At 46.8% G+C, this 287,762-nt stretch overlaps 5 protein-coding genes across 9 annotated transcripts in view; 3 read left to right on the top strand and 2 right to left on the bottom strand.

Annotated features, from left to right (window-relative positions):
* The window catches only part of ADAD2 (adenosine deaminase domain containing 2), a 13,666-nt gene extending 12,558 nt beyond the window's left edge, over positions 1-1,108 (top strand). The window contains 4 exon segments of the mRNA XM_023557990.2: positions 1-226; positions 321-564; positions 767-887; positions 1,004-1,108. The exon segment at positions 1-226 is cut by the window's left edge and continues 4 nt beyond it. Coding sequence (XP_023413758.2) covers positions 1-226; positions 321-564; positions 767-887; positions 1,004-1,108 — 696 coding nt within the window.
* An 8,636-nt stretch (positions 1,109-9,744) lies between these two features.
* KCNG4 (potassium voltage-gated channel modifier subfamily G member 4) lies at positions 9,745-41,796 on the bottom strand. Its single transcript, XM_003418151.4, has 3 exons — positions 41,269-41,796; positions 38,106-38,872; positions 9,745-15,407 (listed from the first exon to the last, which is right to left on the bottom strand). The coding sequence occupies exons 2-3, from the start codon at positions 38,832-38,834 to the stop codon at positions 14,640-14,642; spliced, it is 1,497 nt and encodes a 498-aa protein (XP_003418199.1). The 5' UTR covers positions 38,835-38,872; positions 41,269-41,796; the 3' UTR covers positions 9,745-14,639.
* Positions 41,797-93,799: 52,003 nt separating this feature from the next.
* WFDC1 (WAP four-disulfide core domain 1) lies at positions 93,800-122,764 on the top strand. Of its 3 annotated transcripts, XR_010318837.1 has the most exons (8): positions 93,803-94,103; positions 106,018-106,213; positions 109,336-109,419; positions 110,616-110,756; positions 114,920-114,961; positions 116,237-116,310; positions 120,258-120,383; positions 122,371-122,764. XR_010318837.1 is itself a non-coding variant. In XM_003418081.4 (7 exons), the coding sequence occupies exons 1-7, from the start codon at positions 93,828-93,830 to the stop codon at positions 122,404-122,406; spliced, it is 849 nt and encodes a 282-aa protein (XP_003418129.2). In that variant the 5' UTR covers positions 93,819-93,827; the 3' UTR covers positions 122,407-122,764. The 3 variants fall into 3 exon arrangements, 2 of the variants coding, with proteins under 2 accessions (XP_010596127.1, XP_003418129.2); XM_003418081.4 differs by lacking the exon at positions 120,258-120,383 and having other exon boundaries at positions 93,819-94,103; XM_010597825.3 differs by lacking the exons at positions 114,920-114,961; positions 116,237-116,310; positions 120,258-120,383 and having other exon boundaries at positions 93,800-94,103.
* An 8,898-nt stretch (positions 122,765-131,662) lies between these two features.
* On the top strand, positions 131,663-227,571 carry ATP2C2 (ATPase secretory pathway Ca2+ transporting 2). The gene is made up of 30 exons (XM_064273494.1): positions 131,663-131,863; positions 133,061-133,131; positions 149,436-149,604; positions 149,643-149,831; positions 174,694-174,864; positions 176,580-176,696; positions 180,535-180,624; positions 183,203-183,238; positions 183,329-183,390; positions 190,631-190,739; positions 200,642-200,791; positions 200,879-200,947; positions 201,893-201,968; positions 205,512-205,578; positions 208,189-208,313; positions 208,467-208,564; positions 209,656-209,757; positions 211,458-211,547; positions 214,492-214,593; positions 216,071-216,227; positions 217,919-218,089; positions 218,867-218,964; positions 219,084-219,134; positions 221,753-221,919; positions 223,425-223,493; positions 223,598-223,714; positions 224,785-224,932; positions 226,594-226,692; positions 226,818-226,959; positions 227,453-227,571. Exons 1-30 carry the CDS (start codon positions 131,663-131,665, stop codon positions 227,569-227,571), a joined length of 3,432 nt encoding a protein of 1,143 aa, XP_064129564.1.
* A 153-nt stretch (positions 227,572-227,724) lies between these two features.
* Positions 227,725-259,262, bottom strand: MEAK7 (MTOR associated protein, eak-7 homolog). Of its 3 annotated transcripts, XR_010318836.1 has the most exons (9): positions 259,207-259,262; positions 247,120-247,297; positions 243,390-243,620; positions 242,940-243,084; positions 241,749-242,177; positions 237,933-238,051; positions 235,832-236,008; positions 231,958-235,307; positions 227,725-227,797 (listed from the first exon to the last, which is right to left on the bottom strand). XR_010318836.1 is itself a non-coding variant. In XM_003418149.4 (8 exons), the coding sequence occupies exons 2-8, from the start codon at positions 247,270-247,272 to the stop codon at positions 235,194-235,196; spliced, it is 1,368 nt and encodes a 455-aa protein (XP_003418197.1). In that variant the 5' UTR covers positions 247,273-247,297; positions 259,207-259,262; the 3' UTR covers positions 227,819-235,193. The 3 variants fall into 3 exon arrangements, 2 of the variants coding, with proteins under 2 accessions (XP_003418197.1, XP_010596125.1); XM_003418149.4 differs by lacking the exon at positions 227,725-227,797 and having other exon boundaries at positions 227,819-235,307; XM_010597823.3 differs by lacking the exons at positions 227,725-227,797; positions 259,207-259,262 and adding an exon at positions 259,079-259,191 and having other exon boundaries at positions 227,819-235,307.
* Positions 259,263-287,762: the final 28,500 nt, after the last annotated feature.

The following is a 287,762-nucleotide window of genomic DNA, read 5'->3' as shown; positions in this document are numbered from 1 at the left end:
CCCTCATCCTCAGAAGGCAGTTTCCTGCACAGCCCCCCCTTCCGCCTACAGGCCCACATCCGCGGGGAGCTGAAGCCCGTGTGCTATGTGGCTCCTGCACTCCGTGACACCCACGTGGGCTGCCTCTCAGCCAGTGACAAGCTGGCCCGCTGGGCTGTGCTGGGGCTGGGGGGTGCCCTGCTGGCCCACTTCCTGCCACCACTGTATGCCACCAGCCTCGTTCTGGGTGAGGGGCTCTGGGGGGCATGGGGGCAGAATGTGGGGCCTGAGTGGTATGTGGCAGAGATGACTAAACCTCCCCCATACATTCTGCCTTACAGCGGACCCCTGTCATGACCCCCCCACTCTGAGCAGGGTCATCCATGCCCGACCCCGCCTGGATGGGGCTGAGGGGCCGTGCCTGCCACCTCCCTACGTCCGTGCCACCCTGCACCTATTTGCAGGACCCCCGGTGGTCCCCTCAAACCCCACCCCCAGCACCTGCCACGGACTGAGCATCAACTGGAGCCTGGGGGACCCTGGCATCGAAGTTGTGGATGTGGCCACCGGGCGGGTGAAGGCAGAGTGAGAAAGGGCCAGGGGGTAGGGATGAAGGGAGGCCCACTGGTAAGAGAACATGCTAGTCATGGGCTTGGGTCAACCCCAGCAGCCACCTGCAGGCTCCATGTATGCAACCAGAGCTTCTGTCCCTACCTGTAAGGTGGTCTTGTGGAGGGAGCCAGGTGGACACATGGTACAGGCCTGATGCTGGCCTTCCTCCTCCCAGAGGGACCCTTGGGCCTCCCTCCCGCCTCTGCAAGGCTGCCTTCCTCCAGGCCTTCCGCCAGACCGCCCATGCCCTGGACAAGCCCCACCTCTTGGCCTTGCAGACCTATGAGGCGGCCAAGGTCAGTCACCCCCCCATCCCACTGTCTCTGTGGCATATTGTGCCCGCCACACCCCCACTCCCACCTCCACCCTCATCCCCACTAAGCACCCTTCTCCCTCTTGTCTCCTGCTCTAGGCTGGGCCCTACCAGGAGGCGCGCCAGCAGCTCTCTGTCCTTCTGGACCAGCAGGGCCTAGGGGCTTGGCCCTCGAAGGCACTGGTGGGCAAATTCAGAAACTGAAACCAGAACTTCAGGCCTGTATCCAGGCCCAGCTAGACCCCAGCGTCTGGAGGAGTGTCCTGCCACAGAGCGGGGCGCAGGGGGTGAAGCACTGCTGGTGTGCAGGGTGAGGTTGGGGTGGAGGGAGGGGCCCAGCGAGGCTGAGGGAGGGTAGTAGCATATTTGGCCTTGAATAAAGAATATGTTTCTGGTGCATCTATGTGGAGTTGTACTTTTTGGGGGTTGGTTTGAATCCACCAGCCACTCTGCAGGAGATAGACATGGCAATCTACTTCCATAATGATTTACCGCCTCGGAAACCTATGGGGGAGTTCTACTCTTTTCTATAGGGTCGCAATGAGTCAGAATCAACTCAGTGGCAGTGGGTATGGTATGGCGTGGTATCCCTGAGCTCTATTATTTGAGGAGAGAGCCGTTCATAGACTCCTTTGGTGAATACCGGTGATGGTGGGCTCTCAGCTGGCTTTTCTATATTGTGTGCCGCCTTCAAGTTGGTCCCTGACTCGTGGCAACCCCATGCACAATGAAACGACAGTGCCCAGTTGTGTGCTGTCCCCATGATTGGTCGCAGATTGGCCTGTTGTGATCCACAGGGTCTTCACTGGCTGATTTTCAGAAATCGAGCAGCAGCCCTTTCTTCCTAGTCCTGTCTTAGTCTGGAAGCTCCGCTGAAACGTGTTTAGCATCATAGCACCACACAAGCCCCCAATGGCAGATGACAGGGTAGTGGCTGCACGTGAGGTGCGTTAGTCAGCTCCCTCGTGGGAGGCGAGAATTCTACCACAGAACTGCCAATGGCCTTTTCTCTTTAACAACAACAACAAAAACCACTGCTGTCAAGTCGATCCCACTGGTAGCCACCCTATAGGACAGAGTAGGACTACTCCAAAGGGTTTCCCAGGAATGGCTGGTGGATTTGACCTGCCGGCCTTTTGGTTAGCAGCTGAGATCTTAACTACTGTGCCACAGTAGTCTATGGTCTTACCTAACGTGTGGCACCTATCCCATTCACAGAGGTGGAGTTGGATTTGGGAGGGGAGGGGACTCCTCTGTGTGCTGTTGGCCGTGTGGTATGAGGGTAGCATCTCCGTGGGGGGCCAGGGCTTGGGCAGGAATAAGAGTGGCAGGGAACCAGTGCCATGTCAGCTGGTTGGAGGTGTTGACTGGGCTCAGGGAGGGTATGCAGGGCATGGCATCAGCTGTCCACCAGCTGGGAGGGGACGCGGCCCAGCGTGGGAGCCCCTGGACACTGGCTGTCGTCCTTCCCTTTCTCCAGGGCGCAGTGAGCCCCAGGGAGATGGGCCCTCTGTGGGCCTCAGCCGGCAGGGAAGCCAGAGCTCCTGGCATGCCCAGGGGCACCCACACACACGTACTCCTGCAAACCTGCGACCACATCTGCCTGACAACTCTGCTGGTGAGCCACGGTGTAGGCAGTCAGGAGGCCCGTGGGACCTGGGCCCATGGGGTGAGGACCACGATGCCTTCCTGCCCCACTCCTGTGGGCTGAGACCCCTGTATGCCCAGCAGTTCCAAGAATTTGGAACTTCAGGCTGCCCTCCCAGAGAGCCTCTGAAAGGGCCAGGCCAGTCCTGGCGATGAAGCCCCTGGGGTCGTATCCCCTCTCTACAAGTCTCTACCACTGGGTGAGTGTGTGTGACCAAGGTAAGCCATTTAACCTCAGGGCACTTTGGTCAACTCGTTCAGAGAAATTACTGGAAGGCCATTCCATTCTCGTCCAGCTGGCCCGGCTGCGGCCTAGCCGATTTCTGTGTTCATCCTCTTGGCCTTGGGGGGGGGGGGGGGTGGGGCAGAGGCGGGAGAGGAAAAGGCAGTAGCTGTTACGTACGTTGTCATGTGGAAACCTGCCACCATCTAGCCCCATTTTACAGATGAGGGAACCAGCAAGGCAAAGAGCACAGGGCAAGCCCGGCAGGATGGAGCCGGCATCTGAGGCAGGCAGCCGCCTTCAGAACCCCGCAGTCACCATGCTGGAGGAATCACGTGACCTTGGACAAACTCTTCCCCTTTCTGTGCAGCAGTTTTGCTCATCTGAAAAATGAGGATTAGACCACCTCATTCCTAACACGACTACCTGGCTTGGGCCATCTCTGCTCAGCTCTGCTCCTTCCTGGTCGCCAATGGAGATGAGGAAAGTGTGGTCTTGCCACTAAGGAAAAAGAAAGCTGTAGGCTGGAGTGGTTGAGGTGGTGACCCTGGAGCTGAGGGCTTGAGGTTGAATAATGGCTGGTGGGAGGGCTGGAGAGGAGTAGGGCAGGAGTGGCTGCTTGAGCAAAAGGCAAGTGTTCAGGAAAGGGAGGAGAACCACGGGAAGGGACGTTTGAACAGGAGGGAGGGCCTCAAAAGCCAGGTAAGCACTGATTATTTGTTTAACTAGGAAAACAGCTATGTTACTTACCTTTAGATATTCCTTTCTCCTTTTGGGGTGCAGGGGAGGTTGAGGTGTTTTTTGTTTTTAATTGTGATGAAAATGTACATAACAAAACATGCCTTCTCAACAATCTCTACATGTACAATCCAGTGACATTGATCACATTCTTCAAGTTGTGCAACCATTCTCACTAACCTTTTCCAAATCATTCCACTGCTATTAACATAAACTCCGTGCCTCCAGGGCAAAAAGTCCCCCTTTCTCCCTCCTTCCCATCTCTGGTAACCACTAATAATGTTCAGTTCCTATATATTTGCTTATTTCACGTGAGATCATATAGTATTTGTCCTTTTGTGATTGGCTTATTTCACTCAGCGTGATGTTCCCTGCGTTAATCTATGTAATGGCATGCGTCAGGACTTCATTTCCTTTAAGGCTGAGTAGTATTCCGTCGTGCGTACAGACCACATCGTGATTACCCGTTCATCTGTTGATGGACAGGTTGGTTGTTTATCCTCTTTTGGCTACTGTGAAAAGTGCTGCAACGAACATAGGTATTGCTTTTTTAGAAACAAAACTTTTCAGGTCAACTTTGAAATGATTATTCCTCCTGGGTTTTGTTTTGTTTTCTTTTTTGAAGGGATAGAGAGGATTTTTAAAACTCCCAAGCCTATTAACTTGCCCGTTTATTACATACTGTTCTCCCCAGGAGATAATTTAAATTGGTTTACTTTTCGTCCTGCAGTGGTGACTACAACCAGATCCAGAAATATACTAGATAGACCTTTCAAACTGCAGTTCTGTGCAATGAGCCTTTTGATATTCATTAATCACATAATCACTGGGTAAACAAGTTATTCAAAATGGCATTAACTCTGCTGTGCTCTGCCAAATAAGTAATATTTGTCCCCACGTTGCATAAATCTGCCTGTCCAATCTTTTCCTCCCCAGACAGCCATTTCATTATACAATATTCACTCAGCTCCTTTGATTCAGCTCTTTATTATCGCAGGGTGATGATGAAGGCTACTTCTGAAATGGAGAGTCTGTTAATGTCTTCTTGGCCTGGCCCCTCTGTGGGAAGTTTTTGCCAACAAGTGCATATTTAAATTGGGAGGTGACGTCATCCAGCTTGGCATGACTCAAGCTCTACTTCCTCCCTAGCGCCTGCCTCCATTGCCCCCATCCTCCCTCCATGCACCCCCAAGGTCTGAGGCTCTCTCTTGGACCCTGAGCACCCTCTGGAGTCCCTGGGCGGTGTAAACATTTAAAATGCTCAGCTGCTAAACAAAAGGTTGAAGGTTCAAGTCCACCCAGAGGTACCTCAGAAAAAAGACCTGTCGATCTACTTCAGAAAAATCAGCCATTGAAAACCCTCTGGAGCACAGTTCTACTCTGACACACGTGGGGTTGCTGTGAGTCAGAATCAACTCACTGGAAACTGCTTTGTTTTTTCGTGGTGTTAGGCACCATCTGCAGTGTATATGCAGAGTGCGTGGAGCAGAAGTGTGAACCTGGGAGTCCAAGAGGCTACTCTGTCTTTCCGAGCCTCAGTTTCCCCATTTGGCAAGTAAGGGTCAGTCATGGATGCTTAGCCTGTGGGTTCTGGTGAGATTAAATAGGAAAGTATGCTGAGCACAGCTCCTGGCAGACAGTGGCTGTCACCTGGCCACACCCAGCTGCAGGGGTGGCTGGGAAATGGAGACTGCAGCTCTGATTTGGGTAGCTCCCATTACTAAAAGGAGCCCTGGTGGCGCAGTGGTTAAGAGGTTGGCTGCTAACCAAGAGATTGGCGGTTCAAGTCCACCAGCCACTCCTCAGAAACTCTGTGAGGCAGTTCTCCTCTGTCCTATAGGGTCGCTATGAGTCAGAGCTGACTCGATGGCAACAGGTTTGGTTTTTTTGGTTTTCATTACCAAAAGGATCAAAGTGAGGATGACATCCGTGGGGGTTAGCGGCCTTTCCCGCAGGATGCTGGGAAGTACAGACAGACTCTACTCCATTCTATCCCCTGAGCCAAGAAGCAGCTGACGGGGGAGCACAAGTAGCCATGACATGGGCGCACCTCCAGGACCATATTCAGAAGCTCTGCCTTCCTGAGCCCCACACTAGTCCCCTGACTTCATCCCCTTACTCTACTCCAGCCACATGGCCTCCACACTGTCCTCTGAAAGCACTAACCACATTCCTGCCTCAATTTTCGCGCTTGCTCTTCCTTCTACCCAATAACATCTCCTCCAGATAGCCGCTCCTTTGCTCCTTTGTCTTTGCTCCAATCTCAGCCACTCAGTGAGGCCTTCCCGGGTCATCCTTTCTAAAGCTGCAAGCCTCCACCCTGCGCTCTCACTCCGGCCCTGCTTCATTTTTCTCCCTTATTCCCTGGTCTGTTCTGGTCATAGCTGAACCCCTAGTGCCTGGATCAGTGTCTGGCTCAACATAGTTGCCTGATAATGACCTGATGACGAATGAAGAATGGGCGTGGAAACCACTGGAATGTCCTGATGTCACTGCCAGGGGCCCTGCAGCCAAGTGGGTGTCAGCCTTGATACCAGCCACCTTCTGCACCTCACCTATGCCAGCGTCCTCCTCTTCCTTCACTCTGGTTTCATCTTGCCAGCTTTTCCTAATGCTGCCCCAGGGTGAGCCTGGAGTTGATTCATTTATTTTCCCAAAATCCCAGTGTCTTTGACTCAGACTCAGATGTAAATAAATGGGAGCGTTTATGTATGAGTCAGGGAAAGGCAGGGAGTCCAGACACCCTTGGCGAAACTGTATGTGCCAGGCCATGATTCTCAGTGGTTTGGCAGACATTATGTACTCATCCTTCATTCTGTGATCTGACGTGAGCAGCAGTAAGTTGGGAAGGGATTTTCCTTGGGGGTGTAGACTGCATATACATGGATGTTCTGGCAAAGCTTGCGCTGTCTTGAGCCTGCATCATCTTATCATCCTCTGACCTCTGGTTCTTGGGACATGAGCCAGCAGCCTACTGTCTGACCTGCAAATTTTGGGTTTGTCAGCCCCTGCAACCACGTGAGTCAACGAGAAGCCTCCAACCTGCTTCCTGACACACAGATTTGGCATGTTCAGCCTCTCTGGGTAGCCTCCACAGTGGTGTGAGGCATTTCCTTGAAATAAATCTCTATATATTTACATATACATGTCACTGGTTTTGCTTCTCTGGAGAATCCAGTGGTAGAGTCAATGCCAACTCATAGCGACCCCATAGGGCAAAGTAGAACTGCCCCATAGCATTTCCAAGGCTGTAACGTTTATGAACGCAGACTGCCACATCTTTCTCCAGCAGAGTGGCTAGTGGGTTTGAACTGTTGACCTTTCGGTTAGCAGCCAAATGCTTAACCACTGCACCATCAGACCAGCCCAGGCAGCTGGAAACCCAAGCCCCAGTCCTGCTCTGGCTCCATAACCCTCCAGGGCCAGCCACCAGGCTTTGGCTGGGACCCTTGGTCCCAGGACACCTTTGGAAGCTTCTACAGTAAATGGATGCATTGTCCGTGATGTGCATGCTTGTGCTAGTTAGGGTAGACTAACTGCTGTTACAAACAAGCCCACGGCTTAAGTGGCTTAACACGGGGAAGCTGTTTCCTTGCTCCCATAACTCATCAATGCAGTGCTCAGCACGTGGGAGTCCAGGGACCCCAGATGCTTCCACTTGTGGCTCCGCCCTCCCTGTGGATATGATGACTACTAGTACTCAACTCTGGTGTTGCAGTGTGAAAGCAGTCATAAACAAACTAAGCCAAACCCATTGCTGTGGAGTTGATTCCTACTCATAGCTACCCAAGAGGACAGAGTAGAATTGCCCTATAGGGTTTCCAAGCTGTAATCTTTACAGAAGCAGACTGCCACATCTTTCTGCCATGGAGCAGCTGGTGGGTTTGAACTGCCAACCTTTCAATTAACAGCCAAGCACTTAACTACTACGCCAGCAAGACTCCTAAAGCAGCCATAGACAATACTAAATGAATGGGCCTGACTGTTCCAATCAAACTTTATTTACAAAAACAGAATGTGGGCAGGATGTGGTTTGCTGACCCCTGCCTTAAGACTTTGCAGTATTCTTGGAATCTTCCATCGACTTGCAGGCTGGGAGGAGGAAGAGTGTAGAGGATCATGCCGGTTTGTCCGGGCCAGACCTGGCAGTGGCGTCCATCCCTTCCACCACATTCCACAGACCAGAACTCCATCCATGGCACCACCTGCCCACAAAGAAGCTGAGAATGTAGGCCAGCCTGCGGCCCCAGAGAAACAGGAACAGATGTTGGAAAACCCATTGCATTTTCTGCCACCAGGATCCACCAGGGAGGGAGAAGAACAGCCTCTTGGAGCACAGCTGTACATTTTGGTAACCAGAGTACAGGCATTGGAGTCAGCATGTCTGAGTTTGGGCCCTGACTCTGCCCTTAATATCCATGGGAACTTTCTGTGCCTTTATTTCCCCTTTGTAAAATGGAGACTAACAGTGTCTCCCTCACAGAGTTCTTTGTGGGCGAAATGAAATAATATGTGTAAAGTCTTGGTCCCGGCCTCACAGGATCTCATAGAAAGAATTGGATCTTAAAATCATTTTTGTAGCGAGAGGCAGAACCCAAACAGCCGCTCTGGGAATACACGTGTTTGAATACATCTGGAAGGCAGTGAGAAGTACAGGCTAAGAGCGTGGAGTCTGGGTGACCTCAGGATAGTCACTTGCCCTCCCAGTGCCTCCGTTTCTTCATGTGTAATATGGCGATAGCAGAAGGTTCCTGTGAGGCGATGCTTGTCCAGGACCTGACACACAGCCAGCACCCAAAAGAGCTGTGAATATCACCAGCACCTGGTTCTCTTTTGAACAGTGCCCTGATTTTCCTCTGGGAAGCCTCGCCCCTGCCCCCCCGCCCCCCCATTCTCAGCATGTGGTGCCATTGAGCCTGTCTTCTTCTCTACAGTGAGCTCTGACTCTGGTAAACCAATCAGTGTAGCCACAGGAATTGGTTCAGGGATGTGCACATAACCCATCAGAGCCAGTGAGACTCAAGGAAAGCACATGCTTGGGATTCAGGGAAAGAGAGGCTCTCTCTGCTCCAGTGTGCTCAATGGAGTCAGGGTGTGAGACTTGGAGCTCATGCAATCATCTTGAGGCCATGAGGAGAGGCTGAGGGTGAAGCTGACACACTCAGGCTGAGGAAGATGCAGCAGAGACTCTGAATTTATTTGTTTGACATTGATGCCATTTATTGAACCCCTGGATTAAACCACACATGAACTCTGGATTTTCAGTTACAAGAGCCAATAATTTTCCTTTTGTTTGTTTATTTGTTTAGTGAATAGGGTTCCTTGTACTTAGATCCAAAGCATTCCTAACAGATATTTATGGGTGTGTTCCTAGAAAGGATGTTGGAGCAGAGTCTGGTATGAAAATGAAATTTGCTTTTCATACAACAAACCCTTGGTGTGTTCCCCCAAATACATTGTTTCCCAGAGTGTCCCACGGGGCTTGAACTCCTGTTGCCCACTGTGGTAAGGGTCTGATAACACATCCTTCCCTTTCTCACTTCTCAACTACCCTTCCAGGGTTTGCTGAGATCATCTATGAAATAAACTCCTTGTACTCAAGTCCTTGCCTCAGAGCCTTGACTTGATCTGGGAGGACCAAGGTATACTTCCTCCAAAACCAAAAACCAAACCAGTTGCCGTCAAGTTCATTCCAAACCACAGCGACCCCATGTGTGTCAGAGTAGAACTGTGCTCCAAAGGGTTTTCAAGGCTGTGACCTTTTGGATGTGGATCACCAGGCCTTTTACCCAAGGCATCTCTGAGTGGGTTTGAACCATCCACCTTTTGGTTGGTAGCTGACTGCTTAGCCATTTATGCCAACTCCCCATGATCGCCCTGCTTCCTTCCTCCCTGAGACTTACCACATGCTAGGCTGGTCTTTTGTATTTCTTCCCTAACTTGTTTGTTGTCTGCCTTTGCCCTCCCCAGGGTCCATAAGGCCCTGCCTACTACCGTGTCCACAGAGCTAGAACAATCTCTGGCACATGGTAGGTGCTTAAGAAATACTGCCCAGGAATCCAACCATTGTCTCACCCAACTTCTGACTTGGGTCTTGGGAGTGACCCAGGGTGGGTGACCCCTAACCCTGCCACCCCCTCACAGGGGGAATCCTCCCACTCTCCCACATCCCCAAGGCCAACCCCAGTAGGTCCTGTGCCCAGACCTCACTCAATACAGAGAAGCCACAACATCACTTCTTAACTTTGTTTAATGCTTCTTTCAGAGTTGCACGGGGTTGGGGGAGCCCTAACAGTTAAAGCAGAAAGGCGCAAGGTAAAAGTTCTGAGCTTCTTCAAGCGGATCTTATTTCAAGCTGGTCATTGGCTGGAGGACAGTAGAAGCCTTTGAAAGCAGCGAGATTGACTAATTTTGGCTCAGGGCACCCAAATCCACTCCAGAGGCACATCACATGGAGCCCAGTGTGCCCCAGCTTTGTTCGCCTCACGGCAAAGGTGTGCCATGAAAGTCACAGTTGCAGCTGAACAACTCACCCAGCGATTCTCCACACATCTTGTGGAAGTAGCCTGCCATAGAGTCTCAGGAGGGCTGCCTTCTGATGGATAGCTGTGGGTGACTGAGGAGGCCACAGGGCCTGCAGGGACAGCCAGCTTTCCTTTATTCTGATTTATTTTTAACCAACATTGTATTCTTGGAGAGGCCCTTGGTTAGAGCCCCCTCAGGCCTGGAAAATGCCGAATGCGGTCTTCAACACTGGATAGAGGCAGGCATAAATTGTTGGAATGAGCTCAACATCCCAGAATCACAGACTGGCCAATTGGGGAAGGACTTCAACAACCATCTAGTCCATGGGATAAATAAGAAAAAGAAGACCCAGTAAAATCAATTGCCATGTCCAATGCTACACAACAAAGAAAGGGTGAGAGTTGGTGCCTCACACCCCCAGATAAGCCTTGTTACTCTGCTCAGGATAGGATGGTAGAGTGATTTTATAATCTTGTTTTAAATATTTCCCTTGAAGGCTTGGACGCTTTTAGATGATCATAAGAGTAGCCAGCATGATCTACTACAGACAGTGTTCTACAGGGAATCAGGGTACTTGGACCTGACTAAATGAACTGGCTGAGTGGCCTTGGGCAAGTGGCTTCCCCTCTCTGAGCATTGGTCTCTCCATCTTAAAATGGTGGAGTTAGTTTATTTCAGAGTTTTTAATCCCTTTTTTAGGGAAGTCATGAATTCCTTTGAGAATCTGATGAAACGCTGGGTGCGTTGCACTTTGAAATGCACAAAATCATGGAAGTTCACAGATCCCTCATGGAAATGCCTGGTGAAGAACCCTTGGGCTGATTACTTTGTGATGGCCCTTCCAGGTATCACATTCTAAAGTAAAGGCATAACCAACAAAATAGAATCAATGGGCCCCCAGTACCTCCAGGGTCAAGCCCTACTAGATACCTTCCACTGCACCCTTCCGCAGCTCACTTCTTCGGCTCAACAAAGTTACCTCTGGGAACCATGTCTGTGATTGTTATGGATTGAATTGTGTACCCCCAAAATATGTGTTGTAAATCCTAACCTCTATGCCTGTGGGTATAATCTCATTTGGAAATGGGTTGTCTTTGTTATATTAATGAGACAGGAATTAGTGTGGGGCGTGTTTTAAGTCAATCTCTTTTGAGATATAAAAGAGATGAAACAAGTAAATGAAAGAAGCAGAGATGGGGGAAGATAGATGCTAAGCCACATGAAGATCGCCCAGGAACAGAAGCTCAAAAGAGACAAGGACCTTTCTCTAGAGCGGACAAAGACAGAAGATTTCCCCTAGAGCCAGCACCCTGAATTCAGACTTCTAGCCTCCCAAACTGTAAGAAAATAAATATCTGTTTGTTAAAGTCACCCATGTGTGGCATTTCTGGTATAGTGGCACTAGATAACTAAGACAGTGATACAACATGAAAATGGCTTGAAGCGAAGGGCCATTTACTCTTTGCCTTTAGCTGGAAAATTTCTACCTTTGGCTACAGTCATACCATTTGGCCTTAGAAAAAATGAGCTTTTTGGGGGATTACAACATCTCTTTTCAGCCAATGGGAATAAAGAAAGGAACTATCAACTTGTTTGTCACCCCCATTCCATCCATTCAGCATGGAGGAAAGGCTGCTCAGTCTAGACTCAAACTATTTAGATCAATCTCCTGGAACATTATCAGGGGGAAAAACAGAGCATTTAATTAAGCCCCACATGCAAGTAGTCAATTCCAATTTTCCACTTCTAATTTATCAGAGAATTCCAACTGGGCAGGAATTAAGACACTATAGAATCCCATAATGTTGGTGATGGTTTCACCCAATTTTGACTTTAAATGTGCCTTTTATCCCTGGCACTTTTTTTTTTTTTTTTTCAGATGCCTAGTATGTGAAACAGGAAAATGGAGATGCCTGGGTGGAAGCCAGTTATAGTGACTGGCAGAACTGTAATTGGCAATAACTGCACCAGGCATGCAGCTCAAAAAAAAAAGTCTTCAATCAGCAATGAGAGGCCCAAATGTGGGATCTAATGTGGGTCCCAGGTCTTCCAGTGGCTGCTGAGGACTCTTCTGGTTCCAGGGATGAGCTTGCCACCTCAGTTCAAGGGGCTGTGGAAGGGCATTCACTGGCTGTCTGGGAGGGTGTCTAGAAATTCACACATTCTTTTTGCCATCATTTGCAAATGTCATACCCTGGATGCAGAGGACTGCCTGCTCAATGGTCCTCTCCATCCATACAGGGTGCTTTGTAGAGCCCCAGGTCTACTCCCAACCCCTCTGTTGAAAGATGATGAACTGAGGCCCAGAAATGGAAAGGGGCTTGCTCAAAGTCACACTGGGAGTATAAGTCTGGATCTCAGCAAGCACCTATTTTATACCCCCAAGTATAGTGTTAAAAGAATTAATAGAAGCTTTGACCTTTTTAAACTTTGCCTAAGAGTAGCTATAACAAATTAATCTAGAACAAAACACTCATGGATGTTGTCCAGGATGCTTGGTGGCACAGTGTCTCAACCAAATGCTCATGAGACTCTGCCAGTCCCTTCTTGGAGCAGAGAGGCATGTGCAGGTAGAAATCTCACAGGATGCAGGCACATTCCCTTTGTGACTGGACACCATACCACTATGCAAACAGCTCAGTCTGTGAAATGTTAGTTTGAAGAGTACTGGGGGCACCCTGTTGATTCTTAGGATCAACTGATGGGGAAGTATGCCCACGTCAGCTGACAGGGCACTTTGAGGGAGCCAGAGAAAATGGGGCTCCCTATGAAGCCAAGGTTAGCTTAAAGCTAGATGCTGGTGTAGGGTGTGGGGTGCTGCCCAGGACAGGGCCTTCGGCTGCCCTGATGCCTGCACACAGTGTGGTAGGTCTTCACTAAATACTAATAGAACGAATGAACAGCAAGTAACTTCTCACTAGTATTAAAATGCTGAATGCCCTCACACATAGATTACATCAGGTTTGTAGGTGATCCAACTACTTCATGTCACCCATTTGCATCCCAGTGTGGGTGGCTATGAGTTGGAATCGACTCAACGGCATTGGGTGGGTGCTTCCTTGAGTTGACTTACAGCCAACAGCAAAAACTGGCCTTTTCACCCATGGGACATGCCATCAAGACATCTCCCATACGTGTTCTGGTGGGAGGCAAAAAGATGACAGGCCAGCTTCTACAGTTATTAACATGGGAGAGATAAGCCCTCATATCTTGTCTGAACTACTCAACCATTCCCCATTCCAAACCAGTTGTCCCCCTACTCCACCCAAACTCCATCATCAACCTCACCCACAGGCCTGTTCATATCACTCCTTCCCTCAAACATCTCAGTATCTCCCCCCACCCCCCACCATCTACCAAAAGGGCCAAATTCTCTAGCCAAGCCTTCAAGGGCCAACTCATTCTCATCCCAATCCACGTTTCCAGCTTCATCTCCCAAAATATCCTCCACTCTCAGCTCTCCTTATCCCTCTATGAAGCCATTTGTATCCATTCAGAATCCTAACCTCTCTTCTCTCTAGTGTCAGTATGCACTGCTTTTATCTCTAGTGATGGGGTCCTATGTCTTCCTCCTCCACTACATGCAAAGGGAAGAATCTGCTCATACATGAATGAATAAATTAAAAAGAAATTGAGGATGTGACCCCAGGCATCAAGAAGCCTTGTCCAGGCAGCTGGCAAGGGGCTAACCTCAAGCCTGCCCTTGCTTCTGCACCGAAGCTGCACAGTGTCTGTGGGTGCTGCATCAAGAAGGCTTAGCTGAGGATTTAAAGCCAAGGTCCCCAGCAATGCTGGAGAAGCTAGCGGCAGGAGAAGCTCTCCAAAAGGACAACTGGGAGCTCTGTCAAGGCCAAGCATTAGATATCTGGAGGATGTCCCACAAAGAGTCCAGTTGGTTGAGGAGGACCTTCTGTGCTGGAAAGAGGCATTCCTGCCCAGGACTCCAGGTGTGTCAGGAGGGAGGCAGGCTTGCAGTCACCCGCAGCCTGCATGGAATCTAATGCAAAGAGGCCAGTACTGCTTTCTTGGCTAAGAGTTTCCAAAGCTGGGGGAAGGTAGCTGCATTAGGGAAATGCCTTTGGTGGTGGCAAGCAGAGAGAGAAAGTATTGATTCCTACTAGAACCCATGAAAAGGCTGAGACCCCACAAATTTGGGCGGGAAGATCTGATCAGAAGGATTTTCAGGAAGGAGGGACTTAGAGGAAGAATGGAATTCTGTAGACTTGATATTCAAATGTCAATGATGACAATTTCTATGCTCATCCAGAGCTCAGTTTGGTATGTTAAAGACTCAGCTGGGAAGGAAATGAGAACGAAAGGAGGCCAATCTAACCATCGAAACTGGACCTGCTGTGTAAATAAACAGGAAGAGAGATAAAGGCAAGAGAGATGGGTAAAGTCAGCCTGGTCACCATGAGGGTCAAGAATCACAAAGCCTGAACATCTTTGGTCTGAGTCCCTCCTAGCTTTGGGAGTATTCCCCAGAGCTCTAGAAACGACCAGATGATCTATGCCTTGATATTGTTGAGCTGGTTTCAGCAAAGAGCCATGGGTTGAAGGTACAGGAGCCAAGCTCCTCATGTCCCCACGAAGGGGTCTGAGTTAAATGTAGTTGATGGGCAAGGCAGGTCCTTCCAGGATCAGGTCATCCACGTCATTTAGGAGCTCCCGTTCGCTAGCGGTGTTGTTCTGGAGGCGGCGGAGGCGGACCTGGACCTGCTCCTGCTCCTTCTTGAGCTCCAGGTAGGAATGGGAGAAGGTGTGGAAGATGGACGTGGCTGGGAAAGCCATGATGAGGATCCCACTGAGGATGCTGCTGAGAGCCACCATCTGGCCCGGCACACTTCGGGGGACCATGTCTCCATAGCCCACCGTCGTCATGGAGATGATGGCCCACCAATAGGAGGCCGGGATGCTGGTGAACTCCAGGACCCGCCCGGACTCATTCTCAGCCACGTAGACCAGAGGGGAGAAGAGCATGACCGCCACGCAGAGGAACAGGAGAAGCAGGCCGAACTCGCGAGTGCAGCGGCGCACAGTGAGCCCCAGCGTCTGCAGCCCCAGGGAGTGGCGGGCCAAGCGCATAACATACAGGATGCGCAGCGCCCGCAGGATGCGCAGCACCAGCCCCACCTTTTCCAGATAGGAGTTCCTGATGGGCCTCTCGCCGCCCTCCGGGAGCTCATCGGACACCGCCAGAGACACATAGTATGGGGAGATGGCCAGGATGTCAATGATGTTCAGGGGCCCTTGGAAGAACTGGCACTTGTTCCGGGCCTGGACAAACCGCAGGCAGAACTCCAGGGAAAACCAGGCCACGCAGATGGTCTCCACGATGAAAATATAGTAGCACTTTTGAGAGCATTCACCCTGGGGGGAGAAGAGGCAACAAGAGGCAGGGTAGACGGTGGACTTGCAACAGCACAGGAAATTGGGGAAAATAACTCCAAGCCAAAAAGCCAGCCAGCACCTATTAATTGAGTTCCGTGATGTAGATCCTTAGTTGTTCACCAAACCTCCTTTTACATAGTTCCCAAGTTGTGGCTGGGCACACAGGTGATCATCTAGAGACCACTCTTTCCAGCCTCCCTTGCATCTAGGTGGGGCCAAATGACTAAATTCTCCCCTGCGGGATGTGGACAAAAGTGATACTTGCCCCTTCCAGATCCTGGACTTAAAATACAGGTATGAGCTTCTTCACACACTCTTTCTTCCTTACTGTTAGCTGAGATCTCTCAGAAGACCCTGCATCCCAGTGTAGACCAGGCAAATCAGGCCAACCCCACAGGGGTGGATGGAGCATCAGGGTGGAGAAAATCGGGGTCTTAGAATGAGAGCTGCTCACTCACCTAGATCCCTCATCTTACTATTACACCAGAGAGAACTAAACTTCTCTTTTGTTTAAAGCCATTCTCTCTTGGGAACTCTTTGTTATAGCAGCTAACCCTCACCTTAACTAATGTAAGCACCTCTATTACACAAGACCAGTTTGTCATGCTATGGTGGCTTGTGTGTTGCCAAGATGCTGGAAGCTATGCTAGCGGTATCTCAAATACCAGCAGGGCCACCCATGGGGGACGGGTTTCAGTGGAGTTTGCAGACTAAGACAGACTAGGAAGAAACATCTGGTGATCTACTTCTGGAAATCAGCCAATGAAAACTTTATGGATCACAACAGAACATTGTCTGACACAGTGCTGGGAGATGCAAACACACCAATGATCATGACTATGGTTCAGGACCAGGCAACATTTTGTTCTGTTATACTTAAGGTCACCACGAGTTGGAGTCAACTCGATGGTGACTAACAACAACAACAACGTAACACGAGAGAGAAACAAATTTCTATTTTGTTTAAACCCGTTCTGTCTTGGGGCCTCTTTGATGTAGCAGCTAACTTCCCCTTTAACGCAAGTGACTCTTTTGTACCACGCGCTGCCTTACTGCTGTCACTTAAGCCACGTGATGATGCCATGAGTAGGCAGCATGACCTCATTTTATGGTTGAAGAAATGGTTCAGAGCCACAAAATGACATACCTGAGCTCACATATGTAGCAGGTTGTAGATTCCACAACGGGCGCTGGTGGTGCAGTGGTTAAGCACTAGGCTGCTCACGGAAAGGTTGGCGGTTCGAACCCACTATCGTCTCCACAGGAGAGAGATGTGGCAGTCTGCTCTCATGACGATTACAGCCTTGGAAACCCTGTGGAGCGGTTCTATTCTGTCCTGTAGGGCCGCTAACCCAGTCCCGATACTCTATTTTGTAACTTAATCTAATTTGTCACTTCTTTGTCTGCCATCCACATTCATTTATCCAACAAATATTTATTGAGGGTCCACTTTGCCAGCCACTGTGCTCGGCTCCAGGGGTACAATAGTTAGAGAGGCAGATGTAGTTCTGGGGGTGCTTTGAGCCTGCTGAGGGAGAAGGCTTGTTCGAACTATTCATGTACTGAGTGTTACCCTCACTGGGAACAGCTTGGTGGGAGCTGTTCTGTATTCATTGTTGTGTTGTTCATCCCCCTGGCCTTGGCTCCTAAAAGACTAGTTCCAGTAGCCCCTGTGCTATGCAGAGTGTGGTCCCTGGATGAACAGCGTCAGCATCCTCTGGGAAAAAACCAAAACCAAATCCATTGCCTTCCAGTCAATTCTGACTCATAGAGATCCCATAGGACAGAGTAGAATTGCCCCATAGGGCTTCTAAGGCTGTAATCTTTACAGAAGCAGACCACCAACATCTTTTTCCCACGGAAAGACTGGTGAGTTCAAATCTCTGATCTTTCATTTAGCAGCTGAGCTTTTAACCACTGCGCCACCAGGGGTCCTTCGTCCCTTGGGAGCTTTTTAGAAATACAGAGTCTCAGGCCAGCTCCACTCCATCCCTACCTGATGAGAATCTGCATTTCCAACAAGATTCCCAGGCAATTTATGGGCACATTAACATTTGAGAAGCACTGGTCTGGGGGTTGGGGGTGGAAGACAGTGGTTCTCAGCCTTGGCTGCACATTATAATCACATGGGGAGCTTTGAAAAATCCTGAGGTCCAGCCTGTGCCCCAAGAGACTAATTGATTTACAGTTAAAGCCTGAGCAGTCCCATTTTTCAAACACTCCGTAGATGATTCTAATGTGGGGCCAGGGTTGAGAACCTGGCTATAAATATTATATATATATTCGATGAATGAATGAAAGAATGGCCAAAGCCACTTGCCTGAGTGAAAAGCAAGATGTTGACAACTGTAGATTTCTTTGGATTAAAATGCTCTGAAGTGGAAAAAGAAATTATTTCTAGTGCCTGGGCCCACACGAATACGAAATTGAAATTTTCTTTATGTCTGGCTGCAGGAGAAAGTGAAGCAGGCAAGTCTACTTCAATCTTTATTCGCTTGTCCAAGGTTGGGCAACTTTCTCCCTTTATGTCTGTCTGGTCAGCCAAAGGGGTGGGAGGCAGTTGGTGTGGTGTTGAGGACGCAGAGCCCAGAGCCTGAGGCCTGGGTCCAACTTCCAACCCTTTCACTCACTTGGGCAAATCATTTGGACCCTCTGAACTTTCAATTTTCTACCCTCTGAAGGGGATTCCCTGGGGAGGTGTAAGCAGTTAATGAGCTTAGCTGCTAACTTAAAGGTTGAAGGTTCAAATCCACCCAAAGGAGCCTCAGAAGAAAGGCTTGGGAATCTACTTCCGAAAACTCAGCCATCGGAAATCCTGCGAAGCGTAGTCCATTCTGACACATGCGGGGTGGCCAGGAGTCAGGGTCTACCGGTTACTGCCTAAAGTGTTGTGGCAATAAATGTAAATCATGTGTATAAATCTGTCAGCAGGATGTCCAAAGGATATTGTACCTAGCAGGTACATGGCCCATTGTAGCTATTTTTTTTGTGTGTGTGTGTGCTTTAAGTCAAAATTTACAAATCAAGTCAGTCTCTCATACAAAAATTTATATACACCTTGATATATACTCCTAATTGCTCTCCCCCTAATGAGCCAACCCGCTCCTTCCCTCCACTCTCTCTTTTTGTGTCCATTCCGCCAGTTTCTGACCCCCTCTACTCTCTCATCTCCCCTCTAGACAGGAGATGCCAACATAGTCTCAAGTGTCTACTTGATCCAAGAAGCCCACTCTTCACCAGCGTCTTTTTATATCCCATAGTCCAGTCCAATCCCTGTCTGAAGAGTTGGCTTTGGGAATGGTTCCTGTCTTGGGCTAACAGAAGGTCTGGGGACCATGACCTCTGGGGTCCTTCTAGTCTCAGTCAGACCATTAAGTTTGGTGTTTTACGAGAATTTGGGGTCTGCATCCCACTGATCTCCTGCTCCCTCAGGGGTTCTCTGTTGTGTTCCCTGTAAGAGCAGTCATCGGTTGTAGCCGGGCACCATCTAGCTCTTCTGGTCTCAGGCTGATGTAGTCTCTGGTTTATGTGGCCCTCTCTGTCTCTCCGGCTCATAATTACCCCGTCTTTGGTGTTCTTCATTCTCCTTTGCTCCAGGTGGGCTGAGGCCAATTGATGCATCTTAGATGGCTGCTTGCTAGAGTTTAAGACCCCAGACACCACTCTCCAAAGTGGGATGCAGAATGTTTTCTTAACAGATTTTATTATGCCAATTGACTTAGATGTCCCCTGAAACCATGGTCCCCAAATCCTGCCTCTGCATTGTAGCTACTTTTTATCAGACGATACATTGGCCATGGTCACAGACAATGGCAATGCCCTCCTCCTGCCCGGGATTTCACAGGAAGCCAAAGAAATTCTCCAACATGTTGAGAGATCTTAGCTATGACCTCCTGGGATTTGCATTAGGATCCTGGAGGGCACTGGAGTTTTGGATCCTGATTCCCCCAGTCTTCTTGAGATAGGGAAGAAATTGGACTGGCTGAATTAAATAAGGGCTACATTTTAAGTCCCTGTGTGCTTGGCCAGCTATAATTATATAGCCTCTGACTCAATATTCTTGGAATTTAAACCTAAGTGCAGACCACCATGTAACTTTTACTGCTGGCCCTCGCGGACTACTCAAGACTAACAAACTAGGAGCTTAGGCAAGATAAGGGGCCATATTTCCTACCCTACAAGCTTAACCAGCTATAAATTACTGATAACCCTCCTGAGTTGTTTTTCAAGTCCCCCACCAGGTACAGAGCATGCGCTGTAAAAATGGTTGTATCTATGAATGACCTTCGAGTCCTTGCTAGGACTCGAACCAGGATCCAGAGACATCACGCATGAACAACATCCCAGAATAAGTCCTGTTCGACACCCCAGCAGCCCTCACAACAGACTCCATCTTAGTTCCGACAACCTCTGCGAGGAAATCCATCTTGAATTCCAACTGCACACTCATTTGATTTTTATAATCCCTCCCCTTCTCCTGGAAATCTCCACACATCTAATGAATGAAGAAAACCTTTTATAAACCCTAGGAAATCCTTTGTTCAGGAGACACTGGAGGCTAGCTTAGGTGGAAACCCTTCTCCATCTCTCCCTTGAGAGCCTTTTTACTTTCTTTCTGTCCCTAATAAACCTTTGTTCGTGTGGAATCCCTGAGTCTCTCCTGGTCATTCTTGGTCAGAAGTTAAGAACCTAGGCAGGGCTTAGTCCCGAGCTGGAAAGCCCTGCCCTGTATAACATTACCACTGATTTGCCATGTGACCTCACAGCCAGCCGTCACTAGCTTTCTCTCTGCTTCAGTTTCCAGTGAAGAGACTGGAACAGAACCGTATTTCTCAAAGCTGATTCAGAATCCTGTGTCAGATTCCTCCAGGGTGCTTGTCATAAATGCAGATCCTTGGATCAAAAAATCTCGAATCCCTGGGGAGGGGCCCAAAAATCTGCATTTTGGGGAGCTCCCCAGTTGGTTATGAGGCACCTGGAAGTTTTTTGGACTCTGGTCTAGATTTTCCCTACAAGGCTTCTTCCTCCTTTGACATGCCGGACTGTTTTTCCTTGGCTTAAGGGACTCTTTCAGTCCAGTAATAACTTTGCCAAACCAGTAACCCAACAGCTCAGGAAGGTGACTCCTGAGGCTGAGAAGGTTCGGAAGGCTTCCCTCTCTGCCTCTGACACTTGCGTTTAGATATTCAAAGCATGCACCATGCACCTCCTCCCCTTCTGGGCCCTGGCCTGCCAGCCACGTCACGGCACTGCAGCAAGTGTCTGCCAAGTCACTCCACCTGCATTGCTGCTCTGCTCTGCATCGTTAAGCCAGCTTCTCGTCACTGGGCGCACAGCGAGAGCCACAGGGCAACCTGTATCGGGTGGTGCGGATTTATGGGGCTCGAGCTAGGGAAATAATTCCCAGCCCAGCCAATGTTTGAAGAGATAAAGGCAAAAAGTTCTCTCTCTCTAAGGAAGTTTCTCGTTGTGTGACCCTAATACTCTCCAACATGTTTTCTCCTTTTTCAGAATGGGCAACTGAGAGCTTGACATAACTAATGCCCTAGATGAACCTATAAGTTTTTCTCTTTCCTCTGCTTGCCTCCTCCTTTGCATACCTTTGTTAATGACTTTGTTTTGACCTAATGTTAATGACTTTGTTTTAATTTGATGCAAATAACTTTGTTTTTGTTCTGTCTGATCACCTGTGACTTACAACCTCCCCACCCCCACAGGAAAATCAGAGCCCAGGTACCTGATATGTATATCTTTAGCTTGATAAAGAGATGTCCAGCATGTATCTCCTTAGTTTGATAAAGAGTCTTTTGTCACTATCTTGTAATGCATAACTCCTCCAGCCATGCCATCTGCAGACTACAAAGACATTTCTAATCATGTAAAATCCTGTATAAGCTCTAATGTAAAATTGCTCTTTGGGACTCCATAGAGGCAGCCTGTGTTATTGCCGGGCCCCCGGTAATGCATACATCTCTTTAATAAACTTTCCCACTCTTTCTAACTTGGAGTATGTTTCATTGGCTCAGCTGCTCCAGGGCACAGACCCTAATGGTGTAACAGTGGTATTTTGCAGGTAGGATGAACAACTTGTCCTAGTTTGCCCAGAGCTTTCTGGGCTTGAGCATCAGAAGTTGCACTTCCTGCGAACACCCTCGGTTCTGGGCAAACCAGTATGGTTGATCGCTGTATTTGCAGGCCTTGTCAGCAGCACGAATTAGCTGTGCTCTGAATCTTCATGCAAAGAAGACCTTAAGTCAACCCTGGAAGTGTGAAAGACTTGGGTGAGATGCTACAACACTGAGGAACCTCACAGCTTCACAGCTGAAATGTTGAGCAAAAGACGCCAGACACAGGAGAAAGCCCATTGGGTTTCCATTTCCAAAAGCTAGCAGAACTCATATAAGGTGTACAATGTATCAGTGCAGCGATTGCCTCTGGGGGCGGGGGTGTGGTGGGGTAGAGGTTGGCTGTGAAGGGACATGAAGGAACTTTCCCGGGTGATGGAAATATTCTATGTTCAATATTAAATATGGCACATTTTTTTTTAATTAAATGGAGGTGTGGCTTACACGGTACTTCCATTTGTTAAATTGTACACCTAAGAGCTGCAAGTTTCAGTATATGTAAGTTTTGCCTATAAAACTGTAAAATAAAGCTAATGGTAATAACAATAAGCGATTGGGGTTGGGAGTGGGCAGAGAGAGTGGAAACAAGAATGGCAGGTTGTGGGCAATTGTTAGACAACTGTTAGGACAGGCTACTTGGGAGTACATTATATTACACAGTTTACTTCGTATATGCTCTGAAATTTTCCACTACGAAAAGTTAAAAGTTAAAAATGATAAAAACCAGGGTCAGAAGTCAAAGCCACAATGCGTTACCACTTTACACCCACCAGGATGGCCACGAATTGCTATGAATGGCTATGGACTGTCACGGTGGCTACAACAATGGGCTCAAACATAGCATCGATTGCGAAGATGGCACAGGATCGGGCGATGTTTCGTTCTGTTGTACATAGAGTCGCTATCATTTGGAACTGATTTGAGGGCACCTAACAACAACATCAGACGGCTATAATCACAAAGACAGACAATAACAAGTGATGGCAAGGATATACAGAAACCGGATCCCCATACGCTGCTGGTAGGAATGTAAAATTGTGCAGTCACTTTGGAAAAGAGTCTGGCGGTTCCTCACATAATTAAACAAAGATTTACCATAAACCCGTTGCCGTGGAGTCGATTCCGACTCAGACCCACCCTATAGGACAGAGTAGAACTGTCCCTTAAGGTTTCCAAGGAGCAGCTGGTAGATTCAAACTGCCGACATTTTGGTTAGCAGCTTTAGCCCTTAACCACAGCCCCACCAGGGCTCCGTACGACCTAGTAATTCCACTCCAGTTATATACTCAAGAGAAATGAAAATGTAAGTCCACATGAAAACCTGTACCTGAGTGTTCACAGCAGCACCACTCACAATAGCCCACAAGTGGAAACAACCCAAAAATGTCCATCAACAGATGAACAGGTAAACAAAATGTGGAATGCCCATAAAATGAACTCTAATTCTGCCATAAAAAGGAAGTGCTGATACATGTTGATATATGCTACGACATGATGAACTTGAAAACATTATCTGAGCGAAAGAAGTTAGTCACAAAAGGCCCGTACTGGGTGACTCTGTCATGGATTGAATTGTGTCGCCCTCAAAAATCCGTCAACTTGGCTAGGTCATGATTCCCAGTATTGTGTGATTGTTGACCATTTTGTCATCTGATGTGATTTCCCTATGTGTTGTAAATCCTATCACTATGATGTAATGAGATGGATTAGTGGCAGTTATGTTGATGAGATCTACAAGATTAGACAGTGTCTTAAGCCAATCTCTTTTGAGATATAAAAGACAGAGGCAAGCAGAGAGACACAGGGATCTCATACCACCAGGAAAGCAGTGCCGGGAGCAGAGCGTGTCCTTTGGACCTTAGGTTCCTGCACAGAGAAGCTCTGAGGCCAGGGGAAGATTGATAACACGGATTTTCCTCCAGAGCCGACAGAAAAAGCCTTCCACTGGAGCTGATGCCCTGAATTTGGACTTCCAGCCTACTAGACTGTGAGAGAATAAAATTCTCTTTGTTAAAGCCATCCACTTGTATTTCTATTATAGCAGCACTAGATGACTAAGACAGATTCCATTTATATGAAATGTCCAGAACTGGCAAATCCACAGAGACAGAAAGTAGACCAGTGGTTGCCAGGGGCTTGGGGGAGGGATATGGGGAGCGTCTGCTTATGGGTACAGGGTTTCTTTTGGGGGGTGATGAAAATGTTCTGGAATTAGGTTGCACAACTGTGTGAATAATTTAAAAACCACTGCATTGTACACTCTAGAAGGGTGAGTATATGTGAATTATATCTCAGTTAAAAAAAACTCGGGTCCAAGTCTAAGCTTGCTGAGCCAGCCCCAGGTGAGGCAGTGGTGTGGATCCCATGAATCTTACTCGAGTCATTCCCCAAAGTGCCCTTCCCCGCCGCCCTAGCCACTCTAAATAGTACCGGACCAGCCACTGTGGCTGGTGGGCTGTTTAGACCAGCTGCCTAGCAGTTCTACAAGTTCCATCTGGCAGGGGCCGGTCTTGACCTTGAAGCCTTCCTCACCTCCACTCCTGCCAGCTCTCCCTCTGGAATATGGCCAGACTGGCCACTTCTCACCCCCCGCTGTGGTGGCCCCTAGCCCAGTGCTGGTCCCACAGTTTCCTTTTGCAGCTGTGGCAGACCTCCCTCCTCCCGCTGCCTGAGTTTTCCACCCTATGGTCTGGCCTCAGGCTTTGGCTGTTTCCTCCGAGACTCCCTCGGGGCCTGGCTCAGCCAGGAACTGCTGAGTCACCCTCCTTTCGGAGTCTCTCAGCCTCTCCGCCGTCTCTCTTCTGCTTCTCGTTCCTTCCCACATCCTCCCCATCCCCCGTGTTCCCCCAAGACTCAGCCCTTCCTCCCAGGTCCCCCCTCTGCCACCTCCTACCCGCTGCCCCACTTCGCATCCCTGGGACACAAGCAGACCCATGATCAACTCCATCTGTGTGACCTTGGGCCAGCTGACAACCTCTCTGAAGGTGTTTCCCTTCTGTAACGTGGGGAGGGTAGTTCTTACCATGCACGGTACCTGTGGGCACTAAATGAGGCCCTCCCAGAAGACACTTAACATGCTGCAATCCTGTGTGCAAACTCCCCCTTCTCAGATGACACAACCTTGCTTGGTGAAAGCTAAAAGAACTTGAAGTACTTACTGATGAAGATCAAAGACTACAGCCTTCAGTATGGATTACATCTCAATGTAAAGAAAACAAAAATCTTCACAGCTGAACCAATAAGTAACATCACGATAAATGGAGAAAATATTGACATTGCCAAGGATTTCATTTTATTTGGATCCCCAATCAATGCTCATGGAAGCAGCAGTCAAGAAATCAAATGACGTATTGCATTGGACAAATCTGCTGCAAAAGACTACTTTAAAGTGTTAAAAAGCAAAGACGTCACTTTGAGGGCTAAGGTTTGCCTGTCCTAAACCCTGGTATTTTCAATCACCTCATACGTGAGGTGGATTGACACTGTGGCTGGAACAATGGGCTCACACATAACAATGGTCATGAGGATGGCACAGAACCAGGCAATGTTTCATTCTGTTGTATATAGGGTCGCTATGGGTTCAGCATGCAAAAGCTGGACAATGAATAAGGTAGACAGAAGAATTGATGCCTTTGGATTACAGTGTTGGTGAAGAATATTGAATATATCATGGACTGCCAGAACAAACAAATCTTTTGAAGAAGTACAGACAGATGCTAGGATTGCGAGACTGTATCTTGCGTACTTTGAACATGTTATCCGGAGGGACCAACCCTCAGGGGAGAACATTATGCTTGGAAAAGTAGAAAAAAAAACCCTTGGAAAAGTAGAGGGCCAGGGAAAAAGAGGAAGACCCTCAAAGAGACGGATTGACACAGAGTGGCTGCAACAATGGGCTCAAACATAGCAACCATTGTAAGGATGGTGCAGGACTGGGCAATGTTTCGTCCTGTTGTATGTAGGGTCCCTATGAGTTGGAACCAACTCAACGACACCTAACAACAACCCAGTGGTAGGAACAATGAAGGTGCTCCCCAAATCTAAATTGCTCTCCTGTCTCTTCCCTCTGATCCCCGGAACTAAAGGCTGACCAGCACTGAGCTTCTCGCCACCCTCGCCCTGGCAGTTTGGATGTCTGAGTTCGCATATCCTACAGGTTTGAGTCAACTCTTGTTAGAAAAATCAAAACCATACCAGTTAATTCTGATTCACGGCAACCCCAGGCATGCAGAGTGGAACTGCTTCATAGGATTTTCAAGGCCATGACCTTTCAGAAGCAGATCACCAGGCCTTTCTTTCCGGGCACTGCTGGCTGGGCTTGAACTGGCAACCTTTTAATTAGTAATTAAAGTCATTGAAGGACAGACCTTGAAGGCCCCCAGCTCCTAGCAGGGGTCAGCTGGCAAAGGGCCCCCCCTACAGTTAGTTGTTGTTTTTAGTTGCCAATGAGTTGGCTCTGACTCATGGCGAGCTTATATATAACAGAATAAAACCTTGTTTGGTCCTGTGCCATCTTTAGGTGGTAGGATTTGAACTGGGTGTTAAAGAGGACCAGGAAATGGACCTGTGGTGACTGGGGAGTGTGGCCACACACAGGGAAGAGCACGAACCCCCAAGAGTCAGGAGAGGTGGGCCAGTCCCGGAAATAGGGATACTTCTCGCCGGGACACAGGGAGGCTCAGCTGGGGGAAAACAAAACCAGAAGGTGAAGAAGAATTCATTAGAGCAATTGCCAAATGTCACTGAACACAAAGAAGCAATGAAGACTGGGACAATTCTTTACGGAGCTGATTCATGATCCAAGAAAGGTACTGAGAAGGAGGAGGCAGCAGGGAGGAGGGGAAGCAGCAACACCAGGCTTGTTATTAAAGGGTGGTGGGAGGGGGAATCAAAGCCCCAAAGCCGGGCTGCATCTGCTTGAGGAGGACATTGCTCTGATGAGAGGCCCCACTGGTTACAACAGTGGGTATTTTAAGCGTCTTTGTGCTTCCTTCTCCAACCTCCACACAAGTGAGATGCTCAAACTATAGGATGTGACGGACGTCTGCTCTGTCCCACCCCCAGGCCCCACCCCCATTCTGCAGACATCTCCCACCTCTGGGCATTCACAACAGGCATTTCACACCTGTAATTCTGTATGCAAACTCTCCTTTTGCAAAGTCCCCTACACTTTGAGGAAGGAGTCAATCTTAAGTGGGAGGAGAAATAAGCAAAGGCTGATAAGGGCTAGCAAAAAAGGCGGGGTCTGTGCCTGTATTTGCCACCAGTGAATCACCAGCATATAGTAGGGCCTCTGAAAAGATTTTCTGAATGGATAGTGAATGAACAATGATGAGAGACACTGGGACCGGGCAGAGAAGACCTCTGAGCCGCAGGGCTTTAGGTGGAAGTAGGGGGAGGTTGACACACAGAGCAGATGAAAGGAGTGTGGAGGTGGGTCCCAAAGGATGGGGGGAAATACCCAGTCCTCACGCTGAGCCAGCACCTGGTAAATAGGCTCTCATTCCATCTTAATCACCACCCTCAGAGGTGGGTGTTGTTGTTGGTGCTGGTGGTGGTTGGTGGTTGCCATCCAGTCAGCTCTAACTCATGGTGCTTCCACGTGTGTCAGAATAAATTTTGCTTCACAGAGTTTTCAATTGCTGATTTTTTCAGAAGTAGTTTGCCAGGGTTTTCTTCCGGGGCACCTCTGGGTGCACTCAAATCTCCAACCTTTCAGTTAGCAGATGAATGCGTTAACCATTGTACCACCCAGGGACTCCAGGTATTAGTCCTACTATCCCCAAAAAACCCATTGCTGTCGAGTCGATTCTGACTCATAGCGACCCTATAGGACAGAGTAGAGCTGCTCCATAGTGTTTCCAAGGAGCGCCTGGTGGATTTGAACTGCTGACCTTTTGGTTAGCAGCCATAGCCCTTAACCACCAGGGTTTCCTATTTCTATTATACTTGTGAGGAAATAGAGGTGCAGGGACGTGAGAGACTCTTCAAGGGCCCAAGAGCTGAGCCAGGTCTAGGATTCAGACCCAGGACAATTAAATTAGAAATTCTGGTTTCTTTGCATGAGAAGAAACCATCTGCAGCTGGAGTATCTCAGTAGCAATAAAGAGGAAGAGAGAGGTCAAGAAAGGAGCTGTGAGGGTTCGAGTGCAGCTGCCAGTGAGGCTTGGCTGCCCAGCAGGGAGGGAGAGGTGCTTCTGACCCCAGCATTGCTTGGCCAGTGGCCTTGGGCACATGGAAAGGGCTCTGGGAGAGGACCAGCAACATGGATCTGGCAGAGGGAAAAAATAACCAAACCTGTCAAAGGGCAGCAACGAGGCCAGGTCTCGAGGCTGCAAATGTCCAGAGCAGGAAGAATGTGAGAGCCAGGGAGTCCAGCCCCCCATTTTACAGCAGCTAGACCATAGCCCGGTGAGGGCATATAACCTGTCAGAGTCTCCCAGTGCACTGGGGAGACAGCCAGAACAGACCCCAGATCCGAGTCCTACCAATTGAGGGGGTGCATGAGTGGCAGCCCAGGGAGTGGGGTCTTTGGGGCAACACCAGCCCACAGAAAGAGAGCAGGCTTCTTGCCTTTGTCTCTTCATCTATAAAGATGGAACTATGATGCTCAGAATACAAGTTCCACAGAGGTAAGGAATCTGCCCTTTTTTACCATGTCTTGTCTCCAGCAAGGAGCCTGGGTGGCACAAACTGCTTTGCATTGGCTGCTAACCTAAAGGTTGGTGGTTCGAATCTAACCATCAGCTCTGTGGAAGAAAGGCATGGCAAACTGCTCCCATAAAGATCATAGCCAAGAAAACCCTATGGAGCAGTTCTACTCTGCAACACATGGGGCAGCCATGAGTTGGAATTGACTCAAGGGCAACGGGTTTGAGTTTTTTGGTTTTTCTTATCTCCAGCATCTAGAAGAATGTATGCAGCTGGCGCTCAATAAGCGTTGTTGGATGAATGAAAGGACAGGTGTTTAATACTGATGGCTGACATTTAGTGGGCAATTCTGTGTGTCAGTGTTGTTCCAACTACTTTCAATTACTCTTTTAATCCTCACCATAATCCCTTGGGAAACCCTGGTGGCGTAGTGGTTAAGTACTACAGCCGCTAACTAAAAGGTCAGCAGTTCAAATCTACCAGGCGCTCCTTGGGAACCATATGGGGCAATTCTACTCTGTCCTATAGGGTTGCTATGAGTTGGAATCAACTCAACAGCAATGGGTTTTTTGGATAATCCCTTGCTGAGAGTGCTAGTAGCATCCTCATTTTGCACATGAAGAAACTGAGGCTCAGAGAGGTGAAGTGACGTGCCCAAGATCACCAAGAAGAAAGAAGCCCAAGACTCAAGGCCAGAGCATCTTAACCATTATCCTAGGCAGAGAAGTACTTTACAAAGTCTGCTGCCTTTAGAAACGCTAAATGTTGGTGAGGTCTACACTAGAGGCGGGGTGTACAGCCTTGAAAGACAGTGCGGTGTGGTTGTACAGGGTCGCGTTTTAGAGTTAAGCAGAGGTGGGCTTGAATCCTGGCTCTGCCCCTGTGAACATAAGAAAATGATTAAACCTCCCTAAGCCTTTTTCTTCATCTGTAAAATGGGGGTAGCAATAGTATTCACTTCCCAGTGTTGCTATGAGGATTAAATAAATCTATCACCTCAAGTGGGAGCCTCAAGAGGGACACTCAATAAACATTGGTTTCCCCAAAGGAAATCCAAACCTTCAAGTTCTATGTTTTAGGAGTGCTCAGGCGCTTGGCTTGGTCCTCTGTCTACAGTGCCTTCTTCCTTTTCCCTTTTAGTTTGCAATCTCAGGCAGATATCTTCTTCCCTAACTGCCAAGTTTACTCCATGGGATGTTGCTGTGAGAAGTTAGAAAAGATAAAAGGGAAACTATTTTCTCAGCATGTGATATAACTCTTCAACCCAGCATTACGCCTCTTCCGCTTTACAGAGGTTTCCTGTGAGTCAGACCCCTGGGGTGTTTCTCCCCCAGAACGAACCAGCTGAGATGGCACCATTGATTGATCCGTGTGGAGGTGATCAGCACCCTCAGGACCAGATGTGCCCCACACCCCTCTGTCCCGAAGGCGCTGGGCAGCACCAGCAGCTGGTCCTAAGGACAGGACTGCCTTCAGATGATGTCCCCAGAGGGCAAATATGAAATCCAAGTCACTCGTGCTAGAGGAGAGAACATTTTTCTACGCAAATGCGAGGACAGGGTCTTGAAAGCAGAAGGCCTGCCCTCCACGCAGCCCGCTGCGCCTTCAACCAGCCGGCTCTGAATTATCTCAGCAGGAAGACAAACTCACTGTGGGCTGCACACAGCAGCCTCTCTGGGCAGCACAGAAAAATGGTTTCATTAGGGAGAAAGCATAAAGCTGTTAAGGTTGGAAATGGGCGTAAATCCCTCTCAATCCACGAATAGACGTGGCTGTCTGATTCCTCAGCTCAAACTTCAGTTGCCCAGTTCTGCAGGCCTCTTTCTCACCTCTAACTGGATATCCTGAGTCACATTAAACCAGGCCTGCATTCATAGTCTTTATAATATTCAAAGCATTAGGCTTTGCAAAGCCCTTGTCCTTCTGCACAGCCTAAACCCTGGCTCTTCCACGGCTGCTCTCTCTCTCTGGAAATCCTGCAGAGGGACAGGCTTGGGGAGATCCAGGGGTTCTTTGCCACCTGGGACCAGGCGCCTGTAAGGAATAGGGTGAAGAGGCTGCTTGGTTTGGTCCTAATGTTTTAACTGCAGTCCACATGTAAATAGTTCTGCGGGCAAGCAGTCTCCTGACTCACATGATTTTGTGCTAAAGAATGGAAAACGCCTACGATCGGATCAACAGTCTTTCCACGCAGAAAAAAGCTGTTTGCAAGTCCAAACGTTTTGGTTGGTTTGTTTTAGGACAAAACATTTACAGGTTGGATGAAACACATTTTATTTAACAAATATTTATTGACAGCCCACTGTGTGTGAGGCCCTGGGCTGGCTCTTCATTCCAGTCCTTTCTATCTGGCAAACTTTTTGACTCTACCATGTTGCCTTTGGATATATCTTTAAGAGAAGGAAACTGCTGTCGACTGACAACTGTTAGGAGCCATATACAGCACGCATGGTCTTACATATGTATTTTGTTCATGGGCTCTCTGCATCTTCTATAATGTAAGCTCCATAAGTCAGGGCAATGAGGAGCCATGGAGGAGTATAGAGCAGGAAGGGAGCAACATTTTAAATTAGGAAACAACCCAGTTCTCGGTTTGAAGCTCTTCAATAACCTTTCTAACAAAATGTTAGGTTCTTATCTCACTTCTCAGATGATCTGGTCCCCTAGGGAGTCTTGGGGGTCTCCCACAGCTCCCTGGAGAGTTTGGGAGTGGGCAAACAAAATTGTTTGCATGAGCCTCCTGGGGTGGGGTCACTTACAAGTCACCTCGTCTCTGAGTTTCCCATCGCATGAGACTGGCTGAGAGGCTTGTAGTGAAGTAGCAAGCAGGAAAACTCAGGGCTGGGACTCTGCCATATGGGAGTCTTTACTATGTGACCTCGAGGAAGCCAAACATCCTGTGCCTCAGTGTCTTCGTTGAAGATGGAGCTGGGACACCTTGAGAATGTCCAGCTCAAGAAGGCAGGAATTTTGCCAGGTATAGTGCTTGGCACAAAATAGCTGCTCAAGACAGGCATGCTGGACACACTGAATTCTAGTACCCTCATTTTTTTTTTTTCATAGCAATGTCGTCCATTTTATGAAGGAGGAAGCCAAGGCTCAGAGAGGTGGGAGAGGCAAGGCTGGGCCTGCCAAGCCCACTAGGACCTAGCATTGCTCTGTCAATATCCAGAGTCCAATGACCAGAGACAGGACCACGGTAGAGAGGACCACGGTATGACTTTCGTGGTACCTAGGCATTTTGCCTTCATGAGCCTCTTCCTCCATAAAAAAATATATATATATATATATATATATTTTAGTTTTTTGTGACTGTCTTGGTATAGGGATAAATACAACTCAAACTGGGTTATAACAATTTTTTTCCAATTAAAACATTTTCGGCTGCTAACCGAAAGGTTGGCAGTTTAAACCTACTCAGCGGCTTTGCAGGAGAAGGCCTGGCAATCTGCTTCCATAAAGATTACAGCCAAGAAAACCCTATGGAGCAGTTCTACTCTGTCACATGGGGTCTCTATGAGTCAAAATTGACTCAATGGCACCTAACATCAACAAAAACAAAAGTCTCGTGGGCCCTAGGCACTTTTGATTCCGTGGACCCCTTCCTCCAAGATAAATTATTAAAAAATATCTTTTACGACTGCCTTGGTATAAAACCCAAAACCAAACCCCTTGCCATCGAGTTGATTCTGACTCCTAGTTGCCCTATGGGACAGAGTAGGACTGCCCCACAGGGTTTCCAAGGCTGTAAATTTTTATAGAGGCAGACTGCCACATCTTTCTCCCATGGAGAGGCTGGTGGGTTCGAACCTCTGACCTTTGCATTAGCAGCTGAGTGCTTAACCACTGTACCACCAGGGCTCCTAATAATCCAATGTCTTGTGAGCACTTTTGCTTCCATGAACACCTTCCTCCAAAAAAATTATTGAAAATTATCTTTTATGACTGCTTTCAGCTGCTAACTGAAAGGTCAGCAGTTCAAACCCACCAACTGGTCCGTGGGAGAAAGATGTGGCAGTTTCCTTCTTAAGGATTTCAGCCTTGGAATCCCTATGGGGCAGTGCTACCCTGTCCTATAGGGTTGCTATGAGTAGAAATCTAATCGATGGCAATGGGTTTTGATTTTGGTATAAAATGAACATAATCCAAAACTGGGTTATACTCATTTCTTCTTTCTGATTTTAAAAGAAATTAAAACATTTTCATGGGCCCCAGGCACTTTTGCTTTCATGTACCCCTTCCTCCAAAAAAATTATTAACTATTATGTTTCACAACTGCCTTGGTATAAAGATAAATATAATCCAAGTTGGGTTATAATCATTTTTTTTTCTTCTGATTGAAAAAAAATTAAAACTGTCTTTGTAGGCCTCTAAAAGTCTCCTAGCAGAGTGATACAAGGGGATATAGAATGATACAAGTTAGGTTTTTACTTAGAAAAATAGGGGTAAATAATAAGGTAACCACAAAAAGGAATATCAACTCCATAACTCAAGAAAAAAGTCAAGAAAAATGTAACGACTCAACTAACATAAAGTTAAACATTATGAAAATGAGGATCTCACAATCTACTAAGAAAAACGTCTCAGCACAAAAAAGTATGTGGAAAAATGAAATGGCCAACAACACACATGAAAAGGCATCAAAATGACAACACTAAACACTTATTTATCTATAATTACGCTGAATGTAAATGGACTAAATGCACCAATAAAGAGACAGAGAGTCACGGACTGGATAAAGAAACACGATCCATCTATATGCTGCCTACAAGAGACACACCTTAGACTTAGAGACACAAACAAACTAAAACTCAAAGGATGGAAAAAAAATATATCAAGCAAACAATAAGCAAAAAAGAAGAGGAGTAGCCATATTAATTTCTGACAAAATAGACTTTAGACTTAAATCCACCACAAAGGATAAAGAAGGACACTATATAATGATAAAAGGGACAATTGATCAGGAAGACATAACCATATTAAATATTTATGCACCCAATGACAGGGCTGCAAGATACATAAAGCAAATTTTAACAGAATTGAAAAGTGAGATAGACACCTCCACATTTATAGTAGGAGACTTCAACACACCACTTTCGGAGAAGGACGGGACATCCAGTGAGAAGCTCAATAGAGACACGGAAGACCTACTTACAACAATCAACCAACTTGACCTCATTGACTTATACAGAACTCTCCACCCAACTGCTGCAAAATATACTTTTTTTTCTAGCGCACATGGAACATTCTCTAGAATAGACCACATATTAGGTCATAAAACAAACCTTTGCAGAATCCAAAACATCGAAATATTACAAAGCATCTTTTCAGACCACAAGGCAATGAAACTAGAAATCAATAACAGAAAAACTAGGGAAAAGAAATCAAATACTTGGAAAATGAACAATACCCTCCTGAAAAAAGACTGGGTTATAGAAGACATCAAGGAGGGAATAAGGAAATTCTTAGAAAGCAACGAGAATGAAAATACTTCCTATCAAAACCTCTGGGACACAGCAAAAGCAGTGTTCAGAGGCCAATTTATATCGATAAATGCACACATACAAAAAGAAGAAAGAGCCAAAATCAGAGAACTGTCCCTACAACCTGAACAAATAGAAAGTGAGCAACAAAAGAATCCATCAGGCACCAGAAGAAAACAAATAATAAAAATTAGAGCTGAACTAAATGAATTAGAGAACAGAAAAACAATTGAAAGAATTAACAAAGCCAAAAGCTGGTTCTTTGAAAAAATTAACAAAATTGATAAACCATTGGCTAGACTGACTAAAGAAAAACAGGAAAGGAAACAAATAACCCGAATAAGAAACGAGAAGGACCACATCACAACAGAATCAAATGAAATTAAAAGAATCATTTCAGATTATTATGAAAAATTGTACTCTAACAAATTTGAAAACCTAGAAGAAATGGATAAATTCCTGGAAAAACACTACCTACCTAAACTAACACATTCAGAAGTAGAACAACTAAATAGACCCATAACAAAAAAAGAGATTGAAACGGTAATCAAAAAACTTCCAACAAAAAAAAGTCCTGGCCCAGACGGCTTCACTGCAGAGTTGTACCAAACCTTCAGAGAAGACTTAACACCACTACTACTGAAGGTATTTCAAAGCATAGGAGAAGACGGAATACTACCCAACTCATTCTATGAAGCTACCATCTCCCTGATACCAAAACCAGGTAAAGACATTACAAAAAAAGAAAATTATAGACCTATATCCCTCATGAACACAGATGCAAAAATCCTCAACAAAATTCTAGCCAATAGAATCCGACAACACATCAAAAAAATAATTCACCCTGATCAAGTGGGATTTATACCAGGTATGCAAGGTTGGTTTAATATCAGAAAAACCATTAATGTAATCCATCACATAAATAAAACAAAATATAAAAACCACATGATCTTATCAATAGATGCAGAAAAGCCATTTGACAAAGTTCAACACCCATTTATGATAAAAACTCTTACCAAAATAGGAATTGAAGGAAAATTCCTCAACATAATAAAGGGCATCTATGCAAAGCCAACAGCCAATATCACTCTAAATGGAGAGAACCTGAAACCATTTCCCTTGAGAACGGGAACCAGACAAGGATGCCCTTTATCACTGCTCTTATTCAACATCGTACTTCAAGTCCTAGCCAGGGCAATTAGGCTAGACAAAGAAATAAAGCGTATCCGGATTGGCAAGGAGGAAGTAAAGCTATCACTATTTGCAGATGACATGATCGTATACACAGAAAACCCTAAGGAATCCTCCAGAAAACTACTGAAACTAATAGAAGAGTTTGGCAGAGTCTCAGGTTATAAAATAAACATCCAAAAATCACTTGGATTCCTCTACATCAACAAAAAGAACACCGAAGAGGAAATAACCAAATCAATACCATTCACAGTAGCCCCCAAGAAGATAAAATACTTAGGAATAAATCTTACCAAGGATGTAAAACACCTATACAAAGAAAACTACAAAGCTCTACCACAAGAAATTCAAAAGGACATACTTAAGTGGAAAAACATACCTTGCTCATGGATAGGAAGACTTAACATAGTAAAAATGTCTATTCTACCAAAAGCCATCTATACATATAACGCACTTCCGATCCAAATTCCAATGTCATATTTTAAGGGGATAGAGAAACAAATCACCAATTTCATATGGAAGGGAAAGAACCCCCGGATAAGTAAAGCATTACTGAAAAAGAAGAAGAAAGTGGGAGGCCTCACTACCTGATTTCAGAATCTATTATACAGCTACAGTAGTCAAAACAGCCTGGTACTGGTACAACAACAGGCACATAGACCAATGGAACAGAATTGAGAACCCAGATATAAATCCATCCATATATGAGCAGCTGATATTTAACAAAGGCCCAGTGTCAGTTAATTGGGGAAAAGATAGTCTTTTTAACAAATGGTGCTGGCATAACTGGATATCCATTTGCAAAAGAATGAAACAGGACCCATACCTCACACCGTGCACAAAAACTAACTCCAAGTGGATCAAAGACCTAAACATAAAGACTAAAACGATAAAGATCATGGAAGAAAAAATAGGGACAACCCTAGGAGCCCTAATACAGGGCATAAACAGAATACAAAACATTACCAAAAATGATGAAGAGAAACCAGATAACTGGGAGCTCCTAAAAATCAAACACCTATGCTCATCTAAAGACTTCACCAAAAGAGTAAAAAGACCACCTACAGACTGGGAAAGAATATTCAGCTATGACATCTCAGACCAGTGCCTGATCTCTAATATCTACATGATTCTGTCAAAACTCAACCACAAAAAGACAAACAACCCAATCAAGAAGTGGGCAAAGGATATGAACACACATTTCACTAAAGAAGATATTCAGGCAGCCAACAGATACATGAGAAAATGCTTCCGATCATTAGCCATTAGAGAAATGCAAATTAAAACTACGATGAGATTCCATCTCACACCAACTAGACTGGCATTAATCCAAAAAACACAAAATAATAAATGTTGGAGAGGCTGCGGAGAGATTGGAACTCTCATACACTGCTGGTGGGAATGTAAAATGGTACAACCACTTTGGAAATCCATCTGGCGTTAACTTAAACAGTTAGCAATAAACTACCATACAATCCAGAAATCCCACTCCTCGGAATATACCCTAGAGATACAAGAGCCTTCACACAAACAGGTATATGCACACCCACGTTTATTGCAGCTCTGTTTACAATAGCAAAAAGCTGGAAGCAACCAAGGTGTCCATCAACGGATGAATGGGTAAATAAATTGTGGTATATTCACACTATGGAATACTACGCATCAATAAAGAACAGTGACGAATCTCTGAAACATTTCATAACATGGAGGAATCTGGAAGGCATTATGCTGAGCGAAATGAGTCAGAGGCAAAAGGACAAATATTGTATAAGACCACTATTATAAGATCTTGAGAAATAGAAAAAACTGAGAAGAACACATACTTTTGTGGTTACGAAGGGGGGAGGGAGGGAGGGAGGGTGAGGGTTTTTTATTGATCAATCAGTAGATAAGAACTGCTTTGGGTGAAGGGAAAGACAACACTCAGTACAAGGAAGGTCAGCCCAATTGGACTGGACTAAAAGCAAAGAGGTTTCCGGGATAAAATGAATGCTTCAAAGGTCAGTGGAGCAGGGGCTGGGGTCTGGGGAACATGGTTTGAGGGGACTTCTAAGTCAATTGGCAAAATAATTCTATTATGAAAACATTCTGCATTCCACTTTGACATGTGGCGTCTGGGGTCTTAAATGCTAACAAGCGGCCATCTAAGATACATCAATTGGTCTCAACCCACCTGGAGCAAAGGAAAATGAAGAACACCAAGGTCACACAACAACTAAGAACCCAAGAGACAGAAAGGGCCACATGAACCAGAGACCTACATCATCCTGAGACCAGAAGAACTAGTTGGTGCCCGGCCACAATCGATGACTGCCCTGTCAGGGAGCACAACAGACAACTCCTGAAGGAGCAGGAGATCAGTGGGATACAGACCCCAAATTCTCATAAAAAGACCATACTTAATGGTCTGACTGCGACTAGAGGAATCCCGGCGGTCATGGTCCCCAAACCTTCTGTTGGCCCAGGACAGGAACCATTCCCAAAGACAACTCATCAGACATGAAAGGAACTGGTCAGTGGCGGGGAGAGAGATGCTGATGAAGAGTGAGCTAATTAAATCAGGTGGACACTGGAGAGTGTGTTGGCAACTCTTGACTGGAGGGGGGATGGGAAGATAGAGAGAGAGGGAAGACGGCAAAATTGGCACGAAACGAGAGACTGAAAGGGCTGACTCAATAGGGGGAGAGCAAGTGGGAGAAGGGAGTAAGATGTATGTAAACCTACATGTGACAGACTGATTGGAATGGTAAATGTTCACTTGAAGCTTAATAAAAGTTAATTAAAAAAAAAAAAAAAGTCTCCTAGCAGCCCTGGTGGCTCACTGTAGTTTGAACCCACGTAGAGGCTCCACGAGAGAAAAGACTTGGTGATTTGCCCTCTTAAAGACTACAGCCTAGGAAACCTTAGGGAGCAGTTCTACTCTGTCGCATGGGGTCGAAAGGAGTCAAAATCAACTCAATGGCACTTAACAACAGCAAAAGTCTCGCCAGCCCTAGTCACTTTTGCCTTCATGGACACGTTCATCCAGAAAAAAAAAAAAAAAAATTATCTTTCTCAAGTGCCTTGGTGTAAAGATGAATATAACCCAAGTTGGGTTATATTCTTTTTTTCCATCTGATTTTAAAAGATGTTAAGACATTTTCGTGAACCCCGAAGAGTCGCGTGAGCCCCGGGCCCCGTGCCTGCTGAGCGTGGTAGAGACTGGGCACTGACCCGCAGCCACTCACCTTGTCCTCCTCGGCCCTCAGGTCGGGCATGGTGCTGACGCACAGGCTGACTGCCGTGGTGGCCACAAAGAGGATGGAGAGGCACGCGAAGACCTTGCCGGGGAGGCCGGAGTGCGGGTTGTCCACCACCTGCCGCAGGCGGTCCATGAGGAGCCCCCAGCGCGAGGCGTCCTCCGCGGGGCCGCTGACCTCCGGGTGCCGAGGCAGCCTCTCGTCGTGGCGCAGCTCGGCCAGCTCCTCCATCCTCCGCAGCAGCTCCCGCAGGCAGCAGGCCTCCAGGTGGGCCTCCTCGATGCCCCAGTAGGTGAGCTCCTCCCGGAAGGACAGTGCGCACATCTCTCGCAGCAGGACCAGCTTCCCGGCCGCCAGGAAGCTCACGATCACCCCGAAGGCGCTGGGGCTCCTGTCAAAGAAGAACTCCTGGCGGTCCTCGTCATAATCGTCGCACAGCTGGGTGATCTCCTCGTAATTGCGGCAGAGCTTGAGTTTGCTCAGGCGGCTCAGCGGGAACTCGTCCAGCGTGCTCCAGGGAAGGAGGTACCGCCGGCCCCCCACGTTGACCAGAATCTCTTCCTTGAGGTCGGTTGCAGGGGACATGTCCAGGTCACCCACCTTCCGGACCCTGTGGTAGTACAGGCCCTTGGTGGATCGTGGCTTCACGGGGCCAGGCAGGAGCTGACTGAGGGGTCTGTAGGAACTGTAGGGGTGGTCTCTTGAAGGCATGGACATCACCAAGATGTCCCGACCAGCGACGTGGGTCTACCCCTCTGACACCCAAAGGAAAAACAGCAAGAGAAAGGGGGAGCAATCAGTCTCAGGGCAAAGAATCCTTGCTCTCGCCAACGTTTTCTTACATTTGTTTTCCTACAACCGCATTGACATGATTCATTCTTTTAACCACTCACTCAACATGTATTTATCGGGGACTACTATGCGCTCATGCGTGGCCACCACCCCTCTGTCAGTGGAGGCTGGCGTGTTGCTCTGATGCTGAACAGGTTTCAGCAGAGCTTGCAGGCTAAGACAAGCTAGGAAGAAAAACCTGGGGATCTACTTCCCAAAACCAGTCAAAGAAAATCCCTATGAATCCCAACAGTCTGATCCACAACCAGTCCTGGGGATGGCACAGGACTGGGCAGAGTGTCCTGTAGCACATGGTGTTGCTGTGAGTCAGGTGCCGTCTCAACAGCAGCTAGCAACCATCCCTGTGTGCTTGGGATGTTGTCAGTGAACAAAATGAGACAACAAAATCCCTTTACTGGTGGAGCATAGACTCATATCTCAGGAGATTCTCCCTGGAACAGGCATTACGTGGCTTGGGATTTGAGTCATTTACTCCCGAGCTGGACAAGTCGGAGCTCTGCCCCTCAAGGCTGTGTGATCCTGGGTACGTGGTCTCAGTGTAGTCTTGGGCACATGGTCTCCACGTGTTCTTGGGTACCTGGTAACAGTGTGGGTGTGGGCACATGGTCTCAGTGTGGTCCTGGGCATGTGGTCTCAGTGTGGTCCTGGGCACGTGGTCTCAGTGTTATTCATTCAAATTACAAGACCTTACAATGTACCAACCTTGCAAGATACCAAAAACAAAACAAAAAAAACCTGTCAAGCCGTCAAGTCGATTCTGACTCATAGTGACCCTATAGGACAGAGCAGAACTGCCCCGTAGGGTTTCTAAATAGCAGCTGGTGGATTGGAACTGCTGACCTTCTGGTGAGCAGCGGAGCTCTTTACCACTGTGCCACCAGGGCCCCTTGCAAGATAAAGTGGGTAAAAATAGAGCCTCAGAGTGTAGGTTCTGAAGTCCACTGCCCTTACGGAGTGTCACTGTGGGTGGATTACTCTCTTCGAGCTCCTAGAATAGTGTAAATGCCACCTCATAGGAAACAGTGAGGTTTACATGTGGTAACATACATGAAGTGTGCGTTAAGAACACTTCTAGATGCTTCTGACAGGTCAGGCACCGTTCTCCTTTCCTCACATTAACTCATCTCAACAACCCCATGAGGCAGACATTAGCATCTTCATGTTACAGGTAAGGAAACTGAGGCACAGAAGGGATAAGTAACTTGCCTGATGATTAGCCTGACATCCAGGAAAGCTCAGAAAATGCTAGTTCTGGAAGGTTCAATGAGAGGACTGTGAGGTGCCCAGCACAGTGTCTGACTCTCAGTAGAAGCTCCACAACCACCAGCCTCCTCCTCCTATTTGGAGGACTTTGCTAAATAGGAGGACTTTGCTAGGAGGGCGGAGAAGCACCCTCATGCCTCCGATGACAACACCCCTCCTGGTTTACTGGGTGCTTGTCTCGCCACTCTTGCTGTGTGACCTTGAGCCAGTCGCTCCCCCTCTCTGGGCCTTGGTTTCTTTATCTGCAAAATGAAAGGACCTCTAATAGTGCTATTTCCATTCCAGACCTACTGGGGCTCTTGACTTAGGATAAAGGCTTTAGATTCAGCCCATGCATTTGCTTAAAACGCCTTCTCCACAATCATTCTCAGCCTGTGTACCCTGCATCCATTTCCTAGGCTACTCTTCTCAGCCACGCTGTTTCCAAAGCATCTATAACCCTGCATTGCAAAATGCATTTCAATCAAGAGGAAAACTGGGCAGCTGAACGGAAATAAAAGTTCCTCTCAATTCCAGAGCCAGATGAATTCCTGTGGACAAGGAAGAGTTGAGTCAGCTCATACATCCACACTTGCTTACCCCACAGCATTCCGGAATTCTGCATGTATCACTTTGTTCATCCTGAGGGGTCAGGGGAAAGCGAGTAACCTCCAGAGAGAAGAGAAGAGCCTTTTGAAATCTGGGGAGCCCTTCCCCCAAGCTCTATCATTTTGTCAGTGCAAAAATCAAGACTCCGAGGGCTCTAATGACTTGTCCAAGGTCACACAGGAAACCCCAGGCCGGCCCAAGATGCTGCCTCCCCACCAGGGGCCCTTTGCCGAGCTAGAGAGCTATCCTTTCTGTATTCACTGTACAAACTCAACTTTTCAATGGGGTGCCCCCTGGAAGAGCTGGCCAGCAAAGCTCCTCTCAGTGTGACTGGGAAAGGTACTCACTCCAAACAGCCCTCTCGGGAACAATGTTTAACAACATCCGGTTCCTTCCTGCAAACCCCAGCCCCTGTAGCAAACACCAACTTCCCTGAAGTTTAACTCACCCTCCTGTCTTAGGCAGCCTGATTCCAGCTGTTCCTTGGCCAAACAAGGGGAGCCCATATCTCGGTGGCCGGAGAAGAGGTTTGTGTTGGAGCTGAAGGGGAAGAGAAAATTCCAAACACAGCAGTCTCCAGCAGAGTTAGTTTCCAACCCTTCTTGTGCCTCCTCCAGAAAGCAGAAGTTCGTTCATTCTGCATCTCTCTCTCTCTCCCCGGTAGCTGCAGAGAGCCCTAGGGGGCGGGTTAGGTTTGTAAAAGGATACAGAAGCCTTTTTCCTCACGAGAGGTGAGGGTCTGGGGGGTCTGTGCTGTGAGAAGCCAGCCGAGCCGGCTGGAAGGCTGTCTTGCTTCAGCAGCGGGCACTGCGCTCCAAGTCCCACAGGGACAGACAGTGTGGTCCTGCAAGGGAAGGGGGGTGGAGAGAAGGGAGAGCTTAGAAATAATCTCTCCATCAGCCAACAGCAGGCAGGAGCAGCAGCTGCCCTGCCAACCGTCTGCAAGACACGGAAAGCTGTCCTTCCTCCCCTGCCAAGGAGGAGCATGACTTGGAAGTGGCCAAGGGTAACTTGGGGCCCAGGGCACCTGCAACTGCCTGTCCCCAGGCATCTGCAAGGCTCCTGGGGGTGGGATGCTGATGATGGCAAGGTGCTCACGTTGAAGCTGCAGGTGAAACTTTTTGCTGCTTTTAAGGCCTGGGACAGGTTGGGACAGATAAGTGCAGCCTCTGAGCTAGGAGTAGGAGTCCAGGAGGCTGCCTTAAGGAGTGGGAAGAGGTGCAAGCTTGGCAGTCACACACACCTGGACCCCTGGCTCCAATGTGAAAGACTGTGTTAGGGATTGGATTATATTCCCCAAAAGATATTGTGAAGTCCTAACCTTTGTAACTGTGACTGTGACCTTGTTTAAAAATAGGGTTTTTCTTTTGTTAAGTTAATGAGGTCATACTGGAGTAGGGTGGGTCCTAATCTCTTCTAAGGGGTGTCTCATAAAGGGGAGAACAGACACAGAGACATAGATACATACAGAGGGAAGGTGCCATGTGAAGATACACCGACAAGCCAAGGAACATCAAGAGATGCTCAGGGCTACCAGAAGTTGGAGGAGACAAGGAAGGGTCTTCCCTTAGAGCAGGCAGGGAGAGAGAGCATGTGGTCCTGCCGATGCCCTGAATTCAGATTTCCAGCCTCCAGAACTGTGAGACAATACACTTCTGTTCTCTAAAGCCATCCTCTTTGAGGTATTTTGTTATAGCAGCCCTAGGAGCCTAAGATAGGGTGTGTGACTTTGGGCAGGTGACTTAGTACCTCTGAGCCTCAGTTTTCCTGTTTATTAAAAAAAAAAAAATGGAGGGGGAAAGGGGTAGTTGCCGCTTAGGGGGCACTGAGTTTTCTGATAATGGTGGTAGAATAATTTGGAAATGGATATGGATAGTGGGGATGGTTCTACAACATGGTGAACATAATGCCACTGAATTGTACATGGAAAAATGTTGGATTGGTAAATGCTTTGTTCTATATATATTTTACCATAGTAAAGTACTTCTTTAGAAAATGGAATAAGAGGGAGGAGTTCAGGGAGTGTCAAGTCTGAAACCACAAGGGTAATCGCCTACTGTGGGTTTGGCTGTGGGTTGGGACGAGGAGGAGGAAGCACAGACCCAGGGCCTGAGTCCTGGCTTTGGTGCAGCCGTTACCGTTACCTTGCTGAGTGTCCTTAGTCAATCACTTCACGTCTCCGGGCCTCAGTTTTCTCACCATTCAAATTGGGACCGTCAAACAGGTGATGGCTGAAATTGTACAACCATCTTCTAATGTGATGATCAGTATACACTGGCTTTTCCTTAATTTTCTTAAGAGATCTTGGTGCACACTGTCTTAGCTTCTGGAAGCTGAGTTATCATTATCAGGTCCATTTTACAGATGAGATTCCAAGGTCTAGAGAAGGGGCGTGTTCAAGGTCACCTTGCTGGCTAGATTCTTCACTAAACAGGTGCAAGCATCAGAGAGTGGAGGCAGTCGAGCTCGAGGCTTCCACAGGTACCTGGAGGGGGCTTCAGGAGCTGTTTTCTGGTGGCCCTCTGCAGCCTGGTCAGTGGGGCCAAGTCCAGGCAGGAGCTGAGATGTTAACGGTGTGGATATCACCTAGTGTAATCGTTTCCAAATGGAATTGCTTGAAGCCCTGGGGCTCTGCAGACAGGATTGAGGAGCCTTTTGTGGGGGGTGTGCATGAGTTTCCTAGAGCTGCCCCAACACAGTGCCACAACTGGATGACTTAAAACAACAGAAATTCATTCTTTCACGGTTCTGGAGGCCAGAAGTCCAAAATCAAGGCGTTAGCAGGGTTGTGCTCCCTCTGAAGGCTCTAAGGGAGGATCCTTTCTAGCCTCCTCCAGTTTCCTGTAGCCCCAGGCATTCCTTGCCTTATGGCAACATAACTCCAATCTCTGTCTCAGTCCTCACATGGCCTTCTCCCTGTGTGTGTGTGTGCGCGTGTGTGAGCGTGTGCACACGCGCGCATGTGCGCACACACAAAAAAAGTTTTGCGCGTACAAATCTGGCTCTCTTTTCTCTTATAAAAGGAGCCCTGGTGGCACAGTGGATAAAGTGCTTGGCTGCTAACTGAAACATTGGTGGTTCGAACCCACCAGCTGCTCTGTGGGAGAAGGATGTGGCAGTCTGTTTCCATAAAGATTTACAGCCTTGGAAACCCTATGAGGCAGTTCTACCCTGTCCTATAGGGTCACTATGAGTCAAAATCGACTCGATGGCGATAGGTTTTTTTTTTTTTGGTTTTCTCTTATAAGGACACCAGTCAGTGGATTTAGGGCCCATCCTACTCCAGTATGACCTCATCTTAACTAATTACATCTGCAAAGACCCTGTTTTCAAATATTTCACATTCATAGGTACAGGGGGGCTAGGCTTGAACGTATTTTTTGGGGGGACAAAATTCAATCTACTACAGGGTAACCAAGGGGAGGACAAGGGGGTGGGACTCTGTCTGCTAACCTGCCTCCACCATGACAGCTCTGTGCTTATCTGTTTTCACTAGTGAGACTGTAAATGTAGCCCAGATAAATGCTGGGGCCGTGTGTGGCCCAGTCTCTACCGAGAACACCTGTTAGAAATGAAGAAGCTGTGCCCTTGCCCCCGGCTCCCTACTGCTCTCAGACTCCACGGCTGCTCGGGAGCCTCTCATAGACACAACTCCAAAGTTATCTTTCCAATTCATGCTGTTTTACCCTCTTTCTATCTCTTCCCCGTCCCATCTCCCCAAGCCCTTTATTACTTATCTTGACTTAGCCTCTCTGGCTGAATCTCCCTCTACCTGTCCCTCTGCCCAGTTTTCTCTGGATCCATAGTTCAAGGGTTTAAATCAAGAATTCCCCCCTTCCCAGCTGGGTGACCTTGAGCAAGTTTCTTAACCTCTCTGTGCCTCAATTTATATTTTTGTGAAATGGAGATTATTTCTTCTACCTATTGATTTAAGGAGCATGGTGGCACAGTGGTTAAGCACTTGGCTGCTAACTGAAGGGTTCGTGGTTTGAAGCCACCAGATACTCCAAAGGAGAAAGATGTGGCAGTCTGCTTCTGTAAAGTTTACGTCCTTGGAAACTCTGTGAGGCAGTTCCGCCCTGCCCTATAGGATTGCTACGAGGGCAGGCGCACAACAACTACAAACAAACTATTGTTTTGTTGTGATTATTGAGCATTAATCTACATTAATTTACATTTATAAGGCCCCTGGAAGAGTGTCTGGCAAGAAGTGAGACCCATGTGAGTGCTTGTTATGATTATTATCTTAAAAATTTTTGTGCCAGTCCCAAAACAAAGATATTGTTTGAAAAAGGAAGTCTACTGTTAAAAAAATCTTTTTTTTTTAAAGAAAAGTGGAGAGTCACTGATCTAGTACAAGCCCCTTATCTTCCCGTAGAGGAACTGGGACCCAGAGCTGAAAAAAACCCATTGCCATCGAATCAATTCTGACTCATAGTGACCCTATAGGACAGAGTAGAACTGCCCCATAGGGTTTCCAAGGCTGTAATCTTTATAGAAGCAGACCTCCAGGTCTTTTCTCCCGTGAAACCTCTGGGTGGGTTTGAACTGCCAACCTTTCTTTTAGCAGCGGAGTGCTTAACTGTTGCACCACCAGAGCTCCTTTACTACAAACTTAGTGACTTAAAATAACACCAGTCTGTTATCTTACAGTTCTGGGGATCAGAAGCCTGAAATAGGTCTTAAAAAAACCGAGGTATCAAAAATCAAGATGTTGGCAGAGCTACGTTCCTTCTGGAGGTTCCAGGGAGAATCCCTTTCCTTGCCTTTTCCAGCTTCTAGACCAGCCTGCTTCTGTAAAGATTACAGCCTTGGAAACTCTAGGGAGCAATTCTACTCTGCCCTATAAGGTCGCTATGAGTCGAGATTGACTTGGTGGCAATGAGTTTGGTTTTTTGGTTTAATCTTCACAAAAGCAGACTGCCCATGGAGCGGTTGGTGGGCTGGAACTGCTGAACTTTTGGTTAGCAGCCAAGTGCTTAGCCACTGCACCACCAGGGCCCCTTCCAGCTTTTAGAGGCTGCCAAAATTCCTTCGCATGTGACCCCTTCCTCCAACTTCAGACCAGTAGCGTAGCATCTTCAGATCTCTCTCTGACTCTGCCATTCTTTCCTCCTTCTTATAAGAACCCTTGTGATTACTTTGGGCCTAGATAATCCAGGATAATCTCTCCATCTCAAGATCTTTAATTTAGTCACAGCTGGATTTCTAGGGGGCAGGGAGGGAAATCATGATTAGTGGTGTTTGCCAATTACCATGGTGTAAATCTTTCTAACAATTTCAAGCTAACAGCATAACATCACTGAACTTGGAGTTGGAAGAGGTGCTGATGACTGGCTCTTACAAGCCTGTACCAGTTGACTTCAAGACATCACTATACATGTAGTCCACCAGGAAGGTCAGGGAAGAGCTCCCAAAGCTGAAACCCTTGGCTCAACCTTGATGGGTGAGCAGCAGAGAGCAAGGTGAAGAAGTAAGTGCCAGGTAGAAGGGGCAGGTTGGGTCCAGGCAGTTCATCTGGGGACCTGAAAGGGATTCGGCAAGACCAGAGAGTTTGGTACGAAGTAGAGAGTACCAGAAAACAAGGGCAAAGGAACAGGCAGGAATCGCAAGACAAGGGGCCTTCTACACCTTGCTGAGGGGTGTGGATGTCTTACTGTGGGTAACAGGCATGGGGTGGGCAGTCACTGGTGTGTTTAAAGCTGCTGTGGTTCTGATCAGAGAGCACACCAGCATCATACCTGGGGAGCTTTGAAAACACTCAATGACTGAGCTGTGTCCAGACCAATTAAATCAGAACCTCGGGGCTGGGACTGCGTAGAGAGGAGTGCTTTGGAAGCTGCCGGGGTGATTCTAATGTGCAGCCAGGGCTGGGAATGGTAGCTCTAAATCAGCAGTGACACAATCAGGTATACATTTCCAAGAGCTCATTCGAGCTCACTCAGATACTGCTGGAGGCGGTGTAAATTGGTGGTGAAAAAAAAGAAAAAAAAAAAAATTGGTACAGCCCTTTTAAAGAGCAGTTTGGTACCATTGTTCAAAATAAGAGATGCAGACACTTTCTGACCTGCCATCGCCGGCCTAGGAATCTGCCCTTCAGATAGACTTGTACGTGCGCTCAGAGATCTGTGTAGAAGGATATTCCCTACAGCGTTCTTCGTTTTAGTAATATTTTATTGTGTTTTAGGTAAAGGTTTACATAGCAGTTTAGGTTTCCATTCAGCAATTTCTACACAAGTTGTTCGTTGACATTGGTTACATTCTTCACAATGCATGAACATTCTCATTATTTCCATTCTGGTTGTTCCATTTCCATTAATTTAGTTTTCCTGCCCCCCTCACGTTCTCATCTTTGTTTTAAAGTAATTGTTGACTGTTTGATCTCATATCAGTGATTTTTTAAAGGAATGCAGTACTCACGGGGGATACTCTTTATTTTGTGAGCTAATCTGTTATTTGGAGCCCTGGTGGCTCAGTGGTTAAGAGCTCAGGTTGCTAAACGAAAGGTTGGCAGTTCAAATCTACCAGCCGCTCCTTGGAAACCCTATAGGGCAGATCTACTCTGTCCTATAGGGCTGCTATGAGCTGGAATCGGCTTGACGGCAACGGGTTTGGTTTTTGGTCTTAATCTGTTATTTAGCTAAAAGGTGACCTCAGGGGCTACTTTTGCTTTAGGGTTTAAAGAATATCTCAGGGCAATGGTCTTGAGGACTCCTTTAGTCTCAACTGGTCCAGTAAGTCTGATTTATTTATTATTTTTCAGGAATTTGAGGTTCTGTTCCACATTTTTCTCCCATTCTGTCAGGGTCCATCTACTGTGGCCCTAATCAGAATAGTTGGGAGTGGTAGCCGGGCACCATCTAGTTCATTTGCTCTCAGGGTAGATGAAGCCGTGGTTCATTGCAGTCTATTTGTCCTGTAGGCTAGTTTCTTCTTTGAGTCTTTGGTTTCTTTGTTTCTCTTTTGCTCTGGACAAATAGAAATCAATAGTTATATCTTAGATGGCCGCCCCTAAGCTTTTAAGACCCCAGATGCTACTTACCAAACTAGGATGTAGAACATAAACTTTATGAACTATATGATGCCAATTGGCCACGATGTCCCACGAAACTATGGTCCTTAATCCTTCAAACCCAGGAAAACAATCCCTCAAGGTGTTTAGTTATGAGCATTGTTTAAGTCACCACCTTGTGGTCTTTTGTTATAGCAGCCCTAGGAAGCTAATGTACTGACTAAGGCCACAGACCCTACTGAAGTAACCTGAGCACTGTCTTTGGGTCATTGAGGTTATTCAGAATGGCCACACTGGGGAAACTGAGAGACTTCAGTACCTTTCACTGTGGTCTTGAAGTACAAGCACACTTGGATCATTTACCACTGAGAGTTGCAAAGTTAAGGGGCCTCTAGGACCAGTCAGGTGACATAGGCAGGCTGGATGGGGGCTAGAGCAAAACTGGGAGCCCGAGACCCCAACTCATTAAGGTAGAATGTCGATCCAGTGTTGCAATATTTTTCCGCTTTGAAAGAAGAGCTGAAATCCTGATTTTTATGCTAAATCTCCCAAATTCTAAGTATTGCCAACTAATTCAGAAATTTATAAAGCTCTGTGGAGATGAACGTGTACATGTCCTATGATCCAGCAATTCTGCTCCCAGGTATATGCCCATCAGAAATACGCATGTTCGACTCACCAAAAGGCATGGACTAGAAGGTTCGTCGCAGCACTGTTCTATAATAGCCCATTATGGGTTGAATCGTGTCCCCCAAAAATGTGTGTCAACTTGGCTAGGCCGTGATTTCCAATATTGTGTGGTTGTTCTCCATTTTGTGATCTTATGTAATTATCCTGTGTGTTGTAAATCCTATCTCTTAGGACGTTAATGGGCAGATTGCATCAATAAGGCAGGACATATTCCACAGGAGGTTGTGTTTTGAGTCAATCTCTTTTGAGATATAAGAGAGAGAAGTGAGTAGAGAGGAGAGGGACCTCATTACCACCAAGCAAGAATAGCCAGAAGCTGAGCACATCTTTTGGACTCGAGGTCCTTGTACTGAGAAACTGCTAGACCAGGGGAAGATTGATGACAAGGACCTTCCCCCAGAGCTGACATAGAGAAAGCCTTCCTTTAGAGCTGGCTCTGAATTCAGGACTTTTAGCCTCCTAAACTGTGAGAGAATAAATTGTTTGTTAAAATCATCCACTTGTGGTATTTCTGGTATAGCAGAACTAGACAACTTAAGACACAGCCCCAAAGTGGAATGCCTGCTAACAGGAGAATGGATAAGTAAATCACAGCGTATCCACACAATGAAATACCAGCAACGAGAAGGAACGTAGTACCACCACCTGTAACATCATGGATGAATCTTCCAGTCAGGGGCGGATTAACTAATAAGCAAAGTACCCACAGGAATACAGTTAGCATCTAGGGGGTTCTCCTTCATTCTAGCTCAGAGAGGGTGGGCAGAGGGTCAGGGAGAATGGCCACTGCATACTCCCTGCCACTTATTGCTGAGTTCTTTCTTCATACCACTCATTGAACTAAATGCACACTGTAACCCCTCCTGCACTCCTCTGATATAGACACAATTACTTTCCCAATACAGAGATGGAGAAGTTAAGTAGCCTGTCAGGATTCAAACCCAGGTCTGTGTGCTGGTAACCACTCTGCTAGACCTCACTAGTGTTTTAAATTCCAGCAAGACTACATTTCTGGGGCTGTGTTCCTGCCTCAGAGACCAAGAGAAGGGTTTGGAGTTGAGTAAGACACATGAGAGGAAACCAGGTATAGACCAAACTGTAGGTAGTGCTTAATTTTACTTTTAACCTAACCTATTGTTAATCTGGAAACCCTGGTGGCATAGTGGTTAAGTGCTATGGCTGCTAACCAAAGGGTCAGCAGTTTGAATCTGCCAGGCGCTCCTAGGAAACTCTATGGGGCAGTTCTACTCTGTCCTGTAGGGTCGCTATGAGTTGGAATCGACTCGACAGCACTGGGTTTGGTTTTGGTTTATTGTTAATCTTTATGAGTCACTTGGAAACCTACTTGTGGGAATAATAATTTAATAAAACATATATTAGTAACAATATAATAAAGTTACAATTTTATTATTATTTGATAATCAGGACAACTGACTAGTTCATTGGGTCTGTGGCAAAGCCAACCGGTAGGGCTCTTGGAAATGCAGAGCATATCAAAGGCACTCAGCTTCTGCTGGAGTTCCACTCCCTGCTGAGATCTGTCCGTAGATGGAGCACAATGGTAGAACCTGAGAGGTCCTCAAAGGTAAACAAGGCACAGCCCTGGCCTTGAAGACTTCATGTCCGAGAGACAGACTCACAACTGACTACCTAATAAAGACAGATTCAGAGAAATGTTAATGAGGTATAACCGTTAAATTTTGGAGGGTAGGGGAGATCAAGATTGATCCTAATTGGGAAAATCCAGGGAAGACATTTGGAGGAAGGGGTGTGTGAACTGGGTTTGGAAGTAGGAGTAGGAGTTTGAGCAGCGACACTAACATTGATGAAGGCATTGGGCTGAGGTGCAGGAGTGAGGAGTGGGGTGTACAGGCGAGGCATGTCCATGGACAGGTGGGCAGAGATTAGGTTAGTAAAGGAATTAGGGGTGAGAGCAAGTGAAGATGGCTTTGAAAGCTGAGTCAGGCACTGGGATTGTGTTCTGAAGTCATTGTAGGAGCATGGAAATGTCTGAAGAAGCACGTGATCCAATCTGACTTCCCTTAGGGAAGATAGGCCTAGAGTGGGGCTCAGAGACCAGATAAAGACTAGAGACATGTCAGTCCCCAGTTATGAGACCAACAAGAGTGTGTGTAAAAGAAGGCAAGGACCGAACGTGGAGGCAGTGGAAGGAAGGCGGGGGCTTCAGAGGGAGGGTGCTTCAGGGCAGGCCTGAATGGCCAGGGACTGGGTCAGTGAAGGGAAGAGCAGCGTGCAGTGGTGAGCAGGAAAACGAGGCTCCAGTTCGAATGAGAAGTAGGAAAGGAGATGAGGTTTGGGGGAAAGAGGATCACAGACTTTAAACTTGTTAGGTTAAGGACATCCTGCTGGAGATGTGTGGAATTTGAGTCCCTGGCATCAAGAGAGAAGCCCTGGTGGCACAGTGGTAAAGCGCTATGGCTGCTAACCAAAAGGTAAGCAGTTTGAATCCACCAGCCACTCCTTCGAAACCCTGTGGGGCATTTCTACTCAATCGTATGCAGTCGCTATGAGTCGAAATCGCCTCAACAGCAAAGAGCCTGAAGCACAAACATGAGTCTCTTCAGCACTTCCGCGCAGGGAGTGAAGCTATCCCAGGGGGTTGAGAGGATGGGCTCTGGGAAGGAATCATGGGCCAGAAAATGCCTCAGGGGATAGTATCATGTGATTGGGGAAGGGGGAAAGGACTTCAAGGAGGAGGCCCTGTGAACGGTGCTCGTGTTACACAGACCACGAGGATGAGGATGGCAGAGAGACCTTCTCCGGGCAATTGGGGGTCAGCAGTCACCTTGAGGGCAGTTTCTGTGGTGGTGGAGAGCAGAGGCAGCTGTGTGGAGACCCGTCTTCTGGGAGTTTGTTAGGTGTGGGGAGAGCTCCAGTGGCAAGCAGGGGAGAGAGAAGGGGTGTGTGGAGTCAGGACACTGTGCAGAGGAAGTGGGATGATCTGGCCCTGGGAAGAGGGAGACCTGCAGGTAATTGAGGGGGTGATCCCGAAGGTGAGGCCTTGTGGGAAGAAATGGATTTCTGCTTGGTCGTAATAGGCGAATGGACAGAGTGCCTCTGAGTCCCAGGCTGTCTGCAGGGAATCTGAGGGGTGTTTTCATTCGGAAGACCAGGCTCTGGCCAGAGGCAGGCAATGAGCTTGGGGTTTGAAGTTGACGGGTGTGGAAATAGGCTGGTCCCTAGTGTGTTCCAGGACAGCCCCACGTCATGGGAGCCTGGCCAGGGTTTTCCGCCTGTGAAGAGAATCCCTGGAGGGACTTGAAAACGACCTAAGAGTCTGACGTATGGGCTGTTGTTGTTAGGTCCAGTGATTTGGACTCATAGCGGCCCCATGTGCCAGAGTAGAACTGCCTTAGAGCCTTTCCTAGGGTGTAATATTTATGGGAGCAGATAGCCAGGTCTTTTCTCCCACAGAGCTGCTGGGTGGGCTCGAACCACCGACCTTTCCATTAGCAGGCAAGCGCATAACCATTGTGTCACCAGGGCTCCTTGATGTATGGTACGGCCCTTTTAAAGTTTTTTGGAGTTCTGAAGAGCAGCCTGGGTGAAGTCTACATGGCCGAGCAAGTGAAAATCTCCCAAAGCGGTGTTCAGAGAAGTAGAAGAAATATAGATGGAGTTTAATAGTGCTTTGTCCTGTGGCTAATTACTTCCTGCAAATGGTTAGCTGAAAGGTGATTCCACTTACACGCAGTGTTTAGAATAAGTAAATGTGTAGAGACGGAAAGTAGCTTCAAGGTGGGGGAGGACAGAATGGGGAGTCATTGTTTAGTGGGTACAGAGTTTCTGTTTGGGAGGGTGAAAAAGCTTTATAAATAGATAGTGGCGATGGTTACAGGACATTGTGAATGTAATTGTACGCTGAAAAATGGTTAAAATGGCCAATTTTATGTTTTATATATATATTACCACAATTAAAAAAATGTAAGAAAGGGGAAGCTCTTGGAGGGTTCCCTCCTTCACACCCCCTTATCCTCTCTGTCCCCTTGTCCCTCCCCTGTCATTGGCGCTGATGTGGTCCTCCTCAACGGTGTGCGTGCATTCTGATGACCCATCCCTGAGCGCCAATGTGAAAAGATGCCTCAGGAAAAGGGCGCTGTCCCAGGTGAGTTTAGGGGTGAACAGGGTCTAAGATTCCAGAACACTCTGTGCACTCTTTGGTTGGGGAGCGCAGCCTGGGAAGTACGTGGCCCCGGTATTGCCTGGGCGAAAGGATCACCAGGCAGCACACACGCCCCACGTAAGGGGGATACCGTGGAGTCTCCGTGGAGTCAGCCTGACTGTAGGACCTTTTCCCCAGCATCATTCTGCAGGAGTGGAGTGTATGCAGGGTTGAAGATGGCGGGGCGAGGATGCCAAATGGCAGGAGGTAAAGAATCATGGAGACCAGAGGCCGGCACTGTGGCTGCCTGGGTCCTCCAGGGTGGGCCCAGGGATGGAGGGAAGCAGGGCCATTTTCAGACACTCGGTGGTTTTGTCTTGGAGGCCTCCTCCCACATCAGTCCAAACTTCAGTGCACCCACATTCCACATCAAAAAAGTATTTTGCTTTGCAAAGATCTAAGAGCATCTTACTATTTTGCTTTTGAAATCATTTGGCTACGAGGAGCTCATTAAATCTATGATTAGCACTGACTTGTTAGCAGAACTTGTACCTGCTTTGGAGAGGCCTCTTCAAAGAGAGACAGTGACATTGACATTGTTTTTAAGTGTAATGGAATATTTTGGATGCAAAATGGCCACTGAACAAATGAATGTGCTAAACATCAAGATCTATATGAATAGCAGGTTTTTCCCCCTCATAATTTGGAAGCTTGGTATGTTTTCAGAGTCAGAGGTCTTTTAGCAGGTCTTTGAGAAGCTTTGAGGGCCCGGGGTCTTGTGTACCAGAGGTGCCTAGTGGAGGCAGGGGAAGACTCCTTGTCGTCACCTTAGAGAACCAGGAGGGCCTGGGAACCTGGAGGTCTTCGTGAGGACAGTGGAGGAGGTGGGGAGGCAGAGGACTGTGGTCAGAAACTGGCGTTTCTAAGCTTAGAATGTTGGAAGTGGAGCAGTTTTAGCTGAGGGATGCCACGGTCTGAAGTATGCCTGATGGATAAGGTAGTCGATATTTCTGCTACTAGGACTATAGTTGGAAAAATTGTTAAAAATTTGGCAATAAGGCAAATGATGGCTGCATGTCCTTTCAATGCCATAGTATAGCATTGGTTACAGGCCAGGCTGTGGGCTATTTATATTTAATTCTTTAGGGAATTGGGCCTTTATTTGACTCTCTTTTACTGTTGACATGCCCAGATTCTGAAGTTACATGTTAACTTGCACACATTTGTCTGGTAGAGATGAAAATGATTTCTGTCTGTTGGAGAAGAAACCCCAAAGGTATGATTTTATTGCCCTGGTGCAAATGGTTTGTTCTCAGCTACTAACCGAAAGGAGCCATGGAAGAAAGTCCTGGCAATCTATTTCATAGGATTACAGCCATGGAAAACCTTATTGTCATGGATTGAATTGTGCCCCCCCAAATATCTGTCAACTTGGCTAGGTCATGACCTCCGGTATTATATGATCGTCTACCATTTTATCATCTGGTGTCATGTGTTAGAAATCCTATCACTATGACGTAATAAGATGGGTTAGCAGCAGTTATATTGATGAGAGCTACAAGATTAGATAGTGTCTCATGCCAGTCTCTTTAGAGATATAAAAGAGAGAAGTGAGCAGAGAGAAACGGGAAGCTCATACCATCAAGAAAGCAGCACCAGGAGCAGAGTGTATTCTTTGGACCTGGGCTTCCTGCGCGGAGAAGCTCCTAGTCCAGGGGAAGATTGACGACAAGGACCTTCCTCCAGCACCAGCAGAGAAAGCCTTCCCCTGGAGTTGATGCCCTAAATTTGAACTTCTAGCCTACTAGACTGTGAGAAGGTAAATTTCTCTCTGTTAAAGCCATCCACTTGTGGTGTTTCTGTTATAGCAGCACTAGACAACTAAGACACTTATGGATGCGGTGCAACTCGGGTCGCCATGAGTCAGAATTGACTCGATGGCAACGGGTTTGGTTTTCTTGGTTTTTAAGACAGTCACCAGTTTCACATGCCACCTACCAGTCTTATTCCGACATTCTTCTTTGGTGCCTATAAATACTCAGGTCCTTAAGTGCTTCTTGAATCAGCTTTACCATCCAGTTGGCTCCCTCATTAATGAGTAAAATGGATTTTTGACATGTGTTTATTCTAGATTTGTAGAAGAGACTTTGTTTTTTTAAGCTTTTGTTTTGTTTTAATAATTTTTATTGAGCTTTAAGCGAACGTTTGCAAATCAAGTCAGTCTGTCACATATAAGCTTATATACACCTTACTCCATACTCCCACTTACTCTCCCCCTAATGAGTCAGCCCGTTCCCTCCTTCCAGTCTCTCCTTTCGTGACTGTTTTGCCAGTTTCTAACCCTCTCTACCCTCCCATCTCCCCTCCAGACAGGAGATGCCAACACAGTCTCAAGTGTCCACCTGATACAAGTAGCTCACTCTTGATCAGCATCTCTCTCCAACCCATTGTCCAGTCCCTTCCATGTCTGATGAGTTGTCTTCGGGAATGGTTCCTGTCCTGGGCCAACAGAAGGTTTGGGGACCATGACCGCCGGGATTCCTCTAGTCTCAGTCAGACCATTAAGTCTGGTCTTTTTATGAGAATTTGGGGTCTGCATCCCTCTGATCTCCTGCTCCCTCAGGGGTTCTCTGTTGTGCTCCCTGTCAGGGCAGTCATCGGTTTGTTTTTTTAAACTTTTGAAAATTATATTTGATACCCTTTCCTAAGCCTGCTTGCCTTCTGGTAGACCAGGCAGAGAAGGCAGAGACCAATGGGGCCCTCAGGGCTTTTGGAGGACTTTTGGTATCATGGCACTTGGTGGTGTCTCAGATGCAAACAGAGTAGCCCCTGAGCTCAGCTCCCTGTTTGTGGGCTGAATTGTGTTCCCCCAAAAGATATGTTCAATGCTGAGTTTTTGTTAAGAGTGATGAAAACTTTTGCAAGCAGATTGTGGTGATGGTTATACAACATGGTGAATGTAGCTAATACCACTAATTGTACCTGTAAAAATGGTCAAAATGCTATGTTCAAATCCTAATCACTGTACTTGTGGACCTTATTTGGAAACAGGGTCTTTGTAGGTGCAACTAGGTAAGTTCACATGAGCTCATACTGGAGTAGGGTGGTCCTAATCCAGTGTGACTAGTGTCTTTGTAAGAAGAGAAGACACACAAGGACAGAGACACCCAGATGGGTGCAGAGGTTGGAGTGATGCTGCCTCAAGCCAGGGAATTCCTAGAACTATCTAAAGCTCGGAAAGACAAGAAGGGTCTTTCCTAAAGCCTTCAGACAGAGCATGGCCCTGCTGACTCTCTGAACTCAGACTTGGGGCCTCCAGAACTGTGAAAGAATAAATTTCTGTTATTTTAAGCCACTGAGGCTTGTGGTACTTAGTTACGGCAGCCTCCATTTCCATGTACCAGATTCTGTTCCAGTGACCTATTGCTATGAAACAAACCACCTTGAGCTTAGTGGCTTAACATAACGGCCATTTTATTATGCTCATAGATTCTGTGGGTCAGGAATTTGGACAGGACACAGAAAGGATGGTTTGTTTCTGCTCCTCCAGCCCCAGCTGGAGGACACAAAGGCTGGTGGCAACTTGAATATCTGGGGCTGGAGTGGCTGGGGCTGGTGGATTCATTTCCAAGATGACTTCTTCAGTCATATGCCTGGCACTTTGGCAGGGATGGCCAGGAGGCTGAGCTCATATGGGATGGTTGTCCAGAGTGCTGCCACATGGCCTTTCCAGTATGGCAGCCCCAGTGTTCCTGTGAGCAAGACGGAGCCTGTATGGCATTTTATGACCCAGCCTCAGAAGTCCCAAAGTGTCACTTCTGCTGTACTCTATTGGTCAAAGCAGTCACAAGCCCGCTCAGGCTCAAAGGAAGGGAACGTTGACCCCATCTCTCAATGGGAGGAGAGTCCAACAATTAGTGGTCACTACTCTTTCCAATCTCCTTCCTCTTTGGTCCCTTCTGCTGACTTATAACAACCCACATCTCATAATAAACCACGGATGCTTTGTCAGAAGACAAGAGAGCTCAGATCTCCAAATTCAATCTTTGTTTCCAGTTCCAACACGTGCTTATTAGGGGTTTTATCCAGCTGCGATGTCTTCTTTTTCTCAGTTCTTCCAATCTTGCGGGTGGAGTTTCCAGGAATGTATGTTCATGGAATCCAAACACAACTGAAAATGTGCCTATTGACATCAAAGAACGCTCATGCTACATTTAAATGAAGAAAGTAAAGGAAAAATAAAATGGAAGCGTATATATCAGGATCCTAAGTGGTTATCTCTAAATGAAAGGTTTATAAATGATTTCTGTTTTGTTTTTGTGTATTTTTTTTTTTTTTTTAACAAAGCTTTAGTATTATATGAAGTTAAGATTGTGGGCTCTGGAGTCACACTGGTTGGGTTCAAATCTTAGTTCTTTCCATTTCTAACTTTGCAACTTTGGGCAAGCTACTTAGACTCTCTGAAACTCAGGTTTCTTATCTGTAAAATGGGGCTTATAATAGGCTAATAGTACCTACCTCAAAGGGCTGTTGTAGGGATTCAATAATATCATGCATGTAAAGCACTGAGCATAGTGTTTAGAATAAAGTAAGCAGTTATGGTTGGGAATTATTCTTAATGGTGTTATTAATAATAACTTTCAAAAAAGATAACCAGATCTTAATTATTTCTAATATCCTGACAACAGAATCTCATGTGTGTATATTTGTACCTGTGTGTTTTGTTAGGAATACAAACCCAGATTTATTGCTGGAAAAGTCTCATAATTTGCTTTCACACCTTTTAAGAGCTGTTTGCTGCAGACATATTCTGCCTTCATGAAAATTCCGAAAATCTAGGGCGGTGATTTTCCTTAGAGGGGAGAGAGAAGGTCACCAGGAAAGTACATTGTTCTCTTATGAATCCTCAGTATTTTAGAGAAAGTATTTAATCAGGCAAGATTGAGAAGCTAAAAGCAATAGAATAAATTGACCTGATTTTTTGTAAATGCGGCGGCTTTGTTCCCTGCTGGCACACAACGTTTTTTTGATCCTAAGAGGAAATACATTGTTTGACTTGATTTTGCTGTCAGCAGAAATCTTGGCTTTTGGGCCCAACACCCTCCCTTGTTAAGTAGGAAGGGCAGAGAGGATTACCAGTTATATATTCAGAGCAAGTCAGGATGAACAAACAGTCGCTAAGAGGTGGGGTGATAGTCTCCTGGTCCCAGTAAGACTGGGAGACAAGACCCATGGTAGCAGTGTACTGTGAAGCAGGGCTTGCCTGGATCTGAGGGATTGGGCTCAATCTGGCTCTACTCCTGGGGCAGAGCTGGGCCAGAGCTGGAAGTTTGTCAGTTTTGCACCTGGTCTATGGGCTGGCATGGAATGGGCATACAGTAAACATTGGATGGAGGGAAAAATGGATGAATAGATGGAAGGATGGATGGATGGACGGGTGGACGGGTGGACAGGTGGACGGGTGGATGGATGGACGAGGGATGGATGGGTGGACACTCAGATGGGTACATTTAGTCTTCTTTCCACTATGCCAAGCTGCCTGAGGCTTGAGTCTTAGATCTTGTAAGGTGGTCAGTTGCCTGTTTAGACTTGATTAGATATTGGTTTAGACGAACTAGCTATAAAAGACATTTGTGGGTCAACTGGGGTTCTTAAATATGGTCTGGGGATTAAACGAGATAAAACCCTACTGGAAAGAGAAGGTACACTTTGTTGACTGAAAAAAATCATGTAATCAATATATAGTGTGATCTTGTTTTGGTTTAAAATACATAGACATAGATGTATATATTTAAATGAATATTCTCCAAAATACAATTAAAATAACCCTATTGACAAAAAAAGCTGAGTTGATTGCTTCCTGCGGTAAGGGAGATCACCGCTTGGCCAGAGTCTTAGTAGTGCCTTGGAAGGAGGCAGATAAAGGTGGGATGTTTGAGTTTCTTTCTGCTCTTGCTTCATTTTTCTGGATACCATGTAGGGCTTGCCTGGCTAATAATAAGAGTATTAATAACCTACAATCTCTCCCTTGGAGACATGTTGCTCATGGGGTTACAGAAAGTAATATTTATTTTCCTCCAAATAATTTTCCATATTTTCTACAGTAAGCATGTATTTTTATATATTTGTACAAAATTTCTGTCTGAATAAAAGAACCCAAAAGAGCACTCCCATCTCAACAAATAATCACCCTTTACAGCTTGCTGTGTGTACTTCCACACCCTTCTCGACATATTTAGTAGTGAACAGTTATGAAGGCCGGTTGCATGCTTTTATCATGACCTCATTTAATCCTTCCAGTAATTCCAAAATAGGTCTTCCTTATATTTTCTTATTACATAGAAGGAGACAGAAGCGCAGAGAGGTTAAGTAGCTTGCCCAAGGTCACACAGCAGTGAAGAGTCAGATTTGAATGCAGGCATTCTGACATCAGTGTCCATGCCATTAACCGCTCTGCTGTACTGTTCCGTCCTTATAAACATAATTTAGCGAAGTTAACCTGCAAATATATGGGGCAGTGGTGGTTCAGTTGTAGAATTCTCACTTTCCGTGAGGGAGACCTGGGTTCTATTCCCAGTCAGTGCACCTCATGAGCAGCCGGCTACCACGATCTGTCGGCGGAGGCTTGCATGTTGCTATGATGCTGAACAAGTTTCGGCAGAGCTTCCAGACTAAAACAGAATAGGAAGATAGGCCTGTTGATCTACTTCTGAAAATCAGCCAATGAAAACCCTACGGATCACAATGGTCTGATTTGCAACTAATCACGGGGATGGTGTGGGACCAAGCAGCTTTTCATTCTGTTGTGCATGAGGTCACCGTGAGCTGGGGGCTGATGTGATGGCAGCTGACAAAAACAATCTGCAAATATATATTTGTCAAGAGTGAAGGTGAAATGACTAGGTGCAGAGGTGCCTGATGACTTCTGTTTCCCTGTGGCTGGGAGGATGGTGGAGGTGGGACCACCTGTCCAGAGGGACCTTCTGGGAGCACCCTGGGAAGGAGGCTTTTATGAGCACTATTAGTAACCATAGCTCTGGCAGACCAAAAAGCTCCTTATGGCTAGTGTATGTTCAAAGGATGGACATCAACACACCCAAAGGTGAGCCTTTGGGGCAGGAAAGCTGGGGTGACCATCTCTTCCAGGAGACCCTTCTCTCCCTGCCATACTGGGCTGGGCTGTCTTATGTCACCCTCGAGTCGCATGCTAAAGTAGATTGCTCTGGGCTCTCCCTCTGCCCCTGGATGACCTATTGGCCCTGGGACTCTGCAGCCCCAACAATGGCAAAGCATTATGATGCCAGAGTGTCCTCAGATAGGACCCTCTCTAGGGGCCAAGGCTGGAGTGGTGGATAAAGGATAGATGTGGGGTGAGGCAGGCACCCTGATCTCTCAGCCATGCCCGGCTGCCCTGGCTTGGATGAGCCACTCAGTCCCGGGCCAGCCCCTAGAAGACTCAGTCCCAATGAGCTCAGCGTTCCTGCTCCAATGGCTCAAGTATGAAAGGAGGCAAAGGGGCAGGGGTGCTACACTTCCTTCCCTTCACTCTTCAACCAGTGCCCAGTCTGTCCTTTGTCGTTTGGAATTAGGTTCCAGAAGGGCAGTGTTTGTTTTGATATCTGGCTTGTATTCTCTAGGTTGTGAGCACATAACCCCCAGCCACCGTTTAGCTGTAGCTGGAATTTAATTGCTTTCTGTTGTACCGCCTTACTACGACTGCGGGCATCTAGGGCTTTGAAGATTAAAGTATGAAGAAGAATTAATTATTCAGGGAAATGCATATGGACTTAAGGCAGAATAAACCTAGACTAAAAACCAGGTTCACATTGTCCAACATTGGCAGCACACTCTCCGTGCTTGACAAGAGATGAATAGCAGCTGTCATTTGCATATTGAGGTTACAGTTACAAACTGCCAAGATGTCTCATTGGATTTGGTAGACCTCTGCTATGGGGATACAGCCCAGAGAGGTTGAGTGCCTGGCCCAAGGTCACACAGCTTCAAAAGACTAGAGCAAGAATTTGAACCCAAGTCTCTGTGACTTTTAAGGCTAGTGTTGCTGTGGGGCCAGTTCAATAGAATGACACATTCATTCCTGCAGAAAGCATTCTAATGAGGCTCTCTGTGACTCTGGCTTCTCCGATTCACGATATATTGATTAGAGGATGCAAAAAAGCCATTTGCAAATGTATTTAGAAAGAAAAATAAGTCTCCTGATGTCAGTGGGGGACATTTAAGTGATCAAAAATTACACGGAAGACTCACTATTGCTTTGGGAAGGACGTGGGCTGTTAGTTCTAGAATCAATTGGATTATGACAGCTCCGTTACGAGAAGACTTAACGGGCTCCCACAGTCTGATTCTCACCCTCCAGCATGTGGAGGAGCCAAATTTCCATCTGAGCGCAATATCATCAAGCCTGATTGTCTTCCCGCCGCGACATTATTAAACGCCTGGGGTTGATGTCATTTATAGAGGGTGAGGTGGTACTGTTGCTTAATAGGATAGGATTTGCAATTGTGGCTAAGCTGTCTGTGATTGGGCAGATCCTCAAAGAAGCCCAGATCAACCCCTTTCCTAGCATGTAGCTTCAGGCAGGCCTGGTATTTGGGACAGAGACCTAAGGAAAGGGGTCAAGGAACACCCTTAGGCCTCTTGGGCTGCTCTGACCAAGGCAGGAGAAGGCCTGCTTGGCCAGGCTCCCTCCCTGGGGCCTGTTGTCAGGCCTTGTAGAAAGAGCTCTGGGTGGGAGCACCCACCCTTCAGGGCTATCTTTTGGAAACACAACACGCCTGGGGGACTGTTAGCTGGGCAGTTTGGCTGTTCGGAATCAAAGTTTCCAGAAGACCCCTGTCTTAGAAGAGGTGGGGTCCAGGAAGGCCGATCTAGGCAGGAGACCCCTGACCTGGGATGTGTGTGTGTACGTGTACATGTGTGTGCATATGCGTATTTTAAGACCTCGAGAACAGCTAGCAATGAGGAATGGGACCCCAGAGACCTGGTTTCTTATTTCCACACAGCTCACTGATGACTCTGCAGTCCTGGTTTATCTCATCCGGGCTTCAGTGTCCCCATCTATAAAATGGACTTAACCTAGGTGAGCTGTAGGCTTTCTGCCTGTATAGGCCATTCTGGGAGGTTGTGATTCTTGTTCCATATGACACAAACAGCACAACCTCTTGAGTGGAGGAGTTTCTCACAAACACAGTAAGAGAATAATTGATAAGAATAAGCACAAAGCTGGTTCCTATGAGGCGGAAATTAAAGATGTCCCAGATGTCCGACTTTCCCAAGTTGCTGTCCCTGCTCCATCATCTCTAACATCAACTACTCCCTCTCCCCTCAGCACTCTCCCTCCTGGCTTTGGCTTTCCTAATTCACTGCAACGTCTCACAGAACTCACGAACCAGGAGGCGGGGCCAAGATGGCAGACTAGGCAGACACTACCTCAGATCCCTCTTGCAACAAAGACTCGGAAAAACAAGTGAATCGATCACACACATAACAATCTACAAACCCTGAACAACAAACACAGATTTAGAGATGGAAAACGAACAAATACGGGGAAGCAGTGACTGTTTTCTGAGCCTGGAACCAGCGTCCCATTCAGCGGATTTTCTGGAAAAACTAGTTTCCCAGTGATGGCTCGGAGATAGCAGTCCATATCAAACCACATAAAGAAGCAGACCATGACAGCTTCTACAACCCCCCAGACAAAAGAATCAAAATCTTTCCCAAATGAAGATACAATCCTGGAATTATCAGACATAGAATATAAAAAACTAATTTACAGAATGCTTCAAGACATCAGAAACGAAATAAGGCAAACTGCAGAAAAAGCCAAGGAACACACTGATAAAACAGTTAAAGAACTCAAAAAGATTATTCAAGAACATAGTGGAAAAATTAATAAGTTGCAAGAATCCACAGAGAGACAGCATGTAGAAATCCAAAAGATTAACAATAAAATTACAGAATTAGACAACGCAATAGGAAGTCAGAGGAGCAGACTCGAGCAATTAGAATGCAGACTGGGAAATCTGGAGGACCAGGGAATTAACACCAACATAGCTGGAAAAAAATCAGATAAAAGAATTAAAAAAAATGAAGAAACCCTAAGAATCATGTGGGACTCTATCAAGAAGGATAACTTGCGTGTGATTGGAGTCCCAGAACAGGGAGGGAGGACAGAAAACACAGAGAAAATAGTTGAAGATCTCCTGACAGAAAACTTCCCTGACATCATGAAAGACGAAAGGATATCTATCCAAGATGCTCATCAAACCCCATTTAAGATTGATCCAAAAAGAAAAACACCAAGACATATTATCATCAAACTCGCCAAAACCAAAGATAAAGAGAAAATTTTAAAAGCAGCCAGGGAGAAAAGAAAGGTTTCCTTCAAGGGAGAATCAATAAGAATAAGTTCAGACTACTCAGCAGAAACCATGCAGGCAAGAAGGGAATGGGATGACATATACAGAGCACTGAAGGAGAAAAACTGCCAGCCAAGGATCATATATCCAGCAAAACTCTCTCTGAAATATGAAGGCGAAATTAAGATATTTACAGATAAACACAAGTTTAGAGAATTTGCAAAAACCAAACCAAAGCTACAAGAAATACTAAAGGATATTGTTTGGTCAGAAAACCAATAATATCAGATACCAGCACAACACAAGGTCACAAAACAGAACATCCTGATATCAACTCAAATAGGGAAATCACAAAAACAAATTATGATTAATTAAAAAAAAATGCTCATAACAGAGAATCACTGAAATCAATATGTGAAAGATCACAATAATCAAAAAGAGGGACTAAATACAGGTGGCATAGAACTGCCACATGGAGAGTGATACAAGGCGATATAGAACAATACAAGTTAGGTTTTTACTTAGAAAAATAGGGGTAAATAATGAGGTAACCACAAAGAGGTATAACAACTCCATAACTCAAGATAAAAGCCAAGAAAAACGTAACGACTCGTCAAACACTACAAAAATGAGGATCTCACAATTTACTAAGAAAAACGTCTCAGCACAAAAAAGTATGTGGAAAAATGAAATTGTCAACAACACACATAAAAAGGCATCAAAATGACAACACTAAACACTTATTTATCTATAATTACGCTGAATGTAAATGGACTAAATGCACCAATAAAGAGACAGAGAGTCACGGACTGGATAAAGAAACACGATCCGTCTATATGCTGCCTACAAGAGACACACCTTAGACTTAGAGACACAAACAAACTAAAACTCAAAGGATGGAAAAAAATATATCAAGCAAACAATAAGCAAAAAAGAAGAGGAGTAGCAATATTAATTTCTGACAAAATAGACTTTAGACTTAAATCCACCACAAAGGATAAAGAAGGACACTACATAATGATAAAAGGGACAATTGATCAGGAAGACATAACCATATTAAATATTTATGCACCCAATGACAGGGCTGCAAGATACATAAAGCAAATTTTAACAGAACTGAAAAGTGAGATAGACACCTCCACAATTATAGTAGGAGACTTCAACACACCACTTTTGGAGAAGGACAGGACATCCAGGAAGAAGCTCAATAGAGAGACACGGAAGACCTACTTACAACAATCAACCAACTTGACCTCATTGACTTATGCAGAACTCTCCACCCAACTGCTGCAAAATATACTTTTTTTTCTAGTGCACATGGAACATTCTCTAGAATAGACCACATATTAGGTCATAAAACAAACCTTTGCAGAATCCAAAACATCGAAATATTACAAAGCATCTTTTCAGACCACAAGGCAATAAAACTAGAAATCAATAACAGAAAAACTAGGGAAAAGAAATCAAATACTTGGAAAATGAACAATACCCTCCTGAAAAAAGACTGGGTTATAGAAGACATCAAGGAGGGAATAAGGAAATTCTTAGAAAGCAACGAGAATGAAAATACTTCCTATCAAAACCTCTGGGACACAGCAAAAGCAGTGTTCAGAGGCCAATTTATATCGATAAATGCACACATACAAAAAGAAGAAAGAGCCAAAATCAGAGAACTGTCCCTACAACCTGAACAAATAGAAAGTGAGCAACAAAAGAATCCATCAGGCACCAGAAGAAAACAAATAATAAAAATTAGAGCTGAACTAAATGAATTAGAGAACAGAAAAACAATTGAAAGAATTAACAAAGCCAAAAGCTGGTTCTTTGAAAAAATTAACAAAATTGATAAACCATTGGCCAGACTGACTAAAGAAATACAGGAAAGGAAACAACCCGAATAAGAAACGAGAAGGGCCACATCACAACAGACCCAACTGAAATTAAAAGAATCATATCAGATTATTACGGAAAATTGTACTCTAACAAATTTGCAAACCTAGAAGAAATGGATGAATTCCTGGAAAAGCACTACCTACCTAAACTAACACATTCAGAAGTAGAACAACTAAATAGACCCATAACAAAAAAAGAGATTGAAACGGTAATCAAAAAACTCCCAACAAAAAAAAGCCCTGGCCCGGACGGCTTCACTGCAGAGTTCTGCCAAACTTTCAGAGAAGAGTTAACACCACTACTACTAAAGGTATTTCAAAGCATAGAAAATGACGGAATACTACCTAACTCATTCTATGAAGCCACCATCTCCCTGATACCAAAATCAGGTAAAGACATTATAAAAAAAGAAAATTATAGACCTATATCCCTCATGAACATAGATGCAAAAATCCTCAACAAAATTCTAGCCAATAGAATTCAACAACATATCAAAAAAATAATTCACCACCATCAAGTGGGATTTATACCAGGTATGCAAGGCTGGTTTAATATCAGAAAAACCATTAATGTAATCCACCACATAAATAAAACAAAAGACAAAAACCACATGATCTTATCAATTGATGCAGAAAAGGCATTTGACAAAGTCCAACACCCATTTATGATAAAAACTCTTACCAAAATAGGAATTGAAGGAAAATTCCTCAACATAATAAAGGGCATCTATGCAAAGCCAACAGCCAACATCACTCTAAATGGAGAGAGCCTGAAAGCATTTCCCTTGAGAACAGGAACCAGACAAGGATGCCCTTTATCACCGCTCTTACTCAACCTTGTGCTAGAAGTCCTAGCCAGGGCAATTAGGCTAGACAAAGAAATAAAGGGCACCCGGATTGGCAAGGAGGAAGTAAAATTATCTCTATTTGCAGATGACATGATCTTATACACAGAAAACCCTAAGGAATCCTCCAGAAAACTACTGAAACTAATAGAAGAGTTTGGCAGAGTCTCAGGTTGTAAGATAAACATACAAAAATCACTTGGATTCCTCTACATCAACAAAAAGAACATCGAAGAGGAAATAACCAAATCAATACCATTCACAGTAGCCCCCAAGAAGAACTCATGAACCATATAAAGGAAATGGCTCACACAGTTGTGGAGGCTGGCAAGTCCCAAGTTTGTGGGTCAGGCATAGACTTCTCCCTGGTCCTACCCAAAGGCACTCAACTTTCTCACCCCATGGGCTGGGAAGTCCACTGCGGGTTTCTGCTGCAGGTCTCTCCTTCTCTGGTGGTGGTGGGCTCTCCTCTCTGCTCTGGAATTGGCTCTCTTTTAAGGCAAAACTGACCAATTCTCTTGGTGGGCCAGAATTATCTTATTTGTGGTTACCCAATTACCTGGGTGGGAGTCACAAGACCATGGCTAGAAAGGCCACATACAAAGCAATTAATCACACTTCACACAGATTGACTGAATGGGAATGGAAGTTGATAGGGAGTAGTGGGGGTTGCGGTGAAGTGAGGAGGGTGAGTCCCATTTGAAGAGGTCTGCTATTCAGTTGATTGCTGCTGTGTAGGAGAGCAGGCCTCACAATGCCAGATTCTCCTATTTGTTCAAAATAAGCTGAAAATAGGGTTTAATAGAATACTCTGTGTTTTTCAAATATTGACAAATAATTAACAAAAATCTAAATACCCTATAGCCCAAACAAAGTGTATCTGGGGGCCAGATTCAGACCCAGGCCTATTTGTGGTTTCTGAACCAGCCACGTCTCCAGGCCAGACATAAGTCCTAGACAAGATCACCCTGAGGACTGGGCGATCTTTTGGCATTATTTGATTTTAATTTAACATTTTCTCCTAACATTAAAACCCTTGATACGGGCCTGACAGCCCCAGAGGGGAGACAGAAAATGTCCCTGTTCTGGAAATGGTTGATCTGTTTTTAGCTTCTGGGCTCCATGTGGCCGATTACATCATCTCCCAGGGCTGTTTTCCCAGGCAGAATGGCCCAGTACAGTCGAAAGGGCCTGGTACCCCCAAAGTGTCCTCAAAACTGGCTTATGTCTAAATTTCCACCATTTGTGCTTTCTCTCTTTAGCTGGAGGCTTCCACCTCCTTGGCCCCACACAGGCTGTCCAACGGCAGCCTGTAGTCAGATATGTTTTCATAGCATGAATGGGTTTTAGAGTTCTTTTGGGGTGCTTTTTTTAGGGCTCAAGCTAAGGGGAAGGACTGGGAGATATGAAGAAGGTCTGAGAGGAAGCAGTATGATTCCCTTTTTCCCTCACACCCAGCAAGCACTCCAGTTGTCCAACATGCAATGAAAAACCCAGGTCCTCCATCGCACCAGCCACACCCCAGGTGCTCAGTAGTCACATGTGGTTAGTGGCTACCATATTGGGTGGTGCAGGTCTAGAACGTGCCATCACTGTAGAAAGTGCTTTTGGACAGTCCTGCTCTAGAGTTTGCAAAATGCACATACACAACTGTATCTCATTTTGTTGCTTGAGACTCCAGTATTGACCCTGTTAAGAGGTGAGAAAACTGAGGGCATGGTGGCTTGATCTAAGTCTTGCAGCTTCTGGGTGGCATGAAAACACTGAGATGACAGTAGAGTCTCCGGATTCCCAGTCCTGGCTCCACATCTCCTTCTCCACATCACAAGTACACACAGAACGTGGAGATCAGGTGGGCTGGGAAGGGGAGTTGATGAGAAAGGTTGCCGGCCCTGCAGCATTTCCCAGGTTTTCTTTTTCAAGATGAAGAGCCTGTGCGTTTATTTCCTGTGCACTCTGCTAATATTTCTTGCCTAGTGGTTTGTTAAACGTAATGGGCCAGATGTTCCAAGCATTATATCACCCTCGTGTCCTAGAGGCTCTGAAATCCTTTGGTTGTAATCAGCTTCCTGACTGCAGCAGGCCCAAGAGATTCAGTGACCTTGTGTAGCCATTCTCTCATCTTCCATGGTAATAGGTTGTCGGCAGGGCACATGGCCGTGCAGAATTAAGACTATATTTCCCAGCCTCCCTTGCAGCTAGGTGTGGCCCTGTGACTAAGTCCTGGCCAATAGAATGTCAGTGGAGCATCAACATGATGGCCTCTGAGGATCTTTTTTAAGAGATGCTGGCATGCATGTGCCCTCTGTCCCTCCCTATTACCTGTACCTTGAGGACAAGGTCAAACCTTAGAGATGGAAGGGTAGTCATCACCCAGCCCTGAACTGTGACCATTTGGTCTTTGATGTGAAAGTGAAACAAATCACTCTCTGGTGTAAATCATTGTTATTTGGGTCAATGTTACTTGCAGCGAAACACAGTCCTAATGATGAGCCAGGTAAAGACAGTCACTAGCTCTGTGTCAGACCATTGCCAGGAGCTCATTAGACCTCAGAACAATACTTGTAAAGTAGTAGTTCCCAACCAGGGTCGATTTTGCTCCCTGGGGGATATTTGGCAATGTCAAATTTTTAGTTGTCCAGGAGCTACTGGTATCTAGTGGGTAGAGGCCAGGGATGCTGCTAAACCTCCCACAATACATAGGACAGTCCCCGCCACAGAGAATAACCTGGCCCCAAGTGTCAATAGTGCTGAGGCTGAGAAACGCTGCTATAAAGAATTTATAACCTTTACAATTTTCCTTCCTTCCCCCTTCTCTCCCTCCCTCCCTTTCTTTTTTTTTTCAGATAAGGAAATTGGAGCCATACACCTTGACCCTGTTGACTTACACAGCGTGTAAGTGTCAGAGTTGGGATTCCAACCCAAGTAGTCTCCACCTAGGAGTGAGGGCTGGTGTGGACCATGAGGCAAGGCATGCGTGGTGTTTAGTACGTCCCCCCAAACATCCTTCACATTCCAACCTCATCCCAAGAGTCCGGAAGCTTCTGCATGAGGGTTCTAGCTCTGCAACTAACAGGACGTGTGACCTTGAGCTGATCACTTGCCCTCTTGGTGCCTCAGTTTCTTCCACCCCACGAGTGGGGGGTGAGAGAGCCCACATCCTTGTTGAGAATAAAAGTGAGCCATGTCAGTCAAAGTGTCTGACATAATGCCTTGCAGCTTGGGTGCTGACCAACCGGACTGAACTGTCTTAGGGTCCCAGAGGTCCCCGCTACCCAAGGTTAGCCCTTTAGTTGTTGGACCTTGGGGAATCTGAGGAAGGGATCATGGAGGTTAAGATTGGAGGGTACTCGGGCGCCTACAGGGACAGACAACTAATGGTATAGAAATATTTCAACACTTTAACAACCTGTACTACCATACTAGTCCGCACTGGCTGCAAGTCAGCTTGAGTAGTTGCTGTTAGCTGCCATTAAGTCAGCCCTGACTCATGGTGACCCCATGCACAACAGAAAGAAACACTGCTTGGTCCTGTGCCATCCCCATGATCAGTTATGGTTAGGACCATTATGATTTAAAGGGTTTTCATTGGCTAATTTTTGGATGTTGATCTCCAGACCTTTCTTTCTAGTGTGTCTTTGTCTGTGTCTTAGTCTGGAAGCTACCGTTAAACCTGGTCAGCATCACAAATTGCTCAGTTCCAGGAGGGAACCTGGACTCTTCTGGAGAAATAAATCTGAAAAGCCAGCCAATCTCCTTTAAATCTCATGTTGTCCAACCCATCTGGGGTTTAAAGTAATAAAAACACACCCACAACTAAGATGAATGGTCTAGAAAGTGTAAGAGTGAGAGGAACTTGCTTTATTACCTTATTTACTTTCCACAGCAGTCCTGGGAAGTAGGTTTATCATTTGCACCCATCCAACAGATGAGGAAACTGAGACCCAGAGAGGCTGGGTTCCACTTGCAGAATTTTGCAGCTGCTCAATGAACTTAAAAAAAAAGCTCAATGAACTTAGGAGTTTATTAATACAACCACTCTGAGAGAAGGCAAGTGGGTAGAACCTGTGGGCTCGTGGCCATCTCAGATTTGTGCAGTCAGAAACCCTAACACTCAGACAACAACAGGGAAAAAAATTTGGCCTCGGAGTGCAGTCAGCTTGTCAAGGTTTCATTGCTCAGTTGGCCTTGACATTTGCTTTACACCAGGACAGGGACAGACATCACACTTCTCTTCCCTGCCGCCTTAGCTGATCTGGGCTTCCTCACCTTGACCTCAGGTAGCCGCCTGACTCTCGCCCTGTGTCCGCACCAGCCTCAGGATCTTCGGGCTCCCCCTCCACACCCCCAGCTGTGGGCCAGTTGAGCTCCCCTCTGGATTACGGAGGTGCTAATGACTTGGTATCTCAGCAGAGGATTTAATTGATCCCCCAGCTCAGCTGGAAAAATATTCCTCCCTCGGAAAGCTGTTTTATCTTTTGGCCCCTGCCACCACTTTAATTACACTAAGTCCCCACCAGATGCCTCAAACAAGAGAGAATTAAAAAGAAAAAAAAAAAAGGAAAAGACAGGAACTAGGGACCAGGCTGAACTTCCATTCTAGACCGTTTGGTATACAGTTGTATATTATCATGCTCTGAATCGTTGATTTTCACCTGGGGATTAAAAGGAGTCCCCCAAGGCCTTTTGGAATGAGCAGTGAGGCGCACAGAAGCTCAATCTTCTCAGCGGTCACAAAACCTGGATTTTATGGGGCATTCATCCTCCAGCCTCCTATTTGCTTTCTCAGGCCATCAGTTCCCTTTGCAGAAACGGTGCTCTGGGAAATCCATGCCCCCGCAAAGTGGTTAATGGCGTGAGGAGATTCCCAATGATCGAGAATGACACATTTTCAAATGTTAACCTTCAGTCGGCTGGAAGATACCAATTCGGGGCTTTGGAAGTTACAGAAGCCTCACAATGTGAATACTTCTGTTGTTGCTTTTTTTTTTTTTTAATAGAAACATCTTTTTAATAAAGTTGAAGGCTAGAAAACTGGAAGTTGCCCCAACGTACTAATATATGATTTTTTAAGAGTTTAAAGGTAAGGTTTGTTACACCCATTTCACCAATTAAGCTCAGAGGTGAAGTGACTTGTCCAAAGTCACGCAGGTAGAAAGGGGTGAAGCTGGGATTTGAATTCAACTCCGACTCTGGAACTTTCACTCTTAACCACAGTGTTTTGCTCTTGTAAAATGGGAACAACGGGGTCAGTTGGTGATTTTCAACTTTTTTTTTTTTTTGTAATGGGAATCCTTTTCTCATACATGTTCTTACGTGAAACTCTAGAAAAAACAGATTCAAGAGGCTCTGCTTGGGATGAGGTAAGTCTGGAAATCTCCCTGCCAACCCCTAGGGTGGCTCCAGGAATTCCATAGTGGAACCCCAGGACTTCCCAGAGCACAGTTGGAAAATCCCTGACTGAATGATGAAGCTGGATTCTAGAAACTACCTGCAGGTCGAGAAGCAGCTGACAGCTGGTCTGTAGGCCAGCGTAGGCTTGAAATCCTGGGATTGGAGAGCTGGAAGGACTTAGTGACAGAATCCAGTCTGTCTGGATGTCTCAGGGTGGTCAGAAAATAACTTCCCTTGGAATGTGATTTGTATACTGTGATGGTTAAGATTGCGTGTCAACTTGACTGGGCCATGATTCTCAGTGTTTTGGCAGTTGTATAATGTTGTGATCACTTCCCTGTTAAAGTTTGATACGTGATCTACCCGTGATGGAATCTGCTGAGTGGTACCAGCAGGGGTGGGGCCTGTGGCAGCTCACTGCCCCCTCAACCTTCATCTCTCCATCCTCCTCCACGTACTTCCTTCCTGCTCACCTTGCTGGGGCTTTGTTTGTTCTAGATCCTGCAGCTGGCTCCTGTTCATCTGACATTTGGTTCTTTGGACTTGAGCTAGCAGCTTGCCTACCGATCTTGAGATTCATCGATCTTCACAGTCTGCTATAGCCCTGCTTTCTGGCCTGCCGATCTTGGGTTCACCAGCCCCTGTGGCTATGTGAATCAGGAGAATCCTCTGTCTTAACCCACAGACTTGGGACATTAACCAGCCTCTAAAAACTACGTGAGCCATTTCCTGGATATAAATATCTCTCTCTCTATGTACTTATATAGATTTTACTGGTTTTACTTTTGTAGAGAACCCAGCCTAAGACATATACTAAGGTTAGAAAGTCAATTAATGAAAACAGGCATTTGGTACCTATCAAGGGTGGGACACTGTACTATACGCTGGGAGAAAAAAGATGGCAGGGAAGGAACAAAGATGAGAAAGATACACTGTCCGCCCACTTTCTCATGGACAAGATAATCAAGGGACAGGAGCAAGTAACTAATTAGAATATGAAATAAACCTTACTATTGGTTCATGCAAGGAGCTATGGATCACAAAGGAGAGGTGACTAATACTGCCTGAGAGGATTTATTTGTTCATTCATTTATTCAATCATTTCTTCTTTTATTCCACAAGTGTTTACTTGAGTGCCTTCTGTGCCCAGACACTGTGTGAAGAGCTGGGGGTATGAAGGTAAACAGGACCAATATTATCACATCTAGAGGGCACACACAACCAGGCTGTATCATCCATCCATTGCTGTGTAACAAATCACGCCAACCCCTATGGGTGTAAAAGAACAATAATTTGTGATTTCTCATGATTCCATGAATTGGCTGGGGCTCAGCGGGATGATTCTTCTGCTGGTCTAATCTGAATTCAGTCATGCAGCTGGGAGCTTGGCTGGGTGCTTGGTTGGACTTGGAATATCCAAAGTGGCCTTTCATCCTCCAGGCTGTCTCACCATGTGATCTGTCATCATTTAGTTATCTAGCTTGGACTTCCTCACGGCACAATGGCTGGGCTCTGGGAGAGCAAGTGAAAGCTGCCAATCTTCTTATGACCTGGGCCCACTGCAGGGATGCTTGGAGGCCTAGAGGAGCAGGATCTGTTCTCACAATGGAGACGAATTTCACATGGTGAAACACAGGAGGTTTAAGTGACAGGAGCAGGAGAGGGACGAGAAATGAAGCTAGTGAGTCAGGCTAGGGCTGGGGTGTGAAAGGATGTGAGTGCCCTGGCATTCGGACCTGTTCTGGGAGCTCCCTGAGAGTTTTAGGCAGGAAAGCAAGGTGATCAAATCTTTTTTTGGAAGGAGGCCAGAGCACAGAGCGGCCTCTGTAATGGGGGGAGAAATCGATGCTAACGATTTGAACCCAGATTATCAAGCCCTAGTGACAAAGCAGCTATGTCAGTAGCCGTGTGTGGGAGCCAGGCATCAGGTGGAAAATTCATTAAATATAGATATTTACTGATGAGTTAAGATGATTATGGAATCTGGCTCAGAGGATTAGAGGCGTGAACAGCCTGTTGACTTCTGTCACTTGGCAACAAAAGTCCCCGCCAGAAAGGTATAGAGCAGCCAGACCCTTTCAACACAGATAAGAAGTAGTTAGCATCAGCGATATCTCTCCAGCTCAGTCTGGTACCAGCCTCTTGGGGAATTTTACATCCATCCTTCCCTCCACCCATCCACCCATTCTCCCATTCATCCATCCATTCATCCTACCAGCCATCCATCTATCAGCATTCTATCCTTCCATTATTCCACCCAATCATCTTTCTATCCTTCCATCCACTCCTTCTTCCATTTGTCCCTCTATCCATCCAAGCATTTCTCCATCTACTCATTCTTCGATCCACCCACCCATCCTTTCATCCACTCATCCTTCCAACTACCCATCCTTTTGTCTTTCTATATTTCCTTCCATTTATCCACCCTTACATCTCTCTATCCTTCATCCACCCATCTTTCCATCCACTTATCTTCCAACTATGCATCCTTTCATTAACCCACATATCCATCCTTCTATCCTCCCTTCTATTCTTCTATTTATTCATCTTTCCACCCACCCATCCTTCCATCCATCAATGCTTCCATCTTTCCTCCCACCCATATCTTTCCATCCACATCCATCTATCCATCCATCCATTCATACATTCATCAAGTTTTTGAATGATTACTGTATTTCAGGTGCTGTTCTAGGCATGGGAGAGCCATCCATTTCCGTGCCTTTTCAAGCTTCTAGAGGCTGACCCCATTCCTTGGCTGGTAGCCCTTTCCTCCATCTCCAAAGCCAGCAATGTAGGCTGTTTGAATCTCCCTCTCTCTTTGGCCTCTGCATCGGTTGTCACATGGCCTTCTGACTCCTGTTCTCCTGCTTCCTTCTTTCATTTATGAAGACTCCATGATTACATTGGTCTCGCCTGGTTAATTCAGGATAGTTTTCATATCTCAAGATTTGTAGCTTAATCACATTTGCAAAGTCTCTTCTGCCATGTAAGTTGGCACAGTCACAGGTTTTGGGAATCAGGAAGCTGACATCTTTGGGAGGAGCCATTAGTCTGCCCACAGGGTCAGGGTCCCATCCTACTGCAGCAGCCTTCCAGCCATTTCTCCCTACCTTCTGTCACCACACCCTCCTGTCCATTCTTCACAGAGCTATCAGGATTGTCTTTCTGGGAAAGAAATTTGATTACTTTTATCTGAAGTTCCTTCCAGGGCTTTGCCTTGACTGGATCAAGTTCCAGCTCAGAGTGCAAGTCCTTGCTTGCATTTTTGTTCACTCTGGGAAAGTGTAAGTTAATTCCTCTGGTCCTTGGTTTCTGTAGTAGATGCTGTGATGTGCCCTCCAGGTCTCCTTCAGGACTGGAGGACAGTGGTCCCCAGCTTCTGGGAGTGCTGCTGGCAGCACCCAGCCGTCTGCTACCAGCACTTTGTGGAAATAGTTTTGGCTGAAGAGCACCAAAATTGTGGACCTACCTCTCTAGAAGTAGCCTGCATCCTCTTACTGGTCAGTGGGGAGTAAGGAGGAGGGACAGGGTGCATATGACCTGGCCCTCTGCACCAACTCATGGCAACTCAGAAGAACTAGCCACCTTCAGAGCTCCTGTGGGGTCAGCTGGGGCCTTCGTTGAGACTGTATCACAGCCCAGTGTCACCCTCTGCCCATGCCTGCCTCCTTGCCCCCTCTCCCACAGATGTGGCTCCCAGGAGTGCTCTCTGATCATCCTCCTGCCTGTGGATCACCACAGAGTTTCTAGGGAGAAAGCTTTCCCAGTCTGAGTGTCTTTGTTTGCTATGAACTAATGAATGAGGTTGCCTTACAGAACCGAGCAGTGTGAGGATTAAATGGGACATCGCATAAACCGGGTTAACCCATAAAAAACCCATTGCCGCAGAGCCTATTCCAACTCATAGCAACCCTATGAGACAGGGTGGAACTGCCCCGTAGAGTTTCCAAGGCTGTAGCCTTAATGGAAGCAAACTGTCCCATCTTTCTCCCATGGAGCAGCTGGTATGTTTGAACCACTGACTTTTTGGTTAGCAGCCAAGCGCTTAACCACTTAAGGCCTCCATAAATGCCTGTTCAGAGTAGAGCAACTGGCTCCTGTAATTATCGGTTTTCATGTCTCTTTCCCCTACTAGACTCAAGCATTTATACCATTCCCTCCTCTTATTAGTTAAATCCCTATTTTCAGCTCTTGCTATGTGCATGCTGTGTGCCAAGCTTGGGCTCAGCACTGGATTGCTGTGAGGCTGTGTCCGCAGGCCTTCAGGGTGGAAGGGGCACCTGGCCCACTTAACTAAAAGGAGAGAGTCACCCCAGCCCATCTGCACTCTCTCTCTACTCCCACTGATTAGGCAGCAGGTTGGATGTGGACCTCAGTCGAGACAGCCAGCATCCATGGGGATCTGATTCTTGACCTTGATCTTACTAGAGGTGAATAAATATAGTCTATTGAACTTCCGCAAAGCAAGAACTTTCACCAAAATCTTGGAAAACTTTCTGTCCCTTTTGCTAGGTCAATCATTCCTTCTGTAATCCTTCTTCAATGTCAAAGAGCCGCTTTAATATTTTATATAAATAAAGTCTATCATTTGTAGAAAATTGTATAAATATAAACCAAAAAAACCCCACTGCCGTCAAGTCGATTCCGACTCATAGCGACCTTATAGGACAGAATAGAACTGCCTGATAGAGTTTCCAAGGAGCGCCTGGCAGATTCGAACTGCTGACCTCTTAAGCCGTAGCACTTAACCACTATGCCACCAGGGTTTCCTATATAAATATAAAAATATAGATAAGCAAAATAGGGGTGATATACAATACCACCCCCAAAGATAACCAATGTCAACATATTAGTGCATATTCTTCCACATTTTCCTATGCACATTTATATATAGAAGTAGACTTTTTCTGTAAAAATTGGAATGACCTATTCATTCTGTTGTGTCATTTACTTTTATTGCTCAACAATATATTGTGAACATTTTTCCAGATCAACAAATAGAGCTATGCACTACAGTCAATAGAACCATGGCATAGAGTACATACAGAATTCACCTAGCCAGGTCCTTACACCTGGACATGTGCCCCTACCCCATGTTCTCTGGTTATAAACAATGCTGTGAAGGCCACCCTCCAACAGGCATGTGTTCCTGCGGGCATCTTTGTTATTATTTTGCTAGCAAATCTGTGGAGATGATGAATTAAATTCAGATCAGCTCTAATCAAGTCCTGATGAATTTTTATTTTAATAAGGTAGGAAATTAATTAACAAAACCATTTAGCTTGGAACTAGATGGTGTCTAATGTTCCTTTAATCAGCTAATTTCTTTCCTCAGTAGCATCTGGACCCTTCCAGCAGGGGGCATCATGAGCCAGTTCGCCTTCAGTTCATGACTTCTTCCACCAGTTTAAAATTATGGTTGGTTCCAGTTCCCACTGGATTTTAAAGGGCTCCTAGATTTCTTAGTGTCTGTTGGCAACTTCAGATAAATCTCCCTCCTTCCATCCCTTTTTTAATAGGGACATGAAATCCCAGTGCCTAAAAATATCTAATTCACTTACACTCCCTCCCTTATTTACTCCCTTTCTTTTTTCCATCCTTCCCTCCCTGTTTCTCTTCACCCCCTCTTTTTTATACCCCACTGATTTGAGACTCCTCAGTATATATCGGTTACATTATGATTCTTACACCAAGCCAAGCTGGTTCAAACCTCAGGGCCTTTGCATTGGCTGCATCTGTGCCTGGAACACACCTCCACCTTTTCCTTGCACAGGGAGCTCCGTCCCATCATTCTGATAATCCAGGCTGGGATGTCGCCTGCTGGGATGCCACCACATGACCCAAGTCACTGCCATTGCTCATCACTCTGTTTTCTTCATCACACTCACTCTCCGGGATTATCTCCTTCATTTGTTTCTTGTTTCTTTGTGACACCCTTTGAGAATGCAGGGTAGTGGCTTTTTTTTTTTTCTTTCCATGGGTGCACTCAACACACTGTTTTTCTTTTTCTTTTACTTTAGATGAAGGTTTACAGAGTAAATTAGTTTCTCACTAAACAATTAATACACATTGTTTTGTGACATTGATTGCCAACCCCACAACTTGTCTATGCTCTCCCCTTCTCCACCTTGGGTTCCCCATTACCGGCTTTCCTGTCCTTGCTGCCTTCTCATCCTTGCCCCTGGGCTGGTGCGTCCATTTCAACTCATTTTGTTTTATGGGCCTGTCTAATCTTTGCCTGAAGGGTGAACCTCAAGAGTGACCGGCACTGAATTAAAAGGGTGTCTGGGGCCATACTGTCAGGGTTTCTCCAGTCTTTGCCAGACCAGTAAGTTTGGACTTTTTTCTTTTTTTTGAGTTTGAATATTGTTCTACATTTTTCCCCGGCCCTGTCCAGGGACCCTCTATTGTGAACCCTGTCAGAGCAGTCAGTGATAGTATCCAGGCACCATCTAGTTGTGCTGGACTCAGTCTGGTAGAGGCTGTGGAAGTTGTGGTCTATTAGTCTTTAGGACTAATCTTTCCCTTGTCTCTTTGGTTTTCTTCATTCTTCCTTACTCCAGAGGGGGTGGGACCAGTGGAGTATCTTAGATAGCCATTCACAAACTTTTAAGACCCCACACACTACTCACCAAAGTAGGATGTAGAACATTTTCTTTATAAAATATGTTATGCACATTGAGCTAGATGTCCCCAAAAACCAAGGTCCGCAGCCCTCAGCCCAGTAATTCAGTCCCTCAGGGAGTTTGGATGTGTCAATAAAGTTTCCATGACCTTGCCTTGGTCAAGTTGTGCTGACTTCTCCAGTATTGTGTACTGTCTTACCCTTCACAAGAGCAGGATAGCAACTTCTTGCTATTGATAATCTCTGGCTTGCCTCGTTGTCCCTTGTGTGCTTTCCCAGCCCTTCAATCCCCCATGTAACCAACTCCCTGCATGAAATGTCTCTGTTTTAAATACCCAGAGTTGTTTCCGTTTCCCTGCTGACTGGTACAAAACCTGTGCCATTATAACAACAAAAAATAAAGAAGAGTTATAAAAGCGGTTGGAGGCTGGTCCTAGAGGAACAGATGAGAAGGAGGGTAGGACAGCAGCCCCAAGCAGTGGGCGGTCACCTCTCCTTCCCACCCACCAGGCAACATTGCGAGCATCATTTTCTGGATTTACGAACCTGTCACACTCTGATTTATTGCAGGACAACTTGTTTTTGCCAAGTGATAGATTTGTTGCACCAGGCACTGCATAATAAGGGTCAAGGATTCTTCGTCTTTTCTTGTTTTAAATTCCTGCGAAGCTAAAGTGCTTTCCAAGTCCCTGACCAGGAAGGGTGGCAGGAAGCTCAGCAAGTCCTGCAGCCACCCTACTGGCCGCTCCCCACTGACTGGCCTGAGTCTTTGACCTCCAGGCAGGAAGGAGAAAGGTTTCTGGTGGAAGCATGATGCAGGTCCTGACAATGGCATCCCCATTGTCGGGGGATGCCATTGTTGAACGGAAGTCAGCTGAGTTCCCAGTTTCTCTTGGGTGCATTCCTGGCTCTGGAGAGCGCCCGGCCAGTGGACATGTCAACATCCTCAGCTCTTAAGTGGTAAAGGATGTTCACAGGAAAAGATGGCTCAGCTCAAGTGGAGGCTTTCCTCCTGGCCGGGGCAGCACCATAACTCTCCCAGCCACGCTGGTTCAAAACTTTGAGTCCCGTTCAGCCTTCCCTGGGAAAAAGGCTGGCCACGGAGAAGGCCAGGGCTGGGTTAATATCCTGGTTCTGCCACTTGGAATCAGGCTGCTGTCTTCCCCTCTTAGCCTCAGATTCCTCTTCTGTGAAATGAAGACAGAAGCTGCCTCAAAGGGGTTATCTGAGGGTGCAGAAAAAAAAAAGACCTATGTAAAATGCCTCCTAAGAAGTGTGGCGCATAGTAGGAGCTCAAGAGATGTCATCTCTCCTCCCTCTTTCCCTTGTATTCGCTCTCCTTTCATAGCTGCCTATCAGAGGATCAGGCTGCAAGGGTGCCTGTACTAGTCAGGATGTAACAAAAAGCTCCATTTCAACTGGCTGAAATCCTAAGAAGATTGTTGTTTTGTTGTTTTTGGTGTTGTCGAGTCGGTTCCAATTCATAGAGACCCTATGTACAACAAAACGAAACCCTGTTCAGTCCTGTGCCATCCTCACAATCCTTGTCATCTTGAGCCCATTTTTGCAGCCGCTGTGTCAATCCGTCTCCTTGAGGCTCTTCCTCTTTTTTCTGACCGTCTACTTTACCAAGCATGATGGCCTTCTCCAGGGACTGATCCCTCCTGACAAAATGTAGAAAGTATGTGAGACAAAGTCTCACCATTCTTGCTTCTAAGGACCATTCTGGCTGTATTTCTTCCAAGACAGATTTGTTTGTTCTTCTGGCCACCCCAGGGATTTGTTCGTTCTTCTGGCAGTCCATGGTATATTCAATATTCTTTGTCAACACCATAATTCAAAGGCATCGATTTTTCTTCAGTCTTCCTTCTTCATTGTCCAGCTATCACATGCATATGAGGCAACAGAAAACACCATGGCTTGGGTCTGGAGTACCTTAGTCCTTAAAGTGACATCTTTGTTTTTTAACACTTTAAGAGATCTCTTGCAGCCAATCTGCCCAATGTAATGCGTCTTTTGGTTTCTTGACTGCTGCTTCCATGGACATTGATTGTGGTCCAAGTAAAATGAAATCCTTGACCACCTCAACCTTTTCTCCATTTACCATGGTGTTGTTTATTGGTCCAGTTGTGAGGATTTTTGTTTTCTTTATACTGAGGTATAATCCACACTGAAGGCTGTGGTCTTTGATCTTCATCAGTAAGTGCTTCAAGATTACACGCACACACACACGTGTTGCCGTCGAGTCGATTCCGACTCATAACGACCCTGTAGGACAGAGTAGAACTGCCCCGCAGAGTTTCCAAGGAGCGCCTGGTGGATTTGAACTGCCGACCTTTTGGTTAGCAGCTGTAGCACTTAACCACCACGCCACCAGGGTAGTTTGTCTCAAAAAACAAGAAGCCCAGAGGTAGGACAACTTAGGGACTAAATAAATTCAACAGCTCGGCAATGTCACCAAGGACTCTCTTTGTTTTGTTTTTCCATTTTCCCATGCTGTGATTTCAGTGTTTATCTCACCATCTGATTAGCTCCCCTCAGAGCTGCAAGGTGGCTGCAGTGTATCCTGCCATCACATCCAGGCTGGATCAAGTGCAGAAGCAGAAAGGAACCATCACTTTCCTGTATGTCTCTCTCAGATGAGAAAACCAAAAACCAAACCCAGTGCCGTCGAGTAGATTCCAACTCACAGCAACCCTATAGGACAGAGTAGAACTGCCCCATAGAGTTTCCAAGGAGCGCCTGGTGGATTCGAACTGCTGATCCTTTGGTTAGCAGCCGTAGCACTTAACCACTACGCCACTAGAACTTTTTCGGACGACCCTCAGCAGACTTCCCCTCACACCTTATTGGCCCAAATTAGATGACAGACCCATTCTTGTACCAATCACTGGTAATGGGGGGTGGGAATACATATTTAGCTTAGATCAATCATGGGCAGTTAGGGCTGTAGGGGAACCATCCCCCCTCACCATAGACGGCATCTCTTTGAAAGCTTAATCTTATTGACATTTACCCTGGTTCCTTGTCTCATCTCTGGACACAGCAAGAGCCTTCTTACCCTGATGACACTTGTGAGTTCACAATCTAGTGGGGATTGGAGCCAGAGGCAGGTGTCCCCTGCCTGGCAAATTCTTCCCAATTGAGCCCCACTTCTCTGGCTCCTTCTTATCCTTCACCTCTGGGGTTAAGGTCATTCCTTGGAGGTGGTTCCTCACCACTCTACCTCAAAGGGGTCCTCCATCCTACATGTACCCCTAGCCACTTTCTCAGACTTTGTATCTTGAGAGCCTTTAGCATAATCTCTCTGTTTTCTTGTTCTCTGTCTCTCCAATTCAATCATCCCCTTTGTGCCAGAGGGAGTGTCACATGTATGATCCTGGCCCCACTGTGTACTAGGACCTGTGCCACCATCAGGGCTCTCTTTGGTCCCGTGTATCCCAGGAAAATCAAAGATGAAGCTGGTTTGCAGATTGGTGGGAAAGGTTTACTTTCCTGGAAGTGAAACGATTTCTCCGGGAAAGGGTTGTGAAATGTCAAGCTCACCACCCAGGTGGATGTCTCAGCAGAGGGGAGTGTTCTGTATACAGCCTTGCTATAGTCAGAGACTTTTTTTTTTTTAATAACAGCCTTAGCAATGACACCTTTGTCTGGTTTTGTCAAATGATGCCTTTGGCAGGTTTGGGGTGCCATGTCAACATCTCCCTGAGTGTCTGACTTTGTCATACCAGAGAGGACCCTGAGGTCCACCAGGACCCGGAGGAGACAAAGAAAGGCGTAACAACAAGACAAGCGGCGTCCAGAGAAGCAGACCGCTAGTGGTTAAACTCTTCTGCCCCAGCGTGGGGTGTGGTACAAGAGGGTTCTAATCCTCTTTTGCTCACCCTGTCCTTGTTATTTTTATACCTTTTTATTGTGGTACAAACGGCTAAGCAACTTGTGTACTAACCAAAATATGGGCAGTTGGAATCTACCCAGAGGCACCTTGGAAGGCCTGAGGATCTACTTCTGAAAGGTCACAGCCATTCAAAACCCTATGGTGCACAATTCTACTCTGGCTGACACACATGGGGCTGACTCCATGGCAAACGGTTTGGGTTTTGATCTTTTTATTTTGATATAATTGCAAGAATAGGACAAGGAGTTTCCACATACTCTGTACCCAGTTACCAGTGGTTTACACTTGCCCCCCTTCTTGCCTCTCTCTGAAGTCTCGTAACATGTCGGGGTTGTGTGGAGGGTTGAAGGTGGCACCATTCGTGCACCACGCTTCTGGAATGTTCTCAAAGGGCTGGGTGCCTGTCTGGCCGCTGCTCTGTGTCACCACAGTGAGTCCTGTGGGCCAGGGTGACGGCGGTATCCACTCCACGTGCAGAGCAGAGGTCTCAGGGAGGCAGAGGATGCTGAAGTCACCTGGGCGGAGCAGGTTCACACCCAGGCAGACCTTGGAGCCCATGGCCGCAACCCCAGGGCTCATGCCTCCTGTGGGGTTTATTCCATTCTGGTGCTTTGGGTCTCATTTAATCTTTTTCTTTCAATTGTGGGTTATAACATATATACAGAATATAATGTATGATTTAAGTATATATGTAAGTACGTAGTATGTATAGATATATGGACCATTATCTTAGGCTGGGTTCTCTAGAGAAGCAAAACCAGTGACATGTATATATAGAGAGATATCAAGGAAATGGCTCATGCGCTTGTAGAGGCTGGAAAGTCCCAAGTCCATGGGTCAGGCATCAGGCTTCTTCTGAGTCACGTAGCTGCAGAGGCTGACAAATCCAAGATCAACAGGCAAGATGGTAGGCTGCTGGCTCAAGTCCCGAGAACCGGAGCTTAGATGATGACAAACCAAATACAGGATCCAGAGCAGAGCAAAAGCCAGGGAGCTTTGCCAGGAAGCCCATATACATTGAACGCAGGCTGTATCCTCAAGGAAGCTCCCTTTCAACTGACTGGCTGCTCATAGCAGATCTCATCATGGAGGTAATTACATTATGTCAGATCTCCTCGTGGAGACGATTACATCATTATGTAACTGCCCAACTACATCGTAACTGCCAAACCACTGAGAATCGTGGCCCAGCCAACTTCACACACAACTTTAACCATCACAACCACTTAACAATAACTGTAAGCCAATGTCCTGACTCCACTCTCCTTTCCTATAAGATGGTCAGCCCAATGACCATACAGCAGGAGTTCCCAACTGCAGGCGATTTTACCTCCAGCGAATATCCTATCTGGAGTATCTGGAGACATTTTTGAGTGTCACAACTGGGAGTGTGTGTGTGCGTGCGTGTGTGTGTGCTATTAGCATTTAATTGGGTAGAGTCCAGGGGTACTCCTAAACCTCCTACAATGCCCAGGACAGCCCTCCACCACAGAGAGTGGTTTGGCCCCAAATGTCCACAGGGCTAAGGCAGAGAAAGAGAGGGGCGCAGCGCCTCCTTTACCAGCGCGTCCTGAGCTGCTAGAATGTTGTCCAGCACAGGTAATGGCTGTGGAATGAATGACATCTCAGGGGCAGGTGCTACTGCAGACGCTGGAGTCCGTCCACCAGGTCAGGCGCTCTGGTCTGGGGTGACTCTCAGGTCAGTGGCTGGCATTAGGAAAGCCCAGCAGGAGAAACCAGCAGTCACCTGGGCAGGAGTTCTATGTGGAGAGGGTGGGAACATCCATTTATCCACTCACTTTATGTCCACTAGCTTCTACGACATGCCAGGTGCGTAATAGGAAAGAGAAAAAAACAAAAACACGAAAGACACAGTCCCTGCCCTTAGGGTGCTTACTGTCTACTGAAAGGGCCAGGCATTGTCAGAAAGAAATGTTACTTTCACCCCCAGGGCTGGTGGATCCTGTCAAGCAGGGGTTCAGACAAAGGCCTGTTCCAAGGGAGTTGACCTGGTGTAAAGGTCAGGGACGGTTTTGGGAAGGAAGGTTTCCCTAGATTGTTCAGCAAAGAGAGCAGGGAAGAGTGTCTTAGGTAGAGGGAATAGCACACGCAATGGCCCTGTGCCAAATGGAGCGTGGTGAGTACACAGGTGGCAGAAGGCCAGTGTGCCGGAGCAGAGGGAGCTGGGAGGCCACATTTGTCAGTGTTCCCAGGCCTGGTTGCTCATTATAACCTGCTGAGAGCTTTGGAGAGCCCCATTCTGAATTAATTGGTTCTGACTCTGATTCTCTTTGGGGTGGGCCAGGCTGTGGGCGTGTTTAAACCCCACCCTGGGCAGTGGTTCTAATGTGCCGCAGGTTAAGAATGAAGGGGCCAGACCAGTACTGCCACTGGTGGTGCACATTTTTATCCTAGTCCTGAGAGACCTGGGAAGGAGAGCTGGTGGTGCAGTGGTTAAAGCACTCAGCTGCCAACCAAAAGGTCAATGGTTCAAACCCACCAGCCACTCCATGGGAGAAAGGTGTGGCAGTCTGCTTCTGTAAAGGTTACGGCCTTGGAAATCTTATGGGGGCAGTTCTACGCTGTCTATAGGGTCACAATGAGTTGGAATCCACTCGTTGGCAGCAGGCTTGGAAACTTTCTAAGGCAGTTCTACTCTGTCCTATAAGGTCGCTATTGGAAGAGAGCTAAAGCAAGCCTTCGTGCTTGGGAGGTGGAAGACTAGGGGCTTCACAGTCATATTTGCTTTTGGGGGAAAAACAAAAACAAGTGAAGGAGTCCCACACCCTATGCTGGGGCAGGTTCAGGTCCTGAGAAGAAATGGAGAGAATCCCAGTTTTCATGGTCAAGGCCTGGCTCCACGCTTGAGCAGGCTGGGGCTGGGGGTGCGGGTGGGCAGAGGAGCCACAGAGAGCCAGCCAGTCTTTCCACCTGCCTCTGTGACCTACGGAGACTTAGCTTCGAGGCTTCTTTCTGTTTGTAGGGGGGTCCTTTTCCCTGCAGCTCTTCAGAATGGCACATGTAAGCTTGGGAGACCACATGGGCCAGTACACGGAGAGGAGGGCAGATCCTGGGTGGCCAGGCCCTGGGTACGCCCTGGGCAGGAAGGGGAGCCGGCTCTTTGGCGTCTGAGGAAGGAAATGGGAGTTCCTTAACTGAGCGGGCAGTCAACTGTGTTAGTGGGAGGTAGACAATGAGGAAGGTCAGTGACAGGGAGGCCAGGAGTGAACTGAGGTCAGGGGCTGGCTGCCAAGAACAAGGCGGCCCACGGAGACGAGACGGAGACGTCTGTTTCCATTCACAGCCTGGAGAAGGGCTGGGGGGGCGGTCTGAAAGACCTATTGCACAGTTCACCTCTGTGCTCTTTGCAGAGGACGCAGCAGACAGAACTGCCCTAAACTGGGCGCCCATGTATGCTGAGCCACTTTTAATTTATGTACACGATCTCATTTGATTGGCCGGCATCTGGCTCAGAGAGGGCAAAGGCTTGCCGAGGGTCACACAGTGGGGTGCTTGGATGCAGGCCTCACCTCTCCATCAGGCACAGCGCAGCCTGAGGACCCTCAAGACTTTGAGGGGCTCACAAGAGTGTTTGAATTGCTCTTAAAATTAGAAGAAAAAATGAATATAATCCAGCTTGGATTATATTTGTCTTTCTATTGATGCGTTTGTAAAAGATAATTGTTCATTTTTTTTTCTTTAAATGGAGGAAGGGGCTCTTGAAGGCAAAATGTGGCCCTTTTTGGGTGGCGGCACCACTCCCAGCCATTCACATACCCTAAAACTCAAAGCCTGCCACCTCCTTCTCATTCTTCCCAAAGCCATTGTCTTCTACCCTTAGTTATCTTGTGCTGTTATAACAGAAATACCACAAATGAATGACTTTAACAAAGAGAGATTTATCCTCTCACAGTCTAGGAGGCTAGACTTTCGAATTCAGGGTGCCAGCTCCAGAGGAAGGCTTTCTTTCCCTGTTGGCTTTGGGAGAAGGTCCTTGTCATCAATTTTCCCCGGTCTAGGAGCTTCTCTGTGCAGGAACCCCAGATCCAAAGGACGCACTCTCCTCTTGGCGCTGCTTTCTTGGTAGTACAAGGTCCCCATGTCTCTCTGCTTGCTTCTTTCTTTTATATCTCAAAAGAGATTGACTTAAAACACAATCTAATCTTGTAGATTGAGTCCTGCCTCATTAACATAACTGCCTCTAGTCCTGCCTCATTAACATCATAGAGGCAGGATTTATAACACAGGAAAATCACATCAGGTGACAAAATGGTGGGCAATCACATAACACTGGGAATCATGGCCTAGTCAAGCTGACACACATTTTTGGGGGACACAATTCAATCCATAACACACCCCATGCCTGTCCAGCTGCAAGGCCCATTCTCTGTTTTTAGTTTTCAGCTGAGTGGTCACCGTCCCAGGAAACTCCACTGCCTCTCGGGCCAGGTCAGGTACCCATTATGGGCTCTTATGCTGCCTGCCTCTCTCTCTTGAACACAGAGTGCAATGGTTTTGTGCACCGTCTTAGTTACCTAGTGTTGCTGTAACCAAAAATACCACAATAGGTGGCTTTAAAGAACAGAAATTATTTTTTCACAGTTCAGGAGGCTAGAAGTCCAAATTCGGGGCCTGACTCTAGGGGAGTAAATCCTGCCTCTATGATGTTAATCAGGAATGACTCAACATATAGTTCTTCGATCAGGATGGCTTCTTCTCAGCCATTCCTGCAGGCAGGCCTCTCTCGGCCCCTCAGCCCCTTGGCCCAGCCTCTGCCCTACTCGGGCAAGTCTTACAAAGCTCTTTAGCTCTGTCAAGTGCCCAGAGGCACCCCTACTCCGTCAGTAAGGCTCTGCCCGAAGGAGCTCAGCTCTCTAGCTTCGAGGCAGAATTAGAGGCAGTTATGTTAATAAGGCAGGACTCAATCTACAAGATTAGATTGTGTTTTAAGTCAATCTCTTTTGAGATATAAAAGAAAGAACAAGCAAAGAGACATGGGGACCTTGTACTACCAAGAAAGCAGTGCCAAGAGGAGAGTGCGTCCTTTGGATCTGGGGTTCCTGCACAGAGAAGCTCTTAGACCAGGGAAAATTCCTTGTCGGTAGTCCCTGGAGTTCCTTAGCCTACCTTGGTATTTGTCTCCCCCGTGTGTGTCTCTCTGTCTATTCTACTGTTTTTATAACTCAGGAGTGATTAGGTTAGACCCTCCCTAATCTTTTCCAAATTATTCTACTGCCATTAACAGAAACTCAGTGCCTCCTAAGCAATGATCCCCCCCTTATCCTTCCTTCTCACCCTGGAAAATAAACCTTGGTCTCTAAACATTTGCCAATTTCATATATGTAGGATCGTACAATATTTGTCCTTTTGTGTCTGGCTTATTTCACTCAGCATAATGTTTTCCAGGTTCTTCCATGTCATAGCATGTATCAGAACTTCCTTTCTCTTTCGGATGAGTGTGGTGCAGCAAATTACTTAATATGGCCCTTCTAGCCATTTTTTTTTTTTAGCCATAGTCTTTGTGACTCTCACACAATGATTGGGTGGTACTATGCAAATAAGGTGCTTATGACCCACCAAGGGGATTAGATAGCCTACTAATATTTCAAATCAGGTACATGGAAGCTTGTGGGAGTAAAAAAAAAAAAAAAAAGTTTTTTTTTTTTTTTTTGTGGGAGTGGGACCATGTAAATAAGGTATATGGAACCCTAATGATGGGATCCATCAGTTTTGCCATCCCACTAGGCTTAAGGGAGCTAATCCCAGAAATGGAAGGGGGGGCCTCACTACCATCAGAAGGAGAGCCAGGAGTGGAACATGTCCTTTGGACCGAGGGTCCCTGTGCTGAGAACCTCTTAGACCCAGGAGACAGAGAGAGCTGTGACACCAGAGGCGGCATGAGAAGCGGTGGCAGAGAAACAACAGCAGCAGAACAAGTAGACTGTCATGAGATGGCAGAGTGAGCTTCTAGTTGCCCACCCACGAAGCTAGAGAGCTGAGCTCCTTCGGGCAGAGCCTTACTGACGGAGTAGGGGTGCCTCTGGGCACTTGACAGAGCCAAAGAGCTTTGTAAGACTTGCCCGAGTAGGGCAGAGGCTGGGCCAAGGGGCTGAGGGGCCGAGAGAGGCCTGCCTGCAGGAATGGCTGAGAAAAAGCCATCCTGATCGAAGAACTATATGTTGAGTCATTCCTGATACTGAAATGTAACTGTTACTTCCCTAATAATTCCTACAACAGTGAGTATGGCCTGTGAGGTCTCTGTGGCCATTGCAATGAATTATCGATCCCAGCAGAGAAGTAGGAAGTGCCATGGGAGGGACAGCTGATGTCAGGATTGGTAAAAAAGAACGGAGGGAGGAGGTATGTCTGATCTCTGCCTTAAAGGAATCAGCCTTGGGCTGATGATCTTGATTCTCTCTCCCCCAACCCCTGGTGGAGTTAAACAAGGCCTGACACCACCACACCAATTTTACACTGAGTGATAATACTCCATGGTATGGATAGACCACATTTTGTTCATCATTCATCTGTTGATGGATGCTTGGGTTGCTTCCACTTTTGGCTATTGTGACTAGTGTTGCAAGGACATTGGTACACGCTTTCTTTTTTTCAAGGAGACATTTCCTTCCCTCTTCTGGGGGCAGAAGGCCTGGGTGGTGGCGGCTGTCAGGCCCCAGCAGGCCAGCTTCACTAGCAGCTCTCAGAGTGCAGGAGATGAAAGGCCTGACCAGCTCCAAGGCTTTCCTGGAGAAATCCTGGCTCATGGGGCTGCAGGAATTTTTTCCCGGGAGGGCAGCCCACTAAGCTTGGGATCACGTTTAGGTCGTCAGAGTTCAGATGAACCGGAAGGGCCTCCACCACTCGGAACATAGAGTTCTGAGGCTTGGCCAGGAACCCGGGGAAGGCTGCTGGCCCGAAATGGTAATAGGACCTTGGCCAAGTTGTCAGGCCGAGATCCTGCCTTGTCACTGATCAGAGGAAGTGGCTAGTTTTCTGGCCAAAGATTTGCTCCGAGTTTCTCCTCCCACATGAAATCTGAGTGCTGGCGTGTCCCGTGAGCGATACTCTTCTTGCCTTGAAGACATCAGAGGGTCATTTTATAAATTAACGTTAACAAGACATTAACTGACAGATTACAAGCTCAGCACTCTGGTCCTTGTGGTTTAAACACTGCTGCCAAACTGATACCTCAACTGAACAACATTTATTGAGCAGCTACTGTGTGCCAAGCCCTGTGCCATGTATCAAAGGAAGTGCTTTGGAGTTTAGTCACTAGCCGTGGCTTTAAAAAAAGGTACCTAAACTTTGTGATTTCAGTTTCTTTGTCTGCAGAACAAGGATAATTCCTTGTAGGGTTGTTGTGTTGATTAAATTCACTCAGTGCTTTCAGCCAGTGCTTACTGAGTACTGACTTGGTGCCAGGAACTGTGCAAGGCACTAGGGTGCAGACAGTAAGGGAGACACAGGCACTTGACCTTGTAGAGCTTGGATCCTACTGGGGAAGCGTAAGTATGGGCTTCCTAAAGCTGCTGTAACACAACAGATCACCACAAACTTACTAGGTCACAGTTCTGGAGGTCAGGAGTCCAAAAGCAGTCAAACTGGGCTAAAGTCAGATGCTGGCAGGGCTGGTTCCCTCTGGAGGCTCCAGGCGAGAATCTTCTTCCTTGCATTTTCCAGCTTCTGTTGGTTGTCTACATTTTTCAGCTCATGGTTCCTTCCTCCTTCTTCAAAGCCAGCAGCACAGCATCTTCCAATCTTTCTCTGACCTCTGCTTCCATCATCACAGCTCCTTCCCCAACCCTGACCCTTGTAAGGACCCTTCCGATTACAATGGGCCCACCGAGATAATCGAGGAGCCCTGGCGGCCAACGGTTAAGTCCTCAGCTGCTAACCGAAAGGTCAGAGGTTTGAACCCACCCAGCAGCTCCTTGGGAGAAAGACCTGGCAGTCTGCTCCCATAAAGATTACAGTCTAGGAAACCCTGTGGGCAGTTGTACTCTGTCACACATGCTGTGTCAGAATTGACTCCACAGCTATTGGTAACAACCACCACCACCACCACCCAGATAATTCAGGATGATCTCCCATCTCAATATTCTTAACTAATTCACAGCTGCACCGTCCCCTTTTGTCATGGAAGGTAACATGTTCACAGGCTCTGGATATTAGGACGTGGACACCTTTGGGAGCCATTACTGTAGGGTCGCTATAAGTCGGAATCGACTCGACAGCAGTGGGTTTGGGTTTTTGGCTTTTACTCAACTGACTGCAGGGGGAGAGACAGACAACCAGCAATAAACATAACAAGTAAGTTGGATGGCGTGTGAAAAGGTGGCAAAGCTGTGGAAAATCAGATCGGTGTAAAGGGAATTGGGAATTCTGAGCAGCGCAAGAGAAGCAGGTTGTAATTTTAAAAATGTGGTCAGAGTGAGCCTCATTGAGACCGTGATATTTGAACAAAGTCTGCGAGGAATTGAGGGGATTAGCTCTGCAGGTGTCTGGGGAGAGGCCCCTCCGGGGGGAGGGTCTGGCCAGGGCAAAGGCCCAAAGGTGGAAGATCCCAAGAGAGCCTGGAGCAGAGCAAGCAAGGCGGGGACAGTGGGAGTAGCTGTGATAATGAGCCCAGCACTGTGGCTGATATACAGTAACTGCTCAGCGGGGAGGTCCCCGTGCCCTTCCTGGTGAAAGATTCAGAGATGGACAACACAGTCCCGTCCTCGACAAGTTCATAATCAGGTGAGGAGAGAGGTGCCAGCACAGCTGGCTTGTACATATACCGTAGTTCATTTGGGTCTCACAGCAACCCTACAAGATCAGAGCTACTATTATTCCCATTTTACGGAGAAATCCAAAGCACAAAGCGGGTAGGGGATCTGCATAAGGTCACATAGCTGGAAGGTCCCATACAGGGGTTTGAGCCTAGCAGGATGGTTCCAGTTGCCATGTTCTTAACATACGTAACATCTCCATCTCCACCTTGACCTTGACCTTGAAATTGACCTACATAGAAAAAAGGACTAGCATGGGTTATGTCTGGGTATTGGCATTGGATTATAGGTATTTTAAAGATTTTATTTGTTCTCGCCTCTATTTTACAGACTTTCTGCCAATAAACAAGTCATTTTTATTATCATAAAAAATACATTTACTTTTAAAAATTAATAAGATACAAGACATGGAGGTGGGACAAAGGAGGCATCAACGGTGAGGTCAAGTTTTGAAACTGGGTGTCTGGTTGAAGAGTGAAAGCTAAGAGAGAGGAGTTTGATATCCGAGACCAGCACTGCTTAGTAGAAACATAGCGCGAGCCACGTGGAGACTTTTAAATATTCTAGTAGCCGCATGTTGCTGTTAGGTGTGGTGGAGCTGGTTCCAATCCATAGCGACCCTAGGTACAACAGGACGAAACACTGCCCGGTCCTGCACCATCCTCACAATCGTTGTTACGCTTGAGCCCATTGTTGAAGCTGTGTCAATCCATTTCCTTGAGGGTCTTCCTCTTTTTCGCTGACTCTCCACTTTACCAAGCATGATGTCCTTCTCCAGGGACTGATCCCTCCTGATAACATGTCCAAAGTATGTGAGATGCAGTCTCGCCATCCTTGCCTCTAAGGAGCATTCTGGTTGTACTTCTTCCAAGACACATTTGTTCATTTTTTTGTTCATTTTCTTCACCAACACCACAATTCAAAAACGTCAATTCTACTTCTGTCTTCCTTATTCATCAGTCCAGCTTTCACATGCATATGAGGCAACAGAAAACACCACGGCTTGGGTCAGGCGCAACCTAGTCTTCAAGGTGTTGTGTTTGATTTTCAACCACTTTAAGGAGGTCCTTTGTAGCAGATTTGCTGAAGGCAATGCATCTTTTGATTTCTTGACTGCTGCTTCCATGGGTGTTGATTGTGGATCCAAGTAAAATGAAATCTTTGACAATGTCAGTCTTTTCTCCGTTTGTCATGATGTTGCTTATTGGTTCAGTCATGAGGGTTTTGTTTTTCTTTCTTTTGAAGAAAACAAAAAAGTAGCCACATAAAACAGTACAAGAAAAAAAAGGTACAATTAATTTTAATAATATATTTTGTTTAACCCAATATCTTAGTTATCTAGTGCTGCTACCACAAGTGGGTGGCTTTAGCAAACAGAAATGTACTTTCTCACAGTTTAGGAGGCTGGAAGTCTGAATTCAGGGTGCTGGCTCTGGGGGAAGCCTTTATGTGTGTCAGTTCTGGAGAAAGGTCCTTGTCTCTTCTGAGTTTCTGCTCCTGGCCCATCCTCATGTGGCTTACCATCTCTTCCCCATCTCTGCTTTTTGTGCTTGCTTGTTTAATCTCCTTTATATCTCAAAAGAGATTAACTCCAGACACACCCTACACTAACCCTGCCTCGTTAACATAACAAAGACAACCCATTTCCAAATGGGATTATAACCAGAGGCATAACCAAAAAAAAAAAAAACTTATAGTGACCCTATAGGACAGAGTAGAACTGCCCCATAGGGTTTCCAAGGAGCGGCTGAGGGATTCGAACTGGTGACCTTTTGGTTATCAGCCAAGCTCTTAACCACTAAGCCACCAGGATTCCTTCAAACATTGTAAACCAAAAAAACCCCAAAACCGCTGCCTTGGAGTCAATTCCAACCCACAGCGACGAACATCATAAAAATCATAGTAAGTACAAAATACACTTCTGATTTTGAAGAGTTAGTACAAACAACAACAAAAAGAATGTAAATATGTTATTAGTAATTTTTATATTCATTATGCATCGAAATGATAATATTTAGGCTATATTGGGTGTTATGGATTGAACGGTGTCTCCCCCAGAAAAAAATATGGATTGAACTGTTTTATAAACCCTAACCTCTATGCCTGTGGTTATGGATCCTCTGTCCCATGAGGTTGCTATAAGTCGGAATCAACTCAATGACAATGGATTTTTTATGATGTTTCACCAATAGGACACCAGGGGTTGACGATTCCAGCCCTGGCATCCTGGGGCTGACCTGGCCAATAGGAAGGAGCTGCAGTTATTGAGGGAGAGGAGAGGAACCCACTGTATGAACACTCACCATGTAATCCCCACAGCAACCCCATGAGGAAGGGATTTTTGTTACCATCCCCATTTCACAGATGAAACAACTGAGGACCAGTGGGCCAAAGAGACTTTCCCAGCATCACACAGACTTAGAGGCTGGCCCCAGTGGCCAGAGGGGACTGAGCTCAAGCCCCAACTCTGCTACCTGCTTGGTGACCTCAGGCAAGTATTGAACCTCTGTTTCCACATCTGTAAAATGGGGATCGAAATAGTACCTGCCTTGAGGTTGCTGAGAACGGCCAGGGGAACATAAAGTTTCTAAAATATTGACAATGGTTCATACGACATACACGCATGCACACACGCACGCATGCACGCGCACAAGCTGACATTTAAAGAGCACTTAAAATATACTAGACCTTGCATTTGTCTACTGCATATGTCTAGCATGGAACCCTGGTGGCACAGTGGTTAAGAGCTCAGCAGTTAACCAGAAGGTCAGCAGTTTGAATCTACCACCCGCTCCTTGGAAACTCTCTGGGGCAGCTCTGCTCTGTCCTGTGGGGTCTTTATGAAGCAGAACCAACTCGACAGCAAAGGGTTTGATTTTTTGGTTTTAGGCAGTGCATGAAACGCTTCCCAAGCACGGTTTCATTTAAATCTCACAAGAAACACTTACTACGGGTAACTGTCCATATGCCCGCTTTACAGAGAGGGAACCAGGCTGCAAGAGGGTTAGCAATTTCCCATGGCCACGTGCTTAGACAGTCCCCACTCAGCAACATGGCTCCAAGGGAACTTTTCTGAGCAGACAGTTTGCAGGCCAGCTCAAACCTGAATGAGGCTGCAGCGTGAGCCCCCACCCATCCCGCCAGGGCAGTCCGTTCCTTGTCCAATCCTACCCAGGACAGCCAGCACACCTCCTGGAGAGGAGACCACCCAGCCCTCCAGGAAGTGCTCATTACCCGAGAGTGACAGGGCCAATCCTGGCCGTGTCTCCAGGCAAGCCCAGTGCCCCCTCCTCCTGCCTCCAGTGTCTCCAGGGCCAGATGTTGTAGGCCAGACTAAAAATAGCCAGGCAGGCTGGCCACCAGGGCGGGGCGGAGGGTGGTATGTTCTGGGCGCGCCGACACAGGATCCATCTGAGGTCCCGGCTGCCTGGAGCCAAGAAAGCCTGCAGTGCAGACTGCATGCTTGCCTCTCCCCACTTGGGGCAGGACTCTTCTCAGAGCATCTGGGAGGAAATGCCTCTGACCGGCCTCGGGATGGGCAGCAGTGCAAGGAGGACGATTCAGGCTCTGTGTTTCCTGCTGCTGCTCCTTGGAGCCGGCTCTGCCAAGAATCTCTGGAAGCGGGCGCTGCAGGCGAGGCTGCCAGAGAAGTCCCGAGTGAGTGCCGAGCGCCCGGTGGGGAGCTGGGGCTGCCTCTGCCAGGGGAGGCATCAGGGGGTCCCCACACGATGTGTACGCTCCTCCTGACTCCCGGACCGTCCGGACCAAGAAGGGCAGGTGTCTTTGTATCTCAGTGCTGGGGGTGGAGGGTGGACTGGGAAGACTTAGCCCACAGAAGGCTCCTGACCTGTAGATAAAGAGGCAAAGCACAGCAAAATATGCAGACGGTTGTGTGGCTGGCTTCTCCTTTCTCCTGGAAAAGAGCACCTGGCCTAAGAGTCAGGACTTAAGGCTGAGCGTTCTGTCTCAGCGATCAGTGAGCACGTGCTTATGAAGTATAGTTTGCGCTCATGTGGCAAACTATCCATTTGAAAAACATTAGTAGATATGACTCCAGACCAGGCACTGGGTCCCGTGGGTACAGGATGAAGGTGACACCAGCTCCCTCCTGTCTTTGAGGGTCTCATGGTTGCGGGGGTGGGGGCACATGGGGATGAGAGGAAGGGAAGGTGTAGCTGAGTGGGATTCCTGAGTGGAGTCCTGTCTGGGTTTGAATCCAGGCTCTGCTGCCCACCAGCTGTGTGCCTTCCACAAGCTGTTTGACATCTCTGAGCACCCATGAGCTCAGCTGTAAAAGACAAGCTTATGCATGTATTTCAGCAAATCCATTTGGATAGCCACTGTGTACTAAGTAGGAGCCCTGGTGGCACAGTGGTCAAGCACTCAGCTGCTAACCAAAAGGTCGGCAGTTCAAACCCACCAGCCTTCCGTGGAAGAAAGATATGGCAGTCTTCTTCAGTGAAGATTTACAGCCTTGAAAATCCTGTGGGGGCAGTTCTACCCTGTCCTATAGGGTCACTATGAGTCTGAATTGGCTTGATGATAATGGGTTTGGTTTTCGGCTTACCAAGTACTGTTACAAGCCATGGGCATACGGGCATTGATCCCCGGCCCTTGGAGCCCATGCTACCATAAGGTTGGCAGAGAATAAGCGAGCAATAAAAGGAAAGGGTGTACTGTGCTCAGTGGCAAATGTCAGGGAGAGAGAGAAAGCGAGGGGACTAGGAGTGAGAGAGATGAGTGTAGCCCATCTCCACATGCAGGCAGTGACTGAGTGAGCCAGGGGGTTCTCTGGGCATAGAGGGCCAAGAAGATAATAACACCATTCGTGGCATGTTTGTGAGGATTAAATGACTCAGTACCCATAACGTGCTTAGCACATAGCAAGCACATCATCTTGGGAACTTTCAGTCAAATGTTTGTGGAATCGGTTAGTGCTTGCCTCCCTGGGTGGAATGTACGTTCCTCAGGACAGGCCTGATTCTGTCTTGTTCAGTGAAGTGTCCCCAGTCTCTCGGGAGGGGCTTGTCATTGAATAGGAGCCCAACATATTCTTGGAGATGAATGACGGCAAATTGCAGAGGAAGCATAGAAGAAAGTGTGTGTAGCTCTTCCCCAGAGAGTCAGGGATGGTTTTCTAAGAGTTGAGGACATTTGGCTTGGGGTTTGAAGGGATGGATAGGAGTTTGCCAGGTAAAGAAGACAGAGGGGGAGTGTCTAATGAAACTTTATTAAAGCTAATCCCTGTCTCCAGGGGCACACACTCACCAAGGACAACAGGTGCTCCTAGAGAGAGACAGGAGGCCATGTGGGAGTGGAAGAGTAATAAAGATGGAGATGATGGCGGGCGAGATGATGAAGTCAGTCACAGAAAGCTTCCTGGAGAAGGCGGAGACCCTGACCAGATCTTGAAGAAGTATTAATAATTAAGTGGAGGAAGGGGATTCCTGGAAGAAGGCTCAGCATGAGAAGAGGCTCAGGGGTAGAAACATTACATCTGGGATACCCTTAGGGGTCCTCACTTGGGGGGAGAGATCCTTCTCAGGTTTGACCTCCTCCATACTCTTTGCTGGCCCAACAGGATGATTTAACCCTCCCATTTATTTAGCATTTTGCTTCTAGGACCACAAAGAGATTTCCCATACATCATCTGATTTTATCTCTACCATGTCCTGGAGTGTCGGGGTGATGGGCGCCATGACATCCTCATTAGGAGGACCAGGGAGGCTGGGAGAGCTGGGGGGATGTGAGAAGGAGGCAGTGAGGTGGTTTCTTTAAAAACACGGACCTGGGTGGGCTTCGGAAGGTGAATTACTCCTAGTTATCATCTGTCGGAAACCCTGGTAGTGTAGTGGTTAAGTGCTACAGCTGCTAACCAAGAGGTCAGCAGTTCGAATCCGCCAGGTGCTCCTTGGAAACTCTATGGAGCAGTTCTACTATGTCCTGTAGGGTCGCTACAAGTCGGAATTGACTCGACGGAAGCGGGTTTGGTTTTTTTTTTTTTTTTTTTGGTTATCATCTGTCAGGATGAAATGCCTTGAGCTTACCCCTCACCAAATGGAAACTTTCCTCAATTATCAACAAACATCAGCCCCAGCCCACATGGAGACACACGAAGCCCTGTGAACTTGCCTCAGAGGAAGCCCCCAGAGAAAAACAGCCTCTTGAGTTGTGGCTCAGAGGACAGGGAGGCTGGGCGGGATGCCTGGCCATGAAATTCATAGAAGCCACTTCTTTAATGAGCTGTGTGACCTTGGGCCACTCACTACCCCTCTCGGTGCCTCAGGTCAGTAGCAGTGAAATGAATGTGGAGGACCAGATGGCCTCCAAGACCCTTTCAGTTGTGATTCAAATTTCTGTGCAAGTGTCCAACAGGGAATTCAGGGGTAATAGGAAGAAGCCCCACACGTGCTCAGGGTGGGCAACCCCCATGCTGAGTCCAACTTTAGCTGTGGCCCAGGACCCCAATGGCCTCAATGAAGTCACGTCAGTAGCTTGAAATCAGCCATGATGGGAGCACTTACACCATGGGAATTGGCAAAGGCTCTCATCCCTCAGTATGTTAGTTGTTGAACATTGACCAGCCCATTCATTACTCTGGGGGGTAACCCCTTCTTGCCTGTGAGCTCAGATGCCCCTGTCCTTTCGAGATGGGACTGGAGGAACAGCTGAGTTCCCCATGGCCTTCTCCTACCTTCTGAGAGTCCATCCCTCGACAGAGTGATTCTTTGTTTAGGGGCTGGCCTCTCAGCTGGCGTGGGAGTTCAGAGTTAATTTCTGGAACATTGTTTGTGCTTTATGGTCCAAACACTCAACAGCGCCAGAGGAGAAGATACTTGCCTTATATTCCCATGGGAGGCCCTAGCTCTGTGACCTTGAGTGAATTTCTTCTCTCTGAGCCTCAGTTTCCTCATTGGCAACATGGGATATGGCAGTGCCAGGTTTACAGGGTTAAATGAAAAGATCACATGAAGTCTTTAGCCCCATGCCTGGCATAGAGCCACATTCTCTATGTGTGTGCTATTTAAAAAAAAAAAAGAAAAAAGAAACCAAATATTTAAGATGCTGGATAAGACAGAAGCAGGATGTTTGTAAACAGTCCGCTGACTTTCCGGGGAGCTCAGACCCACTTCTGTGGAGCTGGTGGTTTGCCTTTTCTTTCCTGAGGGCGAGCGAAGGTTGCAGGAAAGCTGATTTACTCAGCATGTATTCTGTGTCCAGCCACGTGTTCAGTGTGTGTTAACTCTCAAGATCCTTCAGCAAATCTCCTGGTGGGGTCCATCGCAACCGCTATGTCAGCCTGGAACTGGGAGGCCTGGTGGTCCCTGTGAGCCGCTGTGGCTGTGGGTCTGTTCTGTGTCCCTCAGCTCCCTCCTGCATTGTGTGCCTCGCCCAGATGCTGCCCACCCAGGATGGTGGTTGCCTCTTTGTAGTCCACCCTCCCAGAGGGGGCATCTTTGGTGATGAACACAAAGTCCCTGTTATAGCCAGTTGTGTACCTTAGTTTCCCCAGCCTGCTTCTCCATTTCCTTGTTACTTCCTGTGAGCTCTTGAGGGCCTTCCAATACAGCCCTTCAGTTGTTTGCTTGAGATGGCAAGAGTGAGAGGGGCAGCCACTCCTGGGACTCTCCCAGTTGTCCCCTCATCTCCTTGATCTGCATTCTGTAAGCACTTGGTCTACTGGCCTAAAGGCCTGCTCAGCCACATGCAGGACAGGCCAAGGTTCTGGGAATAGTGCCCCAGGGAGCACATGGGAGCTGGGGACACATGCCCTGGCCGCCTCGCCCCTGGGCAGGACTCCTCTGCACAGTGTTCTACACCTTTTCCCAGTGGCCCCCTGGGCTTGAGCTCCAGTTGCCCAGGTAGTCCCCTGCTCACCAACTGTCCCAGATTGGCTCTTTCCCTCCCCTGCCTCCATTCCCCATTCCCCTGCTGGAGCTTCCTGGGACCCCCTCCCAAATATACTGAAGCTGAAAGGAAATCAGTTGCTGTCAATTTGATTCCAGCTCAGGGCAGTGCCACATGTGTCAGGGTAGAACTGCTCCATAGGGTTTTCAATGGCTGAGTTTTTTAGAAGCAGATTGCCAGGCCTTTCTTCCGAGGCACCTTTGGGTGGATTTGAACTGCCAACCTTTCAGTTAGTAACTGAGTGCTTAACTGTTTACATTACCCAAGAACTCCCCCAAATATCCCCCCTGCACTCAAACCCTAGTTTCAAGTCTGCTTCTGGGAAAAAACACAGTTTTCATTACTTATAACCGGCAACCCTGACTTAGATAAAAACATTTCACGTACAAGGAAAATGGAAGCCATAGGGAAAGTGGCTCGGTTCATACCATCCTGGCCAGAGATGGGGGAAGCTACACACAGTCCTTGAATTCCTGGCGGCTTCTTCTGCTCCTTGAGAGATGAGAGATCATACCACCATGGTGTCACAAGGACCACTGAGAGGCCTCCATCAGATGAGCAGGGGTGCTCAGTGAGTCCTGGAGGATACATGACAAGGACCCTGGCAAACTCTGGGTTCTCCCTGGAGGCTGGAGAGAGGGAGGTGGCCTACCAAAGTGAAGCTACTGCACGGAAGCCTTCAGGCACGTCACAGGCTCTCAGCCAAGTTTACAGATGGAGGATGGGTGGGTGGAAGGAAGGAAAGTAATCGAATAGCATGACTTTCACTTTCCCTCTCTGGACTTCATCATCCTCTGCTGAGTTTCCAGCCCTGAACTTCCAGGTGGAAATGAGAGAGGGAAGAAACACCCGAAGTCCCTGTGCAGTTATAGTCTAGGAGCACACGTGTGAGAGGCAGGTGGGAATGCAGGTTAACCCAAGGTGAACACTGGGGGTGAGGCTGGAGGAGTGGATGAGGGTCCCTCTGTGTCCTTAGCACCGTGTTGGGGGGGCTCAGCAGCGGGGCTTGTTCATCTTGCTGAACTCTGGTCATGTCTGAGCCTCGTGGCCACCTCTTACAACAGCCATTCCCTGGACGCCCCATTCTGATTCCCCTAAACGTCCTCATAGCATCCTGGCTTTCCATCATGGCACTTAGCTCCATTATTATCATCTGCGTGATTTGTTTTTCATTGTGGCTTTGTTTGGTTTTCCATTAACTACTTTTGTAGCTGAGAAAAACAATTAATTTGCTTTACCTGTGTGATATTTTGTTTAGTGTCTGCCACTTGTCCTGGCACTGTGAACTGTGTGAAGGCAGAGGCAGGGTCTTCTGGTTGGACTAGTCCCCCGGTTCCCCACGCCCAGCCCTATGCCTGGCATGTGGCAGGCCTGAGAATTATGAATTTGTTATTAAGTAACTGAATATATGACGTCAAAGCCTTCTGGAACAGAATAGAGGTATTCAGCAGCTCCTAGGAGACTTTCAAGGTCTCAGGGTGGCACAAATGGTTTGCACTCGGCTATTAACCCAAAGATTGATGGTTCAAACCCACCTAGCGGTGTTGCGGAAGCAAGGCCTAGCAATCTGCTTCCGTAAGATTGCAGCCAAGAAAACCCTATGGAGCTGTTCTATTTGGTAATACACGAGGGTACCATGAGTCAGAATCGACTCAGCACCAACAGGTTTGGTTTTTGGTTGGTTTTACAAGACCTTCAGGGGCACAGCTGTACTTAGTAGTCCCTGGTCGAAGGAGCTGGTGAGTTTGTGGTCGGACTTTCAGCACACTGCAGATGGGTTGTAACTTCACCCCTGGCAAGCCCTGTGCCATCCCAGACTTTTGAGGCCCTCTCCCAGGAAGTCCCATTAGCCTTGCACCCAATCCTGCTCCCAGATTCCAGTGCTGAGGTCCCAGAGCACCAGAAAATGGGGCGTGTCAACGCATGCTGATCTCTAACCTCTGTGTTCCAGGGAGGAACATATTTTTAGATTTTTGACGTCCAAATTCCAAAGGAAGCACAAGTAATGCTTAGAGGAAAATTGGCTTTCTTCCTCTACCAGGAAAACCCGGCCTGGAGTGCCTTTTTATTGGTCTGCTTGTTAGGTCTCTGGAATATTCCAGAGGAGGGTAGAGCTCTTGCAATGAAGGGAGGGGGGACACTGAGGGAGGAACGTGAGTAAATAGGGGCAGAGTTTGGGGTTCTTCTTCCCGAAATGGAAGTGGCTTACTTTTTTTTTTTCTGATGATAAAAATACTAATAAAAAAAATCAGACTAGACAGAAAATTAATAAATAAGTAAAAGTTATCTAAATTCTTCCTCCGAGATGTAAATTCAGTAGACATTTTGGTGTGCAGGTGTATGTTTGTCTGGATTTTTCATAAAGCAGTTATAGACAGCATACATTTTTTTTCTTAATTTTATTCATACTTTTTTTTATGGAAGTAAAATTTACATCACATAAAATGAATCCTTTTAAAGCAAACATTTCAGTGGCATTTAGAACGTTCATAATGTTGTTCAGTGACCACCTCTTTCTAGTTCCAAAATATTTTCGTCACCCAAAAGAGAGCCCACACCCATTAAACAATAGCTTCCCCTTCTCCCCCTGCCCCAACCCCTGGCAACCACTAATCTGCCTTCTGTCTCTCTGGATTTGCCTATGCTGGACATTTCATATCAATGGACTCACACAATATCTGACCTTTTGTGCTTATTTGTGCTGTCTTGCGTACCTTGTGTTTTTCACAAGAGTAGATGTTGAATGTGTTAATGCCGTAGGTCTGCCTGGCTTGCCCATGTGAGATGTGCTAGTATTTATGAGATCAGCCTCCTTGGGTTGGCCAGCCAGGTCATTTGCTTTGGCCAAATCCATACATGAGCTTGCTCAACTCAGCTTCCCATCGAAGCAGCCCAGAACGGGCACTTCCTTAGCCCCCTTCCTGAGGAAATCTGCAGTAGAATGGCTTTGCGACTCCATAGAGGCCTCCAAAAATATCTCCCAAGGGATGAAAAATAGCCACCAGAATGAAAACCTTCAGGGGATAATTTTTATCCAAGTGAGGCACACAGAACTGGAAAGTTGGTATCTGAGCTGTCGCATGAGTTTATGGTGGGCAGCTGTTTTGAAACAGACTTCACTGCCCAAGCCCTTGGCAGGAATGGAAATCTCTGAGAAATAGAAAACGGTGGCTCTGTGACTTTCTCTAAGGATGTTGTCGGTCTGCGGGGAGCTGCCTCATTTCTCTGAGGACTATATCATGCCTTTGTTTCATTCGCAGCTCAGGGGCAGCATGGGGGAGGTGAGGGCTGCCTGGGGCTGAAGAGAGTGGGGACCAGTGTGGCGAGAGAGAAGGGAGAAGGCGGGACAGTGGTGGGAGGGAGGTCAAAGAAGAGGGGAGGGAGCAGTTTGGCTCTGACCTGTAAACCAAGGGCCTTGGCCTTGAACCTGCGTGGGGCACCAGGAAGCCATTGGAGGGCGATTTATATATTTCTTGGAGCAAAAGTCAGGTCTTTCTCAGAACTCCAGGAAATATCCTCTGTTTAGAACTACCCTTGAGCATCACCTTGCGCTAAACGAAATTAAAAAAAAAAAAAGAATTCAATCGTTTAATCTGAGCCCCTCAGTGAAATCAGTTCTTTATCACCTACAACCATCTGTTGTTCCAGCCGCACAGTAAATAATTCAGGGGGTTTGACTTCTAAGGCGCTTACCTCTGTTGTTCTCTCCAAATTCAGAGAATTGACGTTTGCATGTTTCTTGGGGTTCTGGCAGGTGGCACGTCTAAAACAGTTCTTTCTCCACACCTCCTGTTTGGGGAGATGTGGGGAGGCTTCGAGGGGCTGGGAAGTGTTTCCCTTCTGATCTCCAGGTTCCAGTAAATTTCATAAATGAGGCTTGATGCGAAAGCAGGCAGGGCGGAAAATGCCCCGTCCCCTTGGCCCCATGCCTGAAACACTCTTAATCACCCCCCTCCAGGAGGCCGAGGCAGCTGTCATATGAGATTAGGATTAGAGATAGCGGGGCCCTAACATGGGTCCAATTTTGTTAATTCTGTAAAGATGAACTAAGAGCTAATGGCATGGGATTAGGCCTCCTGCTTGCAGCTTGAAAATTATTCGCAATGATGCAGAATCAAGGAAACAGGATGGGGTAGGGGCAGTGAAAGGCTGAACCCAGAGTTAAACAGGCCCATGCCCTGGCCTCCCCTCCGTCTCTGGGGAGACCCAGCACCTCTCCTTAAGCCTTCATCCCCTTATCTGTCACATGTTGGCTTAGAAGATGGATTCTCTGGGTGAAGCAGGGGTGGGGACCCAGGCCCTACACTTACCAGGCAGTCACTCCTCCCCACAGTAGTCACTGAGGCTCTTGGGAGGCAGTTTGAAAACCACTGGTATTGGAAAGCCTACGGAGTCGCACAAACGCCTACTCAGGTCCTGCTCTCAGTGACCTGTCGCCCCCTTCAGGGCATGGAGGGCAGTGCATGGAGTTTGCAACCATGTACCTGGCAGAGGCCTTTTAGATGAAAGGAATGGCTTAGGCAAAGGTGGGAGGTGGCAGCCCAGGTGGAGTTTTCTCCATTAACCTGTATCTAGCTGTGTGTATAAGGCCTGTCCTGCACGCGCCCACTATCCAATCCAGAAGCAGAACAGTGTTACTGGCATGGATGTTGTCTTAGTTATCTAGTGTTGCCATAGAAATACCACAGGCGAATGGCTTTAACAAACAGAAATTTATTTTCTCACAGTCTAATAGGTTACAAGTCCAAATTCAGGGCATTGGCTCCAGGGGAAGCCTTTCTGCCTCTGTCAGCTGTGGAGGAAGGTCCTTGTCCTCAGTCTTCCCCTGGTCAAGGAGCTTCTCAGGCACAGGGACCCTGTGTCCAAACGATGCGCTCTGCTCCTGGTGCTGCTTTCTTGGTGGTATAAGGCCGCCAACTCTCTTCTTGCTTCCCTTCTCTTTTATCGCATGAGAGATAAAAGGTGGTGCAGGCCACACCTCAGGGAAATTCCCTTTACATTGGATCAGGGAGGTGACCTGAGTAACGGTGGTGTTACAAACCCACCCTAATCCTCTCAACTTAAAATTACAATCACAAAATGGAGGACAACCACACAATACTGGGAATCATGGCCTAACCAAGTTGACACATATTTTGGCGGGGGGATACAATTCAATCCATGACAGATGGGGTCTGGTGTCAGGAGAACACAAGGTGGGTTGCCTGATGTGACCTACACTCTCCCAGCCTCCCCTACAAAATATTTCTTGCTCACTGTTCCCTGCTTACTTTGTGCTGTTATGTCTCATATAACTTTCCTTTGAAACATAGCATACATGTTGGAAACGGTGCACATCGTAAGTGTCCACAGTGAACACACCCTGTAACCACCACCCAGACCAAAAATTGGAGCCTGACTAGCCCCTGAGGCCGCTGTGCCCCACCCGGTCACTGCCTGCCTAGGTGACCACTCTCCTGTCTGCCATCGCCAAAGATTAACTTGGTCTGTTTGTAGATTCATATAAATGGAATCATAATGTGTGTTCTTTTTGGGGGGTGTGGAGGGATTCTTTTTGTTGTTGTTGTTGTTGTTGAGACTATACGCAGCAAAACATACACCAATTCAATTGTTTCTACATGCATAGTTCAATGACACTGATTACATTCTTCAAGTTGTGTAACCATTCTCATCCTCCTTTTCAGAGCTGTTCCAACCCCATTAACATAAATTCACTGCCCCTAAGGTTCCTGTTTAATCTTTCGAGTTGCTGTTGTCAACTTGATCCCACCCAGATAAGACAGTTCTTAAAGGAGCATAATACTCAAGGTAGAGACATTCTTTCCTAGTTAAGCTAAACTATTTTTTGGTTTTAAGAAGACTTCAGGGGATATTTTTGATTTAAGTTTTAAAGATTATCTCAGGGCAATAGTTTTAGAGTTTCATCCAAACTTCACGGCTCCAGAATGTCTGGAGTCCATGAAAATTTGTAATGGTGTTCAACATTTACCCCCTTTTGATCGGGACTCTTCTGTAGAATCTTTGATCAAAATGTTCAATAATGGTAGCTGGGCACCATCTGGTTCTGGTCTCAGGGTAAAAGAGGCAGTTGTTCATGGAGGCACTGTGTGTTCTCTTGATCTGGCATTTATTTTGATCACTATAATGTTTGTGAGATTTATCCAAGTTCTTGCATAAGTTTTTTCATTCTCTGTGTAGTCTGTGAAAGCTCTCTACAAACATATGGATTATGAATGAGAAATATGTATTTTATATATGCAAATTTCTATGTATCCATAATTGTCATGCATTTTGTATATATTATGTATATAATCCACTGCCCTTGAGTTGATTCCAACTCATAGCTACCCTATAGGGCAGAGCAGGACTGTCTCATAGAGTTTCCTAGGCTGTAATCTTTTTGTTTTTTTTTGTAAGCCCACGGAAGGCAGGGCCTGATTTATTTGCTTCCTGTGGTCAGGCCAGGTGAGCACTCAAATTTTTTCTTTTTTGAGGTTATTATTATTATTTTTTTATTGTACTGCAGAAGAAGGTTACAGAACAAACTAGTTGTTCATTAAACAGTTAGTACACATATTGTTTTATGACATTAGTTAACAACCCTGTGACATGTCAGCACTCTCCCTTCTCAACCCTGGGTTCCCTATTACCAGCTTTCCTGTTCCCTCCTGCCTTCTAGTCCTTGCCACCGGGCTGGTGTGCCCCTTTAGTCTCATTTTGTTTTATGGGCCTGTCCAGTCTTTGGCTGAAGGGTGAACCTCAGGAGTGGCTTCGTTACTGAGCTAAAATGGTGTCCGGGGGCGATATTCTTGGAGTTTCTCCAATCTCCGTCAGGCCAGTAAGTCTGGTCTTTTTTCGTGAGTTAGAATTTTGTTCTACATTTCTCTCTAGCTCTGTCCAGGACCCTATCAGAGCAGCCGTGGTGGTAGCCGGGCACCATCTAGTTGTACTGGACTCTGGCTGAGGCTGTGATAGTTGTGGTCCCTTAGTCCTTTGGACTAATCTTTCCCTTGTGTCTTTAGTTTTCTTCATCCTTCCTTGCTCCCGAAGGGGTGAGACCAGTGGAGTATCTTAGAAGGCTGCTCAAAGGCTTTTAAGACCCCAGATACTACTCACCAAAGCAGAACGCAGAACATTTTCTTTATAAACTATGTTATGCCAGTTGAGCTAGATGTTCCCCAACACCATGGTCCCCCACTGGCTGTAATCTTTATGGAAGCAGACTGCCGCATCTTTCTCCCACAGAGGACTGGAGGGTTAGAACTGCTAACCTTTTTATTAGCAGCCCAGCACTTAACCACCTCACCACCGGGGCTGCTTATTATATATGTAGTTCATATATGTGTGTATGTATATATAGATAGATAGGTGCACAACATACAAACTGTTCTCCCGCAAATATACCAAGATTCATGTATGCTTTTTGCTGTTGATGGCTTTGAGTCATTTGGGTTTGGGGCTATCATAAGGGAAACGGTATCTTTTAAACCTCAGAGCGGCCCTCTAGGCAGGTTCTGCTAGGCTCTCCCTTTTCTACGCCGCCGGAAGGCGGGGACTCAGAGAGGTGCAGGGCCCGCCCGCGGTGCACAGCTCTGAGGGGCGGCGCAGGGGCTCTAACGCCGCCGCCGCCACCACCGCCCCCGTCTCTCCGCCCGCCCCGCAGGCCGAGGAGCTGAGCGCGCTGGGGCCCGGCCCCCGGCAGCCCCGCGCCGACCGCTGCCCGCCGCCCCCACGCCTGCTGCCCCCCGGCGCCTGCCAGGCCGTGCGCTGCCAGGCCGACGCCGACTGCCCGCGCCACAAGCGCTGCTGCTACAACGGCTGCGTCTACGCCTGCCTGGAGGCAGTGCCACCCCCTCCGGGTAGGTACCACCGTCGGGTCTGAGGCAGAGGGAGCCGGCCTGGGATTACCTGGACCACCTGGGCGGGTCACTTCACCTCTCCGTGCCTCCTCATTGCTTCACCTGTGGGAACAAGTAGTGGCTCACTGAGCCGGCGCCCTAGCTGGGTATATGAGTTGCCTGCTGTGTGCCGGGCACTCCGCCTGCCTCGGATACCTACAGTCTCGGAAACACCCAGTCCAGGGAAAATGTCACCTGCACTCCACCTGCCCTCAGGTGTCTACAGTCCAGGAAACAGCCAATCCAGGGAGGGGAGGGGGTGAGGTTTCTCATCGAAATCCAGATTTCTGGCTTTCTTGAACATACAGGGCTACATTCCCTGGCAGCCCTGGCTCCAGCCTCAAGTGTCCCCCCACAGGCTGCGGGCCCTCGTTCCCTCACTGATGAAGGAGGGGGCAGGGGAGGCTTAGTGGTCCAGAGGGGGTGTGCCCCAGAGGGGAGGGGAGGCTTAGCAGTCCAGAGGGGGTGTGCCCCAGAGGGGAGGGGAGGCTTAGTGGTCCAGAGCCGGTGTGCCCCGGAGAGGAGGGGAGGCTTAGCAGTCCAGAGGAGGTGTGCCCCAGAGAGGAGGTGGGGAGGCTTAGCAGTCTAGAGGGGTGTGCCCCAGGGAGGGGGTGTGCAGAGTCCAGCTGGTTACTTCCTCACCTCTCCTCACCTGTACAGCAGGCCTGGAGATGCTCACACACAAACATCTCCAGGTGTCCAGCCCTGCTTCCAGAGCACATAACCAATAGGACTTTTTGTGTGTGTATGTGTGTGTGTGATGCAAATTGCAAATCTCTGTGGGAGAAACAGTCCCCAGTGATTCCTCTCTGCAGGAAGGAATTCAGATTCCTTTTGGAGAAGAGGGTTTGGGCGGGGAGGGAGAGGAGCCTGTGGGGACACTGAGGGAGGCAGGAGGGACAGCTATCCCCTGCCCCCACCAAAAAGGCTCCCCTAAGTTGGGTAGGGAAAACCTGGTGGCATAGTGGTTAAGAGCTGGAGGTGCTAACCAAAAGGTCAGCAGTTCGAATCCACCGAGCACTCACTGGAAACTCTAGGGGGCAGTTCTACTCTGTCCTATAGGGATGCTATGAGTCAGAATCAACTCGATGGCAACCTTTTTTTTTTTTTTTTTGGTTAAGGGGGGAGTACTTGTGCACTGCACAGAAGCACTTGCCCAGGTGAGGCCAAGATGAGGCTGCAGTTCCACCTACAGTCTTTATCCAATTCTGGGGCCCTGTCTCAGCCCAGAGGAAGAGTCACCTTTTTGACCTGGCCACCCAGAGGGAAGCACTTGTATGTGTTTCTTCCACCAGAAGGGCCACCATTCTGCTTTTTCTGAAGCTTTTTAGGGGCTGGAGCCCTGGTGGTGTAGTGATTAAGAGCTTGGCTGCTTAACCTAAAAGGTCAGCACATCAAATCCACCAGCTGCTCTTTGGAAACCTTATGGGGCAGTTCTGCTCTGTCCTATAGGGTCGCTATGAGTGGGAACTGACTCTACATCAGCAGGGTTTTTTGGCTTTTCTTAGGGGCTAGCCTGGCCCTCAGCACCCGCCCTGTCCTTGGCCAAGAGGTCTTGCTCAAAATGTGTTGTGGGTTGTAATTATGAATATTATTAAAGGTACCGAGTCTTTTGTCATCGCTGTGACCTCACCCCAAAGAAAACAAAGTGTGGTCATTCTTGCCTGTCTTCCACGCTCCTCCTCGGCCTTGGGAGAAAGGTTGGGATCACATTCTCAGACACCTTTGTAATGAAGGCGCAAGGCACCTCCCGCCTCTCACCAAAAAGCGCTGCCCAAAGAGGCTGTATTATCTGAGGGCTTGTCACCAGGCAGAACTGGCTCCTCTGTTGTTTCAGTGTCCATGCGGTGAGCGATCATCTTTATAATCATCTTTTTAAAGAAAAAGCTAATGAACATTCCTACTAGTACCCATCTATGACTTTAAAAGTTACCAAATAGTACACCGACCTCTTTATTTTTGTTGTATTTCACAGTCAAACTCAAGCAGGGATCACAAATATGATCTCAGACATGTCTTATTTGATCTCCAAAATGCCAAATTTAAAAAAAATTATTTGACAACATTTATAAGTGAGTAGACTTATATTTTAAAAATCCAGATTTATAGGTTTTTTGGTTTTTATCCGTAGTTCTTAGAACATTGGCGGTTAGAGCTACAGCTGCTAACCAAAAGGTCAGCAGTTCAGATCCACCAGGCGCTCCTTGGAAACCCTATGGGACAGTTCTACTCTGTCCTATAGGGTCATTATGAGTCGGAATCAACTCAATGGCAATGGGCCACAGGTTAGAACATTGGCAGTGGCTGGCCAGGGCTAAACAGCAGCTAATTCATTCAAACTGAAAACTCTCTCTAGTTTGCCACAGTCCCTACCTGGCCTGCTTTAGTCGTTTATGTCACCTACCTGTCCCCTGGAGGCATATGAGTTTTCAACCCCTGCTTTGGTTTTCTGAAGGTGTCCAAAGCTACTGCTTCAGCAACTCTTCCTATTAAAAATGTATTGGTTAGTTAGCAAGCTATGCTGCTGTAACAAAAAGACCCACAAATATAGGGTCCAGCCTATTAGACACTGACTTCTCTTTCGGTTAAGAGTCCAGAGGTAGGCAGGCAGCCTGTGGCATGAGCGGGTCTGCTCCACAGAGTCATCCAGGGACCCAAGGTCCTTCCATCTTGTTGTTCTACAGTCTGAGAAATGCCCTTGTGCTCATGGTCAGAGTGGCTCCCAGCCACAGGGAGACGGCAGGAGAGGGAGGGGAGGAAACAGCCATCAGTTCAAGGGCAAGACAGGAAGTTGCATCATCAGTTCTGCTCACCTCCTGTTGGCCAGAACTTAGTCACATGGCCACACGTAGCTGCAAGAGAGACTGGGAAGCAGAGTTTCTAGCTTAGTGGCCAGTGCCCAGCTGAAACGCAGAGGTTTTGTTTCTAAAAGGAAGAAGGGGTAAGCTATGCTGGGGAAGCATAGTGGTTTCTCCCACAAGGAGCCTTCATGTTTTGTCACAAAATGTAGGCTCCCCATCCCCAAAGCTGGAGCACTTCTCAGCTGCATGATGGGAGCCTGGATTTACCACGTCTTGTATTAGTCTTAGACTGGCTGGTGCAGCCGAAACCTCGATGGCTTGGTGGCAACGGCTGGCTCCTTGATGGTCCCGAGGAGATCTTGCAAGGTACCTGGATGGGAAGGCCCAGACCTGATGTAAGAGCCAGACCTCCTTCCCGGGCTGCTCTCAGCAAACTGAGAGCCAGGGGGCCACCTCTGGCCCCTCAGCCAAGCACGCTGCCCTCTGTGACCCTCCCCTGCCAACACAGAAGGGCTGAGGTTGGGGGCCGGGCCAGGTTCTCAGAGTCCCCAGTACAAAGGGATTTGGAGTTTCCCTAAGAATGGGGCCTCCTTGCAGGAGAGAAGGGGTGACGTTGGTTTTCAGAATCCCTAAAATCACATGTAGGGGTTCACTACTTTATAGTGATGAGGCCTTCTTCTGGGTGGGGTGGGGAGCAGTTTCTGAAAGGAATAGCATGCAGACCCGGGGCCCAGAGAGTTCCAGAGGTGTGAGTGTGTCTGTGTGTGTGCAGCCGTGCTTGTGACTGTGCACAAATCTGTGTGCATGACTGTGTCCACTAGGGTGTGCACATGTCCTGCAACTGTGTGGCTTTCCTGTGGCTGTGGTCTGAGGATTTGTCCATCTGTGTACGTGTATAGGTGTATGACTGCACATACGAGTGTGTCTGTGTGAGAGTATATATGTATTTCTGCAGCTTTGTGTCTGAGGATTTGTGTGAGGCTGTGTGTATGCATATGTGAACATATGTGAGTGTGGGAGGATTTGAACATGTGTGTATGTGTGGCTGTATGTGTGAACATGGGTATTTGTGTGTAGTTGTATGTGTGTGTGTCAAGATTTGTGTGTGCTGGTGAACATGTGTGTATGTGTGTGACTGCGTGAGTATATTATCTGCGAGTGTTGGAATTTGAGTGTGAACATGTGTGTGTGTGTGTGTGTCACTGTGAATGCATGTATGTACATATATGTGTATGGGGTAAATATGTGTACATGTCTGACTGTGTGACTGTATATGTGTGTGTCAGGATTTGTGTGTGGGGTGAATATATGTGTATGTGTATGGCTGTCTGCATGAGTGTGCCAGGATTGCGTGTGTGATTCTGTGTGTGTCAGTGTGCATGGGAGGGCATGTTTGGGAGCATCCGGCTTCAGACGTGTATGTGCGTGCGTGTGAACCCCTGTGAGTGAGACCCGAGGCCCAGCCTAGGATCTGGGGTGCAGCTGGGTGGCATCCCCCTGGGCGGGTATACCTTACTGCCCCAGCAGGCCCTGTGACCCTGGCATGTGTGTCCCCTCTGCAGCAGAGGCATGCAGCACCACCGAGGATGGAGCTGAGCCACTGCTGTGTCCCACGGGCTACGAGTGCCACATCTTGAGCCCAGGTGACATGGCCGAGGGCATCCCCAACCGCGGGCAGTGTGTCAAGCAGCGTCGGCAGACAGGTGAGTGTAGGTATCCCTGCCCAGCCCCCACTCTCCCCTGACCCCCTGTCTGGGACACTTGCCCCAAGAACACCCACCGGCACCCTCAGTCTGACCAGAGTTCTTCCAGTCAACCCACTGCCTGGAGCCTTCCCCAAACCCTCTGCCCTTTCCTTCCCAGGCCTGGGTGTGACACAGGCCCTCAAGTCAACAGACTGGCTTCAGCTCCCAGCTCTGCCACTTCCTAGCTGGGTGACCTTGGGCTCAATGGCTTCATATCTCTGAGCCTCAGTTTCCTCATCTGTACAATGGCTTCCTTCATGCTGTTTTGGGAATTGAGATCATACATGTAAGCCTTCAGAGCAGAGCCAGGCAGTAGTAGGTACTCAGGAAACACTGGATATTTTATATTTATCTATATATCTATTTGGAGTTCCAGGGGCACAATGGTTAAGAGCTACAGCTGCTAACTGAAAGGTTGACAGTTCAAATCCACCAGTCACTCCTTCGAAACCCTATGAGGCAGCTCTACTCTGTCCTATAGGGTCACTATGAGTTGGAATCGACTCCACAGCCACGAGTTTGGTTGTAGTTGTTGTTGTTTTTAAATGTATCTATTTAGGAATTTCTGGGTGGCACAAACAGTTAATGCACTCAAGTGCTAACAGAAAGACTGGAGTTTCGAGTCCACCCAGAGGTGCCTCAGAGGAAAGGTTTGGTGATCTACTTCTGAAAAATCAGCCACTGACAACCCTAAGGAGCACACTTCTACGGTAACTCACAGGGGGTCACCATGAGTTGGAGTTTGACACTACTGATGACTACCATTAGTTGAGCACCTTGTAAATGGTCTCTTTAAGCTTTGCTGCTAGCCTGCCAGAGGAGAATGACACCCAGGAGGCGGGGTGGGGTATGCTTCAGCATACGGGCTCAGAATCACCAAAATAGACTAAAATCCTGTAGCTTCCTCCTGAGTGGCCTTGGACAGGTAGGCTTAGTGTCTTCACGTGTAAAATAGAGGAGATGATGGTAATTACTTTCGGGGTACTTTGAATGAGGGAATACCTATCTTTTCTCAGGGTCTCAGTGAATGTGCCCCTCCGCCACGTCTGTCTTATGGTGGAGGGTGGACTTGGGATCCGGAACTTGTCCAGACACACACAGCTAAGAAGGGGCAGAGGTGGAATTCTGAGCCATCTACCTGCTCCAAAGCCTGTGCGTGTGTGTGTGCGCGCGTGCGCGTGTGTCTGCGTGTGCGTGTGTGTGTGTGTGTGTGATCTTTCCCTTCCACTGCAGTGATTCCAACCTTCCCAATGGAAATGTAAGGGAAATTCCCTCTGGCCTTGTCCGCAGAGGGCTGTCACTTAGCAATAATTGCTGGTAATTATACAAGAGTTGGGAAACTTGTTGAATGCTACCAAATTGCTTGGATCAACAGTCTCAGGGGAGGGTTGGAGCACTCACATCCCAAGTCCCTGTTACCAAGGATGAAGCCTTTTATTTAAGGCTTATTACTTGAAGTAATTTCAAACTCACAGAAAAAGTGCAAGAATAGTACCTTGGACCCTTCACCATGTTCATCAGTTGTTAAAATCTTGTCACATTTGCTCTCTCATTCTCTCTCGCACGTATTTCTTTTCCTGAATCATTTGAAACTAAGTTGCAGATCTCATGCCCACACCTAATTTGCGAGTCTCCCCTGAGAGTCTGCCTCTGAAGAGTGCCTACGGTCATTCATGTTTGAAAGTCGACCAGACACGTGAGGGGTTCACGTCTTTCACAACAGGAAAACGAACACGGACACGCACAGTCTTACTTTTCAGAGAGTAGGGTCAGGAGGAATCAGTGCATTTTCCAAGTGAGTTTCAGGTCACTCGGAAGCTGAGTGCCAGGGCCGAGATCTGGGAGACTGTCCCACCTCTGACAAAGTGGCTTTTCTAGGAGGCTTCACTGGAAAAATAAAGTGGAACTCAGGCAACCATAAGCAGGAGGAAACTCACTGTGTGCAAATGAAAGGTTTGGTGAATAAATGAGATTTGGCCAAGGAAGAAGGAGCCCTGGTGGCGCAGGGGTTAAGCGCTCGGCTGCAAACTGAAAAATTGATGGTTTGAACCCACCAGCCTCTCTGCAGGAGAAAGATTTGGCAGTCTACTTCCATAAAGATTACAGTCTTGGGAACCCTATGGGGCAGTTCTACTCTGCTATAAGGTCACTATGAGTCAGAACTGACTTGAAGGCAACTGTGTGGTTTTCTGGTTTGGAGGTCAAGGAGGATGCCCAGTTTCCACAGGTAACTCTGTCTCCGTCCTGTGGCATTATGAGGCAGAATCCAAGCCCAGGAGTTGGAAGGAGGGGGCAGAAATATTTCCAAGACCCACTCAATAGCTCTAGCGTTTGCCTTTGGAAAATATTGTTGCTGCCGTAGCTGACAGGCAGTCACCCCGAGGGTGTGGATCAGCTCTGTTGAGTTTTGGCACCTTGTAAAATAAATGTCAGTGCTGCGCCTAAAACACCCTGATGATTTTTAGTGTGGCCACAAAACAGAAGAAAAACAAAATGTCCAGCTATTGCATAAATATGATTGATGAACGACGAAGCAGAGAAGACGAAGCTGCTGCACTGAGAACAAGAACGAGAAGCAGGGGTGGATTGCGGATGAGACACACTGTGTGTTGTCAGGTGTTTCCACCTTCCCACCAATGCTTTACTGCTATAATAGGGTGGGGACTGGGGAAAGAGGTGAGGGTTAATGACAAGCAATAGTGGGAATTACGTGGTGGAAATTCATATGATGTTTGAGACATGAAATTGCCAACAATTTACCACTTTTTACATACAAAAATAGTGATTTCATATGGTTCCACCTACATATAGATGCTTTAAAGGAAATTATTTCTTTTAATCCTCACAGTAACTTTAAGAGATACTAATTTTATGCCCATTTTCTGTGGAGAAAACTAAGACTCACAGATGATTAGTGAAGCGGTGGAATAAAGATTCATACTCAATAGTTACTTTCTCACTCGTAGTCGTTCTGTTACTTTCTTTTCGAATGGACTCAAGAAAGTACCCTTCATTCCCCATGCAAATTTTGATCCACCAATCTATCTATCCAGCCATCCATCCATCCAGTCTCTTTCATTCATCCATTCCTCCATCCAATCACCTATCCATCCATCCACCCAATCATCCAACCATCCATTCAATCATTCAACCACCCATCCATCTATCCTTCCATTCATCCATTCTTCCATGCACCCAACATATCCTTATCAAGAATTTTGTGATGACGTTTGCTGAACAACGTGTTGAAATTTTGCTTCCTATTCGCCTGTTAAGGCAGCAGTTCCCAAACTTTTTGGTCTCACAATTTCTTTACACTCTTAAAAATTGTTGAGAAGCCCAAAGAGCTTTTCTTTATGTGGGTTATAACTATGGACATTTAATGTATGGGAAATTAAAGCTGAGACTATCTCATTATCTGACATTTCACATTTATGACAATAGTAAAAAAATCTACTATCCAACTATTTTGAGCATTAACGACATACATCTGGCAGTTAACAAACGCCAACACGTGAAGCAAGAGTAATACTGGCTTTGATGGTTAAGTTTATGTGTCAACTTGCATGGGCCATGATGTTCAGTGGTTTGGTAGTTATGTAACGATGTAATTTGGCAGTTATTCACGATGTAGTCATCCTCCATTTTGTGATCTGATGTGGTTATCCCTCGTTTTCCCATAACACCAATTTTGCGTAACAGCCTGGTCTTGAGAACCTAACCATGTTGTCAAATGAAGAGAGGGTGTATTTATGTATTAATTCATTTAAAAATAGCAATCATTATATATTATTACATATTAAACTAGCAATAACATTTTATTAAAGATAACTGTATTTTCTGAAACCAAAAGAAATAGTGAGAAGATTGGCGTTGTCTCACATTTGCACAACTCTCTTTAAAAAGTAAATGACAGCTGGGTTCTCATATCTTCTTTTGCTTTCATGCAGCTGAGGTGTCACGGGTCATGAAGCTTCTGGAATATCCCACTCTACACACATAAAAGTGAAAGGAAAAAACACATGTAGCTTCTTAGCATTGTTATGAATATAGTTTTGGCCTTATAAACACCCTCAAAGGGAGTTTTACAGCTTTAAGAAATTCTCTCATTTATTTTCCAGATGGAAGATTCCTACGACATAAATTTCACAGAGAATATCCAGGTAAAGGAAGGAATCATTCTTTCTTTGCAGAGGGCGCTAGAAAGGGCAGTGAGCATTTCTTCGGTGAAGAGGAAAATAAAAACCTGTTAAAAAGCCTGTGAGAATGCTGCAGTCTGAAGCTGCTATAAAGCAGAATGGTCATGTTCTCCCCAATTGCTCTCATGCCATCAGATGGCACTTTGGGGTGAGGAGGTAGGTGCCCAAGATGCTTCTATTGTGAAAATCTGTCCTCTACCCTGAACATTCCTCTCAGTGGCATCTAACATGGGCAAGGGACATTCCAGATTGCAGACAGGGAGGGCTCTGAGGGGAGCAAGACCTGACTCCAGACCTGGGAACGGACTGGATATCTAGACAGGTGACCAAGACTGGGACTGAGGCAGCAGCTTGGGCTGAGACTTAGGGGATGAAATGGAGACCAGGACAGGGAAATGAAAAAGACGCCCTGTTGTTTGATGATGGGAGCCAGAGAGGGGCTCACAGTAAACATGGCCTCATGCTGAACCTCAGAACCTGGGGCTGGACATGCTTAAGTCCCTCCTGATCTGAGTCAGGAAATTGGAAAATATGGGTGACACTATCCTTCCTCCTTCCATCGATCCACCCAGTCATCTATTCAATCACGCATCCATCTATCCATCCACTCACCTGTCCTTCCTTCCTTCTTTCCATCCAGTCGTCTATCCGATCATCCAGTCATCCACCTTTTCTTTCTTCCTCCTTCCTTCCATCCGTCCATCCATCCACCCATCCATTCATCCAGCATGTCTTTACAAGAATTCGCAGCACACATCTACAAGCATTACTCTTCATTCTGTGCTAGAGATCGAGGCTACAGCTGTGACATGGTAGGCCCAGTTCTTGTAGCTAATATTAAGCAGAGAATGCAAACGCCAATAATGATAACAGTGATGAGGGTTACTGAGGTCACATACAGGACCTCCTGTGGGGAGGATACTGCGTCAAGGAAGGCTTCCTAAGGAGGGGACTTGAATGTCAGACTTAAGAATAAGTAAGAGTGAGCAGAGGGGACAGCATGTGTGAAAACCCTGAGGCTGGAAGTAGCTGGCCATCCCTGCAGGCCATGGGGCTTTGGTGAGCAGAGGGAAGAGGCTGCGAGTGGGTTGTCTCATTTCAGGGAGAAGGGAGGTAGAGTGCCAGGGGACAGGCCAGGCCAAGGTATTTGGGCTTCGTTTGAGAGTCACTAGAGAGCCATGGCAGGCACTGGAGCAGGGTGGACACACCTGCTCTGACAGAGGCATACTCTTTTTGCAGATGGTGACTCCAAGAATGTGGCCGAGCATGGTCGGGGCCAGCAGAGGCACGTTCAGGGAGGCAGCGGCATGCAGGTAGGCAGGGGAGGGAACGGGTCAGGGAGAGGCACAGGTTTGGGTATCAGGTGTCCTAGGTAGCTTTCATCATCAAGGTGATCAGAAGGGGCTTTATCTGCTGGTGGCATTTCACAATTCCCTTATACAGTGAAACCTGTGAGAGCCAGAACTCAACAGGACTGTCTTGTTTTTCTGGATCTCACAAGTTTCTCACCCTTGTTTGGGCACAGTCTTACCACTTTTCCAACACTCTCTATCAGTGGAAAATATTTGAGTTTTCCTTCTTTGACATGTTTCCGCCTCACGCAGGCTCCAGCTTTCCCAGGTTTTGCTGTAGTTTCAAAGTGAACATATAAGAACTTCGTGTGTGATCAGTAGCGGGAGAGTTTCTATAGCCTTTTTGCGGGGGGGGGGGGTGGGCTAAATCCAAAGCTAGACTAGGTTCAAACTTTTCTTCCCAGCTCTTTTCTCATTCCTTTTGTTGTGGATTGAATTGTGTCCCCCCCAAAAAATAATGTGTTGTAAATCCTAGCCTCTGCCTGTGGTTACAATCTCCTTTGTGAATGGGTTGCGCTTACTATGTCAATGAGGATTAGGTTATGTTTGTTATGTTAATAAGGTGGAATAAGGGCGTATCTTGAATCAGAACCCACTCCACAGCAACAGGTTTGGCTTGGGTTTTGGTTTGAGTCGATCGAGATAGGAGAGTAGCAGAGATGGGGGAAGAGCGAGGCCAAGGCACATGAAGGTCACTTAGGAGCAGAAGCTCAAAAAAACAAGGACCTCCTTCTAGAGCCAGCAGAGAGAGAAAGCCATCCCCTAGAGCGGACACCCTGAATTCAGACTTCTAGCCTCCTAAAGTGTGAGAAAATAAATTTCTGCTTTTAAAGCCACCTACTTGTGGTGTTTCTGTTCTAGCAGTGCTAGGTAACTAAGGCACTTTTGCTTAATGCCTCCATGAATAGGCAAACAATGCTTCAGTGTGAAGTCTTATCTGTCTGTCCCTCCCTCCCTTCTGTCAGACCATACTGTTGAGCGCCAACTATAGGACAGACATGGTACCAGACACTGTCACTCAACAGTAGTTGATGGATATCTACTGTATGCCTGGCATTGTTCTGGGGGTACCGCAGTGAACAAATCAAAGTCCTGCTTTCATGGGGAATACATCCTAGTAGGAAGACAGACAGTAAACAAGTCAACAAATAATAAAAGTGACAGGCTGTAATAAGTGTAACAGTGTAACAAGTGTATACTTGTAAGAAGTTTGTAAGTAACAAGGTTACAAGTGCAAACTATGAACAAAGTAATGTGATACAGTCACTGGGCAGGGTATGGAGCGGGGTCAGGGAAGGCCTCTGAGCAGAGATGACATTGAGCTGAGACCTGAAGATGTGGGAAGATGTGGGGGAAAGGACACTTAGGCAGAAGGAGCTGGAAGAGCTGAAGTCCAAGGCAGAAAGATTTTGGTTTGAAAGTCAAAGGGAGGCTGCTGGGATGGGAACAGAAGGATGGAGGGGAGGCTGGCACAGAGAAGCTTACAAAGTAAGGCCCAGGCACCACTTCCAGGGTGCTCTCAAAGGTGAGATGCAGGTAGCTGCAAAGGTCTCTGGGATCATAGCCTCAGCCTGGAAACCCCAAAATCCTGCCCTTATCCCTGTGAAAGCTAATTATCTACACACAACAAAGGAAAGCCCATGCAAGTAGGCAATTTTCCCAGAATGTCCTTGAAAGGCAGACATCAGCTTTCAGATTCCAGAATATTCAGGCCCACCTCCAGGAAAACCTAGAGTCCACAGTGGTTGATGCCAGCAGGCATATTACCTGCCAATGACAGGAATAGTCCCTGGGAGTGAGCTCAGTGCATTTGAGAACTATGGACTATAAACCGGAAAGTGCTCATGGATCAGTGAATCTGAGTAAGACTTCAAGAGCTAGTTTTGAATGCTTTTTAAGAGTACGGGCTTTGGAGCCAGACAGACATGAGTTTAAATTCTTGCTCTACCACCGTGTGACCTTAAGCAACTGGCTTGAACTCTCCAAGCCTCAGTTTTCTCATCTGTAAAATGCGAATGCTAGTGAGGGATGTGGTAGGAACTAAATAATACACATCAAGACCTAATGGTGTGCTGTTCCCAGTAGTGAGCTCTCAACAAATGGGAGCCTAACAAGCCCCTGCTACGGAGTGTTTTTTTTTTTTTTTTTTCCTTCTTAACTAAGAATCTGTTCAGGGGGATATTTCCCTGTGTGCCCTTGGGCAGAATTTAATGAGGGGCTGATAATAAGGTCACCCAAATGTATGAGAAAGATAAGCCCATAGGAATAGTCATGGCTTCATGAAGCTTAATATTCCACAGTCTGTAAATACAAAGCATGGACCAGACACAGCTTGTCAGCACTGATTTAGTTAGATAACATCAGGAAACAATTTCTTGGCTAGAACTGAGACACTCTTAATTCTTGCTTCTTTTGGTTGCACATGAAAGGAAGTCCAAATGAAACTGACTTAAACAAAGGGGAATTTCATTGACTCATGGCCCTAAAAAGTCCGTAGATAATTCTGGCTTCAGATGCGGTTTGATCAGGGCTCAAGCACTGTCACCAGCACCTGTCTCTGTCCACCTCTTTGCCCTGCTCATCTGCATATTGGCTTCATTCTCAGGTTCCAAGAGGAGACAAGTTGGCTGCCAGCAGCCTCAGGCACTCCTCACAGCGTCAGAGTCCAGCCAGAGAAGGACACCTTCCCTCCCCAGCAGTGAAATATAAGTTCTGGACTTGACTCTCAAAACTGGGCAGGATGGGATCATGTGAACCAATCATCATGACCACTGAGTGGGACTATGCTGACTGGCTTTGGCCTGGGTCACATTGCACATCCCTGAGTAGGCTGGTCAACGCCCCCCCAATCCACATGGACTAGGTTAGGGGGAGCTTCCCTTTAAGAAGCTCAAGGTGTCACAAAATGGTAGATAGATGCAGGGGCATTGGCACATGCCCAAACCCCATCGACACCATATAACTGGGGCCCAGAGTGGTGAGAAGAGTTAGACCCCACCTCTAATCACCACTCCATTTTGTACTCATGGGCAGGGGACCTTGGCTGGGCTGGAGTCCCAGGAAAGGAGAGATGGCTGCAAGGAAAGAGTGGAATGGATGGAGGGGTGTCTCTTCCCTCCAGTTCAGCCCCTAGACCTGACCAAGCCCCTCTGTTAGGAGAACAAGTACAGGAAGCAGGCAGAAATGTGTTTGTTTGTTAGTAAATGTATTGTTCAGGGGTCAAGTCAACAAACCTTCAGTCAGGGGATCTTTAGAAAGTGACCCCACCGTGTAACCAGCACTGGATCAAGGAGGTGAACGTGACCCCTCTGCCTCGTGCTCCCACTAGTCTCTGCCCTCCCAAAGGGAGGCCATTACTCTTATCTCTGCTAATAGGGATTGATTTCCCTGGATTTGAATAGCATATAAATGAATTCTACAGTGTGTACTCTTATGTGTCCAGCTTCTTTTGCTGAACATTATGTTCATGAGATTCATCCTTGATGCTCATTGTCATTGCTGTATGGTATTCCATTGTATGAATATCTGACAATTTCTTTATTGATTCCACTGTTGATGGATGTTGGTCCGTTTCTGGTTTGGGGCAATTATGAGTAGAACTTCTATCATTGTTCTCATATGTACCTTTGGTAAACATACCCAGTGAACAGATGTTGAGTGTATACCTACAAGTAGAATTGCTGGGTCTTTGGGTGGGTGTGTGTTCAACGTTTGTAGACATTGCTAGATAAGTTTCCACGGCGATTTCCAGTCTGCACCCCTCAGTGCAGGAGAGGACAGAGTATGGGTGAAAGCTTTCATGCCCCGCCTCACACAGGCCCGTTCCTGCTGCATCACTGTGTGAGTCTCTTACGGCTACCGTAACAAAGTGCTACAAACCAGGTGACTTGTGTTTGTGTTGTTGTTAGGTGCCGTCTAGTCGGTTCAGACTCATACTGACCTCATGTAACAGAATAGAACTACCCCACAGGGTTTCCTAGACCGTAACCTTTATGGAAGCAGATTGCCAAGTCTTTCTCCCATGAAGCCGCCGGGTGAGTTAAAACCACCAACCTTTTGGTTAGCAACCAAGCATTTAACCGTTCGCACCACCAGGACTCCTTGGGTGACTTATACAAACAGAAATATGTTTTCTCACAGTTCTGGAAGCTGGGAGTCTGAATTCAGGGTGTCAGCACTGTACCAAAAAAGAATTGGTCAAAGTTTAACCATTTCAGCGTATGATCAAGAACCACTGGTACTGAAAGAAGAAGTTCAAGCTACAGTGAGGGCATTGGTGGAAAAAAAAGGCTCCAGTTGATGAAATGGCAATCGAGATGCTTCAAAAAGCAGACGCAGTGCTGGAAAGATTCATTTATCTATGTCAAGAAATTTGGAAGACTGGTACCTGGTCAACTGACTGGAAGAGATCCCTATTTGCCCATTCCAAAGAAAGGTGATCAAATGGAATGCCGAAATTATCAAGCAAGATCATTAATATCACATGCTAACCAAATTTTGCTGAAGATAATTAAAAAATAACTACAATTGTATATTGACAGGGAACTGCCAGAAGTTCAAGCTGGATTCAGAAGAGGATGTGGAACGAGGGACGTCATTGCTGATGTCAGATGGATCTTGACTGAAAGCAGAGAATACCAGAAGGATGTTTTCCTGTGTTTTATTGACTATGCAAAGGCATTCAACTGTGTAGATCATAACAAATTATGGATAAAATACAAAGAATGGGAATTCCAGAACACTTAGTTGTACGGAGACTAAGAGGAAGTCATTCGAGCAGAACAAGGGGATACTACCTTGTTCAAAATTGGAAAATGTGTGCTACAGGGTTGTATCCTTCCACCCTACTTATTCAATCTGTATGCTGAACTATATGAAGAAGAATGAGGCATCAGGATTGGAGGAAGACTTCTTAACAGTTTGTGATATGCGGATGACACATCTTTGTTTGCCAAAAATGAAAATGACTTCAAGCACTTAATGCTGAAGATCGCAAAGACCATAGCCTTCAGTGTGGATTACACCTGCGTGTGAAGACAATGAAAATCCTCGCAACTGGACCAATAACCAACAAGATGATAAATGGAGAGTACATTGAAGTTGTCAAGGATTTCATTCTACTTGAGTCAACCATCAATGCCCGTGGAAGCAGGAGTCAAGACATCAAACTGTGTATTGCGTTGGGCAAGTCTGCTGCAAGAGACCTCTTTAAAGTTCTAAAAAAAAGGAAAGGTGTCACTTTGGTGACTACGATGTGCCTGACCCAACCCATGGTATTTTCAATCACCTCATGTGCATACGAAGGCTGGACAGTGAAAAAAGACAGAAGAAGAACTGATGCATTTGAATTGTGGTGTTGTGAAGAGTATTGAATATATCGTGGACCACCAGAAGAACAAACAAATCAGTCTTTAAAGAAATAAAACCAGAATGCTCCTTAAAAGTAAGGATGCTGAAACTTTATCTTGCTTACTTTGGACATGTCTTCAGGAATAGCCAATCCCTTCAAAAGGACGTCACGTTTGGTAAAGTTAGCAGGTCAGTGAAAACTAGGGAAACCCTCAATGAGATGGATTGGCAAAGTAGGTACAACTACGGACTCAAACATATCAAGAATCACGAAGATGGTCCAGGACTGGGCCACATTTCGTTTTTTTATACATGAGGTTGCTATGAGCCGGAGCTGACTCAACAGTAAGTAACAACTACAACAGCAACACTGCCATCCTAGTGGGGTGAAGTTGTGCCCTATGGAGATTTTCACAATAACTCAGACCTGGAAGCATGGACAATTGAACTGTGCACACTTTCCGGTCCATTTCAGAGAGGACCAGGGGACCACGTGATGTCTCCAGATCTCACAGTTCACGGGGCAGGCCTGGAAAGGGATTCTGGAAGTCACTCTTAGCAGACACTGGCATCCTTCTGGTGTTTCTGACAAGGAGGGGAAGGGACTAGATGTGACTGCGTGTTCTGTTCAAGCAGCTGCTTGTATTAATTCCTTCTTTGCTTCCTTTGCAGCCAATTTGCAAGAACATTTTTCCAACTTTCTGCTAAGCCGCAGAAACAGTTGGGTGGGAACAGTTTGACCCCCGGAGATCGCACCTTGCTCAGCAGAGCATGATTCCTGAGAACCATAGATTCTGGACTCCTGGCCCTCCATCCCCGCTGGGCCTCTACCTGACTGGGTCCCTGCTTTACCAGCCTGGAAGTGAGACACCCTTAGAAGCCCACCTGACCCTGCAGTCCACCAGCTCTTACCCCAGGAAGGAGACTCCTCCTCTGTGAGCATCAAGGAAGTCCCTTCTGAGACAGAGGTCAATGTCTTGGCCACTTACAGATTTCTTCCAGACATGACACTGGGAGGCATGCACCCATTCCAAATGCCCTCTAAATAAATTTGCTTATCATAATACGAGAATGAGTTTACCTACCCATGCGTGATTCATAATTTTAACCCCCTTAGGAACCTAAGAGGAGTTGCTGAGTGGTGCAGTTAACACACTTGACTGCTAACCAAGAGGTTGGAAGTTCAAGTCCACCCTGAGGCACCTCGGAAGAAAGGCCTGGCAATCCACGTCAAAAAATCAGCCATTGAAAACCCTATGGATCACAGTTCTACTCTGACACACATGGGGTTGCCATGAATTGGAATCAACTTGATGGCAGCTGGATTTTGGATGCTGAAGCCGGAATGTTAGAAGAAGGTGAGGGGAGGTTACAGAACAACACAAACAACAAAGCGTGATGCCCAGTCTTGGGGATGTGGGGTACTTTGTCACTGTTTAATCCTGGGGTAAGGGACAAGGTGACTGGGATGAGGTGCCACTGAGCTCTGCTTCTGGAATCCAGGAGTACAGGGACCACCTGCCTTGCTGTATTGCTTTGGGTCCCTCTGAAGCAGACCCTGAAATGAGGATCTGTTGGAAGTGATTTTAGCAGGGAATTTCCTGGAAAAGACAGGCAGGGGCTAGGGGAGGTGGGGCAAGAGGAGAAGGAGGTCAGATGGGTCAGAGACCAAGGTCCCTGAGTCCTTCTGGGGTCCTGGAGGTAGTCTAAGTCTCACCAGGACCCCAAGGAGTCACACATGATGCTTCTCTCAGAGAGGCCCTGTGCTTGGTTTAACTCTGCACTGTCACAGTTTAGGAATTCTTAGTAATTATTGAGTAAGAGCCACACACGTCTGTACTGCACCAGGCCCCACAGATGATGTGGATGGCCCTGACTCACACCATGGAGTTGGCCCACTGGGTGCAAGTGAGCTAGAGTATTGAGAAGGCTCCCACCCCATCAGTGCTTGGGTTTGGGGGGCTGCCCCTTAGGGGAGGGGTTGTCAGTTTCAGGGGCAGCCTCCCTCTGCTGGGGAGGGAAAGCACACAAAGGGACCCAAGGGGACATGGGAAGGCCCCGAGGGTATCTGTCACATTCTCCAAGTTTCAACAGTGTCTGCACACAGACATACACACACATACATGGCCTTCTTGGGGAAAAAATGGTTTAAATTCAACCAATAACCTGTCCCTTACAAAACAACCCAATGGTATCAATCAAGCATTGACAGGATTCAGCCTTTTCCATTCCAAAATGGCCCTGTGTGGAGACAAAGTCTGAATATCCGTATTTAAAGAACCAGCACCTTCTTCTGTCCCTGCCCCACCCATGAGCCTCTACCTACCATGTACACACTCTTTCTTTCTATAAAATGGATATTCTCTTGAAAATCACCCAAAATCCTATTTAAGGTGGAGGTTGCTAAGTGGTGGGCCATTTTTTGTTTGTTTGTTTTTGCTGTTTCTGAGGCTCATTGCATTCATACTGCTCAAGAATTTTTTGTTTTTCCCCTGTACACATAGATAGGTGTGTAGAACATGGAAGAAAAGTAGTAAAATGATTTGTCTAAAAGTTGTACAAACTCGGCCTTTGTAGCACTGCCCAGGAGAGGTTTTGTCCCTCATTTTAATGGAAAAGAGACGGGGAGTTCAACAGGAGAGGGACAGTTGCCATTCTGGACGACGAGCCTGATGCCCATCAATGCCAGGTATGAGTCCCATTGTGGAATCGATGCCCAGGATTTCTGGGGTTTTAAATCACCCAGTGCCCACCTGTCTCTGAGGGTCTGGATGAGGCCTGGGCCTGGGGTTGACTGAGAGCCCCCCTGTGCTTCTGATGAGCTGTGTGGTAGGGGAAAACACATCACAAAGTTTAGTAAAGCAAAAAGAAAGTTTTATTTGGTATAGATCCAAAAAGGCAAAAGTGGGACACTGACAAGCGTGCTGCTAGAGCTATGTCTGCCCGAATCTGAGGAAATACTACAGAATAAGCAAGAACGGAAAAAGGGACAAGCATGGGCCATAGCCATGTCTACTCGAGTCCAAGGAATGTTACAGAATAAACGAGAATGGGAAAACGGACAAACATACTGCCACAGCCATGTCTGCCCGAGTCCGGAGAAGGTTATAGAGTCATCAGTATATATTAACATTACAAAATAGGCAAAACCATTGAAAGCTTCATCTTTTCACAGATTGGCTGGAAACTGTGATCCTCCATTTTGAATTGTCCCTCTCTACCATCATTGGTACAGGTTTCAGTGAGGACGGTCAGGAGGGTCCAACACATTCCTACTCACTAAATGCTAATACAAAAAGGTCGACTGGAAAGTCTTTTGTCTTCTGGCTTATGCGAAAGGTTCCCTAAAAGATATTTTCCAAGATTATTTTAGGTATTGTCTTTATACCTCAGGGCCCAGTTGATGCGTCTCTGTGAGTCCTTGCAAGCCCAGCTCCAGCTGGGTCACATTCTCTATGCTCAAGGACAGGGAATAATGACACCAGTATTATTTCCTCAATCAGCAGCGAGATCTTTAGGGCTGAGGCCTGACGGTCTAAGGGACTATCTGCTCCTCGGCTGGCAGTACAACCAGCAGATAACTAGAGTGTGCCCAGCCCTTCCCATACATCTCTCAGATGGGGAAACTGAGTCTTGAAGAGCTTAAAGGACTAGCCCAGAGTCATGCAGTGAATCAGGGCCAGTGCCAGGATCCATACCAGGCCCGTCCAATTCCACAGCTAGGCCTCCGGCCCCTAGCTAGTCTGCTTGCTCTGGCCTGTGAAAACAGACTCCCACCTCTGAGGCCCAGGAAAGCACAAAGGGACACCAATGGTGTGCAGTAGGGCAGAGGGCCGTGAGGACAAGGGAGAGGGCCACCACAGCCCCACTTCCCTGCTGGGCTGGCCACTGAGGTGGGTGGGGTGGAACAGTAGAGACTGGGCACCCTAGGTTTCAGTCCTGAGCAAGGCACTTAGCTCCTCTGAGCCTCAGTTTCCTCCTCTGTGAAATGGGTCTGGTAAGAGTAGCTGCCTTTCAGAGTTTCCAGGTGTTATACACTGAATTGTGTTCCCAAAAATATGTGTTGTAAATCCTAACCCCTATGAGTTGTCTTTGTTATGTTAATGAGACAGGATTAGTGTAGGGTGTGTCTTAATCTCTTTTGAGATATAAAGGAGATTAAACAAGCAAGTGAGTGAAGCAGAGATGGGGGAAGATTGATACCGAGCAACATGGAGATCTCCAAGGAACCAGGAAACAGGCTGAAGAGACAAGAACATTCTGCCAGGGCTGACGGAGACAGAAAGACTTCCCCTAGAGCCAGCACCCTGAATTTGGACTTCTAGCCTTCTAAACTGTAAGAAAATAAATTTCCGTTTGTTAAAGCCATCCATTTGTAGTATTTCTGTTATAGATGCACTAGATAACTAAGACACTGAGGGAGGTATATATTATTATTCTTAATTAACTTATTGTATCTCTGCCCTTGAGTTTAAACTCTGAAGAGGGAGACAAACAGAGGAATCTGTGATTCTGGTAGGTGCTACGATACAGCACCTGAAATCTGGTAGGTGCTAGGATACAGCCATACAGGCACTCTGGGCATTTCATCCCAGCGAGGAGCAGTCAGGAAGGGCTTCCCAGGGGAGGGGATGTCTCAACTAAGTTTGGGAAGCAAGTAGAATGAAGTTAACCAGGTTTGGTGGGGAAGAGCAAGGAAAAGCATCCCAGGCAGAGGGAGCAGAATATGCAAAGGCACAGATCTGAGAGTTTTAAGGAACTACAAGCAGTTGGGCATGGCTGGAGAAAGAGGGCACTTTGGGAGTGGGGGGAGACGGGGCTAGAAAATTGTGTAGGTGCCAACGAGTTCACATCTTGAGTTTGAACTTGACTCTGAAAACAATGGAGGAGCCACTGAAGGGTTTACATGGGCCATTATCTCATTTGATTCTCCCACCACCTGGAAGAAGACACTGAGGTTCAGAGAGGTGAATTACTTTCCCAGAAGCACACCCTGGGCAGAGGCAGGATTTGAACTCCGGCCTTGCCCAGCTCCATAGTGGGGAGATGAGTATAACAGGGTGCTGTAGGTCTGAGAAAGGCAGGGGATGGGCTACCCAGAAAGAAGGAAAGGACCAAAAAGTGGAATCTTGCTGGGACCATGCTGCAGACCAACATCCCCTAATCCTTTACAGTGACAACAGCTCTCTGGGGCTGGACCGTGGGAGCCATGCTTTAACTCTGAGACCCACCCCTCCCCTTGGCTATGGCTGATTGGACTAGAGATAGACCACCTGACTCAAGCTGAGCCAATCAGATTTCCTTCCAACAATGTGCTCTTAAGTCTTTTTGATGGCAAGAGGAAGCCAGCAAGTTGTCGAGGAACCTAGCTCAGGAGCCAGGAACCAGAGAGTTCAAATGCTGGCTCTGCCTCTTCTCTCAGCTGGAACAACCACGAAACACCTTGATTGAGACCATATGGCAGCCTGTAGGTCCCATGGAATCTGTTGGTGCCTCTCAGATCTGGATGCCAGGGAATTCCTGCCCCAGACCCGTTACCACATGAAGAAAGAGCCAGCAGGTCTTAGCCACGGCATGGGGCCCTGCCAAAGCCTGTCCAGGCCCTGTCTGGCTGGAACCCACAAACTACCTGCCCAGCCCACATTTCATACACACCTCCTGCTCCTGGAGGGGCGGGCTTCTGGGAAGTTTCACACTCCAGCACAGCACAAGGAAACTCGTTGAACAGGTACCTTGGCCTGGGCACCACCTTGCCCTTTAGCCAAGGTGGGGCTGCCTGGCCAGGCTTGAGCAGGGAATATGTGGGCAGCAGAGGAAATTGAGCTGTTAAGAGCTACGGTTGCTAACTAAAAGGTGAACAGTTTCAATACACCAGCTGCTCCTTGGAAATCCCATGGGGCAGTCCTACTCTGTACTATAGGGTTGCTGTGAGTCAGAACCAACTCAACGGCAATGAGTTGTTGTTGTTGTTGTTGTTATTCTCACAATATCTCTGGTTATGTGCCAGGGCGAGTGCCGCATGCTTGACACCCTTTGTCTCATTTAAGTCCCACAATCCGGTTCGGTATTCACTTCAGTGTCTCACAGAATTTAGGATTTTGGGGTTTATTAGGGAGGTAAAAGGGTACAACTTGGGATCAGGATCAACTTGGAAGTTACAGGTACAACTCAGGATACAGTTCTTGATCAGGACAGCTTTTTTTGCCATGCCCAGCAGCACGCCTCTCCCTCAGCCCCTGGGCCCCTCAGCCTGGCCTCTGCCCTAATCCGGGAAGTGTTACAAAGCTCTTTAGCTCTGCCAAGTACCCGGAGGCACTCCACTCCGTCAGCAAGCCTCCTGCCCAAAGGCGCTCAGCCCTCTTGCTCTGTGGCTCGACATGCCCACTTTAGATGCCTCTCTCAGCGGGCTGGAAAGCCCATCTTGCCATCTCCTGCCAGTCTCCTGGTTCTGCTGCTTTTTCTCTGCGGTTGCTTCTTGCTGTATCGTGTCATCTCCAGTATTACAGCACTCTCTCTCTCTCGTCTCCTGGGTCTAGGAGGTTCTCAGCACAGGGACCCTGAATCCAAAGGACATGCTCTGCTTCTGGCTCTTCTTGTGACAGTAGTGAGCCCCTCTGCTCTGGGATTGACTCTGTCTAAGCCTAGCGGAATGGCAAAACTGACCAATCCCCTCGTTAGAGTTCCATACACCTTATTTGCCTGGTTCTACCCCTGCAAGAGTTCCATGCATCTTATTTGCATTGTTAGCAAGCAGTCCAATCACCTTGGTGGGCCACAAGCACCTTTTTCGCATAGTCCCATCCATTCATTTTGTGAGAGTCACAAGACCATGAATGGCTAGAAGGGCCATATAAAGTAATTCACTGCACTGCAGATACACAACTAAGAGTAGAAAGTGGTATAATGAACTTCTATGCATTGTTTCCTCTATACTACCAGTTTTTGGGGGGCTGGGCTGGAATATTTTAAAACAAACCTCAGGCATCATGTATTAGTTTCCTGGGGCTGCTATAACATGGTACCACAAGCTGGGGCCTTAAACAACAATATTAGTTCTCTCACAGTTCTGGAGCCCTGAAGCCTGAGATCAATGTGTTGGCAGGCAGGGCCATGTTCTCTCTGAGGCTCCAGGGGAAGATTCTTCAGTCAGATTGGATTAAGGCCCATCCTCCTCCAGTATGACCTCATATTAACGGATAACCTCTTAAAAGACTATTTCTGCATGAGGTCACACTCACAGGTATCGGGGGTTAGGACTTCGACCTATCTTTTTGGGGGACACAATTCAACCCATAACATGTATGTCACCTGCAAATACTTCAGAGTGTGTAACAGATAAATACTTTAAAAAAAAAATATATATATATATATATAAAACCATAGGGTCATTATCACAGAACTACCTGGTTCAGAAATGTCATGTTGGAACCACCACGCAGTGCATCCTGGCAAGGAGGCCCTACCACGTCCTGTTCCTCCATGGTTGGCAATTTCACTAGAACAGAAGTTCTCAAAGTGGGGTCCCTGGAGTGGGCCCAACAATCTGGGTTTTCACACACCCTGCGGAGGATTCTGACAGTGTTCAGTCCAAGAAGGGCTGCTCTAGAGACAGACAGATAGGATGTTGGTTCAGCAGTAGAATACTCACCTTCCATGTGGGAGACCAGGATTTAATTCTCAGCCAGTACAACTCATGCGCAACCACCACCCATCTGTTAGAGGAAGGTCGTGTGTTGCAATGATGCTGAACAGGTTTAGCAGAGCTTCCAGGCTAAGACAGACTAGGAAGAAAGGCTTGCCGATCTACTTCTGAAAATCAGCCGATGAAAACACTAGGAATCACAACGGTCTGATCCACAACCAATTATTGGGGTGGCGTAGGACTGGGCAGTGTGTGGATCCATTGTGCATGGGGTCGTTGTGAGTGGGGGGCTGACTCCTTGGTAACGAACAACAACAGGGGTAGACAGATTGTACAAGAAGATGATTCAGTTCTTGCATTTAGTCCATTTATTTACTATACAGATTCTGTCTCCTTCCCGCAAAATACGAAGGGCCAGTCTTGAACAGTATCATCTGTTGGTTAGAAGCTCCGACTGTGGAGCCCGACAGTCTATGTGTAAGGCCTGGATCCACCTCTGACTGCCTATATGACGTCCGGGCCCAAGTGTCCTCACCAATGAAATGGGTGTAGTAATCATACCTGCCTCACCTTAGGGTGATGATGAGTACTAAACCAGTTACGATGTTGTTATGGGTTGAATTGTGTCCCCCAAAATATATGTGAAAGTCCTAATCCCTGTACCTGTAAATATGACCCTTTTTGGAAGTAGGAGCTTTCTTTCGTTACGTTAATGAGGTCAATCCAGAGTACGGTGGGTCCTAAATCTAATCACTGCTGAGTGTCTTGTAAAAAGAGCAGAATAGAAGCAGATACACACACGGAGGAAGGCAGATACCATGTGAGGACCCATATACAAGCAAAGGAATGCCAAGGATAGCCAGCAGACCCCAGAAACTAGGAGAAAGGCCCACAGAAGGAATTGACACAGCCGAGACCCTAATTTGGACTGTAAGCCTCCAGAATTGTGAAAAAATAAATTCCTGTTCTTTAAAGCCACCCCCCTCCCCACCGAGGTCAGCACAATTGGACTAAACCAAAAGCAGTTTCCTAAATAAAATGAATGCTTTGAAGGCCAGCGTAGCAGGGGCAGGGGTCTGGGGATCATGGTTTCAGGGAACATCTAAGTCAATTGGCATAATAAAATCTATTAAGAAAACATTCTGCATCCCACTTTGAAGAGCTGCATCTGGGGTATTAAACGCTAGCAAGCAGCCATCCAAGATGCATCAACTGGTCTCAGCCCACCTGGATCAAAGGAGAATGAAGAACACCAAGGACGCAAGGCAATTACGAGCCCAAGAGACAGAAAGGGCCACATGAACGAGCGGCTACATCATCCTGAGACCAGAAGAACTAGATGGTGCCCGGCTACAACCGATGACTGCCCTGACAGGGAACGCAACAGAGAAGCCCTGAGGGAGCAGGAGAGCAGTGGGATGCAGACCCCAAATTCTCATAAGACCAGACTTAATGGTCTGGCTGAGACTAGAAGGACCCTGGTGGTCTTGGCCCCCAGACCTTCTGTTGGCCCAGGACAGGAACCATTCCCAAAGCGAACTCTTCAGACATGGATTGGACTGGACAATGGGTTGGAGAGGGATGCTGGTGAGGAGTGAGCTTCTTGGATCAGGTGGACACTTGAGACTATGTTGGCATCTCCTGCCTGGAGGGGAGATGAGAGGGTGGAGGGGGTTAGAAGCTGGCGAAATGGGCACGAAAAGAGAGAGTGGAGGGAGAGAGCGGGCTGTCTCATTAGGGGGAGAGTAACTGGGAGTGTGTAGCAAGGTGTATATGGGTTTTTGTGTGAGAGACTGACTTGATTTGTGAACTTTCACTTAAAGCACAATAAAAATTACTAAAAAAAAGAAAAAAAAGAAGGTAAAGCCACTCCCTTGTGCTATTTTTTTGGTTACAACAGCACTGAGTAACTAAGACCCATATGTAAAGGGCTGAGACTCAGGCGTGGTGCATAACCAGGGCTATGGAAGGACTAGTTGTGCTTTCCCAAAGAGGTGTGCCCACAACAGAGTCAAGGTAGGTGCCCGTTCTTTGTCCTCATCAAAGGACCCAGGAGTGAGAGCAAGACACGTCACCGGGGAGGGAGCAGGGAGCCTCCTGGGAGAAATCGGGAGGGGATTTGGGAGCTGCCCTTACAGCTTCTGGGAGTGAAGGATTCTAGAGGGGCCAAGGATGCCCAGGCTTGGGGGCTGCTGGGAGGAGCAGGGCCCTTCCCGGAGGAGGGGGAGGCTGCACAGCAGTGACTTGGACAAGGCAGCAGCTCACAACAGGTGAGGAATGAGCTCCTGATTGCCCAGGTGGTGCCTTCTAAATGCCCCTGGGATGGTCTCCCCGGAGCTATTCCTCAAGTCCCAGAGAGAGAACAGGAAGGGGGCCCCGCTGCACAGGAAGAGCTGCAGTGCCTCTGGGGGCCCCAAGAAGGTTCTCCTCTCTCAGGGCCCAGTGGAGAGGCAGGAGGCAAGAGCAGTCAAGGAGTGCGGGGTTCCCTGCACCCCTGGAAAGAAGAGGGGCCAGAAAGCTGGGGTGAGGTTCTGAGCAAACACTGGAGCAAGAATTGGCCGAGATTTGATTGTCCCCAACTCTTGGGAAATAGAAATTGCATAGTATTCATTAAAATAAGACGCAGACTCTCAAGCTCTGTTTAAAAGAGAAATCTAGCAGAATGGTATGTGTTTCCTTTCCTTCCATGAATGTGGGAGAAGAGGGAGGTGCCTGTGATTGTCAACTGTCATCTGCTGTAACAAAGGAAACACATGGGGATTTACGCTTTGGAGAGAGTAGAGAAGTCAGTCAGTCTCAGCAGGGCTACAGTTGTGGAGTGAGACCAATTCAACCGCAGCCTTTTTAGAGCACCTCAGTATGAGCTCATGAAGCCTTTTATTTTGTATTTATACATATACATACATACATTTTTTTTTATATACATACATAAACAAAACTCGTTGCCATTGATTCTGACTCATAGCGACCCTATAGGACAGGGTAAAACTGCCCCATAGGATTTCCAAGGAGTGGCTGGATTTGAACTGCCAACCTTTTGGTTAGCAGCCATAGCTCTTAACCACCACCCCACCAAGGCTTCTCTAAAAGATATAGAGACTGGTGAAAATAAACCTGGAAGGATGCACTTTGCATAGTTGAGGAGGATAGGGCTGGACATCCCAGGTCAGTGTTCAGATTCAGAATCTTGAGCAGGCATTTTCGCATTACTCCATTTAATCTCATCTTAGTCCTTAATGGCCCCTGGGGGTGGGCACGTTTATCCTTCTGCTCTGACTTTTAAGAAACAAGGCTCAGAGAGTGGAACCGTTTGCCAGTGACTCCCAGAAATCAGTGGTAAAGATTCACTCAGGTGAATTTATTTCCCTAAATGCCCAAGCCAATTCTTCTGTTGACTGAAATCTTTCCCCCTCACACTACCTGGTATTCTTGCCACTGCCCAGCTTGGCCCCAAGGATGCTGAATCTTCTGGGCTTCAACGAGCTGTTCTCCGCTGTGGGGCCCACTCATGGGCACCAAGGATATTCCCAAAGGCAAGTTCTGGCAGCGAGGGCCTTCTGAGCAGTAACAGCTCCCATACTGAGCCCCACTGGTAATCCATCCGGTACCTTTGCATGGATTAGAGAAGGGTGCCTTTTCTGCAAGACCCTCACTGCCATCAACGAGAAAATTGTCATAATCACTGTGCGAATCTACCATGATGTGAATGGCGCCCTCTAGCATTCCACCCCAGCTGCCCAGTCATACCTGGTGGCCCTGCTGGATTCTATCAAGGGCTTGCTTGGGGCCAGGTAGTGCTCATCACATCTGCACAGCCACCTGTAAGGTGTATGTAACCGTTCTTGTTTTAGAGATGACCAAGACCGAGGCTCAGAGGGTGGGAAAGGTGGCCCAAAATCCCAAAAGGGTGGAGGCAGGGGTCATCCAGGGCCTAGGCACTCAGCCCACACTGAAGGGTTTCCCATGGGAGGGCGTGGTGCGAGACACTTGTCTGAGGATGGGCAGAGAGCCCACCCCCGGGGCGTTTCCTTCTGAGCTGGGGCAAGACTGTGCTTGCCAGGGTTTCCTGTCCTTGCCAGGGGCCACAGATGTTACACAATGGCACCACTCCTGGGTCCCCTCCCCCACCCCCGGCTGCACCTTTAACGTGCCTTTAACAGGGCCCCTCTGCATCCTTTAACGTGATGCTACGTCACCTGCTCAGAAGTCATCTGCTGGTACTTCCCCCTCATGTCCCCACTGGGCCCTGTGCATGTTGTGGCACGCCCACGTTGTTCACTTGTCCCCTACAATCTACCCTTTCCTCAGAGCTCTCAGAAGGCAAGGACTTGTTTAAGCCACCTCTCTCCCTGACATCCACCATGGTGCAGGTGAATCAGTGAATGGGCTAAAGAATGAGGTTGAGTCTGCCTTCCTAAACAGGCTGAGAACCTCTGAGGAGGGACCTAAGGATCATGTTTTCCTGGACCCCGCAGCCCGGACTGTGCCTACAGTTGTTGTTAATGGCCATCGAGTCAGCTCTGACTCACAATAACCTTACGTAAAACAGAAAGAAACATCACTGTCTTCTACGCCATCACTGTGATCTTGCTATCCATGAGTTTTTTGTTGGCTCATTTTCAGAAGCTGATCACTAGGAGTAGGGGATGGTTAAAGCATGTTTGTGAATGAATGAATGTGTGAATGAATGAACAAACAAATGAATGAGGGTCTCCCTGGAGCCCGACTCTCCTGATGGTTGGGAGCGCAGGTCCTGGCCCCCGACTCCCCAGACTTGAATTCTTGCCTTCCCATTTCTCTTAGCTATGTGCAGTCACTTAACCACCGTGCACCTGGCTCCGCCTCAGGTCTGGTTCTCCGGAAGTATAGCCTATGATGAAAATTCAGGGGAGATGATCTACTAAGGACGTGCTCCCAGGAGAAACTGGTCAGGGAGTGGAGGAACAGGACGGGGAAGGGTGCATTGCAGGCCAAGTCCTGGCTGAGCCTGACCACACGTGGTGCTCTGAGGGGTGAGGTATAGCTCTTTGTTGTCCCAGCAGGAACCCAGGAGCTAGGCTTCCTGCCTGCACTTGTGGTCACTGGCCATGGAGTACTCTGGGACATATGATGGTCCTGCGGTCACTGTAACAAAGTACCACAAACTGGGTGGCTTAAAATGACAGAAATCTTTTATCTCCCAGTTCTGGAGGCTGGAAGTCCAAATCAATGTGTTGGCTGGGCCATGCTCCCTTTGAAGGCCCTAGGGAAGATCCTTCCTTATCTCTCCCAGCTTCTGGTAACCCCAGGTGATCCTTGGCTTGTAGACGCATCTTCGCATGGCTGTGGTCCTTCCTCTGTTTCTCTGTGTTTCTTTTTCTCTTTATAAGAACATGACTGAGATTGGATTAGGACTCATCGTACTCCAATATGATGTCATGTTAACTGATACCTTCAGAGAACCTATTTCCAAACAAGGTCAAATTAGGACCTCAACATCTCTTTTTTGGGGGCCAAATGTCAGCCCATAACAGGGGTAAGTACATATCCAGGCACATTTGGTCTCTGCACTTCCAAGCGAAGCAGCCCCAGGAGCTAAGGTCTGGCCTCCCCAAAGATCTGAAGGTGCTAGGTATTAGAAGTGGGTGCCACCAGCCCTGAGGTGGGGGTGCACACGAATGGTAAAAAGGGGTGTGAGGGGATCTGGGTGGAACGCCACATGTCTGCTACAGTTTTCTCATCCATAAAACAGGGTGCTGATGACAAAGAGGGTATTTGTGAGGAGGGTTAAAAGAGTGTCCAAATCTGAGGACAGAGCCTGGCCCCAGTTGGCGATCCCTGCTCAGTGTTACTGTTATTGCCCTGCCACACACTCCTCATCTCTTTGCAGAAGTCAACTCCACTCTTTGCAGGCTCTCGGTGAGTATTTGTTCAATGAGCAAGTCAGCTTCCTACTGGTAAAAGAGGTTAGCGGTGCCTGCCCCATTCGCTACCCAGCTGTCTATCACATGTCTCTTTGTGTCCAGGCTGGCTGATAAAAATGACAGTGAGGCCCAAAGCGAGGAGAGCACCCACTGCTGTGGGCTGAATTGTGACCCCCAAGAAGATGTGTTCAAGTCCTACCCACCTGGTGCCTGGGAATGGGCCTTATTTGGGAATAGGGTCTGTGCAGAAATAATCAGGCTAAAATGAGATCGTTAAACAAACAAACAAACTTGTTGCCGTGGAATCAATTCTCACTCATGCAACCGCATGTGTTAGAGAGTAGAACTGCTCCATAGGGTTTTCTTGGCTGTCATCTTGACAGAAGCAGATCTCCAGGCCTTTCATCCGTGGCATCACTGGGTGGGTTTGAACTGCCAATCTTTAGGTTAGTAGTTGAGCACAAACCCAGGGACTTAAGATAAGGTCATGAAGGTGGCCCTAATCCAATGACTTATAAGATGAAGGTCTCCTGGGCACAGAGATGGACGCATAGAGGAGAAGGCCATGGATGATGGAGGCAGAGATTAGAGAGATGCAACCACAAGCCAAGGAATGCCAGGGGTTTACGGCAACCACCAGAAGCTGGGAGAAGCAAGAAAGGATCCTCCTGTAGAACCTTCAGAAAGAGTACCTCGGTTTCAGACTTCTAGCCTCTAGAACTATGAGAGAATAAGTTTCTGTTGTTTTAAGCCACCCAGTTTGTGGTCTATTCTTATGGCAGCCCCAGGATCCTTACATAATCTGTTTCCCGGTGCACCTGCAGATCCAGCTCCGCCACCGTGAGGCACCCTAGACTCCCAGGGGAGCCCCCCTTGGTGGTTGAACATGGTTCTCATCCCTGGGGCTTGTGTCCCCCTCACTTTCACTGCGGACAAGGCTCTCTGTTGCCTCTGGCCATAACTCTTATTCATTTATTAATTCAATAAAAATTTAAGCACCTAGTAACCCTGGTGATACCCCCACATGTCTGTCAGTTTGTTGTACTGTGGGGGCTTGGATGTTGCTGTGACGATGGAAGCTATGCTCCTGGTATTCAAATACCAGCAGGTCGCCCATAGTGGACAAGATTCAGCTGTGCTTCCAGACAGACTAGGAAGAAGGACCTGGCAGTCTACTTCTGAAAACATTTAGCCAGTGAAAACATTATGAATAGCAGCAAAACATTGTTTGATATAGTGCTGAAAGATGAGCCCCTCAGGTTGGGAGGCACTCAAAAGATGACTGGGGAAGAGCAGCCCCCTCTTACTACAGTCAACGTTAATAACCCTAATGACCTTAATGCCTATTCCTAAGAAAGGTGATCTCACCAAATGAGGAAATTATCAAACAATATCATTGATATCACACACAAGTAAAATTTTGCTGAATATCATTCAAAAGCGGCTGCAGCAGTATATCAACAGGGAACTGCCAGAAATTCAGGCCAGTTTCAGAAGAGGACTTGGAACTAGGGCTATCATTGCTGATGTCAGATGGATCCTGGCTGAAAGCAGAGAATACCAGAAGGATGTTTACCTGTGTTTTATTGACTATGCAAAGGCATTTGACTGTGTGGATCATAGTAAATTATGATTAACCTTGCAAAGAATGGCAATTCCAGAACACTGAATTGTGCTCATGAGGAACCTCTACGTAGATCAAGAGGCAGTCATTTGAATAGAACAAGGGGATACTGCGTGGTTTAAAGTCAGGAAAGGCATGCATCAGGGTTGTATCCTTTCACCATACCTATTCAATCTGTGTGTGTGCTGAGCAGATAATCCCAGAAGCTGGTCTATATGAAGAATGGGGCATCAGAGTTGGAGGAAGATGCATTAACAACCTGCAATATGCAGATGACACAACCTTACTTATTGAAAGCGAAGAGGACTTGGAGCACTTACTAATGAAGATCAAAGACCACAGCCTTCACCTGTGGATTACACCTCGACATAAAGAAAACAAAAATCCTCACAACTGGACCAGTAAGCAACATCATGATAAACAGGGAAAAGATTAAAGTTGTCAAGGCTTTCATTTTACTGGGACCCACAATCAACACCCATGGAAGCAGCAGTCAAGAAATCAAAAAATGCATTGCATTGGGCAGATCTGCTGCAAAAGACCTCTTTAAAGTGTTGAAGAGCAAAGATGTCACCTTGAAGATTAAGGTGTGCCTGACCCAAGCCATGGTGTTGAAGTTGCCTCCCATGCATGTGAAAGCTGGGCGATGAATAAAGAAGAAGGAAGAAGTATTAATGCCTTTGAATTGTGATGTTGGAGAAGAATATTGAATATATATCATGGACTGCCAATAAATGAACAAATCTGTCTTGGAAGAAGTACAACCGGAATGCTCCTTAGAGGCAAGGATGGCGAGACTACGTCTCACATACTTTGGACATGTTATCAGGAGGGATCAGTCCCTGGAGGAGGACACCATACTTGATAAAGTAGAGGGTCATCGAAGAACAGGAAGACCCTCAATGAGATGTATTGCACAGTGGTTGCAACAATGGGTTTAAGCATAACAACAATTGTGAGGATGGGGGAGGACCTGGCAGTGTTTTGTACATAGGGTCACTATGAGTTGGAACTAACTCGATGGCATCTAACAACAACCCTGGTGGCATAGTGGTTAAGAGCTATGGCTGCTACCCAAAAGGCCAGCAGTTCAAATCCACCAGGGTGCTCCTTGGAAACCCTATGGGGCAGTTGTAATCTGTCCTATAGGGTTGCTGTGAGTCAAAATCGACTCGACAGCAATGGGCTTGGGTTTTTTTTTATTATTATTATTGTTGGTACAAATGGTTAAGCATTTGACAGCTAGCTGAAAGGTTGGTGGTTAGAACCCACCCAGAGGCACCTCAGAAGACAGGCTTGGCAATCTATTTCAGAAAGGTCACAGCCTTGAAAACCCTATAGAGCTGTTCTACTCTGCACACTTGGGGTTGCAATGAGTTGGAATTGACTCGACAGCAACTAACAATACCACCATGTGCCACACACTCTTCTAGGTGCTGGGAATAAAGCAGGAAATGCAGCAGACATATTCCCTCCTTGACTTCATGGAGCTGGCAGTCCTGTGACGGAGACAGACAGAGAACAGAAACAGATAAAGGCAGTGAGTGGAGGAGCAATGGAGGGAAATAAAGCAGGTGAAGGAATGCAGGTGACAAATGTGGGTGCTATTGCATTTTCATCTTTAACTTTTAATTTTGAAATAATGACAGATTCATGTTGTTAGTTCCTGTTGAGTCACCTCCGACTCATGGTGACCTTATGTATAACAGAACGAAATGTTGCCCAGTGTCGTGCCGTCTTCATGATCATTGATACATTTGAGTCCCTTGTTGTGGCCATTGTGGTGATCCATCTTATGAGGGTTTCCCTCATTTTCCCTGACCCTCTACCAACCATGATGTCCTTTTCTAGTGATTGATTTTTCCTGACGATGTGTCCAAAGCAAGCAAGTTGAAGTCTTGCCATCCTTGCTTCTAAGGAACTTTCTGGTTGTATTACTTCTAAGACTGATTTGTTCATTCTTCGGCAGCCCACAGTATATTCAATATTCTTTGCCAACACCACAGTTAGAATGCATCAATTCTTCTTCTGTCTTTCTTTTTCATTGTCCAGCTTCTGCATACATATGAGACAATTGAATCAGGTGCCCCTTAGTCACCAAAGTGACATCTTTGCTTTTTAAAACTTCAAAGAGGTCTTTCGCAGTGGATTTGCCCAATGCAATACATCATTTGATTTCCTGACTGCGGCTTCCATTGTTGATCCAAGTAGAATGAAATCATTGACAAAACTATGGAGAGATTCATGGGAAGTTGCAGGCATAATTTTGAAATAATGACAGATTCAGAGAGTACCCTTCACCCAGTTCCCCTCAATGGCTACATCTTTCATAGCTATAGAAGTAGTGTTAAAACCAGGAAATTGACATTGTACAAACATGTGTGTCTAGTTCTGTGTTATTTTATCCCAAGTGTAGATTCCTGTAACCACCACCATCAAGATACAGACCTGGTCCATCACCGCAAAGGCCTCCCTACTTTATCTTCACCCCCACCCCCACCCCCACCCCTACATATACCATTCCTAACCCCTGGCAACCATTAACTTGTTTTCTAGCCCTAGACTCTTGTTATTTTCAGAATATTACATAAGTGGAACCATACAGTATGTGACCTGTTGAAATTGATCTTTATTTACTCAGCAAGGTGCACTTGAGACCTGTCCATGTGGGTGTGCTATTTCTTTTTAACTTTTTAATTTTGTTGTTGTTGCTGAGAATACACACAGAAAAAAAAAAAAAAGTTGCCGCCAAGTAGGTTCTGACTCATAGCAACCTACAGGACAGACTAGAACTGCCCCGCAGCGTTTCTAAGGAGCAGCTAGTAGATTTGAACTGCCAACCTTTTGGTTAGCAGCTGCGCTCTTAACTACTGCTTCAATAGGGCTCCATACGAAGCGAAAATACACCAATCCAGCTATTTCTACCTGTGCAGTTTAGTGGCATTGATTATGTTCTTTGAGTTGTGCAAACATTTTCACCCTCCTTCTCTGTGTTGTTCCTCCCCATTAACATAAACCCGCTGCCCCCTAAAGTTACGATCTAATCTTTCCAGTGGCTGTTGTCGCTTTGATCCCTTATAGATAGTTCTTAAAGAGCATAATGCTCAAAGAAGACCTTTTTTTTTTTTTTACTAGTTAAGCTAAACTCTTGTTTCATTTTAAGACTTCAGGGGATATTTTTGGTTTAAGGTTTAGAAATTATCTCAGGGCAATAATTTCAGGGGTTCGTCCACCCTCCATGGCTCCAGGACCTTTTTAACTTAATTTCAGACTTACAGAATATTTGCCAACATAGTACAAATAATTTGCATATGTCCTTCATCGGAACTCTAAATCCATGCTCTCTACCTCTCTTTCTCTCTCTGTGTGTATGTAATTATTATTTCTTTTTAAGTTGCAGTCTTAACTTCTTCAAACTCCAAGGTGCATTTCCAAAAACCATGAACATTCTCTTACATAACTTGGGTACAGTTACCAGAGTCTGGAAGTTAACACTAGTAGAATACCATTCTCTACAGACCTTATTCAACTTCCACCAGTTGTCCTGCTAATGTCCTTTAAAGCAAAAGGTAAAGACATTTTCCCCAGGATCTGATCCAGGATCACATGTTTAATTGAATCTGGAATATTCCTTGGCCGTTCCTTGTCTTTCTTAACATTGACATTTCTGAAGAGCATAGCCAGTTACCTTATAGAGCGTCCTTCGATTAGAATGTGATGATTCCTCATAACCAGATTAAGGGTAAGCATTTTGACAGGTACAGCCCAAAGTGATGTTGGGTTCTCTTCAGTGCATCCTATCAGAGGCACCTGATGTCGACTTGTCCCATCCCTGGTGATGCTAGTCCTTGTGTGGCACAAATGTTTAAGTGCTCAACTATAATCAACAGGTTGGAGGCTCAAACCCACCCAGAGACACCTGGGAAGAGAGGCCTGACCATCTACTTCCAAAAGGTGACAGCCACTGAAAACCCTATGGAGCACAGTTCTACCCTGCACACATGGGGTCACCATGAGTCCAGTCAACTCCATGGCAACAGGTTGATTTGATTTTTTTTTTTTTCTTTTTTGATGATATTAACTTGGATCACTTGGTTAAGTCTGCCAGGTTTCTCTGATGTACGGTGACTGTTTTTCCCTTTGTATTTAATAAGTATCTTATAAGGAGAAACTTCATGACCCATTAAGCTTTTACCTGTTTTTCGTTAAACACACACGTGTTTTTCTTCACGGAGTTTTGTATTGAAGCAAAGCTTACATGCAGAAAAGTACACAGAGTTAATGTATGTGGGTCCGTGAATTATCAGCAGGGTGACACAAGGATGTGCTTTAGTTGGGGCGCTCAGGGGAGGTTCCCTTGGGAAGGGGACACTTTAGCAAAGATCTGAATAGAAGGAAGGTAGGCCGATCTAAGGTGCATCAATTGGTCCCATCCCACCTAGAGCAAAGGAGAATGAAGAACACCAAAGAAAGACACAAGGAATATATGAGCCCAAGAGAAAGAAAGGGCCACACAAACCAGAGACTCCATCAGCCTGAGACCGGAAGAACTAGATGGTGCCTGGCTACCACCAGTGACCACCCTGACAGGGAACACAGCCGAGAATCCCTGATGGAGCAGGAGAAAAGTGGGATGCAGACCTCAAATTCTAGCAAAAAGACCAGACTTAATGGTCTGAGACTGGAGGGACCCCGGAAGACATGGCCTGGGACTCTGTTAGCCCAGAGCCGAAACCATTCCCAAAGCCAACTCTTCAGACAAAGATTAGACTGGACTGTAAGACATAGAACGATACTTCTGAGGAGAGTGCTTCTTAGCTCAAGTAGATAGATACATGAGACTAAATGGGTGGCTTCTGTCCGGAGGTGAGATGAGAGGGAAAAGGGGACAGGAGCTAACTGAATGGACATGGGAAATCTGGGGTGGAAGGGAGGAGTGTGCTATCACATTGTAGAGAGACCAACTTGGATCACATAACAGTGTGTATAAATTTTTGTATGAGAGACTGACTTGAACTGTAAACTTCCACTTAAAGCACAATTAAAAAAAAAAGAAGGAAGGTAGGCTGTAAAATAGCTGGGGGAGAGCTTGCCAGGCAGAGTGACTTGTGAAGTATAAAGATTTGGAGGCAGGACTCAGATCAGTGTTTGATGAACACGAGGAGGCAGGGCCTGGGGCAGGAGGGGTGGGGTTGACAGACAAGCCAGAGCACGAGGGGCCTGTGTGCGGTGTAAGAGTCTGATGTTATCGCCAGCACAATGGCAAGTGTCCTGGCTTGGGTTCCACAAGAGGCAGACCCTGAGACAAGGATTCGAGAACGAGTAGTTTATTTGGGTGATTCAGTGGTAGAATTCTCACCTTCCATGTGGGAGACTCGGGTTTGATTGCTGGTCAATGCGCTTCCTGTAGCGGAGGCTTGTGTGCTGCTACGATGCTGAACAAGTTTCAGTGGGGCTTCCAGACTAAGATAGACCAGGAAGAAAGGCCTGGTGATCTACTTCTGAAAATCAGCCAGTGAAAACCTATGGGCCACAACAGTTTGATCCACAACTGACCATGGGCATGGTGCAGGAATGGGCAGCATTTCATTCCATTATGGGATGCCATGAGCCGGGGGCCAACTTCATGGCATTAACAATAATCCCAGGAAATTGTGGTAGGGGAGTAAGGAATCGGGACAAGGAAGGGAAGTCGCCCATAGAGGGTATGTTAAACCAACACTTACTCCTGAGGGCAATGTTGGGGGAATCCTGGGAGATTGTAGAACAAGCCTCAGATTTCCCTCACCAAAGGAGAGGGAGCTGGGGTATTTATCCACCAGCTCTGGTGAGCCACTGATTGTGGGATGCAACCCTTTTGGTCCACGGTGTCAAAACCAAATCCTGCCGGCAGAGTTGCAGGTGTTAGAACCTTTCTTAGGAGCGAATGCCAAGGGGTTGAGGCAACAGTGTCTGCTCTAGGAAGCCATCGGAGGGCTTCACATCGGGAGGGATGGCACTGATTTTCAGCAGGGTCCCTCTGACTGTTTACGCAGGAGCGACTGTGGGGCAGCCAGAGTGGAAACAGGGAGAACATTCTGTTTGGAGGGGATCTCAAGTCCCTCTGAATTCCTCAGCCCTAGGGGGTGGAGCCCAGGAAATGAGCTGCACCAAACCAGGGGAGAGAAGGACAGGCCACAGACCCTGTCTGGGTTCCTCTCTGCCTGTCTGACAACTACTTTACTGAGAACTAACTGTGGGGCGGCTCTACTCTGTTATATGCAGTTGCTATGAGTCGGAATCAACTTGATGGCACCTAACAACAAAAATCATCCCTGGGTGGCACGACGATTTGCACTCAACTACTAACCTAAAGGTTGGCTATGTGAACCCAGCCAGTGGCATGACAGAAGACAGACCTGGTGATCTGTTTCCGTAAAGATCACGCCCGCAGAGCAGCTTTACTCTGTAACACACAGGGTCACCATGAGTCGGAATCGACTCCGTGGCAACGGATTTCTGGTTTGGGTTTAACCCCACACTCAGGCCTCGGGAGCCCTGGGCCTGTGGGAGCTTTCAAAAGGAGTAATTGGGACTTTGAACTCTTTTCATTGTATCAAAAAGTCCTACAGGAATCCTACCTTTAACTTCTGATCAGGCTTTCCAGCTTGAGTAAAATATCTATTCGTTCATTCTCCACTCAACAGATTTTTATTCAGTGCATACTTTTTTGTTAATTTTTTAATTAAGATAAAATCCACCTAACATCAAATTCACCATTGAAACCAATTTAAACCGTGCTTTTCAGCAGATTTTTTTTTTTTTTTTGTATATTCACAAGGTTGTACAACCATCACCACTATCTAATTCCAGGACATTTCTATCACCCCAAAACAAACCCCGTAGCTCCCCATTTCCTCCTCCCCCCGCCCTTGACAACCCCCAATCTGCTTTCTGTCTCTGTGGATTTACCCTCTCTGGACATCTCCTATAAATGGGATCATGCAGTAAGTGGTCCCTTGTGCCTGGCCTCTTCCACTCAGCGTCCTGTTTTCAAGGGTCACCTACGTTGTAGCACGCATCAGCGCTTCGTTCCTCTCTATGGCTGCATAATATCCCACTGTGCGGCTCGACCACAGTTTGTTAACCCATTCATCAGGTGATGGATGGGTTGCTCCCACTCAGTGCCTTCTTTTAAACTCAGGAGGATAATAAAGTGCCGTGAATTTGCAGAAACTGCGGGGCTGAGGGATCCCCCAGCAGGGCCTCTCACTGAGCCCAGGAATCAGGAGGCCCGTCTCAGGTCCTCTCCTTTAACCCAAGGACCAAAATCAGCTGCCCTCGAGCCAACGTTATCTCATGGTGACCCCATGTGTGTCAGAGTAGAACTGGGCTCCATGGTATTTCCAGTGGCTGATTTTTCGGAAGGCCGTCAGGTCTTCCTTCCAAAGCACTTCTTGGTAGCCTCGAACCTCCAACCAGTTAGCAGCAGAGCACATTAACCATATGCACTCCTCCCCCTCTGCCCCAGGGTCTCCTAAAAACCTGAAGATCAAAGGAGAGTTAGCCTGACGAGAGTTTGGGGTGAGGGTGCCACTGGGGAGTGTTCCGGGCAGAGGGACCAGCTCAAGCGGAGTTGGAGGGGAGAGGCCCACCAGGGGCCCTTGAGAAGGGAGAGTTTGGAAAGGCTGCAGTGGGGAGATGGCGTGAGAGGTAGTAGCCAGGCGTGGTGACCCTGGTGTGCCATGTGAAGGATTCTGGGTGTTAACTTGGGGTGCAGGGTGTAAGCAAGGGGATGACATGAGCAGGTGTGAGCTTCAGAACAATGCTGGGGGCGGAGGAAAGGGGGTGGCTGACCTTGCCTGGCCCGCGGGCTTCCTAGGAGCTGGGACTGCCAGTGCTAGAGCTTGGACCAAAACCGAAGTCAAACCAGTTGCCGTCGAGCTGACTCTGCCTCCTGGCGACCCCGTGTGTGCGGAGTAGAATTGTGTCCCATGGGGTTTTCATTGGCTAGTTTTGGGGGAGTAGATCTCCAGGCCTTTCTTCCGAGGTGCTTCTGGGTAGGCCTGAACCGCTGGTCTTTTGTTAGTATTCAAGGGCTTAACTGTTTGCACACAGGATGGTTGGTTACCTCCAGGGCTGCCCTGAGGAGCATGGGCTGGAGGGTTTAAAGGAAAACCTTAGGCCCCTTTGCTTTCGGTTGGAATTCTCTTGACTCTGAGTGACAGGATTGGATGCCTTTGAATTTTAAAATTGAGAATAAATTTTAAAAGGGAGTCAATTGATACTTAGCAAATGCCATTTGTTTAGTGAGCAAAATCTTCCTGACCAGCAGTCCACTGGGTTGGGGAAGACTCATAAGAAGAGACTGTGGAGAAGTTTGGGAATCCTAAGGCCGGCTTTCCTCTGCCGGAATCTGTTCTTTCCATCCCCCAAACCCATCTTCTCTCCATCTGTGGAGATCTTTTCCTCCATTCATACCACCACCCTCTAGAAGATTCCATGACTTCCCCCCTCCAAGGTCATTTCTTCCTCTTCTGAAAACCCTTTGGTGGGTAGGTTTGTTCGAGTGCCAAGTCTTAATAATAGCTGGTGGCCACTCAAAGTGTGAGGAGGAGGAGGACTCCTGGGCCTGCCCCTGCTTAGGGGAAAACGTCACCCCAGAATTGAATAGCCATGTCTGCTACAGGTGTCAGAGGAGGGAGGAGTGGTGTCTGTCCATGTGTTTACCTCCCAATTCACAAATTCCCTGGGTGGCGCAAGCAATTTGCTTTTGGCGACTAATCTAATCAAACCCACCCAGCTGCTCCACAGGAGAAAGACCTGCCCATCTGCTCTCGAAAAGATTACATCTTAGAAAACACCATGAGGGCAGTTCTACTACATCACATGAGGTCTCTAAGAGTCAAAAATTGAATTGATAGCACCTAACAACAACACTAATCTAAAGGTTGATGGTTCAAACTCACCCAGTGGCACCACAGAAGAAAGGCCTGGCAATTGGCTTCCATAAAGATTACAGCCAAGGAAACCCTATGGAGGTGTTCTACCCTGTAATGCATGGGGTCTCCATAAGTCAGAATCAACCCAATGACAACTTCTTTTTGTGTGGTTGTTGTTCTTGTTGTTTTTGTTTGTTAACACACTCCTTGGGCCCTGGGTTGTGTCTCACAGGTCTGTTCCTTGTGACTTCTGGTAGATCTAAGCCCCTTGCAAGGCTAGCCAAGCCCACAGCATGGAGGAAGTGCTGAGCAAATGCCTTTCTATGGTTTAGCCAACAAGGACTATGGAAAGAGCCACAGTGGAAGTCTGACGTGAGCCGGGCCTGGACACAGGCTCGGTGCGGGAGTGTGGCCACAGTTCTGGTGCAAACATAGGAGCTACTTCACATGAGAGGGCCTCACTGTGATGGAACCAGCTGCAGAACATTTGGGGTCTTGGCTATTGCCCTTCTCTCTGGTTGGAATGCTTTTCCCGGAAATACTCACAGTGGTCCCCTCTGACCTCATTCAAGTCTGTGCAAATGCCCCCTCTTCTGACTGCTCCACCGACATCCCCCCACCTCTGCAGTCTCCGTCCTGTTTATGTTTCTCTGTAGCGTCGCTCACTCCCTGGCCTTGCAGTATGTATACACTAATGTGTGTGCAGTGTACCTTGTCCACTCAAAGATAAGACACAAGAGAGCAGGGATAGATTCTGTCATTGCACGGCTGTATCCAGTGCCTGTAACAGTGCCTGGCATGTGGCACGTGCTTAAAAAATATCTGTGGAGTGGACAAATGCAAGAGGCATCATCTCTCGGTGCCCCGATTTCTTCATCTATAAAATTATACTAATTGCTGCAGTGCATGGCCAGAAAAAAAAAGAAAAACACAAAAATATTTGAGGGTCTGTGTAAGGTGCCATGACTTCAAACACATTCCTTAAAATTTAAATTGTTGAGAATACAGTGTACCCTTTCTGAAAAGGATGCCTTCTGATGAATGCCAGCTCTATAACTTGTGAGGGAGGTTTTTACCAAATGAATTCCAGATGCCTTGAGATTGTATCAAGGCTTCCCAATAGCGTCCATTGTTTGGGGATAATTGATGGGTGATGAAATGACACCACTTTCATATGGAGAACAAATGGGTGGGGGAGGGCAGGGAGCTGCCTGTACAATGTGCCCAGAGCAGACATTTCAAGAAATGGCTGATGCCTTTGGCTGGTTTCACCCATGGCTCTCAACGCTGTCCAGGGTATCTGGGTCTTCCTTAGAGCTGCCAACCTTAGGAAGTTTCTCAGCTAGTTGTCTTGTGTGTGTGGGTTCTTTGACAGCAGACTCTAGAATTCTGCAGGGGGAAGACAAAAGCAAAATTCTTGGAGGAAAAGTCTTGTAATTGGTGGTAATGACCTTAGCACCATAACCAAGGCTATGGAGCTAAGAAAAGATGTTGAAAATGAATATAAATAGCAGCAGTAATTGCTGGGGGTGAAAATGGAGGATGCACAGCTCCCCTCCCCCCAAAAAGACTAAACTGTTGAGAAACTAGTTTGTTCTGTAAACCTTCATCTAAAGTACATTAAAAAAAAAGTTCTTTGTTATTCCAGAAAAAACAAACAGACTAAAAAAAGGATGTGGGCAATTAGATTAAATTACTAAGAATCTGACAGCAAAAGGTAGCTAAAGATAGAAAATCAAAAATGAAAATGAGAAACGAAATTCCATTTAATTTGTAAAAGGAAATCAAGAGACTATATAAATATTTGTCTCTATTTCTGAAAGGCTTTCAGACAACTCCTGATAGAATTTTAAATGGAATGTTTATTCCAAAATCAAAGACGACAAAAAATAGCAGAGTGTTCACTTCAAAAAAAACACAGAAATAAAACATGAAAGAGGAAGACAGATGTCGGTCTAATGATAACTATAATGATGTAAACAGTCAATGTCCTACTATGGAGCAAATAATCTCAAATAAGATTTTTTTTTAATTCCAGTGATCTGCTGTTTAGAGGGAGACTTATCCAGTAAATATGGCTGAACATTTGCTATGATTGACGCACTGTGATAGACGGCAGTGGGCACATGATGACGAAACCCACAGGCTCCTTCCTCTTGCAAAGCTTACTGTCTCGTTGGAAATGAACCAGGATAGCTAAAAACAAAATATCAGATGTCCATCACACAGACGGGAGCCACGAGGAAGCAGCACTGACCACGTGAACTCTTCAAAGTGGACTTTATGGAGCACAATTTAAGGAGATACAGGTGCTGCTAAACAATTAAAAAAGCTATAATCAACAGGTAAATCATTATTAATCCACCCAGCCCCATAATACAAAAAACGAAAATTCAGACATACAAGGAAAAAGTGGGCAGGAAAGCAGTCTGTGTGGGAAGTTTTAACTCATCTTGATCCTGTGCCAGGTCAAGTTCACAGTAAAAAATAAACAAAGATATTGTGTTGGTTACCTAGTGCTTCCGTAACAAAAGAAAAAGAAGGCCCAAGTGGGTGGTTTTAAAGAACGGAAATTTACTGTCTCATACTTCTGGAGGCTGAAAGTTGAAATCAGTGTTGATGCCCACTGGGGGCCTCTCTCCTGGTTTCTGGAGACTGCTGGAGGTCCTTGGAGCTCCTTTGCGGCTTGTACACACATCTGCCTCCATCTTCACAGGGGGTATCCCCCTGTTTGTCTGTCTGTCTGTGTCTGTTCTCCCCTTTATAAGACACCACTCAGAAGGGGTTAGGTTTAGGACCCATCCTACCTTGGTGTGACCGCATTAACGTAAGAAAACTCCCATTCCCAAACAGGGTCACATCCATACTTACAGGGGTTAGGACTTCCACATCTTTTTGTGGGACGCAATTCAATCCATAACAGACATGAACGATGTAACTAGATATGCAAAACTAATAGACACAGAACTAATTAACCCCCTTACGAAGTAGCATGCAGGAAGTTTTCTAGAACCCTTGAAACATAAGAATTGACTACAAACCAGGAACAAAGGCTCAATAAATTAAGAAAGAGGAAACAAACAAACAAACAGACCTTTGTATACAGGCTACATTTTCTGATCAGAGCGCTACAAAATAAAAAATGCTACTCAGAGATTCCAGGTGCAGGAGGTAAGTGTGAGGGCCGCCGCTGCTCTTGGCTTCTGTGTGATCTTGGATGAGCTCTGTGCGCCTTCATCCTCACCTGCAGGCTGGGACCCTACACTCTCTGGTTTCTTAAGATCAGGGAGCCTTGGTTTACTGATCTGTACGATGGCCTTGGCCATAGGTGAAGCCACAGCCTTCTCCTCCCTCAACTAGGGAAGAGAGAGCTGTGGGTCACAGAGACGATGTGTGTCCAAAGCTGTACAGCTCAGGTAGGGGTCTGACTCAGCTTCCACCCACCTGGCTGCCATCATATTAGCGCTACCCACAAGGAGAATCACCTGGGCTCTTGTTACATACCCACCTTCCCGCCGGCTCCAGACCCGAAGACTCAGAGGAGGACCGGGTCTGAGAGTCCTCATTTTAAACAGACATTTTCTCCCCCACTCCCACCCCATCCTTCACCCCAGGTGATTCTTATAAGCCTGCTTGTTTGGACGCAGCCAGACCTCTGGCCCACGACACTGCGGGTCCTCGGGGCTTTCTGGGCCGCTGGCCCCCAGGGCCCGGGAGTCCCGGGAAAGCTCGCGGGCCGGGGCGGGGCCGGGGGCTCCTAGGGCGGCCGCGGGCGTAGCCCCGCCCCGGAGGCGGGGCCTCACCTGCGGCGAGCAGGTAGGCAGCTACCAGGTAACGTGGGCCTGTCCCTGGAGGCTTGGGCGCGCGCAGCCAGCCCCGGCCTCGCCAGGGACCAAGGGGCGCCGAACCGGAGGCCAGGCGTGGAGCCTCGCCGGCTCACCATGGTAGAGCGACGCTTCTCCAAGTTGCTGCAGAAACTCACCTTCTTCTCCCGCGCAGGCCACCAGTACGAGCCGCTGGAGAGGGGTGAGCTGGAAGCCCTGGTGAGTTGGGGCGGCGGAGTGCGGGGTGCGCGATCCGACCCCCCACCCTACCCCACCCCCCGGACCCCGTCTGAGCGTTGAGGTCTGCCTTCCACACCTCGCCTTCCCCCCGGCTCTAGAAAGAAGCCCGTCTTCATGGCGATACAAGCTCTCTCCTCTTTGAGCAGGACACTTTATAATTTACCTTTCCCACGACCGCCCATTTTGCGGATGAGGAACTGAGGCCCGAAAGAGATTGAGTGTGACCCTTAACAGCACACAGCTAATACACGACCTAGCTGGGAAGTAAACCCAGGTTTCCCTGACTCTAGAGAATTTAAACTCCAGGGAATTTAAGCTAGGTTTATCTGTCTACAGACCCGGGCTACTGTAAGAATTTTTTAAAAGTTACTTCCATCGAAAGCAAAGAAAAAACTGTAGCTCAAAAGTTGTAGTCAGAATAGCAACAAATAATGATGGAAATCAAGAGCAGAGGAGCCTCCCAGCTTTGCACTTTTTAAAAACCACTCTGCCTTGCATGTTGACTTGGTGAACGCCGGGGACCCTTTAGAATAAACCAACAGGATTTAGATCCGGGGAGTTTACCAGCAGACAAACTGACACAGTCGTCAGATAAAGCCCTTCTGCTGCTCTGACTTGAGAAGCCAGGGGTGACTCCCGGACACCCTTGTGCTTGGCTCTGTTGGCGGAATTCCTACCACAAGTTAAAGGCAAGAGCACTCCGTTTTTGCAGAAGCATCTCCACCTGCGTCCCCCCTTTTTTTCCTTTTAATCACTCATTCAGAAATAAAATTCCTGAAAATTCATGGGAATTACCACTCTGAGGATGGTGCGGGACCGGGCAGTGTTTCATTCTGTTGTGCTTAGGGTCGCTATGAGTTGAAATCGACTGGACGGCACCTAACAACACCACCACTCTCCTCTGGCCTTTTTTTTTTTTTTTTTAATGGTGAAAATATACGCAGCAAAACATTTGCCAATACAACTTCCACGTTTACACTTCAACGATATTAATTACATTTTTCATGTTGTGCCACCATGATCGCTAAGCTCATTCAAAACATTCACCAGCACTAGCATAAACTCATTGCCCTCTAAGTGAAAACTCGCCCTTTCCCCCTTCCTCCCTCCCCTGGTAACCACTAATCCCTGGTTTCTATGTATTTGCTTATTTCATATGAGTGAGATCATACTGTATTTGTCCTTTTGCAACTGACATCTTTCACTCAGCATAATGTTTTCAAGGTTCATCCGTGTTGTGGCCTGGATCAGGACTTCATTCGTCTTTATGACTGATGAGTAGGGTTCCATTGTACGTGTGTACCACGTTTTATGTATCCATTCATCTGTTGGTGGACATGTTGGTTGTTTCTACCTTTTGACTATTGTGAAAAGTGCTACAGTGAACGTTGGAGTATGCGTTTCTGTTTGCTTTTCTGTCTTCACTTCTGGATACGTATCTAGGATTGGAGTTGCTGGGTCCTATGGTAGCTCTGGGGCCTCGTGGCGCAGTGGTTAAGAGCTCAGCTGCTAACCAGAAGGTGGGCAGTTTGAATCCACCAGCTGCTTCTTGGAAGCCCTATGGGGCAGTTCTACTCTGTCCTATAGGGTCACTATGCGTTGGAATCGACTGATGGTGGCGGATGATGGTAGCTCTATGTTCTGTGGCCTTTGACTGGTAAAGGGAAACATCAAAGTTAAATTTATTTTTTAATGAAAAAGATCAGCTGAAAAGTATTTGATTTTAAATTTTTCTCCCAACGAACGGCAACAGCCCAAACATTTTGCTTTTATGACTCTTAAATATTTGTGCGTTTTAAAAATCGTGTTTTATAACAGGTGTTGGGGTGAGTATTCTGGTGTTAGGATGGGGTACACCAAAGCACGGTGTAGCTAGCAGTTTTCAAATAATCTCTATTTTTTCTGAAGTATTGTGTGTTAAACTTCAACGGGATATAGACTTATTTTGCTACAAGTCATTTCTCTACTTATATTTTGTGTTGTGCATCCTGTTAAAGTAGTTTGGAGTTAGTTTGCCAAATGGTTTGCTTTTCCCGCATTACTTTTCCTCCTCCTCTTTGCTTTCCACGCTTTGACTTTTGCAGCAAGCTAGGTGTTTTCCAAACCCTCCTGGCTTGTAGTTGGTGACAGTCAGGCTTTATAGGCTGTCCAGATAAGCCTAATACAGGGTGATGGACATGAACAGAGAGGCTGGGGCACTTTGGGGTTTGGATCACGGCCCCAAGGTGGACTGCATTCCCCAGAGCTTTCCAGAGGGGTCCTCCAGGCCTGGGCAGGTCTTCACCGTGTCTGTGGGTATGTAAGGTACCACCACTTGGCTGTGAACCAGTGTGTGTGTGGTGTGGGTGATGAGCCAGCGGTCTGGAGTGTGGGGGAGGTCCCTTATTCAGGCAGCGGGCAGGAAACACAGCAGAGAAACAAGGTGTCCTGTCTCTAAGGCACCTTGTGCAAACACAGGAAGTATAATAAAGGGAAGCAGGGTGTGGATGAGGGAGGGAGGCCAGCTGGAACCAGGCAACCTGCTTCCTTGCAGGGCAGCTCACAGCTCCAGCAGCTCCTCTGCCCTTAGATCTGCATCCTACAATTCAGCCCTTTTTCTCTCAAGAAAGGAGCCCTGGTGGCACACTGGTTAAGCACTTGTCTGCTTTGGTTCAAGCCTGCCAGCCACTCAGCAGGAAGGTGTAGCAGTCTGTTTCTGTAAAGATGATAGCCTTGGAAACCCTGTGGGGTAGTTCTCCTCAGCCTTAGAGGGTCACTATGAATCTGAATCAACTCTAGAGCAATGGACTTAGTTTTTGGTTTTTTTCTCAAGAAAATTTAGAAATGAGGCACCACTGGCTTATAGTGACTTATTTCCACAATTGTCATAACTCTGTCTTATGAGCACGTACTATATACCAAGTGTGCCACACCCCTGGTGGCTTCCCAAGCTCCTTGTTGAGTTACCCTGGTTACAATACTAATCACATTGATTGAGAACTTGCTGTGTCTTCTCTTGGGTCCTCTTACTGCCTATTAATGTAGCAGTTTGCTGGATGAGGAAGTTCAGGCTCAGAGGTGGGGCTCTATCCTTCACAAGTATTTACCTAGGGCCAGCTTGGAGCTGGGCCCTGAGGATACCAAACCTGTTGCCTTGGAGTAGATTCAGGCTCATAGTGATCCTATAGGGCAGAGTAGAACTGCCCCGTAGGGTTTCCAAGGAGCAGCTCATGGATTTCAACTGCCCACTTTTAGATTAGCAGCCGAACTGGTAACCATTGTGCTACCAGGAGTCCACTGAGGATACAGCTATGTGCAGAGCAGAGCTACAGGGGCACAGGCAGTCAGCAGAGACGGCGTCAGGGGGCGTCAGGTGTTTCGGATACAGTGGTCTGGGTGCTGTGGAGAAAAAAGCAGAGTGACGGGGCCGGGGATGGTGGGTGAAATAGAGACCTGGAGGACCCAGAGTTAGTCAGCACTGGAGGCTGGATTTGAATACGGTCCCCACTCGCCCCAAGAGTGGCTTTTTCTTCCATTGCCTGCGTTGCCAGTGTAATGAAGAGGAAGGTGTTTGAGAGACCCATGTGTGAGTTTTCTAGGGCTTCTGTAACCAGTGGCCACTAACTGGGTGACTTAAAACAGCCGAAATTCAACCTCTCACGGTTCTGGAGGACAGACATTCAAGATCAAGGTGTCAGCAGGTCCACACTCCCTCTGAAGCAGGGCTTTGGGTCGGTTCATTCTGGTCTGACGTCCTGCTGAGAATTCGTGTTTCTACCCCCAGATGTACTACGTTGGAATCTACATTTTAACAAGATCCCCGGGTGATTCTTATAGATCCCAAGGCGATTCTTATGGACATAACACCTAGAGATCTTGTTAAACTGTAGATCCTGATTCAGTATATCTGGGGGGTGGAAAGGCAAGTTATCAGCAGGGGGTCCAACCAGAATGAGCTGGTGTGAAGCCCTGCTCTGAAGGCTCTAGGGGAGAATCTATTCCATGATCTCCTAGCTTCTGGTGGCTCTTGGCAAAGTATTCCTTGACTTGTAGACGTATCACTCAGATCTCTGTCTCCATCACCACAGGGCCTTCTCCCCTGTGTGTCTCTGTGTCTCTGGTAAGGACACCAATCATTGGCTTTAGGGCTATGTTAATCCAGTACTACCTCGTCTTGACTAATTACATTTGCAAAGACCCTATTTCTGAATGAGATCACATTCACAGGTACTGGGAGGGTTAGGAGTAAACATATCTTTTTGGGGGACACAGTTCAACCTACAACACCTCCTTAATTTAACTACTGAAAACAGTTTCTCTGCTGACCTGAGAGTCAGAGTGAGGAGAACATTGGACCAGAAATTTCTGCTTCCCCATGACTAGGTGCCAATGTTGGGGAAGTCGTCTCTGCCCCTTAGGTCTCCCATGTCTTAACTGGGGCCAGTTGCAGCTCCACCGTGTGCTGCCTTCCTGGTTAGTAAACTGATTCGTTTTCCTGGGGCTCCCTGGCAGGAGGACTGGGTTCCCACAGAACCATGTAGTGGTCATCCATTCATTCAACCAAGATTCCCTAAGCCCTACTGTACACTGGCCTGGTGTTGTTCACCACAGATATGGTGGTAAAAAGAAGCTCACACGCCTGCCCTCATGGTACCCCACCCATGGGTAGAGATGGGCCCAGAACTGCCGGCCACAGCAGACTGTTTAATGACAGGTGTGTACGTACTGGGAGGAAGACGGGGTATTTAAGATGAATGGGTGTGGCAAAGAGGAGTCTGCAGGACGAAGGGCAGAGGTTGGTGGAGTGATCTAGGCAGAAGGAAGTGAGGCTCAGGGGGTGGGAAGGAGAGATGGACAAGACTGTAGAGATGGAACAAGGCTGGGCCACAGTGTCTCGGATGCTGTCATAGAGATTGGCTTTATCCCTAGAGCAACAGGGAGCCACCCAAGGGTTTCAAGTCGAGGCTACAACATTCATTCATTCACTTATTCCCAGATGTGCCAAGTATTGGGAAAGTGGTGAACAAAACAGACACAGTCAGATTTGTGTTTTTAAGAGATCACATTTCGTTTGCAGGAAGGGAATGTACAGGAGGAAGCTCAGAGGCTTACACACACACGCACGCACATATACATCCTTAACCGTGTCTTTCTCAAGGACATCTTTTCATATGCAAACCTTTTCAAAGAAATGTCTTACAGTCTCCAGTGTTGTCTTAAAATGATTGTGCTAAAATGCAACTTACTTGAATAAGTCTAAAATAAGCATGACCCTTGTAATAACCGTAGCTGTATGCATACAACTTATGAAATCAAACTAAATTTACAAATAAAAGCACACAGATCAAATGTGACAACTTCCTTAATAATAAGGCTCATGACATTGAGTTCTCAGGCAGGGTTTCCACCAAGAAGGTAGCTGCAGTCTTTTTATGACCTCACCTCTGAGGCGATATGATATGCCATCACTCCTGCTGTATCCTGTTCATTAGAAGCAAGTCGAGGTCCAGCCCACACTCAAAGGGAGGGAGCTTTGAAACAATGTGACTACCAGGAGGCAAGGGTGATTGGCGGCCAGTTAGAGCTGCCTGCCCCAGTGGTAGAAAGAAATATTTCCTTAAATGAGCTAACTCATATAAAAGCACTTAGAACCACACCTGCCATGTAAACCCAAACCAAAACCGATTGCTGTCGAGTCAATTTCGACTCATAGTGACCCTATAGGACAGGATAGAACTGCCCCATAGTTTTCCAAGGAGCGGCTGGTGGATTCGAACTGCTGATCTTTTGGTTAGCAGCCAAGCTAGTAACCACTGTGCCACCAGGGCTCCAACACCTGCCATATAGTCTGCTTAATAGTTATCTGTTTTTATTAGCATTTTTATTTGTCTTGGGTTCTGTTCTTTATTTAGACTTTTTGAATTTTAATTTTGAGAATACTAATGCTGAGAGTGTCCATCCACATGTAAGTGTATAAAACAGTAGCTGAATTTGTCAACAATTTGTTTGTTTAGGATACTCAGGCCTCATTTTAAGCCACTTCTGCCGGCCAGCAGCCTGGGCATGCCAGTTTTAATGGCTGTCATTTGGTAACTTTAGAACCGACTTGTTCACTTGAAAATAAGATAAGCATCGGCCTTAGTGGAAGAGTATTTCTTTGTTTCGTACTTAATTTGTTTTTATAACCACACTTGGTACTCATTGCCTGTGACAGGTTGCTATGCACAAAGACTAGGTTCATGTAAGACCCCTGCTCGCAACACGACAAACTTAAAGGTAAAATTAGTAAGAATTTCAAGATGGTGACTACAGTGCATTAAACTGTAGTGTGGGGACCTTCTGAGCATGGGGTGCTATGCGGCTAGACTGGTCGTAGGCCTGTGAAGCTGGCCCTGCCCAGGGATTCTTGTTGGAGAGAAAAATGAAGTTGACGTGAATTCTGTGGGATACTAGCAGTTCTTGCGAAATGTCCTGGGATCAGCCTAGGCCTGCTGGCCATTCGGTGGCCGTGCGTCCTAGCATTCTCGCTCTCCAGGATAGCTTACGTGACAGTGATGATAGTGACAATTTAGTGAGTGTCCCGGGTGGTGCAAATGGTCAACATGCTCTGCTGCTAACTAAAAGAAAGTTCCAGTCCACCCAGCGGCACCTTGGAAGAAAGGCCTGGCAATCGACTTCCAAAAAATTAGCCCCTGGAGACTCTATAGAGGACTGTTCTACTCTGGCGCACATGGGATCACCATTAGTTGGGGTCAGCTTGATGGTAACTGTTAATACAGTATCCCACGCTAAGACTTGCAGGGTTGGAGAGGCTGGGGGCCTTCCATCTAGATTACCCAGTGCCCCCATGTCTAAAACAGGGTTGGGTGCCCATCTGTGTTTCCAATGAGTGTAAATCCCAAAGATGTTTAGCCAACCCACCTTTGCTTGGGTAATTTTTTTTTTTTTTTTTTTTTAATATTTGAAGCTTAACACTATCTCTTTAATTCCTGTCTACCTCACAACTCTTTGGAGTAGATTCTCTTATCTCCATTTTACAGCAGAGGGAATGGAGGCTAAGAGAGGCAGTTTGACTTGCCCAGGACCACACTTACAGTAGTTAATGGAAGAAACAGACTGGAATGTTTCAATTTCCAGTCTAGGGAAGTATCCTTTCCACCACTGCTTTGTAAGATTTCGCCGGAAGACTCTCTTATCTGTTCACAATGTTCCTTGCTGTTGAGAATTTGTATCATTTTTAATATCATATATCATACTAAAAGACTAGAATATCTACTCTGTCACTTGTAGGAAATATACCCTTGAAGGGTATTTTCTTTTTGGAAGATGTGGGCCACAAGAAGAAACTGTAATTTTCTATTGAGGTGGCAGACACTTTTGAAATTGTGTTTATTACTCCACTCCCTGCCCCAAATCCCTAGTAGAAAGGAAGGAATTGTATTTTGGGGCTGTGCCAACTTCCCAACTGCCCACTCTGTTGGTGGATCTTATGGATTGTGCCCCTCCAAAATTTATGTTGAAGTCCTAATTCTGGTATCTGTGAATGTGACCTTGTTTGGAAATCGTTGTTGTACGCCGTTGAGTTCATTCCAACTTATAGTGACCTGCCTCAGAGTGATAGAGTAGAACTGTCCCACAGGGTTTTCTAGGCTGTAATCTTTAGGCGAGCTGATCACCGGGTCTTTTCTCCCGAGGACCTGTGGTGTGTCCGAACTGCTGACTTTTTGATTAGCGGCTGAGTGCTTAACCTTTGCACCACCAGGGCTCCTTTGTTTGGAAATAGGGCCATTGAAAATGTTACCAGTTACCATGAAGTTATACTAGAGTAATTCAAATTGATAGGAATCTGTATTTCCATCATTACTAATGTGTTTGTTAGCTATTTATATTTCCTCTTCAAGATTGTTTATTCATGTCCATTGCCCACCCTTCTCAGTGTCATCCCAATTTTTCTTATTTATTTTCCTGAGTTCTTTATGTTTGAAGGACATTAACACCTTTCAGTAATATTTGTATAAAATATGTAACCAGTTTATTTGCCTTTTGATTTTGCTTTGGATACTTGTAGTCTAGCTTTTTTTCTCCCCCACTATATAGGGTCGCTATGAGTTGGAATCGACTCGATGGCACTGGGTACTGGGTTTTGATCTTTCCTTTGGAAAATACTTATTCGATGCCCACAGCATGTGAGGCAACGTGTGGGCTCTTCTCCTCTGTCCTTCACTCCACCAGTCCATAAATCTGTATTAGTTGGCTCTCCCACGGACACTGTTTAAAGAACTCGGTCATATGAATCAAGTCTCACTAAGGGACAAATGCATAAGCCTAGAGCCTCTTTCCACCACCTGCCTGTCATTATGTTGTAGTGTGGTTGCTTGCATATTGCTGTGATGCTGGAAGCTATGCCACCGGTATTTCCAACACCAGCAGAGTCATCCATGATAGACAGGTTTTAGTGAAGCTTCCAGACTAAGACAAGACTAGGAAGAAAGGCCTGACGATCTACTTCTGAAAATTAGCCATTGAAAACCCTATGGATCACAACAGAATATTGTCTGATACAGTGCTGAAAGATGGGCCCTCAGGTAGTAAGGCACTCAAAAGACAAAGTGGGGGCAACAATGGACTTGAGCATACCAACGATCATGAATATGATGTCAGACTGGGCAGTGTGTCATTCTGTTGTACATGGGGTCGCCATGAGTCAGAGCCAATTCAATAGCAACTAACAACAACAGAGTCCGTTTATTAAACTCCGTGAGAGTATGACTGCCAAGTAGACTTGTTGATTGGTCGGTGTAGGAAAGTCTAAGAGGGAAAACGATTTACACCACAGGGTTGCTAGGCAAGCACAGATTCAGAACGAGAGGAGTGAATGTGATTTGCGAAAATACTTGTTTTTTGAGTAGTTTAGTACATTTACGTGATATAAAATCCAAAGGGCACTAAAGGATAAGGGCACCTACTTCCCTGCCACTCCTTTGTCTCTAGCTTCTCACTGTGTCTCCATCAACTGTGTCATTTCTTCTAGATTCTTCCAGAGGGATTTTATGCATTTTGTTGTTGTTGTGTGCTGTCAAGTTCATTCCAACTCATAACAACCCCTTGTGACAGAGTAGAACTTCCCCATAAGGTTTTTCTTGGCTGTAAACTTTTTTTTTCTCTCTAAATTTTTTTTTTGTTGTTGTCGTTGTTGCTGAGAATATACACAGCAGAACATACCAATTCAATGGTTTCTACATGTACAACTTAGTAACATTGATTACGTTCTTTGTTTCGTGTAAGGATTCTTACCTTCCTTTTCTGAGTTGTTCCTCCCTCATTAACATAAACTCATTGTCCCCTAAGGTTCCCATCCAATCTTTTAAGTTGCTGATATCAGTTTGATCCCATATACATAGTTCTTAAAAGAGCATAATGTTCAAGGCTGACCTTTTTAACTACTTAAGCTGGATTTTAAGATGACTTCAGGGGATATTTTTGGTTTAAGTTTTAAAGGTTATCTCAGGGCAGTAGTTTCAGAGATTCATTCACTCTCTCTGGCTCCAGAAAGTCTAGAGTTCATAAGATTTTGAAATATATTCTGCATTTTCCCCCTTTTGATCAGGATTCTTCTATGGAATCTTTGATCAAAATGTTCAGTAGCGATAGCCAGGCACCATTTGTCTCGTGACGAAGGAGGCAGTTGTTTCTGGAGTCATTTAGCCACACATTCCATATCCACCTCCTATTCCTAACTGTCCTTCTTCCTCTGTTGTTCCAGGTGAATAGAAACCAATTGTGCATTGGATGGCCGCTTGCAAGCTTTTAAGACCTTAGGCACTACACAACGAACTAGAGGTAGAACAGAAGCACTAAATGTGTTATTAGGCCAGTTAACAGGAATGTCCAAAGAAACCGTGACTCTATAACTCCAAACCAAGAAATGAAATCCCATGAGATGTTTGGTAGTACATAAGCAGCCTCAGCAACTACTTTTTTTTTTTTTTTACATTGTTGTAAATATGTTTATTACACAACTTTTGTCAATTCAGCTTTTTACAGGTGTATGACTTATTGACAGCAATTACAATAATTGGCTATGCAACCTACCCTTAATCACTATGATTTTTCCATCAGTGTTAGCCCTCCTTTTCCCCTCCCTCCCATACCTGGTAACCATTAGTAAACTTTGGTCTCTCTACATTTGCCTTTTTTTGTCTTTTTATATAAGTGAGGTCATACAATATTTGTCCTCTTGTGACTGGCTCATTTTGCTCAGCATAATGTCTTCAAGTTCCATCCATACTGTATGATGTATCAAGACTTCATTTCTCCTACTGGGTAAGTAGTATTCCATTGTATGTATGTACCACATTTTGTTTATCCGTTCATCTGTTGATGGAAATTTAGGTAGTGTCCACCTTTTGTTTTTGGGGGGGCTATTGTGAATAGTATTGCAATGAACATTGGTGTACAAGCCTCTTTATGAGTTTCTGCTTTCAAGTTTTTTGGGTATCTACCTAGGAGTGGGATTGCTGGGTTGTGTGGTAGTTCTATTTTTAGTTTTTTGAGGAACCGCAATACTGTTTTTCACAACAGCTGTACCATTTTGCTGTCCCACCAGCAGTGGATAAGAGTACCAACTTCCCTACATCCTCACCAACGTTTTTTTTTCTTAGCCATCCTAGTGGGAGTGAAATGGTATCTCATTGTAGTTTTGATTTGCATTTCCTGATGGCTAACGATGCTGAGCATCTTTTCATGTGTTTGATGGTCATTTGAATGTCCTCTTTGGTGAAATGTCTATGTCTTTTGCCCATTTTATGATTGGGTTATTTGTCTTTTTGTTTTTTAAGTTGTCGAAATTTTATTATGGTTATTAGGTTCTCGTCAGATATATGGTTTCTGAAGACATTCTCCCAGTTGGTAGCTTGTCTTTTCACTTTTTGGTAGTCTTTCAATTTCATTTGACTCTAAGAAATTCGTGATTTCTCTTTTGATTTCTTCCTTGAACTCATTGGAAGTTTAATAATGTGTTGTTTAATTGCTGTATGTTGTGTATTTTCTAGGTTTTTTTCTGTCACTGATTTCTATCTTCGCTCCATTTTGGGCAGACAAAATATTTGTATGATTTCAATCTTTTTAAATTTACCAAGACTTGCTTTGTGACCTAAAGTGTGGTCTATCCTGTGGGATGATCCACGTGCACTTGAGTAGAATGTATATTGTACCATTTTGGGATGGAGTGTCCTACATGTATCTGTTAAGTCTATTTGGCTTATAGTGTCATTCAGGCCCTCTGTTCCCTTGTTGTAGATATTCTGTCCAATGTTGGCAGTGGTGTATTGAAATCTCCAACTATTATTATAGTCCTGTATATTTCCCCCTTCAATTCTATCAGTGTTTGCTTTGTATATTCAGGTGCCCTGGTATTTATTGGGTGCATATGTACTTAGGATTGTTAAATCTTGTTGATTAATTGGTCTGTCTTTATCTCTTCTGACAGATTTTGTCTTAAAGTCTACTTTGATATTAAGATTGCTACCCCAGCTCTCTTTTGATTATTTGTGTGCAATATTTTTTCTATCCTTTCACTTTCAACCTATTTGTGTCCCTGAGTTTAAGATGTGTCTCTTGTAAACAGCATACAGTTGGATCATGTTTTTTTTTTTAATCCATTTTGCCACTCTCTGCCTTTTCATTGAAGCATTTAGTCTATTTACATTCACTGTAATTACTGATAGAAAGTGACTTACTTCTGCTGTTTTGTGATTTGTTTTTTGTGTGTCTTAAGCCTTCTTTGTCCTTTAACACTACTTGATTTTGTCTTTTGTTGTTTTTGTTGTAGATAGCCTTTTTGGTTCCCTTCTCCTTTCCTTTTGTGTATGTTTTTTTAATATATTTTATTAGCAGTTACCATGGATATTACATTTCAAAGCTTGATTTATAACGTTCTAGGGTAAGTTGGTACCAATTCAACTTCAGTAACATGCAGGAAATCCTATATCTATGCCATTCCTCTTCCCCCTTTTTGTTGTTATCACTAATTATGTCCTTATGTTTCATGTGCTCCATGACATAATTTTATCCTTGCCTTTTAATATATTTGGTATTAAGAAACATGCAGGACAAAATATTTAGAATTATCAAGCATGAATACTTTCCTACTAGCCCTTATACTTGTCCATGCATTTCGCTTTATTAGGGACCTGTCTTTTATGTATAGCCTTGAATCTTGGCTGTAATCTTTATGGGAACAGAGCAGATCTTTTCTCCTACAGAGCCGTTGGTGGGTTTGAACCGCCATCCTTTTAGTTAGCAGTTGCGTGTTTTAACCATTGCACCACTTGGACTCCTTTTTTATGCATTTACCAGCCTATAAATATGTGTATATATTCTTGTTGTCCCTTTCTTACAGAACAAGCATGCCACAGGTACTATCGAATTCTTCCTCACTTTTTTCTTTAATAAATCTTGGCAATCATTCCACCTCAGTGCAGAAGATGCCTCCCTGTGCTTCTTTGCAGCAGGTTTAAAATCTGGAGGTACCAAGCCTATCTAACCAGGTGGACTCTGAGGTGGTTGCTAGTGTTTTGCTTTAGCAGGCAGTAGTGTGGTGAAGGCCCTCACTGTCATGCCACCCCTCACCTGTGGAAGTGGGGTCACTGTTAGAAGGCATAGGCTTTGGTGGATTTTTAAAAAATGTTACTGTGGTAAAGTATATATAACATAAAATTTGCCATTTTAATCATGTTTAAGTGTACAATCCAGTGGCATAATTATATTCACCATGTTATGTAACCACCACCACTATCCCCCAAACTCCTCCATCACCATTAAGCAATAACTTCTTGTTATCCTTACCCACTAGCCCCTGATAGCCACTAATCTACTTTCTGTCTCTATGTGTTTACCTATTCTAGATATTTCATATAAATGGGGTCATACAATATGTGTCCTTTTGTGTCTGACTTATTTCACTCAGCATCATGTTTTCAAGGTTCATCCATGTCACAGCACGTATCAGAACTTCCTTTCTCTTTATGGCTGAGTAATATTTCATTGTATGTATGTACCACGTTTTGCTTATCCGTTCATCTGTTGGTGGACATTTGAGTTGTTTCTACCCTTTGGCTATCGTAAATAGTGCCTCCGTGGACATTGGAGTACAAGTATCTGTTTTGTTCCTGCTTTCTAGTCTCTGCAGTAGATACCTAGGAGAGAAATAACTGGGGCATATGGTAATGGTATGTTTAACTTTTTTAAGGGACCACAAAACTGTTCTCCATAGCAGCTGTTCCATTTTACTGGGAAATGGTATTTAGAATTCAGGATCTAGAGCTTAGGGTGCTCATTGCTACTGGGGAGTTTTGCCTTCTCAGCCCTCTCACCATCTATAATACATGCTGTTAGATCTACATTGAGTTCTATATCTGTCTACATTGAAAACCATAAATTCTAATCCAGTACCACAAGGTGTATGCAAGCCCTTTCACCGATAATGAGAACCCCAGCTCCAATTATCCTCAGCATATTTGCTTATTACTCAGTGTCCTGGTATATAACCAGTCTTCTCATATTGTCAGTCACCTTCTTGGCCCTGATCATGCTGGCCATCACCTTGCTCAGCCCTGACTTGTTCTGTCCATGCCAGAACAAGATACATACTCCATGTAATTCACTTGGTCCTATTGGTAGTTCATTTGCTGTCTGAGGTCACACGTATATGCACCTTACCACCACCATCACACACACACACACAGATAAAAGGAAACATCACCAATATATACAGTATCATCGACTGGAAAAACAAACCCTGAAACCCATCTTGACCTGAGATTAAACTTTAAGAATGCCTGCCTCACCACAATCCTAGGTGTGTGATACCATTATTCCCATTTTGCAGAGGGGAAACCTGAGTCTCAGAGAATTAAGAGGCTTGCTGAGGTTGACACAGCTGCTAGGTGGGGCAACCAGCCTCTCGGACTGGTGATGCCCCCTTTACCCAGCTTGTTGCACATAGTAGGTTTTTTGACATTAAAAAAAAAAATAGGCAAGCTTCCTTGAGCCCATTAGTAACCTTCTTCTCCCTCTTTGCTCCCCGTGATCTTAAGCTCCACAGTCATGAGTCACCTGTCTTGGGCATGCTTCAGCACCTGACCTCCTTGTTCCTCTCTGCTCCAGCCACATTGGCTGCCTTCCAGTCCCTAGAATGAGCCACACTCTCTCTGGTGACAGAGTCTGAACACGCCATCCTCTGCTTGGGGTGCTTTTCCTCTTCTTACCCTTTTCCTAGTTAATTTCCACTTGGTTTCTCAGAGCATCCCTTTCACATGAATTTTCCCCTACCTCCTTCATCCTCCCTAACCCCTAGGCCTGATCAGGACTGGTTTTCCCCCCACTGAGCCGACAATTCATACTCATGGTTCAAAATTTAAGAAGGTACAAAAAGGTATTCAATAAATAGGCTCCCACCCATCCCTATCTTCCAGCCACACAGTTCCCAAACCCAAAGGCAGTTCACATCCCCAGTTTCTGTGTATTCTGCCAGAGGCGTGCCCAGCATATATAAACAAATACATATTCTTTCCCTTTTTGTTCCATATACACTATCTTATTCATGGTATTGTGCTCCTCCTTTTTTTTTTTTTTCCTTCTCAGTCTATTGTTAATGGTACCACCAATTGGGAAAATTGTGTGGTGATGTCTGTATCCTGTAAATCATATCCTATGGCCCAGCAGTTCTACTTCTGGGTATATACCAGGAGAAATGGGTACCTGCTGGGGCTGGGAAAGTTTTACACTGGCTCTAAGTGGTGGGTACTCAGGTGTACACCTACATAAAAATACATCCAAATACATGCTTAAGATTTGTGCATGTGCCTGTATGTAGGTTATTCTTCAATATATGTTTAATATTTTCCATATAGTTAAATAGCTTTCATAACTTTTATTATGTTAACATTTACCATTTCAACCATTTTTACATGTACAATTTGGTGACATTAATTGTATTCACCATGTTGTGCAGGCATCACCACCATCCATTTCCAATTTCTTTCATCATCCTTAACAGAAACTTAGTACCCATTAAGCTATATCTCTGCCCTTCCAGTCCCTGGTAACCACTAAAGAACTTTAGACTCTATGCATTTACCTAGTCTGGATATTTCATATAGGTGGGATCATACAATATTTGTCCTTTTGTGTCTGGCCAATTTCACTCAACATCATGTTTCCAAGGCTATTCCATGTCATAGTGTGCATTAGAACTTCATTTCTCTTACTGGCTGAGTAATATTCCATCATACATATACATCACATTTTGTTTATCCATTCATGTGTTGATGGACACTTGGGTTGCTTCCACCATCTGGCTGTTGTGAATAATGCCACAGTGAATGTTGGTGTAAAGTGTTTGTTTGAGTCCCTGCTTTCAGCTCCTTTGAGTATGTGCCTACGAGTGGAATTGCTGGGTCATCTGGTAATTCTATGTTTAACTTTTTGAAGAACTTCCACATGGTCTTCTACAGCGGCTATACCGTTTTACAGTCCCACCAGCAATGGATGAAGGTTCCAATCTCTCTGCATCCTCACCAACACTTGTCATTTTCCATTTTTCTGATCTTAGCCATCCTGGTGGGAGTGAAGTGGTACCTCATTGTGGTTTTGGTTTGCATCTCCCTGATGACTGATGATGTTGTATATCTTTGACATCATTTCCTTTTATCCCATAGCAACTCTATGTTGTCCACAGTAGTATAATCCCCTCTTACCAGATGAGGAAACTGAGGCACAAGGACAAACATATGTTGGAGAAATAAATGTTACATAATCCCTTGTGACAAGGAAGAGATCCTTAGGGTCTAGCTCAGTGTTTGAATGGAATTGGCCCCCGTGCTGGACAGGAAGGCAAGTAAAGCTTGGGGTTTGGTTCAGGTGAGGCTGGTTCATCCACAGGTACTGACATGCTCGTGTGGCCTGCAGTGGGCTCATGGCCCATTTCTTCAACCTGTCTTTCAGTGAGGGCCGCATTTGCTTTGTGTGGTTCCCACGGGAGCCACCACCAAAGTAAACATCAGCCCCTAGCTGTCTTTGCTTGATGAAAATACTCTAAATCAGCCTTAGGTGCAAGGCAATTTCCTCGTGGCTTAAGAAACCCTGCTCACCATCGCCAGCCCAGACATACCAGTAGCGGGACTATTGGCCATGGGCAAACAGTCTCTGGGGTCACAGGGGAGAAGGGAGGGTTGGCTTTGCCCAAATCAGAATCGACAGGAAGTGAGAAGCAGGGGGGCTCCAGAGGGTGTCTGACTTTAAGCAGGATGTGCCGCCCTTTTTCCTAAAGGAACACGCTGGTGATTCAAACCATACAGACGTCTACAAGCTAGAAACGAGCTGGCAACCCCTCTTGTCCTTCAGTCCACCACTGGGAGGCAGCTACTGTTATCTTCCTACTCTTTCTCCTGTGGTCACACAAATGTGTGTGCACACACATGCACACACGCATGTGCATGTGAACACACAATGCATACACACCCATATTCATGTGCACACGTGCAGTGGATGAAACACATGCATAAATACACACACACATGCGCACACACATGCAGTGAGTATACAAATGCATGTACATGTGCACGCATGCAAACGATTCATGCACACACTTGTACACATACACATGCATGTGGCTATGTTTTTATGTGTGTCTTTTCTTTTACAAAAGTGGGATTATACTATAAAGATAATTCTGCAAATTCCTTTTTTCTTTGGTGACATATCAAAGCCATCTCCCTCAGTCGACACCTGTAGCTCTCCTTTTCTTTTTAACTTTGTTTTATGGAGAGTTTCAGTCATTTACAAGAGTAGACAGCATAGTGTCATGGACCCACGTGGCTCCATCACCGACTGTCACCAGGTTACAAAGAGATGGCTAGTCTTGGTTCATCTGTACCCCAACCTACTCTTGGATTATTTCTGCACAAATCTCAGACTTCATATAACTTCATCTGTAACTATTTCTATATATATCTGTAAAAATATGGGCTCTTAAAAAATACAGTCACAGTTACCATCATCACATGTTAAAATACCAACAAGAATCAAGGACTATCAAATACGCAGTCAATATTCAGTTTTCCTTGATGGTCTCGTAAATACGGTTTCACAATTTGTTCAAATCAGGACCCTAGATACATTTGGTTGAGATCCTCTTGTGCCTCTACATCTAGACACCCCTCCTTTTGTAGTCTTTGCAGTTCGTGTTGGAGAAGCTGGTGGTTTGTGCTGTGGTTGCCCACAGTCCTGTGAGTTGCATGCCAGTGGTATCATTGAGCATGTTCTGCTGTCTCCTGTATTTCCTCTATACTGGCTGTGCAGCGTGAGCTAGACTAGAGGCCTGATCAGACTCAGGCTTGATGTCTTTGGCCAGACAGCCTCCTCACTGGTGTTCCACCACCTCCTGTGTCATGGCTGTGCGATGTTCCACAGGAGAGGTTTAGCACGGTAGATTTAATTGGATCAATGTTTGTTTCCAGTTTTTAAGTATATCGGCTTCTAGATGGGCCATTCTTGGTCATATCAACGTGCTGATAACCAGCCGTTATGGGCCTATTTAGAGGGCAGTGGTAGTTTAGTGGTAGAATTCTAACCTTCTATGTGGGAGACTCGGTTTCAATTCCTGACCAATGCACCTTACGTGCAGCTACCACCCATGTCTCAGTGAGGGCTTGCATGTTGTTAGGATGCTGCACAGATTTCAGTGGAGCTTCCAGGCTAAAACAAACTAGGAGGAAAGACCTGACAATCTACTTCCAAAAATCAGCCAATAAAAACCCTATGGATCACCAAGGTCCAATCTGCTACCGATCATGGGGTTGGTGCAGGACCTGCAGCGTTTTGTTTTGTTGTGTGTGGGGTCTCCATAAGTGGAGGGGTCGACTCAACAGCAGCAAACAGCTACAACATGGGCCTGTTTGGAGAGAAAACACGGAGAGAGAGAGAGAGTGTGTGTGTGTGTCTATATGGAGGTGGAGTGGGTGTACCAGTCTTTGTATCTTCTTGCAACAGGGTGGGAGATTCCATTTTCAACAAAACGGTAAGTCTGTTAAGTGCCATATGATTATAGGACTGTGGGCATGACTGTATGCCCCCTCCCCTGGGCGCTTTTAGGGAGAAAGAGGGGCAAACGTGAGCCTCCTGGAAGAAGCCACCAGGTGCAGCACAAGGGTGGCGGGGACCATCTGTTCAGTCGCAAACCTGAGGATTCTGCATTCCAAGAATGGAGATGTTGGAGTGGAATGGGGTGAGCCCTCACTCATGATATTTTGGGTCCAGGGGTATGTCCCAGCTGCCTAGAATGCAGGAGAGTCATGGAGGCCTGGTGAAAGTGGTTTGAGGTGAGGAAGTGGAGGCAGCAAGTGTAGATGAGTTCTTTGCAAGCTCGATTTTGGTGCATGAGGTGAGGAAGTGGAGGCAGCAAGTGTAGATGAGTTCTTTGCAAGCTCGATTTTGGTGCATGAGAGGAGTGAAAGGGTGTATTTCCAAAGCAAAGGCCAGAGAGGAGGTTATGGTTTCTGCAGAAACCTGCATTGAAATGTTTATGGGGGGAGCCAGTGGGGAGAGACAGCAAAGACAGGTCTCTGGTTGTTGGAAAGCTGCCTGGGGAGGTTATGGGAGGGAAGGGGAAAGGGGGGGAGAGGGGCGGGGGAGACCTGAGACCTGATGCAGGTGGGACCCAGGAGGGGGTGAGTGGGGATATGGGCTAGTTCAAAGGTCTGGAGGAAGTTCCTGTCTATGGCTTGTAAGTAGCTTTATCTTTTAAATTTTTTTTTTATTTTATAGAGTTGAAATTCTCATAACGTAAATTAGCAATTTTAAAGCGAACAATTCTGTGGCATTTAGTTCACTCACAATGTACGACCACCACCTCTATCTAGTTCCAAGACATTTTCTTCATTCCAAAAGGAGCCCCAATGCCCACTAGCAGTCTCTCCCCCTTTTCCCATCCCTAGCCCCTGGCAACGGCTAATCTGCTTTCTATCTCTACGAATTTACCTATTCTGGACTTTTGTATAAATGGAATCATACAATGTGTGTCCTTTTGTGTCTGCCTTCCTTTACTCAGCATTATGTTCTCAAGGTCCATCCATGTCATAGCACGTGTCAGAACTTCATTGCTTTTTATGGCTGAGTGATATTCCATTGTATGGCTAGACCATGTGTTGTTTATCCATTTATCCATCAATGGGATATTTGGGTTGTTTCCTCCTTTTGGCTATTGTGGAAAGTGCTATAAGGAACATGTGTGGGCATGTATTTCTTTGAGAATCTGTTTTCACTTCTTTTGGATATGTACCTAACCAAAACCAAAACCAAACCTGTTGCCTTCGAGTTGATTCTGACTCATAGCAACCCGATAAGATAGAGTAGAACTGTCCCATAGGGTTTCCAAGGAGTGGCTGGTGGATTTGAACTGCTGAACTTTTGGTTAGCAGCCATACCTCTTAACCATTGTGCCACCAGGGCTCCCAGGTGTGTACCTGGTAGTGTGTAAATGACAGCAGGTGTGTAAGTATAGTAACCTTTGTTGTGTGCCGTTGAGTAGATTTCAGCTCATAGTGACCCTATATGACAGAGTAGAATTGCCTTGTATGGTTTCCTAGACTGTAATCTTTACAGGAGCAGATTACCAGGTCTTTTCTCCCATGGGGTCAGTTGGTGGGTTTGAACCACCAATCTTTTGTTTAGCAGCTGAGCAATTAACCATTGTGCTACCAGGGCTCCTAAGCATAGTACTACCATTACCATTACTGTCGAGTTGATTCCAATTCATAGCGACCATATAGGACAGTAGAACTGCCCCATAGTGTTTCCAAGGATAGCTTAGTGGGTTCAAACTGCCAATCTTTTCATTAGTAGCCGTAGCTCTTAACCACTACGCCCCCCAGGGTTTCCTAGTATAGTACTAGTAGTATGTAAATATAGTCAGTCATAACAGTAGACTCAAGCATACCAACGATCATGAAGATGGCACAGAACCAGGCAACATTTTGTTCTGTTGTACATGGGGTCACCATAAGTCAGAGCCAGCTCAATAGCAGCTAACAATAACAACACTGTGTAAATGGTTTTTCCTTACAGAGTGAAGTCAGAGGCAAGGTCTTCTCACTCTGTGGGCTCCAGGCTGCCCCCATGGTCATAGGATACAATGTGTTGGGTGTGTAAGTCCCCTCTGTCAGTGCCCCCCAGGCTCCCTTGGCTCTCCGCGGGCCTTTCCCCGGCCCTGAGGCGTTTGCTGCCTGCACCCTGCCATGTTCTGACCCCTCCCCTTAACCATGCAGGCCTTCTCCAGCCACATGGCTGGCTCCCCAGGTGGTGGGGTGGACAGACGAGGACTGGGACTACCTGTGAAAGGGTGGGGCTCCTGCTAGTCCTGACCCACACAGGACAGGGGTTGTGGGTTCCTGTGATCCTTTTTTGTTTTAAATACAGAGAAATTATTTGAGAGTAGTGTCAAACACAAATCAAGGAGGGTGGTTTTTTATAGGGTTCACAGTTTTCCTCCCTGCGGTCGCAACATTCACTGAGAGCACACTGTGAAGTGTTTATACGTCTTCTAGACCCACTGTGGAAATGCCACCTCTCAGAGAAGCTTAGGTGGTATGGGTCCCCAACAGGACAGGGTCACAGAGAGGAGCCATCCTCAGGTCGGCTAGGCTCTTTAGGCTGCTGATCCCTTCCGGAACATTCATTAAGTTCATCTCATGGCCAGGTGCATTTACAGAGGTGTTTTTTTTAATCTTCAAAATGACTGTGCGACACATAAATTATCGTCCCGGTTTTACAATGCGTATCTGGAAGTTCAGAGGTTATATAAGCGCTGGCACACAGCCTCACCATCAAAACACCATATACACTTCAGCTCTTTACTATTAGGTGAGCGGCAGGTGTAGGACAGGTATGATAGGCACTTAAAGCTAGCTGCTGTTATTGTGCTTACATACTTTATCTCGTGTAATCCTGTGGCAACCTTGGAGGCAAACCTATTGTCCCCCCAGCGCCTCACCTCTTTTTTCTTTTCAAAGAAGAAAATTGGAGCTCAGAAAGGGCAGCTGTCTCACCTAAGGTCACACAGTCCAGTTGGGTCAGGGCCAGGACATGGACTGGATTTCAGAAGCACCATGTGGCACCTCCATCAAGGAGGAGCTAGGATTAGAACCCAGGGCTCACCTTGCCAGCCAGTACAATTTTAATATGCCCAGCTGGGGCCAGCTGTGGGCTCCAGAAGGCGGGCCAAGGGTTGTACCATTTTCTTGGCAATTTTCTGTCCTGGTACCTGGCCAGTGCCCTGGAGTGCTGCTGTTCTGGAGAAGGGCAGGTCCTGGGAGTGAGGCCAGACAGGCTGCCTAAAGATGTGGTGGGGACCCAGGGAGGGGAGCCTGGGGCTAGGAGAAATCGGCCTCGCCTGGCTGGGGAGTAAGCCATAAGCAGGTGGCCCCAGGCAGAGAGGGCTTCTTGAGAAAGGTGATAAGATGGTACTGGAGAGAGGTGTCTGCTCTGGGGAGGCAGAGCTACGTCAGGTGAAGGTTCCTGGACTTTCTAAGGGCCAGAGGCCTGGTGCGGGGGGTAGGGGAATGAGAGAGCTCTCCAGGGCTTGTGGCTGGAAGCCAGGAGAGAAAACTGCCGGATGGGGAAGTACTCGCTCCATCCAGAGAGAAGAGGAGAGGGACAGACAGACAAGGAACAGAAGTGGGAGAAGAGGAAGAGATGGAGAGGGGAAAGCAGGTCAGCAGGGAAGTGATATGCTCAGGACAGCCTGCTGTCAGATAAGTCACAATGGTTCAGGGATGGCGAGAGAAGAATTTGAGGGAGATGGAGGGATTTGATCTCACATCTGTAATTCCAGAGGACAGTGTGAACAAGTGGTATCAAATTTACAGTTGTTGTTGGTTATTGTTAGTTGCCACTGAGTCCTTTTTGACTGATGGCAACCCCACTTGTGCAGAGTAGAACTGCTTTTATAGGGTTTTCAGAAGCAGATTGCCAGGCCTGTCTTCCTCAGTGCCTCTGGGTGGGTTCAAACCACCAATCTTTTGGCTAGTAGTTGAGCATTTAACCATCTGTGCCACCGAGGGGCTCTAAATTTACAAAACCACTGTAAGGCAGGGCTGTGGTTCTGGTGACAGCTTGGATTAGGATGGTGACAGGGGCATGGGCGGCATGGTGGGGTCAGTTCCATCAGCCAGTCCTGTTGGTCTTTCATGATTTCTGATCATGCCTTCCTACCAGGAGAACAACGTTGACATAGATCCCCAAGACATTAGTGTTTTATAAACTAAAGCTTACATATACTGCTATAAATTCCCTACTCCATAAACGTGTAACAAAGTAAACACTCAAAAGAGTGAGATTTTCTTCAACGAATAAATTCCGGGGTGGGGGAAGCATGGGGGAGGAACCTATAGATAAAGAGACTTAAGAAAACATCAGCTAAAACAAAAACAAAAAAAGTCCGCTAACCACAACCGCATAAACTTTATTTGGATCCTGATCAAACGAGCGGTTAAAGTTAAATGTTTGAGACAACTGGAAGTTTGAGCATGAACTGGATATTTGAGATTAAGGAATTGTTCATTAAAAAAATTTTTATTCTGGTAAAATATATATAACAAAAAATTTGCCATTTTAACCATTCCATTTAGCGACATTAATTATATTCACCATGTTTTACAACCATCATCACTATTTTCAAAAAGTTTTCGTCCCCCCACACAGAAACTCAGCACCCCTTTAGCAATAACTCCCCACCCACCTGCCCCCGCCCTTGGTAACTGCTAAGAAACTTTCCTCTGTGTGCATTTGCCAATTCTAGATATTTCACAGAAGTGGGAACATACAATATATGTCCTTTTGTGTCTGGCTTATTTCACTCAGCAGCATGTTTTTCAAGGTTCATTCATCCATGTAGTGGCATGTATCAGGACTTCATTTCTCTTTATGGCTGAATAATATACTCCGTTGTATTGTATATACCACATTTTGTATATCCATTCATCTCTTGATGGACACTGGGTTGCTTCTACCTTTTGGTTATTCTGAATAATGTTGTAGTGAACATTGGTGTATGAGTATCTGTCTGAGGTCCTGCTTTCCATACTCTTGGTTGTGTACCTAGGAGTGGAATTGCTGGTCATAGGAATTATTCCTAGGCTCAACCAGGGCTCGTGTGTCTTTCTGTGTGTGTGTGTGTGTGTGTGTGAGAGAGAGAGAGATGATTGGATTTATGTCTTAGAGTCACTCAGGCTGCTGTATGAAAAATGGATTTGGTGTGGTCTTGGCAGGAAAGACATAGCAAGACCAAGAATACTAGGGGGTGGGAGCTGGTCCTTAGGCCCCCAGGACAGTCTCCCATTGTGGTGTGGGCAAGAATTGAACACTTTATTTGGTACAACCAAACCAGATCTTGAGGGTGGGAAAAAATTCTCTCATTTTGAAATACACGTTTCAAGATCAACAGTGATTCTTGCACAATAAAGAACGCAGTGTTGACGTAAGGAAAGCTCACAGCAACCAGAGGAACCTGTTGAATGGTCCGTGTAATTGTTATTGTGCTTCCTGGACGTCAGCATAGGTCCCAAGCAATTCCTGGAAAAGGAGGTGGTTAGCATAGCTTTTCTAAGAAAACTAGGCATCTGGGGGATCATTTGCATATTGAGGGAGGAAAAAGGGTGCAGAAAGGGAAAGAGGAATTTGCAGTCTCTATTCCCGCTGCTGCAGGAAGAAGTCAGTCAACACGTCACTCTCCCCTTCCTCTTTCCAGTCCCCGACAATCTGATTGAAAAGGAAAAGATGATTATCATGTCCTGGGTATCAGAATACTAGGAATGATGTTGCAAAAATACCTAGCACTTTCCTGATTCTGAGTCTCCTCTGTAGTATCTGTCCTCCCAACCCCGCCAGTGTTTCTTATGGCTTCTCCCCAGACCTGTGGATCTCAACACAGAACGCTCACTCACACCCCCCAGAACTTGACTGTGTTCCCTCTTTCCTTGGGTTATTTAACAGGTCTCATAGAACCAGGCTGTGATGTCACCTATCATTAGTAGGAGGTGCTCTCTAACGTATGGGATATACTTACTGAGAATCTCGGACATTCAAGGCTCCTTGTTCTGAATATGTAACTTGTCACTCTGCTCTCTCAGCTTTGCAAGTTCCAATTCTGTTTAAATTTGCATGAAAACAGATGTGTTAGTAATGCCAACACCTGGGAACAGCCCAAATGTCCATGAACAGTAGAGTAGATAAATACATTGTGATACATTCATCTAATTGAATGCCCTGCAGTCATGAAAATGAGCAAACCATTGCTACATGTAATGTCATGCATGAATTGCACCAACAATATTGGGCAAAAGAAACCAGATGCAAGAGTTTATGTTGTACATTACCATTTATATAAGGAGCCTTGGTGATACAATGGTTAAGTGCTCAGCAGCTAACTGAAAGGTTGGTGGTTCGAACCCACCCTGCGACTCCACAGAGGCAAGACTTGGCAATCTGCTCCTGTAAAGATTATGTAAACATTATGGGGCAGTTCTACCCTGTCACATGGGATTGCTAGGAGTCGGGGTCAACTTGACGGCACCTAACACCACCACCACCATATATATGACATTCAAACCTGAGCAATACTCACCTAAGGTGATAAAGGGCATGATAGTGGTTATCCTTCTTGCGGTGGGTAGGCTGGATGGGCAAACGGAATCTCCTGGGAGCTGGCAACATCTGTCTCTTGATATGGAAGCTGGGTATGTGTTAGTTTGTGAAAACGAGAGCTGTATGCTTATGATATGCACACTTTCTATATGTAAGAATTTGAAAAGCCACATCGAGGCAAAATTCTAATCTGCCTAACCATAGTCCTGGTTTTTTCTCACAGACTGATGAACAATACGAGTTGAAAGCCATCGAAAAAGAGAGGACGGTGGTACCCCTGCCACCCAAGGAAGCATGCAAATGCGACAAAGAAGACTTGGCCAAAGCATTTTACGTAAGAATTGAATTTGCGTCTAAGGTTGATTATGATAAGGTGTTTAGATTAAAAAGAGAGCAACACAAAATGGCCCCAAAACTGCCTTGAAATTCTATGTTGTAAAACGTTTTTATTAGCATCATTAGAAAATACTATCAGTGTTGACCGTATCATCGTTGTGGTTGTCGGTAGTGATTCTTCCCAACGTTCTCCTTCCAAACTCTCCACACATTGTTACCTTAATCCTCCCATCTGCAGATGAATAAATGGAGGCAGAGGGAATGAAATAATTTGCCCAGGTCGACAGTTAGGAAGTAGCACAGCCTTGTGTTGAATCCAAGTATTTTGTCATCAAAGCTCAAACTCTGCCCCATCCTTTATTCCATCTCTTGTCTTTTATAATCCATGGTGTGGCCAGTTACTTCAACCAAACTTCCACGAGTTTCTCAAATGGATTTGAATTCTTTTCTGTGCAAGACAAGTAACACCCCCACTCAGCCCAGGCTGAGGCGGAAGGGCACTGCTTGTTTTCATGTTTTTAATTTTCTTTACTTAGAAAACTGAGCAAACATAATGGGTGTGTGCCTGTGTGTGTGTGTAGTCATAACCCACCACACTTTTGGAAAACAAATAAAAATCTGCCAAGAAAGGGGCCTGTGTCACAACTTCAAGGAAGTTAGAAGGTAATGCTTCACACCAGCCTTGAGAATAATCCAGAAGTCTATTTAAATTCAGGTCCTGCTTGTATCTGGAGAGGAGGAAATATGTTTTTCTCTGCCTTGGTATTTTCTCTGTGAATGAGCTTGATTTTCTTTCTCTATTCCAAAGAATCTAGATAGGAATCAGCTCCCGTCACCCCCTGCATGCGTGCACCTCCGAGTAGAGCTTTCTCCTTGTCGAGTTCTTAGAAACAAGAATACCTTTGCTGAGATCAGAACAACAGCGCTCCCTTACACTATGCTTGACTCTTAAATTAGTTATATTTAGCGAGTAGATATACGCAAAGAGCGTGGAGCCACGTCTGGCACGATATATGCATGATATAATCGTTTTTTTGGAAACCCTCGTGGCGCAGTGGTTAACTGCTATGGCGGCTAACCAAGAGGTCGGCAGTTCAAATCCGCCAGACGCTCCTTGGAAACTCTATCGGGCAGTTCTACTCTGTCCTGTAGGGTCACTATGAGGCGGAATCGACTCGACAGCGGTGGTATAATAGTTTTAGCTGTTATTGTTTCTAAGGACAGGCCTATCTTTTTAAAGAAAAAATATAAGTCTTTCTGTATTTCTGGAATTCCATACTATAATTCCACTTGTTGAAATTTAGGCCAAAGATATTCATTGTGCTGTAACTTTAGGGCAGTTTTTTGTTATTTTGTTTTTTCGTTGCCGTAGAGTTGATTCTGGCTCATGGCGACCCTATGTGTGTCAGAGCCGAACTGTGCTCCACAGGGTTCTCAATGGCTGATTTTTTGGAAGTAGATCACCAGGCCTTTCTTCTGAGGTGCCTCTGGGTGGACTTGAATTGCCAACCTTTCGGTTAGCAGTCAAGCACTTAACTGTTTGCATCAGCCAGGAGCTCCAGTGCAGTCTGTGAATCAATCTCCTCTCCTTTGTGGACAAGCGCATACTCCCCATCATCAGAGAAGCTGGTTCTAGGGCGGGGATTCTGTGCCCTGAGCTCCTCAGTCCTCACAGAGCCCATCGGTGAGTTTGTTCTTGACCGTCTCCCCTAGGTAGACTTGGAGAGCGGGCTGTCAGAGTTCTCGGTGACACAGCGCAGACTGGTCCATGGCTGGAACGAGTTTGTCGCCAACAATACAGAACCCGTGTGGAAGAAATATGTTGACCAGGTAGGGCCCCAGGTGTCATGCCTGCTCTCTTCCGACTAGCCTAAGCCGGGGGTGGGGGGGGGGAGTCATCCATTCTTTAAATATTGATTGAGGGTGTCCTTGGGCAGGTCCTGAGAGGTGGGACAGAGGTGCTATAAAGAAGGCTCACTCTGCTGTTCGGCAGGAGGGACAACCGTGCATATAACTACCCAGGCAGTCACGGTTATTAATAACAGTGGTCAAGCTAATAGCAGGCTGACTGCATGCCAGGTATCATGCTAAGTGCTTTACAGGGACTAACTTAGTCCTCCTCATAGCCCAGTTAGTTAAGTACTAATATAATTCCCATGAGACACTGCTGGTTCAGTGGCAGAATCCTTGTCTTCCACGTGGGAGACCTGGGTTCGATTTCCAGACAGTGTACCTCAAGCACAGCCACCATCCACTTGTCCGTGGAGTCTTGCCTGTTGTTGGGATGCTGAACAGGTTTCAGCAGAGCTTCCAGGCTGAGACGGTCTGATTCCCAACCAACCATGGGGATGACACAGGACCAGGCAGCCTTTCATTCTGTTGTGCATGGGGACACCATGAGTTGGGGGCTGACTTGACAGCAGCTAACAACAATTCCAACCCTGTTTTACAGATGAGGTGCTAAAGTACACAGAAGTTGAAATATTTGCCTAGAGTTAGTAGGGCTGCCAGATTTAATGAAAATACAGGACACCCAGTTAAATTTGAATCCCTGGTAAAGAAGGAATGACTTTTTAGCATAAACATACCCCACGTATTGCTTAGGACATACATACACTAAAACATTCCTTATTTGTCTGAAATTCAGATTCAACTCTCCTGTATTTTATCTGGCAACCCCGGGCCAAAGCCACACAGCAGTAAGTGGCAGTGCTGAGAAAGGAACTAGATCCGGAATCTCTGTCCTTAGCCCTTCTATAGGTGCTGCCTTGGCTCTGAACCGAAGGCACATAAGTCAGCTGTCAGGAAGCCATTAGGAAGAGGGATGAAAAGTTTAAACTAGGCGTGGCTGCAAGTTCCAGTCTATAAGTCAACACCTCCACCACCCGGTTCAGAAAGCCCAAGTTAATAGGCAGAACTTTCCAGAACGCTGAAGGCAATCACACTGCCTCCCCAGCTGTTTGCAACACCACCCCTTCCTACGTCCACCCCTCTCCATCCTCTGGCTTTGGGGCTGCCCCGGCTTCAGCTTCCTTCCTATTGGCTCAGTGGTTAACACTTTCTTGATTGGTTGTTCAGGGACCAATCACAGCCTGCCTTGCAGCCTCCTCCCTCCAGCCTTCTCAAGTCCCACCCTGTTCATTGGTCCATTCTCAGCGCCTGGGGATGGAATCCACTGATGTGTTTTCCTCTGAAATGGGTTTCTGGGTATGCAGGTGGCTCTGGCCGGTTCAGAAATTTCCTAGAACCCAGTGTTCGAAAGCCACGGCACAGCCCCCTGGAAGCTGAAATTCAGGGAAAGAGACTGAAGCTCCAGTGGTGGTTGGGCGCTCTCTGCTCTGCAGCTGGAGACTCACCTTGCCCAAATCAGGAAGTTCAAAGCCTTCTGTAGCCGGCCTGCCCTGGATGGCCCTTCCTCTAAGACCTCTTGCCAGTCTCCCTTGGGTGTTCTCTTTCCTGCTGCTTGCCCTGTCAAACACACTCTCAGCTTCTTCCTTCACAGGAAGGTTCTCGTGGAGATTGCTTTCTTTCTTTCCACAACAATGCTGTTATCCCACTGGCAACATTAACACTTCATTAATAGCATCTAATGCACTCTCCATAGTTAATTTTCCCAAATGCTTCAAAGATGCCTTTTGCAGTTGGTTAGAATCAGAGTCTGAATAAATTCCATCCATTGCCTTAGGATGATGTGCTTCTTAAATTGTCTTAATCTAGCCCATTTTTAAGTCTGTGAATTCATGGCCATGGAAAGGCTTACAGAGGTCCGCAGTTAGCTGACAGTTTATTTACATATTGAATACATCGCCTATATGGAGAAGCATGTAGCTTAAGTAAGTAAGGTTTGTCTCAGAAACTTCGGGTCATCTGACATGGGTCTCAAGTACTTGTGAGAAGGCCTTTTTGTGGGGCCTCCGTGGGTCATCCCCGCTCCCCACGTGTCTCGGACCCGAGCCCTGGGACTTGACAGGCAAGTTGGCTTGGAGGTGTGGTTCTTCCTGAAGGTGAGATGACCCTCAGCCCTGAAAACGATGGCTGGAGAAAGTGTCCCAGGAGGGCCAGCTATGGGACTCAAGAGCCCTGATGTAAGGCAGCTTTCTGGACTTGGGTGACCAAAATTCCTCCATTCAACTAGTGTTTATCAAGTGCCTTCCATAATCAATCTTGTCATTATGGCTACCATTTATTGAGCATTTACTATGTGCCAGTCACTGGCAGCCACTCTCCACTGAGAAAGCCATGGCTTGGAGAAGAGAGAGGCTTGCTCCAGGTTTCTCTGTGAGGTAATGGTGGAGACAGAGCTGGGACCTGGTTCTGATGCCTGAGCTCTTGCTGGCCACACCAGAGGGTCAGACTCGGTTCTGGGACCTGGGAGGACTGTGAACACCAGGGCGGACATGACTTGTGCCCTCAGGAAGGTGGCATTCTAGCAGAGGAGAGAGTAACAACCAAAAAATTGGATTACCATTGTGATAGGCGATTTTGCTAAGAAGGCAAGATGTCTTTGGGTTCCTCGGTCTCAAGGAGTTGGAACAGCTGCTGTGGTAGCCTGAGGGCTGTGGTGGGCAACCACAAAGTACAGTAGACCTCTTTCACAGGAGAAAAAGCTGGCAACTCCAAGATGGCCTTAAATCCCTGAGTGCACTACCCCTGCGCAGCACAGATTGGCATCTGTTCACCAGCGGCACAAATCACACTTCTGATCACATTTCCCCTTTTGCTTTGGCTGTTGGGAAGCTCAGAGCCAAACATGCAGCCCTGTTTTAAAAACCATGACTTGCTGGCTCACATTCAGACTCTCTTCCTGATCCTGCTCTTCACTCTCTTCTCTCTGATCCTGTCTTTATGCATTTGTATTTCCTTTCAATTGTCTGTAACACAAGCCACCGTGAAATGTATCTGTGGGATGAGGGGGCATACATAAAACAATAAAATAAAAATCCTTTTGGGAAGTTTCTGGAGCAGCTAATCTCAAGAAGGACATAACTGGAGCCCCAGGTGGATGTTTGCATGAGCACGTTAGTGCCTGAAGCTGGACAGTTGGGACGTGCAGGATTTGGGGGACTCGGAGTGGTGAGAGGAGACCCCTTGGCCATGCTGGATCAGGACTTGTGTCCTGCTAGGAGGAATAGGTCATGGCCTATCGGGTCATGAAGATACAGTGAGAAGAGACCAACAACTCAAAGATGGGCCAGAGCTGGTGTGGTGACAGGGGATGGCAAGGTCTGTTTCAGGGACAGTGTCACCATGACCCCTGGGAAGCCAGTGTCGGTGAAACTGTAGTGGGAGGGGGGGTTAGGCAGAGTGCAGGTGGGTCGGGGAGAACTGTGGGATGGCCATCTTCTTCCTCCCTTAGCCCTCTGTCCCTCTAGTGTTGGCCTGGAAGACTGGCCTTGAGTGAATGTCTGAGTCACATAAAAATCCATTCCTGTCAAGTTGACTTCAACTCATGGTGATTCCCTGTGTGCAGAGTAGAACTGCTCCATAAGGTCTTCAAGGCTGTGACCTTTCGCAAGCAGATCTCCAGGCCTGTCTTGTGAGGCACCTTTGGGTGGGTTTGTACCACCAACCTCTCAGTCAGCAGCCGAGCACTTAACTGTTTGCGCCTCCAGTACACTGGTAGGGGTCTAATAGGAAAGAACCCCCTGTCCTGTTTCTCGTTTTCCAGTTTAAGAACCCCCTGATCCTGCTGCTCCTGGGCTCTGCGCTGGTGAGCGTGCTCACCAAGGAGTATGAAGACGCCGTCAGCATCGCTATGGTGAGTGTGTGAGGGGCCGCCAAGGGGCTTTGTTTTAATTAAGAAAAAGTCTTATTTTCATTAAGCAAGGAAAAAAATGTAAATGTGTGTATGTATATATGTAATGTATCTCCCTCTCTCTCTATCATTCTCCCTCTCTTGCTATTTCTATATATATCAGAATGACAAGAAAGCAAATCTAGTCCTTTCCCTGGCCTGGAGGTGTCCTGGTTTATCCAGCCCTCGCCCTCTTGGCTGACACTAGGTTGTTCTCAGGCTTTGCTGTTGGAAGCAGTGCTGTAGCCAGCTCCTTCCTTTCCTGATCCCAGAGCACATGCATCAAGGTTCTCTGGAAAACCAGGTGTGGAATTGCTGGATCCTGGGCTGTACACATGGCACTGAGTCACGGCCCATCATCCACTCTCCAGAGATCGATCCCTGGAGCACCTTTAGGTGGGCATCATTCCCACCACTTTCTGTTGGAGTGAGTACTCTTTTAAGATAACAAAAGTAAGGGGGAAATGCAGAACAGAACTTCAGATTCTTATGTACTCAGGACTTCCTGGTGCCGTGGGGGGTGAACGAACCCCTGAAACTATTGCCCTGAGATAATCTTCAAACCTTAAACCAAAAATACCCCCTGAAGCCTTCTTAAAACCAAACAGTAGTTTAGCTTAGCTAGTAAAGAATGTCTGCCTTGAGCATTAGCTCTTTTAAGAACTATCTATGTGGGATCAAAGTGACAACATCACCTGGAAAGCTAGGAACTGTAGGGGGGGCGGTACATTTGTGTTAATGGGGGAGGAACAACTCACAAAACGAGGGTGAGAATGGTTGCACAACTTGAAAATGCAATCAGTGTCACCAAATTGTACAGGGAGAAACTGTTGAATTATATGTTTTGTTGTGTATATTCTCAACAACAACAAAATTTTTTTTTAAGTCAATATTAAACATCCCCCCCCCACCGAAAAAAAAAGCAGATAGGTTGGGAAGACAAGATCGAAACCTGGAACACTCAGAAAATTAGGCATGTGACAGAGGACCACAAGGATTTATATGTGTTTAAATTTTTATTTAACAAAAAACTTACAATAATACATTTGCCAGATATATTATATATATATATATATAAAAGCCAAAGCCATTGCCCTCAAGCTGACTCTGACTCATAGCGACCCTATAGGACAGAGTAGAACTGCCCCATAGAGTTTCCAAGGAGCATCTGGTGGATTTGAACTGCTGACCTTTTGGTTAGCAGCCATAGCACTTAACCACTACACCACCAGGGTTTCCCCATTATAATAGGAACTCTTTTAATACGCTATGAGGTTATCCCCATTTTACAGATGAGGAAAGCGAGGCCTGAAGAAGTTAAGTAACTTGCCTAAATCCTTGAAACTGGTCAGAAGCAGGGCCAGAGCTTGAAGTCAGGAAGGATGGCTCCAGGGTTTGCACTTCCGTAACCACAATAGTATGAAGCTTCTCAATAATGATAACAGGTCTTCTTCTGCTTCCTTCATATCTGCTGTTTTCAGGGTTCTGAAGCAAAGTGAATGAGGAAATGTCAAAGTTCCTCTGAGAAACCCCAGCCTTTGAGCTGTGGAGCGGAGGGGAGTATCTAGCCCAAGGCGGTGAGGACACCTTTGGGCAGCCTACTAACCCTGCGCCCAGGGGTGAGGAAGGGTTAAACACATTCACTTAATGAGGTAGTGCTTTCCTTGTACCAGAATGAAAGAGGAAATTTGAATCTTAACTGCAATTGGCAAATTAGGGTAGAGTTGGAATGAAGAAATTAAATGGATGTGCTTGGGAAAAAACAAAAGCAGGCTTGTTCCCTGCAGTGACATTTTCTGCACCTCTTTTCAATGCTGGGGTTAGGGCCACATCTACTGACCTGGAATGATGATTAGAATACACTGTTGAGTGAAAACGGAAGTTGTGTTTTGTTTTGTTTTTTTAATTAATTTTTATTGTGCTTTAGGTGACAGTTTACAAATCAAGTCAGTCTCTCATACAAAAATTTATATACACCTAGCTATACACTCCTGGAAACCCTGGTGGCGTAGTGGTTAAGTGCTACGACTGCTAACCAAAGGCTCAGCAGTTCAAATCCACCAGGCGCTCCTTGGAAGCTCTATGGGGGCAGTTCTCCTCTGTCCTATAGGGTCACTACGAGTCGGAATCGACTTGACAGCACTGGGTTGGGTTTATACACTCCTAATTGCTCTCTCCCTAATGAGACAGCACACTTCTTCCCTCCACTCTCTTTTTTTGTCCATTCGGGCAGGTTCTGGCCCCAAAAGGGAAGTTTTTAAAAGGAAATGTGCTGTACGATCCCGTATTGTATGTGTGTATGTGCAGGAAGAAATCGAGAAAGATACCCTAAAATGTGAACTTGGTGGCAGAGTTGAGGGTGACTTTTCTGCCTTTTTGCGGGGGGGGGGCTTGCTTGTTTTCTACATTTTGGGCACAGTGCACTTCTTTTCAAGAAGGAAGGAAGTGCATTCAATGACTGCCCCCTCCATCACCTCCCACCAGCTCATCCACCTGTGCCCCGAGCACCTGGTGCCAACTAACATTCTTCCTTGCTCTGCAGGCTGTGCTGATCGTGGTCACCGTGGCCTTCATCCAGGTGTGTATTTCCTGAGGTCCTGGCTGGGGTGAAGGGAGCTGTATGAAGTTCCTGTCCCTTAAACAGTGCGTCCTATGTGCTTCTTGCCAGGAGTTCAGATCAGAGAAGTCCCTGGAAGAGCTGACGAAGCTGGTTCCCCCGGAATGTAACTGGTAAGTCAGAACCCCATGACTGTGTGGTCTGTCCGAGGAGCTGGTAGGCTGAGGAGTTTGGCAAAAGTTGTGTCCTTTGTAGCATTATCTAGGAGAACCATGGCCTGCTGGGAGTTAAAATCTACCAGTGGGTTGCTGTGTATCATTGGGCATCTCACTCAAGCTCTCTGGGCCTCACCTCTACCCTTACTGTCTGCATCAGGGCCACAGTTTAGCAGAATATCTTTGGGAAGGAATAGTTCACAAGGCCTCTGAATTGTGTGTAAAGCTGTGTCCATTTTTTCTAGGGGTAGGGTTCAGTGTTTTCATAGAATTCTCAAAGGATAGACTCCGAAGAGGTTAATTTGGCTTTAAGAAGTCAAAGCACCAAAACACTGGATTGAAGGGTGGGATGCCACTAAGAGAATGAAGTCCAGGCATTTGAAAGCATCTCAAAAGTCTCTTTCCCACCTGGACAGGCCCCTTGGCCATCTGCTATCACAGCTCTTACCCAAGATGTTTAGACAGGAAAAAGAAAAGACAAAAATGTCCACCAAGACCTCGTGGGCATTTCTGCTTAATGCTGTGCAGTAGAACTTTCTGTGACGATGGGGATGTTCTGTGTCCATGCCATCAATATGGCGGCTATAGCCACAAGAGGCTATTGAGGACTCGAAATGTGGCTGGTGCGACTGAGTTCTTAAAGCTAGTTCATTTCAATGAATTTTAATTAAAGTAACCACGTGGGGCTAGTGGCCACTGTATGAAACACCTCAAGTTCTGAGGATTTGTGAGGGCCCTTATTTTAGGGCCATTGGTAAAGGAAAATGAGCCCTGGTGGCTAGTGGTTAAGCACTCGGCTGCTAACCAAAAGATCCCTGCTTCAAACCCACCAGCTGCTCTGCAGGAGGAAGACCTGATGTTCTGCTTCTGTAAAGACTATACCCTAGGAAACCCTATGGGGCAGTTCAGCCTTGTGCTATCGGTTTCTATGAGTCAGAATTACCTCGACAGCAGTAGGTAGTAAAGGAAGCCGGAAGACATGGAAGGGGAAAATGCTTTAGGCTTGGAATTTTCTACATTTAGTTTTATGATACCAGTAATCCGTAATTTTATTTTGCTGGTAAGAAATGAAATGATTCAGAAGGGCCAAGTCTCCTCCCTCACCCCTACTCCCAGCACCTCCTCCTCCTGCCCCAGCTGAACTCGGGCAGAGAACAGCTGGTCCTTGAATTTAAGCAACTTCACATCAACCTAATCCTGACATGGAAACAGGGATGGACGGGAGGGGGCTGGGGCTGACTCAGGTATGCCTCAAGCTTACCCAGACCCCGGGCACAGCCCCTGTGGGTGGGTTAAGTCCATTATGTACAGCATCTCCTTTAATACCCACCTCAGCCATGCAAGGAGGCTAGTGTTATCCCCTTCTTACAGGTAAGAAACTGAGACCCAAGTCCATGGTGCTGAGGCCCAGGGAGGGAAGGTAGCCAGGAAACTGGCTGTGAGACAATTTCAAATTGTTTTATGGTGTGTCTGTCTTCCATGTCCCTGTCCCAGCTTCCTCTCTTTCTTCCTCTTGGATAATTGATGCTCCAAGATGGAGATATTGTTTAAAAACTTGCCAAGTGTGTTTCTAAAACAAGCCCAAAGTCAGGGCCAGATGGAGGCCAGAAGGGCATGGGGGAGGGGAGTAGGCCATCTCAGGTGGTTCCAGCATTGGCGCCTTCTTGCTCCCGGGGCCTTTTTATACATGGATGGGCTGTTACATATCAAATCGTGGTGTCCTAAACTCAAAATCGTGTCCTTAAAACTGCCTTCACAGGTAGACTAGCCATTCTGTGCATATGCGGTGTTGCACAATTCACAGACCTGAAACCTTGCTCACCATGCAGCCCAGCAAGCCCTCACTGGGCAGCCAGTATTACCTTACATGTCTGAATATAAGGTCACCCAGATATAAGGCAATTCTGTCTTCTTTCCAATTAGAAGAGAGAAAGTTTTGCCAACATGAGCATACAAACTTTGTGTGTTCGATGTCCTTTTTGCCAGGAGCGTGTGAAACAGTCAAATGTCTATTTAAATCACTTTCTTAAGTCAGTGATACAGGTTTAAATTGACTTTTTAAATTGGCTGCTATATAAAAAGTGCTTGCTTAGAAGTGCTGCACCTCACCGGACTCTTGCACTTCATGAGCCAATGTTGCACCAACCCTCTACTCGTACCTTATTGACCTCGGGTCTTGGTCACCCCGAGGGAAACTTTGTGAGCCCTTCACCCAGTCCTCCAGAACATGCCATCTGCACTTGTGTCTAAGTTATTAGAGCACAATTTTTGAACCCATGCAGGGTGCTGTCATTGGAAATCTTATCCAGGGTCACAAGTACCAGTTGTTGTGGAGTTAACCCTGATTCATGGTGACCCCATGTGTGTCAGAGTAGAATTCTGCTTCATAGTTTCCAGTGGCGGATTTTTTGGAAGTAGATCAAGAGGCCTTTCTTCTGAGGCAACTCTACGTGGACTTGAACCTCCAACCTTTTGGTTAGCACACAAACAACCCAAAACTTAACCATTTATACCATCCAGGGACTCCAGATATAAATTATAGAAGTAAAATTTGACCTTTTCAGTATACAGCTCTATGAGTTTTGAAAAGTACAGACAGTCACGTAACCACCACTGCATTCAAGATGGAAAACACATCCAACACCCAGAAACTTCCCTCATGCCCCTAAAGAACTGAGCCCACCTCTGGCCCCTGGAACCACTGCTCTGTTTTCTGTCCCTAGAGGTCTGCCTTTTCAGAACAACATATAAATGGAATAACATACAGTATTGCTTTTAAATGACCTTTAATAGGCTCATTTGCAATAACACCACACACCTGGAGTTTAGGAAAACTTACCCCAGGAACTGTGGCTAAATTTGCATTGAATTTTGCTGGCTTCTAAAAGAATCTCCCATTGATTGAGGTAGTTTCAGGCTAGTGTATCTTTCCCAAATATATGTTGCTGCTCAAAATAAGGTCATTGAAGGTATCTCATGAGCTGAGAAACGTTAGGAGGACTTATGCTAGAAGGCAAGTCTCTATTTTCTGAAGGGTGACTTTTGGGGAAGAACATTAGCGTGTATTTGGACGTATACAGTATAAGCAAGCCGTGGGGCTGGGGGATAGAAAGATCAAGGGAGATATCTTTCTGCCTTTCAAGGAATTGGCAATTATGGTATGTCTGTGTATGTATGTTCAGGTCCCTGATACAAGACAGAGAAGGATGAACAATGAAACAGGGACCCAAAAAGGACGATATGGGAGCATTAGGGAAGATGAGTTGATTCTAAACAGGCCATAAAAAACCAGTTGCCATCAAACCCAGTCTGACTCATAGTGACCCTATGTGTGTCAGAGTAGAACTGTGCTCCATAATGTTTTCGATGACTGGTGTTTTGGAAGTAGATCTCCAGGCCTTTCTTCTGAGGCCCCTCTGGCTGAACTCGAACAGTCAATCTTTCGGTTAGCAGCTGAGCATGTTAACTGTTCGCACCACGCAGGGGCTCCAGATGAGCTATGGGGGGCAGTACAGCTGAGCATGGTGACCGCACCCCCCAGGGCCTCCAGACAAGTTATGGGGGCGGGGCGCAGTTAAAATATCTGGGTTTCACAGCTGGACAGACAAGGACGTCAACAAACCAGATGTGTGGTGTGTGACCCTGATCACACGAGCTGGTGGAAGCATAAATGATTTATGTGGTTAGATGACCCAGTCTTAACTCTAAATATCAAGTCTCAGCCTTTCAGGTGGATAGTCTGCATTATTCGTGTCCTCAGAAGTCCCTTCTAAGAGGCGGTTTTATGTGTAAGAACAGCAGGGCAGACTGCCTGAGAGAGTGAGAAGAGCACTGAAGACCTGAAGGCTGAGCACACCTCACTCTGAGGCTCCATTTACTAATCGGATGGAGCACCTGCATGCAGACCTTTCCTGCGTTCCCTCCACCCTTTGCGCAATCAGCAAATATTTATCGAGCACCTACTGTGTTCCGGGGTAAATGGCTCTGGGATTATACTGTGAGCCAATTAGAAAGGTGTCAGGCTTCACAGAGCTCCCATTCCTACATTAGGGGAGGCAGGTAATAAGCAAGGAAAAACAGGGGATTCCAGAACATGGCAGGTGTGTTCAAGTTAAAACAGCAAAACCCCCAAACTAAACAAAAGTTAAAACAAATCCCACAGCGGTACAACAGTGACTGGTGGAGAGGGGTGACTTTAGATAGTGGGTGTCTTAGTCTCCTAAAGCTGCTGTAACAAAATACCACAACGTGGCTAGCTTTAAGGAATAGAAATTTACTTTCTTATAGTTGTGGAGGCTAGAAGTCCAAACTCAGGGTCTTGACCATGTTGATTCTTTCTGGGGCTTTGAGAGAGGAGCTGTTCTGTGCCAGATTACCTAGCTTCTGGTGGCTGCCGGGGATCTTGGCGTTCCTGCGTCTTCCCCCTGTGTGTCTATCCATTTCCACGTCTGTTTTCCCCTTTTATAAGATGCCACTTAGAAAGGATTAGGGTTAAGACCCACCCTGCTCCGGTATGACTTCGTGAACTGGTAACATCTGCAAAGAAAAACCCTATTTCCTCAAACAGGGTCACATTCACAGGTACATATCATAATTCAATCCGTAACGGTGGGTGACCGGGCTGCCCTGACCTGACGTCTAAGGAGGAGCTGACATTTAAGTTCACGCCTGAGAAACAGAAGGACCCAGCCACAGAAAAAGCTGAGGGAAGGATGTCAGAGGCAGAGGGAACAGCAGCTGTGTATCTGATAGGTGCTCTTGGCCACAGGGAACAGAAAACTCCAACTCAGTTGCACAAACCACCAGGAATATATGTTATGCCATGTAGCAAGGATCTGAGGTGCAGGCCAGTGGCGTTAGTCAATTCAAAATGGCACCAAGGACTTGGTCTTTTCATTTCTCTGCCAACTTTGGCTTGTTGACTTTGTTCTCTGTCTGGATCTCCTCATGGTCCCGAGATGGCTGCACAGTTGCAAGCATCGCAGCCAGACATGAAAAAGTCCTGCGGAAGAAAAGGCCAGTGTGTGTGTATGAGAGAGTGAGTGTGTGAAGAGTGAGCACTCCCGTCTCATGGGCTAGTGCCTGAGCCAATCTCAGACAGAGAATGGGGCCCTGCTGATATTAAGGTGGTCAGGACCCACCCCCTGAAGGCTACACTGTGCAATAAAAAACCATGGCGGGGGGTGTCTGCTCCCACTTTCAAGGTCTCCATAGACTCTGAGACTAGAAAGAACTGGGTGTGTCCAGGGGCTGGACAGAGTGAGGGGGGAGCAACAGGAGGGGGAAGAGGCGGACAGTTGGAGGTCCTTGGACTTGATTCCCAGGGCAGCAGGAGGCATCAGAGGTTTGCAGCAAAAGGAAGCTGTGGGCTGGTTTTCACATGTAAAGAGCTCTCAGGCCTCTGTGTGCGGGAGGAATGGAAGGAAGCCAGAGGGGAGGCTGCTGCTGCCAGCCAGGGGCAGCGTGTGGTGGGGTTCTGCGGGACCTGTGCACAAACGCACATCACTATCTAGTGGTATACAGACGTGCAGACAGTCACTGCACTGTGGGACGGTGGTCCCAGACGTCCCGGGCATTGCGATGCTCCTCGAAGCTCTGACAGGCTCTCCTGGGCTTGACTTCTCTAGTTGGGCTCTGCACCCAAAAATGGCGTGTGCTCTGGGGAGGGACATGATGTTAGCAGTAGGCTCCACTAAACAGGCTTTAGAATCACTGCTCTAGACAGGCAGAATGCTTCCGGAAGTCGTCAGGAGTTGTTTCCACAGAGAGTAAACTATAAAAAAGCAAAAACCAAAAAAGCCAGTTGTCATTGAGTCGATTCCTATTTTGTGATGATCCCATGAATGTCAGAGTAGAACTGAGCTCCACCATAGATACATCCAAACTCCCTGAGGGACCAAAGTGCCAGGCTGAGTGCTGTGGGGACCATGGTCTCAGGGAACATCTAGCTCAACTGGCATAACAAAGTTCATAAAGAAAATGTTCTACATTCTACTGCGGTGAGTAGTGTCTGGGGTCTTAAAATCCTGTGAGTGGCCATTTAGGACACTCCACTGGTCTCACCCCTTTGGGTGCAAGGAAAAATGAAGAAAAATTATGAGGGAAAGATTAGTCCAAAGGACTAATGGACCATATCTACCACGGCCTCCACCAGGCTGAGTCCAGCACAATTAGATGGTGCCCGGCTGCCACCGCTGACTGCTCTGACACGGATCACAATAGAGGGTCCCGGACAGAGCTGGAGAAAAATGTTAAATAAAATTCTAACTCAAAAAGAAAGACCAGACTTGCTGGCCTGACAGAGACTGGAGAAACCCTAAGAGTATGGCCCCCAGACACCTTTTCAGCTCGGTAATGAGGCCACTCCTGAGGTTCACCCTTTAGCCAAAGATTGAACAGGCCCATGGAACAAAACAAGACTAAAGGGGCGCACCAGCCCTGGGGCAGGGGGTGGAAGGCAGGAGGGAACAGGAAAGCTGGTAATAGGGAACCCAGGGTTGAAAAGGGAGAGTGTTGACATGTAGTGGGGTTGTTAACCAATGTCATAAAACAGTATGTGTACTAACTGTTTAATGAGAAACTAGTTTGTTCTGTAAACCTTCATCTAAAGTACAATTAAAAAAGAGAAAAAAAAAAAAAAACCTGAGCTCCATAGGGTTTTCAAGGCTACGACCTTTTTGGAAGTAGATCATTGGCCTTTCTTTTGAGGTGCCTCTGGGCGGACTCAAACTTCCAATCTTTCTGTTTGCAGCCGAGCACTTACCATTTGCACCACCTGGGATGTGCACTTGTTGTTATGTTGTTGTTGTTTGCTGTTGGGTCAATTCCAACTCACAGCAACCCCGCTGGACAGAGCAGAACTCCCACAGGGTCTCCTAGGCTGTAATCTTTACTGGAGCAGATCATCAGGTCTTTTCTCCCTTGGAGTGACCGGTGGGTTCGAACCGCCAACCCTTTGGTTAGCAGCCGAGTGCTTAGCCCCATTTTCAGATGACACACAGGGCTGCCCAGAAGCCACAAATTTCCCCAAAGTCTTTTAGTAAAGATGAATTACAGCAATAAAATCCATACAGGCACAAGAGTGTGTCCCTAGCCGAGAGAGAAAGTATGTATTTATCACCTTTGCTCCGATCTATCCAAGTGTGTAAACGACGGGTGTCATCATGGATGCTTTTGCCTTTTTCTCTCTCAAATGCAGCATAAGAGAAGGGAAACTCCAGCACCTGCTTGCACGAGACCTGGTTCCTGGAGACATTGTGTCACTCTCGATTGGCGACCGCATCCCGGCAGACATCCGCCTCACTGAGGTGAGCACCCCAAAGCCTCGTCCGCGGGGCATGCAGACCCTGAGCTCAGCCGGAGGACACACTTCATGGTCTTGCTCCCTCTACCTCAGCACGTACACAGGCACACACACAGACATGCACACACATGGGTATGTGCATACATACAGATCAGCCAAAAAAAGGTGCCAAACAAGCCAGTCTTAAGCATTTTCCAATTACCATCAAGTTGACTCTGACGCCTAGAGATCCCACGTGTGTCAGAGAACTGTGCTCCATAGGGTTTTCAGTGGCTGATATTTTTGAAGTAGATTGCCAGCGTTTTCTTCTCATGTACCTCTGAGTGGACTTGAACTTCCAACCTTTTGGTTAGCAGTCGAGCACTTAATCATTTGTACCACTCAGGGACTCCACTTTGAGCTGAAAGCCCTTCAATCTATCCTCCATATATTCTTTTTTTCTTTTATCGTGCTTTAAAGTTTACAGAGCAAAGTAGTTTCTCATCCAAAAAACATATACACAAATTGTTCCATGACACTGCCATAGATTATTTATCCTCATTCTAAGTATTAAGTCTAGCGTTTTGGTTGTGATTTTCTAGTTCAGAGTAGACAGCTGTAGCAAATTAACCTGGGGTGTTTGGTGATGAGGAGGTAGACCTAACAGCATCCACAAAAACAACACACAAAACCAAAAATTATAAAAAGCAGCACACGCGTTTCTAATACACGGTTTGGGACATTGATTGTAGGGCCTGCGGTCCCCCAACCTGCAGAGGTGTCAGGGTGTCATGGCTTCACAGAACAATGACTGAGGCTCTTTGAGACCGTCTTGGATGCCCAGGAAGGGCTTCATTGAGTTGAAAGAGTGTTCTGTTTACTGGAGTCATCATTTTAGGGCTCCTTCCAAGAATGCTTAAAGACTGTTCAAAGCTTCCAGTGATAGAGGATGAAGCACAGGTCACCTGCCTGGTTGACTTGTGGTGACATGTTCTCACTAGCAGGAGTGGGTACCGAGGGAGGGGCAGGAGGGCCGAGGCTACGGTCCGGGACCTGCTTTCACCATAGCCCAGCCATCGATCAGTAAACCAGAGGCGGGAGCCAGGAGCCACCTCCTACGTGGCCACTCGGGCATTCTGCCCCCTCTGCCCGGGCTTATAGACCTCTCCGCAGGCCGGGACTAGGGTATCCGGATTTCTGTCCAGGGCGCTACATTTAAGGAGGCACTCGGTCTCAGGCTCAGGCAGTGTCAAAGGGAGCTGAGCGGTAGTTCTGGAATGTCCCTGATGCCCTGTAGAGCTCTGTTCTGTTTTAATATAAAACACTATGAACCAATTAAGTCAGGTTAAAGGGCTTTGGGAAGTGGTCATGCTGTGTCTTTATGTTACAGAGAAGCTAACACTCAGAGAGGCTTGGCGATTTGCCTGTGGTGCACGGTCACTGTCATGGATTGAATTATGTGCCCCCAAAATATGTGTTGTAAATCCTAGTCTCTATACCTGTGGTTATAATCCCATTTTGGAATGAGTTGTCTTTGTTATGTTAATGAGGCAGGATTAGTGTAGGTATATCTTGAGTCAATCTCCTTTGAGATATAAAGAGATTAAGCAAGCAAGCAGAGAGAGAGATGGGGTAAGATAAATGCCAAGATACATGGAGATTGCCAAGGAGCCAGGAAGCAGAAGCTGAAGAAACAAGGACCTTCTCCCAGAGCTGATAGAGAACACCTTCCTCTTGAGCTGGTGCTCTGAATTCAGACTTCTAGCCTCTGAAAGTGTGAGAAAATAAATTTCTGTGTGTTAAAACCATCCACTAGTGGTATTTCTGTTATAGGAGAACTAGATAACTAAGACAGCCACTAGATAGCAGAACTGGAATTTGAACATAGGTCTGTGCAAGTCCAAATCCTGTCCCATTATCCCCTGTATCCTCCTGTCTTCCCAATGGAACAAGTGAGGCTGTGGAGGGGGAAGGGATGCCCGGCAGTTATGCTGGAAGGTGGGGTGGTTGATATCCTCAGCCACAGAGCTGTTTTTGTACCCTTAATTGAGAATTGGGGTGCAGTGGACAGGGATCCAATTCAAATCACCTTCGGGCAAAACATAGAACTTACTGGCTCATGTGACCCAATGGTAGAAGAGCAGGAATAGAGCCTGCATCAGTGACAGCTGGATCCAGGGCCTCAGACACAGGCACAACCTCTCCTCCTCTCCTCCCTCTCACGTCTGCTTCTCAATATCTTCTGGTGCCACACACTCCTCCTCAGATGGGCTTCCCTCCCCCCATCCCAGATTCATATCTTCAGAGCTTGTGGCCGTGGGGCTCTTCCCCAACAACAGCAGGCAGAAAAGTCCCAGGGAAGGCCCCTGATTGGCCAGGCCTGGCCATGTAGACAGAGAGGTGACCCAGAAGAAGGATGGGAAAGGGGTGCAACAAACATGACCACTGGGAAGGTATCTTTGTGAGCCAGGTGGCCATGTCCATTACTGTCACCCTGATTCGCCCAACTTTGTGGGTGGCTCCAGCATTCAACCTAGTGATACCCAGTATTAACATTTCAACCATACCCTACAGTGACTCCTTCCTTCACTCACCGTTTATTTATTGAGTACCTACTATGTGCCAGCTACTCTGGTAGGCGCTGGTGATGATGTCATGGAGAGAATACAAAAATCCCTACCCTCGCTGAGTTCACGTTCTAGTCCCACGACATGCTGGGAAGCAGTGTTGCAGGAGAGTTGGGGAGAATTCTGTTCAATGGGCATTTCTTAATGCCTGCTTGGTGCCAACCACAGAGAAGAGAGGACAAAGCTTGACAATGCTATCCGATGTTCAGTATCGGCCAGAGCTCTTCATTGCAAGCAACAGAAATCAACGACAGGTCGTGTATGAAAAAGGAGGAATTGAGTACAATATTGGGTAGCTCAGACTTCCTGGGAGAGCTGCCCAACCAGGGTGATGCAACAGTTTGATGAACAAACTCAAAAAGCCACGCTGCAGACCTGGTCCCCGGTGATGCCCCTGCTCGTGCCGCTGCCACCTCTGCTGTGACCAGAAATGGTCCCCTCACAGCCCTGCTTCTCCTTGCACCAGCGTCCCCTTCCATGTTAGGGGCATATGGAGCCAAGTGGAAGAACCATTGTCAGGTGACCAAGTCCTGCCTGCAAGGACAGCTGGGAGAGCCAGGCTGACATTTTCAGTTCTCCCCTGGAAGGTGGGTTCTGCCTCATAGTGGGAGGAGGCCTCAGGAGGGGAGCGGGGCTTCCAGACTTTGGGCAGCCAAGGAGAGGGACTCGTGCCCACTACAGGTGCTGTTGTAGAGGCAGAGAGGCAGTGTGGAGGGCCCTGTGGTACACCCTGGGGCTGGCCGCCTGGTTTGAGGCCTGGGTGTACAGTTCACAAGCTGTGTGACCCTGAGTGAGTCACTTAACTGCTCTGTGCCTCAGTTTCCTGATATGTGAAATGGGGATGATAATGCCTCTTTGGGTGATTGTAAGGATCAAATGGCTCAGTATACGCGAAGAGCCTAGAACAGTGTCTGGCACCAGGTTGAGTGATGGACAAGGTGCTTTGTTGTCATCGTTGAAGACAAGCCGGTGGTCACAGAGCACTGGGTTTCCAGTCCTGGCTCTGTGTCTCCCAATGTGTGACTTTGGAGAAGGCATTCACTCTGAGCCTCAGTTTCCCCATCTATAAAAGGGTTGCGATTACTTTCCACCCGATGGGGTTGTTACAATGTTTAAAATGAGCCCCTGCCATTGCTTGGGGAGCAGTCCCTGAATATCAGTCATTGATTTTATTTTTAAACCAATGTTGTATCTCTGCAACAGTTCTTTGAAGCCATTTTTTAAAATTCACGTAGCTCCCTTACTACCTTGACTTGCATGTTGCTTGCCCTGCTTATTTAGATTATATCGTTCCCTGTTCATTGAAACCACGAAGTTTCTTTCAAGGCTACCAGCCAGGAACACTCCTCCGCGTGTTTCCCCTTTGGTATTTTGCAACTCCATTTAACAATCAGTAGCTTTGTTTGTTCACAGTGGAAAATTTTTATCAACTGCTAAACTTTAGAATCCAGGAGGGCTTCATACACTTTAAAACCGTTTAGGTCCAGGAAGCAGCCTGTGCAAGAAAGCTCTTAAAACAAGTGACCCAAATAATAGCCCTTTTGCATAGTGTCGGGACGGGGGTAGTCACCAAACAGTATTTTCTCTCCCGGGGTGGAAGCCAAGGCAAGAGCTCTCAGTCTAATTGCTGACCTGGTACAACCAGTGAGACTAGGTCACCTACTGCTTTTTCTCCCCCTCCCCCCCATTTCTAAAATAAAAAGGGGTTTGAATTGCATTTGTTGGGACTCCAAGTCGTGCAGGGCTGTATGTGGGGCGAGTTGGCAGAACCTTTGTGTCTGCTGAGTAGGAAGTGACGTGGGCTTCCATGTGAGGCCTCAGTTGTACCCCATCTTTGCACAGGCCCCGCCCCCTTGGCAGCCACTGGCGTTGTGTGGGTTCTGGCCTCTGACTTGATTTTTGGCCCTCCCACATCCTTCTCTGAGCCCTCCTTGCCACTTAACAATCATTGTGCTCTGGAGTTACCAGAAGCTTCCTCCCAGCCCAACCAGCTCTGTTCCTTTTTGACCCAGAAGCTCCATCTTCTGTTGCCCTTTATTTTTCTCGCATGAAGAGGACTAATATTTTTCTGTGTATCTCGAGACTGTGCATTCAAATGACTCCATTTCATCTCCAAGAACCTTAGGAGACCAGTACCGCCCATTGCTGTCAAGTTGATTCCAATCCATAGCGACCCTATAGAACAGACTAGAGCTACCCCACAACGTTTCTAAGGCTGTAATCTCTACAGAAACAGACTGCCACATCTTTCTCCAACACACTGGCTGGTGGGTTTGAACTGCCAACCTTTTGGTAACTATTTAACCACTGCACCACTAGGGCTCCTTAGGAGACCAGTACTGTTACTTTTTTCATTCTACAATGAGGTCATGGGAACCTAGAGAGATTAAGGAGCTCACCTGTGGTCACACAATGGCAGTGTGGGGGGATTCCAACCCAGGCCATCCGGCCCCCACACCCAGGTCCTTAACCACAAAGTGGTCTTCTGACCCTGAATCTAGCTGTCTGTCTCTTTTTCTGTCTCCATGTCTTCCTCTGAGTTTCTTCAATGTATGAGTTTCCTCTTGCTGCTGTAACAATGACTATAAACTTAGTGGCTGAAAATAACATTTATCATCTCACAGTTCCAGAGGTCACAAGGCCAACATGGGTGTCACTGGGCCAAAATCAGGGTGTTGGCAGGACCGTATACCCTCCAAAGACTCCAGGGGAAATCCATTTCTTTGCCTTTTCCAGCTTCCTGAGGCCACCCACATTCCTTGGCTGGTGGCCCTGCTTTACTCTGACCTGTTTCTGTTGTCTCATCTCCTCTGACTCTGGCCCTCCTGCTTCTCTTATAAAAGTCCACTTGAGGAATCCAGGATCATCTCCCATCTCAGGGTCCTTAACTTAATCACATCTGCACAGCCCCTTTTACTATGTAAAGTAACATATCCATAGGTTCCAGGGATTAGGACATGGATGTCTTTGGGGTCTAATATTCTGCTGACCTGATTCAGGCACTTCTCAGAGCCTGTCTCTCCTTTCTTCCTGCCCCAAGGTCCTCCCCCTGCCCACCCATGCCCCCATCACTTATTTACTTAACGAATATTTCCTGAGCATACTATGTGCCCAGAACTGCTGGGTACTGAGGACACAGTGGAGAAAGCAGACCTGGTCCCTGTCCTCATGGTGCTTCTAGCCCAGAAGAATTGACAATCCAGAATTTACTCCTGACAGGTAACTTTCAGTGATGACGGGGGAGCTGGGAGGAGGACTAAGGTTTCCCAAATCATTGTCACAATTGCAAATATGATTTTAAAAAAGAAAGTACACTTACAAAGTCATAAGACCTGTACTCAACCACAGGAATAATAATGAATGTGAGGGAGAATCAAGGCTCACATCTTGGCTCAGAGGGTGGGGATGTTCACTTAGCCTCAACCTGTTAGATTCCTGCCAACCCCGAATAGATCTTATTGAATGCAACCAGGATCAAAGATGCTTATTTTTAAAATGCTCTATAAAATATGTTTAGCTCTAAACCTTGGTACCCTCTGCCTTTCCTTCCATTACCTACTTCTGCTAATTGGTCTAGTTAGTCTCCTATTGCTAGTGAGTCTTCAATTTCTGCCCATTCTTACTATTTCTTCTGTCTGGCCCCCTCCTTCTCTACCCATCACACCCCTCATCAAGAGCCATACTGTGCCTCACTGGGGCCGCAGCAGTGATTTCTGTCTGTAGGCTTCTCCTTACCTTCAACTGCCCTACCTCCCCGAGAATCTAACACAGTTTTGTCCAATTCCACCATGTTCCTTCTTTTCTGCCCAAGTAATGGCTCCTCATTACTTGCAAGGTCATATCCACATTTCTTAGCCTGGCAGTCAATGCCAAACACAAGTGGGCTCCAACCACACCTTCTGCAAATGCTCCAGTCAAGCAGTTCCTCACATGTGTCCCCAGGTGAGTCACACGCCCTCCTGTTTTTTTGCCTGTGCCCTCTTCTCTTGGCTAAGTTAAGTCCCATCTTCCCTTCAGCACCCCTTGAGGGCAGGGGCAGCTCACTTTCCTGCTTGTGGCTTCAGCACCTGGGACAGTGCCCAGCTCCACCAACCACCTGCCACTCCAAAGAGGGTGCATTGGTGACGTTGTGGGGCAGCTCCTGACCCAGTGAGAAAAGAGGTGGGAGAACTGAATCTCCCAGCACCCCAGGCTGCTGACCTCTCTCAGTTGACAGGCTTCTGTTCTTTTCAGGTGGGTGAAGTGGTCGGAAGGAGTCCTGGTGGTGCAATGACTAAATGCTCGGCTGCTAACTGAAAGGTCGGTGGTTTGAACTCACCAGCCTCTCCTTGGGAGAAAGATGTGGCAGTGTGCTTCTGTCAAGATATACAGCCATAGAAACCCTATGGAGCCATTCTGCTCTGTCCTACAGGATTGCTGTGAGTCGGAATTGACTCAGTGGCAATGGGTTGGATTGGTTTGGAGTGGTGGGAGAAGAGAGCTCTTCATCTTCCCACTTTGTGGTTACTTTAATCAAGCATGCTATCATGTTCATCCACCATCTGTGCCCCAACTTGCTGCCTTTTCCCTCTCTAGAGAACTTGCCTGACTCTGTCACCAAATGTCTGCTCATCTCAGGGTCTGTTTCAAGTCTTCGATCCTCCAGGAGCCTCTGCTATGCTTCCAGCTCATCCCACTCCCCTCTCCTGTCTCCCTCTCCCAAACCTCCTGCTGTTCACAGTATCAGCACATCATGTAGTTCTAATTACGTCTCTCGAACTCAGACACTGGATGGAGGGCCCTTTCCAGTGTTACCTAAATGTATACAGATAAAAATGGGTATACAGTCCGTGTGCTTTGAATGCTTATACAACTGCACCACTGAGCCAAGCTTGCAAATTAAGTACAATTTATTCAAACTGCTGTCATAAAATTCTAATTATTATCATGTCTCATTTAGACAGTGTTTTCTGGAAACTAAATCTCTGCTTGTTTTGGGATGTGGTGCCACTTTCTATGGCCCAGGTCTGTGGGATCAGCAGCCTGAGGGACGGGGTGACGCAGTTCTCACATCTTGTTTTCACTGTGAGTGAGAAGCTGCCCCATAATGTCCTTTGGCTTTCCTTTGGTGGCCTGGGGCTCAAAATTACAAATGCAAAAGGACAAATACAAACTCTAGGTCATTTGAGAGTTGCGTTTGAATCACTATATTAAGAAAAATATAGTGACTTAAACCAAGCTGGGATGCATTTCTGTCTGGCATACTGAGAGTCTGGAAGTGGGCAGTTAAGAGCCAATACGGCAGCTCCACCATGGAAGGGAGGGCCAGGATTCTGGACAGAAGAGTCTTGCCTTTTGAGTGGTATCTACTGCGTCTGTGGTCAAGAGGCAATTTTGCAAAATGGTTTTGAGTGCAGGTCTGGAACCAGAGCCTTGGTTCAAATCTCTGCTCAGCCACTAACTAGCTGTGTAACCTTGAGCAAGTCACTTAACCTCTTTGTGCATCAGTGTCCTTATCTGTAAAATGGAAAAAATAATAGCATCATCCTTGTAGGGTATGAAGATTAAGAGATAAGCCTTGTGAGGTACTTAGCACAGGACCTGGCCTGTCGTAGGTGTTTTTTAAATGTCAGTACCTCTATTCTCCTTGCCTGGGGAGTGTGGTGTGTTTCTGATGTTAACATAACATTACCAAATTTGTTGCTGTGGAGTCAACTCCAACTCATGGCGACCCTATGTGTGTCAGAGTAGAACTGTGCTCCGTAGGGTTTGCAGTGGCTGATTTTTCTGAGGTAGATCTCCAGGCCTTTCTTCCAAGGCACCTCTGAGTGGACTCAAATGCAAATCTTTTGGTTAGTGTCCAAGTGCGTTAACTGTTTGTACCACCCAGGGACACTAACATAACATTAGGTTGTCAATACTAACCTGACTCAGTGATGTTCAAGCCATGCAGATTATGTGGGCATCTCCAAGGTAGGCAGGGTATGGTGTATCAGGAGAGGAACAAAGGTGCTTTGAAAGGTATATTCTAAGTTAATTATCACTTTAATATTCCAAATAACATTAAAAGAAAGTGTGAGATTATAAGAACTTGAGAAATAGTTTAAACTGAGAAGAAAACATTCTTTTGTGGTTACGAGAGAGGGAAGGGAGGGAGGGTGGGAGAGGGGCATTTACTAATTAGATCCCAAAACTAATTAGATAGTAGATAAGAACTACTTTAGGCGAAGGGAAAGACAGCACACAATACAGGGGAGGTCAGCACAATTGGACTAAACCAAAAGCAAAGAAGTTTCCTGAATAAACTGAATGCTTCGAAGGCCAGCATAGCAGGGGCAGGGGTCTGGGGACCATGGTTTCAGGGGACATCTAAGTCAACTGGCGTAATAAAATCCATTAAGAAAACATTCTGCATCCCACTTTGAAGAGTGGTGTCTGGGGTCTTAAACGCTAGCAAGCAGCCATCTAAGATGCATCAATTGGTCTCAACCCACCTGGATCAAAGGAGAATGAAGAACACCAAGGTCACACGATAACTATGAGCCCAAGAGACAGAAAGGGCCACATGAACCAGAGACTTACATCATCCTTAGACCAGAAGAACTAGTTGGTGCCCGGCCACAACCGATGACTGCCCTGACAGGGAGCACAACAGAGAATCCCTGAGGGAGCAGGAGATCAGTGGGATGCAGACCCCAAATTCTCACAAAAAGACCATACTTAATGGTCTGACTGAGACTAGAGGAATCCCGACGGTCATGGTCCCCAAACCTTCTGTTGGCCCAGGACAGGAACCATTCCCGAAGACAACTCATCAGACATGAAAGGGACTGGACAGTGGGTAGGAGAGAGATGCTGATGAAGAGTGAGCTACTTGTATCAGGTGGACACTTGGGACTGTGTTGGCATCTCCTGTCTGGAGGGGGGATGGGAGGGTAGAAAGGGTTGGAAGCTGTCAAAATTGTCACAAAAGGAGAGACTGGACGGGCTGACTCATTAGGGGGAGAGCAAGTGGGAGTATGGAGTAAGGTGTATATAAACTTATATGTGACAGACTGACTTGATTTGTAAACGTTCACTTGAAGCTCAATAAAAATTAAAAAAAAAAAGGGGGGGCTACACATTCAAAGTGGTTCAGAAAAGTGTTTCCAGTTGTTGGAGGTGTCTGGCCATGATTCTGATACTCGTTCACTGCGTGTGTTCACTGTTTTACATCCACTGACAAATGACATTAAGGCTCTGAATACCGTTCTGAGCTTGTAAAGCCACCAGATTGCAGGGTGAGAGGGAAGATCCCATTCTCTTTTCCTTTTGCCCTCAGGTGACAGACCTCTTGGTGGACGAGTCTAGTTTTACTGGAGAAGCTGAGCCATGCAGTAAGACGGACAGCCCCCTGCCAGGCGGGGGAGACCTCACCACGCTGAGCAACATCGTTTTCATGGGCACGCTGGTGCAGTATGGGAAAGGCCAGGTGAACCCAGAGCTGGCAGGGCCACAGCCTCTCCTCCCCAGCATGCCTTCAGCCCTCCAGTCTCACACTTCTGTTTTCTGAACACAGGGTGTCGTTATTGGAACAGGGGAGAGGTCTCAGTTTGGAGAAGTCTTTAAGATGATGCAGGCTGAAGAGGTAATGGGCCATGGGGGTCTGGTCTCTTATAACCTGGGCTCTGAGATTATTCTAGGCTAGCATTACCAGTCCTACCCACCTCTTAGGAATGAGGATGATGTGGTTAATGTGACTACACTTTTTTTTTTAATGAATTTTATTTTTAGAGCAGTTTTAGTTTACAGAAAAAAATTGTACGGAAAGTTCCGAGTTCCCACATACCCCGTCTCTTCTGTACACTGTTTCACCTATGACTAACATCTAGCATTCCTGTGGTACATTTGTTAACATTGACAAACCAGTCTTGATACATTATTATTAACTGAAGTCTATAGTTTGCATCAAAGAGTGCTGATGGTGCAATGGTTGAGCATTCAGCTACGAACTGAAGAGTCAGCGGTTTGAAGCCATCAGCCACTATGTGGGAGAAAGATGTGGCCGTCTCCTTCCTTAAGGATTACAGCCTGGAAACCCTGTGGGGCAGTTCTTCTCTGTCCTACAGGGTCACTATGAGTTGGCATCGACTCGATGGCATCCAACAGCAACACGACATAGTTCACGTTAGGGTTCACTCTTTGTGTTGTCCAGCCCTAGGGGTTTTGACAAATGTGTAATGTCACATGTCTACCCATACAGTGTCAGGCAGAATAGTTTCACTGCCCTAAAAATGCCTTGTGTTTCATGTATTCATCTGCCCCCCCCCCACCCCGCCATGAGTACACTTTCTAAAAATTTATTTTTAGTTTAAAATATGTGTTAGGATATTTGCCACGATGAAACCTACGGACAGTAAGGTGACAGAGCCCAAGTGTAGAGGTCAGTGGATTTTCACACATGTGCCCCTGTGCAACCATCACCCAGAATAAGACAGAACCATACAGGGAGTGCACTGTGAAGAAAGCCCCGCAGAAGCTGGGGGTGCTGGTGGGGTCTCATCTCATACATTGACTGTTTTTACCCTTTCAGACGCCTAAAACGCCCTTACAGAAAAGCATGGATAAGCTGGGGAAGCAGCTGACACTCTTTTCATTTGGCATCATTGGTGAGTGAACCCATGTCTGTGCTGGGGCCTGGGGATGTGGTGGGCCATCCTGGAGCAGCCACGGCTGTTTCTCAAATATCTTGCCACTCACCTGAGTGAGGATTGGGGTTGGACACATAGACACTTTGACAACAAGAGGCTTCTGTCTTAGTCAGATTAGGTGAACTGCTGTAACAAACAGCCCCTACATTTAAATGTATGGTGGATCAGTGGTAGAATTCCCACCTCCCATGCGGGAAATCCAGGTTCAATTCCCAGCCAGCGCACCTCATGAGCAGCCACTGCCCATCTGTCAGTGGAGACTTGCATGTTGTTAGGATGCTGAACATGTTTCAGTGGAGCTTCCAGACCAAGACAGACTAGAAAGAAAGGCCTGACAATCTACTTCTGAAAATCAGCCAGTGAAATCCCTGTGGTTCACAATGAGCTAATCCATAACCAATAATGGATATTGCATGGGACCTGGCAATGTTTCGTTCCATTGTACATGGGATCGCCTTGAGTTGGGGCTGAATTGACGGCTACTAACAACAACAACCCTGATAAAAATGCGTTTCTTTCTCACACCATGGGACTGCTCCTGGCTTTCCTGGGTAGCTTGCCTCCAAACACTGGCTCGGGCCCAGGCTCCTACCATATTGTTGCTCTGCTTTCCTCTAGGTCCTTGGAGGCCATGGTTCTATTCAGCCAGCAGGTGGGGGGAGAGAAAACATGAAGGCTTAGGTTTGTGGGGGGAGTTTTCAAGGCCTGAACCTGGAAGTAAGTCTTCACTTTTGCCCATATTCTGTTGGCCAGAATAGAGTCACATGGCCTACCTAACCATAAGGAAGGCTAGGAAATGTAGTTTAGCTGAGCAGCCAGCCATGTTTCTATGTTATTAAGCAGACTATGCAGGGGCAGTGGTGGCTCAGTGGTAGGATTCTTACCTTCTGTGTGGGAGATCCAGTTTCAATTCCCAGCCAGTGCATCCATGTGTAGCCACCACCCATCTGTGAGTGGAGGCTTGCATGTTGGCTATGATGCTGAACAGGCTTTCAGCAGAGCTTCCAGACTAAAATGGATGAGGAAGAAAGGCCTGGCAATCTACTTCTGTAAATCAGCCAATGAAAACTCTGTGGATCACAATGGTCCTATCTTGTCATGCATGGGGTCGCCATGAGCCGGGGCCAACTCATCAGCAGCTAACAACAAGAAGCAGCAGGCTGTGCCTGGCCTTCAGCCTCTGGCCTTTGACAGCACACCAAACAGCATCTTGTAGGTCTTAATCCTGAACATCTCCAGGATGCTGCCCTGGTGCCTTCACCAGCTCCTTCCTACTGTTGCAGCTCTGGCCTTGCTTCCTTTTGCCCTTCATTCCCTTCTTTAAGGATCAGCCAGTGCCTGGCCCAGAGTAAATCCTCAATAAAGACTTGTTGGGTGAATGAGTTGGTGAAAGAACAAACCTACAAGCCACTCCCCATAGCACAAGCGGGATGTAGGGAGCATCGGTGAGTCCAGCTGAAACGGAGGGGCCAGAGAAAGGTCTTGGGAGAAACACAGACCGTCCTAGCAGCACTTTGTTGGGCTTTAATTCATTTAGCAAGTGTTCTATAACATGCCAGACCCTGCACTCGGTTCGAGGGCCACCAAGATGAGTAGAACACAGTTTATGCCTTTTGAAGGTCCTCTGTTCAGTAGAGGAGAGACACCTGAACAAACATGAAATGCTAAGGGAGCATCTGGTCATGCGTGGGAGAGTTGGGAAAGTTCCAAGAAGGATGTGATATTAGACTCTGAACCCTGTTCTAGAGAATTGAGATTACCGGAAAGAGATTGCGCTGAAATAATGAGTGCTGCTCTTTCTACCTCCGCACCTCCAAGGACAAACATCAGGGAAGTGAGCTTCATGGCAGATTGTCAAAGAAGATAGTGTTAATAGGCCTTTTCTGCAAGATAAAGCCTGTTTGTTTTAAAGTTCTGAGTCTGAGTTCCTGCACGGCCATTGCCATCGTAGGCACTGATTCTTCAAGTTAAATTAGAGCTTCATTAAACTGGTATATCCATGCCAAGGCTCGCAATGCCGTTTCTCTGACTTTTTTCTTGTTAATGTTGGAAGAACCACTCTAGCAGAGTGGGGGGTTTTGAAACTAGGTGTCATGATGCAAACAGTTAACGCACTCCCTGCTAACTGAAAGGTTGGAGGTCCAAGTCCACCCAGAGGCACCTCGGAAGGAAGGTCTGGCAATCTACTTCCATCAAATCAGCCACTGGAAACCCTTTGGGGCACAGTTCTACCCTGACACACATGGGGGTGCCATGAGTTGGAGTCAACTCAGAGGCAACTTAGTTTCCTACGGCTGCAGCAGCAAAGTACCACACCTGAGTAGCTTACAAGAGCAAATTTATTGTCTCACAGTTCTGGAGGCTAAGAGTCCAAATCAGATGTCAGCTGGCCCATGCTCTCTCCAAAGGCTCTAGGGAAAGACCCTTTCTTTTCTCTCTAAGCTTCTGGTGGCCCCAGGCATTCCTTGGGTGCAGCTGCACAAGTCTGTCCTCACATGGCCGTCTTCCCTCTGTCTCTCTCTGTCCTGTCTTCTCTTTTATGAGGACATCATTATGATTGCATTAGGATCCACCCTAGCCTGGGTGGTACAAATCATTAACACACGTGACTGCTAACCAAAAGTTTGGAGGTTTGAGTCCACCCAGAGGAACCTTGGAAGAAAGGCCTGGTGATCTATTTCCAAAAAATGAGCCATTGAAAACCCCATGGAGCACAGCCATTGAAAACCCCGTGGAGCACAGTTCTACCCTGATACACATAGGGTCTCCAGGAGTCAGAGTTGACTCAGTGATCGTTGGCTTTGGCTGGTAAACACCGAAACGAAAACTTGGGGAAGGCAAGGTTGTTATTCCCATTTCACAGATGAGAAAACTGAGGCCGCACCTGGCAGCCCCAGAACTTTTCCGCATTCCCAGAGCATCTGCGGACTTTCACATGTCCCAGCTCTGCTCAGGCCCCTTCTTCTGCCTCCAGGGTCCATCTGAAAGAGAAAGGGGGGGCTTCCTTCTCATTCTCGGGGTCTTGAGAATAGCGTAGTGCCCCGTGTGTAGTAAACACTTGGTAAATGATCAATGAATGAGAAAGTGGGAAAACGAATATATTGAATATGAACACTGCAGCGTAAAGTAATTTAAGAAACAGTAGCCCATCTGCCGATCATGGGAGCAGCTGCCATCTGCCATGTCAGCAACTCCACAGGTGAGCCTAGGACGCACACAGCACACAGGGAGACTTTCAGGAATAATACGTAGACATTCGCAAAAAGCCCCAAACAAACCAGGTGCTTGTTTCTTAACTCGAGCTTGACTTGGTCCTATCCTGCAAATATAAAACCATATTTTGGGTAGGTATAAAAGTATCTTCCTTGTTAGAAAGAGAGTACTTAAGGTTGCTAATCGTTTCTCTGCATTGTATTCCTGTGACTCCTTAAGGTAAGGAAGTAAGTTTGAAATGCACGTGGACATTGGTGAATATGCTTTTTTCCGTCTGACTCCCTCCAGGTCTGATCATGCTCATTGGCTGGCTGCAAGGGAAGCAGCTACTCAGCATGTTCACCATCGGGGTCAGGTAAGGCCGCTGTGACCATCCTCGCCTCGTCAGCTTGTTAAATGGGCTCCCAGCGCTGCTGTCCACAGCACAGTCAGGGAACCAGGGACAAAATTAGGCCCACATATCTGTCACCCTTCCCCCAAATGCTAAGGGTTGTTTCTGATTTCTTGCCCCTACCTTCTGTTCCAGTATGCTCATCCCACTTTGCCGTGGAAAATGTGCAATTGAGAGAGTTCTTTTCTCTGTTGTACGCACGACTTTGAAAGGGTGAAGTTTTTCGGTTTTCTGTGGCAGCTTAAAGCCACTAGAAACCACTGAATCAGAAGGTAGAAATGACTGAATATCCAGTGAGAAAATTTCCAAAATAAATTGAGTTGTCGTTTTTAACACTTTATCCCTAACCCCCATACATTGAGAGGCATGCAAGATGATCCATGATACTACTTTTCCTGGCCCCTTCGAGTCTGTATTAGTTTGTGGGTTAACTTTTTTATTATTATGAAAAGTGTGCAGATACATGTAAAAATGCCCTTCCCACGCCACATAGGGATAAAGTCCCTGTAATAACCCTGTGTAAATGTTTGCTTAGTTCATCCCGTCAGCCAGTACCATAAAACTGCAGGTGTCTTCCTGCTGTCACCAAGGAAACCAGGCACAACCCCTTGACCAAATTCAGTAATCTTGGTTTATATAACTTGTCCCAGAATGTTCCCTGGTCGCTGGGGTGAAAGGTCACCATTCAGGTACCATATTTCTTTGATTCCAAGAAACACATTCTTTTTCGTATTTTCACGGCTCTGAAATCTAACCATTGCTTCTATGCGCCGTGAGGAGAAAGCATCATGACACTGATTGACTGGTAGTGTTTTTCTTTCCTTAAAAAGGAGAAAGCACCTTGGATCATCTTGAATGTCACTCAGCGCATAGGGGTTAGGGATAAAGTGTTAAACAGGATGACACTCAATTTATTTTGGAAACTCTCTCACTGACCGTTCTGTGCCAGGTCCCCTCCCCTGTGTCAGGACCTGCGACACTTCCCAAATGGTCCTCTGGAAGCCCTGCACTGGGACATGGGGGTGGTGAGACTCAAGGCACAGAGCTCAGTGAAGCAGGTGCTCGCTCATCTCCAGTCTGCCCCCCTGGGGGCCGGAGGTCAGTGAAAGGTCATAAACCAGGCAGCCCCAATGCCCTGGGAACAGAAGGAATCCCTTTGTAACATCCTGTTATGTGACTAACGAAAGCAGCCCACAGGAGGGGCCATCCCTATCTGTCTTAGTCATCTAGTGCTGCTATAACAGAAATACCACAAGTGGATGACTTTAACAAACAGAAATTACTCCCTCACAGTCTAGGAGCTGAAAAGACCAAATTCAGGGTGCCAGCTCCAGCGGAAGGCTTTCTCTCTCTGTCAGCTCTGGGGGAAGGTCCTTGTCACCTTCCGCTGGTCTAATAGCTTCTCAGCGCAGGGACCCTAGGTCCAAAGGACCCTCTGCTCCTGGCACTGCTTTCTTGGTGGTAGGAGGTCCCTCTGTCTCTCTGTTTCCCAGAAGAGTTTACTTAAAGATACAGCCTAATTTTGTATATTGAGTCCTGCCTCATTAACATAACTACCTCTAATTCTGCCTCATTAACATCGTAGAGGTAGGATTTATAACACAATAGTAAAATCACATCAGATGACAAAATGATGGACAATCACACAATACTGGGAATCATGTCCTGGACAAATTGACACACATTTTTGGGGGGCACAATTCAATCCATGACACCATCCAAATTCCCAAGAGGGACTCTCATTGGCTCAACTTGAGTCACATGGTCTCTTCTCATCCAGTCAACCATGGCTATGGTGGGGCCGGCGGGGGCTAGGGGTGCCCATGGTGCAGAAACAACTGGAGGGGTCATGAAGAGGAGAGCAGGCAATCCTAAACATATCTACTGCAATAAACAAAGGCCTTGACTTCCCTCAACTCTTAGTTTCTTCTTTTGGCTTCTTCACAGGAACTACCTAGGTCACTTAAACCTGTTGCCGTTGAGTCAATTCCTACTCGTAGCAACCTGAGGACAGGGTAGTTTCCTAGGCTGTAATCTTTACGGAAGCAGGCTGTGACATCTTTTTCCTGCAGAGCAGTTGGTGTATTCAAACCACAGACCTTTCTGTTAGCAGCTGAGTGCCTAACCACTACACCACCGGGGTTCCTTCCCTAGGCCACTAGAATAGTAAGTGAAACTCAAGGAGCCCAGGGAGTGCCCTTGGAAATGAAAATCCACTGCCCACAGATGTCCTGATTCCAGAAATTGCTTTCACAGGGCCAAAAGACTTTTCAATAAATGAGAATAATTTAAATGCAGAAGCACTCTGAGTGATGTCAGCTGACTAATTCACACTACTGTGGGTGTCTGATAGAAGAGGTCCCTTCCCAAGAGCAGGTGTTTGCAGGAGAGGAGCTCAGGGCTGATGAAGTAGGCAGGGGCATCATGGGGTTGGGAATGGAGACTAGAAGTGTGGGGGGAGGTGGTGCTAGGGACACAAAGACAAACTTCATCAGCTCAACAATGTTGCCACGCTCAGCTGGGATTCACATGGTCCTCACGTAACTGAGGTAACCCATCTGACTTCTCCCCCAGCTTGGCCGTGGCTGCCATCCCAGAGGGCCTGCCCATCGTTGTCATGGTTACACTGGTTCTCGGAGTGCTGCGGATGGCCAAGAAGCGGGTCATTGTGAAGAAGCTACCAATCGTGGAGACACTAGGTGAGTGACACCAGCTGGTGTGAATTCTGACAAGTTGGACCAAGTGGACGTTTCAGCATTGTGGTGACTCAGCCTGGGTCTTTCATAAGCCTGAGAGTTGGTGGTGACGACTTCTTTTTCAGTAAACTCCGATGGGGGGTTTAATTGTCCCAGGTTGCTGCAACGTCATCTGTTCTGATAAGACGGGAACTCTGACAGCCAATGAGATGACTGTGACCCAGCTTGTGACATCTGATGGGTTCCACGCCGAGGTGAGTCCCACGAGAACTGATGAGGTTTAAGAAGACAGAGGTCTGCCCTGCCAGACCCTTTAGTTCCTAGACAAGACACATGGAAATGTCTAAAAACCAAGGAAGAAGTAAATTTGAGTTATCATAAAATGTGACTTAAATGGCATATTTTATTATTTTTTGAACATCATAAAGCTAACATAAGCACATTATAAAATTTAAAATGTAAGATAGAAAACAACTACCCATCACCTTCCATGACGAACTAACCGTGATCGGTCCATTCGTTTTTCTGTTGCTCTTCTGTGTGTTCGGCACAGTTGTAAGCTCCCAGAACATGACATTTTGTATCCTGCTGGGTTTTTTTTCCACAAAGCTTCCTAGATCAGGGGTTGGGCAATTGCCTGTGGGCCATAGCCTGTTTTAGAAAAGAAATTTTTATTTAGAAAAGAAAGCCACAGCCATTTGTTTGTGTGTTGCCTTGTGGCTGCTTTTGTACTGTAATGGCAGAGTTGAGTTAGTTTCGATGAGACCGTATGAGCTGAAAGCCTAAAATATTTGCTATCTGGCTGTATACGAAAGAGCCCTGGTAGCACAGTGGTTAAGCACTTGGCTGCTAACCAAAGTCCATGATTCAAACCCACCAGCCACTCCTCGAGAGAAAGGTATGGCAGTCTGCTTCCATAAAGATTACAGCCTTGAAAACCCTACGGGGCAGTTGTACTCTGTCCCATAGGGTCGCTATGCACTGGAATTGACTCAGTGGCAACAGGTTTGGTTTGGTCGAGTTTGGCTCTGTAAGAAAAAGTCTCCTGATCCCTGTTCTGAAGCAGAAGTATTCCTGTATGCTATTACTTAGTTTTCTCAACCATAGTTTTTACTGGTTGTAGAATGTTCCATTGAGCAGACATTGCAATTTGCTAAAGCATGGCGGTATTGTTAGTCGACAAAGTTTTTTAATTAGTATCTAATCCTGCAGGGAACGTCTTCATACACAAAGCTAGGTCTGTGTTTAGGATTTTGCCCTTGGGCTTGATCCCCAGGAGATAGATTTTGGGTCAACAGGGTGACGATATGACTAGTGACAACCTTCCGTCTGACTTCCCCTGCAGGTCAGCGGAGTTGGGTATAATGGCAAAGGGAGCGTGTGTCTTTTACCATCCAAGGAATTACTTACAGAATTTTCCAACGTCTCAGTGGGAAAATTAGTGGAGGTAAGTGTCGAAAGTGCCATGGTTTGAATGTGCATTTAAGATGGGGTTTATGGTGATTCTCTGAGAAGATAAATAGCAATTGGACCAACTCATTCTTGATGACAATTGGGCCACCCCAGGGTTTAGGGGTGCAGAGTTATAGTGCTGGAAAAATACCCAAAAGAGGTAAGAGAAGAGCTAGAATGCTTTCCACCGTCACTGTCTGCCGAAGAGGCCATGAGGGAGCCCGCAGGGAGTAGGTGCTAAATGGATGTTGGAAGATAAGTGCTTGACAAATAGTCCCTATTGTTATTGTTGGGGGCAGTAGTGATTCAGTGGTAGAATTCTCACCTTGCGTGTGGGAGACCTGGGTTTGGTTCTTAGCCCACTCCGCAGCTAACAACACTGGGATGGTTATTAATGTTAACTGCACTCACCTGCACTCTGCCCGTTGCTCCTCTCCACACAGTGGGGCCTCTGAGCCTGCTTGCTCTGCCACGTTCAGTTAGCCATCACTTGGCACGGTCTCCACCACCAAGGCCCCCCTTCGTTGTCACGGCATCTGTGAAGTCACTCCTGTTAACTCAGTTTTGCAGATTAAGGAACAGGGGTTTGGAGAGGTCAGTGAGTGTCCAGAGCACTGGGACAGTTAAGGAAGAAAGCTGGGATCCCCCCATGTTCTCATTTGTTGGTTTGCCTTTACTTTTTATAAATTATTATCTTATTGAGATATAATCCACATACTGTAAAACTCACCCTTTTAAAGTATACAGTTCAGTGGTCTTTATTATATTCACAGAGTTGTGCAGCCATTGCCACTACCTAATTCCAGAATATTCCCATCACCCCCAAAAGAAAGCCTGCACTGGTTAGCAGTCACCCCACCTCACCCCACACCTGTAGCCTCCAGTCTACCTGCCTTCCCATGGCAATGACTTTGTGGGAACTGACACTCAGCCTTGTTAGTCACTGTTGAGTTGACTCAGACTCGCGGTGACCCCATGTACAACAGAATGAAATGTCGCCTGGTCCTGCATCATCCTCACTATTGCTGGCATGTTCAAGTACATCGTTGCAGCTGTCGTGCCAGTCCATCTCACCGAGGGTCTCCCTCACCCTCGCTCGCCCTCTGCTTCACCAGAAACAATGTCGTCCTCCAGCAAGTGATTCCTCCTGGTGATGTGTCCAAAGCAAGAAGCCGGACAGTGTCTGCTGTTGACTCATAAAGGCTTTCATTGACCGACTTACAGAAGTAGATCACCAGGCCTTTCTTTCTAGTCTGTCTTAGTCTGGAAGCTGTGCTGAAACCAGTCCACGACCATGGGTGACCTTGCCGGTATTCAAAACACTGGTGGCATAGCTTCCAGCAGCACAGCAACTCACAGGCCGCCACAGTACCGCCAACTAACAGGCAGGTGATGGATCCATTAGAAGGTGGTCATTAAAGTCTAGCCCACACTCAAGGGAAATTAGGCTCCACCTTTTGAGGAGGGCAGTGTCAAAAAATCTGGGGGCATATTTTAAAACCAGCACACCCATCAAATAATTAGCAAATATTTACTGAGTTTATTTTGAAGAGTGAGTGTTGTCTCTCAGCTACAGTCCCCAAAAGTGGACCAAGTGTTCAGTGTCCAACTTGTTCCCTGCCTGAGGAAGCCCAGGCCCTTTGGAGTGCCAGCTACAAGTCCTCACTAGTGACACTAGGCCCTTCTCTCCCACAGGCAGGCTGTGTGGCCAACAATGCCATCATCAGGGAGAACACGGTGATGGGGCAGCCCACGGAGGGGGCCCTGATTGCCCTGGCGATGAAGGTAGGGGCTCTGGTGGTCTGCATTGGGCATTTTCTCGCTCTGAGCTGAGTTGGCAGCAGAATCCAAGCTCCCTCTGAGCAAACAATGGGAGGAAGGGCTGCAACCCCCTGCGGTCAAGGTTGCCAACGGGTGAGGGGGGCTCTGAGACATTGGGGGTGCATGGTATCCATCTGTCCCTCTTTGGTGGTGTTAATTTTTTATTGTGAAAATATATACAACAAAACATTTATCAATTCAACAGCTTCTGCATGTATAACTCAGTGACATTGTGCAACCATTCTCACTATCCTTTTCCAAATCATTCTACCACCAGTGACCTAAACTCAGTGTCTCCCTATTCCCCTATTCCCCCTCTCTCTCCCCACTGGTAACCCCTAATAATCTTTGGTTTCTATATATTTGCTTATTTCATGTAAGCAAGATCACACAGTATTTATCCTTTTGAGACTGACTTATTTTGCTCAGCGTGTTTCCTAGGTTCATCCATGTTGTGACAGGCATCAGGACTTCATTTCTCTTTATGGCTAAGTAGTATTCTGTTGTGTGTATAGACCACATCTTGTTTATCCAGTCATCTGTTAATGGGCATTGTGGTTGTTTCCACCTGTTGGCTATTGTGAAAGGTGCTGCAATAAACATTGGTGTACAGGTTTCTGTTTGCATTCTGCCTTCACTTCTTCTGAGTATATACCTAGGATTGGGATTGGTGGGTCATTTGGTAGTTCTATGTTCAACTCTTTGAGGAACTGCCAAACTTTTCCACAGTGGCTGCACCGTTTTACGTTCTCGCCAGCAATAGATAAGGTTTCCAGTTTCTCCACAACCTCACCAACACTTGTTTTCCATTTTTTGTTTATTTTTTATCATCGCCATTCTAATATGGGAGTGAGGTGGTATCTCATTTAGTTTGGATTTGCATCTTTCTAATGGCTAGTGATGTTGAGCATCTTTTCATACGCTCGTTGGCTATTCACATACCCTCTTCGGTGAACTGTCTGTTCAAGTCCTTTGCCCATTTTTTGATTGGGTTGTCTTTTTGTTGTTAAGCTGTAGAAGTTTTTTTAAAAATATATTTTGGATATTAGACCCTCTGATCTCCTCTTCAGATGCTTCTTAGAGCCTCATGTGCTCCCAGGCTCACCTCCCTCGTCATACCAGCTATGTCCACGTGTCCACCGTCCCTCTCCCTGGCACTAGATGCTGGCTTCTTCATCTCTGCATCCTGCTCATGTCATGGGGCTGCCACAGAGGGATGTTCTGAAGCCACTGCTGGGCAGGAGGACAAGTGGGGAGAATGAGTGCCTTTTATTAAGTCCCTGTAAAGGGAAATGTGGTGCTTCTCCCCAACACAGCAACAGTAAGAAACTATTACATCTTATTCTTTCCCTCCTACTTACAGAAGAAGATTCTCCCTGGAATGTGAATAATAAATAAGACTGAAACCAGTTGCTGTCGAGTTGATTCCAGCTCCTGGCAACCCCTGTGTATGTCAGAATAAGTGCGCTCTATGGTTTTCAATAGCTGATTTTTTGGAAGTTGATCACCAGGCTTTTCTTCTGAGGTGCCTCTGACCTTTCAGTTAGCAGCCAAGCAGATTAACTCTTTGCACCATCCAGGGACTCCGAATGGGACTTAGACCCCTCCCCCTTTGAAATAGTGCCAAGCCCTACTCTAAACTCCCCACTATCTATCAGGAGGATAGAGCAATTCACATACCCTCTTCGGTGAACTGTCTGTTCAAGTCCTCAGACAGGAGCGAAACCCTGGTACAGAGTCCCCACCTGCTTCCGCCACTGGGCTGGGCACACCACATGGGAAGGGCAGAGGTTCTAGAACTCTCTTTCCTTTATGTGTTATGATTTTCCTCTTTCACAGGTCTAAAAACATCTCAACAATTACTTTGGGGGCTTGGCCTAGGATTTTAGGATATACTTTGAGAATAAAATAAATAATAGCTGACACATATTGAGTGTCTCCTGTGTGCCAAGCACCATGTTGGGTGCTTTGTGCGTATTACCTCACTCATCCTCCAGCGACACTAAGAGGTTACGGCAGTGGTTTTCAACCATTTTTTTTCCATTGTTGTCCCCTCGCCACCACACCTCCCGCAATGGAATTTTAGGAACACAGATACCCTGTGCATCTGTTTAGGTTGTGTGTGTCTGTGTGTCTGTGTCTGTGTGTCTGTGCTTTATACATAGAGTAGGATTTCCTACTTCCCAGGAAGCCATTTTTGCCCCTTGGGAGCAGTGGGGGTGCATGGGTTAGGACTGGTTTACCGTTGGGAAAACTGAGGTTCGGAGCTGTCATGTAACTAGCCTGAGAGCTTTCAAGGAACAAATAAGTGTTAGCGCTGCCTTAGGACGCCGGGCTGTTGACCAGTGAGAGCTACCTCACTGGCCCAGAGGACACACGAGATTCCTTTTTGGGAAGTGGATACGGCTGCATGTCAACAGGAGCCCCTGGGTGGAGCAAATGTTTAACTCACTCAGCTGCTAACCGGGAGGATGGAGGTTTGAGTCCACCCAGAGGTGCCTCAGAAGAAAGGCCTGGTGATCTGCTTCTGAAAAATCAGCCATTGAAAACCCCATGGAGCACAGTTCTGCTCTAACACGCATGGGGGTACCATGAGTCGGAGTCAACTCTCTGGCAACTCAATGGTTCAAGTCTAGAACATTCCTCCCAACTGAACCCTAGGCTTTTATTTCTAAGTAGGTTTCAGGTAGAAGCTATTGCAGAAACCAGCAGGTTCTGCCTCTAAGACAAGAGACAAAAAACCAGTGATCTGCTCTTGGTGGGACATTTGAAAGCTCTGGGAGCTAAGTGCTTGGATTTCTCATCTGCCCTGAGATGGTTTGAATGAGGAATCTTTTCCGTCGACTGAGCTTTGCCTAGAGATTGCCTTTTCCTGACTCATCAAAAACCTCTCATTTTATTATCTTAGATGGGCTTAAGTGATAGTAAAGATTCCTATGTGAGAAGAAAAGAGATTCCATTCAGCTCGGAGCAGAGGTGGATGGCAGTGAAATGCAGCCCAAAGAACGAGGTGAGTTTGCCAGTCTGTCTGCCCCTTCGCCTCCCCCACCCGCAACCCCATGAAATCTAAACCAAAATACAGACATGAGGGAGAAGGCCTGGAGGTTCTGGGGCTTTATCTGTTGTTGTTGTTACATGCCATTGAGTCAATTTCAACTCACAGTGACCCCATGTGACAGAGGAACTGCCCCATAGGGCTTCCTCAGCTGTCATCTTTACAGGAGCAGATCACCAGGTCTTTCTCCCACAGAAGCCCTGGGCAGGTTTGAACTGCTGACCTTTTGGTTAGCAGCCAAGCACTTAACCATTTTGCCACCAGGGCTCCTTTGGACTATTTCTATGAGAGTCCAAATACATGAAAATATTGTTTATAAGTAACTAAAACTTCACATTATCTTGGGTCATCTACTGAACATTCTGTCTAAAACAGTGGTTCTCAAAGTAGGGTTCCCACCATGGTTTCAGGGGACATCTAAGTCAATTGGCATAATAAAATCTATTAAGAAAACATCCTGCATCCCACTTTGGAGAGTGGTGTCTGGGCTCTTAAATGCTAGCAAGCGGCCATCTAAGATGCATCAATTGGTCTCAACCCGCCTGGAACAAAGGAGAATGAAGAACTCCAAAGACACAAGGTAATTATGACCCCAAGAGGCAGAAAGGGCCACATAAAGCAGAGACTACATCAGCCTGAGACCAGAAGAGCTAGATGGCGCCCGGCTACAACCGATGACTGCCCTGATGGGAACACAACAGAGAACCCCTGAGGAAGCAGGAGAGCAGTGGGATGCAGACCCCAAATTCTTGTAAAAAGACCAGACTTAATGGTCTGACTGAGACTAGAATGACCCTGGAGATCATGGTCCCCAGACCTTCTGTTAGCCCAAGACAGGAACCATTCCCGAAGCCAACTCTTCAGACAGGGATTGGACTATACTATGGGATAGAAAATGATACTGGGGAGGAATGAGCTTCTTTGATCAAGTAGACACATGAGAGTATGTTGGCATCTCCTGTCTGAAGGAGAGAAGAGAGAGCAGAGGGGGTCATAAGCTGGCTGAATGGACACGAAAAGAAGAGCAGAGGGAAGGAGTGTGCTGTCTCATTAGGGGGAGAGCAATTAGGAGTATATAGCAAGATGTATATAAATTTTTGTATGAGAGACTGACTTGATTTGTAAACTTTCACTTAAAGCACAATAAAAATTTAAAAAAAAGGGGGGGGTCTCCAGACCCACTGCATCAGAGACTCTGAGGGTGGGGCCCAGCAATCTGTGTTCCCTGGGGATTTTGCCCCAGGCTCAGGTGAGACTCGCTGGCCAATAATATACATACTAATTACTACTCAGCAGTGGCAGTACTGCTATAAGTAACTGCTCCATGACCACCAGTCCATGTCTTTGTACTCTTGTGCAGAATGAGATGGACAGTTACCATGCATGGAAGCACCCCGTGACACAGGATTTTCATCCTTTGGTCTTTTTCCAGGAGCAGGAGGACATTTACTTCATGAAGGGGGCCTTGGAGGAAGTGATCTGCCACTGCACCATGTACAACCACGGGGGCATCTCCCTGCCACTGACGCCCCAGCAGCAGTCGCTCTGCCTGCACGAGGAGAGCAGGATGGCCTCGCTCGGACTGCGGGGTCAGTGGCTGGGGCTCCAGCCGTAGCTTTAAGCTTGCATGTCACATTGACTTTTCGACTGTACCAATGAAGGGTCCTTAATCAAAAAGGTGATCAGCCAGAAAGGCAGTCAGGCTGCGTGCTGATGGAAAGGAAGCAAGCTCAGAACCAAATAACCATTTGCTATTGAGTCAGCTCTGACTCATGGTGACCCCGTGTATGTTAGAGTAGAACCGTGCTCTGGAGGGTTTTCAATGGCTGATTTTTCAGAGGAGATTGCCAGGCCTTTCTTCCGAGGTGCCTCTGGGTGAACTCTAACCTCCAACCTTTCAGTTACCACCCAAGCATATTTACTATTTGTGCCACCCAGGGACTCCTGGAATTGAATAGTTAGGTGAACATCTTTAGATGACAAAGAGCCACTAAATGATGACTGTTAACCCATATGTGGCTTACACGTGTGAGAAGGGGGAACCCCACCCTTGCTGAGTTTTGTAGAGGATGAATGTGACTCCTGCAAACATTGCTTTTCCTGATTGGTCTTGCTCGTTGCCTCTTGTCAGGAAAACCAAAAGCTCTTTTAATCAAGGAAGGTGTTTCGTCACTTGGCCATTTCCAATTTTCTGCACCAGCACCAACGCCTCCCTGACAGGGTGAAATTAAAACTCATGGCTCCTGGCCTGCCACTTGTCACCTGTCTATTTTCAGGGAAACCTGAGAAACTTCAAAACCCTGCACAACGCTTGTGCTCCTTCCGGGAGAGTGAGAGGCAGCTGGGCTTCCACGTTGGTTTGGATGCTTGGTTTTCTCCTTCGGGGAACAGAAATGATAAATTTCTGGTAGCTTGCTGACAAGCTTGCGGGGGGAGGAGGTTGCCCCTGCTCGCTGGGGCAGATCCACCTTGAGATGGGGTTTCTCTGTGAATGCTGAGCCATCTGTCATCTCTTCCCGAGTGAGGGTGTGTTCCTGTGAATGAGGGTGTGTTCCTGCCAAGCAGAAGTGTTTTACACACGTCAAGGCTCCCCAGGATGGTTTGTGCAGCGCTAGGTCTACAGTAGGAGCCCTGGTGGCATAATTGTTATGTGCTCGGCTGCTAACCAAAAGGTGGGTGGTTCAAACTCACCCAGCAGCTCCATGGGAGAAAGACCTGGTGATCTGCTCCATAAAGATTACAGCCTAGGAAACCCTATGAGGCAGTTCTACTCTGCTCTCTAGGGTCGCTGTGAGTCAGAATGGAGTTGAGGATACATGACAACAACAGGTCTACGGTAGGCCCACAGGTAAATGTTGTGCCTCAGTTTCCTCATCTGTTAAAGGAAGACAGAATAGTAGTTGCTTTATGGGGTTGCTGTGAGGCTCACATGGGTCACTGGACAAGGGGGTGCTCAGGAAAGAATCTGAAATGTCATTAGCTGCTGCTGCAGTCATTGTCATTAATATGAACAAACTGTAAAGTAGCTACACCTGGTAGGTCACCTTGTATGTCTCCTAACATTGGTACCAAATCACTTAAGACTGGACAAATTGATAAGTAAAACTGCCACCCGTCCTTTTCCTGACCTCCTGGCTCACCGGCCAGCCAGCTGAGGTCACAGGTGGCCACAAGCCCTTGAAGTCCATTGTGCCGGCTGCCATATTAAGTGCCCAACCAAGGCCATGCACCGAGTTCCCCTCAGCTTCATGAACCTTCGTGTATCTTGGTCTCTCCTCAGTGCTGGCCCTGGCATCTGGGCCCGAGTTGGGGCAGCTGACATTTCTGGGCCTCGTCGGGATCATCGACCCCCCGAGGGCTGGCGTGAAGGAGGCGGTCCAGGTACTCTCTGAATCAGGCGTGTCCGTGAAAATGATTACGGGAGATGCTCTGGAGACGGCCTTGGCAATAGGTAACCAGGGAGAGGGCTGGGGGTGAGGAAGAAAAGGACCCACCCATCCTTTAAAGCAGGGGTGCTACCACTGGCTAATCCTTAGTATCCCTGGCCAGGAGGGCACACGCGCGGTTTCTGCACGCTTAGAAGAGGTTGAGATTTCTACACCAGCGCTCCTCCTTCCAAGGAGTTTGCCTCCACTATGTTGGCAGGTTTCCCAAAATGGGGAGAGACCTCATGTCTTCGAGCACCTACTGTGCGTCAGGGGCTTTGTTTCATCTTCACAGGCAGCATCATTCCCAGGGTACAGTTCTGTCTGTCTTCTGCCACTAGCTTTTGCCCTTGGCAATTCACTGAACCACTCTGCCCTTCAGTCTCATCATCAGAGAACCAGCAACCCTCCTCCTACTACTGTAACTATTATTGTTATGAGGGTTGTCATACTGTGGTTTCTCCCCACTCTGTCTTCAAGCAGCCTGGTGTTGTGACAGGACCACAGACTGTGGGGTCAGACTCCATGCCAGGCTCCAGTGTGACCATTCACCAGCTGTGGGACCTCAGGGAGGCCACTTCCCTCTTGGCTTCCTCATCTGTAAAGCAGGGATAGTAGGCCTTTGTTGCAGGAACCGAGGCCATGTAGGTAAAGTGTGGCACATAGTAGGGGCTCAGTGAGCGGTGGCCATCCTGGTTTTATACTGGTTATTCTCCGTGGTCAGGACAGGGACTGATGTCAGGAGTGGGGAGGGGACCACTCTCAGGCCTCGAAGCATGCCCTCAGGGCTTGTTCTCCCCAAGGAAGAAACATCGGCCTGTGCAATGGGCAGCTGAGGGCTATGTCTGGGGAAGAGCTGGACAGCCTGGAGAAGGACGAGCTGGCCGAGCGCATCAGGAAGGTAGCACCTCCTGGGCACAGTGTGGTGGGGGCCCAGGGTGGTGGGTGGCATGTGGGGGGAGGCATGTGTGACAGCCACATGGCCACTGGATCTCTGCTATACTGTTTCTTTGCACCCAGGTGTCTGTCTTCTTCAGGACCAGCCCAAAGCACAAACTCAAAATCATAAAGGTACGTGTGCGAGGCAGGGGTGGTTCTGCTGCCGTAACCACAAGGCCCCAAACTTGATGGCTTGACAGACAGCTCATTTCTCCCTCAGGTTACAGTCTAGGGCACTGGGCGGCTCTGTTCCACAGGGTATCCAAGGCCCAAACCAGCAGGCAGCTCTGCCTTCTCACTAGATCCAAGGCAGGGTGCTGGCTCTGGGCTGCTTTACCACAGCCAGTGGGAGAAGGAGGGATGAGCAGAGAAGGGATATCACATGCTCACATCCCATTGGCTGTGCTTTGTCATGTGGCCCTGTCCAGCTGCAGGGGATGCTGGGAAGTGTAAGCTTTAGCTGGGTGACCCTGTGCCAGCTAAACCTGGGGTGCTATGATAACTGGGGGGGGGGGTCGTTTGCCCCATATACTGAAAATAAGGGGCTGGAATTGGTATGTACAGAGTGAGAAATAGAACAGTGTGCATTTAACTGTGTGCCTTAGTTTCTTCAACTGTAAAATGGGCTATTAGCTAACTCCCAAGGTTGTCGAGAGAATGAAACAAAGGCATGCCTGTGAGGCCCTTGGCATCATGTCTGGCACACAGCAAGTGTCTAATAAAGGAGGTGATTTTCTTTTTTTTTTTTTTAATTGTATTTTACATGAAGGTTTACAGGAGTTTCTCATTAAACAATACACATATTGTTTCGTGACATTGGTTGCCAGCACCCTCCCCTTCTCAATCTTGGGTTCCCAGCTTTCCTGTCCCCTCTGACTTCTTGTCTGTGCCCCTGGGCAGGCATGCCCATTTAGTCTCGTTTTGTTTTATAGGCCTGTCTAATCTTTGGCTGAAGGGCAAACCTCAGGAGTGACTTCAGTACTGAGTTAAAAGGATGTCTGGAGCCATACTCTGAGGGTTTCTCTAGTCTCTGTCAGACCAATAAGTCTGGTCTCTTTGTTTCTGGAGTGTTAGATTTTTGTTCTACATTTTTCTCCAGCTCTGTCTGGGACCCTCTGTTGGAATCTCTGTCAGAGCAGTCAGTGGTGGTAGCTGGGCACCATCTAGTTGTGCTGGACTCAGTCTGGTGGAGGCTGTGGTTGTTGTGGTCCATTAATCCTTTGGACTAATCTTTCCCTTGTGTCTTTGGTTTTCTTCATTCTCCCTTGCTCCAGATGGGATGGGGCCGGTGGAGTATCCTAGATGGCCGCTTACAAGCTTTTAAGACCCCAGATGCTACTCACCAAAGTAGGATGTAGAATATTTTCTTTATAAACTGTGTTATGCCAGTTGAGCTAGATGGTCCCCGAGACCTTGATCCCCAGCCATGAGCACAAGAATTTGAACCCTCGGGGAGTTTGGATGTATCTATCGAGCTTCCATGACCTTGTGTTGGTCCAGTTGTGCTGGCTTCCCCAGTACTGTGTACTCTCTTCCCCTTCACCAAAGTTACCACTTATCTACTGTCTATTTAGTGTTTTCCATCCCTCCCCTTGTAACCATCAAACATTGTTTCTTTTTGTGTGTAAACCTTTTCATCAGTGTTTATAGTAGTGGTCACAAGTGATTTGTCCTTTTGTGATTGACTTATTTCACTCAGCATAATGCCCTCCAGATTCATCCACGTTGTGAGATGTTTCGCGGATTCATCATTGTCCTTTATCGTTGCGTAGTATTCCATTGTATGTACGTACTGTAGTTTGTTTATCCATTCATCTGCTGATGGGCACTTAGGTTGTTTCTATTTTTTTGCTATTGTGAATGATGGTGCAGTGAACATGGGTGTGCATATGTCTATTTGTGTGACAGCTCTTATTTCTCTAGGATATATTCCTAGGAGTGGGAATGCTGGATCATATGGTATTTCTATTTCTAGCTTTTTAAGGATCCCAAAATGGTTGTACCATTTTGCATTCCCACCAGCAGTGCATGAGTTCTAGTCTCCCCACAGCCTCCTCAACGTGTTATTTTCTGTTTTTTTTTATTTATGCCAGTAATATTGGGGTGAGACATTGTGGTTTTGATTTGCATTTCTAAGTGATCATGAGCATTTCCTCATGTGTCTGTTAGCTGCTGAATTTCTTGTTTGGTGAAGTGTCTGTTCATATCCAGAGAGGAGGTGATTGTCTGATTGTGCATCTAACAGATGAAAAGTGTATAACAAAAGGACCCTGCAGACATCTGGGTTCTCCTGCCCCTGTATGCTTTAAACATGCTCATTAATGCTTTTGATAGCTGCGGTTTTTTTATTTTTATAGAATAGATAACTCTTCAAGTTATCCTACATAGAAAATGCTAATACCTATTGGCCATCACATGGTTTCAGGGGATGAGTCATTGATTATAAATTGTGACAGGTAACATTTACAGAGCCTTTACTACATGTTGGCAGTCACATTCAGTGTCTTACTCAGGCTTCACAGCACCCCTATGAAGTAGAGACTGTTGCTCCCATTTTTCAGATGGAGAAACTGAGGTTGAGATGTTCAAGCACTTGTTCAAATCCCCAGCTAGGACTCAGAGTCAGGCTGGCCGGCCCCAGTGCCTGCCAGAGAGGGGTCTGCTGTAGGCTACAAGGTGTGATGAAGGCAGCATGTGGGGAGGAAGGAAGTTTCTGGAAGAAGGCTTCCAATTGCCCCCTCTGTCTAAAGGCCTTGCAGGAGTTGGGAGCAGTTGTAGCCATGACAGGAGATGGGGTGAATGACGCGGTGGCCCTGAAGTCGGCGGACATCGGGATTGCCATGGGGCAGACAGGGATGGATGTTAGCAAGGAGGCTGCCAACATGATCCTGGTGGACGATGACTTCTCTACCATCATGTAAGTTGCTCCTTGGGTATATGTGCAACCAAGGACAAAAATGTCTGGAGCACTAGCTCCTGGGTCTGCTGTCCTTGAGACACATAACAAGCCACTCATAGCAGGTTGTCACTGCTAGAAGGGCCCTGGGGGGTTAAATCTTTTCCCTGTCACTGTGGCAGGTGTCCTAGGGTCTGAACACCAACAGCCACCTTAAGCAGAGTCATGGGGCCAACGAACTTTGGGGTTAATCACCACAGTGCCCAGCAGGTGTTCTGGCACACACACTGGGGCTTTGGTGTGCAGCCTTGGTGCCTTTTGGGCACAGAAAGGCACGTTTGCCCCAGGGAAGCCTGGATCATAGGTACAGAAAGAGCCTTTCGAGTTGCAACATTATTCATAGAAAAACCTAGAACCATTGTGCATGGTCACTAGCAACAGATGGGAAAACTATGTGGCCATTGAAAACCATGTTTTGAAGGACATTTTAATGACACAGAGAACTGCTCATACTGTAATGTTAAGTGAGTCTGGTGTTTGTGTTGCCAGATACATTTCATGTGTTGAAAATTCCCCAAATCACCAACACAGGTGAGGTCTCTAGGTTCTGGAATAGAAAAAGCGATTTACATTCTTTTTTACTTTCGTGTATTTTTCTCTTAATGAGTTTACCTTTCTTCTGGATCGTTTCAATTCTTATTTTAATTAGTTTTAGTTCAGACTTAAAAGTAAATTGCAGTCATCAGGAGTGGGAGTGAATTTTTTTTAAGCCTGATACCAAAACCGAATGAACATGTATTGAAGTTTGGGGTGTTTATCCATTTTACAAAGAGAAGCTTTTCTTTACAAGCGGATTCACCTTAGGGATCCTTTCAAAACACTGGGTTTATCCTTACTTAAAAATCATAAAATGCAGCCTACTTTATATAAAGCTCTTCCATTTATTATCTTCTAGTTCTTTTGCAAAATTTCTTAGTTAAAAAAGGGGGGAAGGGTCAGTTTTCTACCCTACTAGTAACTCAAGATCCAGTTTTCTACAGGCTTTCATAAAGAGCCTTCTAAAAATGCAAGTTGATGTTTTTCAACCTCCCCTCTCGCCCTCCCCTCAGCCCTGGACCCCATTGTCTGGTTTACATGGGTGTTGGGTCTCTGCTCGCTGGTTATCAGTGATGCAGGGAGCACTCAGCAGTCCTGGGAAGGGAGGGAGGTGCCAGCCCCTGGCTGTGGTCCCTGGGTTTGTGATGAGAGAATAATTAGTCTAATTGGAGGCATCATGGGTAAGCTTTGGACCAGAGGATGACATGGCTCAGGGACCAGTGCCTGCTAGCTGAGGGCCTGCTCTGGCAGCAGCATCTTCTACTGGTGTGGTGTGCCCCCGAGAACACCTGCAAGGGAGAACAGGAAGGATGGGCCCAAGTACGATGCCATGTCAGAGCTGGTCACCACTGCTTCACTGTAACCGACTGAGCTGGCCAGACCACCCCACGGGATCTCTTTGTGAATAAGCACTCTCTCCTCTCCTCTAGAAACGCAGTGGAGGAAGGCAAGGGGATTTTTTATAACATCAAAAACTTTGTCCGCTTCCAGCTAAGCACGTAAGTAGAGGCCAGCCCGTGTGGGGGCCCCAAGTGCCTGCCACGGGTCCAGCCTGTGTGACCGCAGGCCACGCTAACGGCAGGCGCCATGCTTGTGTCTGCAGGAGCATTTCGGCCCTGAGCCTCATCACACTGTCCACCGTGCTCAACCTGCCCAACCCCCTCAACGCCATGCAGATCCTGTGGGTCAACATCATCATGGACGGGCCGCCCGCGCAGAGGTGAGCCCCACACACTGCCCTCTGCCCTCACGGAGTTCCCAGGACCCTGAAGTGCGCTGCGACCAGTGTGGGCAGGGCAGGGAGCCAGGCTCCCCTGGGGTATCCACCTGGCTCGCCCTTCATGCTGCCCACCTCCTCCAAGAGGCCTTCCCTAATCACTGTCCCTGACAGCAGCGTCCTTGCTCTGTCTCTGGCCCAGAGGGAAAATGAAGGTACAAATATTTCCTTGTTTATCTGCTTATAATCAGTCTGTCATCTAGAATGTCAGCTCCGTGGAGGCAGGGTTTTTGTTTTGTTCCCTGCTGTATCCCCAGCTCCCAGAATGGTGTCTGGCCCACAGTAGCAGCTCAGAAAATTACTGGCTGAATGAATGGGAAGGGGGTGCTGGGGGAGCCAGGTGGCACAGGGGAAGAGCAGGCTTTAGAAGTGGGAGACCTGGGTGACCGAGCAAGGCACCTCACTGTGTGGGGGCACCTAGTAGGTGTGTCTCAGATGGAGCTGGTCTATTATTACTGTTACTATTTTAACCATTGCCAGTGTCGGCTGCCATGGGGACAGGATTCTTCAGTTCTCTCAGAGCGAAGTGTGGGGGTCACCTCCCCTCTAAGCTCCCCAGAAGCAGGGACCCTGGGAGAAGCTGGGCACCTCCCACCAGGGCCCCTCAGTTATCCATCAGCTGAGAGTGTGAACTGTGTGCTGGCCTAGCCTCCATCCCACCACCACCCTCACTGGGCGAGTGGCTCTGCAGAGGGCAGGCACCTGGAATGATGCCCAGCTTGGCAGCAGACAGTCCCTTGCCATGCTTGGAGGTGGGGGTGAGCGGAGCACCCAGGAGAGCTGAGAAGCTAGGGGGCAGGTCAAAGGGCATGAGGATGGGGGCATTCCCCAGGGTGCCTGCAGACCCATTGGCTCAGGGGGAGAACCTGGTGGGATTGGGCACACACCCCTGGCCCCACCCTCAAGACACTGACTCGAAAGCCAGGGGTGTAAGCGCGTGTTTGTTCAGTGCACGCCCCTGGGGAACTACCTTGTTCAATGGTTAATTCCAAAGTGTTCTGTGCTCCATGCAGCCTGGGGGTGGAGCCAGTTGACAAGGACACCCTGGTGCAGCCACCGAGGAGTATGAAGGACACGATCCTCAGCCGAGCCCTCATCCTAAAGATCCTGCTGTCTGCTGCTGTCATCATCAGCGGGACCCTCTTCATCTTCTGGAAGGAGGTGAGCGAGCCGTCCACCAGCACCAAGGTTGTGGCCCACACGGGGCTTGGTCTGTGTGGGAAGCAAGGTGGGCAGAGCCTGTCCTGGCCCTCCAGGGGCTTGTGTTCCATGAGGACAAACACATGCATACACAGGAGGACTCTGATCTTCTCAGCATGAAAGAAGAGTGAGGGGGGGACAGAAAGAGACACACTGAGAAAGCAGTCAGAGCAAAGGGACACAGAGACACAGGGAGAGACAGAGCGAGAGACAGAAAGAGGTAGAGACAAAGAGCGATAGAGGGAGAAAGGACAGAGGAAGCGTGACAGAGATCTGACAAAATATCAATTTACACTCTGAAGGCAGAACAGCCTAAGGAGCTCACCTTTCAGCTGATTCGTTACATTGCACTAGGTTACATTACAGAACTGCAATAGTCTAAACCCCAAATCCAAACCCACTGCTGTCTAGTCGATTCCAACTCCTAGCGACCCTATAGGACAGAGTAGATCTTGCCCCACAGGGTTTCCAAGGCTGTAATATTTACAGAAGCAGACTGCCATATCTTTCTCCTGTAGAGTAGCTGGTGGGTTTGAACTGCCAACCTTTTGGTCAGCAGCTGAGTGCTAGCAACTAGTCTAGTTTTGGCAAACCATGGCCCAGGCAAGTTGACACAGGAACATGGCCAACACAGGGCATCTGGTCCAGCAGGTGAGCTCAGGTGAGAAACAGTGAGCCTGGTGCTGGGCCAGAGAGGGTTTTCTTCAGGTGAGACCTACACAGGTGCTTCTTACTCTGCGCCCTTCTCTCCCTGGCCCAACCCTGCCCTTGGAATGTCAAGGCCTGTCATGACTTCAGGCCTGCAGGGGACCAGAGCCATGGGGATTCCACGGCTTTTCTCATTGAGCCAAATCTGATCCTTGAAGGGCCTAGTTTTCCTAGGAGCCAGCTGTCCTCCTGTCTTCCTTGTAGGCGGGAAATTCTGCTGTTAGCTGCTGTCAAGTCAGCCCCTGACTCATGGCGACCCCACACACAATGGGATCGGCCCACTGTGATCCATAGGGTTTTCAGTGGATGATTTTCAGAAATAGATTCCCTGGCCTTTCTTCCTATTCAGCCCTTAGTCTGCTAAGTAGTTTAATTATAGGGGTCTCACCTCTCGAGTGTCCCCCTAAACCAACAAGCCAAACTGCTCACAAAAAGATTACAGCCTAGAAACCCTGTGGGGCAGTCCTGCTCTGTCTCAGGAGTTGCTACAAGTCAAAATCCACTTGAGGGCAGCCACCACCACCACCACTTCCCAGGGAGGCAGTGGTCTCCTGGTTACCTGCTGGAGGAGGCAGCACCTGTCCCTGCGTCAGCTCTCTAGGTAAGGGCAGCATTACCATCCTGGCAGCTGAGATTCCTGAGGAAGGGCTAATGACAGGGAAGACTGGCCAGGGCCCCAGGGTGGCCACAGTCAGCCTGTGGTTAGGAGATACTCCTGATGTTACACCAATAAGCTCAAGATTGACAGGGGTTCTTGATCAATTTATGTCCGTAAAGTTCTACGCTGCCTGTGCAGGCAACTGTCCAGAATGTTCTGCTCCATCCCCAGGCTCTGGTGAATAATGGATTGTTCCACAAGGAATTAATTCTGTCTTCTTCCTGGATAACGTCTCATCCCCAAACACTTGTTTCAGATCCCTGAAGACAAGGCCAATACTCCACGTACCACGACCATGACCTTCACATGCTTTGTGCTTTTTGACCTCTTCAATGCCCTGACCTGCCGCTCCCAGGTGAGACCTTCCTGTAGGTCAGACGTGTCCTCGGTGGGCAGCGACCCCAGGCTGGCTCAATGTCCGCGGCTCTAGCTGAGATGGGGGCTGTGTACAAGCCGACGCCCACCCTCTCCTGCCCGCAGACCAAGCTCATCTTCCAGATTGGCTTCCTCAGGAACCGCATGTTCCTCTACTCGGTGCTTGGCTCCATCCTGGGGCAGCTGGCTGTGATCTATGTCCCCCCATTGCAGAAGGTCTTCCAGACGGAGAACCTGGGTGCGCTTGGTGAGTGAGGGCACCAGCACGGGCTGTGTAGAACCAGGGAGGCCCGTGCCGCCTGCATACAGGGCTGCAGAGCCAGAAGGTGTGATTAGTGTTAAAGCAGTGCGCTGGGACAGCCTCATCGGCCCTAAGGAGGGCGGGAGGGACGGGAGGCTGATTCCGGGTCAGCTCAGACTCTGTACCAGCCCCCGCCCCGCACATTGGCCCCCTGCGCTGGCACCCCTCCTTGCTTTGAGCTGCCTGAACTTTGCCTGGAAAGACTAGTGGGGCATGTCTGGAGCAGGCGCCAAAGCACATTGGCTCCAGGATTATAAAGCTTGCACCCCAACAGGGGAGTGAGAAGGGCTGGCCCTTAGCCCCCTGGCCCTAGCCTCCAACTTTTGATAAACAAGGAGGATGCAGTCTGCTGCACGTGGGTACTCTGGGGAGAGCCAGGGGAGGGCTGGAGGCCAGCAGGTTCAGCATGGGCTCTCTGACTCTCTTCACCTTTTGGCAGATTTGCTGTTTTTAACCAGCTTGGCCTCATCTGTCTTCATTCTGTCAGAGCTCCTCAAACTCTGTGAACAGTACTGCTGCCGAGACAGGAGAGTCCAGATCCCCCAGGAGTACGTATAGTGGCCCCCGACCAGGGAGCTATGCCCTAGATGATCTGTTTTTATGTGACTGTGACCTGCTCCCCATCCTCCCTCTTCTGAGTATTTTTAGGAAGCTGTAGCATTTGGTCACTCACTTGACAATGATTCTTGGAAAATCTACAGTGCTCTCGGGGTGGTTCTCGGGAAGGCTCCGGCCAGGGCCCTGTGATGTCTCCCCCTGTCTTCTGGGATACATAGTGAGGAGGCTGTACAGAAACAATCCACTATTTATTAAATCACAATGATTTTTATTATCCACGTCTCTGCATTATTTGGAACACAGCTCAACACGATGGGCCACTTGTTAGGAATACACAGGGCTTCTCAGAGAGGCAGCTGGGAGGGTGGGACGAGCAGGGGCTGGGGCTTCCGGCCATTTCTCTGCCCATTGTTGGCATGAGACTGGGCTGCATGGTTTAATCTCAGTGAGGCCCCACTTCCTCACCCATAAAATGGGCACTTCGGATACTTTTGTAAAGTATTATGCAAGGGGCCAAATTATTGTTTTGAAGGATTTCGCCAGTGTTGTTCCTATAGAGGCCAGGTTGAGAACCTTCCGCCATTTTGGAAACCTACAGTCTGTGTTTAGATTAAAAAGGAAGACACAATTATATGTTGCCTACAAAAAATACACTGTAAATATATAACACAAATATTAAAAGTAAAAGGGTAGAAAAAAATATACTATGCTAACACTAGTCAAAAGAAAGCCGGAGTGGCTGTATTAACATCTAAGTGGATTTCGGAGCAAAGAGACTACTGTCCAGGATAAAAAAGTTTATTTCATAAGGACAAAGGGGTCAGTTAGTCATGAGGACATAACAATCCTCAGCATTTGCATACCTAACAGCAGAGCTTTGAAATGCCTAAAAGCAAAAACTGAAAGAACTGCAAGGAAAAATGAATCCCCCATTTTAGTTAAAGATTGCAGAAAATCAGCAAGGATAAATATGACACCGAAAAAGCATAAGCCACCAAAGAAGAAATGGATAAACTGGACTTGATCAAAATTTAAAACTTCTGTTTGTCAAAGGACACTATCAAGAAAGTGAAAAAGTCACCCACAGAATGGGGGTAAATACGTGCAAATCATATAATCCCAAATCATGTATCTCCTAAGAGCTTATTACCCGGAATATATAAACTCTTCTTAAAACTCAACAATAAAAAGATAACTCAATTTTAAAAATGGACAAAGGATCTGAACAGACATTTCTCCAAAGATGCAGCACATGGCAAAGATGCTCAACGTCATTAGTCATCAGAGAAATGCAAATCAAAGCCAGAATGAAATACCAAATTACACTCAGTAGGCTGGCAACAGTGAAAACAAGTGTTGGCAAGGGTGTGGGGCATTTGGAACCCCGGTGCCTTGCTAATGGGAATGTGAAATGGTGCAGGCACTGCGGAAACGGTATGGCAGTTCCTCAGAGCATGAGACAGGAGAGTCACCATCTGACCCAGCAATTCCACTCCTAGGTGTGTACCCCAGAGAATGGAAAACATGTGACACTTGACTTGTACACATGTTCACAGCAGCATTTTTCATAGCAGCCAAAGCATGAAAACAACCCAAATGTCCACCAACTAATGAATGGATAACCAAATATGGTCTATCCATACACTGGAATATTATTCAGCTGTAAAAAGTTCTGATACATGCTACAAACGTGATGAATCTGGAAAACATTAAGTGAAAGAAGCCAGATCAAAAGGCCACATATTATATGATTCCATTTACATAAACTATGTAAACTCATTGCCATCAAGTCGATTCCGACTCACGGCAACACCATGTCTTACAGGGTAGAACTGCTCTGTAGGTTTTTGTCTGTTGTAATCTTTACAGAGGCTGATTGCCAGGCCTTTCTTCCATGGCACTACTGGGAGGGTTCGAACCATCAACCTTTAGGTTAGCAGTCAAGTGCAAACCATTTGCATCGCTCAGGGATCCTCATGAACTATCTAGAAGAGGTCAATGGATAGAGACAGAAAGTAGATTAGTATTTGCCATGGGCTGGGGGCAGGGACAAGGGATTGAAGAGTGACTGCTAACAGGTATGGGGTTTCGTTTTGGGGTGATGTGTTCTGGAATTTGATGCTGGTGATGGTTGCACAACTTTGTGAATATACTAAAAACCACTCACCTGTCCACTTTGGAATGGCGAATTTTATGATATATGAGTATTAGAGTGGAATATTACTCAGCCATGAAGAGAAATGAAGTCCTGATATGTGCTACAACATGGAGGAACCGTGAAAACGTTATACTGAGCAAACTCAGTCAGTCACAAAAAGGACAAATACTGTATGATCTCCCTTATGTGAAATAAGCAAATACTTAGAAACCAAAGATTGTTCAAAGTTAGCCAGGGGTGGGAGGGAGGGAGGGAGAAAGGGGGAATTTCTGCCTGGGGGGCACTGAGTTTATGTTAATGGCGGTGGGATAATTTGGAAAAGGACAGGGAGAATGGCGGCACAACTTGAGTGCAATCAATGTCAGTGAATTACACATGTAGAAATTGTTGGGAAAAACTCAACAAGGACACAGGAGACTTGGACACTATCAAGCCACTTAGCCTGATTTACGTTTGTAGAACACACCACTCATCAGCAGCAGAGTGCACGTTTTTCTCAAACGACATGGAAAAGTCACCAAGAAAAAAACAGCAAGCAGAAATCAATGAACTTGAAAACAAAATCAAATTAAATGCTAGCTCTTTGAAAAGATCAATAAAAACTCAGTCCTGCTAGAGATTTATCAAAGGGAAAACAGAAGATAACGATCACCAATAACAGCAATGAGAGAGGGCATATATTACAGACTCTAGGTATTCCAACAGTAATAGGAGAACACTATGAACAACCTGACGTACATAAATCCAACAGCTTAGATGAAGTAAACAGTTTCTTGAAAACCCCAAATTACTAAAACTTATTGAAGATGCAGTAGATCACCCTAGGAGTCCCATAACTGTTTAAAGATACTGAATTTGTAGTTAAAAACATTCCAAGAAATCTCCAGAGCCGGATGATTTCACTGGTGGACTTTACCAAACATATAAAGAAATAATAAGAATGCTACACAATCTCTTCTGGAAAATAAAAGGGGAGAAAAGACTTCCCAACTCATAAGGTGGGCATTACCCTGATTCCAAACCAGACAAACACAGTACAATATCCTTCATGAACACAGATCCAAAAACCCTCAACAAAATATTAGCAAATAGGACCCAGCCCAGTATAAAAAGAACAATATGCCATGATAAAGTGCGGTTAGTCCAGGAATGGAAGGCTAGTTCAATATTCAAAAATCAATCAATGTAATCCACACTATTAATAGTCTAAAGAAGGAAAGCCACACGGTCATATCAACTGATGTGAAAAAAGCATTTCACAAAATTCAACCCCTTATTCATAATAAAAATGGCCAGTAAACTAGGAATAAAAAAGAACTTCCTCAATCTGATAAAAAGCATCTATAAAAGCGCTACAGCTAACGTCATACTTGCTGGTGAACAACTAACTGCTTTCCCTGTAAGACTGAGAACACGGCAAGAATATCCAATCTTACCAGTCCTATTCAATATAGTACTGGGAGTCCTAGCCAACCTAGCCAGTGCAATATGACAAGATAAGAGAAGCAAAAGGTGCTGGAAAAGAGACTGGGAAGGAGAAAAAACTAATCCTATTCACAGATGATATTATTGTCTATGTAGAATATCCCATGCAATCTTAAAACAAAAAAATTCCTAAAACTAAAAAGTGAGCTTAGCAAGGTTGTAAGATTCAAGGTTAACACCCCAAAATAATTGTATTTATATATACTAGTAATGAACAACTGGAAACTAAAATTAAAAGCTGAATACCATTTACAACTGGAAAAAAAAGAGAAATACTTAGGTATAAACCTACAAACATGTATAGTACCTTTATGCTGAAAACTACAAAATGCCAATAAAAGAAATCAAAGAAAACCTAAATAAACAGAAAGACATGGTGTGTTCACGGACTGGAACATTCAACATTGTAAAGATATCAGTTCTCCTCACATTGGTCTATAGGGCTAACACAATGCCTATCACAATCCCAGCAGGACTTTTTTTGTAGATACAAACTACTGTAAAATTTATATGGAAAGACAAGGAAACTAAAAATAGCTAAAACAATTTTGAAAGGGACTAAAGTTGAAGGAATTAGAAGTAAAAATGGAAACCACATAAGTAGCATAAGAAAATGCAAATTTTTTAAAATCTCAGAGCGAAGGACTTAAGAAAATTACAAAACACAGAATCCAAAGAAGTAAATGTCAGTAAATATGATGACAGAAAATGTCAAATATAGTCAAACTGGAAGAAGTACTTACCACACGCAACGGAGCCTATCATGCCTCATACCCAAAAGCACTCTCGCAAATCAAGAATAAAAAGGCCCACCGCCCTAGGAGACCAGGAGAAGGGTATGATTAGAGAGTTGATGGGAAAGGTATACAGATCGCTTTTTTAAAAAATGAAGCTGATTTTTCTCACTCATAAGAGACAGAGAAAATAAAATTACTTAATTTTCATCTATCAGCTGAACAAGTACTAAATTCTAATATAGTCCTGGCGAAGATACAGCAAACAGGCACCCCAGTATATTAGGAGAATAAATTGAGCTGAAAAGGGGTTATTGGTCCATATACACACCTTTTGGTCCAACAGTTAAGGTTCCAAGAGTTTATCCTACAGATAGACTCACACCAAGACACACACAAAGGATATTTGCTACAGCAGTGATTTGTAGAAAACGAAACGTTTGCCAACCCGGGGTGGCTGAAGGCAATCAGTGAAGGAGGTCCATACCACGAACACCACGAACACTAGGCAGTCGATAAAAACAGAGGTGGGTTGATGGGTAGAAATGGATTAACCTACAAATCAGAAAAATAAAGTGAGGGAAACACTAGCGTGTAAAAACACACTCGCTTCGGTGTGCAACAAGGTACCTTAGAAGGAGACCTAAGAGGTTTCGCCATCAGTGTTGCCTCTTGCAGGGGGGAATGCTTCCTCTTTCTAGGGCCCTGATCAGCCTTCACTTATAAAGAGAACTCTAGGAGCCCTGTTGGTCCAACAGTTAAGTGCTTGGCTGCTAATCGAAAGGTTGGCAGTTCAAAACTTCCCAGCGGCTTCACAGGAGAAAAGACCAGCCTATAAAGGTTACTACAGCCTAGAAAACCCCATGGGGCCGTTCTAGTCTGTCATATGGGGTCACTATTCATTTATTAAAGTAGCACTGTGAGTCTCTCAGTCCCAGGTAAAGGATGTCTTGTCAAGCCCAGTGGCTCCAGGCCGATGCTGAGGTCCCAAACATGGTGTGCTTAAAACCAAACCATGATCTTGAGAGGCAGACCATCACCCCAGAAGCTGTAATACTGTCCCCATGCCCCTCAAAAGGGCTAGTCTCCCATGTTACCAACCACCTGCCCCCCCGGTTCCCAGGTACCTGGACTAGGCACCCTCTTTTCTTTGTATAGGTACACTACCTCGTGAAACAGATAAGACCACCGTTTTATCCACCGAGAAACTTACTCGGCTGATCTGCACTCTCGTTAGAACAAGCACAAGGCAGAGTGTGTGTGGGCAGAGAGAATTCTAACTCTCTGTGACAGATGCATGCAGAGGGCACAGTCAATGGCGTGAAAGGCATGGACGCTGAGAGGCTGTTTGTAAACGAGGTATTTAATTGCATATGTGTAAAAAGCATTCCAAAACAAACTGAAGACCCCAGATGTAAGTCTGGATTTACGGTAGGAGCATTTCTGGATTCTAATATTCTCCATCTACTATGCTATCAGGAAGATCACAGGATGTACCTGAGAAGTTATTGAAAACTGGCTTTTTATAAGGGAAACCCATCAGGACCAAGTTGTTGTCTGCCTCACGCCCCGTACCTCCCCGCACTGCCTGAGTGCGCACGTTTCTTCTGAAGGCTCAGTAACAAGGCCTTTCGCTTCAGTCAGGGGGTTTGCTAAGTGGGAAGCTTGATGAGCCTCCTAGTGGAAAACGCAGAACCTGCAAAATGCAAACAGCTCGATGAACTATGGCTTGTAATCAGGACAACCTGTGTCATAAAGGCTGTGTTCTCATCAGACCTGCAAATGGTCAGTGTTTACAGCAAAAGACAGAAGAAGTCTATGTCTTAGCAACAGGCTGAAAGCTCCTCGAAGCAAGGAGTTCTGGGTCAGCAGTGTGGACGGACTCCCAGAATGTTTATAGGGTTTTTCAGGCCTGCCGCAAGTGGGGAGATGGAAGCTCTGCTCGAGGCCCAACCCACCTGAGACTTCATGAGGTAATTCTCAGCATTTGGCATCGTGGGAGTCTTTGTTTAGAGTGAGTCCCCTCTGGGAGCAGCACTGGGCAAGTAGGGCAATATTATCGGCATGATGGCAGGAGCTGGTGCCAGGGGCTCTAGAAGCCAAGTCGAGCACCTCCGAGTTACTCACCACTAACTTTCAGGACGGATCTGAAAAGATGACGGAGTCCCTGGATGGTGCAAACAGTTAAGCGCTCAACTACAAACCAAAAGGATGATGGTTTGATCCCATCCAGAGATGCATCAGAAAAAAAGGCCTGGCCATCTGCTTCTGAAAGGTCGCAGCCTTGAAAACCCTATAAACCCATTGCCGTCAAGTCGATTCCAACCCATAGCAACCCTAGAGGACAGAGTAGGACTGCCCCATAGGGTTTCCAAGGAACACCTGGTGGATTTGAACTGCTGACCTTTTGGTTAGCAGCTATAGCTCTTAACCACTACATCACCAGGGTCTCCCTACGGTGCAGTTCTACTCTGAACACACGGGGTTGCCATGAGTTGGAATCAACTCAACGGCAACTGGTTTGGTTAAAGAAATTATACATAAATGCGGGCATGTGTGTGTATGTGTGCATATTATTATATATATTATTATTATATATAATCTATATAAGATATGTATCTCAACACTGCCAGCTTTAGGGCCTCTGGCCCATTTAAACCACTAACAGAACCCGACTTTTGCATCTCTGCACCTCTTCTAACTTAACACGCAACTTAAAAGGTCGATTGAGGAACCCTGCCCCCCGCCAACGGATGATCGTTACAGTCTCTTGCTCCCCCCATGAAGACATCACTGGTGCTTTTTTATAAACACAGGAACTCCGCGCCATAGGACTGTCACCAAAAAGCATCGAGCTCCTCAGCCAGTGCCTCTGCCCTTCCCAGCTAAGATGGGGCGTCAGGGCCGCACTGGCATGGCCTGGGCGTGTGTTTGTTTGTCCAACAAGGCAACTGCGTCGGAGGCTGAGAGGGCAGGGGAGAGATGGGGTCAGCCCCTTTTGCTCACCAGAACCCTCATTCCCCGCCCCCAAAGCTGCCCCGCAGGGCTCTCAGACGTCTTTGTGTCCCTCAATTTCATTTATACAGAATGAACAAAAGCATAAGGATTGAGTTGCTCGCTTGACATGTGAGAGCGCACAGGGCACCACCGGCCGATCGAGGTAGGCATCGGAGAGGGGCGTGTTGCAACCGCCTGCACTCTGGAGGACGACCACGGTCCCCGGGCTCTCCGCAGCGTGGGCTCCCTCATGCGTCATCCGGGGCTTCCCGAAGCCCTTCACTGTGCGGGCTCCGCCCACTGATCTCCAGCAGGGCCTTGGCCGCGGGGTCCACGTCCAGGATGCTCTTGTTGCTCTTGGCCTTGGAGGGAGAAGGGAGGGACGGAGGAGGGATCAATGGGTGCACAGAGAGGTGCGCACCTCTCTGTCGCTGAGAGCAAGCGGTGACTTCCTGCTAGTTCTCAAGCCTCTTCCGGTGGGAGCAATATTCCGCTGTTGTCGCAAGAAGGAGGGGGTAGTGGCTCTGGCCCCTCCCTGAGCCCCCCCACTCTGGGATCCCATCGCTACAAGTAGCCAGGTGTTGTGGGAGGCACGGAGGGCCCGGCAGTGCTTTAATCACAGAACCACGGCCCCAGAGGGGCCCCAGAGGGCCACTCTAGCCACCTAGATGCACAGACGGGCAGAGGGTCGGAGGTGCAGCAGGCCTGCCCCAGTCCACACAGCCGAGGGGAACAGGTTCCTGAATCCTAGGGCATTCCACTAACCCACCCACAGCTGCCGACAACCATTTGGAAACGATCCCCCAATGCAGGAGGAGGGGTCAGGCCAGGAGAAGGGAGTGGTGTCCACACTCCGGCGGCTGCAGGTATCCGCACGCCCACTCACCGGCTGAGACTGGAAGTCCCCGACGGCCCACACCTCCATCCTATGGAACTGGAAGTCCTCCTTGGCCGACAGCTGGGGGCTGTTGTAGGTGGTGCACGTGGGCTTGGCTTTGCTGTGTCCCTTCCCAAAGTCGATATCGATCCACAGCCCGAAGTAGCCGTGCTGGCCGCCCATGCCCTAGGAAGGGAGCACACCCGAGAGCCCAGTCACCCATCCTGGCCCTCTGCAGACACCAAGTACAAAACGCCTACACGGTACTTCCCACCAACCTGTGCGAGGCCATGAGCAGGGAATGCAATTCTCCCTTTAACTGTGAGATACATATTAAAAAACCAAGCCAAACCCGTTGCTGTTGAGCCAATTCCAACTCATAGCAACCCTATAAGGGCAGATCAGAACTGTCCCATAGAGTTTCCAAGGAGAGCGTGATGGATTCCAACTGCTGACCTTTTGGTTAGCAACTGTAGCTCTTAACCACTACGCCACCAGGTTTTCCTTGAGATACACAGACGATGCCATTTAAGAGTCCCATTACAAGTTACTAGAATGATCACCCTGGTGGCATAGTGGTTAAGTGCTATGGCTCCTAACCAAGAGGTCGGCAGTTTGAATCCACCAGGCGCTCCTTGGAAACTCTATGGGGCAGTTCTACTCTGTCCTATAGGTAGGGTCACTATGAGTCGGAATCGACTTGAAGGCAGTGCGTTTTTTTTTTTTTTTTTTTTTGAATGATCACCAAGGTCACCAGATTGCCCCCCATGGCTCTTTCTCATAAGGCCACATTGCTGGAAGAGCAAGTGACAGCAAGAGGTGAAAAAACCCAGACCAGCAAGGCCCAGAGACCCCAACCACATAAACAGGGGAGCAGTAAGCCGGAACATGACACTGGAAACCCACCATGCCTGGGAACTAACCCCTGACCCACCCTGCCAGCCAGGGACCCCGTCCTTCTCTACACAGATGAGGAACTGAGCTCGGAGTGCTAGAGTGACTTATTCCCTCAATGCCGCTGGCTAGTGAAGGGGACAGCAGAAGACAGCCCCAGAAGGGGGCGACGCACCCCATGTCTTTTCCACTCCACCACCCTGTGCTGACTGACACCAGCTGGAAGACAAGACCAGGACAGCTGGCTAAACCACCCCTCCCTGACCAGGCCCTGTGCTGCCGCCTTTTGGCAGAGGAGACTTGTGCAGGAAAATGCAGCCGACTGTCCACAGCTGTCCCGCCCCCAGCCACCCCTGGGTGATGCTCGCTGACACCCTTGCCCCTGCCAGCTCCACACTCCCTTTCTCGGGAGGTGTTTGGCATTTAAACTTGGTGTCTTTAAATGCCTGGGCATGCCCCTCCCCATGGGTAGCACTGGACCCCCTTTGTCCTGACCACAGGGTGGACCTGCCTTCTCCTCCTGGCTAGAATTCTCCAAAAGGAGCTTTTTGTTAAGGAACTGAGAAAAGAAACTGGCTGGGGCACAGGCAAGAGATCTTTCCTCCCAAATGACGCTGAGGCACAGGTGCTGGGTGTGCCAAACTCCTGTTCCATCCCCCCCGGGTGCCCCCCTGCAGGCCCTTGGCCTTTACCCTCTCCCGCTCCCTCCTGTGGCCGAGTGGCCATGACGGGTAGCCAGGTCTTGTGGCCACCCAGTCAGAGCCTCAAACTGCATTACGAGTCACCGTAGACAATGTCCAGCAGGTCCAGGGACACATGTCAGAGTGCTGACCATAGCCCCGGCCCCCACCACAGCCCATCCTCCAGGCAGGTGACAGGACAGGAATGCCAGAGACAGCTCAGCACCAGTGCCCCACCCAGACCTACGGCCACCAACTGTCATTTGGTCAGCCCAGGAAAGTGGCCAAATAAGCCATTCACACCCAAACTACCAGAAGGCCCAACAGAGTCTGCATCCATCCAGATGAGAAATTCTGTCCTAGTTATCACTGATCACATCACACCTCCAGGACTAAATGCCAGCAGCTTTTCTCTGATTTAGACAGGAAAGTTAGCACCTCTGACCCCCACGTGTCAGCCTGGGCATGAGCCGGGAGCGCGTGCATCCCAGAAGTGACGTGAAGAAGTTGAGAAACCTGCGCCCCCTCAGCCTCACCAATCCATTTGGGATCGTCTGCTGCCCATGGTTCAGGTACATGAAGTGGTCATTGTAGCCGGTGCATGTGTACACAGCCATGTGGGGGAACACGGAGAACAGGAAGCATCTGTCGTCCCCTGAAAGTGACCAGAAAAAAAATGGTGGTGCTGTGTCTGAGCTGGGCCCAGAAGAAGCACGAAGTGCAAATGAGCTGCACCTCAGAAAGTAAAACTGCCGAGATAGCTGCACGGCTTTCCCAGTATACCCAGGTATGCCCCGAACACACAAGTGTGACCTGAACGTGCAGGTATCACCTGAATATGCAGGTACGCCTGGAATGCCTAGGTACGCCCTGGATGCCCAGGTATGTCCTAGACACTCAGGTATGCCCCAAACTCACCACTACCCAGAAAGGGGTCCTCATGGGGTCAGCGGCAGTTCCCTGCTGCTACCCCGGGGCCCAGGCCAATGAGTTGGGGTGGGGGACACTCCGGATAACAGCTAAAAAGGAATGTGGCATCTGCTTGTTGGGACACTTGGCTTTCACCAGGACAGTAGAGATCTGAACTCTGCCCACTGTTTCAGACTTGTGCTGGTCACCAGGCTTGGTGGACTGAGCAGACCAAGGTCAGATGGAGCAGTGTGCTTTGAACGTAGGAGCCAGCAGCAGGAGGCCTCACAAATGGCCTCGGCTCCTGCCCAGCCCTCCTCAAGAAGGGAGGTGGTGCTGTGTAGGCCTGTCCCCAGCTGAAAACAAGCATTGTCCAACTCGAGATGGTCAGTCACCCCAGAACGGCATAGACGGTGGGAGATGATAGGTGGCGGTAGGCCAGGGGCCAGGTGTCAGGGGCACATGGGACACTGAAAGAAAGGGCAAGACTCAAGGAATAGCTAGGGTCCCCAGGCACAGACAGTTGTCCCTTCATTCATTCATTCATGGACTCATTCATTCAACAAGCACCGTCGGACTCCAGAGAGAGTGCAGGCTGTGCCCCTAGGGAGCTCCCAGCCAAGGGCTCACACAATCTAGAGCCTTCTGCACCAGGAGAAGCACTAGATGGAAGACTGCACCTTCGTATCCTGTGTAGCCTGCAAGCAGCAGGGAACTGTATCTCTGGGTTAGCTGGCTTGCATGGCACCAGGACTGGAGGCACAACACAGAGGGTGGCGTGAGGGATCAAGGCCCAGTGGGACCTCAGAGGGGACAGCCCCCAGCAGGCAAAGGGACCTGCTCAGCAGAGTCTGGGCAAGGAAGACCCTGAACCCCAACCCAGACGGACCCCATGTGGCTTCTCGGCTGTGTGATCAGAGCTGGGACTCCAAATCCTGCTTCTCAATGCAAAGCCTGGGGTTTTTTCAACTGCACCACAAAAACAGAAGCAAGAATGAAGTGGGCCCCGTGGCCATTAAATCACTTTAAATTCCCAAATACTGCTGTTGTTGCCAGCTGCCATGGGGATGACCCCTGACTCATGCAGCCCCACATACAACAGAACAAAACGCTGCCTATTCCTGCACCATCCCCATGACTGGTTGTGGACTGGACCATTTGTGATCCACAGGGTTTTCACTGGCTGGTTTTTGGAAGTAGATGGCCAGGCCTTTCTTCCTAGTCTGGCACCTCTGCTGAAATCCGTTGAGAGTCATAGCAACACGTGAGCCTCCACTCACAGAGGGGTGGTGGCTGTGCATGAGGTCATTAGCCAGGAATCAAACTCGGGTCTCCGGCATGCAAGGTGGGAATGCTACCGCTGAACCACCAAGGCCCTCTCTCAACTATGAGATGTTATTATTTCCAGGACAGGTTTGCGTCACCGTGAAGGAAGGCTGCTCTCTGCGCAATCTCACCGGCATATTCAGGAACAGAAGGAGCTCAACTCCAGACCCCTGCCATACAATCTCACCATTCTTCAGGAAGATTAATTCTGCTTGTTAATAAAACATCACAACCCTCTATAGTCATCTGTTGAAGGAGCTGGAAGCAGCAGGAGTGTGACCTATAATTACGACTCTCAGGGCATTTGCATGCCCTAGAGCAGGGCCTCTGACTACAGGGTGAGGCGAGGCCACTTTTCATTTCCCTAAAGCCTCAGGATCGGGCAAGTTGGGGAGGGTGTCCCCTGCTTTTCTCCAGTAACACTGGGATGGAAAAGGAGGGTGTGCAGAGAAGGGCTAACCCAGCAGACCCGAGGCTGCCATCCTTGGGGAAGAGCACAGGACTGAGTGCAGAGGGCAGGGGCGGATTAGCCAATAGGCAAGGTAAGCACAGTGCTTGCCTTGCTTACCAGATCATCTGTAGTGAACAATTTCACATTTTTTCACCACATCAAATATTCTGCTTCTAGGTATGGCTGGCATCTGTCTCTTTCTCAACCCCACAGCACCCTCCTACAGAATCAAAGCCTCTTTTCAAATTTAAAATCCCTGATGGGGCAGATGAGCCTGTAAGCAAGGTAAGCATGGGCTTACTTATGCTTACTTACTTGTCTGTAGTGAACAATTTCACTACAGGTGATCTGGTAAGCAAGGTAAGTACTGTGCTTACCTTGCTTATTGGATAATCCACCCCTGCTGCCCAGAGGTGAGGCTCCTGGACAAGGTTAAAGGGCCACTCTCACCCCAGCATTTTTCTTTGAGGAAAGGGGACAAATTTCTTTAGAACCTTTTATCCAGTGCAGTTGTTGTTGTGTGCTCTCTAGTCGATTCTGACTTGTGACAACCCCATGTGACAGGGCAGAGCTGCTGCCCCATAGGGTTCCCAAGGCTGTAATCTTTCCAGGAGCAAACTGACAAGTCTCCCACAGAGCCGCTGGGTGGGTTCAAACTGCCGACCTTTTGGTTAGCAGCCAAGCACTTAACCATTGCCCACCTAGAGCTCCTTAGGCTGTGCAGAAAGAGTCCTAATTCCAATGAGATGATACAGCCTAAGTTCTGTGGAAACAAGAGAGGCAGAGTAGCAAAGCCACACACAGGGGGTCCAGGGCAAGAGACCACCTGGGGTGAGAACAGCCCCGCTCTTTAAAGACTTGGTGTTGTCTGGCCTGGGGAGGTGCTGCGAGGCCGGCTCAGCACCTGCACACCTCGCTTCGTTAAGCGGCATGGGGCTTATTTCCTCATCTGAAAACCAGCAATGAGGAGGCCTGTGCTGCGTACCTCACCATGAGGTGCTAAACCAGCCTAAGGCAGCACTGTGCTTTACCGTCCTCTTGGCCACGTCTAAGAGGGAAAGGCCCTTCCTGAACATGTAGCCAGCGCTCAGCGGTCTCCAATAGAAGCAGCCATCAATCTAGAACTCTGTTGTTTTCAATTGCGGTAAAAATATATATAATAAAACATTTGTCGTTTCAATCTTTTGTAATGTCTATGATTCTGTGACATTCATTATATTCACCGTGTTGTGCAACTATCACCAGTATGTTTCCAAATTTTTTCATCACCCTTAAAAGAAACTCAGTGCCCCGAAGCAATAACTCCCCCGTCCCTCCCGCCCGCCCCTGGTAACCACGAATAAACTTCCTGTCTCTCTGTGTTTGCATAGTCTAGGTATCTCATATATGTGGGATCTTATAATATTTGTTCTCATCTATCTGGCTTATTTCACTCAGCATAAGGTTTTCAAGGTTCATCTATGTCGTGCCATGTGGCAGGACGTCATTTCCCTTTAAGGCTGAGTAGTATCCCGTTGTGTGGATGGACCACATTTTGTTGATCCATTCATCTATGGGTAGACACTTGGGTTGTGTCTGCCTTTTGCCTGTTGTGAACAGTGCTGCAGTGACCACTGGCGCACAGGTATGAGCTGGAAGCCTTGGGATTTGGGTCACCAGATCTTACCTTGAAACTGAGGCTTGACCTCCCAGGAGCAGGACGCAAACCCACCGAACACATGGCCATTGTGGTCCTCGAGAACAGCCACGCAGGGCCCTTGGTGAGTGATGCGCCCACACAGCTGGGAGAAGCTGTGCCCGTGAAGCTCAGAGGAGAAGAGCAGGCGCCACCTGTGTTGCTGCTCCCTGGGCAGGTGGGCATTGATGTAGATGACCGACAGCACGTCCAGGATGCTCGCAAACTCCCGCCCCTGGTCAACGTGACACTCAGGGATCAGGGTGGCCAGACTGAGGGAGGCACTCAGGACGAGAAGGCCTTTGTGGATGACCACACTCAAAAACGTAGCCACGTGGGGGACCCGGAACACCCAGTCCTCGATTACAGCCTGGTCACAGACACAGTCCAGCTGCTCAGGCTCCAGAAGCTTCCTGCCATCTGGGGGAAGAGGGAGGACATGGCGTAGTGTCAGCAGGGGTATTACGTTTCCTTATATTTATGCTCTAAACCTGTGCCGCCCAACATGGCTCCTGTGAACTGAAGAGCTACTGAGATGTGCTGAAAGTGTAAAATTCACACCTGATTTCAAAGACTTTGTGTGTAAAATAGAATTTTTTTTTTTTTTTATATTGGCTACACTTTGAAAGGAGCCCTGGTGACGCAGTGGTTAAAAGCCCAGCTGCTAACCAAGAGGTTGGCAGTTTGGATACATCAGCCGTTCTTTGGAAACCTATTGGGCAGTTCTACTCTGTCCCATAGGGTTGCTATGAGTTGGAATTGACTTGACGGCTACAGGTTTGGTTTGGTTTGAGTTTACATGTTGAAGTTATATTTTGGATCTATTGGGTTAAATAAAATACAGTATCAAAATTAATTTCACCCGTTTCTTTTTACTATTTTCAGTGGCTATTAAAATTTTTAGTTTAAAATTCAACTTGTGGCCTGCATTTGTGCTTGCATTTCATTTCTGCTGGGCAGTGTTTGGCTCAACAATGTGACTTCAACGCTCACATCATTTCTTTCCTCTCCACGCTGTTTTTCAGAGGCCCAAGGGCCTTCCCCAGGGGCCCAGCCCCAGACCTTATGACAAAGTGACAGTAATCAAGACAGCATGGTTCAACTCTATAACTCAAAGGCCTAAGATGGGGAGTCCAGTGGGGTCGCAGGCCCATCAGGCACAGAGGACCAGATGGCACTTGCCTGGCAGCTTCATCTCCGAAAGCAGCTGAGCAGCCATCACCTGCACTCTGGAGGGGGCGCCTGGCGCTTCCTTCTGCGTCCAGCCTCTCAGTTCCTGTCTGTAGTTGAGCACGTGCACTACAGAGGCGACCAGGTCCTCTGTAAACTGAAGACCACAGAGTTACCATTTAAAAACATTTCACAGTGCCCCCAAACCTCTGTCATGCCAGCATGGGGAAGAGTGTGTTACCTCTTTAATGTCTACAAGGACAGACCACAACATAGGAAAACACGGTGCAGCTCAAGTCTTAGGGAGTTGTTCATTTTTCTAATTAGACACTTGGCTGGCCGAGACGTTTGGTCAAGGCCCTTGACCAGGAGTTCTGACTCAACCATACGTGGTCTAGGGACCCTGCGGGTGGACACACAAGGACACATCTAATGGCTGGGAGAACTTGTCGGCCTCACTACCTTTTGGACTTCTCTTGCTTTCACAGAGCTTTCCACAGGAGAGATCATCTTCAGAACCACAAGGCTCTTCTCCTCGGAGTTCCCTTTTAACAGATAGGACATGGACATGGTGAACTGCTCCTGGGAGACGTTCTCGCTGGGCCCCTTGGCCGTCCCCGTCAGGTCAACGCTCCGCATGCCGTCATACAGTCTGGTGACCATCCCCGCAGGGAGCGCTCCCCCAACATGGTCCTGTTGGGGACAACAGGGAGAAATGACTGTTAAATCTGGGGTGAGTTAAACTTGGTAGTATTTCAGAAAAATAACAAGGGGACCAAAACCAACCAGTGCTACTCCATGATGCTTCTGTCAGCTGGGTGACCTCCCTAAAGGCCCATATACTATCTCTGCCCCACTAAGGACCTCATACCATGTCCTGGCCAATGACTCCTCTTGGCCATCAGAGCCTTTCACAATCTGGTCCCACCCTGTCCTCCAAACTCTGCAGTTTCCCCAAACAGGCCACCATCTGCTCATCACTCTGCCTGGAACACCTCCACCCTTCTAGATTCTACTAGCCACCATGCGCATTTCTGAATTTATTGATATATGTAATATATGTCCACACGTGGCTAACTACTATGCGTTTATATATCTAATAAAGCACGAAGGGGGCACGCAAACATATCTGCCTAGACTCTACCATATTAGGGACTTCCACATATATTAGCTAGCCTCCACTTCTTATACACATTCTCTCTGCTCAATATGCATTTTTAGTTAATTTTTATCTAAATTTTAAATTTAATTCTTCATGAATGCCTTGACAATAACATTCTGTACGTACTGTTTTCCTTTTCTGGCTCCAGCATCAAATTTGACTTTGGCAAGGGATTACAAATAAATGGTAAAAGAAAACAAATTGCTAATTCTGGCACAGTAGTATCTAAAGACTGGATTCTCCTGGAACAAATTACCACATACCCAGAGTTTGCTAAAGATTGATATTCTGCAGTTCTTGTAAGGCAGGCTTCCACTCTCACCACTCAAAAAGAGTAATGTCACTTGTTATTTTTGGTGAAAGGTAACACCCAACGAGGGTGAAGTATACACAGTTTGATGAAGGTAAACAATGTCACTAAGAAGTACACAAGAAAAAATGACCTGTTGGTAATTGCTATGGCATATATAATTTTGTCAAGTAAATGAGCTCCCATTCTGCATGATCTAGAAGGGGGGAGCTAACTCCCCACCTCCTAGGAAGATGAGCTGATGTTCTCTGCCCATGTCTTGTGTCAGTCTGGGCAGTCAAACATGTAGTTAGAAGCCCTGAAAAACCAGGCAAAAACTGGGCAAGTGGGCAGTTTTAACTCCTACTAAGGTGAGTCTTGAATTTGAGACTTCGTTGCTTCGTTAAGAATACCACAAAATTTTATGCACGCCCATATTCACTGCAGGATTGTTCACAATAGCAAAAAGATGGAAACAACCTAGATGCCCAAAAACAGATGAATGGATAAGCAAACTATGGTACATGCACACGATGGAGTACTATGCAACAATAAAGAACAATGATGAATCTGCGAAGCATCTTGTAACATGGATGAATCTGGAGGGCATTATGCTGACTGAAACAAGTCAATCACAAAAGGACAAATATTACATGAGACCACTACTATAAAAACTCGCGAAAAGGTTTACACACAAAAAGAAACAATCTTTGATGGTTATGAGGGAGGGGAGGGATGGGGATGGAAAAACACTAAATAGACAATAGATAAGTGGTAACTTTGGTGAAGGGTAAGACAGTACACAATACTGGGGAAGCCTGCACAACTTGTACAAGGCACAGTCATGGAAGCTCCATAGACACATCCAAACTCCTTAAGGGATGGAATTGCCAGGCTGAGGGCTGTGGAGACCAAGGTCTCAAGGAACATCTAGCTCAACTGGCATAACATAGTTTATAAAGAAAATGTTCTACATTCTACTTTGGTGAGTAGCGTCTGGGGTCTTAAAAGCCTGTGAGCAGCCATCTAAGATATTCCACTGGTCTCACCCCTTTGGGAGCAAGGGAGAATGAAGAAAACTAAAGATACAAGGGAAAGATTAGTCCAAATGACTAATGGACCACATCTACCATGGCCTCCACCAAACTGAGTCTAGTACTAGATGGTGCCCGGCTACCACCACTGACTACTCTGACAGGGAACACAATAGAGGGTCCTAGAAAGAGCGGGAGAAAAATGTAGAACAAAAATTCTAACTCAGAAAGACAGACCAGACTTGCTGGCCTGACAGAGACTAGAGAAACCCTGAGATTATGGCCCCCAGACACCCTTTCAGCTCGGTAATGAAGTCACTCCTGAGGTTCACCCTTCAGCCAAAGACTGGACAGGCCCACAAAACAAAATGAGACTAAAGGGGCACACCAGCCCAGGAGCAAGAACTAGAAGGTAGGAGGGAACAGGAAAGCTGGTAATAGGGAACCCAAGTTTGAAAAGAGAGAGTGTTGACATGTCGCAGGATTGTTAACCAATGTCATAAAACAATATGTATATTAACTGTTTAATTTGTTCTGTAAACCTTCATCTAAAGTATAATAAAAAATAATGAAAAAAGAATACCATAAAATTCCTAGATATCAAACACAAGTTCCAAAGGCAAAGGTACACATGAGATGTCATGGTTCCTGGCCCCATGAGTCCCACTAAGCAGATCCACCATGCCGTCTGTTCCCTAGTCTCTGGAAGGGGAAATCACAAGACAGGTGGCTTGAAAGCCGGCAAGCAGGGCTGGCTCCTTTGGTGCTGATCTCAAGTTAGAAATGTCCCTCAAACATCAAACAGATCTTTAATTATCTACTCTGAGTTCCTTTCTTTAATGCCCACTAAAAGACTATAAAAAAAATTAAAAAAAATTTTTTTTTTAATACTTATTTTAAAAAAGGGGGAGGGTAGGGGTATTGCCCATGGGTACTTTCACGCTACAGTGGCAGAGCTGAATATTTGCAAGAGACCGTATTGTCCACAAAGTCTAAAACAGGTACTAACTGGCTGTTTGCAGAAAACATTCTTTTTTTTTTTTTTTCTGAGTTATTATTTATTTTTTTACTGTACTTTACATGAAGGTTTACAGATCAAAGTAGTGTCTCATTAAACAGTATACATATTGTTTTATGACATTGGTTAACAACCCCACAACATGTCAACACCCTCCCTTCTCGACCTTGGGTTCCCTTTTACCAGCTTTCTGGTTCCCTCCTGCCTTCCAGTCCTTGCCCCTAGGCTGGTGTGCCCCTTTAGTCTTTTTTTTTTTTTTTAATGGGCCTGTCTAATCTTTGGCTGAAGGGTGAGCCTCAGGAGTGACTTGATTACTGAGCTAAAAGGGTGTCCGGGGGTTACTCCAGTCTCTGTCAGACCAGTAAGTCTGGTATTTTTTTGTGAGTTAGAATTTTGTTCTACATTTTCCTCCAGCTCTGTCTGGGACTCTCTATTGTGCTCCCTGTCAGAACAGTAGGTGGTGGTAGCCGGCACCATCTAGTTGTACTGGACACAGTCTGGTGGAGGCTGTGGTAGACGTGGTCTATAGTCCTCTGGACTAATCTCTTCCTTGTATCTTTACAGAAAACAAACTTTCTTGTGTTCCAATAAACCTGCTTTATAAAATCAGGCACACGGAGTTTGGCCCAAGGGCCGTAGTTTACAAACCCTGTTCTAGACCAAACAATAACTCTGGTTGTTATTCTTGCCTTCAGTGCCTGCAATGAGAAGGATCTGCGCGAGGTATGTGAGCTGCTTTTATCAGATGAGAGAGCATCAAACAATCGATCGATTTCAGCCTGCTCCTCAGAGAGAAACTGGGAACGAAAACTCCGGCCCGAGTGGCTTTGGTTGTTCCCCATCTTTCCTTATATGTAGCAGCAGTCTCTGCAGAAACAAGAGAGATAGAGTAAGAAAAATCCCGATGTGATAAGCATAGAAAATAAACGTTGATACTTATATGGTCAAGAAAATAAATATCGACTTAGCCGCAATTTTTTTTTTAGCCGCAAAACGTAGCTAGAATGCAGGAGAGCTACATAACAATTATTTTTCCAGTTGCTGACTTGCTTTTTTATGCAAATATCACTACTATTTATTTCCAAAATTCTTCCATCACCCTAAAGAGAAATTCTGTACTCATTAAGCAATAAGTTCCCCTCCTCCTTTCCCTCTACCCCTGGTAACCACACATCTACCTTGTCTCTACGAATTCTAGGTATTTCATATAAATAGACTCAAACGATATCTGTCCTTTTGGGTCTGGCTTATATCACGCCGTATGTTTTCAAGGTTCACCCTCAGGACAGCAAGTATCAGAACTTCCTTTCTCTTTATGGGTAAATGCCATTCCACTGTATGGACGGGCCACAGTTTGTGTATCCATTCATCTGCTGATGGACACTTGGGCAGTTTCTACCTTTGGACTATTGTCCATAGTGCTGCAATGAACACTGGCGTACAGGTTTCTGTTCGAGTCTGTGTGCTAGAATCTACTTTTCAGGGTGTTATAACAGTCAATACAAACTCTAGTCCTGATTCCTATTATGGTCAAATAACCCAAGCTAATGTAACTAAAAGTAGAAAAAATGGTATTTTCATCAGCCTAAATATTCATTTTTTAAAAAACCTGAGTTGAAAAAAAATCTATGCGGTTGAATGATTAAATGTATTTGAACAGAATTATCACCCTGAAAATACTGCCCATAAAGAGAACGTGAAGATCTGAGTTTTTATTTAGTGATCCTGGCTCTGCCTCCTACTAGCTATATCACGTTGCACAAGCTACTCAAACTGTCTGTGCCTCGATTTCCTCTTTTGTAAAAGGAGAGCCATCATAATACTCCCTCAGAAGTTTGATGTGGTAATTAAATGAGTTAACAAAAGCAACCAGCCATCTGTCTGCTTCTCATAGTAGGGTAGCTTGCGTGTTGCTGTGATGCTGGAAGCTATACCATTGGTATTTCCAATACTGCAGGGTCACCATGGTAGACAGGTTTCAGTGGAGTTTCCAGACTCAGACAGACTAGGAAGAAAGGCCTGATGACCTACTTCTGAAAATTAGTCAGTGAGAACCCTATGGATCACAATAGAATAGTCTAATGCAGTGCTGGAAGATGACCCCCCTAGGCTGGAAGGCACTCAAAATACACAGTGGCCACAACAATGGTCTCAAGCATACCAACAATGATGAAGATGGCACAGGGCCAGGCAATGCTGTGCCTGGGGTCGCCATGACTCGGAACTGACTCGACAGCAGCTGACAACAGCAGCAGCAAAGGCAAGAGCTGAGCCAGTAAGAACTGAGCCCGTAAGAGCCCAGCAGCACACCTCACCTGTGCGAGGAAAGCTACAAAAATCAGCACCTGAAGGTAGGTGACCGGGGGGGCCTTGTTCACTGTCACAGCCCTCATTACAGAAAAGGGGCAAGTGCAACAGATCAGGGATTCAAATGGAACAAGCCAATAGAGATTCTGAAACAACGCTCTTGAAGGGCAGAGCTGCTGTGGCTTCTCAATCCTTGTCCTTCGACTTTGTCTGGAAGCCCTGTGTTGACAAGACTGCTGGTAAGAGCCACTCATCTGCATGGGCAACTCGATGAACAGAGTTCATGAAATAGTAGACAATCTCCTACCAGAGGAGGCCGAGGCGGGAAAGGTGGTCCTGGCAGGCCTAGACGGCGGACAGCGATACCTACCAAGCCCTGAGGTTCAGAGCCTCAGGGGAGAAGGGGCTACGGGAGGAACATTCCTCGCAGGCTGACTGCTAACATGGCCCCTGAGTAGGCGGCCTGCACAGATGGCTCCTGGAGGGGGCTGAGGGCAGCTTGTAAGGCAGGCTGGAAGGGAGGGCTTGCACAACCAGTTTTGGCTGCCACTCACCTGCCACCCCAGCTAAATGTTTCCCTTCCTCAGTTTCCCAGGAGCATAGGAGCCAAGAAGGAAAGCCTCTAGCCCGGCTCAGGGTCAGCCTTTGCATGGGGCTGTCCTCATCTGAAAACAGGGCTCTATACCATTGGCCTTTCCAGTTCCTTCCCCTTTGTCCACGCTGCTAAGAGATGGCCAAGTTACCTGCACCCAAGCCCCAAGAAACACCCTGATCATTTAGGATGTGGTTATGAGATGAGCCATCATCACTTGGTTTTGAAGTGCACACTGATTTCGGAGGAGGGAGGGAAAGAGCACACAGCGGTCGTTACATCACTGATCCTGCAGTTAACGCAGGCTCTCCCATGGACCTCCTACCCCTACATAAGCACTGTTACACGTCCTAAGGCAAAGCCCAGGACAAAGCACGGTAGAAAAGCCACTGACACCCACAGCAGGAGCACACCTGGAGTCAAAGCCAGGTTTCTAACTTGCTGCACCAAGGAACACAGTGTCTTGGTAAGACAGTGTCAGAAGGGGCTTGTCATGGGGCCTGGGCTTGTCTTGGGTGATTTGGGGGAGGGTTCAGGGAAACAAGGAGACTCTGGGTGGTGCAAACAGTTAGTGCACTTAGCTAACTGAAAGGCTAGAGGTTTGAGTTCACTCAGACGTGCCTTAGAAGAAAGGCCTGGTGATCTACTTCCAAAAAATCAGCCACTGAAAACCCTATGAAGCTGAGGCAGGGCTCTTCCTGTCGTTCTTCTTACAACAAAGACCCAGAAAAACAAGTGAATCGATTATATATGACAATCTAGGAGCCCTGATCATCAAATGACTGAGCGGCGGGGGAAGTTCAGAAGCAGTGAAGAAGTGCCAGCTGTGAGCTTGCCAGCACCCTGCTGGCTGGGTCGGCTGGCACACGCAGGCTGGAGCCAGCAGTGAGCAGTATCGTTTGGGACGCGTTTCACCCCATTGGGAGAGGCCTGGCAGGGGGAAGTCTGCACAAGCCTCTGGAGCCGGGGAAGCGGTGCTGGACCTGTGAAAGTAGGTGCAAGCATATAACCTTCCAAGAGGGGTCAAAATAGTCACCCCCCTCCCTGGGACTTTCACAGCAGAGAAGTGCCTCTTTTCCCTCACCTACCCCCTATCCTGCTCCAGAACCAGTCTGTCAGTATTCAACAACTGCCAGGTCCCCTAAGTCAGAACTCAGGGCTACCCAAACCAGTCTTGAAACATCAAAAAAAAAAACAAAAAGCTGACAAGCCGCAGCTTTAAAAAAAAAAAAACAAAAACTGACAAGCCCCCTAAGCCAGGAATTCAGGACTATCCACGCCCAAACCAGTCTAGTGGCTTTAAGAAATCACCACACCCCCTAAGCCAGGAGCTCAGGGCAGGTACTGCCCCTTTGCCTAGGCACGGACTTATAGCGCCCTTCACCCCTGGCTAGAGCTGTGTGGGCTGAATCAACATTGCAGGCCCTCACTAGTATAAAACAACAGGGCAAACACATGAAGCCTATTTTCTTTTTTTATTGTACTTTAGATGAAGGTTTATAGAACAAACTAGTTTCTCATTAAACAGTATATATATCATTTCATTACATTGGTTAACAAACCCACAACATGTCAATACTCTCCCTCCTTTTTTTTTGACCTTGGGTTCCCTATTACCAGCTTTCCTGTCTCCTCCTATCTTCTAATCCTTGGCCCTGGGCTGGTGTGCCCCTTTAGACTCGTTTTGTTTTATGGGGCTGTCTAATCTTTGGCTGAACGGTGAACCTTGCGAGTGACTTCATTGCTGAGCTAAAAGGGTGTCTGTACGGGGGTCCACACTCTCAGGGTTTCTCCAGTCTTTGTCATGAAGCCTATTTTCAACTGCAGCAGCCAAGGGGGAGCTGCAGATTCGTGACAGTTGACACCACCCTGACCATTAAGCAGGGGCCTCACCCACCCACATCAGGGGCCTGAGGGCTGGCAGTATCACTCACTCTATCTAGCCACCCACTGACAGGGTTCTGAGAATAAGTGCGCCTCCCAGTCCCTACAGCCAACAGCATTGGGTGCCTAAGGACTGGCTGAAAAACCCACCCCCCTACGCACTCTAGGGGACAGGGGCATGCCCTCCACCCAGGCACTCAGGAGGCAGCTGTCAGCCCCCTACCTTGCTCAGCACATAGCCCCCTACTGCAGCCAGATACCTGTGCCTGCTCCAAACACCCCTACACAGCCCTGACTGTCTAGGACTGTAGGTGAGAGTCTACACCACATACATACTTGGTGACTGATGACCAATGACCTGGACACCTCAGCCACATCTGCACAAGAAAAGTGAACAGACTCCTGGGCTCACACACCTAGTAGCTGCTCTAGCCACCTGGTGATACAGCGTGAGAGCTTCTTCAAAGATGCCAATAACCAAAGTAGCTCACACACCCAGCCTACTTGGGCATATCAAAACAAAACAAAAAGCCAGGACACAGTAAACAAACATACAACAAATAAATATAATAACTTATTGATAGCTTGGAAACAACAGTCAATATCAAATTACATAAAGAAGCATGTCAAGATAGCTCCAGCAAGCAACCAAAATAAAGAGCCAGGATACATTCGGAAGAAAAGAAAGTCTTGGAATTGTTAGCATTCAAAAGATTAATATACAGAGCTCTTCAAGAGATCAGGAAGTAGTTCAGGCAAAACTGAGACCATGCCAAGGAACACAAGACAAAGCAAGAGAGGAATTCAGGAAAATAGTACACGAAAAGAATAACAAATTTAACAGGCTGCTAGAAACCATAGAGAGACAGCAACTAGAAATCCAAAAGATTAACAATAAAATTTCAGAATTAGACAACTCAATAGAAGATAAAAGGAGCAGAAATGAGACAACCAAAGTCAGAATTAGTGAAAATAAAGATAAATTCCTTGACACCAATTTATTTGAGGAAAAATCAGGAAAAAAAGGTTTACAAAAAAAAGGAAGAAACTCTAAGAATCATGTGGGACAGTATCAAGAGGAAAAACCTACAAGTGATTGGAGTACCAGAACGAGGGGGGATAACAGAAAATACAGAGAGAATTCTTGAAGATATGCTGGCAGAAAACATCCCCTGATATAGTGAAAGATGAGACGATATCTATCTGAGAAGCTCAACGAACCCCATATAGGGTAGATTCCAAAAGAAAGTCGCCAAGACATAATCAAACTTGCCAAAGCCAAAGATAAAGATAGAATCTTGAGAGTGGCTAGGGAAAAATGAAAAGTCACCTACAAAGGAGAATCAATAATATAACTCTGACTACTCAGCAGAAACCACAGGCAAGAAGGCAATGGGAAGATGTATATAAAGCCTTGAAGGGAAAAAATTGCCAGCTGAGAATTACATATCCAGCAAAACTGCCTCTCAAATATGAAAGCGAAATGAGGGCTTTTCCAGATAAACAGAACTTAAGGGAATTTGTAAAAGCTAAACCAAAATTACAAGACATACTAAAGGGAGTTCTCCAGATAGAGACTCAATAACATCGGATAAGAGCCCCGGACTAGAACACAGGACAGAACAACCAGGTATCAACCCAGATACGGAAGTCACAAAAATAAACCAAAGTTAAAACACTGAAAATAGGGAAACGGAGACGTCAATATGTACAAGATGACAACATTAAAACAAAAGAGAGGGACTAAATAATGTAGTCATAGAACTTTCATATGGAGAGGAAGTTAAGGTGATACCAAGAAATAAAAGACTGGCTTAAACTTAGAAAAACACAGGTAAATTTTAGAGTAACCACAAAGTAAGCTAACAAATCTACCCAACAAAATAAAAAAGAAAAATACACAGACTTTGCAAATACCAAATCAACAATTAAAAAGAAAATACATAAAGAAAAATGACTCAGCACAGAAAATTAAGTGGAACAAAGAAACTGTCAACACCACAAAAAAAAAAATAAAAATGACAGCACTAAAAACTCATACCTATCAATAATTACACTGAATGTAAATAACTAAATGCACCAATAAAGAGACAGAGCAGCAGAATGGATTAAAAAAACACGATCCATCTATATGCCACCTGCAAGAGACACACTTTAGGCTCAGACACCAACTAAAACTCAAAGAATGGAAAACATATATCATGCAAACAACAAACAAAAAAATCCAAGAGTGGCAATATTAATCTCTGTCAAAATAGACTTTAAAGCAAAATCTACCACAAAGGAAAGACACTATACAATGATTACGGGGTCAATACACCAAGAGGACATAACTATAACAAATATGTACACACCCAATGACCCGTTACCCGACAGAGGTCCAAAATACATAAAACAAACTCTAACAGCATTAAAAAGAGAAAGACAGCTCCACAGTAATAGTAGGAGACTTCAACATACACTTTCAGTGAAGGACAGAACATCCATAAAGAAACTCATTAAAGACATGGAAGACCTAAACGTTACAATCAATCAGTTTAACCTCACAGACATATACAGAACACTCCACCCAACAGCAGCTAAGTATACATTCTTTTCCAACATACATGGAACATTCTCCAGAATAGACCACATTTTACGCCACAAAGCAAGCCTTAACAAAATCCAAAATATCGAAATACTACAAAGCATCTTTTCTGACCATAAATGTAGAAATCAACACCAGAAATGGCAAGGGAAAAAAATCAAATACATGGAAACCGAACAACACCTTACTCAATAACTACTGGGTTATAGAAGAAATCAAGGACAGAATAAAGAAATTCATAGAATCAAATGACAATGAAAATACATCTTACAAGAACCTTTTTGACACAAAAGCAGTGCTTAGAGGTCAATTTATAGCAATAAATGCACACATCCAAAAAGAAAGAAGGGCCAAAATCAAAGCATTAGCCCTACAACTTGAACAAATAGAAAGAGGGCAGCAAAAGAAGCCCTTGGGCACCAGCAGAAAGGAAATAATAAAGATTAGCACAGAAATAAATGGATAGAGAATAGAAAAGCAATCGAGTCAACAAGACCAAGAGCTGGTTCTTTGAAAAGATCAATAAAATTGATAAACCACTGGCCAAACTAACAAAAGAAAAACAGGAGAGGAAGCAAAAAACCCAAATAAGAAATGAGATGGGCAATATCACAACAGACTCAACTGAAACAAAAAGTGTCGTAACAGAATACTATGAAAAATTGTACTCCAACAAATTTGAAAACTTAGAGGAAATGGACAAATTTCTAGGAACACACTACCTACCTAACACAAACAGAGGTAGAAAAACTAAATAAACCCATAACAAATGAAGAGATTGAAAAGGTAATTAAAAAACTACCCTCCCCCCCCCAAAAAAATCCTGTCCCTGACGACTTCACTGGAGAATTCCACCAAACTTGCAGAGAAGAGTTAACACCAGTACTATTAAAGGTATTTCAGAGCATAGAAAAGGAAGGAATACTCCCAAACTCATTCTATGAAGCCAGCAAAACTCTGATACCAAAGCCAGGTAAAGATACCACACAAAAAAAAGAAAATAACCGACTAATATCCCTCATGAACACAGACACAAAAATCCTCAACAAAATTCTAGCCAACAGAATTCAACAACATATCAAAAAAATAATCCATCATGAAAAAGTGGGATTCATACCAGGTATGCAGGGATGGTTCAACATTAGAAAAACAATCAATGTAATTCATCGTACAAATAAAGCAAAAGAACCACAGGATCTTAACAATTGATACAGAAAAGCCATTTGACAAAGTCCAACAACGATTTCTGATAAAAATTCTCACAGCAAAATAGGAATAGAAGGAAAATTCCTCAACATAATAGAGGGTATTTATACAAAGCAAACATCATTTTAAACTGAGAGTCTGAAAGCATTCTCCTTGAGAATGGAAGGAGACAAGGATGCCCTTTATCACCATGTTTATTCAACATTGTGTTGGAGGTCCTAGCCAGAGCAGTGAGGCAAGAAAAAGAAATAAAGGGCATCCAAACTGGTAAGGAAGAAGTAAAAATATCCCTATTCACACATGGTATGATCTTATACACAGAAAACCCCAAAGAATCTATAAGAAAACTACTGGAACTAACTGAAGATCTCAGCAAAGTATCAGGACACAAGATAAACATACAAAAATCTGTGGGATTCCTCTACAGCAACAAAAAGAACTTCAAAAAGGTAATCACCAAATAAATACCATTTCCAATAGCCCCCAGGAAGATAAAGTACTTAGGAATAAACCTAACCAGAGACATAAAAGACCTATACAAAGAAAACTACAAGACAGTACTGCAAGAAACCAAAAGAGACCTACATAAGTGGAAAAACATACCATGCTCATGGAGGGGAAGACTCAACATTGTGAAAACGTCAATTCTACCCAAAGTGATCTGCAGAAACAATGCAATCCCGATCCAAATTCTAACGGCATTTTTTAATGAGATGGGGAAACAAATCACCAACCTCATATGGAAAGGGAAGAGGTCTCGGATAAGTAAAGCATTACTGAAGAAGAACAGAGTGGGAGGCCTCAGAGTATTTGATTTTAGAACCTATTATACCGTCACAGTAGTCAAAACAACTTGGTACTGGTACAACAACAGATACATAGACCAATGGAAAAGAATCGAGAACCCAGATGTAAATTCATCCACCTATGAGCAGCTGATATTTGACAAAGGCTCAAAGTCTGTTAAATGGGGAAAAGACAGTCTCTTTAAGAAATGGTGCTGGCATAACTGGATATTCATCTACAAAAAAATGAAACAAGACCCATACCTCACACCATGTACAAAAACTAACTCAAAATGGATTAAAGACCAAAATATAAAATCTAAAACGATAAAGATCATGGAAGAAAAAATAGGGGCAATGCTAGGAGCCCTAATACATGGCATAAATTGTATACAAACCATAACCAGCAATGCACAAACACCAGAAAAGAAAGTAGATAACTGGGAGCTTCTAAAAATCAAACACTTAGGCTCATCAAAGACTTCACCAAAAGAGTAAAAAGAGAACCTACAGACTGGGAACGACATATCCAATAAGGGTCTAATCTCTAAAATCTACAAGATACTGCAACATCTCAACAACAAAAAGACAAAAAACCCAATTAAAAAATGGGCAAAGGATATGAACAGGCACTTCAACAAGGAAGACATTCACGTGGCTAACAGTCACAGGAAGAAATGGTCAGCATAATTAGCCATCAAAAAACACATAATAATAAATGTTGGAGAGGCTGTGTTGAGACTGGAACACTTACACTACTGGTAGGAATGTAAAATGGTACAACCACTTTGGAAAATGATTTGCCACTTCCTTAAAAAGTTAGAAATAGAACTGCCATATGATCTAGCAACCCGCTCCTAGGAACATATCCTAGAGAAACAAGAGCCCTCACAAGAATAGGCATATGCACGCCCGCCTGTGTTCACGGTGGCATTGCTCACAATGGCAAAAAGATGGAAACATCCCAGGTGCCCATCAACAGACAAATAGGAGTACTTTTACAAAACAAAAACTTCAAGTATGAAAGCGGACTGCTATCTGAAAAGCCCCAGCCCCTCCCCTCTGTTCCTCCAGAAACAGGTTCCTGGGAATTGTCTGAAAACAGCAGGACAGTGCCACACCTGGCCAGACCCAGCTCGACCCCAAACGGCTGGGAGAATGGAGCTCAGCTGGCAGGTGGCCAGCAGGGGGAGACTGTCAGCTTGGATGGGCACAGAGCAGTCAGGAGAGGATAGGGGAAGGGGTACAAGAGGTGAGACCCCAGCATGGCCAGGCGCAGGGTAGCCAGGGGACGACAGTGAGAGAGTGCAGAATGTGAGACCCCAGTACAGGGAAGTGCCAGGATAGACTGGAAGGAGGGAAGTGCCAGCAACCCCAGTTTTTCAAGGAGAGAGAAGGGTATGGAGTAGCCTCAAGTAGAAGCCACAGGCTGGAGTCAACAGAGTGGTGAAGACAAGACCCCCTAAGAAGATACCCTGCCCCCTGACTACCACTTCTGGTGTCTGCAGGGCACTGGTGATGGGAAGCATCTTAGAACAGCAACCAGGACAACCCCACCTCCTCTTAAAGGGCCCTCTGCAAGGCAAGAATAAGAAATGCTGGACCAAAGTGTTCCAAATGGAATCTGTCCTTGCCTCGGTCTCTTCACCCATGCCAGAAACCCCTATAATCAATTGTTTCTCCGCAAATGCAAGTTCCTGAACTTCCAGTCTGTGACATCAGCTTTCTGAGGCTCGAGGAGCTCTCCCGGTGACCTCGCTGCGTGGGGCAGCCTTCTCCTGGCAAGCAGTGCATAAACACAGCCCAACACTGGCTTTTTGTGCTCTGTAGTCAAGTTCTCCTTTACGAGAGCACATTAAGATGCTTACGATAGCGGGTCTCAACTGGGGGCAGTTTTGCCCCGGAAGGCATATTTAGCAATGTCACTATGAGTCAGAATGGACTCGATGGCAATGGGTCTTTTGGGGGGAAACATTTTTGGTTGTCGCAACAGGAGAGGGAGGATACTACTGATCTCTAGTGGGATGTTGTTAACATCCTCATTGTACAGGGCAGCTACCACCACAAAGAATGATCCAGCCCCAAATGTAAGCAAGGCTGAGAGTGAGAAACCTCCGCTTCCAAGTATGCAGGCAATGGGTCAGAGGGGATGGTCTGCCCAAAGTGCAGTGACATCTAGGATGCTTGCAGCTCTCAGCACAAGGGCCCTGGTTGTGACTCACGGTGTATCAGAGAGCACCCCAGAACCAGCAGATCTGGGTTCAAGTTCTGATACTTGTTGGTTTTATGACTGTTGGGTAAGTCACTAAGCCTTTCCGAATTTCAGTAAAAAAGGGGCAGTACCACCAGCCCTACATGACAGGTTGTAGGATTAAATAAGGTCACACAGGGCGCTCAATTCTACATTCTGGAAGCCAGAGGCAGGTGTGCCCAAAAAAACCAGACGTGACTCCTTGAGACCTTGCCTTAGAATGAGGGTCAGAGCCTTGCTGAGAAGTTCAGGGCTTTGCTGAGAAGTTCAAAGAATGCTCTCACTGGTGTGAGGGGAGGCAGGGGGAGCCAGGAGCCTTTCTCGGGGAGAACAGGCCACAGCCCCTGGTGGCGGGCATCCTGGGACCTCAGTTAGCTTCTCAGAGCTGCTCAGACTGGCTCTGTGTACAGGGTGCTCGCCACCCTGGACCGGCCACCTCCACCTCACTCCCTCCCAGGAGCCATCATACTGAGAGCCTTGAACCTGGCCCAGCGGCTGCCTTTCGGGAACGTCTCTACCTGTGCAGACCGCCTTGCAGCCTGTCTGTGTCGCAGAGCCCCACGGCCGGCTGCGGGGTTCCATCTGCAAAGGGTCAGCTCGAGGCTGGCCAGCCTCCAGCCACATCAGAAGCGTCTGCCTGCAGTCTACGCACGCCGCCGGGAGTGGCTTCCCTCCCTCACGGGTACAGCCACAGAGCACCTTTTCTTCTTCTCCCTGTGCCCTGAATTCAGTTAGCAGCTGGACTGTCCGGAGGCGCCCGCTCGGCGGCGGTCAGAATACAGGAAGACCCCCGCCACAAACGTCCTCCTGCATATCCCCCGGGCCCTCCTCCGGGCATGCCCGCTCTGTTCTCGTCCACACCTTGCCCTAACCAGCTCTCTGACCCTCTTCCTTCCGGACACCTGATGGCCTGGACCCTGAGGCTTGACCTGGATGCGCACCTCTCAGGACCCGCCAACCTTGACCGTACACAGGAATGGCCGGAGGCAGCAGAGTGACCACACTTGCAGGCTGTCCCTCCCCGCAGCTGCCCTACCTTCACCTCGGCCGGCTGGCGAAGGGACAGGGCAGGCTGCTCCCGCACAGTCCGCCCGGGGACAAGGCCACGGTCCGATGCCCACTCAGCGACCCTCCTCCCGCCCGGCCTGTCCCCGCTCCGCTCACCTGCTCAGCCCGAGCTCGACCCACCAACCACTTCCGGCCCACGGCCCACCCGCTCTCCCTGGAGCCGGAGGCCTTCCCTATTGGCAGGGACACCGCTGACAGGCAGCTGTTTTCACCAATCGCAGGAGAGAAAACTCGGAGAGGCTGAGCCCAAGGAAGAGCCACCAATGGCAAGGCAGCTCTGGGGAATGGGCGGGCGGCCAGCCGGCTTGGGCTGCTGGGAGGGCGGAGTTGAGAGTGGGATGAAGGTGGGGTTCTTGCTGGGTACAGCCCGACAGGAGTAGCTGGGGAAGGAGCTGAGGAGGGTCTGGGGATGAGGACAGCAGCTGAAGGTGGGAGGAGTCCGAGGCAGTGCCTGGGCCAGGGCGGAGAGCCTGGGGAGGGAGAGAAGACCGGGGGCTGGAGGGGCTGGGATTAGGGGACAGCTGAGCCTGTGGGTGGAAGATGACCCAGGGGAGGGGGGTGGGCAGCCATGGAGGCACACACAGTAACAGAAAAAGAGGGGTAGTTACCCAGCGAGGGGGCCCTCCACTGAGGGAGGTGAAGATTAAACCCATAGCTGAGGGGGAGGAATTGGTTAGGGAGGGTGTGGCTGCGGATAAGAGCTTGGGGAAAGTTAATGACAATGTCGGATTTCGCCTGAACTCTGATCCTGGAAGACAGCTAAAGTTTAAGAAACCCCCTGCCCTTTGTGTTTCCAAAAACGGCTTACCGCAAAGAACCACCGTTTCCAAATGATTTAGATAAATCTCAGGGATGCCAAACACCACCAGTTGCCATCAAGTCCACTCCCATTCGTAGCGACCCCATGTATGTCAGAGCAGAGCTGTGCTCCATAGGGTTTTCAATGGCTGTGGTCTTTTGGGGAAACCCTGGTGGCTTCGTGGTTAAGTACTACAGCTGCTAACCAAAGGGTCGGCAGTTCGAATCCGCCAGGCGCTCCTTGGAAACTCTATGGGGCAGTGGTCTTTTGGAAGCAGATTGACGGACTGTTCTTCCGAGGCATCTCTGGGTGGATTCAAACCTCCAACCGTCTGGCTAGTAGCCAAGCACTTAACCGTTTGCACCATCCTAGAACTCAGAAGTCAGACACAGACTCTCCAAATTCTCATCCTTTGCTTCCTAAATGATTAACTGAACTGCTTGTCCCCACAGGTCAATTGGAAACAAAGGGCTTGTTAACCAGACTTTGGTTAAGCTTTACTCTTCCCTCAAGTTCCTGAACTCTGGTCCACCCCCTGCCTGAGCCAACGTGCAGCCCTCCTGAAGGACCCCTCCTGGAGAATAGGCTGGCCTCATCTAAAGCATTCTCTTATCTACTATCCAATTCTAACACCCATTCATCCCAATTCCCACACCGGTTCTTTCTTGCCATGTTTCTCTCCTCTCTGTAAAAGACAAACCCATTTTACCTAAACCTCAAGATGCTTGCTGATCTTAGAATCAGTGCGTTCTCCCCTGGAACAGACCCCCGACTATTATAACTACTCATCTCATGATTACATCTGAAAATAATTTTATCAAATAGAAGGGATGTTAAAAATGATTCACTCGGAGTGTCCAATACAGCAGGCACGTCGCGGCCTGTAAAAAAAGGCCCCGGTAATTCAAGACTAATTTCTCCACAGCAATAAAGGTAAAGACAGATGCCATTTGCTAGCTGTTAAAGTGGCGCCAGAGCCCTGGTGGCACAGTGGCTAAGTGTTCGCCTGCTAACTAAAAGGGTGGCAGCTGGAATCCACCAACCGCTCTTTGGGGCAGTTCTACTCTGTGCTATAGGTTCGCCATGAGTCCGAATCAACTAGACGGCAATGGGTTTGCTTTAAAGTAGCGCCACCTTGTGGCCAGATCAGAAACACTTTGCAATCACTTCTGCTCACCGGCGTGGAAGTATTGTGGGTGGCACAGTTTGTGCTCTACCACTAACCTAAATTTTGGCGGTTTGAACCTACCCAGCAGCATCATGCAAGAAAGACCTAGCGACATGTCTCCATAAAGATTACAGCCAAGAAAACCCTATGGAGCAGTTCTACTCTGTAACACGTGGGGTCACCATGAATCAAACTCAGTGGCCACATGTTCAAAGTGGCGCCACCTTGTGGCAATATCAGAAACAGCTTACAATCCCTTCTGCTCACCTGTTTGGAAAGTGTTCTTGAGGTTTTTTGTTTTGAGAGGGATTTATATATTATTTCAAGCTTTGCGTATGGAGTGAGAGTTTGCCTTTTTTTTTTTTTTTTTAATATATCCATCATGCTATTCCAACCAGTCACTGCTCCTTGGGCAACTGAGCAGTTGGCTGATCCCTCGTGGCCGGTTCCTATTTTTACACCAACTTGAGGTATTGTTCTCTCCCCAGAGCCCCGCTGTACCTACAGGGCTGGTCCTGCCGCCTGTGGCGGTACCTCCGCGAGTGTCACCCCTGCCAGATCTCCCAAGTGTAAGGTTGACAGTCAACACAGACAGGTTAGGCCACCTACTACGTGCCCTCTGAGGGTGTGCTTCTGCCTGTCCTGCCCCCATGCACTCCATGAACCCCTGACTGCCCCTCTCCCAAACTGCCAGGGAACCCCGCAGTTTGGGCCGCATGGACCAGCTTCCAGGCAAAGACCTTAGGAGCCACACCAAGCAGGAAACCTGACAACCCCAGTGCCCAGAGGCTTATTTGTGGCTGTTCTATTTACAAAACAGCTACTGACCCTATTGTTTCTAGTGCATACCATGAGTGAGTTGCAAGTGGGAGGTGATCACAGGGACAGGTCTTAACAGTCACCACATTGGTGATGCAGTAGTAAAATTCTCATCTTCCATGTGGGAGACCAGGGTTCCAATCCCGGCCAGTGCAACTCACGTGCAGCCACCACCAGTCTATTACCAGAGGCTTGCATGTTGCTGTGATGCTGAATAGGTTCCAGTGGAGCTTCCAGACTAAGATGGCCTAGGAAGAAAGGCCTGGCAATCTCCTGAAAATCAGCCAATGAAAGCCCTATGGCTCAGAATGGTCTGATCTGTAACTGACCATGGGGATGGTGCAGGTTTGGACAGCATTTCCTTCTGTTGTGAATGAGGTCACCATGAACTGGGGCCAACTTGATGGCAGCTCACAACATGTGCCAGGCACTTGCTGGGTTCGTGACGTGATTTATCCCGTTGATGCCCCACAACAATCTTACAAAGTAGGTTTGATTCTATTTTACTGTATTTTAGGTGAAATTTTACAGCACGAGTTAGTTTCTCATTCAAAAATTTATATACAAATGATTTTTTTACATCGGTTGCAATCCCCACAATGTGTCAGCACTGTCCCCGCTTTCCTTTTATACCACAGGTTCCCCGGGTCCATTCATCCAGCTTTCCTGTCCCTTCTTGCCTTCTTGTCTTTGTTTTGGGGCCGGTGTTGTCCATTTGGTCTTGTATACTTAATCCAACTAAAAAGCACATTCATCACGTGTGTTAGTGCTTGTTTTATAGACCTGCCTGATCTTTAGCTGAAAGGTGGACTTTGGGAGTGGCTTCAGTTCTGAGCTAGCAGGGCATCTGGGAGGTTCCTCCAGTCTCTCTCAGACCAGTAAGTCTGGTCTTTTTTTATGAATTTGAAATTTTGTTCTACATTTTTCTTCCATTCTATTCAGAACCCTCTATTGTGATCCTGTCAGAGTGGTTGGTGGTGGTAGCCAGGCACCATCTAGTGCTTCTAGACTCAGGCTGGTGGAGGCTGTGGTTTATGTGGTCCATTAACCCTTTGGACTAATGTTTTCCTTGTGTCTTTGTTTTCCTCTGCTCTGATGCGATAGGAACAATAGATATATTTTAGATAGCTGCTCACAAGCTTGTAAGACCCCAGATGCTACTCACCAAAGTAGGATTGTAGAACATTTTCACCATGAACTATGTTATGCCAGTTGACCTAGATGTCCCCCAAGACCACAGTCCCCAGCCCTCAGCCCCAGTAACTAGGCCCCTCAAGGTGTTTGGATATGTCTAGGAAACTTCCATGGCTTTGCCTTGGTCAAGTTGTGCTGACATTCCTTATGTTGTACATTGTCTTTCCCTTTACCAAAGTTAACACTTGTCTATTTTCTAGTTAGTGATTGCCCCTCTCCACACCTTCCCTCCCTCGTAACCATCAAAGATTGTTTTTTTTTTCTGTGTATAAATTTTTCTTGGGTTTTTATAATAGTCGCCTCATATAATATTTGGGCTTTTGTGATTGACTTATTTCACTCAGTATAATGCCCTCCAGATTCATCCATGTCGTGAGATGTTTCACAGATTCATCATTGTTCTTTATCGTTGCATAGGAGTAGGTTTGATTATTATCATTACCCCCATTTTATAGATAGGGAAACTGAGGGCCAGAGGGTTGAGGAGCTTGGCCACAGGCACACAACTAGACCACAGCTGAGCTGGGACACACATGAAGAGGCTCTTCTGACCAGAAGACCATTTGCAATTACTGTTGAGAACACTCCTTGGTTTGGGTGCACGCTCACGAGGCTGACCATCTCTTCTCCCGCACCCAGACCAGCAAATCAAGCTCATTCACTCTATCAAGGTGGCCTGCAGGGCTAGGACCTTCACTATCTGGCCCATCTGTTTTTACCTTTTTCCCGGGCCACTTCCACACACTCGTCATGTTCTCCAGCACCACCAAACTACTTCCATTCCTCCGTGCCTTTGCACAAGCTGTTCCCTCTTCTTGGCATGCCCTTCCCTCCCGTGAACTCATATCTCCATCCAAGGGAAAGTTAATCCCACCCCTTCTTCCACACCCACAAGCCCACAAGGAGCACAGGCTTCTCCACAGACCTGACTGTGCTGAGGCCAGGTCCCAACTCTGTCTCCTAGAAACCATGACCTCAACCAAGTGATTCCATCCCTCAGAGTTCCGGTGGCCTCATCTGTGAATGGCCACACTAGAGCTGGTGTGTGTGTCAAATCAACGCAGGTGAAGGTTAAATGGGCCTTTTTAATGGAGACATCAAAATACAACAGAAATTCCATTCCAGTGCTCTCCAACAGAACTTTCTGCTACCACGGAGTGATCTATACAAATTGTCCAGTACAGTAACCACGAGCCACATGTTTAATTTTATTAAACATTAGTTAATTTAAGTTTGAATAGCCCACGCAGCTATGGTGACTGTATTAGACAGGGCGCTGGTGGCTCATATATAGCATTTCAAAGTAGAACATCAAAAACAAATATGCGCCACACCCACTAGGGTGCCTAGAATTAAAAAAAAAAAAAACACAAGTGTTGGGGAAAATTAGGGGAAATTGAAAACCTCACCCATTGCTGGGAGGAAGGCAAAATTGTACAGCTGATGCAGAAAAAAGGATGGCAGTTCCTGAAAAAGTTAAACATAGAACTACTATCACCAAAAAAAGACCACACCCATTGCCCTCCAGTTGATTCTGACTCATAGCGACCCTATAGGACGGAGTAGAACTGTCCCATAGGGTTTCCAAGGAGCACAAACCTTTGGGTTAGCCGCTGAGCTCTTAACCACCTAGGCAAATACACGAAAGAACTGAAAACAGAAATGCAAACAGAAACCTGTATACCAACATTCACTGCAGCTCTACTCACAGTAGCCAAAAGGTAGAAACAACCCAAACTGTCCATCAACAGATGAATGGATAAACACCGTGTGGTATACCCATACAATGGAATAGTATCAACCACCAAAAAAGAAATGAAGTCCTGATACATGCTATCACATGCTGACCTTGAAAACATCATGCTCAGTGAAAGAAGCCAGGCACAAAAGGCCACGTATTATACGATTCCACTTATAGAAAATATCCAAAACAGGCAAATCCATAGCTACAGAAAGCAGATTAGTGGTTGTCAGGGGCTGGAGGGAAGAAGAATAGGTGTAGGGTCTCCTTTGGGGTGAAAGAAATGTGCTGGGAACTAGACAGAGGCAGTGGGCACACAACACTGTGAATGTACTAAATGCCACTGAAACCTTCCCTTTAAAATGCAAGCGCTGGACACTGACTAAGGAAGACCGAAGAGGAATTAACGCCTTTGAATTGTGGTGTTGGTGAAGAATACTGAATACACCATGGACTGCCAGAAGAACGAAAACGTCTGTCTTGGAAGAAGTACAGCCAGGATGCTCCTTAGAAGCGAGGATGACGAGACTTCGTCTCACGTACTTTGGACATGTTATCAGGAGGGACCAGTCCCTGCAGAAGGACATCGTGCTTGGTAAAGTAGAGGGTCAGCAAAAGAGGAAGACCCTCCACAAGATGGACTGACACAGTGGCTGCAACAATGGGCTCAAGCGTAGCAATGATTGGGGAGATGGCGCAGGACCGGGCAGTGTTTTGTTCTGTTGTATATAGGCTCGCTATGAGTCAGAACTGGCTCGACGGCACCTAACAACAGCAACAATAAATTTTATCTCAATTATAAAAACATACACATACACAACTCTTGAGCCCCTCATCCAAATGGAAGGTATAAAACGTCAAGGTCAGAGAGATGTGAAGGGTCTGGGTCCCAGTGGCCAGGTGGGGTAGGGTGTCTGTCTGGACCTCAGGGCTTGTGGGAGGGGCTTCAGTGGCCCCTCAGAGAGCTCCAGCCAGCGTCCACATCACACATGAGGCAGCCAAGGGGTTGCAAAGACAGGTCTGCTCCTGGGTGGTCACCGCCCTGCCACCAAGCAGCAGTCGGAAGTGCGGGACCTGGGACGTGTGAGCATGCCAAACTGGAGTCCTGTGGAGGTGACGGGCCAGCAGTGAGAGGCTTTGGGGTTACTGGTTGAGGGGCACAGACCTGCAGCCATAGACAGGCATTGCCACTGCAAGGCCCAGAAGGAGACTCTCCAAAGGATGCACACCCTGGCCAGGAGATAGAGTCAGCACGAAACGCAGGCCAAACTCAGACAGCCCAGAGCTGCTTCCCACCTGTGTCCAGCAGAATAATGGCCCCCAAAGTCATCCACGTCCTAATCCCTGGAACCTGTGACTTTGTCACCTTACTAAAGGGGCCACTTGCCAAGGAATGTGGGTGGCCTCTATTAGCTGCAAAAGGCAAACAAACGGATTCTCCCCTAGGGCCTCCAGAAAGAGTGCAGCCCACCAACACATTGATTTTAGACTCTGACCTCCAGAGCTGTAAGAGAATTAATAAGTATTTTAAGTCACCAAGTTTATGGTAGCCTGTTACAGTAGCAATTGCAAAGGCGTATAGCATGGTACCCGTCAAACAAAAACTTTCTGCCCAAATAGCACTGGGGACATACTTGTACTAAAAACTTATTGTTTATCTGAAACTCAAATTTAACTGGGCGTCCTGATTTTATCTGGCAGCCCTAGTCCTAGAAAGCAGCTAGGAGGAACGGGGAGGAAGGGAGCAAGAAAGAGAAAAAAAAATCTCAACCCCCTGCTGCCCACAGGAGACTCTAGAGTGCAGGGGAGAAGACGTAACATTAAATCAAGTTCCAAGTGCTCCTACCTGGGGCTGGACGTTTTAAATTAACGAATTGAAGCTGCTTCAGATCTAAACAGGTCCCTGGATGGCACAAGTGGTTTGCACTCAGCTATTAACCTAAAGGGTGGTGTTCCAAACGGGCTCAGAGGTACCACAGAAGAAAGGCCTGGTGACCTGCTTCTGTAAAGATTACAGCTAAGAAATCCCTATGGAGTAGTTCTCTGTAACGCATGGGGTCGCCATGAGTCAGAGTCAATTCAATGGTAATGGGTTTGGGGCTTTATTTTATTTTATTTTTCGATCTTAAGTGACCCCAGACCTAATTTCCTAGGAATGGACAGAAAAATCATGGGAGTGCCTAGGCTTTTCATCCAGCACGGTTAAGAGAGACAAGAAGGAGACCCTCTTCTGCCGTCTTCACCAAGAGGATTTGGGGGACAGTGGGAACCGGGAGTGAAGTTGACTTCACGAGTGCCCCTTCTGAGCCGTCTGGTTACAACGGATGAATCCCTAGCTGCCTCCACCCCAAAGTAAGGGCTCAATCAAGATTGGCTGTGATGCCAAGCCTGCGTTTATTCTGCATCTTCCCCACCCAACACGCAATTAGGGACCACTGGGAGGGAAGAAATGGGTCTGCTGTGATGCCAAGTCCTGTGTTTATTCTGCATCTTCCCCACCCAACACGCGATTAGGGACCACTGCGAGGCGAGAAATGGGTCTGCTCCATTTCCCAAACCCCCACGCCCCAAATTCTACCGGCTCAGTAACTAGTCACTGACTATGTGGATGAATTCAAGTTCATCTCCAGGTAGATTCGTCACACAGAAAGTAGACATGTGTCCACAAGGTGGCGCTCAAGGTTACCACAAAATAAATTTCTTTGGTCATGTAGATTTTTTTTTTTTTTTAAAGAGACTTGTTTTAGAAGAGTTTAGCGTTACAGAATTGTTGAAAAGATAATACAGCGTCTTTCACAAAAAAGACCAGACTTACTGGCCTGACAGAAACTGGAGGAACCCTGGAGACTATGGCCCTGAGGCACCCTTCTGACCCGGAAATGAAGCCATTCCCGGAGACCACCTTCGAGCCAAACAATAGACAAGCCTATAAAATAAACAATAACACCCAAGAGGGACGTGCTCCTTAGAACACTCAATTATACAAGATCAAAACGGCAACATTTGCCCAAAAGCAAAGATGAGAAGGCAGGAAGGGGTAGAAAATCCAGAGGAGAGGAAACGGGGAACTGGGCGGAGATGGGGAAACTGCTGACACGTTGCGGGGGAGGCAACCAATCGCACTGAACCCTTTATGTACAAACTGTCCAATAGGAAACTAATTTGCTCTGTAAACTTTCACCTAAAGCACATTAAAAATGTAAAAACAAAATACAGAATTCCTGTATACCCCATGGTCACTTTCCCCTATTACTAATAGCTTCCGTTTATGTGATACCTTTATCACCATTAATGAACCAATATTGATATATTATTACTAAACTCCACACTTTATTTTGGTTTTCCCTAATGTCTTTTTTCTGTCTCAGAGCCCCATCAGGATCCCGTGTGACATTTAGTCGTCATTTCTCCTCAGGTTCCTCGTCTGTGGTATTTTCTCAGACTTTTTTTTTTTTTTTGTAACATTGACCATTTTGAGGAATCGAGTGTTTTGTAGACTGTCCCTCAGTTCGGATTTGTCTGGTGTTTTTCCCATGGTTAGAATAGGATCATGGGATTTTTGGAAAGAAGACCCAGAAGTAAAGGGCCATTCTCATCACGTGATATCATGCGTTCATCCTGTCAACATGACTCACTATTGATGCCGGCCTTGATCACCTGTCTAAGGTTGTGTTTGTGAGACTTCTCCACTGTAAAGTTAACCTTTTCCCCCCTTTTCTAGAGAGTAGAACTGTGTTCCATGGGGTTTTCAATGTCAGAATTTTCAGAAGTAGGTCACTAGACCTTTCTTCTGTGGCACCTCTGGGTCAGTTCGAACCCCCAACCTCTTGGCTAGTAGTCGAGCATTTAACCATTTGTGCCACCCGGGGACTCCACCTTGGCCATTAGAACCTGGCATTTCAGGACGGCAGGGTGGGAGGAGGGCAGAGAGGAAGTGGGGAACTAGTTGCATGATGTGAGAGTGAAGTGCAGACTTGCAACCTGACGGGAAGGGCCCAGAGATTCAGAGTTTGGATAAAGCATAAAATTGCTTAAGGTTTTTGCCCCTTCCCACCCTTCCCCAATTATTCAGGAAAAACTTCATCAATGTCCTTAAAAGGCCACAGGAAGAAAAATCCAGGAATGGGCAGCCAGAGAGACGTGGAGTGAGAAAGACAAAGGGACAACATCACTCTCCCCTGTGGGCACCACTAGGACACAAGCCCTCGAGAGTAGAGACACTGCGCCTGCGTCCCCTGTGCCTGGCTGGACAGGCCCACGATAGGTGCACAACATACAACTGAATGAATGGATGGATGACTGGAAGGAAGGCTTGAAGGCTGCCCACTCCATCCACCTTGGACTCCTTGGAGTTGTCAGAAATCCCTCCCACTTCAGTCAGACCTGCCTCCACCCACCTAAACCATCTGGTGACTTCCCACTGCCAGGAGATACCGTCCTGGCTTGCACCCCACATGTGGGCTGGCCATCTCTCCAGGCTCGACCCTATGCCCAGCCCTTCAGTGTGTAGAGAAGGGCACTCACAGAGCTCAGAGCCTTCACACAGGCCCTTCTACCCTGTGGAACAAGCTGCCCTTTCTCCTCACCCCATCCGCCCATCCTTAGGCCTCAGCTCCAATCCAGCTCCTCAGGGAGACCCTCCTGCCCACTGTCTTCCCCCTCAGCCATCATGGCCTCTAGCCCAGAGATGAATACATGGGGGGCAGAGAGAGGTAACACCCTTTGAAGAACAGTGCCAGGTTCGAGGACCATATGTGAAAACCCAGCCCAGCCTGGGGGTCAGGGACACCTTCCCAAGGGGGAAGCACTTCTGTGGACCCCATGGAAGAGCTATGAGGCGAAGGAGGCATGGAATGGGCTTAAAGGGCTCATACCCCATCCAAAAAAAAAAAAACTCTCTCTGGCTTAAACAGTGTAGTTGATCCAGTAAGTACCCCCTCACGCCCCATGGTAACAGGGGTGCAGCTGCGTACCAGCCTCCCTGCAGAAGCACATCTTGGGGTTCCTGTGAAGGTGGCTTCGCAACAGAGTCGCTGTGAGTTCACCCCACCGCTTCTCACCACAATAAGTCCTCGTGTTTCTGCTTTCGTGGTCCATGAGTCTTTCTTCTTCTTCTTTTAAAACCATAAAAGGTGTCAAAACCTCCTCGCAGAAAAAACCCTTTGTGTACCCGCTGGGCGTAATGAGCCTCTGTGGCTTCACAGCCGCCTGCTCACCTGTGTTGCTGGCTTGTCAGGGGATCACCTTATATGGGGAAAAGCAGTGGCAGTACCAGCTTCACAAAGGAAGTCCCCCATCTGGGAGCAGCTCTGTGCGATCTCTGCAGACGGCCGGCCCCCAAGCAGGCAGCTGGCTAGCTAGCTTTCCAGAAAGGCCAGGGTGAATACAGCAACCAGAAGTTAGATGCCCAAAGCTGCATGGGGGAGGTCTTCCACTACTTACCCTGCAGTTAAACCCATTGCCGTGAAGTCGATTGGGACTCCTGGCGACTCTATAAAGCCCAGAAGATGAGCCCAGAGAGGAAGTAGAGTATGTAACATTAGGCGGGGCCGGATAAAACTCTCATTTTGAATTCCCAGTATGGTAGTTTCACTAAATGTTAGCTGCCATTGATTAAACTACAGCTTAGCCCTCACAACCCTATGGGGAGGCACAGTTATTAGTCCCACTTTACAGACAAGGAAACTGAGGCCCAGGGAAAGTGGTAACTTCTCTAAGGCCACACAACCAGCATGTGTGTCTGGAAATCCTGCCGCTCGTCTTGTGGCAAGGCTGCTGTGCTTGTAGGGGGAGGGGGCCGAGGCTTACAGCTGTGGGGCCCAGCACAATAGCAAAAGGCACATGTGGCTCCGGAGCACCTGAGATGCAGCTGGCCCGAACCAAGGTGTGCTGCAAGCATAAAATACACACTGGAGGGCAGAGGTTGTTAGGTGCCCTCTAGTCTGCTCCAACTCATAGCTACCCCACGTATAACAGAATGAAACGTTGCCAGGTCCTGTGCCATCCTCAAAGTAGTAGGTACATTTGAGCCCTTTGTTGCAGCCACTGTGTCAATCCATCTTGTCAAGGGTCTTCCTCTTTTTTCTGACCCTCTACTTTACCAAGCGTGATGTTCGCCCCCAGGGGTTGGTCCCTCCTGATAACATGTCCAAAGTAAGTGAGACAAAGTCTCACCATCTTCACTTCTAAGGGGCATCCTGGCTGTCAAAATACTTAATATTGAAAATAAAAACCGAACCAAATCAGTTGCCATCGAGCCAACTCCAGTTTATGGTGACCCCAAGTGTGTCAGAGTAGGACTATGCTCCGCAGGATTGTCAACAGCTGTGATCTTTTAGGAGATCACCAGGTCTTTCTTCCAAGGCACCTCTGGGTGGATTCAAACTGCCAAACTTTTGGTTAGTAGCTGAACACTTAACCGTTTACAACACCCAGGGACTCCTGAATAAATAAATAGAAGAATGTCAAATATCTCATTTTCTTAAACTTTTCGTTTTGAAGCCATTATAGATTCACAGGAAGTTGCAAAGATAGTACACAGAGCTCTGATATACCTTTCACCTACTTTCCCCAGTGGCTGCATCTTACATACACACAGCACATGTCAAAACCAAGAAGCTGACCTTGGTGCAATGTGTGTGCCTAGCTCTGTGTCATTTTATCACATGCGTAGGTTTCCGTGGTGGTTACATGAATCAAGATACAACCACAAGGTCATTCAATCATTTTTAAACATGGATTACATGTTGAAATAATATCTTGGCTATACTGGGTTGTTGTTGTTTTGGGTGCCATGGAGTTGATTCCAACACATAACAACCCTATAGAACAGAGTAGAACTGCCCCGTAGGATTTCCTAGACTGTGATCTTTATAGGAGCAGATTGCCAGGTCTTTTCTCCAGCAGTGCTATGGGAGGCTTAGAATTACCAGCCTTTCAGTTAGCCAGCCAAGCGCTTAACCACTGCACTACCGGGGCTCCTTTACAGTGGGGCAAAATATATATTATTAAAATTAATATCATCCGATGCTTTCTACTTTTTTTTCAATTTTTATTGAGCTTCAAATGAACGTTTACAAATCAAGTCAGTCTGTCACATATAAGTTTATATATACCTTACTCCATACTCCCACTTACTCTCCCCCTGATGAGTCAGCCCTTCCAGTCTCTCCTTTTGTGACAATTTTGCCAGTTTCTAACCCTCTCTACCCTCCCATCCCCCCTCCAGACAGGAAATGCCAACACAGTCTCAAGTGTCCACCTGATACAAATAGCTCACTCTTCATCAGCATCTCTCTCCTACCCACTGTCCAGTCCCTTCCATGTCTGATGAGTTGTCTTCGGGAGTGGTTCCTGTCCTGGGCCAACAGAAGGTTTGGGGACCATGACCGCCGGCATTCCTCTAGTCTCAGTCAGACCATTAAGTATGGGCTTTTTGTGAGAATTTGGGGTCTGCATCCCACTGATCTCCTGCTCCCTCAGGGGTTCTCTGTTGTGCTCCCTGTCAGGGCAGTCATCGGTTGTGGCCGGGCACCATTTAGTTCTTCTGGTCTAAGGATGATGTAAGTCTCTGGTTCATGTGGCCATTTCTGTCTCTTGGGCTCATAGTTATCGTGTGACCTTGGTGTTCTTCATTCTCCTTTGATCCAGGTGGGTTGAGACCAGTTGATGCATCTTAGATGGCCGCTTGTTAGCATTTAAGACCCCAGGCGCCACATTTCAAAGTGGGATGCAGAATGTTTTCATAATAGAATTATTTTGCCAATTAACTTAGAAGTCCCCTTAAACCATGGTTCCCAGACCCCCGCCCTTGCTCCGCTGACGTTTGAAGCATTCGGTTTGTCCCAGAAACTTCTTTGCTTTTGGTCCAGTCCAGTTGAGCTGACCTTCCATGTATTGAGTATTGTCCTTCCCTTCACCTAAAGTAGTTCTTATCTACTAACGAATCAGTAAATAACCCTCTCCCACTCTCCCTCCCTCCCCCCCTTGTAACCACGAAAGTATGTGTTCTTCTCAGTTTATACTATTTCTCAAGATCTTATAATAGTGGTCTTATACAATATTTGTCCTTTTGCCTCTGACTAATTTTGCTCAGCATAATGCCTTCCAGGTTCCTCCATGTTATGAAATGTTTCACAGATTCGTCACTGTTCTTTATCGATGCGTAGTATTCCATTGTGTGAATATACCACAATTTATTTAACCATTCATCTGTTGATGGACACCTTGGTTGCTTCCAGCTTTTTGCTATTGTAAACAGAGCTGCAATAAACATGAGTGTGCATATATCTGTTTGTGTGAAGGCTCTTGTTTCTCTAGGGTATATTCCGAGGAGCGGGATTTCTGGGTTGTATGGTAGTTCTATTTCTAACTGTTTAAGATAACGCCAGATAGATTTCCAAAGTGGTTGTACCATTTTACATTCCTACCAGCAGTGTATAAGAGTTCCAATCTCTCCTCAGCCTCTCCAACATTTATTATTTTGTGTTTTTGGGATTAATGCCAGCCTTGTTGGAGTGAGATGGAATCTCTTCGTAGTTTTAATTTGCTTTTCTCTAATGGCTAATGATCGAGAGCATTTTCTCATGTATCTGTTAGCTGCCTGAATATCTTCTTTGGTGAAGTGCGTATTCATATCCTTTGCCCACTTCTTGATTGGGTTGTTTGTCTTTTTGTGGTTTCTACTTTTTTAAATGTGGCCCCAGAACTGTCTGTCTGTTTGTCGCACTGTGGTGGCTTGTGTGTTGCTGTGATGCTGGAAGCTGTGCTACCAGTATTTCAAATACCAGCAGGGTCACCCATGGTGGACAGGTTTCAGCAGAGCTTCCAGACGAAGTGAGACTAAGAAGAAAGGCTTGGAGATCTACTTCCAAAATCAACCAATGAAAACCATGTGGATCACAAGAGAACATTGCCTGATATAGTGCTAGAAGGCATGCAGACATACCATTGATCATGAAGATGACTAAAGACCAGGCAAAGTTTTGTTCTGCTATAAATGTGGTCACCAGGAGTCGGAGTTGACTCAACATCAACTAACAACAACACTAGGATATTTAGAATGACCTATGTGGCTTGCTTTCTATTTCTGCCGTTTTCGGATGGGTACTTAACCTCTCCTGGCTGTCTCCTCGAGTGGACAGGCCTTAAGAGGGACTGTACAACTGTTCTTTCGCGCAGCACCTGCTGTGTGCTGGGCATTGTGCTGAAGGCCGGGGGTAAAGGAGGACATGAGAGAGACAGTGTCCTCACAGACAAGCAGACTGAGGAAGGGGGACAGCCCCCTAAAAGCCCACACACAGGCTGGGGGCTGAGAAGGTGAAGTACAGCAGCCAAGCCAGGCAAAGCAGGGGAGATCAGGAGGGGTTAAATCAAACAGCAAGGGAGACAGCCCGAGAGCAGTGCACCAGACAAACTCACCCATAACAAGATACCAATAAAAATACAAAGATGCTGCTATGAGCTGAATTGTGTCCCCCCAAGAGATGTTGATGTTGAAGCCCTAATTACCAGTATCTGTGATTGTGGCCTTATTTGGAAGTAGGGTCATCACTGATGTAGTAAGTAGACATGGTTCCTCTGGAGTAGGGTGGCCCCTAATCCATATGACTGGTATCCTTACAAGGAGGAAGAGACACACAGGGAAGGCCTCCTCATGAAGACACAGGCAGAGGCTGGAAGGATGCAACCACAAGCCAAGGAACGCTGGGGCTTCCAGAAACTGGGAGAGACAAGAAAGGATCCTGCTCTAGAGCAGGCCTTGCTGACACTCTGAATTCCGACTACCAGCCTCCAGAGCTGTAGACAATGAATTTTTGTTCTTATAAGCAACGCGGTTTATGGTACTTTGTCATGGCCGCCTAGGAAACAGGACAGAAGCATTGCCAGCAAATAAAGACAGAGCAGGGAATGCTGCTCAGAGCGACATTGTTCCCCTGAGCAAGCAAACTGGGTAGGGTGCTTCCAGCATCCGCCTCCTTCCTTAAGACCTCAAAGCACTGACTCAGACACAAACAAAAGGAAGCCACCGTGGCAGAAAAACAAAAACAGAGTCCGACACACAGAAGGTGCTGGTACGCGCAGCAGCTGGCCTCAGAGGACTTGGGGTGGGCTCTGGGCCCCAAATGCCCAGCTCCTGGACAGCCCTACTCACTGTCAACCCCAGAGGTCCTTGGCCCCAGCTCACCTTTCTCTCACCTGGAGAGTTTTTTTTTTTATGATTATAAAAACCTTCAAACATGCAGAAAAGTAGACTAATGAAACAAATGCTTATACTCATCACCCAGATTTAAGAACTGCTAATATTTTCCCCTCCTTCCTCTTGTTAATTGGAGTATTTGAAAGACAGTTACAGTCATCCTGATATATCAGCCTTAAATCTTTCCATTGGTATCTTTTTTTTTATGACACTTTCTTAACTAACCAAAATACTATTATCCCACTAGCAGAATTAACAATAATTTGTTGATATACTCTGATACTCAATCCTGGGTACTTGTTAGAAATACAGAATCCCAGGCCCTGTCTAGACCAACTGGATCAGAATCTCCATCTTAACAAGGTCCATAAGCAAATCATGATGTGGCCTGTCATGGTTCAGTGGCGGAATTCCCACTTCCCATGAGGGAGACCCGGGTTCGATTCCCGGACACTGCAACTCATGCACAGCCACCACCCGTCTGCCAGTGAGGGTTGCATGATACTACGGTGCTGAATAGGCTTCAGTGGAGTTTTCAGACTAAGAAGAACTAGGAAGGAAGGCCTGGCAATCTACTTTAGAAACTCAGCCAACGAAAGCCCTATGGATCACAACGCTCTGATCCACAACCAATCATGGGGATGGCGCAGGACCGGGCAGTGTTTCCTTAGGTCACCATGAGTCAGGGCCCAATGGATGGCAGCTAACAACAAGTAACTTATGTGCACATTACAGTTTGAGAAGCAAACTTTATACCTGGTCCGTATTCAAATTTTGTGAATTTCATGCCCAAGCCCATACTAAAAGCTCCTAAAGTAGCCAGCCTGGGGCAGGGCTCAGACATGAGTACTTTTAAATGCTCCCCAAGTGATTTTGAGATGCAACCAGGGTAACCAAAACAATAGGTGGGGTAGGGCTTCACTGAAGCACCCATCTGCTGTCTGCTGCTCTGTTAGCACTCATGGACAAGGACTATCTGGAGAGAAATACCCGCCATCAGAGCTTGAACCCTGAAAGCAGTGGTCTTCAAAATGTGATCCTGGACGAGCAGAACTTGCATTGCCTCATTAGAAATGCACATTCTTACGCCTCACCCAGACCTCCTGAACCGCGGTCTCTGGGGGTGGGCTGCAGTCTGATGCTTGGGCACCTTATAGCCTGTGGATCCCAGGCTCTGAGTGCATCCTAACAGCCTTAGCACAAGCCTGCAGAGATTTTAAGAATGATCAGCTCTATTTCTGCTAAAGTGAAGGACAAAGAAACAAAATCTAAAGGGAGAAATGCTAAACAGAATTTCAATCTCTCACGGTATCTAGACTTTCTGGAGACACAGAGGCTAGATAAATCCCTGAAACAATTGCCTGATACAATCTTTAAAACTTAAATGAAATATATTTCCTGAAGTCTTTTTAAAACTGAACAATAAAAAAAAAGTTCAGCTTAATTAGTAAAGAATGTCTGCCTTAAGCATTATGCTCTTTTAAAGAAATGTCTATATGGGATCAAAGTGACAACTCAAAAGAATAGATAGGAACCTTAGGGGGCAGTGAATTTATGTTAATGAGGGTGGAATAACTCAGAAAAGGAAGGTGAAAATTGTTGCGCAACTTGAAGAATGTAATCAATGTCACTGAATTGTAAATGCAGAAATTGTTGAATTGGTGTTATGTTCTGTTGTGTATATTCTCAACAACAATATATTATTTTTAAAAAAAGAAGCAAACTCTCACATCTAATAGCCCCTGAACTGGGTATTTCCTTCCTGTACTTCTTAACTAGTGTCTCAAGCACGGTATGGTTCCCAGATGTTTTCCATTAATTAATTTGTTTATTGAAAAATTAATGCATGTAAACTGGATAAGTAAAGCACTATTGGGAAGGAGAATAAAGTAGGAGACTTACACAACCTGACCTCAGAAACTACTATAAAGCTACAGTAGTCAAAACAGCCTGGTACTGGTACAACCACAGATATATCAACTAATGGGACAGAATTGAGAACCCAGATGTAAATTCATCCACCTACAGCCACCTGATGATCTTCGACAAGGGCCCAAAGTCCTTCAAATGGGAAAAAGACAGACTTTTTAACAAATGGTGATGGCAAAACTGGATGTCTATCTGCAAAAAAAAAAAAAAAAAAATGAAACAGGACCTGTACCTCACACTGTACACAAAACTAATTCAAAATGGATCAAAGACCTAAATATAAAACCAAAAGCTATAAAGATCATAGAAGAAAAAATAGAATCAACAGGAGAGGCCCTAATACATGGCATTAACGAGATACAAGCCATAACTAACCACACACAAACTCCAGATGATAAGCTAGATACTGGAATCTTCTAAAAATTAAATGCTTATGCTCATCAAAAGACTTCACCAAAACAGTAGAAAGGGAATCTACAGACTGAGAAAAAAAATTTGGCAATAACAAATCTGACAAAAGTCTAATCTCTAAAATTTACAAGAAAAGCCAACACCTCTACATCAAAAAGACAATCCAATTAAAAAATGGGCAAAGGAAATGAATAGACATTTTACCAAAGAATACATTCAATCAGCTAGCAGACACAAGAGGAAATGCGCACAATCACTAGCCTTCAAAGAAATCCAAATCAAAACCACAATAAGCTACCATCTCACCCCAGGCATTACTGGCACGAATCAAACAAACAGAAAATAGCAAATGTTGGAGAGGCTGTGGGGAGATCAGAACTCTTATGCACTGCTGGTGGGAATGCAAAATGATACAACCATTTTGGAAAACGATATGGCGCTTCCTTAGAAAGCTAGAAATAGAAATACCATATGATCCAGCAATCCCACTCCTAGGAATGTATCTTTGAGAAATAAGAGACATCACACGAATAGACATATGCACACCCATGTTCACTACAGCACTGTTCACAATAGCAAAAAGATAGAAACAACCTAGATGCTCATCAACAGATAAACTATCGTACATACGCACAATGGAGTACTACGCAAAGATAAAGAACAATGATGAATCTGTGAAGTATCTCTCAACATGGATGAGCCTGGAGGGCATCACATGGAGCGAAATAAGTCAATTACAAAAGGGCAAATATTGTATGAGACCACTACTATAAAATCTCATGAAAAAGTTTACACACAAAAAGAAACCATCTTTGATGGTTACCAGGGAGGGAAGGGGTGGGGATGGAAAAACACTGAATAGACAAGAGATAAGTGGTAACTTTGCTGAAGGGTAAGACAGTACACAATACTGGGGAAGCCAGCACAACTGGTTCAGGCAAGGTCATGGAAGCTGCATAGATACATCCAAACTCCCTGAGGGACCAAATTGCTAGGCTGAGGTCTGGGCACCATGGTCTCAGGGAACATCTAGTTCAATTGGCATAACATAGCTTATAAAGAAAATGTTCTGTGTTCTACTTTGCTGAGTAGCATCTGGGGTCTTAAAAGCTTGTGAGCAGCTGTCTAAGATATTCTACTGATCTCACCCCATCTGGAGCAAGGGAGAATGAAGAAACCCAAAGATACAAGGAAAGATTAGTCCAAAGGACTAATGGACCACAACTACCATAGCCTCCACCAGACTTGAGTCCAGCACAGCTAGATGGTGCTCAGCTACCACCAACAACTGTTCTGACAGGGATCACAATAGAGGGTCCCAGACAGAGCTGGAGAAAAATGAACAAAATTCTAACTCACAAAAAAGACCAGACTTACTGGCCTGACAGACTGGAGAAATCCCGAGAGTATGGCCCCAAACACCCTTTTAGCTCAGTAATGAAGTCACTCCTAAGGTTCACCCTTCAATCAAAGATTAGACAGATGCATAAAAGAAAACAAGAGTAAAGGGGCACGCCAGCCTAGGGGCAAGGATGAGAAGGCAGGAGGGGACAGGAAAGCTGGTAATGGGAAATCCAAGGTCTTTCGGGAGAATGTTGGCATGTCACGGTGTTGGTAACCAATGCCATAAAACAACATGTTTACTACTTGTCTAATGAGAAGCTAGTTTGTCCTGTAAACCTTCATCTAAAGTACTTTAATAATTTTAAGAAAGAAAAATTAACACATGAATGTAATAAATATTTCAAACAGTCCATAATAGGATATCATGAAAAGAAGGTCTTCCCGCTCTAGGCCCCTAATCTTGCTCCCCAGAGGCAAACACTACTGGGAACTTCTTGTAGATTCTTCTAGAGCTTTTCTATGAATTCACGCCCATCTGTCTTTCCCAAAACATACACGCACTGGAAGCCTGCTATAGTTTTCCCACTTGACAGCATATTATGGAGTTCAAATGGACCTACATTTTCATAATACACACTGAGTGTATGATAATTTATTGAACCAACACATACTGCTGGGCATTTGGATGGCTCCCCATCTTGTTTCCATACAAGATGCTGTGTTTAACATCCTTGTTTATGCATCTTTATACAAACAGCTGAGTATTGAGATTTCCGGACTTGTGGATTTCATAGATGGATTTAAAAATGTCAAGGGGCTGACATGAAGCTCTCTGTTTTTTATTTTGCCACATAAGGGCATTTTTATAAACATTAATTATCATTTATCATCACTTTCACAAAGTAAAAATCACTGGAATACCTAAATCTTAGAAAAGGTAAAAGAATAGATTAAATGCATTTAGTCTTTTGTAGGAAACTCACTTCGTTGTCTTCATGTTGCTCATGTCACTGTGGACCAGAGACAACTTCATTATGACTGGTTGTTAATGTGGTTCTTCAAGTGAAAGAACAGGTGACATTCCCCCAGGGAGACGGGGTTATAACTGTGCACTCCCCTGGCACGTTCCAGGCACCCACCCGCCAACAGCCCAGGACTTGCTGTGTTTTCTGGAGGCGCTCTGACGGGTTCCCTTCCCTTCTGTTTCCAATTACACCAACCTGATTTCCTGGGCTTCCATTTTCATTAGGTGGGCCACAGACCTGTGTGGAGAAGGTAATTCCAAGCAGGTGCCTAATGAGACCAGCAAGCAACTTGGGCAGCTGTTTAGTTTTTAAAGAAATCCGTTAGCAGGTGTCCATCTATGTAGGGGCAAGCAACCAGACCACTTGTTTAGCTCTATTGAATGCCAGCTGCTCTGTAATTAGATTGTGACATGGTCTCTGCTATCCAGGTGTTAAGAAGCCTGGAAAACAGGCTGGGCCCTGCCTGCGAGTGAGACCTCCCTGCCTCACTGAAGTGCCCTGGTTTTCTAATCTCTTATGGGAGATTGGGAAACCCTGGGGTGTAGTGGTTAAGAGTTACAGCTGCTAACCAAAAGGTCAGCAGTTTGAATCCACCAGGCCCTCCTTGGAAACCCTGTGGGGTAGTTCTAATCTGTCCTATAGGGTCGCTATGAGTTGGAATCGACTTGCCAGCAGCGGAGTTTTTTATGGGAGATTGATGTTGTTGTTGTTGTTGGGTGCAATGGAGTCGACTTTGATTCATAGCGACCTGGTGGAACAGAGTAGAACTTTCTCAGAGGGTTTTCTAAGCTGTAATCTTTATAGGAGCAGATCACCTGGTCTTTCTTCCTCAGAGTTGCTGGTTGAGTTTGAACCACCAACATTTTTGGTTAGCAACCTGAGAGCTTAACCATTTAGACCACCAGAGCTCCTTTATGGGAGAGCAAACCCGTACTAATCAAAGCTGGCCCAAGGGCCACAGTGTCTGTCGGCATCAGCTGGCATTCACATTCAAGCCCTGGCTACAAAGAGCCATGTTGAGACCAAGCGAGGGCATGGGCCCTGACAGTGTGAATTTGGGGCAGTGTGAAGTCAGACTAAGGCAGAGGTCCCCAGGTCACTGCCCCAAGCAGCTTTGCATCAAAATCCTGTTTTCTTTGCTTGCCCTGGATCTTTGTATTAAAATCCTGTTTTCTTTGCTTGGTTTGCCCCTCCCCCCCACATTTTTGCATTAGAATCCTGTTTCCTTTGCTTGGCCTCCTGCGTGATGCATGAAGTTAACGTAAACTCCATTGTGCCTGAGTAGTATGATTAAAAATGTTTCTGGTGTAACTTTTATGTACCTCCTACTTGTAAATCCCTTAAAAGTAACCTTTCACCTCACCCTCAGGGAGCAGTCTTGGCCGCAGCAGCTCCGGCTGACTCTCTGCCTTGCGCAATGAAATAAAGGTGCATTTTCTGCTCTCCCACCTCGGTCCCTCGTTTATGGGCCAATTTGAGTCACACCAAGCAGAGCCTGGGGTTTCCACCCAGTAACAAGACCGTTGGTTATGAATCCAACTCTTCCACATCTGCTTGTGGGATAGTGAGTAAAATGCTTCAGCTATCTGGGCCTCAGTTTCGTCTGCAAAGGCGTCCAGGGGGTTCCAGTGTGCGGCCAGCTCTGAGACCCAGTGGTGTGGAGCTACACGCTGCCATAGTACTGGCCAGGCGTTGGGAAGACATGCAGCGCTGGGCAGCAAGTCGCGGCTTTAGGAGTCTCCAGGGGGCCTTCCAGTGGCAGCGCTTAGAAATAGCATTCGCATCAGAAACTGTCCTTCCGCTTCCATCCAATGAGATGCACTTGGCCCTCATCCTCAGACCCCTCCTTACCTTTCCAGCATCAGCTCCAGTAATGAACTTTAGCCCCAGCACCCACTCCTCTCTGGAGTCAGCAACCCTGGAGGGTAACTGCTCAGCCTCCCTTCCGGAGAGGACCTGCTTAGGCGACAGCAGAACTGTGCTCCATGGGGGTTTCGATGCCTGGTTTTTTAAAAGAAGATCACCAGGCCTTTCTTCTGTGGCATCTCTGGGTAGACTCAAACCTCCAGCCTTTTGGTTAGCAGCCAAGCATGTTAACCCTTTGCACCACCCAGAGACTGTCATGAGCTGACCACCAGTGACAAGCAGGCAGGGCTGCTAGAGCTCAGGCACTTCCACCTCTGCCGGGCTCCTCTACTGGGCCATTTCTGTTCTGGGACTGCCCCTCGTTCTGGCCGAGACCCTCCCCAATGCTCCTCCTTGCCCCTCTCCTCCCACAGGGTCAGACCGGCACTGTGGGCTGAGGCCGCCTCGCCTGTGCTTGCTGCCTCTACCCTTTATCCACCACAACTTTGCATCCAATGAGCTGCTTGCAAATCTAATTCCAGCGTGGCATCTGTTTCTCAGCGGAACTGAACTGGTACAGAGTTCAATGTGGGTTCTGGCTCAGGACTCGTAATGTGGTTGCTGTCGTTGTTAGGTGTCGTCGGGTCGATTCCTACTCATGGTGACCCCATGTGACAAAGTAGGACTGCCCCATAGGGTTTCCTAGGCTGTAATCTTTACAGGAGCAGATGACCAGGTTCTTTCCTCCCACCAAGCTGCTGGTGGGTTCAAACTGCCAACCTTTCAGTGAGCAGCTGGGACGTTTAACATTTGTGTCACCAGGGCTCCTTTTGTAAAGTGGGCATATCCTGAAATATAGGGATGGTTTCAAAAGACTTGGAATGGCCACAAACATGAATAGTATCCTCTGTATTCAAATATCTCCCCAAAGTCCCACCTCAAGCAGCAGTTGACCCAATCTCTCTCTCCCTGTAAAAAGCCAGTACCCCTAGCTCTCTGCTCTCTTCCTTTCCTCTCTCTTCTAAGATATTCTTTCTTCTTTTCTGGTTCTTTCCATCATGCCCTTTCTGATCTAAATGTAACCCATTACCCTGATCAATACTATAAAGATCTGGGAACATGGCAATCAGGCAATCCATCTGTCAATCCTACCAGAAAGGACTAGCATCCTTTTTGGTTAATGTTTTTGTTTCTGTCCCATGGACACCAACTAAATAATTAGACTACCTTGCCTTAATAACTCACTTCTTAAGCTAATGCTAAGCATCCTTTAAAGCACTTGCCAACAAGTAAACCCCAACTCGTAGCAACCCCATATATAACTGTATTCCACGGTGTTTTCAATGGCTGAGTTTTTGGAAATAGACCACCAGGTCTTTCTTTCGCGGTGCCTCTGGGTGGACTCGAACCTCCAACCTTTCAGTTAGCAGTCAGGCTTGTTAACCATCTGTACCACTCAGGGACTGCCAGCACCCCTTGGTTGCATGTAAAAATCAAAGTCCAGGAAATTGCTCATAATTTGCCCAGAGGAACCTATGAAAGGATCCTCTTCACCAGCGGTGGTCATCTGCCCACTTTCAGGGGGTCTGCCTTAGAGGTTTTCGTTTCCACGTTTGGCAGTGGCCCCCTCTCCCCGGCCATCCTTACTATCCAGCAACAGCAGCAAGCGGTCAGGCTTCCAGCCTTAAGTGCGGAGACGTGCTGACTCCAGGTTGGAGAAGGACCCCCCTCTCCTGCCTTTCCTTGCCCTCCTCCCCCCACCGCCCAGGACGTTGGCCTCAAGCCTGGGCCTCCATCTCTTTGTTCAGCAGCATCGGCCAAGCTAGGATTGCCAGCACAAATCCTCCTTCCATCAGCCCAGCTGGTCACAGAGGCTGCCCCTCGCCGGGCTTTCTCTTGGTAGAGGGGTCATGTGATACCACCGGAAAGGGGTGAACCAGCATAGGCTCCAGTGTACCCAGAGGAGGCCGTGGCATCGAGAACCACAGGCATATTGTTTTCTTTGTTAGCACCCGTATTTCCTGATGGCCCTTCAACACCGGCTGCTGCCAGTCCCACTGTGTGAATGACAATCCCAGCCCCTCATCAGTCCCCGAGGTGGAAAACAGGAAAGGACAACGGGTGTTACTTTTGAGACCGTGTTATTAATGACTCCCAGGGCCTTCCAGTGGTGGCTCAGGGCCAAGCTCAGAGACACAGGATTCCTGCTCTGAGGCTGCATTTGCCTGCGTTGATCTCCGATTAATATGTTAGAAGGAAAATAAGCTCTCAGATTCAGGGCTTCGCTCTGGAGGCAGCATTTCCTTGAGCCCCCACAGGACCCTTGTGCAGAAGGACAGCACCTGATTTTGCAGAGGCAAGCACTGATGCTCAGAAAAACTCAATAACTTGCCCAAGGTCACACAGCTAATAAGGAGCAGGACTCAGACTGGAACTCAAGTCTCTGATTTGAAGCAAAGCAGACTGCTCCTCCAGCCCCTCAGGAACGGACTAAGGAGAAAAGAATTTCTGAACCAAGGTCTGTGCTTTGAGCAAATATGGATTTGTTGTTATTTTTAAAATATAATAGGAACAAGTACATGCTAAAGATATCTGCAAATATCATTTATGTGCATTTTTTTAATAATTTTTATTGAGCTTTAAGTGAACATTTGCAAATCAAGTCAGCCTGTCACATATTAGCTTATATACGCCTTACTCCATACTCCCACTTACTCTCCCCCTAATGAGTCAGCCCGCTCCCTCCTTCCAGTCTCTCCTTTCGTGACAATTCTGCCAGTTTCTAACTCTCTCTACCCTCCCATCTCCCCTCCAGACAGAAGATGCCAACACAGTCTCAAGTGTCCACCTGATACAAGTAGCTCACTCTTCGTCAGCATCTCTCTCCAACCCATTGTCCAGTCCCTTCCATGTCTGATGAGTTGTCTTCGGGAATGGTTCCTGTCCTGGGCCAACAGAAGGTTTGGGGACCATGACCGCCGGGATTCATCTAGTCTCAGTCAGACCATTAAGTCTGGTCTTTTTATGAGAATTTGGGGTCTGCATCCCACTGATCTCCTGTTCCCTCAGGAGTTCTCTGTTGTGCTCCCTGTCAGGGCAGTCATCGGTTGTGGCTGGGCACCAACTAGTTCTTCTGGTCTCAGGATGATGTAAGTCTCTGGTTTCTGTGGCCCTTTCTGTCTGTTGGGCTCATAGTTATCGTGTGACCTTAGTGTTCTTCATTCTCCTTTGAGCCAGGTGGTTTGAGACCAATTGATGCATCTTAGTTGGCCGCTTGCCAGCATTTAAGACCCCAGAGGCCACATTTCAAAGTGGAATGCAGAATGTTTTCATAATAGAATTATTTTGCCAATTGACTCAGAAGTCCCCTTAATATGCTCATTAATTTTTAACTGTTTGCTATTAGACACACCACCAGATTTAATTTATTTAATGCATTAATAAAGAAGCAAGTGTATTATTTTAAAAAGAACAAGAAGCATGCAAATCACACACACACACACACACACACACACACACACACACACACACACACTTGGCCATGCCAGGCACTGTTGAAAGCCCTTCATGGGAGCTGACACAGTGAACCTGTCTGTGTGAGCCAGGCTCAGGTCGTCTCCAAATATTATATGTGAGGAAGGCTCCAGTTTCTACTTTCAAAGCAAAGCCGCCTCTAACCCATCTTTGTATTAGATAATAAACAACCCAGGGCTGTCCAGTCTCATGCTTTAATTGCTTGAGTCACTTCCTAATCAGTGCCCAGAGCCCTGGTGGCGCAGTAGTTAAATGCTCGGCTACTAACCAAAAGGTCGCCAATTCGAACCCACCAGCCCCTTCACTGGAGAAAGATGGGGCAGTCAGCTTCTGTAAAGATTACAGCCTTGGAAACCTATGGGGGCAGTTCTACTCTGTCCTATAGGGTTGCTATGAGCGGTAATCGACTCAACGGCAACAGATTTTGAATCAATGCCCCTGCTTCATCCCACCTGCTCCTGAGCCTGGCAGCCAATCCTGTCTGATTATCTTCCTATTGTATACCTATTCGAATATCATGCAGGAATCTTTACTAGCACAGGAGAGTCAGACAGACCCAGGTTTCCTCACTGAGCCTCAGTTTCTTCACCTGTGAATTGGGGATAGCAATAGTTGCCTACCTTCTTTTTGCCTGAAGTATAGTCATGGACCAGCAGCACTGGCATTACCCAGAAGCTTGTCAGAGTTGCAGAATCTCAGGTCCCAAACCCAGACCTGCTGAATCAGAGTCTACATTTTAACAGGATCCCCGGGGAATTCATGTGCACATTCAATTTTGAAAGTCCCTGCACTAGGATTCCCCTTTGGATTAAATAGAAGTAAAGTTCACACATAATTGATCTCTATAGAGGTTAGTTCTCTTCTCCCACACTTCCTTTCTGCCCTTAAGCCTCAAAAAAAAAAAAAAAAAAAAAGCCCGTTGCCATCTAGTCAATTCTGACTCACAGCAACCCTAGAAGATGGAATAGAACTGCCCCTTAGAGTTTCCAGGGAACAGCTGGTGGTTTCCAACTGCCAGCCTTTTGGTTAGCAGCCGTAGCTCTTAACCACTGAGCCACCAGGGCTCCTTTCTGCCCTCTCCCTAACATGCTGTCCTGCTAACCCGGAGGGGTTAGTGGCCGTAACGGTTGCCTTGGTGCCTGCACTTTATACATCTAACCTCATTTAATTTTCACAGCAACTCTCTGACATAGAAATTATTGTCGCTGTGCTACAAAGAGACAGACTTTCTCTTGTCCCATGGCTGGTCCATATTCACCATGACTGAGATAGAACTAAAGACCAAGTCTGCCTGGTGCCACTGCACTTGTTCTACTACCTTTCTGATTAACCTGGCCACAGTTTGGGACCTTGAGGTTCGAAGAGCCACATCTGCTTGTGCGTTCATTCATTCACCCACCCATTCACTGCTTCTATAGATTGGGAGCCTTGGTTGTGAGCTAGTGTGGTGAGATGCTGCGTCACCCTACGTAAGCGAAGCTACTCTGGGTCAATCTGGGTACTCCAGACAAAGCCAGAGCTTGAACAAGGAAACATAAAAATTTTCCTCAGTTGCAAATTTATGGGAAATCTTGGCTGCCTGATTTGCATTTTTGGCAGCATCCTTCTGCCCACTCTGCCGCTGAGATCACTCTATTCTCTCATTCACAGGCTTAACCAGGCGAGGCAGTGGGACAGTAACTGCAAGCTAAGCGGTGACCTTTGCTGGAAAGAATGGCCAGCCGCCTCAGCACTGCTTGAGAGGAATTCCCCAGGAGCAGCAAGGAAGCTGGTAGCATGTCTGCAAGCGTGCTCCTTTGCTGCTCAAACCTCCCATCTGTACTTGGGAGTTCTAGTTTCTAGCTGTATCCACACTGGCTTCCCTTTCCGGGCGAGGCCTTTGCCCTGGGATATCCTAGCCATTTCCTGCCTGCAAGCAAGTGGCAGGAGAGGAGGTGGTGGGGTCTAACAACCTCATCTGGAGGGAGGGAGGCAGAAGCCGAGGCCAGGGGCAGGAAGGAAGTCCACAGTGAAGCAGCTACTAGAAACTGTTGAGGACGCAGCAGTGGGAATGGGTTTTTATGACTGTCATAGCATCATGCCGGAGAACTTGTCTGACAAATTATAAAAGCATATTTATTTTTTCCTAACGAGAGTAACAGAACCACCTTCCAGAAAAGAGAGGCAAGAAATCACAGACACATAATGTGCCAGGGGTCCCCAATACCACCCCCGTTCAGAGATTTGGTAGAAGGACCTGTGGGTCTCAGCAGAGAGTTGTACTCAAGGCTAAGATTTATTTACAGTAATGGAATAAGGAGCCCTGGTAGCTCAACAGTTAAATGCTTGGCTGCTAACCCAAGGACTGGCAGTTCTAACCCACCCAGCCACTCCATGGTGGAAAGACCTGGTGATCTGCCCCCGTAAAGATAACAACCTAGGAAACCCTATGGGGCAATTCTACTCTGTCACACGGGGTCAGTGTGAATTGGAATCAACTTGATGGCACACAACAGTAACAGTAAGGAGATACAGCAGGATACTAAGGGAGAAAGACAGGCAGAGTCTGGAGGAGTCCAGGCACAGGTTTCCATATACTCTATCCTTCCCATGGAAACCCTGGTGGCATAGTGATTAAGAGCTACGTCTGCTAACCAAAAGGTTGA

The sequence above is a fragment of the Loxodonta africana genome, chromosome 21 (genome assembly GCF_030014295.1).
Source record: "Loxodonta africana isolate mLoxAfr1 chromosome 21, mLoxAfr1.hap2, whole genome shotgun sequence".
Classification (NCBI taxonomy): domain Eukaryota; kingdom Metazoa; phylum Chordata; class Mammalia; order Proboscidea; family Elephantidae; genus Loxodonta; species Loxodonta africana.
The sequence above is the reverse complement of the archived record's forward strand: the minus strand, read 5'-3'. Positions and strand labels throughout refer to the sequence as shown.

What these genes read in the sequence shown, in the direction of transcription:
- KCNG4 (XM_003418151.4), bottom strand. Translation starts at nt 38,834, where the DNA reads ATGTCCATGCCTTCAAGAGACCACCCCTACAGTTCCTACAGACCCCTC. An exon ending in TGAGGGCCGAGGAGGACAAG is followed by an intron (nt 15,408 to 38,105) that starts GTGAGTGGCTGC and finishes TTCTCCCCCCAG; the next exon opens with GGTGAATGCTCTCAAAAGTG.
- WFDC1 (XM_003418081.4), top strand. Translation starts at nt 93,828, where the DNA reads ATGTTCTGGGCGCGCCGACACAGGATCCATCTGAGGTCCCGGCTGCCT. An exon ending in GGCTGCCAGAGAAGTCCCGA is followed by an intron (nt 94,104 to 106,017) that starts GTGAGTGCCGAG and finishes CCCGCCCCGCAG; the next exon opens with GCCGAGGAGCTGAGCGCGCT. An exon ending in ATTTCACAGAGAATATCCAG is followed by an intron (nt 114,962 to 116,236) that starts GTAAAGGAAGGA and finishes CTCTTTTTGCAG; the next exon opens with ATGGTGACTCCAAGAATGTG.
- ATP2C2 (XM_064273494.1), top strand. Translation starts at nt 131,663, where the DNA reads ATGGTCTCCCCGGAGCTATTCCTCAAGTCCCAGAGAGAGAACAGGAAG. An exon ending in AGAGGGGCCAGAAAGCTGGG is followed by an intron (nt 131,864 to 133,060) that starts GTGAGGTTCTGA and finishes GGCGCCCTCTAG; the next exon opens with CATTCCACCCCAGCTGCCCA. An exon ending in CAGACATCCGCCTCACTGAG is followed by an intron (nt 190,740 to 200,641) that starts GTGAGCACCCCA and finishes TTTTGCCCTCAG; the next exon opens with GTGACAGACCTCTTGGTGGA.
- MEAK7 (XM_003418149.4), bottom strand. Translation starts at nt 247,272, where the DNA reads ATGGGGAACAACCAAAGCCACTCGGGCCGGAGTTTTCGTTCCCAGTTT. An exon ending in TTCGGAGATGAAGCTGCCAG is followed by an intron (nt 242,178 to 242,939) that starts GCAAGTGCCATC and finishes CTCTTCCCCCAG; the next exon opens with ATGGCAGGAAGCTTCTGGAG. An exon ending in GGTCAAGCCTCAGTTTCAAG is followed by an intron (nt 238,052 to 241,748) that starts GTAAGATCTGGT and finishes GGTCACTTTCAG; the next exon opens with GGGACGACAGATGCTTCCTG.